General features: G+C 39.1%; 1 protein-coding gene across 1 annotated transcript; it reads right to left on the minus strand.

Moving 5' to 3' along the window:
* Positions 1-7,560: 7,560 nt before the first annotated feature.
* On the minus strand, positions 7,561-204,046 carry ASXL3 (ASXL transcriptional regulator 3). The gene is made up of 12 exons (XM_069568932.1): positions 203,776-204,046; positions 170,098-170,180; positions 132,010-132,118; positions 130,666-130,774; positions 112,291-112,412; positions 99,492-99,609; positions 98,409-98,528; positions 81,103-81,266; positions 24,693-24,789; positions 22,540-22,645; positions 14,725-16,687; positions 7,561-11,850 (listed from the first exon to the last, which is right to left on the minus strand). Exons 1-12 carry the CDS (start codon positions 203,827-203,829, stop codon positions 8,131-8,133), a joined length of 6,765 nt encoding a protein of 2,254 aa, XP_069425033.1. The 5' UTR covers positions 203,830-204,046; the 3' UTR covers positions 7,561-8,130.
* Between the last annotated feature and the right edge of the window lie 84,312 nt (positions 204,047-288,358).

The following is a 288,358-nucleotide window of genomic DNA, read 5'->3' on the forward strand; positions in this document are numbered from 1 at the left end:
CAGTATTTCATACATATTTCTTATTATTTTTAATAAAGACAATGTGCCTTTTAAGAACAGCTCTGAGAAATTGCCGTATTTGGCATAGTATACAGCTAAATCTCTGTAAGTTTACTTCCATGAAGAGAATTTATAAAATCTTCATATTCAGACCATGAAGGCTAAAGATTTGAAAAAGATGTATTTATTACTAAGAAAATCATAAGTAGAAATCTGAAACTGCAGAGTGTGGTGTCTTCGATTACTCCAAGTTTTTGCCAAGGAAAGGTTTTTGGACAAGAAAGATCCCATGGGTTTCCAACCTCCTGGGTACAGAAAAGAGACCGTCAGGTGGTTGTCAGAGGTTGGTAGAGGGAGGTGGGTGAAATGGGTGAAAAGGTACAAAATTCCAGGTGGGAAATAAATACCCATTCCAGACTTCTTGCCTGGAAAATTCCATGGACAGAGGAGCCTGGTGAGCTACAGTCCATGGGGTTGCAAAGAATCGGACGTGACTGAGCACACACATACAAGCCTCGTGAATGCAATGTACAACACGTGACCATACTTAACAGCACTGAATAGCATGGTTTAAAGATGATTAGAGAGTAGATCTTCAAAGTCCTTATCACAAGAAAAAAATTGTAACTATGTATTATGATGGGTATTAACTCCTCTTCCTGTGATGATCAATTTAAAATATATTCAAATATCAAATCATTAACTAAATATAAATTCAAATATTAAATCATTAACCTGGAACTAGTGTGTTATATACCAATTACACCTCAAAAATAAAAAAAGAGAATCATTTCAATGTCAGAAGACGGAAAAAAAGAAGCTGTTACCAATCTCACACTGTTTTTCTCTTGGTCAAAAAGTATCTTGTAGGCTCCAACTGGCCCTCTAACAATGAAGAAATTATAGACATCAAGATGAGAGATAATGAGCTATCCATTAAGTCCTACTCTAAATGTAGTTTGGAAAATGTTTTTGAATTATTGAATTTTTTAAGATGCCAACCCATAGCTCTGTTTTCCCTGCAAATATAAAGACTGTTTTACTAAAAATAAAAATAAAGCCAAAAAAACTATGTGATACAAAAAAAGTCTACATCGAGTTCACATGTTAAAGCAAGAAGAGGTATAACAGGTATCAGTGACTTCTATTTAGAAACATCAAGGAGAACTTCCCCACTTAAGCCTTTCAATTTCTCATTATGAGATTTAAATTCATCAATTGACAAATGAATTTTATATTACAGGAAGAAATGTTTTTAAAATTTCCATATAAATGGACATGCATTAAATGCTATTGCTTCTTCATAGAAAAAGAACATCCAGGAGAACTCCTGGTTCCTGCAGTTATTGAGGCCAACCTTTTTCACCGAAAGCCAAATGAATCAAGGAAATAAAACCATAGTTCTGCACTACCTCTATGTTCTCTCTTCATTAAAAAAATGAGGATTTGGAAATTAGCAGTTTTCTGAAATAAAACCATAATATGAAACCACAGATACATTTGGATCAAAGGTGAAACCTACTTTCCATGTACCGTTTAACCAGCTTATGAGAAATCAAGACACTGTGGTGAGTACCCAGAAAAATAAATGATCTTACTTATCTCAAGTGTCCAGGACCTTCTGTTGAAGCAGCAGGTGTTCCCTCCTTTAGCCAAGTTGCTGTTTATGGAGGGCATCCACCAAACAAGGTACTTGTAAACAGCAACAGAGGGAAATGCCTGGACTTTTTGTTGTGTTTGGGTTAAAGCTCACCTTTGAACCATCTCTAAATAATTTCCTTAAAACACACACACACACACACACACACACAGATTGTAGGTGGAAATTTTAGCTTAGATAACTAAAAAACAAACTTCCCCATAAATGCAATGGATATATGAAGTATACATGCTAACTATTGATAAAAGCAGATTCAGGGAATCCCTTTGTTCACAGAACTTATCTTCAGCCAATCTTCATCGATTTGTTGTAATAGGACCACCTTTTTCTATTTGTCTGGCTTCAGTTTGGATTGCCTATGCTTTGCAGGATTGCTAAATATATTCACTATCAGCGTTACTGATAGGTATAAAAATGGAATATTATTTAATATAGCTGAAAAACATAATAAAACTTTTAAATAAAATAGCAGAAAAAAATCAACCTTTGCTTTGTAAATCCGGGACCCTCCTCCAGTTGGTGAGAATGTATGTAATTTACTGACTAGCAACTGGAGAAAAGTTTCTGCAGATAAAAAGACTGGGTTCATTGGCCAATCTAGACTTCCAGATTAGCTGTGACACTGGAGGACTCCAACTTCTGATTTCTGTTTCACTGTGGATAATGACGTGTGCACTGAACTTGACGTAATAAGTTCATGCCAACTGCACCCACTGTCTTCAAAGAAATTCAAGGCGACACACTTTCTAAGACTGATGTTCAACTCTATCCTGTAGGAAGAAGTCCAAAACTGTTGTAACAACTATTTTCCCGGTGAGGTTCTTTCTAAATAATATTTAAGAGCTTGTTGAATCACTGGGTAAATCATTTGTTCTCAGATAAGGTCATAATAGATACAAATATGTACCTTAGATCCTAAGAGCAACTGTTTCTTCAATAAGGTCACATTAATATATTAAGAATAAATATTTATATGAAAATTGCTTAATATACCTATTATGAGAATAAACAAATTAAAACATAATCAGACAAGTTTCAAGAAATGTCACCTTAGAGAATGCTTGGTGGTTCAATTTTCTGTGATGAATTTTGGAACACACGATGCCTGGGCAGTAATGTAATGAAAACAATAAAAGAAAAATTCCACAATGCTAAATAAAATTAAGAAAACATTCTGTATAGGACGAAAAAGGAGTGCCAGTATTATAGTGAAAATAATTTAGTGTCAATTACAAGTATTTATTTCATTGCCTTACTTGAATAAGCTGTATTTTCATTATTATAATCATTTAATCTATGAGAAGGAAGAAGCATGTTTTTATTTTCCTCCAAAAGTAAACATCCTTTTTCGCCATCTGGTGGCTAAAGACCGCATTTTCTGTGTAGATGAAAACAGCTGAACTCAGATTTAACAGCTAATTATGTTTAATACTTTCAGCTTCATCTTACTGTAAAGATATGCATATTTCCTTAACCAATGTAAATACAACTGAGGTGATTTTAATGGTTCAGAGCATTTTATTCATATCAATCTATCTGTAATATTTAATGCAAGAAAAGGAAAACTAACCTGCAATTATTTTAAAAAAGAATTTTGAGAGGTAATTCATTTTGAAAGTTAAATATGGTAGTAACATTTTGTCTAACTTACCTTTCTTTTGGTACAAGGAATTAACAATATTTGTATGAAAACAAGAAGATTCAAATATATTTTTAAATAAGCATAATAGATATGGTTAATTTCAAAGAGGAAACCTTTGTAGTAATAGTTACAACTGTATGTTGAAAATTCACCATACCAATAAGGGTAGAAAATTTAGGAGTATATGGTTTGTTCTGCTTATAAACTTTTTGTTAAGTAAAATGTCCAATGTATTTATTAGTACATTTATGTGTATATAAACCACCTCATTTCATTAAAAATTTAAAATTCATATTAAAAATTAGAAATGACAATAATTGAAGGTTGAATTTCTTTATTTTCTCCCAGAATATTTTAATATTGAAACCCAAATCATTACTTTAGAGAAAGGGAAAACAGAAACATGGAAAGACAAACATTTCATTTAACTTATGGTATCGTGAGCAGTCACTTTTTTAGGCAACACTTTTTTTTTTCTTTGTAGAAAAGAAATAAAAAACAAACAGCACCATTAAAGAATGCATGATCCCTGAATTCTAAACAAAACACTGCCTAAGAATTGTTTCAATGCTTGTTGCACTCCGTCACATTTAGTCAGGTATCAAAGCAAGCATAACAGTATTAAATTGTAGCAGTCTTACTGATTCAACTGCTCCCCCTTCTGAGGATTTTACACACCTTTTCTGAGTTTTTCCTGTGGGAATAATATATTCTTTGGTAGAGGGCTGAAGGAGGGTTGGACTTTGCTGTATGCTGATAGAAAATGTCTGTGTACGTTCCGGGCCTTTGCCCCCCAATCTGTATTTGTCATGCATGTTATGTTTGGGTTGATTCACATTTTGCTGTTACACTGTAAGAGTAATACCGCCTTTTAAAAAAGGCATTAAATGGCTAATGTCAAACAGATGTAAACATTCAGAATACTGACCAAAGGGGAAAAAAAAAATACACACAAACACACGTTAAAAAAGTGTACTGAAAATATGAGTCAGATTAGGTTTCCATGAAGCCAGGGGGGAAAAATACAGCAGTACAAGAAAAATTATGGCAACCAAGTAAAGCACTTTCTTTGAAACATTCATGAACAGTACAAATACAACAAAGTTTTATCTACAGTCTAAATTATTCTGCAACTATCAAAGAGAGTACAAAGCGAAATAGTATGTGCTATAAAAAAAGCAGCTCCTTTAAATTATAGTAAAAATGCTTTTTGTTCGCTTTACAGTGACAAAGCATGAGGACTGAAGACAAGATTTTTTTTCTATTCAGTGACATTTTGGCTACATCGGCCCCCGACAGTCTGGTGAGTTCCTTTTCCAGGACTCTTCACATTGTTCCCTAGAACATGGACAGTGACTCTGGGCTCTGCGTATTCGGTGGGCTCACTCCCTCCAGGTCGCTAGCCCGGTGCTGGCCTCCACACTACAGAGCAGATACGACCCTTAACTCGGCTTCAGCTTCTGTCACCTGGGATTTGACCAGACCCAGGAGGAACTGGGAAACCAAGGCCACAGTAATTTCCCCTTTAGAAATTGTGCGAGTGTTTGTAAAGGCCATGGGGCTGTAGCATCTTGGATTCTTACTCTTGGCTGTCCTGTGAAGCACCAGCTTGTGTCTGTTTATTTTGAATGAGTAAGACTCTCCAGCTCTAGAAGTCAACTAAACCTTCCACAGCTCATCCCCAAAACACATACCACCACAAAGTCTTTATAGCAACCAGGCTCAACCTCATAGGTTTGTTTTCAAGTTTTTTCCTTCAGACTAGACCTTAGCAGGGAAATAGTCTATGTAACTATGGTGCTCAGGTCGCCAACATTTCTGCTATTCTCACTTTGGGGAAGGAAAAATTTTTTCATTCTGAAAATGACTCTTGCATGAGAACGTTCATATTAACATGCCCATTAACTACCTAAATGTCTTTATACAACTTCAGGCAGATGTATATCATATAGGAGAGGGATCAGGGAATAGCAGTTTTCTTCCACCCCTGGTTTCAAAAGTGCTACTTAGGGAAATACAACCTTTGTGAAATTAATAATAAAAAAAATTCCATGATAGATGTGCAAGCCATGTTCCTGATATGGATATCACAGTGTCCAATTACCAGGATAACACACACACTAAAATTTGCACATTATACCATGGTAAACATGTAGCAAATAATATACTCCATTTGCACATAGGAAGATATCAGTGGAAATCAAGACACTAAGAACTTGCTCACCTAATCCAAATATACTGGCTTTTGTATATACATTAAATGGCCATTCATAACATATCTGACCTATGCTTTACTTGTGAATTTTTGTTTCCATCTTTCGAGTGCAAAGCTTTAAGTCTTCAGTAATATAAACCATATGTGAACACTGGGAATTTAAACAAGGGCAGAGAAAGAGCAAGGGCAGAGAAATATTATGCTCTTTGGAACAGGGTGATAGAATCCACATGTGATCAGCAACTGATTCTCCAAACTTAATCATGTGAAAAATCAGAAAAGAGAGAAGGACACTTTTCTTTATTCCCAGTGAGTAACTTGCGGGCAATGTTCCACAATGATGGAATTGATAACGAGCTCAGTATCATATCAGCCTCAATTGTATCTCATATGCAGAGTGCAAAGGTTTTGTAGACCGGAGTTTCAACAAGGTGTCAGTTACTAGGGTAATGCTGAATCTGCTGGTGTGGACAGTATCTGACACTGGTAGAGGAGCAACTAAACTTGGGAGGAGGAGGTGGCATGCAAGTGTCTACGTTTCAGGGGTGCCCCTCTGTGAGCGTGCCCTTCCGAGCCAACATCAGAGCCAAGCAGACCATGGAGACCCACTGATGAGGATACCACTCAAACCACCTGGTGCAGAGTGAACTAAGGATCCGCTGGAACGAATGCTGCTTTTCTTGGGAAGGGCTGGTTAAGTGCATTGCTAATATTCTCAGCCACTAATTCTGTTAATTTTAATGTGAAAAACAGAAGTGACAGCAACTGAAGCACTGAATCTCAGCCACGGAGGTAGGCCTTATTTGCTTTGATTTCTTCCTAAGTATCTTTCACTATCAGCAATTTGTTAGTAAAAATGACATATCACTTAATAAAATTTGGCAACATCACAGTAATAAACATGGAGGAAAAAAAAATGCCATGGTTGACTACTATCAAAAAAATTGCAAGCTTTTTTTTTAATCCTCAGGAATGTAATTTCCACTCATTCCAGTCAAATTTTAAGACGTAATTTAAGGGAATGTCAAAAGTTAACTTTGATTAGGACGATGCCTTGTGAAAACAACTGTCATTCTTACCCTGAATACAGAAGACGCCCCCCCACACCCAGATTTTCTACCGCCACAGTCGACCAGTGGGTTAAAGGTACTCCCCATTTTGTGCTCGGCTAATATGAAGTTAAAATGGACATGGTTTTTGTTCTTTCATCTTCCCGCAGTGTGCATGTGCTTTCGAACCTGCTTTAGGAACAGAGCCTGCTGAAACTACAGCTGTCCTCCGGCACGAGGGTGGCTGAAGTCCATGGAATGCAACTCAAATACTCAATGCCCAGACTCTCGGCTAAACATTGAGAACAGTTGTAAGATGCAGTATCCCTTTTTCAAAAGTAGTTCCACTACCCCAAATGTGAAGGACGCACTGAATTCACCTGAGGGTGGGGGGAAACCAAGTCATGGAACACCCACAGCAATTCTAAAGGACTAGTTCAGAGTCAGATGCAATTACAGAGATCCTGACTCACGAGGAAAAAACTTGTTTGGAAAAATGTCAACACTTCAGCCTTCTAGAGTCCTTTTGGTCATCAATGACACTTTAAAAAAGAAATGGCCAACCTCTGCAGAGTCAGAAGTCAGAATGCAATGGTGTCATCAGTAAAGGGCTATGATTATTTCCCCCCAATCTCAATATCCAGTAACTGTATTAGAGTGAACAGAATGGACCGATATTTACATCATCAACCCATTTAGGTGTGTTTGCATACACAGCATTTTACTTGTTTGCTCTGAATTTTTGGGCATCTTTTTTCATACTTGCTCTTAGAAGCCAGCCACGCACAAAGCTCTGAAATCCTCTGGGCCTCTTACAGTCTCAGGTGTCAAGAGGCTTGAATCAGACTGCTGGGCAAGAGGCCCACACTGCAATTTCAGGTAGAAAAGACATTTCACTATGATGTGTGTACCATGTCCAAGGCAGATCCAGGTAATCTGCCCATCTCCGTAAAGAGTCAAAAGGGAGGAAAGAGAGTAAGGACAGTGGAGTTCATTAAAGGTATACCTCCTTTAATATCTCTTGTGATATGAGTAAATACAAGGAATCATACACTTAAATCAGATTCCCTTTGCCAAACAGAATGTCATCACTTATGGTGAAGGCAGATCCAAAGGAGTCAACTGTGGGAACCCTCACTGGAATGGTTTACCTGTAGAAGAATGTATCACCACCTCAAAATTGCTTTTACCAATCTCTTTCTACATCTCCATTTCTGGTTACCATGAAGTAATTAAATTGTCCTTTTCCTTGCTACACCTGGATTTTTTTTTTTTAAGCAACAAATTGGGAGGGAGTGACCTGTATACACACGTGTAGAAATTTTCCAGGAGTTGCAAATAGCAACTGAATATGCAAAAGACATGCTGCTGAGCCCCTTGGCTGGGATGCGATCTCGCCTCTCCCAGAAACGCCAGAAAACAATATGAGATACAGAAAAGAGCCTCTGTTCCAAACTAAAATAAATTAGCATGGGATAGACCCCAGAGTGACTCAATGTGTTGTTGATGATGCCGTTTGGCTTTTCCGTAGAGGAAAAGGGATACTGCACCTTTCACTCGGCTTTTATCGCACAACCAGGCAAGCGACACAGAGTTTAGAAGGCCCTATGCAGTCGTCGTGGCAGAAGGCCCCGCAGCCTTTGCACACAATCATGGCTTTCAGCCGGCAAGAGCATTTCAGTTCCAATTCGTCCGCGTTGCTGCTGTCGGCAAAGTTCTGAACAGGCATCTGGGCGTTTTGAGCGGGCAGGCCCGTGGTGGGACTGGAGCCACTTCCCAAAACCCCAATGGACTTTTCAATGGCAGACGTGGCCCTTCTGAAGCTTGTGCTCCCGAAGTGGATGGTTGGATAGTTTCCACAGAGCTGCTGTTGTTGCTGCACCTGCATTTTCTGAGCAGCTAATTGGGTAAAAGGCTTTTGCGGCTCGGAAAGCAAATAGGAAGAGAAATCGGCATTTTTCAGCGCAAAGGCCTTCAACTGTTCTTTCATCTCATTCTGGTCGTAGGAAACTTGTTTCATGCCCAGTTCGCAGCTGCTGCTCAAACCTTCCTCAAAAGAAAGAGGTTCCGATTTTATATTGCTACATATGCCCGTGGACTGTGGCCAACTGAGTCTCTTAGTGGTTTCCATGGTAACCGGCGGTTGTTTTTGCTCGGGTGGAACTTCTGGGTTAGGATGAGGTGGAGGTAGCGGAGGTGGCGGGGGCGGGGGCGGCGGGGGCAGGGCCAAGGGGGGAGGGGGCGGGGGTGGAGGCAGCGGGAGATGCACCAGGGCCTTGTGCGGCATTCCGTGCGGGGTCCCCCCGACGTCATCACCTTCTTTAATGGGCACGTTGGGGGGTGCCATGTTGGCTAACCTCAGCTGGTGAGGCGCCGAGGAAAGGCCAACCTCCCCCAGTCCCTTCTGTTCCAGGTGCCTGTTGAAGGCGAACGCATTACAGCCTGCTGAGCTCTTGGCAGAGGCCGGTAACAGAGCTGCTGGAGGAAGGGGGCCCCTGGGTGTCAGAGGCATTTGGTAAAACTGCTGTCTGTGCGAGGTCCCGGGGTCGGGATGGAAGCCCCCGTTCTTGTCGACGTGAAACAGGGTCTGCTGGAAGCTACACGAGGGGAGCAGCCGCTTCTGCTGTTTGACCTCAGGGCTGTGAGCAATCCTGCTCTGCGCAGGGTGCTTGTTCAGCCACTCCTGCTTCAGAGGTTGGCTGTGTGCCAGCGGACTCAGGCCGGAGCCGAGGACACAGGGCACCCCTTTCACGTCGGGGTCCACCAGCAGTTTCCCTGGCTCACATTTCACTTGCGTGTGCTCCCCCGCGGTCCTAGCCACCCTCTTCTTGGGGTGGTTCTCTCGCTTCCTCATTTGGAGCGGTGCCAGGGCTCCGGCCAAGTAGCCCTTCCCATCTGGATTGGGCGAGCTGAGGGGCATCTCAACCACGTTCCTCTCCGGGGCTGCTTTACCCGCTGAGGTAGTCGGAAGAGGCAGGGGGAGCCTGTTGATCTCCAGCTTGGCTCCCAATCTGGGCTGCGGCAACACTTTCTCCAGAGGCAGGTTGCCCTGGAGTAACTGTGTGACGAGGGGGTTGTTGGCCTCCACCGACGACAGGCGGCAGCTGGAGCTCCCAGCGCTGGGCACCCGCTTCAGGTTGTCTGTGGCCAAAGAGACGGCCTCCTCCAGGGGCCCGGAGGCGGGGGCCTTCACGGTCTGCGGCGGCTGCGCACTCGGGGCTGCCTCGGCGGCCGGAGCAGGCAGCTCGGAGCTGGGGAAGTCTTCAGTGTCCATCCTGAAGCCCTTGTCCACGTCGTGAGGTTCGGACTTCACGGGGAGCGTGACGCTTGTGATGAGATTCCGGGGCTGAAGTTCCGCCACGTGCGAGTAGCTGGCATGCTCGGTCTTGATGGACTTGGGACAGCTCTGCTCCAGATAGTCCTTCTGTTTGCTGGAAGCCGGATGGCTGGGCGGAGGCTGGCCCGTGCTCCGCATCCCGTCCTCACTCCAGCAGATCCGGCTGCCCGGGTTGTATGGATGGCTACAGGTGGTGTCAGCTTCACTCTTGAATGCGGCTGAGCCACGCGCCTGCTCGGCAAAGCTGTGACTTGGGGGATGCCCCTCTTTTAATTTATCGGGAACAACCAGGAGTCCTTCACGAAGACCCGGACAAGTGGCCTTCATCGTCTGACTGTCTTGCTCGGCCGCGGAAGCCGCGATGAAACTGGAACCGTGATCTCCGCCTTCAAGGGCCACTGGCTCAGGCCTGCTGATGACAGACACCTGTGGGAAGGCCACGGGTGCCCCGGTTGCCTCCGTCCTCCCGGGCCGGGTCTGGAGCTCCAAGCCAGCTTCTGCGCTCTCTAGGGAAACCGTCAGAGACAGGGTGGAGGTGAGCGTGGTGCTGTGGTCCACGATGACCTTACACGGGATCGATCGGTTTATGGCTGCTGGTGTGAAGCCGCCCGGGGTTGGCTGAGGTTTCCCAGAAGGGTCTCCCCTGTTCCGAGTCCCTGAAGTCTTTTCCAGGCTTTCGGCACTTAACTTGGGAGGGCTATCATAAGAGCTGATGGTCAGCATGCTTCCAGAAAACACTGCCACGGGTGGGCGTGCCACCAGGGCGTCGGTGACTGAAACAGGGTCCCTACAGCTGAGGGAGGCTCTCACAGTGGTGCCCATGGGCACGGTGGCCGGTTCTTCGCTCCCAGGCATGGCTATCTTCTCAGAAGGGTATCTGTTGTTCATTCCCGTTGGGGGCATCAAAACAGAGCTAGTGGGGAGATGGTTGGGCAAGTTGCTTCCAATCGAGGGAGCTGGCACGGAGGTGTACTGAGCAGAGCTAAGGCTGCCAGCACTGCTGCTGGGTACCAGTGCCAGCTGGTCATTGCGGGGGCTGGCCGAGCCTGAGCCCTCTGAGGGGGCAGGGAGAGGTGTGCTCTCCATACATTTTGGTATAATGGCTATGCATGGGGTGTCCGTTCCCTGGATGGTTTTTAACATGCTTATGTTACAAGCAGAAATTGTAGCGTTTGCACTGTCAACAGACATTAGGACGGCGGATTTATCAACAGGACTCACAAAGGGATGCTCTTTAATGGCTCCCGACAGAGCGGTGCTGCAGACAGACGCGGGGACGGGGTTTTTATTAAAAAGCATGGGCACACTGCTATTTTCAGAAGAGGTAGATGAAACCATTTTCTCAGGTAAGTGTGACACAGGTGTGTTTTCGTCAGAACTATGCACAGATAAGTCTGTGGCGGTTTCTGGAAGTTTCGTCGGGTTGAGAGGCTGCTGTAGAACCGTGACGGTGTCCCGGAGGTGCGCGGCCTTGTTGCTGGGAGATCGGCAGTTCGGGTTGACAATGATGACGCCAGGCGAGCCTTCAATTTTTGTTTCAGGGGCAGGAGAGACAACGTCTAAGCTTGGAGGCCCTTCCTTTGGGCCAAGCAGGGGAGGCCCCCGGGGCTCTTTCGGGTTCTGGAAGAGGTGGGCTCGTGCTTGATGCTTAGCAAAGAGCTTGGCCTTCGTCTGCTCTTTGATGTGCGCCAGGGTCCGGGCCTTCCCGCCCTCTCCGGGGCTCCCCATGGCACCTGAGACGATGCTGGCCGCGGCTGCCACAGCTGCGGCTGCCGCCGCCTCGCGCTGGGCCCTGGCTTGCTGCGCTCGGGCCTTGATGTCTGCCAGGGTCCGGGCTCCCATGTTCCTCCCGCTACTGACCGAGGTGCTGGAAGACGCACGAGCCTCTGGTTTGGAGACGGGTTGGCTCTTGATGATAAAGGGTGGCCCGATTTTGGAAAGCTGGATCTACAGGAAGGAGGCGGGGGGTGGGGGGTAGGGTGGGGCGGGGCAGAAATGAAAAGATAAAGTAAGCATAAGGGAGCACCGAAGAGGCGCATGTGCACATGATTCCAGAGGAGCATATGAACTCAAGGGCAGGGAATAACCACGTTTTTTAAGGGCCAACCCCTAAATCCAGGAATGGGCTTTTGGGGGTAAAAAAAAAGCAACAATAAATGCAGCACGAATATGAAAATTAAAAAAATTTAACCTCTGTTTTAATCTACAAAACATCAAACAGTGACTTCATTCGGCATGGAAATTAAACATATTAAATGGAACATATATGAATGGAAAGGAACCCCAAGGGAAAGGAACCCTCTTCAAATGAGGTGAACTAAAAATAGTTAAGCTTTCCACTTATCTTCCTGGCTGGCATGAAAAAGCAGGACCTTGACTCTGTTTGAATTTACTGGTCTTAATTTGACATAAAGGAGAAAGCCCCAAGGAAGGCTCAAGACTAGAATTCTCAGCTGTGATCCCAGGCTGTGTACTTTAGTTTCTCCAACAACCTCCCAAGTCGAAGGCTGGAGGTTTTATGTGGTCCCATACCACCTAGCATGCTGCCTTATACATATAATAAGCACACAATACAAGTTTGTAAATTCAGTTGTAAAATGAGCCTGGCTATTTCCGGTCTATTTCCTTCACAGAGTTGTTATAAAGAGGGAATGAGACTGTTTTTGTGAGAGTGCTCTGCCTTCCAAAGGGATTTTGTTATTAGCAGTATGTTATATTGAAAGCAAGGGCAACTTTAGTTTTCTGCCTCCAAAATAACATGGGTTGGGCAGTTTATTTTGGAAATCCACAGTGTGCTAAATTTCATACATGTCCCAACACACACTGTTCACTTACTCATACTAACTGAGAAATGCATATGTGTGTGCTCAATTGCTAAGTCATGTCTGACTCTTTGCAACCCTATGGAATGTAGCCTGCCAGGATCCTCTCTGTCCATGGGATTTTCTAGGCAAGAATACTGGAGTGGGCTGCCATTTCCTCCTCCAAGGGATCTTCCCAATCCAGGGCTCAAACTTGCATCTCCTGCTTGGCAGGCGGATTCTTTACCATTGAGCCACCAAGGAAGCCCAAGAGATGCACAGTTGTCACCGAATTCATGAAGCCTAAGGCCTAACAAACCAATATCCCAAAGCAATGGCCTGTGATATGCTAGCCACTGAGAATGTTCACAGAGTCACAGATATGTGGAGCTGGAAGGGATCTAGTTAAAGCCCTTAAGGTACAGTTGCAAACACTGAGCCTCTGGAGATAGGCTGCTCTGGGGTCGTCTAACCAGAGCACAATGGAGACTTTCAGCTCCCTGTTCTCTCCTGTTGACATGTACTATGCTTCCTTTTATTCTGTCCTCTAGAAAAAAGATTTTTCCTAAAAAACTTACATCTCTCTTCTTAACATTTGTGCACTTACATATGTTGACATTATAAACACGTGACACATATTACAAGATCATTTCAACTTGAAATTATCCTTTAGAACACTGGAAGGTGGAATTATTTTCCTGAGCTCTCATTTCTCATTTTCAAACATGTGCTGGTTCTCTTCTAATCCAAAGGCTCCAAAGAAAGATAAATTTAGAAAAGGATTTCAGCTTTTCCTTTTAAGTACTTCCCTTCATTTAAAAAATTAGAAACATAAAACCTAACAACAAATTTATTTTATCTAACTAATCCACATATGTTTACATAAAGGTATATATCACTTTGAAAAACTGCTTTTGACAAAAAACAGGATACTTCAATGTATTATATACTTGTATATTTGTCTATACTTAAACATATTATACTTAAAAGTATTTCCTAGGGGAAGCATGCTTATTATATTTGTCTTTTCATTGCTTCATAAATTAAAATGCATAGCAGGGTTTTAATGGGAGCTTAATGTTCATCTTTTATATCTCTAGAATCTTATTTAATAGGGAATGATTCATTACACAGAATAACTACAATCACACCCTTAAAAGTCAACCTTAGGGAGATTAAGAGTCCCTATTACAAGTAGATGTCAGAGCAGAATAAAATAAAAAGACATGAAGAAAAACAAAGGCTGAGTTTGCTTATAATTCTTTGAATCAATCTTAATTTTCAGTTCACTTAGGCAGATTCAATTATATAAAAGGTTGGTATTCTGAGAGTTAAAAATCTACCTGAGAATCAAAATAAAAAGTATGATTAGGAACGTTTGCCTACAGGCTTTATTATTTTGTGAAGTCAAATACTTCTTAACTATCTTGGAAATAAAATAGTAGCATTTGTATACATGTATATCTGTGGCATTTTCCTCTGGGTTTGCTTTTGCAAAGCAATATCATTTATTTATTCAAGAAGTATTTAATGAAGGTCTTTCAGAAGCCAGGCCCTCTCTGCTGGGCAGTGTGGTGTGTGGGGAGTTCAATGTTTGTTGGCAAATGAATGAAGGGATAATACGTACTTTCATTTCTTGAGTGCATGCCTCTGACTTGATCACTACTGTCTCTAGTTCTGATAACTTTTATAGAATGCTGAATTAACCTTCAAATTTATGTAGATCTCTGTCCTACATCTTGGAGTCCCCCAAAGGCCATATATCTGAGTGGCCTGTGGGCTCCTCCAGGCCCAGTTCTCCCTCTTCATTTTTTTTTCCCCTTAAATGCCCAGGTCCAAATATATACATGTATCTAAACTTACTGTATGAACTCAATGCAGTCTGAAAAAGAATCACTTAGTATCATACTGGTGCTGGGAGTACTGGATTATAAACTGTGACATTTATTTTTGAAAAATGAAATATCTGAATAGGAAAAGCCTATCTATGGAATTTTTCATTAAAAAAAAAATACCATACCTTGAGAGGTGGGACCCTTGGCTCCTCTCTTGGGGGTGGCTCTTTCTCAGGTGGGCTGCTGGATGAGATGTTCCGTCCAGCAGATGACTGGTCATCGTCTATCCTAGCCCTCTTCTCCTTACAAATCCCAAAACCGTGATGCTCTGCAGTTTTCCTCTTTGATATTTCAGATTCTCTGCTTTCATTTCTTACCCCATCTGGGGACTTGGAGGGCTCTGACAACTTGGAAGAATGTGAGTTCTCCAGCCGATTCTGTGAGCTCCCCTGCTTATGCATTTTATTTCTAGAGCCTTCTGAAAATGAAGCCTTATCTACTGACGAGACGTATTGTTTGTCCTGTAGTTTAGCTGATAGGACCTCATTTCCCTTACTCTCTGTCTCTTCAGAAAAGATGGGTAAGTCCAATGGTGAAGACATCCCTTTCTTTTCTGCTCTTTGCAGGACATTATGATTTTTCACTTTGATCATTTCTGTAGAAGGAAGTTCTGGAATTGAAGTAGGATAAGATTTCTCAGTTTCAACGAGTGATTTACAAGGCTGCTGATTCAGGGTGTTACTGTGTAATTCTTCTGATGAATACGCTTCAGGAGCAATCGAAGAAGCAGCCATTTTGATGGGTTCAGGAGCATTTGATAGAATCTTCTGTTGAGAGGTAACACCCTCCCCCAAGGGCTTGGCAGGAGCAGAACCTTCATCTTTCTGCGGGGAGGGTGGTTCTTCGGATACGGAAGTGGACTTCCTTTGTTGATGCACCATTCTTTCATTCATGGAAGAACTGGAAACTGGAGATGTTTCTGAAGGAAGTGGCAAACTGGATATAAAAGTGGTCTCAGGTGTGAGAAGCATGGAAGACACTGAAGAAGTTTCTGATGTCAAAGGTAAATCAGACATGGGTGAAGTTTCTGATGTTAAAGGTAAATTTGATACTGGGGATGCTTCCGATGTCAAAGGTAAATTGGACATCAAAGATGCTTCTGATGTCTCAGGTGAGGTGGATATTGGAGAGATTTCTGACAGCAAAGATGCATGAAGGTTTTCATCAGTGGCATTTCTCTGATTGTATTTGTCCACATTTTCAGTGCTAGACACCTCAGAGCAAAACGTTGTCTCAAGGGAGGTTGGAGTACACGACTCTTCTGAAGTGGATTGGTTTTCCCCTGCTGGGGATGTCAGACTGGTACAGGCTCCCTCTGGGCTCTCAGAAGAGAAGGATGTTTCAGAGACACAGGCATTTTCAGAAAGCTGCTCATCAGGCTCGCTCTGCAACTCCATATCCACGGCAATTCCTTCACTTGGAAATCGGCCTTCTAGGGACGATGACCCCGTTTTAATTTTTGGAGTGTTGGTCTCTAGTGCAGTTTCTGGCTCCTTATGTTCTGTGTCACTAACATGAGTCACGGATAAAGTGGAAGGAACAAGGGAGTCACAGATTTCCAGCTGATCAATGACAACCGACATCTCTTCCTGGGAAGATTCTGATTTCTCTTCCACGTTAACTTCGATAGGAGGCAAAGTTTCCAAAACATCATTCATCATAACACAAGATTCCACATGATCTTCAGGAGGTGCTAATTGTGGCTCTTCATGAGAGGTGACTGGACTTTCCGACTCCTCAGAAAATTCAGGTATTGTCTTGTGATTCTCATCCTGGCACTCACAGATGCTGGTCTCGACCTCTTCTGCAATTTCCTCCTGAATCACAGATTCTTCAGGGATCAAGATGTCCTCTGATTCTGACTCTGTCATTACATCTTTACCTACATCTACCACAGGACAAAGAGTAGCGCAGAATTCAGGCTCTGGAGAAATTGGGCTTTTCATGCTTTTTGGCTGTTGTTCTTTCAAAGGAGTCTGTGCAGAAATACTGGGAAGGCCAGGGGTCCCACATGAAGAACTACTTTCAGCTCCATCAATGTTTGGTCCAGATGTGAGCTTTACAGAGTCCTCTCTTGACATGCCCAACCTGAACAGAAATTAGAAATACTAAATTATTGTTCAACCACAAAACATGAAAGGTACAACTTGGATCTCTCACCAAATATAGCATTCATAGAAGTAAATGCATCAAATTAATTTTATTATTACTAAGTAGCATGCTTAGCCTATGTAAACTAGTTTATGATGGCTTAGGTTTTCTGCTCCTTTTATGTGCTCAGTTGCTCAGTTGTGTCCAACTCTTTGCAACCCCATGGACTGCAGCCCGCCAGGCTCCTCTGTCCATGGTATTCTTCAAGCAAGAATACCCGAGTGGGTTGTCATTTCCTTCTCCACAGGATCTTTCTGACCCAGGGATCAAACCTGCATCTCCTGCACTGGCAGGCAATTCTTTACCATTGAGCCATGTGGGAAGACTGCTTTTATAATCGTAACTGAAATAAACTCTGCACGCATGCTCACTCAGTCATGTCTGACTCTTTGCAACTCCATGGACTTCAGCCTGCCAGGCTCCTCTGTCTATGGGATTCTTCAGGTAAGAATACCGGAGTGGGTTGCCATTTCCTCCTCTAGGAGATTTTCCTGACCCAGGGATTGAATTCGTGTCTCGTAAAGCTCCTGTTTTGACAGGCAGATTCTTTACCACTGAGCCACCTGGGAAGCCCCAAAATAAACTTTTGGTTTTAAAAAAAGTATTGATTTTTATTCTATAAGTAAGGAAATATCAACCTTATCAAGTATTAGTAATAATAAAATTGCATAGTGCAAAAGATTAAAAAAATATGGGCTGAAAGGCAAAAGAATATAAAAAAATCTAAACTTTTATACTCAGAAAGTAGAAATATATTCTTATAGTAGAAAATCTCATAGTCCTCAAAAGATGCAACATAACCAAGTAATTAAGATAAATGGAAGATGGGTACGCTGTAAAATTCTATAACTGAAATGACTTCCAAAGATTAAGTTCTCTTAACCCAATGTAAAAGATGCCCATCACCTTATTTAAGTATCTAAATGTCTAACCTAAGATATGACGGAAATTTCATTAAAGAATAATAAATATGGTTGGGGTCATCAAAGTTGGTTCCACTAGATTACATCTGTGTGAGGCAAGATATTTCAGTTCTTTCATGTAGATCTCTTACAGTAAAAATATTCCATAAAAAGAGCATAAAATATCAAGAAATAGCCTAGGCCATAAGACAAAGTTCATCAGAATTATGATTGATAATATTGTAAATCACTATTTCCTATCATACTAAGTTACAATGTTAGCATCAGATGGTAGGGAAATATGCTGTTCTAAATGAAGTTAAATTAGAGTGCAGGCAATTACAAGGATGAGCAGGAGAGAGAGAATATTCCCAGAGGAAGAAACATATTTGAGTGAGGAAATAGAGCTGTAACAGGAAAATACCTCAGTGAAATCTTCTTCAACCTTTTACTTAAAACCTCAAAATAAAAAGAAAGTAAGAAAGAATGTGCTTTTTGGGTATTTGATCATTGCCTTCTTCACTAAATTTCAGAAAGCTGAGAAAGAAAGATAGAGGATACTTCCTTCATAATTAGTCTCTCTTCTTTCAACTTTCCCTAAGATGGGTTCAAATTAAACCACAGTTTGTATTATGCTAAGAAGGAAAGAATAATATAACTACACAACAGATGAATTTAGAACAGAAAAATCAGCCGGATACAAGGTCTCCTGGGGCCAGATCAAGTAAAGATATCACTGATACTAGATTAGATTGAGAATACACAAAACCTACCCACCGGCAGCCAAATTTCAGCTAGATGAGTCACAAGGATATTATTAAATATATACTATAATTTTGGATTAGCATATTCATAATATCTACACAAGTAATTAAAACAAATTTAAGACAGTATTCTATCAAAAATCCTCAAGGAAATCAACCCTGAATATTCACTGGAAGGACTGATGCTGAAGCTGAAGCTCAAATACTTTGGCTACCTGATGTGAAGAGCTAACTCATTGGAAAAGAACTTGATGCTAGGAAAAACTGAGGGCAAAAGAAGAAAGGGATGGCAGAGGATGAGATGGTTGGATGGCATCACTAACTCAATGGACACAACTCTGAGCAAACTCCAGGAAATGCTGAAGGACAGGGAAGCATGGCGTGCTGCAGTCCACGAGGTCGCAAAGAGTCAGACACGACTTAGCGACTGAACAACAACCCTGGATTAAAGGCAGAGTAAGCCAGTAAGAACCAAAATAAAGATCTCAAAGAGCAGAAAACTAAATCAGACAGATCTTAACTAAAGGGGAGCTTCAGTGGTAACATTCTTGGGAGAACTCAGAGCAGTGAGAAGGCACATGGTGTCAGCCAACTGAAAATTATCTGATGGGAGGAAAATATCCCTCCTGTATTGAGGGAATATAGGTAATCTGTAAGAAAATTAGAAGGGCAGTCAATGAAATGTCCAAAATGCATCAGTCATCCAGTATGTAATCAAAGATCAGAAAAGATAAGCAAGAAGTCCAGGGAGGTATTGGGACAGAAACTCTATGGATAAACCACAGCAAGGAAAGGGTCAATTAAATAAAAGAACTGTTGAATGAATATGCTCAGTGATTATCTGCTGACTGAGGAAAAGTCTCTGTGTGGTCTTGCAACATGGGCTGTCTGACATAGTGTGTGTGGCACAAAGACAATGCTTGATGAAGACTGAGTTGATAAAAGAACAGGCCCAACACACAATAAAAACTAAGGACAGGTTCTTTGGAGGTGACTGACTTGCTTATGCTTCTTCCATTACAGACAAGAGTGCTCCCAACACTCCCTTTGTCAGAAAAGACAAGGAAGGCAGGGTTCTTAATCTTGCTGGACATCAGCATGATGGAGAAGCATCTAAAAATACAGATTCCAGGGTTCATCTCCTGGAGACCCCCAATCAGTATGTCTGGGCTGAGTGTCCTAAATCTATCTACTCTGTTTTTTAATTTAATCAATTTATTTATGGTTGCACTGGGTGCTTGTTGCTGTGTGCGGGTTCTCTCCAGTTTTGGCAAGTAGGGGCTACTCTTTGTTATGGGGCCTGGACTTCTTATTGTGGTGGCTTCTCTTGGTGTGGAGCATTGGCTCTAGGTGCATGTGAAGTGAGTGAAGTCGCTCAGTCATGTCCGACTCTTTGCGACCCCATGGACTGTAGCCTACCAGCTCCTCTGTCCATGGGATTTTCCGGGCAAAGGTACTGGAGTGGGTTGCCACTTCCTTCTCCAGAGGATCTTCCTGACCCAGGGAATGAACCCAGGTCTACCTGCATTGCAGCAAATGCTCTAGGTGCATGGGCTTCCTTAGTTGTAGCATGTGGACCCAATAGTTGTAGCACAAAGGCTTAGTTGCCCTGTGGCATGTGGAATCTTCCCAACCTAGGGATTGAACCTGTGTCCCTTCTTAACCACTGGACCACCAGAAAAGTCTTGTATCTAGTTTTAAAAGCTGCAATGAGGACTGTGATGCCAGCAGGCTTGAGTAATAGTGCTAGTAATGATATAAGAAGGCTGATAACTAGCCTGCCGCAATTTTAATTTTTGAGAAAGGAGATTACAGCCTTTTAGTTTTGCTTAAATATGTATATGCATCCAAGGTCTCAGGGCAGCAACTGAAAAGGAGCCTTCCTCCTCTTGAGGATGGCTACTTAGGACAATTCACCAGGGATGAGGTGCACTCATGAGAGACTCCCTCTGACATTTTTCCTCATTTACAGGGGAGTTTTGTGAAATTAGATCAAATGGTACAAGTTGTATTGCCTTAGTGTCTTCTATACAAAACACCACTTTCAAGCATCAGTTGTGTTTGTGAGAATTAAAGCACAAATTCTTCTACCTAAGATGGTCTAAAGTGAGTGAAAGTCGCTCAGTCATGTCCGACTCTTGTGACCCCATGGATTGTATATACAGTCCATGGAATTCTCCAGGCCAGAATACTGGAGTGGGTTGCCATTCCCTTCTCCAGGGGATCTTCTGAAACTAGGTCTCCCACACTGCAGGTGGATTCTTTACCAGCTGAGCCACTAGGGAAGCCCAAGATGATCTAAAGTTACTGTCAACTGTCAGCTCTTAAATTCCTCTTTTTTTTCTTATGAATCTGATTGTCTGTGAGACTCAAATTCTGCTCAAGGAAAACGTGTCCCTGTTAACTGGGAGGCAAAGGAGAGGATACTTTCAATTTAGTTCAGTCACTACCACGCTTATCTATGTCTGGCATTATCTTTAAACACACACACAAATCAAAATAAGAAATTAAAAAGTGGTTATACCCTCCTACACTGTTGATGAGAATGTAAATTGGTGCAGCTACTGTGGAAAACAGCATGAAGATTCCTCAACAAAATAAAAATACCATTGTCATATAAGGCAATAATCCCACTCCTGGGCAAAGATCCAGAAAAAACTATAATTCAGAAAGATACACACACCCCAATGTTCACAGCAGCACTGCTGAAAATAGCCAAGATGCAAAAACAACCTGAATGTCCATTGGGAGATGAACACATAAAGAAGATGAGGTACATAAACACAATGGAATACTACTCGGTCATAAACCCTAACGGAATAATATCACTTGCAGCCACATGGATGGACGTAGAAACTATCAGCCCAGAAGTTAAGTCAGACATTTACAATATGATCACTTATATGTGGAATCTAAAATATGGCACAAATGAACTTATCTACAAAAGAGACTCACAGACACAGATAACAGACTGGTGGTTGCCAAGCGGTAGGAGAGAGAAGGACTGGGAGTTCGACATTAGCAGATGCAAAGCAGTCTATACAGGATGGATACACAACAAGGTCTTACTGTATCACATGGAGGTGGTTTAGTTGCTAGGTGTGTACAGCCCTCGCGATTCCATGGACTATAGCCCGCCAGGCTCCTCTGTCCACGGGATTCTCCAGGCAAGAATACTGGAGTGGGTTGCCATTTCCTTCTCCAGGGGATCTTCCCAACCCAGGGATAGGACTTCGGCTTCTACATGCAAGTAGTCTCCTGCCTTGCCGGTGGGTTCTTTACTGACCGAGTCACCAGGGAAGTCCATGTATCACATGGATGGAGCTATATTCAATACCCTATGATAATCCATAATGGAAAAGAATATAAAGAAGAATGTACAATATATATTTATTATACATACGTACACTGAATCACCGCTGTAGAGCAGAAATTATTACAACATTGTGAATCAACTATCCTTGAGTAAAATAAAGGTTTTTTTTAATTAAAAAAAGTGGTTATAGAGGAAGAATGGACAGAGCAATAGATAGTACTTCAGGCTTTCCTTAAAATAAGGAAAATTTCCTAAACAAATGTATACTCAGAGTCAACATTTTTGGAAAAATGTGAGAAATAAGTATGTGTCTGCCGCTAAGTCACGTCAGTCATGTCCGACTGTGTGTGACCCCATGGGTGGCACCTGACAGGCTCCTCTGTCCCTGGGATTCTCCAGGCAAGAACACTAGAGTGGGTTGCCATTTCCCTCTCCAGAATATGTGTCTAAGGCTGCTTATCTCTAATGATTCATTAATGAAAATACTTAGACTAAAAAAATAGCAGATTTTTACTAAAATCCAGTTAAGAAAGACAAAATTGACTTCTCTGGAATTTCATGTGCTATTTTCAGTCCAAAATGAATTTTCATGGGCGAGTTATAAACCATTGAAAATGCATTTTAAAAAAAAATTTAAGTGCTGATGTGTCACTATAATTTTACCTGCAATTTCTTACACTGAGGGACTATTGCCTTTTATCACAGGTTTATTAAGTTTTACAGCACATGAGTGTGCTATGTGAAGCAAGAGAATTACATTTTCATTTCCTTCTAAGAGAAATGACAAAAAAATGCTCTAGTACTTACTTTTCTCCATAAAATCTTTCAAAGAATTTTTCTTTCCAAGGTTCTGTTTTCTTTTCCTTCTCAATTTCTTGCCTTATCCGCAGTTGCATTTCTGGAGTAAACTCTCCTAGAAAGAAAATGCTTAGATATTGAGGAAAAGCTGTCATATCTTTTGCCAATTAATAAAGAGAATATGTAACTAATTTGAGTAAACGTTTATAAATACTGAAAAGCAACAGGTTGAGTGCTAATGATATTTCTACGGCTTCTCTTTTTATGAACATCACTCAGTAATTTAGTCACAGACAGACTTGAAAGCATTTAGTAAATGTACTGTGTACTAGAGGTGGTAAATGAAACTGTGTATATTCAGTGTCCTTGATGAAACCAATCTGGTGAATGCCAAAGCAGAGTATAATAATACAAGGTGGAAAGCCCTATATAGGCCATAAGTAAGAATATTCATAAATGTAGGGAAAGTACTTAACTCTGCCTAAATCGATTAAGAAAGACCATCTACAGAAACTGAGTCTTGAGTTAGCCTTTGAAAGATGACCATGCTTTCATAAGGTCATTAGCTCACAAGGCACAGAGATATGAATATGTATATTTATGTTCTTTTAAGAGGCCAATTGTGAGTAAAATACAGGATGAAATGGAATAGGAAAGATAGGCTGCGGTCAATTAACCAACACACGTTTTAAAGAGAGCCCTGAATGTTTTTCTGTAAGAGACTGAGGGAGGTCCTGGCGGTGTTTAGGGAGGGAGAAAAATGGCCAAATAAGCAACTTAGAAACTGGCAGGGAGGCTACTAGGTAGCATAGACAGAGATGAGATTACAGTCAGGCCAGCATCTTGAGAACGTTGAAGAAGATGCAGATTCAAAAATGCAAGTTCCTAACCAGATGGACCTGGGGAGAAGGGAGAGGAACAAAGGTATCACTACAGTTCCAGAGTTAGGAGCTGTGAGAAAAGGGGTGCCCTCAGGAGACAGAAGGCAGAAGAAATGGTAGACATTTAAAGGGAATAGAATTTAATGCTGGCATTTTGGTTTTGAGGGGCTTGATGCTAGGAAGATCCTGCGGACTTGTGGAACAGAGCGCTGAGGACTGGGAAAGAGTAGCTGAAGACAATTTTGGACGTTATCATCTTATGGGCCATAGATGGAATCCTGGTGGTGAACAAGGCTGCTCGGAGTACATGAAGAGTTATAAAAGCGAAGAACAGGGAAGAGAATGGTGGAGGCATCACTATTATCGGCAGGTGAAAGAACAGGAGCTCCTGAAGGAAGCTGAGAAAAGGCTGTCAGAAAGGTACCCGGGATGCAACCTGAGATATATTATGAATGTCTAAAGGAAATGGGTTCAACCGCTCTGGTGAAAGAAAAAGCACACAGTTAACTATAATAATGTAAAAAACCCTGTAAAAGTCACAAGAATAAATGTAGTAAAAGTACAGAGAGGGAAAGCACTTAATTCTGCCTAAAGCAACTAGGGAAGACCATGCCTAGAACCTGATTCTTGAGTTAGCTTCTGAAAAGTGACCAAGCTTTCAGCTCACAAGGCACAGAGATACGAATATGTATTGGGCGGGGTAGAAAACAAGTGAGATATTGGAGAAGCAACATGAAAGGCAGGACAGAGGACACTGGACTTTAAAATCAAGAAGGCAATTCATATTCTCTAGAAAGAACTGTTTCCACTGTGTAAGACTGGGCCACTCCCAGCCGTAACAGCGTGCTTGGGGAAGGGAGTAAAACTGTGGTAACACTGGATATTTTCTAGTCTTTCAAGAAGATTGGTGACTAAGGGAAGGATAAGGCAAAGTGTGCCTTCAGGGGAAGACAACATTGAAAGAAGATTCTTCAGACTCTTAGGCAGTAAGAAAATATATAATATATCAAACATATAATTAAAATGATTATTCTAAAGAATATCTTGCTATATCAAAATGTTATCATGTTCTAGATAATGCTATGCTTTCTGCAAAATTCCTGGACATCAAAATTGCCAAGAATAATAAGAGAATTAATGAAGTCATTCAAAATAGGATGTGAGTTTTAATTCAAGTATACTTCAGTGGGGGAAATGACTTGGGAATCAGAGAAGAGTGCAAATCTCAGAACAGTATGTGTACTCAAATCTGTCAAATAATAATGGAAAATAGAAATTTACCTTCTGCCAGTCGCTGTTTCCAGCCTTGTGCTGCATATGCAAAGAATTCATTATTTAGAGCTGAAGTACTGAGGCGTAAAATTCCATCACTTCCCATCTAGGAAATAAGCCGACAAAAACAAGATTCCATCAAGAATAATTCAAAGCAAAAGCAAGCAGGAAAGAAGCGAAAACTGAAGGTACGTGTAAGAGAGAGAGAAAATGAGAGTGAAAGACAGGGCAGGAGGCAGGGAGGAAAGGAAGGAATTTAACAAAAGATGAATCTCCTAGTAGGAAAACTGCACTGTTTACAGTGACTATTATAATGACTAAATACAGCAATTTAAAGGAAGTCTGTATTAGGCATTTCCATTATCAGTGGTGAGTACAACAAATATATGTGGTTTAATCAAAGAAGTTTTCTATCTTTATCATTTTATTGTGCTTTAAGGGGTACCAAATGAAAAATCAAGATATGTGCACACCTTTAGATTGAGTTTTTTAAAATTAAATTTTCTGAATTTTTTGTGAAAGCAAAAGAAATCTAGTCAGATCACTTGGATTCTTCCACTGTCTTGAGGTTTAGACAACAGAAAGTTCTGGAGCATATTAAAACACACCCATGCTCTCATACGTACCTCTCTCTCTCTTCTTCTCCCCTCTCTGGATGCACACAGGAAACAAGTATACAAAGTTTAACAGCAGTATACGCTATATGCTACTAATGTTTTCCCTCAAATATTTTTAAAATTCATGTATAGAAGAGATTCAGAGAAGCATCACCAAACTGGATGCTTTTTTTAACTTTCCAACTATTTACAACATCTTTTCTGGGTATATATTCTGCCTGCTGAGACGGGATAAAAAGAACTAGTGTGTCCTTGGCTGACTTTGTAAGTAGCTGTGGAGTGAAGAGAAAACATATAAAAAGTTAAACAATGCCAAAAATAAGGTGAGTGGGAATTAAGAAGGGCAAAAAAAAAAAAGTTAGGGAAGATATCTAGGTGGCCCTGAGTAGTTGAGAAGAACTTGATGCCAGAGGTGAAATGGGTTAGGGTCTTGGGAGATTAACAGGATTGGGACAGGATGGTTTTATACAAAGCATACAGTACAGGGTGTAAACTGTGTTGTGGACACAGGATGTCGCGATCAGTAACTGGACGGTTCGTGAAGAGGTGAAGATGTCTTAGCCTGCTACTCAAAGGCTTGGCAAACTGTAGCTCCAGTCATATCTTCAAAGATTTCTTTTTATTCTCACAAACACACTCATATCCTAAGCTCTAAGAAGTCTCTGCCATCTGAAAACACACTCAGATTTCTTATCCCCATGTTTTCATTCTTTTTTTTTTTTGTCTTCTTTACACGCCATTTTCACCCACAGAAATGCTGTCCCTCTTTTAAAATTTAACTCAAACCATGACTTCATGAACGTGTCAGCTGAACCATCATTCAGGAGCAAAGAAGAAAACTGAGTTGAACACTAAATCTTATACTAGCGACTCTAAATGGAATCTCTTGTTCAGTCGCTCAGTCGTGTATGACTCTTTGCGACCCTATGGACTGCAGCACCAGGCTCCTCTGCCCTTCACTGTCTTGGAGTTTGTGCAAACGCATGTCCATGGACTCAGTGATGCCATCCAAATATCTCATCCTCTGGTACTCCCTTTTCCTCTTAACCTAAATGGAATAATGGTCAAAAAATCCAGAGAAGAGAGGCACTGAACAGATGTGACATAAGCTGAATGCTGCCATCACGACAGCCATAGATTAGAGATCTTGAATTTCCTTACCTAAGATACCGATAACCACACTAAAATATTTAGTCCGCTTGGAAAACTTCACCCAAGACTGTTCACTCATGGATTCACCATTTCCTCCCAATGACTTCATCTTCATCCAATAGATACTTATTGCATGCGTGCATGTTCAGTTGCTTCAGTCATGTCTGACTCTTGCGAGCCCAGGGGCTGTAGCCCCCTGACTCCTTTGTTCATGGAATTATTCAGGCAAGGATACTGTAGTGGGTTGCCATTTCCTCCTCTAGGGAATCTTCCCTACCCAGGGATCGAACCAGCATCTTCTGTGTCTCTTGCATTGGCAAGTGGGTTCTTTACCACTAGCACCACCTGGGAAGCCCAGATACTTATTAAGTCACTTATATGAACCTGTGTACCTGGCACTTGTCTGGGTGCAGGCAATACAGCGGCAGTAAAAGGAAAAGCCTCTAGCCTCATTTTCAAATATACTCCACATATAGCAGATGCTTCTGGTCCCTGTATCTCTCCCACCCACCTGGGCTCAGCACAGTTGTGACGTCTGGTGACACTTCCATGACAGTCTCCACCTCAGGGTCTCACCACAGCCCCAAAATGGGAGTGGATAAATTGGACAATTCTAGGACACCACCTTTTGGGATGCAGTTATGAACTGAACCAAAGGATGCCATTTGGTGCTGTATCCCCAACAGTTAGAACAAGTAGGTGGAAGGCAAGTGCCTTGAAGAGAAAAGTGAAGTAGTTTACTATGAGGTACATTTATGGAAGGCATGATTAACAAAGTTAGATTTTCTACGTCTGAGCACATGCATGTGCTGAACAATTTGGAGTCCATGCACAATGCCTGTTATATTGCAGGTACTCAATAAATGTTTATTGCACTCTCCTTGCTTTGTGTAAGTGAACGATTTAACACTGAACTCTAGTAGCTGACATGCAGGATTTTAGTTTAGTATATTTTGCCAGGCCAGGGGACATGACGAGTTATTAATTGACATTTCAGCATAATTTTAAGACACAAAGAAATACCAGATCCAGATTAGCTCTGACAGAGTCTCAAGATTTCAGCACATGAAAATGCACAACAGTGTGAAATTACCACATTCAAGAATATGGAAGCTAGCCCTGGAGGAAACTGTTTTTCTTTTACAACAGAAAAATAATATTAATGGCCAGCCTTCCAGCCTGTATGAGACAGCACAGTTAAACATGAGGGCTGAATTTGACTTAGGAAATACATGCCAATAAAACTTTTGAAATACACAATTAACTTTATGGCCTTTAAGAAATACTGTCCAAAAGACATGGCATTTAAATGAGCTGGAACAATAAACATTTCTGAAAGGTTTACTTATTTATCACCGAGCTAAAAATTCTTGTTTTTTTTTCTGATTACCCACAATAGAAACATTCATTCTATGTAACTTTCTTACAATGAAAAATCTAAAGAAGTTATTGATAAGTTATGTTTTATTTTTAATTAGAAGGAGAAAAACTCTGTGTGTGCTCCTTGCTCTGGAGGAAAATAAGTGTGAGGAAGGAAATCTTATTTGTGGAGAGATCCTTTCATGAAGATTTAAGTCTTGATTGGTGAGTATATCACTTGCCTTTGGGGTTGATTATATTAACATACCTTTTATGGGATGTCTATTAGTGGAATGCAAAGGATTAAAAAGATGTTGCTACTTACAAGCCATCCAGTGTTTGACGTTCAATTAATATTGTTCTATATGAGACTATATCTTGGGTTAATAATAATTCTTTGCACATCTAATAGATTATGTATCCCTTTTTCTAATTTGGGATTTCCTGCAAGTGATTTGGGCTTCCCAGGTGGTGCAAGTGGTAAAGAACCTTCCTGCCAATGCAGGAGATATGAGAGATGAAGGTTTGATCCCTGGGTTGGGAAGATCCCCTGGAGGAGTGCATTGTAACCCACTGCAGTATTCTTGCTGGCAGAATCCCATGGACGGAGGCACCTGGAGGGCTACAGTCCACAGAGAGGCAAAGAGTTGGACATGACTGAAGTGACTTAGCATGCAAGTGATTTGGAATGGATGGCAGGTGGGCTGCTTAGATGAACAGTGAGAAATGTGCTGCAGAGTCCAAAAGTGGCTAAATCCTAACAGGGCATCTGGACAGACCAAGCAGTTTGGAATTTATTCTACAGGTAGTGGGGAGGGAGCCAATCGAAACAAAGTCAAAACAAGATGAAAACGTTCATGCTGAGTGTGTGGTAAGAAGCAGACTGTCAATCTGTTGATGTAGATGGTGTGTCCGGGACGGGCCTCTCTGTTCATTGCTGATCAAGAACACCGGAGCCAACACTTGCATGAGTGAAGGAGAAGCCACCAGCCATCGGGGGAGGGTATGCTCAGTGGATGGATGTACTTGCAGAGGCCCTCAGGTGGGGCTTGCGAGGAGGCCCTAAGAGCTCGAGAGACCTTAACAGTGGGAGGAACAGGGCCTCAAAGGCCAGAATCATACTGGGCCTGGCAGCCCACTGAAAAGACTGGCTTGTCCCTCCTGAGTGAGCTGGAGAGCCTCTGGGGGATTTGGGCCCAACAGTGAAAAGCTCTGACATTTCAAATGGAGAGCTCTGACTGCTGTGTTTAAAAAAGACTTCAGAGCTGCCCAAGAGCAATATAAATACCAGGTCACGTCTGTGATTTTAATTTTTCTAATAATCACACTGAAAGCAGTAAAAACATGAAACTCATTCTAATAACACAGTTTTAATCTGACCTATCCAAGATGTTGTTTCAATATATAATCAATATGAGACATTATCAATGAGCTATTTCTCATTCTCTCTGTATACTAATTCTTTGATGTCCACTATGTATTTTTAGAACATTATCTTAGTTTAGATAACCCATATTTCTAAAGCTCCACAGTCACTGCTGGCTAGCAACTACTGTTGTGGAGAGCACAGTTTTAGAAGACAAGAGACTCACCAGCGACATGAGGATGTAGTTATTGAGATAATCCAGATGGTAGCTGCACTAGGTTGACAGCTACAGAGATGGTGAGAAAGGCTGGGTTCCAATTATATTCAGAAGGTTGAGCCAATAGTACTTGATGATGGACTGGATGTGTGGTGTGAGATAAAGTGAGCAGGCAAGGGTGATGCCAAAGACTTCTGGCCTTGGCAATTAAAACTATGAATTGCTATGTATTACAATGTAAAAAAAGATGGGAAGAGGTTTGGTCTGGAACCAATTAAGGTTGAGATGCTGATTATAATTCCACATTGAGGTCTTTTACCTATCATTCTGCATATAGTAGAAAGAATGCCCTGGACAAATGCAGGACTAAAAACAGGGACTTCTGTCAAGAAGGAACAAGAGAAGACCAAGGAACAAATGATGAAAAGTGTTGAGACTACTCAGCAGCAGGAGTAAAGATGGATGACATGTAGAAGTATGGGACTCAGAAATGATGGGGCTGGGTGAGCATGTGTTGGGTGGTGAATGAACTAAAGGCTTGAAAGATGATTCCCAAGAAGAAGGCTTGGCTAATTTGGTGGATGCTGGAAAGAGACATTAGGACAGGTAAAAGCACAAGGGGGGAGTAGTGTCTTAGACAAAGAAATTATGGGATTTTCTTTGAATATGTTAATATAAGGGTATGGAGAAGGCAATCAAGTAAAGGTGATCTAATCAATACTGGAAACTCAGGGAAGAAGCTCACTGGGGAGGAAGGAATCAAGCATAGAAAATTTGTCATTAGTAGTAAAGAAAGTGTTAATTGAAAACATGGATATGAGTGAGAACACCCAGGAAGAGCTAACCAAAAGAGAAGATGGCATAAAGCAGAGCCCTGAGGAACACCAACACAGAAGGAATGGCCAGAAGTAAGTCTTCCTGCTAGGAAGACTGAGAAAAATCAGTCACAGGTGGGAAGAAAATCAAGGCAGATGGCATCAAAGCTGAAAGAAAAGAGTTTCCAGAAGATGAGCTGTACTGTGAATGTACTATCTACTGAGCTATATGGGATTACTCAGGTCAACACTGTGTATAGTACACTATACTAGCTGTTATGTCTGATAAAACAATCAATAGGGTCTTTAGAGCAAGGACAACCTAGTCAGTGAGAGACCAACTAGGAATCTAATGCAACAGCGAAAGAGGAATGAACAGACAAGACTATAAGAAATTATTACCAACCCTCTTATACCTTGGAACAAGCATCCAGTGCCCTTGTAGTCTATACTCCAGGACGAATTAAAGTTGGGGAATTCATCCTCTCTAAACAGTAATTTTTCATTTTTTACCTTACCATTAAGTATGATTCAGATGGCTCAGGAGACTCTCCATAAGTATGGCTCAAGTTTTATCCATAAGAGAAAATGTAATTCTTTAAGCATAAAGTTGGACATAAAAAGTGAAAGAGGGCTGCTGAGAGAGATGGGTTAGTAAGGGTGAGAGAATCAACGGCATGCTAAAGATAATTTGGCCAATAATTTTTGAATGCTATTTCTAAAACTGCATTAAGACAATATTTTCTAAACTGTGTGTTGCAAAACAGGGATTTTTCAAATGAGGAATTACAATTTTAATGGATAATCTAGCTAAAAGGAAATTGATTCTACTATCCAATAAATAGAGCCTATACTTCCTAAACATGGTAGAATGATTTTCTTTACTGCATGTATTCTGGAATGTGTTAGGATTTATTTTAAAGCATCATGCAGTATTTCCCAAACTTTTAAACCCTGCAATCCTCTTCTAGAAGAATTATCAGTATCTCACAGAACAAAAACAAGTGTTCTCCAAAATACAGTTTGGGAGAGGATGTATTGGGTTGGCCAAAAAGTTCATTCAGGTTTTTCTATAATACTATCTTATGGGAAAAAAAATACCATCCTAAGGAAAAAATGGAATGAACTTTTGGCCAACTCAATATTAAAAGTTGTGAAAGTGCCATTGTCACAGCAGTCAAATGAGATAAACCTACCACAGTGAATTTGCACACACTAGGTACTAAATCCTTGTTAAGCAAAATGAATGAAAATTTCTAAGATATAGATATGGGATAACTTTCTGTCCATTGCAAAAATCAAATATTCATAATAAATAAAAAAGTAAAAACAGTAAAGGATGATGCTGTAAGTCTAAACAACCTCAATTTCAAAGCCTACTGCAAGAAACAATTATTTCACGTTACTTTTAAAAGTTTTATCGAGGTATGTGTGTGCGTGCTCAGTTGCTTCAGTCATATTGGACTCTTTATGACCCTGTGAGCTGTAGCCCACCAGGCTCCACTGTCTGTGGGATTCTCCAGGCAAGAATACTGGAGTGGGTTGCCACTCCCTCCTCCAGGGGATTTTCCTGACCCAGGGATCAGACCCACATCTTCTGCATCTCCTGCCTGCAGGTGGATTCTTTACCACTGAGCCACCAGGAAAGCCCAAAGTATAAGCGCATATAACAACTTTTCTTTAAATACACAGAAACTATCATTATAAAATTGTAATCAAGACTATCTGGAACTATATGGATGTCAAAGAAAAAAGTGCAACAACATTTTCATCTTTCCTCCACCTTATTTTTTTTAAAAGTGCATGGAATTAAGCTAATGTGAACAAAAAGAAATCCCAGAAAATATTACCAAAGAAATCAACATTTAGATTGAAAAGCAGAAGGCTCTTTTGTCATCACTGTCATAATGGGCCGTTAAAATTGGTTTTATAATAAAAGCCTCTCTTCTGAGCCAAGCTGATTCCTTTTCTTCTTACTATTTGCTCCTCAGGAAATCCCTGCTGAATGTTACATTGGAAACCACAAGATAAGTAGTTGAGCAGGGAAGAATTTGGGAGGTGGAAGATCCACTCTACTGAGGGTGATGGCAGGTGTAACTGTTAACTAGAATAAAGCTCCTGAGGCAGAGGTGTGGGTAACATTTAATTATTAAATGAGATGTGCAAGTATGTAAACTGCCAAGGGGTTTGAAAACAAAAGATTATAAGATGACAAAATAACAGCTAGTCTTGTGGGAGCAGATTCTCACCTCATTAAAAAATACATGTAAACATATATGTGGGTTGGGAAGACTCCCTGGGGAAGGAAATAGCTACCCACTCCAGTGTTCTTGCCTGGAGAATTTCATGGACAGAGGAGCCTGGCAGGGTACAGTCCATAGAGTCACAGAGTTGGCTATGCCTGAGCAACTAACACTTTCACTTTTTTTCATATACCTATATAATCATGTATAACTATGTGTATGTAATAAAGTTTTCTTCATTTTCTTTATCTGGAAACACACTTTAACAATCCAATGACTTAGCTAAGATAAGCATTGCCTTTGGAACGGAATCTCTTGGACCTCTCAAAAGAATTGTTCACCAGACACCTCCCCAAGCCTCCAAGTTGACAGAGGAAGTGTTCAATTAAGTGGTTAGGAAGGCCATGCCCCAGGATAAGACCTGCTGGAAATCAATTTCTCAGGTCCCAATTAATGAGCAAAAGGAATTCCCTAGAAATAAGAGAAAAAGATTTTCTTATAATTGCTGCTACAAATTTCAGCATTTACAATCAGAAGATCCACACTGAGGGATGTGTATGATATTAAAAATATATGAAAACACCATTTTGATATTGATTCTTAAAAGACTTCAATTACTGAGTTTCAATTACTTTACTTAAATGAGATTTACCTTAATCTTATATACAGTATTAAAAGCAAATATCATTTTCTAAAGACATTGTTTTGTACATTTACATTCTGCCACTTTTTCTAAGACTCACTCTATTTTAAATTGCAAAGGGAGGAATCTCTCTGTTCAAAGTGCTATAATGTCTCTAATGCTTCAGCATCCTGCTCAGAAGATACATAGCCTGTGGTGAAATAGGTAAAAATAGTGAAATACAGACATCTAAAGATAGAAGTCAAGTCATAGACAGATCAAGCTTTAATCACCCTTTCAAAATTAGAGAAGTATGTTTTGATCTTTATGGTTCATCTTTTCCATTAAACTTTGTAAACAACCCCCTGGCCACATACTGGGACAATCTGACAGGGCTTGATGAGAAATTACTTTTTTGATCCAAATGTAGATAAACAAAATTTGAACATGTTTTAGCAAATATGAGAATGTGTGTATATCTTAAAAGACATTCTCTCTTATAACTGTATTTTCATCAATGTTCCCTGGGTGGGGGGAAATGCAAAAGCAAACTTCCAATGCAACCATATAATACTAAAGTTTTATGTAGTGAAAAAAGTTCATGTTCTTGTACAGATAAAACAAGGTTCTGTTATAATGTGGTGGGAATCAATGAATCACTGTTTCTGCTTGTACTACACAGAACAGCTGTGTTTAATTGACTATCTATTAGTCACTCATTTCTTTAACAAACATTTCATAAGCAGCTACTACTTGCCAGGGACTGTGAAATGGACAGATAGCTTCTGCTGCCATAAGAGCTTTATTAATATCTAGGATAGGACAGAAAAAAAAATAATGTTCATTGTAATGGTACAATAAGTACCCAGAGGAGGAAAAGATGCTATAACAACTTCCAGGCCTGGCTAACTAGTATGCCTTTAGTTTCCCCTTTTATAGCCTGTTAATATCTATGCCTGGAGTATACTCCTCTCCCCAGTTAAACAATGGCTCGGCCCACTATTCAGAGAAGGAAATGGCAACCCACTCCAGTACCCTTGCCTGGAAAATCCCATGGACGGAGGAGCTTGGAAGGCTGCAGTCCATGGGGTCACTGAGGGTTGGACACGACTGAGCAACTTCACTTTCACTTTTCACTTTCAGGCAACACACTCCAGTGTTCTTGCCTGGAGAATCCCAGGGACGGGGGAGCCTGGTGGACTGCCATCTATGGGGTCGCACAGAGTTGGACACGACTGAAGCAACTTAGCAGCAGCAGTAGCCCACTACTGTTCAGTTATAGCTATATTTATAATAATAAGTATAATTAATTTAGTACCTACACAGGTAAGTGGTAAAACAGGATTTTATCACTTAAATGAATATATGTTTACTCTACCATGGGGCTTCCTTTAATTAACATGCAGGCATTTATTCTTCTACTCAAAACCATTATGTGTTAGGTGTTGGGGGAAAAAACAACAATAAACAAAAAGACAGGTCCTGTCCTGAAATGTTATAATGAAAAATTGTGTAACATGTACAATGACACAATGTTCCAGGTCCATGTATGTCGGAAGGATTCTCTGAGATACTAATTTCTGGGCAGTGATGTATGTGGAGGCAGGGAAGAGTAAGCCCTGTAAAAGGTGAAGGATAGCTCAGTTGGTAAATCATCCGCCTGCAAGGTGGGAGACCTGGGTTTGATCCCTGGGTTGGGACGATCGCCTGGAGAAGGGAAAGGCAACCCACTCCAGTATTCTGGCCTGGAGAATTCCACAGACTGTATAGCCCACGGGGTCATAAAGAGGCAGACACGACTGAGCAACTCGCACTTCCACTTTCATCAAAACTCTGAAAAGAGAGGTAAAGGATACAATTTGAAGGGTTGAGAGAGGGATACAATTTGTGGTAGCTGAAGGATTCTGTAGCATCAAGATCCGTTGTTGTTTGTGCATATTTCCTTTTTTTAAAATGGATATTCTTAGCTGAGAAAGATCCACCTCTACAGGGTTTAATTTCTTTGCTTGTAAACTAAGGATAACAAACTATTTGTTTCACAGAGTTTTTGTGAGGATTAAATCCCTAAATATGTACAAAATGCTTTGACTAGGGCTCATTTAGGGAGAGATCTCAAGAAGTTGAGCTATAATAACAACTAGTAGTAGAGGTGACAGACACACCCCAGGGTACCCCTGATGTGCCTGTGTGTGTGTGTGTGTCTTTGTGCTGTGTATCTGTGTGCTGATATCATTGTTCGGTCGCTAAGTCATGTCTAACTCTTTGTGATCCCATGGACTGCAGCCCGCCAGGCTCCTCTGTCCATGGGATTCTCCAGGCAAGAACACTGGAGTGGGTAGCCATTCCCTTCTCCAGGGGATCTTCCCAACCCAGGGATCGAACCTGCATTTCCTGTACTGCAGGCAGATTATTTACCACTGAGCCACCAGGAAAGCCCTTGCTTATCTGTGTTCAGGGGATTAAAAGAGAGAATACAAGACTCCAAGCAAGTCTATGTCTGACGCAGGATGCAGCATGCTTGGGGCTGGTGCATGGGGATGACCCAGAAAGATGTTATGGGGAGGGAGGTGGGAGGGGGGTTCATGTTTGGGAATGCATGTAAGAATTAAAGATTTTAAAATTTAAAAAATAAAAAACTAAAAATTAAAAAAAAAAATAAAAAATAAAAATAAAAAAAAAAGACTCCAAGCAGCATTATCAAGGAAGATGGATTAAAAAGAAAGAACAGGCTAATCTCCATGGGGATAGAGATTTACGTTCCATGATACAGCAGGTTCTTAATAAATACTTGTTTATTTTGTTGTGGTTTAGCTGTATCACTATTTGACGCATCTATGTAACCTTATCTAGTCTTTCGATGGCAGTGCCAAAAAGATGCTTTTGTTAGGGGTGAAAAAAACAACAACTGATTTTATAAGGAACATACAGAGAGCAGGAGCTAATTTTAGGTACTGTTTCTGATGTAAAGTCACAAAGAAGAAAACAAAGCAGACAATGGATTTTAGCTTTCACCCAAGGGGTTATCAACACCAGGGTTATGTTACTGTAACACAACCTCCCAAAGTGAGACCAATGGATACTTTCAAATTAAATCAATCAGTTGTGCAGCAAAACAGAAAATGGAAAGAATACTCTGGTAGGTTTTAAATCCTTCCAGAGTGGAATGTAGAGGTTACTATAATAAATTGAAACAAAAAACATTACAACAAACTTCTAATGTTTGAAAGATGCTCCGTGGCATTCTCCTTAGGTTAAGTCACCAAGCATATCAAAGTGGAAAGAGGGCTGAATTTAAAGTCAGTAAATCAGGCTGCTCATCCCAGTTTTGCATTTCCTATCTGTCTGAAGATGCTCCAGATTCTTAACAGCTTCAGCCTCTGTCTCATTACTCAATGGAAAAGTAAACAACCTCGCAAAGCTGTTCCGTGAATTAGAAATAACAAATGGAAAGAACTCAACCACTTTCTAGTGAGTGAGATTTTAAAAGATAATACTTATGAAAAGCGACATTTTAAGAAATCACTATCTAATAATGCTGCTGCTGCTGCTGCTAAGTCACTTCAGTCGTGATCGACTCTGTGCGACCCCATAGATGGCAGCCCACCAGGCTCTTCCATCCCTGGGATTCTCTAGGCAAGAACACTGGAGTGTGTTGCCATTTCCTTCTCCAATGGATGAAAGTGAAAAGTGAAAGTGAAGTTGCTCAGTCGTGTCCGACCCTCAGTGACCCCATGGACTGCAGCCTTCCAGGCTCCTCTGTCCATGGGATTTTCCAGGCAAGAGTACTGGAGTGGGTTGACACTGCCTTCTCCACTATCTAATAATACTAACCATCATTTACTGAGTAGTCAGGCTATGATCTTTTAAACCTGGGAATTCTTAAGTATGTTCTTTTTCAGTTGACGTCACTTGAACACATATACCACTGATACCGAAGAAGCAACATTTGCAAGCAGTTACCTGCTTTTGAAACTAGGTGTCATAACTGGAGAGCTGCATACCAGGTAGATATTGTCTTAGTGTTTTCGCTTGTCACCTGAACTCTGCTGTTCCCTTCTGAGTGATCAGTCCCTTAACCTTGAGCAATATTAGTCCTGCTACTCATGCCAAAGCTGGCTGGCAAAGACAAAGCTGTCAGAGAGAGACATTCTGTGAAATTGAGATAACCAATTAATTACCTCCTCCCTGTTTCACAGAAAGAAATAAGGTCTGAAACACCATAAGAGATGTCTTGAGAAGAACCAAGATATACCAGATCATCTAGCAAAAGAATGGAGAGGTCTATACATTTAGCTCCTTCCTCCTCCCCTGTAATTACTTAAAATCCTCCCCACCAACTCATCAGATCTCTTTTTCTTGCAACCTGAGCCAGGCCAGATGAATACAACTAGAAAGTATTACACTGAGTAATCTATTAAACATTTTCTACTTTGAAGAGAGTGCGCAGTTCATTGGAGAAAGAAATTCCTTCTGCAAAGAGAGCCAACAACCATGAAGAAAGCTGAACTGCAATGCAAATGAGTAACGAGCCAGCAGTTCAACTTACACAGCACATTATAAGGGGAGAGTTTCATAAAGATAAGACTCTAAATCAACTTGTAAATTTTTATAACAAAATGCCAAACATGCCACTTAAATCAAACCGACACTGAGCACCTAAGTGAAAACCCTAAGACACACAAGCCTCCCTTTGTCAGTAACGGAGGATGCCTGTCCATCCCAGATAGCTAAATTACTTCAGTCAGATGGTGGCGCACCTAACCTCCATTCCTTTACTTCCTCGTTTCCCCAGGACATTCTATGATAGGAATCCTTGAGATATTATTCCCAGGGAAATAAATAATTTTATGGTTAATTAACTTTATCTACACAAAGTTCAACAAGTTCCTTCTCTACAGAGCTTTGGAGCCTTTACTATGCCAATGAGTGCGGCCTTTCTCAAACTCCTGAAAGCTCAGAACGTAGCTCCCCATGGAATATTCTGGGGGAGTGAGGCTGTGAAGATTGTGTTCACGACAGGAAAGGCTGCCTTATGGTATCTAAAGTACAGCAAGTCGGAGCATTGACAGAGTCAGAGTCTGGCCTACAGAGTGAAGCAAGTCAGAAGGAGAGAAACAAACATCTGACATTAATGCATATGTGTGGAATCTAGAAAAACGGTACAGATGAACCTATTTCCAAAGCAGGAATGAAACCCAGATGTAAAGAACGCGCGTATGGACGTGGGGCGGGGACAGGATGGGGCTGGTGGGGAGGGGAGGTGGGATGGATTGAGAGATTGGGATTGACATAGAAACACTACCATGGATACAACAGAAAACTAGTGGGGAGCACGGGGAGCCTAGCTCGGTGCTCTGTGACGACCCAGAGGGGTGGGATTGGATAGGGGGAGGTGACGTAGGTCCAAGCGGGAGGGGATATATGTACACATAGAGCTGATTCACTTCACTGTACAGCAGAAACTAACACAACATTGCAAAGCAATTATACTCCAAAAACAAAAACCTACTGTTCGTTCTGTGAAAAATAAATAAACCCCACACACATATCCCCGCCCCCCCCCCCAAAAAAAAAGGATTATAGACTGAGACTCTTACTCTATCCCTCAATTGACTGGTCTTTGAAATTCCAGTTCAGTGAACTCTCAGCCTGTTGTCAAAGACCAGAATAAAAGAGGCCTTTGTGAACCATGTCCTGGTCATTCTTACAAAATTGCCATTGAAACATAATTCACACGCTATCAGGTATTCCCTACATGTAAACCAATTATTCTGTTTTTTGTTTTTTTTTTTTAAAATGAAGTCTGTGTGGCTTTTTGTGCTTATACTCAGCTCCAGAGTATGTCCACCATGAACAGACTCATTGGCATTGAAAAGCAGGAATAAAAGAAAATAAGTAGCACACTGAGACCTCACTTGACCTTCATGTCTATCGACCTGAGTCACTCGCTATTGCGGGGTGTGCTGATGGGAGAGGAGGGAAAGAGGACCCCTTTGCCAAGTGGAATAACCTCACACCTTCATTTGAGCTGACTGTACTTCAAGCCAGCATTCAACTTGTTTCCAGGTAAGGAACATTACCAATGGTAAATTTTAACTAAACTTGCCACCACAAAATGAACAAGAGGCTTGGAAAGGTCTCTTCCAAGAAATGAATTCAACATTAGCAAGCAAGTTTAAGCAAAAAGAAACAGAGTAGAGCTGCCAGGAATGCTTCTAGTATAAACCCACTATGGGTCACATAGAAAGAAGGCTTCCCTTGTGGCTCAGCTGGCAAATAATCCTCCTGCAATGTGGGAGACCTGGGTTTGATCCCTGGGTTGGGAAGATCCCCTGGAGAAGGGAAAGGCCACCCACTCCAGTATTCTGGCCTGGAGAATTCCATGGACTCTATAGTCCATGGGGTCAGAAAGAGTTGGACACGACTGAGCGACTGTCACTCACTCACTCACACAGAAAGAAGGACCAGGATAAGGACGATGGGGAATGGGGGAGACTGGAGGGAGATGTGGGGAGATGCATACACTGTGGGTCTAGAGAATACCACCAACTCAGGAAATAACTTGTGGTCTAAAGCCGAGTGAAAGGAAACTTGGACAGAATAAAAAGGATGCTTGCTTCTCAAGGGAAATATGGGAGCAATAATTGGCCTGTTTTAGAGTTAGAACTAACCATATGTCCTTAGGCGAGTTACTGGAACCATATGAAACTCATTTACAAGGTCTATAAAATGAAGTGATTAAAATAGAAGACCTGGAATGTTTCTTCCAGACCCAACGTTCTCTGACATCGGAAGAGGGAAGGAACAAAAAATGACAGTGAGTCCTGAGACCAAACCCAAAGGCGCGCCTGTTAGTGAAATTAGGGCAAAACAAAGTAAGGAAGAAAGTAGCTGCAGACAAGCTCAAGGAGTGGCCTGATTCCATGGGCTGCGGCCACCTGCACTCAAGGTCACCTGAGTCCCTGAATGTCGCTGCCCTGAAACCTGTGACTAGACCCCCCTGAGATTTAAGAACTAGAGAATGCGTGCGTGTGTCTGTGTATGGGCAGGGTGACCTCTGGAGAACTGCAAAACAAGAGGCAAGGATGACGTCCAGGAGAAAAGCTTTCAAAGGATAAGAAATGCCATTTGAAGTGCCTAGGTTGGGGTGGGGGGATGGGGAGATACTTTCACATTGGGAAACATTCTTGGCCTACAGAGGGCAGAGTGGAAAGATACAGAGGTCCAGCAATGCGCCCACAGTCACGTAATGCAGAAATGCCCTGCAGTTCACACGCCTTAGGGCTTCCCAGGTGGCACAGTGGTGCAGATCTGCCTGCCAAGGCAGGAGTTGCAAGCAACACGGGTTCAATTCCTGAGTCAGGAAGACCCCCTAGAGTAGGAAATGGCACGCAACTCCAGTATTCTTGACTGGAAAATCCCATGGACAGAGAAGTCTGGCGGGCTACAGTCCATGGGTCTGCAAAAAGTCAGACATGACTAAGCGCGCGCGTACACACCCCGTATGCCTTTCAAATGACTCAATGGATGTGCATGCACGCATGCACACACACACACACACACACACACACACACACACACACCCCATATGCCTTTCAAATGACTCAATGGATGTGCATGCAAGGAAAATACCTGCTATGCTGGTCCAAAACGAGAATATAAAACCAGCTTTTTGAATGGGTTTTGGTATCTACTGATTTTCTTTCTTGGCATACACCTAATGTATATTTTGAAAGAAAACTGAAACTTGCTGCGTTCAGAACTTTTATGAAGGTCACTCACAGAAAACTGCATCACTGAAGTTACCTCCAAATCTCTATCAACAGTCTGCTATGGCGTTTATCAGTCTCCAACCGCAGCCATGGCACTCCCAGTCATTCCACATATACGTGCATCATTCTACTCCCTAGCAAGCCTACCCAGATGCTCATGCCTGACCATTTACATACCAGAACATGTAACACTTGACTAATAGTAATCTCTGCTTGTTTCTCTTGTATAATTATATAATTCGTATAGTATTTAAAACTACGTGTATAGGAAAATTGTCTTTTCTGTGATTTTTGTTTTAAGGCAGTAAAAGGGCTTTACAAAATATACATTTTAAAATAGGGTCACTGCTTCTGAAGACTTTACATCATTGGTTTTAAAAGTTTTGGGTTCACAATGCCTTTTCTACATTACATAATAACTATGAAAGAAACTGGGCTTCCCCGGTAGCTCAGCTGGTAAAGAATCCACCTGCAATGCAGGAGACTCCAGTTGGATTCCTGGTTTGGGAAGATCCTCTGGAGAAGGGACAGGCTACCCACTCCAGTATTCCTGGGCTTCCCTGGTGGCTCAGACGGTAAAGAATCTGCCTGCAATGCAAGAGACCTCCATTATGCAGAATACTCCAGTATTCCTTCCTGGAGAATCCCATGGACAGAGGAGCCTGATGGACTACGGCCCATGGGGTCGTAGAAGAGTTGGATACAACTGAGCGACTAAGCACAGCACACAGCATGAAAGATTCTGTGGGTGCAAACTGTGTGGCAAGCTGCTACTCTCCAAGCATTCATCCTGTCCTTCATTCCTTCTTAATTACAAACATTTCCTCTGAGTCTGAGCAGCAGTAGAGACGACATTTTCCAGACTCTCCTGCAGTTAGGTGTGGCCATGAGACTAAGTCCTCCACAATGGAAGGTGAGCAAACATAATCTGTGTATCTTGTACATTATTTCTATAAGCTTGCCATCCACAATCCTTGAACTAGAACACAGATGTGATAACTTCAACCTCTGGGAATGAAAAGCTCTAAAGGGTAAAACTGTCCAGTCTCCATAGACCAACTCTCTACTTGTGCACTATGATGTGAGAGGAAAAAAAACCTGCTACCATACTTAAGCTGCCCTATTCTGGAACTCTCTAACACAGCAGCATAGCCTCAACCTTGACAATCACACCCTGGAAATAAAGAAACAAAAGCACAAGCATGCAACATAACGCACACAATTTCAGGAATCCCACAGACCCCTGAAGCATTCCTTGGTGCTCTGAACCAAATATTTGGTAGTAGTTTTAATGGCTCTTATGAAATGTCTCTTTAGGTAGCTAAATTTTGGGTAGCTTAGTTTTAATGTCTCTTAGGTAGCCAAAATGTCTCTTAGGAAAATCAGCTTTGAAAACATCGGATGAGCATTTGTTGTGGAGTAGTCACAAGAAAACTCATTTTGTCACCTGGTATTGCAATTGACAGGTGAAACAGGAAAGCATTCTGAAATAGGAAAGCATGGTAAATGACTGGCTTTTTCCCCGATAACCGAAATTCCTTCATATCTCTTCTCTGTATGTTCAGGACTGCAAGCCAGTACTGAATGTCAAGCTCACTTGGGTGTGCTAATGTTAAGTATCAGAAGCAATAATCATTTAGACTTTAAGACTACAATATAGCTCTTCTTTAAATGAGAGAAATCACTAACATATCACAGCTCATACTCTCTTTGTGTCATTAATAAAGGGTAAATTACCAAAGTAAATATCTTGCAGTAAGTATGTAAAGTAGCAAGCAAAGAGCCAAAATCATACTTTATGATTAACTCCTATGAACAAATACACTTTAAAAAAAACAAGAATTTAGCAAAATTATAGCCACTGAACGATCAACAATTGTTCTTAGTGTTTTCCAAAACAACATTATCTATTTCCCCTTTAATTTTATATCACTTCTTAGAAAGCAAATAGTATTGCCTGAAGAATAATATTTTGTTCATAAACTAAAAAGTGTAGGAATATGCAACTAGTTAATTTCATATAGTATGAAAATATAGGACAATAAGGATTGCATATTTTGTGACTGTATCACCGTTTTTCCAGCAACTATAGGAATGGATAGAATTTTAATATTTTTGACAGAAGTTCTGTATTGCTTAACAACATACAAGTAATGATACCAAAAGCATGAAAACATAGGAAATCAGAGAGGAATTTTTAGGGAAGCAATACTGTAAAAATTCAAGAGATATCTGCAAGAGACACCCACAGACCCCCACCGTCACGCCAAAAGCAGAGTGATCTAACCACACCATATGCTCTCTCCCATGGGACACACATGACCTACATGCAAACAGTCAACTGAACCACTAAATTGTATTCAGGATAAAAAAGCAGGACTGCTTTTAAAATTCCAAGTTATGTATAAAAATCAGTTACCACTGATACAATTCATTATCGTAATAACTGAAAAATGTTTCCATCTAATTAAATAATAACCATATACTGACAAGTGAACAGTCAGTCATTTGGGAATTCAGATAGCCCAAAATATATGGTTCTGACCTCATAAACAGGAATCAAATGCAGTTATATAAATATTGTACACAATTAGGTCAGGGGAGCTGAACTAAATTTTGATAGAAAATTATGTCTATTTTGAAAAGCAGTTTGAGGCATATGGCATAAAATCAAATCAAATATTAAATGGGAAGAATGTTCACCAAATTTGCATATAAAGGCAAAAAGGGGAGCAAATGTGAATGCCATCAACATCAGAAATTTTAAAAAAAATTATTTCCCCCAAATGGATAGAGAAATTATGGCAATAAAATAAATTCACACATCTGCTTACAAAATAAGATGTAATTTAGTTAATGTAGAAATCAAGAAAAACCATGATATCTACATTGATTCTAAAATGACAAAATTACTCTCTTGGGCTAAAATATAGGAAACAGAATAGAAAATCTAAATGACATAATGAAAAAGGCAAGAACATCTTTAAACAACATTAGAAAAAGAATACAAAGCTATGTATAAGTGCTTTATATATAAATTTATTCCATCATAAACTGTTATAAACATTTTATAAAATATAGTCTTGGTAAAATATTTTTCCCAGAAATAATCAATCATACAAAACTTCCCAAACATTCAATAAAAAGATAAAGCTGAAAGTGCCATATGGGGAAAAAAAAAGGAAGTGTGATATGGTCAGGTAAACTGAAAAATCTATATATTTCATTAAATGATGACTAAAGACAATAACACAGAAATTATCTTATATTTGAATGAAAAAGATTGTTAAATTTTTTCACCAATAGATCCATATCTAAACAAGTAGTGAATTATAAATTAGATATTCAAATCAAGGGCAGAAACTCAAGGAAAACTTATATTGGTTGGAATCGATACCATTTAAGAAAGGTAACTACAGAGATACGTCTTCAACAACATAAATAGGGAGAGTCTACTTTTTGTTTCTTTGAATATATATATTCAGAAGTTCACAGGCATCCTTTTCCAAGTGAACTATGATCAAGTGAAAGAGGAAACTCAAACTACAAAAAAAAAAAAAAAGTTGATTATGAACAACTCTCTCTAGCCAAGACATTGTAACTGTGAAACCGTGTGGACCCAAGTTTTTATTCTGACACTAACGCTAATTACAGTTTCCTAGCTGATCTTAATGAGTTACCAATGAAACAAGGTACAACAAGAAGAGGAAAATACCACGTTTTATCCATATCAAATGCTATGACTCAGCTTTTAAGACAGATCTACCAAACTCCTGATGCTGTAGCTGGGGGTAGTGGTGGGACTGGAGTGACCAGAGAGCGGTAGGGAAAAGGAACAGCAAAAGAATTCTCCTTGCACGTATGGCAGGACAGATGGGCTATTGCAAAGCCAAATCACGGAAAGAAAAAACGTGTTTTAAAATTTTTACCACCTTTCCTTGAAAGGTAGCATATATAGAAAATGAACAAATTACAAGTATATAGCCTGAATCATCTTCACAAAATAAACACTTCTGTGTTATCAGTATCCAGTTTAAGAAAGAGAATAGTTACAGCTAACAGAAGTTCTCCCTCCCTGGTACTAATCCCCAAGGATAACAGAACAGGACAGATGAGCTGCATCCGGCTTGACCTTTATGGCGACTGAGGACAGAGTACCATATACTTTTGTACTCAGCACATATGCTCAGTATTCTTGTGAGATGCATCCACGTTGCTGTGAGCAGAGGTACTTAATCCATTCTCACAGTGGTGAATTCAGACACTGGAATAACACCCAGCAATTTAGTTATCCATTCTCTTGTTCACACGTATCTCAGCAGTTTTCTAGGTTTGGGATCTTTCTAGGTACTGAAACAGTATGACTACAATAACTTCTGTTCATGTCTTTTGGTAAATATATGTATGATCCCACTGCGTATAAACAGAAGAATTTAAAGGCTGGATCAATTTTAATAAGTATTGTCAGACCATTTCTCAAAGTCATTGAAAACTCCTACCAAAGCAAGAGTTCTATGTACTTCACTTCCTCACCAGTATTTTTTATTATCTATAAATGATTCCAAAAATTTTTTTTCTTTATTTGCTTATAATGCTAACCATCTTCTTGAATATGTAGTATTTCATCATGGTTTCATTTGTGTTTACCTCATGAATAAGGATGCTGAGAACCTTTTCCTATGTTCACTGACTGTTTTTATACCATACTTTTGAAATGCCAGCTCAAGCTTTTTTGTTCTTAATAAAAATTATTAGCATTAACTAGGAAATTTAACAAAATTGTTGGATAACAATCCACAGAGATCAATGTTATCACTAAATGCTAGCACCAAATAGAAAATGACACCACCCTCATGGCAGAAAGTAAAGAGGAACTAAAGAGCCTCTTGACAGTGGAAGAGGAGAGTGAAAAAACTGGCTTAAAGCTCAACATTCAAAAAATGAAGATCATTTAAAGTTTGTGTTTCTTTGTTAATTTTCTGTTTAGTTGATCTATCCATAGGTGTGAGTGGGGTATGCTATCCAAAAGTCTACAAGCAATAAATGTTGGAGAGGGTGTGGAGAAAAGGGAACCCTCTTACACTGTTGGTGGGAATGCAAACTAGTACAGCCACTACGGAGAACAGTGTGGAGATTCCTGAAAAAACTGGAAATAGAACTGTCTTATGACCCAGCAATCCCACTGCTGGGCATACACACCAAGGAAACTAGAATTGAAAGAGATACATGTACCCCAATGTTCATCGCAGTACTGTTTATAATAGCCAGGACATGGAAGCAACCTAGATGGCCATCAGCAGATGAACGGATAAGAGACCTGTGGTACATATACACAATGGAGTATTACTCAGCCATTACAAAGAATACATTTGAATCAGTTCTAATGAGGTGGATGAAACTGGAGCTTATTATACACAGTGAAGTAAGCCAGAAATAAAAACACCAATACAGTATACTAATGTATACATATGGAATTTAGAAAGATGGTAACGATAACCCTGTATGCGAGACAGCAAAAGAGACACAGACTTATAGAACAGTCTTTTGGACTCTGTGGGAGAGGGAGAGGGTGGGATGATTTGGGGGAATGTCATGGAAACATGTATAATATCATATAAGAAACGAACTGCCCATCCAGGTTTGATACAGGATCTTTGGGGCTGGTGCACTGGGATGACCTAGAGGGATGGTTCGGGGAGGGAGGAGGGAGGGAGGTTCAGGATGGGTAACACGTGTATGCCTGTGGCAGATTCATGTTGATGTATGGCAAAACCAATGCAATATTGTAAAGTAATTAGCCTCCAATTAAAATAAATAAATAAATAAATAAAATGAAGATGATCGCATCCAGTCCCATCACTTCATGGCAAATAGATGGGGAAATAATGGAAACAGTGACCGACTTTATTTTTGGGGCTCCAAAATCACTGCAGATGGTAACTTCAGCCATGAAATTAAAAGACACTTGCTCCTTGGAAGAATAGCTATGAAAAACCTGGACAGTGTATTAAAAACCAGAGACATTACTTTGTCAACAAAGGTCCATCTAGTCAAAGATATGGTTTTTCAAGTAGTCATGTATGAATGTGAGAGCTGGACCATAAAGAAGGCTGAGCACCAAAGAATTAATGCTTGGAACTGTGGTGTTGGAGAAGACTCTTAAGAGTCCCTTGGACTGCAAGGAGATCAAACCTGTCAATCCTAAAGGAAATTAATCCTGAATATTTATTGGAAGGACTGATGCTGAAGCTGAAGCTCCAACAATTTGGCCACCTGATGAGAAGAGCCGACTCGTTAGAAAAGACCCTGATGCTGGGAAAGATTGAAGGCAGGATGAGAAGGGGATGACAGAGGGTGAGATGGTTGGATGGCATCACTGACTCAATAAACATGAGTAAGCTCCAGGAGATGTTGATAGACAGGGAAGCCTGGTGTGCTTCAATCCATGAGGTCACAGAGTCAGACATGACAGAGCAACTGAACTTGAACAATAACAACAAACAACAACATGAATACTACTTTGGAATAAATAAATCCAAATGAAAAATGTGAGATCCTCTATACCACAGGTTCTCAACCTCTTATTCAGTTGCTATGTTATGTCTAACTCTTTGTGACCCCGTGGACTATAGCACACCAGGCTTTCCTGTCCTTCAGTATCTCCTGCAGTTTGCTCAAAATAATGTCCACTGAGTCAGTGATGCCATCTAACCATCTCATCCTCTATCACTCCCTTCTCCTCCTGCCCTCAATCTTTCCCAACATCATGGTCTTTTCCAACAAGTTGGCTCTTCCCCTTAGCTGACCAAAGTATTGGAGCTTCAGCTTCAGCATCAGTCCCTCCAATGAATATTCAGAGTTGATTTCCTTTAGGATTGACTGGTTTGATCTCCTTGCAGTCCAAGGGACTCTCAAGAGTCACCTAAAGCACCACAGTTTGAAAGCATCAGTTCTTCAGCACCCAGCCTTCTTGTATGTTCCAACTCTCACCTCCGCACATGACTACTAGAAAAATCAAAGCTTTGACTATACCTCTTAGCCTTTGAGCCTTTGACTTAACTTTTTAGCCTTGAGATATTCCTCCCCCTGGGGACATTCTGCAACATCAAGAGAATATTTTTCATTGTTAGTACTAAAGGTGTGGGATCCTGCTGACCTCTAGTGGGTAGAGATCTGGTGTGCTGGCAAACGTCTTACAGTGCACAGGACAGCTCTCCCCCAAGCCCAGCCCCAACTCCCCACCCCCAACAGAAGACTATCTTATACAACATATCATTAGTGCCAAGGTTGACAAACCCTGCTGTATACTGAAAACTATAAAACATTTAAAAAGTTGAAGGATAAGTAAACAGGGAATGGGATATACATTGTTTAATGGATTAGAAGACTTTAACAAAGTATAGATGTCAGAAAGGCATGAAGAAATTCTTTAGGCTGATGAGTATGTTCATTATGTGAACTGCAGTACTGGTTTCAGGAATGAATATGATACCACCTTGTACACGTTCAAAGTGTGCAGTTTATTTCCTGCCAACCATACTTCAATAGAGCTATTAAGATATTTGTAATTCTCCAAACTAACATAATTTTTAAAAAATGAACTTAAGAGACATTCTACACCTATTAAAAAACTGAATTTGTAATTAAAAGTTTTCCATGTCCAGCTAACTCTGTAAGTGAATTTTTCCAAATAGTTTGGGAAAAAAAATATCCTATTCAAACTTTCTCATCAAATAAGGTATTTACTAAATAATTTTAAGAGGCAAGCATCACTTTTACTAGGAAAACCTGACAAAGATATTGCTGCTGCTGCTGCTAAGTTGCTTCAGTCGTGTCCGACTCTGTGCGACCCCAGAGACGGCAGCCCACCAGGCTCCCCCGTCCCTGGGATTCTCCAGGCAAGAACACTGGAGTGGGTTGCCATTTCCTTCTCCAATGCATGAAAGTGAAAAGTGAAAGTGAAGTCGCTCAGTTGTGTCCGACTCTTAGTGACCCCATGGACTGCAGCCCACCAGGCTCCTCCGTCCATGGGATCCTCCAGGCAAGAGTACTGGAGTGGGGTGCCATTGCCTTCTCTGACAAAGACATTACCAGAAAGGAATTACTACAAGTCAATTTCTCCATCGATCATAAATACAAAAATCCTAAGCAAACTACAAACAAATTACATTTATATGTATGAATGTATGTGTATGTTTTGGAGAAGGCGATGGCACCCCACTCCAGTACTCTTGCCTGGAAAACCCCATGGATGGAGGAGCCTGGTAGGCTGCAGTCCATGGGATCGCAAAGAGTCAGACATGACTGAGCGACTTCATTTTCACTTTTCACTTTCATGCACTGGAGAAGGAAATGGCAACCCACTCCAGTGTTCCTGCCTGGAGAATCCCAGGGACGGGGGAGCCTGGTGGGCTGCCGTCTATAGGGTCACACAGAGTCGCACAAGACTGAAGTGACTTAGCAGCATGGAGGAATTAATCTACTGAAAGATGTCTAAGACCTCTCCTAAGGAAACTGCCAAATTATTGAGAGAAGTTAGAGAAGACCCAAATCAATGGAAGGTCAAACTATTATTCATTGATTAGAAAATTGAATGTGCAAAGTTTTAATTCTTCCCAACCAGTCCTTTCTGAAGGAGATCAGTCCTGGGATTTCTTTGGAGGGAATGATGCTAAAGCTGAAACTCCAGTACTTTGGCCACCTCATGAGAAGAGTTGACTCGTTGGAAAAGACTCTGATGTTGGGAGGGATTAGGGGCAGGAGGAGAAGGGGATGACAGAGGATGAGATGGCTGGATGGCATCACTGACTCAATGGACGTGAGTCTGAGTGAACTCCGGGAGTTGGTGATGGACAGGGAGGCCTGGCGTGCTGCGATTCATGGGGTCGCAAAGAGTCGGACACGACTGAGCAACTGAACTGAACTGAACTGAAATCAGTCTATATATTAGACTATATATGCATTCCTAACCAAAATCTAAGCATTTTTATGAAAATTGATACTATTCCAAAATCTCTATGGAAATACAAAGGGCCTCTGAAAGGTAAGTGAAAAAAAGGTTGGTGGATTGCCTCTATCAGACCTCAAGCTGCCAATTGTCAAAATAAGATGGTCTGGATGCAAAAATAGACAAAAAGACCAATGTAAACAGCATCTATGAAAGAAGCAAAGATTTCTGGTCAAGAAGCTTTTGACAAAGGTGACATTACAGTTCAATGGGGGAAAGAATGCCTTTTCAGTAAACTGTGTTTGGCAAACTGGATATCATTTAAACAAAAACTCTGTATCTCATATCACACTCTAATTTAACCCCAATGATTTGTAGGTGTAGATCTAAGGGGATCATTTTAGGACATTTCTCATCACCACACAAAAAGGTTTAACACAGTGATAAAAGTCAACAATTTGGAGTACTTTAAAGTTAAGAACTTCTTTTCATCAAAGAAAAAACACCATTTAGAAAATCAAAAGACAAGCCAGAATGTGAGAGAAGACATCAGCAAGTACCAAGACAAATCAACAAGGAAGAGATGACTGAAGTGGATTAAAGACTCTGAACTGGTAAGTGACCAAACGGGCTATCCAAATATCCAAAAACAAAATATTGCTCAGCCTCATTAGTCATCACAGTAATACAAATTAAAACTACAATATAAACTTATAAACACTGACAATTTCCAGTCTTGGTAAGGATGTGGAATAAACTGAATGCTCACATACTCCTGATAGAACTGGAGTAACTACTTTGGGAAGTTGTTTAATACTATTTTTAAAAATTGAATATATACAAATTCTATGATCCATCAATTAGACCCATAGGAATATACTCCAAAGACTTTTGTACTTAGGTAAACCAAAAATCACAGATACCAAGTGTTCAGAGCAGTACTACTCAAAACAGCCCAAACTGAAAATAACCCAAATGTTAATCAAAAGATTCAATAAGAAAACAATGATGTAATCACACAAAGAAAGGCTACACAGCATAAGAATAAACTAATTACTGCCACACAACAAATGTATGAATTTCTCTCACATATTTACCTTAAAAAAAAAACAAAGTATACATGGAATGACTACATTTACATAGTTGATGGTGACACAAATCAGGATAGTGGTTCCTCTGCAGGAGTGTTAAGAAGGCCAAACAGGGTTCCGAAATGGTAGGATATGCTTCATCTTCCTAAGAAAGACTGCACACCAGTTTTAAGGATGTGCATCTCAAAAATCCATGAAATATACAAATATCAGATGGACATTCATTTGTCTGCATGTTGTATGTCAATAAAATGTTTGTTTACATGTAAACATGAAGTATGTTTTCCTCTCTCATTTTAAGAGACAGCTGACCCAGAGAACAGCAAGTAAGAGAAATGTGGTAGCTGAGACAGACCTAGAATTGATAAAATCAGAAACTGCCACGGTAAATTTGGGGGCTTTCCTAAAATAACGTAAGTTTAACATTTTCTGCAATTATCTATAGTTTGGCATAAGCTAGAGAAAAAAACTTGATTTTGCTGCTAAATATGTTTTCTTTTACATAAAGTAAAAGCTTACAGTACTCTGCTGACTACATTATTAAATTTAAATCAAACTATCAAACACATTTGGTATAACGAAAGCATTTTCGGTTAAATTTCAAGAATTGCAGCTTATCTTGAGTTTTGAAAGTGGATCTGTGTAAAATTGGTGGGATGGTTATTTTCCAATACTTTTTCTTCCCTGATGAAATACTCTGATATTCAAAATACAATAAATGTTAGCTTCATTATTGCTATAAAGTTATTTTGTCTTTTGTAACATTAAGTGTAAGTGTGTGCATTTTAAGATAACCAGAAGGCAAAAATTTTCCTTATTTCTTAAGAATCAAACATATATCAATATATGGAAATATATCAATATAATAAATATCTCTAAGCTATTAAACATATCAAATAAAACCTGTGCATCAATAAGAGCTTAGTCAATTCTGCTTAATAGTTTTTTCTGGCTTCTTTCTTTTCCTTCCAATAGAATCTCTGAACAGATAAAACAAGTATCACATGAATAATTTAAATAAGAACACAGAGCACAAAAAGTAGCATTCTGGAAACAATCCCAAGAGGCAATTAAACAAAATGGGGAAATTGAACCACCTGAAGCATTTCCTCAGCCCTCCATGAATGCCTTCATTCTTTCTTTCACTCACCATTCATTTAACAGTATTGTTATGTACCAAACACCAGATTTAAATAACCAAAACTCTGGCACTGAAACATCAATTATTAAGAAATCTGAAAAGGCTTGATGCACAATTACTATAGGCAAGAAGAAGAAATGAAACATATATTCTATGAGTCATTCTCACCTCCGAGCATATTTCTATGGCACACTTCTGTTTTGGACCTTACCATTTTTGAAGATTCTTCCACCTTGTATAGTCCTTGTAACTTTACCCCACTGCTTACCAAACAGGATGCTTAAGATCAGCCTCCATGTTTATGAGTATGGTGACCGCTGAAAATCGGGCATAGGGAAGGGACTTGTGGTCACAGCGGGGGAGGAGAGGGTGGGACACGGAGAGAGAAGCGCTGACGGGTACACATTGCCGTGTGGAGAACAGATGGCTAGTGGGGAGATGCCGGGCAGCGCAGGGGGCTCAGCCCGCTGCCCTGTGGCAACCGAGGGGCCAGGACGGGTGAATGGGAGAGGCGGGTTATATGCACACGCACAGCCGCTGCACAGCGGTGAACAGCAGAAACCGACACAATACCATAAAGCAATTATTCTCCAACTAGAAATAAATTTTAAAAAAATTAAAAGAAAATCTGCTATAAATTATCTCACTCTCCAAAGCAAATAGACACAAACACCTCAAAATTATGGAAGATAATGACAAAGTGAAAGTGAAAGTGAAGTCGCTCAGTCGTGTCCGACTCTTTGCCACCCCGTGGACGTAGCCTGCACCAGGCTCCTCTGTCCATGGGATTTTCTAGGCAAGAATACTGGAGTGGATTACCATTTCCTTCTCCAGGGAATCTTCCCTACCCAGGGATCAAACCCAGGTCTCCCACATTGTAGACAGACACTTTACCGTCTGAATCACCAGGGAAGTCAAAGATACAATCAAAAGAAACACTCCTTTTTTTGAGGGAAGAGTACTTTAAACAATTACTATAGTTAATTACTGAGTGAAGTGAGTGAGGTTGCTCAGTCGTGTCCAACTCTTTGCGACCCCATGGACTGTCGCCTACCAGGCTCCTCCGTCCATGGAATTTTCCAGGCAAGAGTAATATAGATATTAATAATGGAAACTGAAAAGCTGTGTTGTTTTTTTAAGTAATCTTATACTTTAGTACAATCCTCTCTTTACAAGCTTCTGTAAAATAAAAGAGCTTAGCAAAACTGCAACTTTTCTCTTTGAAGTCTTTATGTGAAATATAATCTAAGATGACAGGAAAACTATAAAGCAGTTTTTCTGAGGTGTTTTTACCCACAGAAATATTAATTTAAATTTCATTTAAAAATACTTATTGAGTACCTACCACATTATAGCACATATCAAAATAGCCATGCATTATTAATATGTCACTTTTAGAAAAAGGATGGCTTACTCAATAAAGGGTTTTAGTATACTTGGTAATCCAGCAGAGGAAAACAATTTGAACTAATATTTATTACCATCTATAAAAGCTACACTTAAATCGAAACACAGTGGAGTTCCATTTTCAGAATGCTTGTGAAAGGAACTCTTTGAACCTGTCCCCAGTGAAACAATTATAATAGTAAAAAGTTATTCTAAAAAAAAATACAATTTAAATTTTCTGGAATTTGTCTTAAGGGAATATAGCAAGTGAAGAGTTATCCAAAAAATCTACTACATCTTGGTAACCACAGCAAGAGTCTGTGTCAGTTAAAATCCAAACCATTGCCTCCACCCAGCAGGTTCCTATGATGGAAGCTTCTCCCTAGGTAGCTGCGGCCAAGAAGAGGGGACCCCTCTCTCCTCAGTGTCCAGTAAAGGAGTCCAGTAACTCAATGGGAGGGACAGGCCAACAGCATATCTCACCCCCTTCTAGCCCTGAAGTGCAGGGGCTAGATTCCTGGCAAGTACAACCAAGAGGTCAAGGGTTCTTTCCTCTATCACACTCCAGACAGTAGCTCTACTCCAGGTGAGGAAGGTCAGGAATACTGGACCTTGAACGTTCTTACTTAAGCCCACCTGCAGGGTGGAGGTTCCATTCCAGCAGAGACAATATGAGAAAACCAGAGGCTTGCACTCCCACCAATCTTTGCTTCTAAAGCAGGAGTATCACTCCTGTCCCCAGCTCTGGAACAGTGGCTCTGGATATTTTCCAAGGTCAAGAGGGACTCGATAAGAACAGAGACCTTCTAAAGTCTCCCCCACCAAGGCTGACTGTACTTAAAACAGAGTGCAGGGACGTTCAAGCTGAAGGGTACTCTTGAAACAAATGGAGATTTTGCTGGTGGGCAATTAAGAGGAGACTGGAAGGTTTCTGAGAGCAACAAGCTAAATTTATCAGCAAACCAGGGAAAGAGACAGGTAAGAGGTGCCCTCTTAGAGTTTAAACAAACCTCTAAAAGCAGCCTCAAAACCATCCCTAAAAGGGCTCTAATTTAATTGGATCAGACTGTGGAGAAATTTATGCCCCAGGGCCTTGTTAAAAACATAAAGCAATTAGGTAGCAATTAATAGAGCTTAAGGGCTGAGTGTACTACCAAATGAAACTATAAAATCCTTCAGCACACACATTATATCTACCCAATAATCTTATCCCCCCTACTCACCAAGGAAACAGAACACTTAGAAAGAGGCTAACAATGTGTGTGAATGGCAAATGTAATTTTATTATGATGACTGAAAACCTAATACAAATTGATTCCCATTCCCCAAAGCAAATATAAACAAACTTTTCAAGATTATAATAAATAATGATAAAGTTACAATCAAAAGAGCTATCCTCCTTCTTTAATGAGAAAAAATATTTTAAACACTTATTAGATTCAGTGCAGATAATTATAATGGTTTAGCAGAGAGATCAGGGAAAGGGACAAAGAGCTCTAGCATGACTGTGTTCATGGCCAAGGCTGTGCTCTTTAAGAAGAAACAGCAGAGGCTTCACACTGCAGGAAAAATCAATTTCACTAAAATAATCCAGCCAAGTCCCTAATCAAATTAACAAGAAAACCACAACACAAACAATCCCTAGAGAAGGGCTGGAAGTGGAATCAGTATACAGATGCTGCAAGATATAACGTACAATTTCTAGAGAGGGAGACAGAGAGAGGGAGGGGGGCTACTGAGAGAGACATAAAGAAACAGGAAAGTGTGACCCATAGGCTGGAAAACAATCAGGCAAGAAAAGTGCTTGTGAGAAGCACGGATGTTAGATTTAAGACAAAAAGGCTTCAAAGCAGCCATTATAATTACCTTTAAATAATTAAACAAAATTATGTGCAAATAAGTTGAGGAAGGTATGCTGACAATGTGTCATCAAATAGAAAATATCAATAAAGAGACAGCAACTATGAAAAAGAACCAAGTGAAAATTCTGGATTTAAAAGTAAAATAAAATGAAAATCACACTAGAGGGGCTCAAGAGTTAATTCGAACTGGCAGAAGAAAGAATCAGCAAACTTGAAGACAGAGCAATAGAAATTACACATTCTGAAGAACACAGAGAAAAAAAGGATGAAATGAGTGAAGAGAGCCTCAGAGAAATGTGGGGCACAATTAAGTGTACAAATGAATAGGTAACAGGAGTAACCCAAAGAGAGGAGAGAGAGAGAGAAGGGAGCAGAAAACGGTCAAAGGAATAATGGCCAACCACCCCAAACTGAATGGAGAATGGTCTACAAATTGAAGAAACTCAATGTACTTTAAGTAAGATCAATGTAAAGCAATGCACACTCAGACACATCATAGTAAAAATGCTGGAAACCAAAGAGATAATTCTGAAATAAACAAGAAAGAAAAGACTGATTATGTACAAAGAAAGCATAATAACATTCATTACAAATAATAAAATAGGGGACCTCCCTGGCAGTCCACTGGTTAAGACTCTGTGCTTCCACTGTAGGGGACCCAGGTTTGATCCCTGGTTGGGGAGCTAAGACTCCCACATACCATATGGCAGTGATTAAAATAAAATAAAAGAATACAGCAGTAAGGGGTACATTTAACAAAAGAAATGCAAAATTTATACTCTGAAAACAAACAAAAAATTTTTTTAATTGAAAGAAATCACAGAAGATCTAAATAAATAAAAAAACATCCTAAGTTATGGATCAAAGGACTTCATCCTGTTAAGCTGGCAATAGTCTCAAAAGTGATCTACAGATTTGACAATTCCTATCAAAATTACAACTGGCTTCTTTACAGAATTTGACAGGCTGATCCTAAATTCTTTGGGAAATTCAGGATCCCAGAACAGATAAAACAACCTTGAAAAAAAAAATGGCAGGATTTACATTTTTAAAAATCTAAAGGAAAAAAATTTTAATATTAAAAGACTAGACTAGTTTGGGGTGTATGAGTATAATATTGACATAGGCAATATATTCTTAAGCTAGACATGAAACCCTACATCATACAGGAAAAATCAAATTTTCTATAGAGCTAAGGGTAGCTTAAGAAACACTATAGGCATTTGGAGAAAACCAGGAAAATACTCCCAAATTCTATCACAATAGGTAGAACAATAGCAACAGCACAATATTGCTCTATCACAATAGCATTTAATTATATATTATGCTAACCCAGCTTCCTCTTGCAAACTTGTTCACATACTCCTACAAGGACCATTGCTGGACTTACACCTCTTGAATTGCACCCAGTTCACTGTTGCACCACCATCAAAAAAGTGAGAGAGTTCCAGAAAAACATCTATTTCTGTTTTATTGACTATGCCAGTCTTTGACTGTGTGGATCACAATAAACTGGAAAATTCTGAAAGAGATGGGAATACCAGACCACCTGACCTGCCTCTTGAGAAATCTATATGCAAGTCAGGAAGCAACAGTTAGAACTGGACACGGAACAAAAAACTGGTTCCAAAGAAGTACGTCAAGGTTGTATATTGCTACCCTGCTTATTTAACTTTTATGCAGAGTACATCATGAGAAATGCTGGGCTGGAAGAAGCACCAGCTTGAATCAAGATTGCTGGGAAAAACATCAATACCCTCAGATATGCAGATGACACCACTCTTATGGCAGAAAGTGAAGGAGAACTAAAGAGCCTCTTGATGAAAGTGAAAGAGGAGACTGAAGAAGTTGGCTTAAAGCTCAACATTCAGAAAACTAAGATCATGGCATCCAGTCCCATCACTTCATGGGAAATAGATGGGGAAACAGTGGCAACAGTGGCTGACTTTCTTTTTCTGGCCTCCAAAATCACTGCAGATGGTGATTGCAGCCATGAAATTAAAAGACACTTACTCCTTGGAAGGAAAGTTATGACCAACCTAGACAGCATATTAAAAAGCAGAGACATTACTTTGTCAACAAAGGTTCATCTAGTCAAGGCTATGGTCTTTCCAGTAGTCATGTACGGATGTGAGTTGGACTATAAAGAAAGCTGAGCACAGAAGAATTGATGCTTTGAACTGTGGTACTGGAGAAGACTCTTAAGAGTCCCTTGGACTGCAAGGAGATCCAACCAGTCTGTCCTAAAGGAGATCGGTCCTGGGTGTTCATTGGAATGACTGATGTTGAAGCTGAAACTCCAATATTTTGGCCACCAGATGCTAAGAGCTGACTCATTTGAAAAGACCCTTATGTTGGGAAAGATTGAAGGCAGGAGGAGAAGGGGATGACAGAGGATGAGATAATTAGATGGCATCACCAACTCAATGGACATGAGTTTGGGTAAACTCCAGGAATTGGTGATGGACAGGGAGGCCTGGCATGCTGTGGTTCATGGGGTCGCAAAGAGTCAGACACAACTGAGTGACTGAACTGAACTGAACTGAACTGAGTCCACTGTTCCTCTCCTTTCATCATCTCCCTTGTTATCAACTTTACATCTTCTGGCTCATCATGTTCAGATGATTTTGCCCTTCCCATCTTCTGGATACACCCATAGGATGAAAGCCCAATCTATGGTAGAAAGCCCTTGTTATTCTCTAGCCAGTACAGCTGGTATATTTTAGAAAAATCTATTCTATAAAGTAGACAGTTTTGATAAGGCAGTCTTCAACTCTGGGACACATCTCTCTCTCCAGCTTGTCTATTCTGCTGCTTTCAATGAACTGAATTTCTCACTCTTCATTGACTATTTCAACTTCCATTCAATCCTCCCACACATGAAAAATTTCAGCCAAAATCTCACCTCTGTCCTTAAGTTATGCTGTTCCAGTTAACCTTACGACTATTTATACATCAAAACAAATTTCTTAAATGATATATTCCTGTCTCTATTTTTTCCCTTCCTTTTTTCAATTTAATCCTTACCCTCTTCCAATCTGGTTTTCTTCACCATCAAATAAAGGGACTGCATCTAAAAAGTACACTAACGAGGAAAAAGGAATTACAATTATCATTGTTCATGATACAATGATCTGAAAAATTTAAGAGTACAAAACAAAAAACAATTAAAATATATCAAAAATTGAGTAAGATGGCTAAGGGAAAAAAATAGCTTTCACATACACAAGACAATTCTGTTACAGAAGAAAAGACTCCATTTACAATAGCACTTTTTAAGAGAACAATGGCCTCAAGGGACTCAGTAAGAAATTCTAAGATCTTAGAAACCTTTCAACAAGAAATTCTAAGATCTAAGAAATTCTAGGGCTTCCCAAGTGGCGCTGGTGGTAAAGAACCCACCTGCCAATGCAGGGGAAGTAAGAAATGTGGGTTCGATCCCTGGGTTGGGAAGATCCCCTGCCGGAGGGAATGGCAACCCACTCCAGTATTCTTGTCTGGAGAATCCCATGGGCAGAGGAGCCTGGCAGGCTACAGTCCAAAGGGCTGCAAAGAGTCGGACACGACTGAAGTGACTTAGCACAGACATGCACACAGGAAATTCTGAGACTTATATGAATGGAAAAACGAAGCAGTCTCTCCAAATTCTCTCCTTTCATTCTCTTTCAAAGCCACTCTCCAGTGGTTTTTCTTCCTACTATACCTTCAAAATTGTTCTTGGGAGGATCACCAGTGAAATGGGGACCGATCCATCATCACCTCTTAGATACTTGAGTGTTAATATAATTCACTCACTCCTTAAATATTTACTCTCGATTTCTGTGATACAACACTTGGGTTTCCTCTATGTCATTTCATTGGCTATTGCCTTTCAGTTTTATTTGCAAGCTGAATCTCTTACTCAGTCATTAAGACATGGAACTCTCAAGCCTAAGCCTTAGCCCTCTTCTCATTCTATCCTTTAGTACATGTCATTCATACCCATGGCCTTAACATCTGTAGGTTAGTGGTTCCCAATTTTTTTTTTAATACCTTCTGCTTAGAACTCTAACCTTCAAACCAACAGAACTGATTTTCAAATTCAGAATTTCCCTACAGACTTCTCAAAGGCCCTTCAGATGGAACATGTCCTAAACCAAAAACATGATTTGCTTCCAGTTTTACCTACCCCAGTGAATGGCACCAACCATCCATCCACTGATGATGGGCTAACAAGACACTGAAGCTGAGCTATCAGAGGAAACCAAGGCAGCTACAGTTCACATGAAGAGAATCAGAGAACCAAAGAAGAGAACCAGAGTACCTCAGAGAGAAAATCTAGAGTTCTCCTTGGACAAAATAATCAGGGGTTCGGCAAGAACTACTCACAAAGTCCTCACCAAGAGATTGGAAAAACACAGACCTCAGTCATGGGGAAGAATCTGCCACAGACTGAACACTTCTGATTCGGCTTAAAATATGTTAGGGTTCAAGTATCAAGTTGTTTACAGATACAGGTATATCTCGTTTTGTCATGTTACTCCACTCATCCGATACTGTGTTTCTGCAAATTAAAGGTTTGTGGCAACATGCAGTAGCAGTCTATCAGAGCCATTTTTCTAACAGTATTTGCTCACTTTGCTTCTCTGTATCATATTTGGGGAATTCTCATAATACTTCAAATGTATTATTATTATTATTATTATTACATTTGTTATGGTGATCTGTGTTTAGTGATCTTTGATGGCACTACTGTAATTGTGTCAGGGGACCATCAACTATACCCATGTAAGATGTCAAACTTACTATAGCACTTACAATAGTGCTGGTCCCTGTTTCCTGTAGAATGTCACAAACCTCATTTCATAGTTCATCAGGCACTCTATATATCAGATCTAGGCCCTTAAATCTAATTCTCATTTCCACTATATAATCATAAGGGATTTGATTTAGGTCATACCTGAATGGTCTAGCAGTTTTCCCTACTTTCTTCAATTTGAGTCTGAATTTGGTAATAAGGAGTTCATGATCTGAGCCACAGTCAGCTCCTGGTCTTGTTTTTCTTGACTGTATAGAGCTTCTCCATCTTTGGCTGCAAAGAATATAATCAACCTGATTTCGGTATTGACCATCTGGTGATGTCCATGTGTAGAGTCTTCTCTTGTGTTGTTGGAAGAGGGTGTTTGCTATGACCAATGCATTTTCTTGGCAAAACTCTATTAGTCTTTGCCCTGCTTCATTCTGTATTCCAAGGCCAAATTTGCCTGTTATCTCCAGGTGTTTCTTAACTTCCTACTTTAGCATTCCAGTCCCCTATAATGAAAAGGACATCTTTTTTGGGTGTTAGTTCTAAAAGGTCTTGTAGGTCTTCATAGAACCATTCAACTTCAGCTTCTTCAGCGTTACTGGTTGGGGCATAGACTTGGATAACTGTGATATTGAATGGTTTGCCTTGGAGATGAACAGAGATCATTCTGTCGTTTTTGAGATTGCATCCAAGTACTGTATTTTGGACTCTTTTGTTGCCCATGATGGCTACTCCATTTCTTCTGAGGGATTCCTGTATGCAGTAATAGATATAATAGTCATCTGAGTTAAATTCACCCATTCCAGGAGACAGGGATCCTGTCACCCATTGTACAGAAGACAGGGATCAAGATCATCCCCATGGAAAAGAAATACAAAAAAGCAAAATGGCTGTCTGGGGAGGCCTTACAAATAGCTGTGAAAAGAAGAGAGGTGAAAAGCAAAGGAGAAAAAGAAAGATATAAGCATCTGAATGCAGAGTTCCAAAGAATAGCAAGAAGAGATAAGAAAGCCTTCCTCAGTGATCAATGCAAAGAAATAGAGGAAAAGAACAGAATGGGAAAGACTAGAGATATCTTCAAGAAAATTAGAGATACCAAGGGAACATTTCATGCAAAGATGGGCTCGATAAAGGACAGAAATGGTATGGACCTAACAGAAGCAGAAGATATTAAGAAGACATGGCAAGAATACACAGAAGAACTGTACAAAAAGGATCTTCATGACCCAGATAATCATGATGGTGTGATCACTCATCTAGAGCCAGACATCCCGGAATGTGAAGTCAAGTGGGCCTTAGAAAGCATCACTACAAACAAAGCTAGTGGAGGTGATGGCATTCCAGTAGAGCTGTTTCAAATCCTGAAAGATGATGCTGTGAAATTGCTGCACTCAATATGCCAGAAAATTTGGAAAACTCAGCAGTGGCCACAGGACTGGAAAAAGTCAGCTTCCATTCCAATTCCAAAGAAAGGCAATGTCAAAGAATGCTCAAACTACCGCACAAATGCACTCATCTCACATGCTAGTAAAGTAATGCTCAAAATTCTCCAAGCCAGGCTTCAGCAATACGTGAATTGTGAACTTCCAGATGTTCAAGCTGGTTTCAGAGGAACCAGAGATCAAATTGCCAACATCCGCTGGATCATCAAAAAAGCAAGAGAGTTCCAGAAAAACACCTATTTCTGCTTTATTGACTATGCCAAAGCCTATGACTGTGTGGATCACAATAAACTGTGGAAAATTCTGAAAGAGATGGGAATACCAGACCACCTGATCTGCCTCTTGAGAAATCTGTATGCAGGTCAGGAAGCAACTGTTAGAACTGGACATGGCACAACAGACTGGTTCCAAATAGGAAAAGGAGTACGTCAAGGCTGTATATTGTCACCCTAACTTATTTAACTTATGTGCAGAGTACATCATGAGAAACACTGGACTAGGAGAAACACAACTGTAATCAAGATTGCTGGGAGAAATATCAATAACCTCAGATATGCAGATGACACCACCCTTATGGCAGAAAGTGAAGAGGAACTAAAAAGTCTCTTGATGAAAGTGAAAGAGGAGAGTGAAAAGGTTGGCTTAAAGCTCAACATTCAGAAAACGAAGATCATGGCATCTGGTCCCATCACTTCATGCGAAATAGAATGGGAAACAGTGGAAACAGTGTCAGAATTTATTTTGGGGGGCTTTAAAACCACTGCAGATGGTGATTACAGCCATGAAATTAAAAGACGCTTACTCCTTGGAAGAAAAGTTATGACTAACCTAGGTAGTATATTCAAAAGCAGAGACATTACTTTGCTGACTGGTCTGTCTAGTCCAGGCTATGGTTTTTCCTGCGGTCATGTATGGATGTGAGAGTTGGACTGTGAAGGAGGCTGAGCGCCAAAGAATTGATGCTTTTGAACTGTGGTGTTGGAGAAACTCTTGAGAGTCCCTTGGACTGCAAGGAGATCCAACCAGTCCATCCTGAAGGAGATTAGCCCTGGGATTTCTTTGGAAGGACTGATGCTAAAGCTGAAACTGCAGTACTTTGGCCACCTCATGCGAAGAGCTGACTCGTTGGAAAAGACTCTGATGCTGGGAGGGATTGGGGGCAGGAGGAGAAGGGGACGACAGAGGATGAGATGGCTGGATGGCATCACTGACTCGATGGACGTGAGTTTGAGTGAACTCCGGGAGATGGTGATGGACAGGGAGGCCTGGCGTGCTGTGATTCATGGGGTCACAAAGAGTCGGACACGACTGAGCGACTGAACTGAACTGAACTGATAGTGCCGGTCCAGAACAAATGCCATAACTACATCAAGCTCACTTCTTTGCCTGCTCATAAGCTTCCTCTCTCTTCAAAACTTTATTCCCAGTGGCTTTCTGTACATTCCCTCCAATTGTGGTTTCTCCTACCAAACTGTAAGCTTGGTGAAGGCAGATACAGGGTAATCTCATGTAACTGAGTATCCCCCATGACTAGCACCCTACACTTAGCTCCCCATTAAACTTCTATTAATATTTGCAAATATAACTAATTTCCCCTGAATCATCTTTAGGTTTAACTGAAACTGCTGAAATCATTTTTATCCTGTTTCTGTATGACGCAGTAGACCTTGTTCTCTGAATTGTCACACTGGGTCCAGTTTCTGGACTTCCAGGTCTATCCTACGTCACCTTATTGAGCTCTCTCTTCATCCTAAGACAGAGAGGTCTGTAGGTGTTGGATCATTACTGGATATTGAGATAGTCTTTTCAGGAACTCAGCTGCACCTTGTTCAAGTCTTTCAGATCCAGATAAGGGATCAGGAAAAAGTACACGCTCACCCTACTGATGCTTCCTCAAGTAAAGGTTTGTACTTGTGGGGAGTAACAATTGATGCTTTAAAAAGAATCTACTAACCACATGTTTAAGGATACATCACTGAGTCTAGGCCTCCCTTTAGCTGGCAAAACAGCCAGTCGTTGGGACACAGAAAGCCAGCTAACCCCTTAGGCAAGCGTGGACTGGAAACATGTTCTTCAGTGGGAATGTCCACAGTTGAAAGATTAAATCCTAGAGGAATTTCCAGAGAACAGGAGCCAGGTAGAGATTTACTCCTCCTCCCAAAGGCTCCACCCTTGCTTCTGGCCCTGATAACACAGCCGGGTTCCATCTAAGGTAAAGCTACAGTCTCTTTCAGTCAAATCCCACACCAGTTCTCTGCTGCAGGCAGTTATTTTTATTCTGGTCACCTCTGAACTCCATGTGGGTTTCCCAGGTGATGTAGTGGTAAAGAATCCAACTGCCAATGCAGGAGAGCCAAGAGAAGCAGATTAGATCCTTAGATTGGGAAGGTCCCCTGGAGTAGGAAACGGTACTTTGCTCTAGTATTTTGCCTGGGAAATCCCATGGACAGACGAGCCTGGCAAGTCACAGTTCATGGGGTCACAAAGAGTCGGACATGACAGCACATACACACGTAACTCCATCTACTCTCATCTGCATTATCTCCAGCAGAAACCTCACAGTTTCTGGAATCGGGATGGCATTCTCCATCCAGGTTCCAAGACTGGTAAAGAAATAGAATGATGGGTAAAAGCCAGTCCCCTTTTAATGGGAATTTTAGAAGCAGGGAAGTAAATTAAATATGCAGACTTATACTGCCAGCTTAATCCAGAAGCTCAGACATAATTAGACCATCCCCATCCTGCTTATAATTGATTCTTTACTCCTTTACAGTGATCTTTAATAAATTTGACAAATAGAATGAAAATATTTTCTCAGGCAATTTTATTTTCTGATTAGGGCTTAATAACTGCTATGAGTTCTAAAGGTGAATTCTGTTCTCTTCTTCTCTTGAGCCTAATTTAAGAGTAAGTCACCGTATGACACCTGTTCCTACTCATCCACAGTGACCTTGGCATTACAATACCCCTTATTAAAAGGAGAGGCACTAATATGTAACCTGCCATATGCATGACTCTCTTCCTCAAATCTAGTCCTTTGTATGATAAGACAAGTTGTTCAAGTTCCTTGTTCTCCATTCCTGTATAAGCTGGTAGTTAGGAACTGAGCATACATGCATTATTAAATAATTTATATAAAAAAGGTAATTATGAAAATATCAGATGACAATATTAAATATTTATCAATCTGATATGCCAGTGACCGTTGATAATACAGGGCCAAGGATACCCCCTCATGCCTTGAGAGCGGCCACTTAGTATCTAATATAAAGGAGGAAAGAAGTGGTTTAACGCACAGAATGGGACATTGTCCAGGTTAAATGAGTTTGTGCTCTTCAATTAATCACCTCACACATGGGATGGAAGGAGGCTCCATTTGTTGGATTGCCTATTACGTGCAATTACTTGCACATCTGTAACTCAATCCACTTTAAACATTATTTGATACACACTGAAGCAGATCCTGATAAACAGAAGTTGATGTTAACTATCCAGTTAGCTAAGAAATGAATAATATCGTGATGAAATCACTTCCCTCCATAAGCATAAGGCTCAAATGGCCAGAATGGAAATATGTAGGCATGGTCTGCATGGATCTCTCTGACTGTGCGTGATTTACAATCACCAGTAACTGAGTCAGGATAGAAGGAATATTGGATTTCCTAAGTACTTTAAGACATCCTTTCAGTAGCAGGGAAAAAGCCAAAGTGTCAGTTCCATTAAAATAATTACATCTCAAGTACGCACTTACTTTTACCTCAAGGCTTAAGATATGAGTATTTCTTTAATATCTTTAATACGTTCAAATTTTTATAATCTGTTAGGTAAATTGACATTTCATTATATATGCTATTTGTAGAATAAAATAATGGTATAATTTTAAAATCAATATATACAGTACATAGAGCAATCTCTAAGAGGAGCCTGAGTTATTGCAAATGTATGAGCTATTCCCATGAAGGAAAAAGATGGAAAGCCCTTTCCCATTTGCATTTATAAAGGCTGCGTGACTTCTTTAAATATATACACTGATGCCAACAGAGCCATCAGAAATCAATAAATCACATTCTCCCGTGCTGTAAAATGTCTGACACACGCATTCATTTTCCCGGTCCGAAATTCTCTGCAAAAGGGACTGTGTAAATGTTCCATTTTGGTTTAATGACATTCTCCACAGTTAAAATTATGTGCATTATTGCCAGTGAGTTCAAAAACCTGAAGAGCACAAAGCTAGATCGGATTTTAAAGAGCCTACATAGTACATATCCTTCAGTGGCCCATCATTTAATAGACCATAGGCACACAGAACCAAATGGGAAGATAAGTAAGAATGGATTGAAATACTGCAATTACCATTTGCACACACAAAAATAATAGGCATAATTTATTTAGAAGCAGCTGGGGGAAGGCCCTGTAAGTATTTGGAGAGACAGTCTGATAGCCTGACGCCACCGAATGGAGGCAAAGATGAACATCACTTAAAAATGATACGGATGACAGAAATGACAACTATCCATTCATCAGTGATTTTCAATCTGAGAATGTAATAAAAACCTAAATACGACTCCACTTTAGTTGACATTTATTCTACCAGCTGCCATATATTTTTAAAAGGTCATAGAAGTGTCCTATGTCGACGTCATTTATAAAGTACAAATTCTTAAAGAAAGAAGGGATCCGTTATGTACAATCAAGAAGGTTCTAAAAATTCTCCAAGCACATCTTGCAGAGAGCTAAGCAAAAAAGCCATGTCTGAAATAAACCCAAGCACTGAATTTAATAAGCCAGCATGGGGACTGAACAAGAACTAGCTAGCGACAGTTCTACCTGCTCACCGGCAGTAACCAGTGCTGCCCTGGCCCACCCCTTCTTTCCTTTTTTTTTTTGCAGTTTTATTTACTTATTTTTGGCTGTGCTGGATCTCCGTTGCTGTGCAGGCTTTTTCTCTAGTTGCAGCAAGCAAGGCTCTCTCTCCAGTTGTGGTGTGCGGGCTTCTCATTGCAGTGACTTCTCTTATGGAGCACAGGCTCCAGGGCGCAGGGGCTTCAGTAGTTGCAGGGTCTAGAGCACAAGCTCCACAGCTGTGGCACACAGGCTTAGCTGCTCCGCAGGCTGCGGGATCCTCCCAGACCAGGGACCCAAGCCACGGCTCCTGCATTAGCAAGTGCATTCCCCACCACTGAGCCACCAGGGAAGCCTCGCTTCTTTCTGTGTGTTGATCTCTGAACCAAAATGCTGTGGCCAAGGAGATGACGTTTGACTCCTGTGTTTTCCCAAACTGGATTATACTGGAAGTGTGTTATTCTGAGACTCTTTTTTTTTTAACAACGTGTCTTTCTTAACCTTTATCCCACATTATCCTTTTCATGAGACCTCCACCCACACCAGTCCCCCTGACCTAACTTTTCTTCCTATGGAGCCTGGACCCCATAATCAGTTGCCCGAACAAGGATCTCACAAGTCCCTTAAAATCTTTTGGCTCCTTTTTAAATCTTCAACAGCTCTGGCAAAACTCAACTGCTGGCTCCAAGCTAAATGGACCACTATCTAGCAGTGTTGAGTGGAAAACACAGAAGTAGACCAAGGATGTCTGCCACCATCTACACTCAGATGGGGCCTTCATGTTGGTCAGCAAGCACTTTTCTCCAGGATGAATTCATAGGACAATCCATCCAGCTGCTTTCCAAAGCTCTTTAACTCTCAAGAAATCCTGAATCCTCTAGTTCCTGAGCAGACAAACCACCACCCAGCTGAAAACCCCTCACTTTACACCATACTCTTTGAAAGAAAGTGTTAGTCTCACAGTCATGTTCAACTCTCTGGCGACCCTATGGAGTGTAGGCCACCAGGGTCCTCTGTCCAAAGAATTCTCCAGGCAAAAGTACTGGAGTGGGTCGCCATTCATTCCCTTCTCCCAGAATCTTCTTGATCCAGGGATAGAACTCGGGTCTCCTGCATTGCAGGCAGATTCTTTACCATCTGAGCTACCAGGGAAGCACTGTACCCTTTACTTTCAGTTATTTCTTCACTCCATCCTTCATGATCATCTTTTCTCTGAGCTCAGAAATTAGCACTATTTTTTTTTTCTTAAACCAGCTTCTTCAACAAGAAGTCTATCCCTTTCCATTATTCTAAGACTTGGGGTCATAAATCAAATCCTTGTTCTTCTATCTTCAATTTCTTCTGGGAACTGCCTCAATTTTTAGGACAAAATCATGTTTAAGTCCACCCTAGCTTTAAAAATACAGCAATACTTTGCTATTCTTAAGTGCACAATAAATAGTACCTAAAAGGAGTGTTCCATTTCTCCTTCTCCCTCAAATCCAATTACCAAGTCATGATGATTTTATTTCTAATGTCTGTATTGGGCAGAAGGGCCTCCCCTCCTGAATTCATAGGTTGAAGCCCTAATTGAAGCCCTAACCGTACACTTGGAGACAAGGCCTTCAGAAAGGTAAATGCATGTGTGCTAAGTGGCTTCAGTCGTGTCTGACTCTTTGCAACCCTGTCGACTGTAGATCTCCTGGCTCCTCTGTCCATGGGATGCTCCAGGCAAGAATCCTGGAGTGGGTTGCCATGCCCTCTTCCAGGGGATCTTCCCAATCCAGGGATCGAACCCACGTCTCTTATCTCTCCTGCACTGGCAGGAGGGTTCTTTACCACTAGTGCCACCTGGGAAGCCCCCTTCAAAGAGGTAATGAGGGTTAAATCAGGTCATACTGGTGAGGCCCTAATGCAGTATGAGGGGTGTCTTTATAAGAGAAAGCGACATTGGAATTTGGGGCATGCAAAGAAAAGGACAAGTCAAGGCACATATAAAAGGGAGCTATCTACAAGCCTAAAGAGCAGAGAGGCCCAGGGAGACTCCAAGAATGCCAGCACCTTGATCTTGGACTTGCAGCCTCCAGAACTGGCAGAAAACAAATTGCTGTTTTTAAGTCACCCAGTCTGTGGTATTTTGTTAACAGCAGCCCTAGCAAACTAATACACTGTCTTCTGAATAAGGCCCCTCCTTTCCATTCTACAATATAGTGGCTTTGGCTAAAATTCTTATTTATCAGACATGTTAAATTAGCCTTTTAAGGGGCTTCCCAGGCTGTAGTCATTCATTCATTTGGAAAACATTTACTGAGCACTCATTCCAGGCCTGGAAAATCCCATGGACAGAGGAGCCTAGTAGGCTGCAGTCCATGGGGTCGTGAAGAGTCAGACACGACTGAGTGACATCACTTTCACTTTTCACTTTCATGCATTGGAGAAGGAAATGGCAACCCACTCCAGTGTTCTTGCCTGGAGAATCCCAGGGACGGGAGAGCCTGGTGGGCTGCCGTCTATGGGGTCGCACAGAGTTGGACACGACTGAAGCGACTTAGCAGCAGCAGCAGCAGCACTCCAGACCAGGCACAGTGAGGAGGAGAAATAGAGCCACTTTACCCTGGGGCTGTTAATTTCCATGGGGAAAGACAAAAGAACAAATACATAAACAAGTTAGTCACAGACTTTAATAAGTGCAGGAAAGGAAACAGAAAACTTAGAAAACAACCAGAGATAGTACTTTAGATAGGAGAGAGAAGAAAAGCGCTTGTGAGGAGCTGACATTGAGACTTAGTGGAAAACGAGGTGGCTTTGCCAAATGATGCTGGGAAAGCATTTCCAGCAGAGCTGAGGGACAACAAAAGGCTGAGGCATCAGGCACAGGAAGGAAGACAGTGTGGCTACATGGTACCCAGAAGGAGAGCGCGGGATCTCTCCTCTACCATGCTTCGCTCTTCCAATAGAGCTTTCTCTGTAACACAAATCTAACAACAGCACGCTCCAAATGTAAAATCTTGGTATGTTCTACATTGCTTACTGACCTATGAGGCCTTTTTTAAAAGCTCACTCCACCTACCTTTCTAGCCTCAACTTTCTCCCCTCAGCCATCTCAAATTACGTGTGGACAGATACCATACGCTTCTCTGCCAGTCCTGGCCGCAAGGGAGCATGATGCAGAGAAAGAACATCACATTGGGGGTGGACAAATCTGTGTTCAAATTCTGGTGTCCATGTTTTTACTTGGAAGAGGCTGGGTGAGACCTTTCCTTTCCTTATCCTCAGTTTCCAGTTATATAAGACAGGAACACAGACTCTTCGGAGAGCTGCTGTAAGGACTAGTGACCATCTCTGTGGGAGGCCTGGCCCTGTAGGCAGTCAGTGTTATTACCGGTAGGCATGGTTTCCTCTGCTAGGAATGCCCGCCTTACTTCTTAACCTGGGAAACTTCTCTATCATTTTGGACCTCGTTCAATAATACCTTCTCTTGAAACCTTCTCTAACTCCCACAGACAGGATATAACCACCTCCTCTATGTTCTCGTGGGACTTCACTGGTAGCTCAGCTGGTAAAGAATCCACTTGCAATGCAGGAGACCTCCATTTGATTTCTGTGTTGGGAAGATCCCCTGGAAAAGGGATAGGCTACCCACTCCCAGTATTCTTGGGCTTCCTGGTGGCTCAGGGGTAAAGAATCCACCTGCAATGCAGGAGACCTGGGTTCAATCCCTGGGTTGGGAAAAGCCCACTGAGGAGGGCATGTCCACCCACTCCAATATTCTTGCCTGGAGAATCCCCATGGGCAGAAGAGCCTGGTAGGCTACAGTCCATGGAGCCGCAAAGAGCTGGACATGACCAAGTGACTAAGTGCAGCACATGTCCCCTTAGCACAATGCATATGCCACCACCACAGCACTGTTCTCACCTACAGGCTTTCCTGTCTCTCTTCTCTAACCATACTTCCCTCAGGATATGAACTGTAGGTATTAACATCTGTATCATCAATGCTTTCCCAGGCAGCACTAGTAGTAAAGAACCACCTGCCAAAGCAGGAGACATAGAGATGCAGGTTTGATGCCAGGGGCAGAAAGATTCCCTGGAGGGCAGGATGGCAACTCACTCCAGTATTCTCGCCTGGAGAATCCCAGGGACAGAGGAGCCTGGTGGGCTACCGTCCACAGGGTCACAAAGAGTTGGACACAACTGAAGCGACTTAGCATGCACGCACAGGTTACATAAACGTAGTTGAATGAATGGACCATACATCCTTCCCCAAACCACTAGAATTGGCTTTCCATCCATATCATTCTACTTCCTCAAAGGGTCTGTCAGTCAGGAACCCAGCAGGTACAGGTGACTCATTCAAGTTAGCATTCTTCAAAGAAAGTGGATTAAAGGGACTGTTTATAAAGATGTGGGCAGGATGCAGCCAAACCACGGAGGACAGTGCAGTAAGCCAGAGTGAACGATGGGGGCAACTATTGGACCTGAAGGGTGAGGGGAGAAGGGAGTGATTGGAACTTGGAGAGGGATGTGTGGTGCAGACTTTCTGATAGAAGCTGCTCAATGGGTGTGGCTTCTGTTGTCCAGGAAGGGCAGGTGAGGGGCTCAGTCTCACTCTGCTTCCTCCCCTGCTGGGGCGTCCCAACAACGGAAACCAATTAAGAGTCCAGGGGCCTTCTCATCCTCCTCCTGAGTGATTCAGGCCGGAAGCGTATATGAACGCGGGCCTCTGAGCTAGAGAAGTTGTGGCGGGACTCGTGTTGGTGCAGAGTGGGATCACGGAGCCCAGTGGGGTAAGGTGAGCGACTGTATGGAGGGGAGACCTGGAGAGGGGAGACAGAGCAGGTCGGGGGGCACCTTCACAGCGTGACGGAGGGGTCAAGCAGAAAGGGAAAGGCGCAGGGGAGGTGGGGAGGTGGGCAGTCATGGAGAGTCAAAGCCTCAGGCTGGTAAGGAGACCATCCCCACTGGGAGGTAAGGTGACCAAGACAGAAGACTGACTGACTCCCAGGGGGTTCATGGACTATTTAGATATATTGAGAGTAACAGAAAGTGATTTGTCACTGTCAGTGTTGGACAGCTACAGAAAGGGATAAAGCCAGGATAAACCAGGAGGCATTAGGTTAGTTTTGATGCATTAGTGTGAATTCATAGTTTACAAGTTATAGAGGTGCAACTAGAAATAAATGTAAATGGAAACTGGTTTACAGTTACGGACTGTGAATAGGCTCATACTCTTTCTCCTGTAAGATGTGCCTCGTCTCCAAGACACAGAAGGTAGTCACACACGCAAACATGCACAGGCATGTATGGATGCACGCAATCCTGCATATACAGACATGTATGTATTTCATAAGTCTGTCCTAGATCTGGGAGCAGCCATACCCCAACAGCAAAGAACATATGTATAGTAAGATCTTGATTTCTAAATACTACCTTCCAGTAAAGGGAACTAAGGTTCCTTGGAGAAGGGGTGCATTCCAGGGCTGGGGCAGGGAAAGTATAAGATGAGATTGGAACAATTCCAAATGAGATACTCAAAGAGTGATGGAGACACTTCAGAAACCAGAGGAACCAGCTTGAACAGGCTCCTAGTGACCAAATGTGGACAACTGAGCATAATAACTTGCTAAAAAACTAGGGAACAATGAAGAAACCACAGAGAAAGGAGTAAGTGGAAAAACTGACAGGCTGAAGAGGAATAGGATATCTACACAGCTTAAAAGAAAGTCCTTACAAAATACTATTTAATTACAAAGAAAAAAATATGTAATATCCTGTAGAAGCCTTGGGGGATACATTTTAATAGAATGTTCAAGTGATCAACATCAGTATCAGGAGAAATCAAATTTGTGCCAGCTCATAGGTGCAAGGAGAACACATCATCACTTGTCATATTCTTCCTCATGGTAAAATCTGAATCTGATCACTAGGAAACATCACACAAACTAACATTGGCTTATAATCTTCAAAAGTGTCAGAATCACAAAGTCAAGGGAAGAATGAAGAACTATTCTAGAGTGAAGGAGACTAAAAAGATATGACAACTAAATACAATGACAGATTTGATACTAAAAGGATCTTGTTACTAAAAGTGACATTACTGGGACAGGTGGCTAAACGTGAATAGAGTCTAAGAATTACACAGTAAGAATCATAAACGCCAGTTTTCTGATCTTGATTGGCTACATTGTGCTTATGTAAGAGGATGCCCTTGTTTGCAGGAAAAAAAAAAACAGGCTTAAAATCATAATATATTGGGGACAGGGGGTCTGATGGATAATGAGGCTTGAAACTTCTCTACTATATTTTTAAGTCTTCTAATAGTTTGTTATTATTTCCAAGCTATGGTTTTTCCAGTAATCATGTTTGGATGTGAGAGCTGAGGACCATAAAGAAGGCTGAGTACAAAATATTGATGCTTTTGAACTGTGGTGCTGGAGAAGATTCTTGAGAGTCCCTTGAACTGCAAGGAGATCAAACCAATCAATCCTAAATGAAATCAATCCTGAATATTCACTGGAAGGATTGATGCCAAAGCTGAAGCTCCAATATCTGGCCAGCTGATACGAAGAACTAACTCATGGAAAAAGACCCTGATGCTGGGGAAGACTAAAAGTAGCATGAGAAGTGGGAGACAGGGGATGAGATGGTTAGATAGCATTACTGACTCAATGGACATGAGTTTGAACAAACTCTTGGAGATGGTGAAGGACAGGGAAGCCTGGCATGCTGCAGCCCACAGGGTGACAGGGAATTGGACACGACTTAGCAAACGAACAACAGCAAAATTAAAAACAAAGGAAGACAGAGGCATTGTTCTTGCTGAGGCAGCAGTCCATATATACATTAGTCTCTATAGACAGCCTCCTGGAGCAAAGCAGAGCCAAGGAGGCAGAGGGCGGATCTAACGGAATGAAGGAAAGATGTCCCACTTACTCCCTGTGACCTCCTAAAGTCCATTTGACACTACTGCCTGCACATAATCTCATTGATGATCTCACAGATTTGCTATTTTCTATCTATTCCCTGGCTCCTCCCATACCCTTTATAATATGTACTTCCTCACAAATATATGTCTTTTTCTGGAATGATTATGATATCTCACAGTATCATCAAATCCCATAGCTGACACTATAATCTATGTAGATTCTAATCATTAATTACATTTTCTCCAGTTACAAAACTTGAACACATAATCACTTCTGGACATTTCCTATAATAGAAGCATCTCAACCCAACACATTAAAAATAAAACCCATACCTACCCCATTTCAGTGAACAATGATAGTTGACGTTCCCCCCAGACCCCCACTGCACAGCCTCCAACAGAACTTCCTAAAAACCAAATTTCTAAAGTTGAATTCCTCACAGTGCACCATTTTACTTTTGGAGATGATGAGCACTCTAAAGTTCAAGAATAGGCCTGGCTGCTTTAAACCAATTTGAATATTCCATTTCCCCCCAGTTGGAGTCATTGTTTAAGTGGACAGGTGATCCATATAGTACTATTCATGTGACTCTTAGGTCCTGTTTTTGAAATACTAGGACAGAAGCATCAATATGCAACAGGAAGGAAAGAGGCAGGGCACAACTTATGAAGGAATGACACAGTCCAAGGACACAACATATACCAAGGAAAATCAAATGGGTCCAAGACGGCAGACAAGCAGACTCCGACTAGCCTTTGATCCTCAACCAGCAAGCTAGATGACACACCCAGAGGCTTCCTGACAGTTCCAAAACACTACCAAAAGACAAAGGAGTGGGCCCAATTCCTGGAAATCTCCATCCCTTCCCCAAAATAGCTGGAATAACCCTCCCACTCATTAGCTTATGAAGTTACCCAGCCCATAAAAACTAACCGCAGCAACATTTCAAGGCCACCAGACTCTGCCCTCTGCGATGGCTCATACTCTCTCCAGACTCACCCTCTGCAATGACCCTTACTCTCTCTGTGGAGTATGCTTCTCCCTGAATCTGAGAAAATCCACGTATTACCTATCCCTTTGTCTCTCACTAAATTCTTTCTGCGATGAGGCATCAAGAACCTGAGCTCCATTATGTCCTGAAACCAGTACCATGGGTTTGGGCTGGAAGGAAATGGCACCCCACTCCAGTACTCTTGCCTGGAAACTCCCATGGATGGAGAAGCCTGGTAGGCTGCAGTCCATGGGATCGCTAAGGGTCGGACACGACTGAGCAACTTCACTTTCACTTTTCACTTTCATGCATTGGAGGAGGAAACGGCAACCCACTCCAGTACTCTTGCCTGGAGAATCCCAGGGAATGGGGATCCTGGTGGGCTGCCGTCTATGGGGTTGCACAGAGTCAGACATGACTGAAGTGACTTAGCAGCAGCAGCAGCAGCAGCAGCAGCAAGTCCTGACCATGTGGGTTTGTGTCCCACCCTGGGTTTTGGCTGGGTTGGAGTCCCAGCATAAAGTCCCAATCTGAGGTCAACAAACAGCTTCAAATATATTCCCTAAGAATGTGAACCAGTAGAAAAACACCCAGTTTTTAAAAATTCAGGTAGCCATCTTACCACAAAGGAATTCAGGTTTAGAATAGTGCCAACTATAAGAGAAAAGATTTTTTTAAATGAATTCTTTAAACACAGTTAAACTGGTCAGTGATAACTGAATCCTTGGACTAACAACTGGAAGCCTACTCCAACCTTCATCTTACAATTACCTGAGCCAATAAATCCCCTTTATATTTAAGTAAGTTTGAGTTCAGTTTTCTGTTAATTGCAGCATAATGTGTGTGAGGTAAAATTAAAATCAACTAGATGTGACAAGGTTATAAAACAACTAGGAATATGTAAAACATGTAATCTAAGATAAACAGTCCTCTAGAAAAAGAAAGGAAAAGTACAAACATGGAAAAAAAAACAAATACCAGAAAGGCTGGCTTAATGATAAATGAGGAACCCAGCTTCCCTTATTTTAAAGGTGTCATAATGAATTAAACTTTGGCTTCACATGGCCCAGAATAGGAGAGCATATAGGACTGCTTCAGGGGAGAACTCAGGCAGTAACCTGGGCAGTCAAAGGAAGAAGACAAGAAAGCTGAGAATTTCAAATTTTGTAAAAATATGTGAAATCAGGCTTTCATACAAGTGAAATTTCACATAATTGCACTACCTTCCACTGACTCAAGTAAATTTGTGTAATCAGATTCACATTTCCATGCCTTTCCTACTCCTTCTGGCCTAGAAAATGGTGATGTTCACCTCCTTCTGGATTTTTATAAACTGAACAGAAATAGAGCAGTTTTGGAAGCTTGTTGCATTCAGTCGCCTGTTCCTTGCTGCTGGGAGAGAGGGCTGAGCTCAGCTCCAGCAGGGCAGAGACACAGTTCTCAATTTCTCAATGTCGAATGTGGATGGGGCCACAGAGTCTTCTTGTCCTCCCAAATAACTCTAGATAGTATCTCCACTTGCCTCCAGACCTTCTACAAACCGACCCCACAGGCAGTGTCATTTACTTTTCAGGGTTGAAAATATGCAGGGAATTCAGTCCTTTCGTTTCTTCTCGAAGGCCTGATGTCTTAGGACAGACTCTTAATCTCTCTCTTTCTTTAATTAATTAATTTTTTTATTGAAGGATAATTGCTTTATAGAATTCCGTTTTCTGTAAAACCTCAACATCAATCAGCCATAGATATACATATATCCCCTCCTTTCCGAACCTCCCTCCCATTTCCCTCCCCACCCCACCCCTCTAGGTTGATACAGTGCCCCTGTTTGAGTTTCCTGAGCCACACTGCAAATTCCCATTGGCTATCTGTTTTACATATGGCAATGTAAGTTTCCATGTTACTCTTTCCATACATCTCACCCTCTCCTCCCCTCTCCACATGTCTGTAAGTCTATTCTCTATGTCTGTTTCTCCACTTCTGCCCTGTAAGTAAATTCTTCAGTACTATTTTTCTAGATTCCATATATATGCATTAGAATACAATATTTAAATATTTAATCTTTTTCTTTCTGACTTACTTCACTCTATATAAAAGGTTTCAGGTTCATCCACCTCATCAGAACTGACTCAAATGTGTTCCTTTTTATGGCTGAGTAATATTCCATTGTGTATATGTACCACAACTTCTTTATCCATTCATCTGTTGATGGACTCTAGGTTGCCTCCATGTGCTAGCTATTATAAATAGTGCTGCAATGAACAACGGGATACATGTGTCTTTTTCAATTCTGGTTTCCTCAGGGTATATGCCTAGGAGTGGGATTGTTGGGTCCTATGGTGGTTTTATTCCTAGTTTTTTAAGGACTCTCCATACCATCTTCTATAGTGGCTGTATCAATGTACATTTCTACCAACAGTGCAACAGTGTTCCCTTTTCTTTACATCCTCTCCAGCATTTAATGTTTGTAGACTTTTTGATGATGGCCATTCTGACCCATGTGAGGTGATATCTCATTGTAGTTTTGATTTGAATTTCTCTAATAATGAGTGATGTTGAGCATCTTTTCATGTGTTTCCTAGCCATCTGGATGTCTTCTTTAGAAAAATGTTTGTTTAGGTCTTTTTCCCATTTTTTTATTGGGTTGTTTGTTTTTCTGATATTGAGTTGTATAAGCTGCTTGTATATTTTGGAAACTAATCCTTTGTCAGTTGTTTCATTTGTTATTATTTTCTCCCATTCTGACGGCTGTCTTTTCACTGTCTTTACAGTTTCCTTTGCTGTGCAAAATTTTTTAGTTTAATCAGGTCCCATGTGTTTACTTTTGTTTTTATTTGCTATTCTAGGAGGTGGGTCATAGAGGATCTTGCTTTGATTTATGTCACCCCTAAGGAGACAAAAGAACTGTACACAGAAAATTACAAGACACTAATGAAAGAAATCAAGGACAACATATAGAGAAATATTCCATGTTCCTAGATGGGAAGAATCAATGTTGTGAAAATGAATATACTACCAAATGCAATCTACAGATTCAATGTGATCCCTGTGAAATTACCAATGGTATTTTTCACAGAACTAGAACAAAAAAATTCCACAATTCATATGGAAACACAGAAGACCCTGAACAGCCAAACCAGTCTTGAAAAAGAAGAATGGAGCTAGAGGAGTCAACCTTCCTGACTTCAGGTTATACTACAAAGCTATAGTCATCAAGACAGCATGGCACTTGTGCAAAAACATAAATATAGACCAATGGAATAAGATAGAAAGCCCAGAAATAAACCCATGCACCTATGATTACCTTATTTTTGACAAAGGAGGCAAGACTACACAATGGGGCAAAGACAGCCTCTTCAATAAATGGTGCTGGGAAAACTGGACAGCTACATGTAAAAGAATGAAATTAGAACACTTCCTAACACCATAAACAAAGATAAACTCAAAATGGATTAAAGACCTAAATGTAAGAAGCCATAAAACGCTTAGAGGAAAACACAGGCACAACACTAGATGACATAAATCAAAGCAGACTCTCAATCTCTTATCTCAACTACTGTCTTTATCTCTTACCCAGTCTCCCTGGGTCTTATCTTTCGTCCAATACATTACTTACAGGGCTACTGGCTCCTAAGAGAAAATAAGGACTGACTTTATTATCCTTTGGATCTTCTTCTCCTGCCCTAGGTCCAGGCAGTACATTTATTTAAATTATTCTTTGTCTGCTGTTTCTCATTTGAGAAATTGCTTGAGTATCCCCTGGTTTCAGAAGAAGTTAAAGAGTTGACTCTGCAACCAGGTCTCCCAGGTCGTAGACCACACTGTCCTTTAGCACAGTATCCTACCATACACACAGCAAGTCTTTGTAAATGACAAGCTCTTCCTCTGTAAAATGCACTTTCTCTTGATGCTACTTACAAAACACCTTCAAGGTGCAAGATAAGCATCTGTTTCATCCTAAAATCTTCTTCAGTACTATGATGCTTAGGGCTGGTGCACTGGAACGACCCAGAGGGATGGTACGGGGAGGGAGGGGGGTGGGGTTCAGGATGGGGAACATGTGTATACCTGTGGCGGATTCATGCTGATGTATGGCAAAACCAATACAATATTATAAATTAACCTCCAATTAAAATAAATAAATTTATGTTAAAAAATAAATAAAGTTCTTCACCCTCTCTGCCTTCTGAGGACTTTCTTTATATTTCTATTTATAAGACAAGACAGAAAGCCTGGTCTTATACTAAATTTCCCATAGATCTATCCAGTTATCAGACTTCTTTCCTAGTAAACAGGAAGCTATATTTCAGGATAAGCTTGTCTTTCTCCTCCACCTGCTATTCCTCTGCAAGAATCATTCTTGAAGCCTCTGTATTTAGCAAAGTAATAATACATGCTCTGTAAATATTTCTTGAATACATAATTTCCCACTGAACTACCTGTTCTTTGAGGACAGCTATTGTGCCTTATTCATTTATATGCCTCACAGTGACTGGAAAATACTGAGTAACAGAAACTGCTACAGGTTGGTTTAAATACTAGACTTATTCAGAGTGGCCTTCTGGGTTACTGAAATACTTGGCTAATCCTAAGACAATCTGTCATTTCTTTATTGCAAAAAGATGTGAGTATTTTATATATGCTGAATCTCATTCCAGCAACAGGAGGTAGAACTGTAAACAAGATAAACCACACATACCTTGAAGTGGAGGGAATAGCTGTATAACTAATAAGTTCACTGTCCCCCAAATAAATAAATAAAGTTTTTCTAAATACCTGAATGCAATGCTCAGTCATACCAACTTGAAACCCAAGAATTATCAGAGACTTCTCCCGAAATCCTGCTTCAAGTGTTATTTGGAAAAATGTAAAATTGCTACCACTGGATGATAGTGATGATGGTGGCTATGTGACTGGTGATGGTGACTGCATTATCCTATTCCTTTTCCCTTGTAGCTCAGTTGGTAAAGAATCTGCCCGCAATGCAGGAGACCTGGGTTTGATCCCTGGGTCTGGAAGATCCCCTGTAGAAGGAAATGGCAACCCATTCTAGTACTCTTGCCTGGAGAATCCCAAGGACAGAGAAGCCAGGCAGGCTACAGTTCATGGGGTCGCAAGAGTTGGACGCAACTTAGCAGCTAAACCACGTTCCTTTTCAAGTTCAATGCTATTCCTCAAATTCAAGCTCTCGTTTTGCCTTTTGGAACAACTAAAATGACCTTCTAACAACCCCTTCCACATGCTTCCCATCTCTAACATTCCCTTTTCAGTACTGCCAGAATAATTTTCTTAAGAAGTAGTGATCTTATTACACAGCTCTGCTCAAAAGCCCTCAATGGCTTTGCACTGCAAACACAGCAAGAACACTGTTCAGACTTCTTAGCCTTATACTCAAGTTATCTTCTAAAATCGACTTTGAATTTGTCATTCCAGACGCACTGGTACTGTCATTCCTATAATCCAGACTCCGCTCACAATTCACTTTTGATTTTGTATATTTGAATCTTTCACATAAAACACATCTCCACCTATTTTATTCAAATTCTGCCTATACTTCTAGGCCCAATTCAAGGATCTTGAATTTGTCTGTGATTTTTTTTTCCCTTCTACATACAAAAGTTCAATTTACTTTGTGCTTTTCTCTATATGTTCACCTGTTTCTAACTCATATTTTCATTATTTAGGAATATAGCTTCTGTGTCCAACTAGAGTGTATTTAATCACTGATTCAATAAATATGTAATAGGTACTTACTGTATTTCTGTTATTCCAAAGCACCAAATATTTATTATATTCAGAAGTAAATATTGAATAAATTTTCAAACAAAAATGCACAAAAATCAAAATAGTATTTTTCTAAAATGAACAATAATATCCACCAAAGATATACAAAAGAATGGTAGAAAATAGCAGCTCATCAAATTTTAAGTATGTATGAAAGGGTTGTTAAGAAAACAGAATCAAACAAAAAGCTAAAAATATTTGTTCAAAATAATATGGAAATGTTGAATCAACCTTGCCCATATCAATTTATGGATGTGTCTATAGTTTTGAGATGCAGATTTATAAACACATGCATAATATGTCCATCAACTGCAAACTACATACAGTGTCAACTCTTATTGAAATGAGAATTGCAAGGAAATGTTTCCTTAGTTACCATTTAATAATTTTGCAAAATTTAATAAAAATTTATGTGATGAAATATTTTTTTTTCTTTTCAAAGCCAACAGCTTCAGGAGATGATTGATGCCTGCTATTATGAGTCTATATTTGTACTTCCTTATTTTATAAGCTTTTCAAAAATACAAAAATACACTTAAAGCATTTCCAGTTCAACTAAAAATAAAGATAAAAAGGTGATTATTTATAGGCAATCATATTCATGATGATAGACTCTCAGAAGCCAACTCCAAACATAAATTTTAAATGCTTTTTGGAAAGAGCTGAGAATGAAAACATTTACATAATTTCTTAGAAACCCTGGCTTTTTATTGCTGCACTTCAATATTCCCTCAGGGCAAAGGAGCAGCTACTTCAAAGATTTATTTGATAATGGAACATTTGATTTCTTTGTTTTTCCTTCTCAATGTGGGTAGGTCTGTTGTTTCCACTCTATGGCAATGTGCTATATTTTAAAATTTGAATTGGCTCACTAGTGATAGTAAAAAATGAGTCTGTTTTGGCAGATTAAGCAAACACACTAATGCCAGCAATAAGTATATAAATTACACAAATATACTAGATTATTATACTAGATTATTACAAAACCATCCACTCAGGTATCAGTCATCTTCGATAACAGACCCGGCACTTCATAATGATATAACTGGTAACTGATATCAAATGTCTGAAACTTCTACTTACCTGCCTATCCACTTCTGGGAGCAAAAGCAGGAGGTACTGTTGAAAATGCTGAGGTAAGGAAGCAAATGTATGTTTATTTATTAATGCCCTCAAGTTAGTGTTGACAAGAATAGATCCCGGGGTTTCTATGTCAATGTCCTCAGCTTTGGTCCATTTCAAGTGTCCTGTGATAAATAAGCAAGAGGTATGAATTCACTATAGATTGGGAAAACATACACCTGTACACACACATAAAATGTATACTGAAGGTATATATATATATTCAATAATGTACTTAATTGTGTCTCTTTTCAGAGTGACATTTCAGAAGAAAATCTCCAAAGCTTCTTTGCGTTTGTATTTTGCCTTAGTTGCCTTTAATTTTCATAATGTCTACTTCACTCAATACCATCTGTTTATTTAACCCAAAATAGCACCAGGTCTAGATAAAGTTGATAAAAATATCTGGAATGCAGCATTAAAAATGAGTCAAAAATGCAGGATAGAGCAAAAATACAGGGAATAGATTGAGTAGTCAGGATGCACATTTATAGGAATTTGAGAATGAAAAAACACAGCATATCACAGAGGGGCAATATTTGAAGAGCAAATGTCTCTCCAAGTTTTAGAACTAAAAAATGAGTTTTAGAACTAAAAAATGACAAGAGTCCTCAGAAAAAGCAACATACCAAATCACAAAAAGGATAAATACTCATTCCTCCATCTGATGTGTTGAAACAGCAAAATATCAAAAATAAAAAGAATATCTTAAAATTATTTTGAGCAAAAACAGATTACCCGCAAAGAGATCAATGTAAGACCCAGGAATCATATTACCAATAAATAACAGATGACAATGAAAAGGCCAAAAGAAAATAAGTTTTGATCTAGAATTTCATTAATAAAAATGTCCTTCTAAATGGCAATGATAGCAAAGATATAAGAATATTTTCAGTACCATCCAAAATGGAAATTCTCTCAGATATGCAGATGAGACCACACTAATGACAGAAACAGAAGAGGAACTAAAGAGCCTCTTGATGAAGGTGAAATCATAGAGTAAAAAGCTGGCTTAAAACTCAGCATTCAAAAAAAACCTAAAATGGTGACATCTGGTCCCATCACTTCATGGAAATAGATGGAGAAAAAGTGGAAACAGTAACAGATTTTATTTTCTTGGGCTCCAAAATCACTGCCAATGGTGACTGCAGCCACAAAATTAAAAGATTCTTTCTCCTTGGAAGAAAAGCTATGACAAACCTAGCCAGTGTATTAAAAAGCAGAGACATCACTTTGCTGACAAAGGCCCGTACAGTCAAAGTTATGGCTTTTCTGTAGTCATGTACAGATGTGAGAGCTGGACCATAAAGAAGGCTGAGTTCTTGAGGAATTAATGCTTTCAAACTGTGGTGTTGGAGAAGATTCTTGAGAATCCTTTGGACTGCAAGGAGATCAAACCAGTCAATCCTAAAGGAAATCAACTCTGAATATTCACTGGAAGGATTAATGCTGAAGCTGAAGCTCCAATACTTTGGCCACCTGATGCAAAGAGCCAACTCATTGGAAAAAGACTGTGATGCTGGGAAAGACAGAGCACAAGAGTAGAAAGGGGCAACAGAGGATGAGAAGGCTGGATGGCATCACTCTCTCAATGGACATGAGTTGAGCAAGCTTGGGAGATAGTGTAGGACAGGGAAGCCTGAAGTACTGCAATCCATGGGGTTACCTTAAAGAGATGGACACAACTTAGCAACTGAACAATAGTCCCTTAGAGAATCATGCTGAAAAATCATTAGTGCATGCTTTTAACAAACAAAGAAATTAACTCAAAGCAAGAATGGGTGGGTTGCAGAAGTAATAAAAACCCAGAAGATGAATAGACATGAGTAACTCCAAATAAATACTAACAGAGGAAAATAAAACTAACACAAATTAAAATGTAAAAAAGAAAAAAGAAAACAGTACACAATTGCATGAGAGATGATGCAGTGTGACTGAAATAAGAATGCTATATAACTCTGGCACTGTTTGGGAACAAAAGAGATACCATCTAGCTTTTAACTTTGTTAAAACTCTGTAGGTAGAGTCTATAGGTGTCATTGGGAAAAATGAAAGACTTAGAACTTCCAAATAAATTCCTGGAAAGAAAACTCAATCATATGAAGTCATAAAAGGAGGAGAAAAAAATTTTTAATTAAGTCCCCCAACTCAATAAAAAAATATACAAGTGGATTTTCATATTAGTTTTTAAAAGTAACACAATCCAATTATATGCTGTCTTACAAGAGATACTTAAAGATCACATGAATAGAAGAAAATGAGGAGAAAAACTCAAAACAAGCAGGCAGACATTCAACACAACAAGAAAAGCAATACTATAATACTAACATCAGATAAAGATAAACAAAGCTTTAAAAGAAAAAAAAACCCTTTTTGGGGGTAAAAAAGCAATTCCTTAGGTATAAAATGAATTCACTGGGAAAATACAATGACCTTAAGCCTGCATCCATTTAAACTGCATAACATTCAAAATTTAAAACTGAGAGAATTAAAAATAGAAATTGGTATTCCATTATGCTAGTAGGATATCTGGACATATTTTATCAGACAGTAGATGGTGAAGAAGCTGCCTGCAATACAGGAGACCTGGGTTCAATCCCTGGGTCAGGAAAATCTCCTGGAGAAGGGAATGGCTACCTACTCCAGGATTCTTTCCTGGGAAATCTCATGGACAGAGGAGCCTGCTGGGCTACAGTCCATGGAGTCACAAAGAGTTGGACATGACTGAGTGACTAACATTGAGGTAACAGGTAAAAAACATGTCTTAGGAATGCAGAGGACTTTAAAAACTATAATCAATCTTAAACCAATGAATTTAACATATAGCACTGAACTAAGGCATTTTCTTTTAGTCAGCACTCAAGAAACAGTTTTTAAAAGATACCCTAAACAGACCAGTGAGTCTCAACAAATACTGAAGAATAACAGAAAATCTCATCTCTATATCCACAAAAAAATAAACTTAGATATCAATAAAAGAAATGTAGCAACTCTTTGGTCTTCCCACACCAATTATATGTTTGGAAACTTGGAAGCAAACTTACAAGTAACTCATAAGATAAAAAATTTTGTAAAGGAAATTACAAAACATTTGGATTCTAAGTGACATGTCAAAATTTGTAAAAAGCAGCTAAATTGTTATAAAGATAAATTGTGCATATTTAAGAGTACAAAAAATACTGAAAATTCAAGAGTTGAGTGTGCAAATCAAGAAGTTAATGAGTGAACTACTGAATAAAAACTGAAAAGATAGTAAAGAAGCAGAATGGATATTCGTAAGTAGAAAAGAACAATTATGACTATCAAGAACAGAAAAAGGATTTTTTCATTAACATTAATAAAACAAGTATACCTCTAATGAGAGATGGCTTAAATAAACATTAATAGGAATAAAACATAGGCACATATTTGAGGTACAGTATAGATTCAAAGGCAAATATAATTATAATGAAAAGTAGAGTTAAAAAAGTATGGATGGATGGATGCTCAGACGCATTAGACTGATGCCAGGTTCCTCTGTCCATAGAATTTTCCAGGCAAGAATGTTGGAGTGGGCTGCCATTTCCTTCCCAAGGGAATCATCCTGACCCAGGGACTGAACGTGCATCTCTTGCATCTCCTGCACTGGCTGAGACAGAAGTAAGTAGGTGCCCAACACGCTACTGGAGATCAGTGCAGAAACAACTCCAGAAAGAATGAAGGGATGGAGCCAAAGCAAAAACAATACCCAGCTGTGGATGTGACTGGTGATAGAAGCAAGGTCCGATGCAGTAAGGAGCAATATTGCATAGGATCCTGGAATGTCAGGTCCATGAATCAAGGCAAATTGGAAGTGGTCAAACAGGAGATGGCAAGAGTGAACATCAACATTTTTGGAATCAGCGAACTAAAATGGACTAGAATGGGTGAATTTAACTCAGATGACCATTATATCTACTACTGTGGGCAGGAATCCCTTAGAAGAAATGGAGTAGCCATCATGGTCAACAAGAGTCCGAAATGCAGTACTTGGATGCAATCTCAAAAAGGACAGAATGATCTCTGTTCATCTCCAAGGCAAACCATTCAATATCACAGTAATCCAAGTCTATGCCCCAACCAGTAATGCTGAAGAAGATGAACGGTTCTATGAAGACCTATGAGACCTTTTAGAACTAACACCCAAAAAAGATGTCCTTTTCATTACAGGGGACTGGAATGCAAAAGTAGGAAGTCAAGAAACACCTGGAGATAACAGGCAAATTTGGCCTTGGAATGCGGAATGAAGCAGGGCAAAGACTAATAGAGTTTTGCCAAGAGAACGCACTGGCCATAGCAAACACCCTCTTCCAACAACACAAGAGAAGACTCTACACATGGACATCACCAGATGGTCAACATCGAAATCAGACTGATTATATTCTTTGCAGCCAAAGATGGAGAAGCTCTATACAGTCAACAAAAACAAGACCAGGAGCTGACTGTGGCTCTGATCATGAACTCCTTATTACCAAATTCAGACTCAAATTGAAGAAAGTAGGGAAAACCGCTAGACCATTCAGGTATGACCTAAATCAAATCCCTTATGATTACACAGTGGAAGTGAGAAATAGATTTAAGGGCCTAGATCTGATAGGTAGAGTGCCTGATGAACTATGGAATAAGGTTCGTGACATTGTACAGGAGACAGGGATCAAGACCATCCCCAGGGAAAAGAAATGCAAAAAAGCAAAATGGCTGTCTGAGGAGGCCTTACAAATAGCTGTGAAAAGAAGAGAGGCAGAAAACAAAGGAGAAAAGGAAAGATATAAGCATATGAATGCAGAGTTCCGAAGAATAGCAGGAAGAGATAAGAAAGCCTTCCTCAGCGATCAATGCAAAGAAATAGAGGAAAAGAACAGAATGGGAAAGACTAGAAATCTCTTCAAGAAAATTAGAGATACCAAGGGAATATTTCATGCAAAGATGGGCTCGATAAAGGACAGAAATGGTATGGACCTAACAGAAGCAGAAGATATTAAGAAGACGTGGCAAGAATACATGGAAAAACTGTACAAAAAAGATCTTCACAACCCAGATAATCATGATGGTGTGATCACTCATCTAGAGCCAGACATCCTGGAATGTGAAGTCAAGTGGACCTTAGAAAGCATCACTATGAAGAAAGCTAGTGGAAGTGATGGAATTCCAGTTGAGCTATTTCGAATCCTGAAAGATGATGCTGTGAAAGTGTTGCGCTCAATATGCCAGCAAATTTGGAAAACTCAGCAGTGGCCACAGGACTGGAAAAGTTCAGTATTCACTCCAATCCCAAAGAAAGGCAATGCGAAAGAATGCTCAAACTACTGCACAACTGAACTCATCTCACAGGCTAGTAAGGTAATGCTCAAAATTCTCCAAGCCAGGCTTCAGCAATACGTGAACCATGAACTTCCAGATGTTCAAGCTGGTTTTAGAAAAGGCAGAGGAACCAGAGATCAAATTGCCAACATCCGCTGGATCATGGAAAAAGCAAGAGAGTTCCAGAAAAGCATCTATTTCTGCTTTATTGACTATGCCAAGGTCTTTGACTATGTGGATCACAATAAACTGTGGAAAATTCTGAAAGAGATGGGAATACCAGACCACCTGACCTGCCTCTTGAGAAACGTATATGTAGGTCAGGAAGCAACAGTTAGAACTGGACATGGAACAACAGACTGGTTCCAAATAGGAAAAGGAGTATGTCAAGGATGTATACTGTCACCCTGCTTATTTAACTTCTATGCAGAGTACATCATGAGAAATGCTGGACTGGAAGAAACACAAGCTGGAATTAAGATTGCCAGGAGAAATATCAATAACCTTAGATATGCAGCTGACAGCATCCTTATGGCAGAAAGTGAAGATGAACTAAAAAGCCTCTTGATGAAAGTGAAAGAGGAGAGTGAAAAAGTTGGCATAAGCTCAACATTCAGAAAACGAAGATCATGGCATCTGGTCCCATCACTTCATGGGAAATAGATGGGGAAACAGTGTCAGACTTTTTTCTTTTTTTGGCTCCAAAATCACTGCAGATGGTGACTGCAGCCATGAAATTAAAAGACGCTTACTCCTTGGAAGGAACATTATGACCAACCTAGATAGCCTGTTGAAAAGCAGAGACATTACTCTGCCAACAAAGGTCCATCTAGTCAAGGCTATGGTTTTTCCAGTGGTCATGTATGGATGTGAGAGTTGGAGTGTGAAGAAAGCTGAGCACCGAAGAATTGATGCTTTTGAACTGTGGTGTTGGAGAAGACTCTTGAGAGTCCCTCGGACTGCAAGGAGATCCAACCAGTCCTTTCTGAAAGAGATCAGCCCTGGGATTTCTTTGGAAGGAATGATGCTAAAGCTGAAACTCAAGTACTTTGGCCACCTCATGTGAAGAGCTGACTCACTGGAAAAGACTCTGATGCTGGGAAGGATTGGGGACAGTAGGGGAAGGGGACGACAAAGGATGAGATGCCTGGATGGCATCACCAACTCGATGGACGTGAGTCTGAGTGAACTCTGGGAGGTGGTGATGGACAGGGAGGCCTGGCGTCCTGCAATTCATGGGGTCTCAAAGTGTCGGACATGACTGAGTGACTGAACTGAACTATGATTTTAGCCATTATCTTTGAACACATCCCCAGTGGCTAAGATGGTAAAGAGTCTGCCTACAGTTGGGAGACGCGGGTTCAATCCCTGGGTTGGGAAGATCCTCTGGAGAAGGATGGCAACCTACTCCATTACTCTTGCCTGGAAAATCCCAGGGATGGCACAGCCTGGTATGCTACAGTCTATGGCGTCACGAAGAGTTGGACAGGACTGAGTGACTTCACGTTCAACACAGACTGTTCAGTTAAAACTTTATGGTTCCCTGGTGGCTCAGATGGTAAAGCATCTGTCTACAATGTGGGAAACCCGGGTTCAATCCCTGGGTTGGGAAGATCTCCTGGAGAAGGAAGTGGCAACCCATTCCAGTATTCGTTCTGGAAAATCCCATGGATGGAGGAGCCTGTTAGGCTACAGTCCATGGGGTTGCAAAGAGTTGGACATGACTTCACTTTCACTTTTGAAGACAGATAAACTAAAATATTTCAAGCTCACAAATTTTCAAATTATATTAAAAATAGCAAACCTCAGTAAATTTGTGTAAATTCTTATAAAATAAATAGAAAACCCTCCCACTCAAAGTGTATACACATCACATATTACAAACAGCTCTGAAGACTAATTTTACCAATACATCAAGCAACTCTCCCACCACATATATATATATTCCAGAGAATAGGGAAAGAAAGACAGCTCTTAAATTTACTTTATGAAGTTAATATAACTTATTTCAAAATAAGGACACACAAGGATAATACAAGAAAGAGAATTTGTGGCCAATCTCACTTCTAAACACAAAAATGTACAATCTTATCAATTAAAAAAAGGGTGTCCACTTTCACCGCTACTATTCAACATAGTTCTGGAAGTTTTGGCCACAGCAATCAGAGCAGAAAAAGAAATAAAAGGAATCCAAATTGGAAAAGAAGAAGTAAAACTCTCACTGTTTGCAGATGACATGATCCTCTACATGGAAAACCCTAAAGACTCCACCAGAAAATTACTAGAGCTCATCAATGAATATAGTAAAGTTGCAGGATATAAAATCAACACACGGTAATCCCTTGCATTCCTATACACGAATAATGAGAAAGTAGAAAAAGAAATTAAGGAAACAATTCCATTCACCATTGCAACAAAAAGAATAAAATACTTAGGAATATATCTACCTAAAGAAACTAAAGACCTATATATAGAAAACTATAAAACACTGATGAAAGAAATCAAAGAGGACACTAATAGATGGAGAAATATACCATGTTCATGGATCGGAAGAATCAATATAGTGAAAATGAGTATACTACCCAAAGCAATTTACAAATTCAATGCAATCCCTGTCATGCTACCAGCCACATTTTTCACAGAACTAGAACAAATAATTTCAAGATTTGTATGGAAATACAAAAAACCTCGAATAGCCAAAGCAATCTTGAGAAAGAAGAATGGAACTGGAGGAATCAACTTGCCTGACTTCAGGCTCTACTACAAAGCCACAGTCATCAAGACAGTATGGTACTGGCACAAAGACAGACATATAGATCAATGGAACAAAACAGAAAGCCCAGAGATAAATCCACACACATATGGACACCTTAACTTTGACAAAGGAGGCAAGAATATACAATGGAGTAAAGACAATCTCTTTAACAAGTGGTGCTGGGAAAACTGGTCAACCACTTGTAAAAGAATGAAACTAGATCACTTTCTAACACCGCACACAAAAATAAACTCAAAATGGATTAAAGATCTAAATGTAAGATCAGAAACTATAAAACTCCTAGAGGAGAACATAGGCAAAACACTCTCAGACATAAATCACAGCAGGATCCTCTATGATCCACCTCCCAGAATTCTGGAAATAAAAGCAAAAATAAACAAATGGGACCTAATTAAAATTAAAAGCTTCTGCACAACAAAGGAAACTATAAGCAAGGTGAAAAGACAGCCTTCTGAATGGGAGAAAATAACAGCAAATGAAGCAACTGACAAACAACTAATCTCAAAAATATACAAGAAACTTCTGCAGCTCAATTCCAGAAAAATAAACGACCCAATCAAAAAATGGGCCAAAGAACTAAACAGACATTTCTCCAAAGAAGACATACGGATGGCTAACAAACACATGAAAAGATGCTCAACATCACTCATTATTAGAGAAATGCAAATCAAAACCACAATGAGGTACCACTTCACACCAGTCAGAATGGCTGCGATCCAAAAATCTGCAAGCAATAAATGCTGGAGAGGGTGTGGAGAAAAGGGAACCCTCCTACACTGTTGGTGGGAATGCAAACTAGTACAGCCACTATGGAGAACAGTGTGGAGATTCCTGAAAAAAATTGCAAATAGAACTACCTTATGACCCAGCAATCCCACTGCTGGGCATACACACCGAAGAAACCAGAATTGAAAGAGACACATGTACCCCAATGTTCATCGCAGCACTGTTTATAATAGCCAGGACATGGAGACAGCCTAGATGTCCATCAGCAGATGAATGGATAAGCAAGCTGTGGTACATGTACACAATGGAGTATTACTCAGCCGTAAAAAAGAATTCATTTGAATCAGTTCTGATGAGATGGATGAAACTGGAGCCAATTATACAGAGTGAAGTAAGCCAGAAAGAAAAACACCAATTCAGTATACTAACACATATATATGGAATTTAGGAAGATGGCAATGACGACCCTGTATGCAAGACAGGGAAAGAGACACAGATGTGTATAACGGACTTTTGGACTCAGAGGGAGAGGGAGAGGGTGGGATGATTTGGGAGAATGACATTCTAACATGTATACTATCATGTAAGAATTGAATCGCCAGTCTATGTCTGACGCAGGATGCAGCATGCTTGGGGCTGGTGCATGGGGATGACCCAGAGAGATGTTATGGGGAGGGAGGTGGGAGGGGGGTTCATGTTTGGGAACACATGTAAGAATTAAAGAAAAAAAAAATAAATAAATTCCATTTAAAAAAAAAAATTCTAAAGGATTCCCAAAAAAACTCTTGACATTTGTTAGGAGTGAAGTCAAAGTGATACAGATGTATGTTTGATTAGCACCTTTATTTTTCTACATATTTAAAGTGTTTCACAGGAAAATAAAATAGACTATAAGGAGAAAGGAATTTCAAACTTATGCTGTTGGTTACTATCTGGCATGGTTCAAAATACTTAAGAGTATCATAGGGATGCAAAAAAAGATTCAGAGAGGTACACAGACTTTCATGAGAAAAAAAAAAGATCTATTTCAAAGATGTCCATCGAAGCAAAAATATGCTTTATAATTTCAGAACAAAGACAGAGTAGATGAAGTGAAGTCGTTCAGTTGTGTCTAACTCTTTGCAACCCCATGGGCAGTAGCCTGCACCAGGCTCCTCCGTCCATGGGATTTTCTAGGCAAGAATACTGGAGTGGGTTGCCATTTCCTTCTCCAGGGAATCTTCCCAACCCAAGGATCGAACTCAGGTCTCCCACAGTGTAGACAGACACTTTACCATCTGAGCCAGAACTTATTGCTAAATTTGTGGCCACACAGGATGTTTAATCCCATTTTAATTATCCTAACATACTTATTCTTAATTGGCTTAAGAACAAGCTCATTATATCTAATCTTATCTTATACTTGTCTTATCTTATCAAAGCTAGTACCTCACCTCCCTAATCAGAGGAAGAAAAGAGGCAGTTATCTTAGTGTCTAATCCCTGCACACTAAAGTATATAGTAGTTGAAGTCTAGAGAAGCAGAGAAGAGAAGGGACAAACTGCCACACTAAGTGTCTACATTACAGAAGACAACATTAGGAGTCAATAAAATCATGGGAAAGCATCTGATCGGGGTCAGGGAAATTATTGTAACCAAAGGGAGTTTGAAGAGCATCAATCTGAGTAAAGGCGGCAGACTCTGGAGCTTTCCAGAAGGGAAATCCCACAGGATTAGCACATAAAATGTCCACAGGAGATACACTCAAGCAGAGGGAAGGAGCCCATTAAAGAGGCAGACCAAAGCCTTATGTTACAAGAACTGCCCAAAGAAATACAGAAAGAGCTCAAAATCAAAGAGTTCTTCGTTGTCTCAAAAAAAATTACAGAGGAATAGATTCTGAAAGAGCTCAGTGAAGAAAAGTAGGCTTTTGAAGAGTGAAGTCTAAAGAAAAAACAATGATCAGAGGGCAAAATCTAGCCATCTACAACCTAAATTCAAGTACCTTTCACAAAATGAAGAGACTGTAAAAATTCTATCAGGGAGCATTGACTTGATTACAATACAGTACCCTGAGGTTAGTGACAAACAAGGATTATGGAAAAAAAAAATAGATTTTTAAGTGTTAATAATCCTGATGGACTCTTTGCAACCCTATGGACTATACAGTCCGTGGAATTCTCCAGGTCAGAATACTGGAGTGGGTAGTCGCTGCCTCCTCCAGGGGATCTTCCCAACCCAGGGATTGAACCCAGGTCTCCCACATTGCAGGCAGATTCTTTACCAGCTGAGCCACCAGGGAAGCCCATTTAAAAAATAACATAACAAAAACACAGAGGTAAGAGGGACTGTAGGTGCGATTATCTCCCCCTCCTTCAAAATACATTATCCAAAGTTTGAGTAGTTAAAAAAATTATCACTTCTATTTCAGTCTGTCACATTTTAACAGCTTTGGAGAGAACTTTCAGATATGAATACATCTTGTGGCAATGTTTAACGATTTTGTTTTTGGTTTTACTTTCATTCTTTTTTATTATTCAGGCTAAACTTAATTAAATTTAGTATTTTTAATTAAAATGGTATAATTCGGTTTTTCTAAGATGACCTCTGACTATGGCTACACATTAGGAGATGTCATATACTATTTATAAAACAACAGGGAAAGTTATTGTTGATAACAGGATTTCAGGTTACTATTCAATTTTTTTACTTTCCTGCATTAATTTATCTTAAAAGTATGTAACATTTTATGAAACCAGCAAAATTGTAATTCTTCACTACAAAAAGATTAAACCTAATAAAATATACTGGAATGAATCCCAGAAGTTGGACTCACCGAGGACATTTATTAAAATCCCCTCAGAGACATCCATTAGAAGCTAGAATTTGTCTAGCAAGCACTTTTTAAACTCCTACTGTGTGACTAGGAAGGAAGAAGCATAATTATAAATGGTATAGATCAACGACCTCTAATTCAAGGAACTTACATTTTACTTATGGAAATATACAAGAAATTAATACCAAAAAAGTGGTAAGAAAGATTATCATTAATATTTTTGTGTAAATTTCATAATCCATCTCTCAGAAAACTCCATAGGTGACGTTTTATATGAGTTTTATCCTTTGCTAAGATAAAGATATGGGCTTCCCTGGTGGCTTGCTGCTGCTGCTGCTAAGTCACTTCAGTTGTGTCCGACTCTGTGCGACCCCATAGATGGCAGCCCAATCTGCCGGTAATGCAGGAGACCTGGATTCGATCTGTGGGTCTAGAAGATCCCCTAGAGAAGGAAATGGAAACCTTCTCCAGTATTATTACCTGGGAAATCCCATGGACAGAGGAGCCTGGAGGGCTACAGTCCATGGGGTCACAAGAGTTGAACAGGACTTAGCGACTAAACCACCACCAAGTTAATGATAAAGGACATGAAAACAACTGATCAGGCAAAAAAAAACCCCATATACTTCAAACTCCATTTTCAGTCAGAACCCACCTTACAATCTCACTGATGTGGTTTTTCCACCTAGCTATTTGGTGGTCTAATACTATACTAATTTTCAAGCCCTGAGATAATCAAAGGGCCCCTGTAGATACTGTTAGTTTGTTTTCATGCATGTCAGATTAGTGTTTTCTACCAGGCATGACTCAGAAATGGGAGCGGGACCAACAAGGTTTTGGTTGTTTTTTAATATAACATCATCAAATACTCTTTAGATCCATTTTCTTTTTCGACTGCACTCACTCAGAGTAACCCACGTCACCATGTCTACTCAGCCAGAGAGCTACTCGGAGAAATAGCCACAAAACCCTGGCCAAGAACAAATAAGATAAAACAGGAAAAAAAAAAAAAAAAACCTATGTGAAAAGTAGTGGGTTCCCAAGCTGAGTGCTATCAGTATTTCTTGTAAGAATTTCAAGATCACTATCAGAACCGGAACAGCTGAGGGACGCTGAAGCTTTCTTATGATTACTACTGTAACCCTGTCACTGCTGCTGCCACACCACCACCACCACCACTGTCTCAGCCTCCCCAGAAAGCTGGCCTGTGAAGGAACCTGAGGAGGGTTGCACTGTGGTCTGTCCTTTACTGCAGGGACCTCGGGGAAACTCTGGAATTCACTGTGTCCTGGGCCACATACATTTAGATGCCAAGATCCTGTTGAAACCTATTACCTTGGACAGGGTGACTATTCCACTATTGGACAAATTAAGTAATTGCCAAAGACCAACAGGAAGCATTCAGGTACAACTAGGAGTGTTTTATGTCCTGTTAGGATAATCTGACAATGAGGATCAAACTCTTCACAGTCTGAAGTCTAATTTAGACTGGATTTAATTTCAGAATTATCAGCTGAAGGTAGAACAGACTTACAGCCTTTATTTTCATTCAGAATGATTTCAACAGGCTAGGACTTATATTCTGAAGGAGATCAGCCCTGGGATTTCTTTGGAAGGAATGATGCTAAAGCTGAAACTCCAGTACTTTGGCCACCTCATGCGAAGAGCTGACTCATTGGAAAAGACCCTGATGTTGGGAGGGATTGGGGGCAGGAGGAGAAGGGGACAACAGAGGATGAGATGGCTGGATGGCATCACTGACTCAATGGACGTGAGTCTGAGTGAACTCCAGGAGTTGGTGACGGACAGGGAGGCCTGGTGTGCTGTGATTCATGGGGTCGCAAAGAGTGAGACACGACTGAGCGACTGAACTGAACTGAGGACTTATATAGTTATCTCTCCATAGAGAAGACAAAGAAGGTTAAAGCTACATTTCTAAAACTGTGTGAATTAGATGTCTAACTGGTAGGAGAGGCAGATGACTCTATCTGGCTGGCTAAGGAGTGCCGGGTGGGCTCATCTGGTTTTGCGTTCACCCTGTGTCGGTTCAACACAGACAGACCTTCCCAAAGAAGCACAGGGTCAATCTTATTCAACTACACAGAAGTAACTATCCTACTATGCAGAAAACTACAGGATGTCTCACTCATCAAGACAAATATACTTGCCTGTTACTTATCCTGTTACTTATAAATAACTCGCTGAAAACGTATTCAACACCTACTAAATGAGAGAGACATAATGGGTGCGGAAAGTACTACAAAGATAGATGGGAAAGTCACTGTTTCTAAGGAAGTAACAACTTCATGGCAAAGAGTGGGGAGCAAAATGTACATATATATATGAAGTAATAAAACCATCCTGATTCTAAAATGTTGCACAGCCCACAGAATCTTTTACTCTGTAAGAGCCCTAAGGTCACAGAAAATCAGAAACATCACTTCCTAAAAGAGACATGAGATACTACCTGGAGATGGTTACATTTAAGGCCGTTTTACTTCCCTTCGACATGTTTTCACTTATCATTTTATAGTGCCGGGCATACACTGGAGGGTTAATCAGTACCACCGACTTCATCTGCACAAAAGAAGCCGCTGTACTCAGTTGGTTGCTGGGTTAGTCAGTCAGTCAGAGTTCCTTCCTAGTAATAAACTTCAGGTAACTTTTGACAGATTTTTACAGTAATTGACTTATTTTAAATCCCACCTTCTTCCTCTGTCTGATCTTATAGGATCAGCCAGAAAATCTGTTAGTCACTAGCTCTCCTTCTATGTGCAACTACGGTCTCTACACTTCCGTGCCCATGGCAGGCTCGTCACATCATGGATGCTATGCTGCTCTTCACTGATGCCCACAAGTCTAGGCAGACTAGACATTCATAACATATCCCCAGATAAGAGTTTAGATTTTGGGAGCCAGCCAGTCCCTGGCTTAGATCTTTAGCCATGTCATTTATGGACAACCTCCTTCACCCTCTGGCCCTCAGTTTATTCAGGTGCAAAATAAAAATCATTCCACTGTACATAATTGAAGCAAATGAGATAACATGGCAAAGTATCTAGTCATTGTTCAGTCGCTAAGTTATGTCCGACTCTTCTGCAGCCCCATGGAATGTAGCCAGCCAGGCTCCTCTGTTCATGCGATTTTTCCAGGCAAGGATACTGGAGTGGGTTGCCATTTCCTTCTCCAGAGGATCTTCCCCACATAGGAATCGAACCCGGGTCTCCTGCATTGGCAGGCGAATTCTCTACCACTGAACCACCAGGGAAGCCCCATAGTACCTAGACCACTGCATTAAATACAGGGAGTGGATAAGATTTTACCCTTCCATTCCTTCCTTAAAGTAGCTTCATGATTTCCAGTACTCTGTAGTCTAACAAAAAGCAGGTTAAAAAGAACATTGTGGTCTCTCTCCTTTATCACCTTTTAAATTTGCTAGCAAATGAGCCAAAATACCTTTACTGTTTTTTGTTAATGCGTAAGATGTTTAGTGGCATGCAGGATTCCTAGGTTATGACAATTAAAACAAAAGATCCTGACTGAAGACCTGAACATCTGATAGGATCCTGAAAAGAGTACAAGCCTTGCTTACCTCCCAGCCCTGAAGGCAGCTAATTAAAGGAATGAAGAGGTCCCTATGCCTTGAATTTTCTTAAACTCATGATATGGTGTTGACTTTCCTGAGGTTGGTAGCACACAAATTTAACAGACGGTCACTGACTTTTTAATTACTTAAGGTATCATATGGTGACTGCAGCCATGAAATTAAAAGACGCTTACTCCTTGGAAGAAAAGTTATGACCAACCTAGATAGCATATTCAAAAGCAGAGACGTTACTTTGCCGACTAAGGTCTGTCTAGTCAAGGCTATGGTTTTTCCTGTGGTCATGTATGGATGTGAGAGTTGGACTGTGAAGAAGGCTGAGCACTGAATAATTGATGCTTTTGAACTGTGGTGTTGGAGAAAACTCTTGAGAGTCCCTTGGACTGCAAGGAGATCCAACCAGTCCATTCTGAAGGAGATCAACCCTGGGATTTCTTTGGAAGGAATGATGCTAAAGCTGAAACTCCAGTACTTTGGCCACCTCATGCGAAGAGTTGACTCATTGGAAAAGACTCTGATGCTGGGAGGGATTGGGGGCAGGAGGAGAAGGGGATGACAGAGGATGAGATGGCTGGATGGCATCACGGACTCGATGGACGTGAGTCTGAGTGAACTCCGGGAGTTCGTGATGGACAGGGAGGCCTGGTGTGCTGTGATTCATGGGGTCGCAAAGAGTCGGACACGACTGAGCGACTGAACTGAACTGAAGGTATCATAACATGATGTTTTGGGGGGCTTGTTTCTTTTTAGTATAGTCTTTACATATCACTCTCCCATTACACTTTTCAACTTCAGAAGCTACTTAAAATACTTTAGAAAACTCAAAGATTAAGGGGAAAATGTCAATATATATGTAGGTATGGTTATACACTAACTTACACATTTGAGGCCAGACAATAACTATAAAATGATTTAGCCTTGGAAACAATGAAAAAGATAATTCTGCTATATTTAAAGAATTTGTAGCAAAAATAAATTCTGTTTTCCCAAAGATCTCTGATATAAGGCTATCTAAACCCTATTATAAAGACTTTACTGAAAATACGCTCCCAGAATTTAACAAAATCTTGGTATGCAGTTGGCAATCAATAAATCTTTACTCAATCAATAAATACATGGGTTAAAATCTTGCTTGAATTTTACAAACAGATAAAACTCTGCAAATAAGAATTACCGTAAGTTGCCAAGTAAGTAAGTGGCAGAACCAGTAATAAAGTTCAGGTCAATAAATTTGTACTTTCTACCAGCCATTTTACAAAATGTTACAATGATCATTACCCTTACTCAGAGATAAAATAACTGAGAGAAATGAAGCCATTAGGTCCAGGCATCCAATAAGGCAGGTTTGGTCTAGAATTTTAATGTTCAGCCTAGGATATGTTTATTTCCCTCTTTCTCAATTTTCATCTTCCTTTTCCCCCTAATGTTGCTGTTGATTTCCTGATGAAAAGTCATCAGGAAGGAAATCTTCAGAAGAAAACCTGGGGCTGACTTGCAGGACCTCATATGTGTGTCTCCTACACTTCTCAGCAATTGTACACTGTTTTTCAGACAAGCACTACTGAATATTTCAAGCAGCATAAGATGAAAAGCAAGGCAGAGTAGTTTTACTGCAGCGAATCCCAACAGTGTACTCTTTAGTTCAGTGAACACTTTATAAAAGTTGCACTTCCCCCCCTCCCCCCAGTACAGTGTATTCCAATAAAGTGAAACCCAGTAGGCAGGAACAAAACACAGCACATTAGATTGAATCATGACTTGGCAGATAATTACTTGAATCGTATATCCTTTTAAATCCCTTATCTTTAGCCTCTGTTCCGTCCAGCAATATCATTCATAAATTTAGCAACATGCTTAAAATCATTCCACTGTAATATGCTGCCTTATTTAGCACCTTCTTTGGTTTAGATACATTGGGAAGATTTAAAATTTCCCTTGTTTAACTATTAAAAGAAAGTTCCTATTATTTCATTCAACAATATTTAAATCTCTAAAATGAGAAATGTTATAGTCAATCGAACACTCACCTAAACCAGACTTTTTTAATCGCTTTAAGTGCTGACTTGTTTGTTTTCCAGTGGGAGATTTTTGCCCATGTTTCATTTCTTTATCTGAACTGTCTGCTTCACCATTTTTAGATTCAGATCCTAAAAGAGGAAATAGTTATTATGTCATTATCTTCCTCTTGCTGTCCTTGAAAAGAAAAATCTCAAATTGTTTTACCAACCATAGATATAATCTCCTTTTCTAAGAGTTAATACACTGCCTTTGGCCACAATCTGATTCCTCTACTGGATATAAAGAGAAAAGTCCAATAAATCAATCAAACAGAACAAAAAGCAAGAACAGATGGCCTAATAGTGGAGTCAAAAACACATTCACTGATCTGATAGCTTTTAAAAGAAACACTCAGATCTTTTGTGAAAATATATGAATACACTTCAACAATACTATGCCACTTGGAGACGATGCAAGGCCAAGACAGAAAGATGAAGGATGAAGAGAGGGAGAGATCATGCCTTTATGAATAACTTTACGTTGAAGCAGGAAGAGAAAACGCAAACATCAATCTATAATAAATAGAATGGTACATAGCTGAAAAAGTGACAGAAGGTAAATTAGAAGAAAAGGTCAGGGCTGCACTGAGGTGAGAAGAACACAAAAACTAATAAACGATTCCTAGATTTTGTAGCAGAGGATGGCAAAACAAATTCACACTCACAGAAGAATGGCTTTTGATGGCATTACACATCAGCATGTGGTCCAGCATTCAAGTTCAGCTTTCACACAAAAGCCAAAGCAAGAGAAACCCAGCTAGCAGTACCACACATCTCCTTACATCTACTGACATTAGCAAATGAAGTCCTGTGATGATGAGCAAGACATGCTCTTGCTTTTTTCTTTTTTAAGAGCAAAATGCCCAGTTAGGTTTGAATCAAGGAAAGAGTCGAAGGCACACACACACACACACACACACACACACACAAATAAATGAAACCTTAAGTGGAAATAGTATTCAGTTTCAGAGAAAATTCACGACATCTCTCTCTCAGTGAGGAACTCTCCTCCAGGGAGTAACTGACCAAGCATAGAATATTTTAGCTCTTTACCTGAAGGCGAATCCGACTGCTCATCAGACACCTTTAATGGTGTCAGAACCACACGAGGGACAGTCTTGTTTACCATCATTGAGACTCCATTTCTTCTCTTCTGCTGCTGCCTTAAAGCCTACAAAAACATGATAATAAAATAGAACAGAAACATGTAGTCAGAATGATTTCTCATAACTGAATTAAATGATCCACTTGTCTATCATTAGATAGAACCTCTCAGACTTAAATTCCACAGAGTCACTCATATGTCAAGACTCTTCAGCGTCACCTTCTGTCATTTTTCCCTCAAAAGCATAAAATTGGGCTTTGGCAGAGGGTAGAAACCTGAGACCATTTTCGGGAGAATTCTGAAAACCAAACAGCATGGGGAGGTTTGTGGTACCCGAGCTGTGACTTGAGAGCCCATGGAATTGGAAACCATGACTCCCAAAGAAAAGAAATGTAAAATAAATGTTTCGAAACCAGGATAAAAATATATGTGTCTGCACTCCTCTTGCAGGTGTGTCCTCTCCAGTGGGCTGCTCAGTCAATCAAGTTAACACCGAGTGTCATCAGTATGTACAGCAGGTAAGGACTACAGTATTGATGCACTCACTCAGCCGTGGGGAGCGCTGCACAAAATCACTGAACATGGCAGGAATCATTTATTTCTGTGAAGGGAATCAGTCCTAATCTTGGAAACCTTGCAGCACTTGGCTCCTGTCTGCTTGACTTTGGGCATTAACCTTCAGAACACGAACATGACGGCGTTCTGGCAAATCCAGTGCGGGGGGTGGGGGGGGGGGAGATTGATACGAGAATAAATTGCTCCAAATGGGAGTGCTTTATGTTTCATAAATGAATCGGCCCTGGTGATGATAATGTAATAAAAAGACATTGAAAAGTTTTGAAATACAGCTTATCTAGCTGATCGTTTTACGCAGAAAATTACCCGTAATAAAAAGGGGCTTAAGCATACACAATTGAAGAGACATTAAATTCACGGTTCCAGGAATGCTAAAACTCCTCAAAAGGGTAAAAGGCTGACCACAGACAGTCTCCAACCTTTTTATTCCTGGTTTCTGTGTAATTTCTACCAATTTTATAACATCTCAGTTACTTGATTAATGTTCTTTGACCAATAATTGTCACTGTCTCCTGAAATGCTGTATTGACACTATAGCCCCCTGCTGACAGAAACAACACTATTGTATATGCGAAGTGTTTCACCTGAATGTCCAACTTGCTGACCATGAAATTCAGCAATCAAATAATTACAGGTGTGTAAAACTAAATATCACTTAAATGAGAGAAAGCATATTCAGATGAGAGTTAAAACCAGGTGGGGAAGTGAATAGCTTAATGATACTGTTGCTAATAATAATAGGGGACATTTTCCCTTCAATTCTTACATTTAATGAGTTTATAAAGTACCAGCCACTTGGGGAGGCGCGGGGGGATGGAGGGGACAGGAGATACAAAGATGATAAAGACGCCATCCTCCTCATGAGTTCACGTGCTATATAAAATATTTACAACATTTACTCTTTCATTAAGATGTGTACATAATTGCATACATTTCTCTAGCCCTGCATAAGAACTCCAAGCACTTTATAGACATTAACCTACAATCCAACATAAAACAATATAAGGCAAGGCAGTACCTTAAATTACAATTAAGCTCACCTTTGCCCACTATATAAGATAAGACTTCCCAAAACAATTAAAATCTATATAAAGAGTGATCATTTTCTAGGAGTCTACATAGATTTCAAATTTTTCCCTTGGCAATCCTAATAGGTATTTTTAAAATATTCATTTAATGGCACAGTGGGGCAGTATATTTTGGAAAATGTTGAAGAGATGATGAAAAGATAAAAGAGATGATACAATCAGAGGCTTAGAAGCCAGAATCACAAAGTCAAAGGTGACATGTCTTTTTATAGGGTTTGTGGTAAATAATTACTAAAATAACAAAAATGCTGTCCTCAAGTCTTAGAGCTAAGACTCTGTTATAGAAAAAGTAACAATTGGACAGAAATAAACCAAGATAACAATAATATGAAAAGAAAAACCCATGGCTATTTTGAATTTTAAATAGTCAAGCTGGAGCCAAGGTAGATATAAGGAATGTTAGTCAATATTGAGCCCATTTCAATGGTCTCAATGATTTTTTCTGAATATATATTTCCTACTCAGAAATTTAAACATTATTCCTTGGTACAGCATGTTCTAAAATATTGAAATGCAACACTACATGTTTGTAGGTGATGAAAACTTTGTCGAGCTTTCTTTTTTTTTTTTTTTTGCTTGTACTGTGTGGCAATGCAGAATCTTCTTATTCCTTGCCTACCAGGGGTACAACCCACACCCCATGCAGTAGAAGCATCCTAACCACTGGATGCCAGGGAAGTCCCAACATGCCTACCATTGAAATGACTTTTGCTCTTTAGTTCTTCTATGTCTTTGCTAAAGTCTCGTTAGTAAGTGATGATGGGAAAACTGGACAGCTGCATGTAAAAAATGAAATTAGAATACTCCCTAATACCAAACACAAAAATAAACTCAAATGGATTAAGTATCTAAACCTAAGGTCAGATACTATAAAACTCTTAGAGGAAAATATAGGCAGGCAGAACTCTCACATAAATTGCAGGAAGATCTTTTCTGACCCACTTCCTAGATTAATAAAAATAAAAACAAAAATAAACAAATGGGACCTAATTAAACCTAAAAGCTTTTGTGCAGCAAAGGAAACCATAGAAAAAGTGAAAAGACAAACCTCAGAACGGGAGAAAATATTTGCAAACGAAGTAACTGACAAAAGATTAATCTCCAAAATATAGACAGCTCATGTAGTTCAATACCAAAAAACCAAACAACCCAATGAAAAAAATGGGTGGAAGTCCTAAATAGACATTTTTCCAGAGAAGGCATTCAGATGGCCAATAAGTGTATGAAAAGTTGTTCCACATCACTAATTATTAGAGAAATGCAAATCAAACCTACAGTGAGGTATTGTCTCACATCAGTTAGAATAGCCATCATCAAAAAATCTACAAACAGTAAATGCTGGAGAGGATATGAAGAAAAGAGAACCCTTTCACAATGTTGGTGGGAATGTAAGGTGGTTCAGCCACTGTGGAGAACAGCATGGAGGTTCCTCAAAAAACTAAAAATAGAACTAGCGTAGGATCCAGCGATCCCACTCCTGGGTATATCCCTGACGAAAACCGTAATCCGAAAGATCCATGCACCCTGCTGTCCACTGCAGCACTGTTCACAATAGCCAGGACACGCAAGCGGCAAATGTCAATCAGCAGAGGAATGGATGAAGAAGCTTGCTGACCATGCCGCGTGAAACCAGCAACCCTCTTGGCAAGGATCCCTCTTCATGCCATTGCATGGTACATACATGCAATGGAACAGTGTGTGCATGCTCTGTCACTTAATCATGTCTGACTCTGTGCAACCCCATGGACTATAGCCCATCAGGCTCCTCTGTCCATGAAATTTTCCAGGCAAGAATACTGGAGGGGGTTTCCATTTCCCACTCCAGAGGATTTTCCCAACCCAGAAATGGAACCTAAGTCTTCTGCATTAGCAGACAGATTGTTTACTACAGATTCTTTACTACCTGGGAAGCCCAAAATGTACTATTACCCAGTCATAAAAGTAAACAAAATAGAGCCATTTGCAGAGACATGGATAAACCTGGAATCTGTTGTATAAAGTCAGAGAGAAAAAAAAAACACAAACATTGTATAATACAGTTTATCTGAGGAATCTAGGAAAAATGACACAGATAAACTTATTTGCAAAGCAGAAATAGAGAAACAGATGTAAAGAACGAAATTCTGGATACCAAGGGGAGAAAGAGGGTGGGATGATTGGGAGTTTGGGGTTGACATATGTACACTATTGATACTATGTATTAAAATAGATATTTAATGAGGACCTACTTCATAGCACAAGGAACTCTACTCATTGTTCTGTGGTACCTAAATGGATAGGAAATTTCTTTTTATAAATTTATTTAACTGGAGGATAATTACTTTACAATATTGTATTGGTTTTGCCATACATCAACATGAATCCGCCACAGGTATACACGTGTTCCCTATCCTGAACCCCCTCCTCCCTCCCTCCCCGTACCATCCCTCTGGGTCATCTCAGTGCACCAGCCCCAAGCATTCAGTATCATGCATCGAACCTGGACTGGTGATTCATTTCTTATATGATATTATACATGTTTCAATGCCATTCTCCCAAATCATCCCACCCTCTCCCTCTCCCACAGAGTCCAAAAGACTGTTCTATACATCTGTGTCTCTTTTGCTGTCTCGCATACAGGGTTATCGTTACCATTTTTCTAAATTCCATATATATGCGTTAGTATACTGTATTGGTGTTTTTCTTTCTGGCTTACTTCACTCTGTATAATAGGCTCCAGTTTCATCCACCTCATTAGAATAGCAAATGAAGCAACTGACAAACAACTAATCTCAAAAATATACAAGCAACTTATGCAGCTCAAGTCCAGAAAAATAAACGACCCAATCAAAAATGGGCCAAAGAACTAAATAGACATTTCTCCAAAGATGATGTACAGATGGCTAACAAACACATGAAAAGATGCTCAACACCACTCATTATCAGAGAAATGCAAATCAAGACCACAATGAGGTACCATTTCACACCAGTCAGAATGGTTGCAACCCAAAAGTCTACAAGCAATAAATGGCGGAGAGGGTATGGAGAAAAGGGAACCCTCTTACACTGTTGGTGGGAATGCAAACTAGTACAGCCACTATGGAAAACAGTGTGGAGATTCCTTAAAAAACTGGAAATGGAACTGCCATATGACCCAGCAATCCCACTGCTGGGCATACACACTGAGGAAACCAGAACTGAAAGAGACATGTGCCCCAATGTTCACTGCAGCACTGTTTATAATAGCCAGGACATGGAAGCAACCTAGATGTCCATCAGCAGACGAATGGATAAGAAAGCTGTGGTACATATATGCAATGGAGTATTACTCAGCCATTAAAAGAATACATTTGAATCAGTTCTAATGAGGTGGATAGGAAATTTTAAAAACAGGATATATGTATACATGTAACTGATTTTCTTTGCTGTACAGCAGAAACATAACACCATAAAACAATGATACTCCAATAAAAATCAATTAAAAAAACACTGTTCTAAGTGTATTAAAAATACACACTTTGTTTGCCTTACCTCTGAAAACCAAGCATTATTTTCTATTCCAACTAACATTTTTAGGGTCAAATAAGCAAAAACTGGGAAGGCTTTGTTTACTATGATGTTAGTATCTAGCAGCTGAACTCAGGAGTATCGGGATTCAGCTATCAGAGAGGGCATCTTGATTATGTTTACTTGATCCATAGCCATTTTAGGGTGAATCATTTTAGGAGAGCCTGAAGCTTCCAACTCATTTTCTAGAAAACAGGACTTATTTGGCTATGGATCCTGGGGATACCCTCCAAGCAGATCAGAATATGGATAGAGGAGAAAAAATCATGCTGACTTAACTGAGGTGTCTGGGATAGTTTGGGATGACTTGCGACAGGAGAACTCCAGCGTTTGTTATGTGCATGTGGTGGGCAGTAAAGTGATCCGGAGTCCCCCACGGCAGGGTATACATTCTGCAAATAGAGAAGCTAGCTGCTCAAGGTTTGTTTGGGTTGGTTATATAACTATATTTCTGCAACTACGTGCACATCGGGCACTTGCCACATATGCTGCATGTCTCCTGACATTCCCCTGAAAAATACGCAATGCTTTCTGGACCACGCTGGCTAGGGTAAGACGATGACAAGGGGTAGGCTGGGGACTGCAAAAGCGCATACCCCCTGGAAGGGGAGTAACGGCCCAAGAGAAGAAACGCAACTGGACTTTTTGGTGAGGTTTCCTGTTAAACAATGTGCCTGACAAAACAAAGAGGATTCTGAGCCAAATTCAGCCAGGGGGCACCACTTTTTGTACCTGCTGCTGCTGCTAAGTCACTTCAGTTGTGTCCGACTCTGTGTGACCCCATAGACGGCAGCCCTACTAGACATCATTCCCAGTGTTTCTCAACCTCCCCAAATAAATGAGTCTGACCCACTGCCTGAGAGAATTATTTGAATCCCCCTCCTCTACTGAGCTGACTTACAGCAGAACAGGGGCTGCAGAGCTGTCTTAATGCCTGTGAGGTATGAGGCTGTAGGGTCAGTGAAAGACTTAACTCATGAGCTGAGTAATGCTGGGCAAATTACTTGGGTAAATGCCCCTGCAAAACAGACAACAGTGTTGGTAAGATATCTTAAATAGGAACACCACAGAGCTATAGTTTAATAGGCTTTGGGGGGATGGTTTATAGCCACCTGGCTTCCTTTCAGTGAGTCCTCTGAGACTATGTCTAGCACCCCCTTCACAACAGGATACTCATGTACCCCATTATCCTTAACTTTATCCATTTATCCTTAACATCATCCATTATCCTTTTAGCTTCAGCCAAAATTCCAAGAGAACAAGAACACTGCCTATTTTACACTAGAAATACAATAGAGGAGAAATGAAATTTACTTGGTAATTGTCTAAGCTTGGGTATCTCAACCTGGAAATATACATCCATGTAATAGATCAAGAAAATATGATTAGGAAGGCCACTTTCAATGGTCATGGAAGATTTGATCAGCACAAGGATACCCTGAAAAGGGAGATTATCTGTTGTTGTGACAACATGAGGATTGGATGGTTATTTCTATTCCACATCATAGGTTTTAATTAGTGAGTGGTGGCCCTGTTGATCAATCTATAACAGTTTTAATTTGTCATTGATATTATACAGTAAGTCTTACTGTATCAGTCTAGATTCATTTTTAAGAAGAAGATGTCAATGAGGTGCCTCCAACTACTCAACTCTTAGGTATATGTTGGAATGTTAATGGAATTATTTCACTGAACTACTTTAAATCTTAATTTCAAGTCTAGAAAGAAGCAATACTGAAACTAAAGAAAAAAGCAGACAGCACGTGTAAATACAGCCCGCTATAAAAGCTGCCCATACATGTAATGTCCTCATGTCCAAACTACGCAGAGTACATTGGACTTGCCAAGTTTAATACTTCCAGGTATCATTCAATATGAAAGAAACTTACAGGCTTGCACTTGGAAACAGACTTACTTATTAAAGGAAACCAACATAACAGAGCTAAACCAGTCTAGGAAAGTGAAGATCATGTCACACATCAATTACAATTCTGGCTTTAAGTGAAAAGAAGGAATCAAAAGATGCTGAGTGAGCATGCTTTCCTCTAGAGATGTATTACAATATTCTCTTGTAAAAAGAGACAGAAAATCTTTAGATAAACATTTTATTTTAAAAGAAAAATTCTTGGGAAAACTAAAAAAATATGGAACAATTCTCATTTCCACCTCAATGAAAAATAAAGTAAAATCTAAAGTCAGAGGCTTTTATGTTAACTTGGGATTTACATAAGAAGTAATACCTTCTTTGTTTTCATAGAGAAAGAAGAGCAACAGTGTAATTTAAGAATGCACTGGATGTGGCAAACCCTTCACTGAAAAATCTGAAAATAGCACATGCTGTGAATGCTGAAATAATGAGAAATACACACATATGAAACAGCTGGCTGTGTCAGGCACCACCAACGCGCATTGTTGCTTGTACACTAAATGTCAACACCCACGTTCAGAAACTGCTATCGGGCAACACAACCTTTGGAATTTCACAGTATTGGTCAAACATATAAAGCAGAAGCAAAATACCAGGAATATGTCTGATTTGTGATACAAAGGGGGAAAAGTGATCTGCAACTTTATGAATAAATTCTACCATCCTAAATAAATAATGAAGAAAGTCAAAGAAACTAACAGGAACAAGACAGAAAGGGTCTCTTGTCCGTCGTGTTACCTCCCATCGTAACATATCTCATCCTTTTTTAATCTTGTCTTTGACTCTGCTGTTTAGAAACTTCCAAAATTTAACCTTCCTTAATTATGCTTCCTTGAAATTCAAAATATAATCATTTCACACTTTTTAGGATCATTACAGCTAAAATATCCAGGCAGAAAGAAGACAGGGAACGAGGTAATCATCAGCAATCTGCTATTCTCCAGAGGCTTCTGATTATTATTTGGAAGATGTTATTCAGAAAAATAACTACTGAAATAACAACATATTATTAATGCAGTTAAACTCCACATATGATATGAACTAATGTCCCGATGATTAGAAAGTTAAAGGGACCCAAATATCAGGAGCAATGAAAATACCCTACATCAACAGACAAGGGGCATCCCAGCTTTCACAAAGCCCGGCTTGTAATTACACTGCAGTCAAGAGCGGTACACAGTTAAGCACCCACTCACTGTGGCAACATGCTTTGGGTGGGGGTGGGGGCTTCAGAGCTGGGGGATTTTATCTGGCTTGTTTGGGGTAAGGTTTGTTTCAGACGAAGCAATTAAAACATTTTTAAGTTTATTATTGACTGTGCTGGGTATCTTCATTGCTGCGTGGCTTTTCTCGAGATGTGGTGGCTTCCCTTGCTGCTGAGGACAAGTTTTACAGCTCTTGGGCTTCACAAGCTGCGGCACGTGCACCTTAGAGCACGGGCTTGGCAGTTGGTGCATGGGCTTCATTATTCTGTGGCATGTGGGATCTTCTCAGACCAGAGATCGAACCCACGTCTCCTGTACTGGCAGGTGGATTCTTTACCACTGAGCCACGAGGCAAGCCTGAGGTTTGTTTTAAATTACTTTTCTTCACTATGTGCTGTGCTGTGCTTAGTAGCTCAGTCATGTCTGACTCTTTGCGACCCCATGCACTGTAGCCCGCCAGGCTCCTCTGTCCATGGGGGATTCTCCTGGCAAGAATACTGGAGTGGATGGCCATGCCCTCCTCCAGGAGACCTTCCCAACCCAGGAACTGAACCAGGGTCTCCTACAAATCAGGCAGATTCTTCATCAGCTGAGCTACCAGGGAAGCCATTTCTTCACTATACTTACATGTAAAAAGCTGCTGCTGCTACTGCTAAGTCACTTCAATCATGTCCAACTCTTTGTGACCCCGTGGACTGCAGCCTACCAGGCTCCTCTGTCCATGAGATTTTCCAGGCAAGAGTGTGTAAAAAGCTACTGGATTTTTTTCCCCCACCTTCTTTTTCTAAGAATCTACACTGCGCAATATAGAGCTGAAATACAAAAGCCCTACTGACTCAAAATATACTCCTAGTAAAATGATAAATGCTACTATATTTAAGTATCTACCTTTAATATGTGCTGATACTGAACACAAGCAGTCTTTGTTAGGAAATAATATTCTTTTTTGAAAAAATTATCTTGTTTTGGCTGTGCTGTGTGGCACGCGGGATCTCAGTTCCTGGACCAGGAACTGAACCCATGCCTTCTGCATTGGAAGGTGGAGTCTTAACCACAGAGAAGCCCAGAAATAATATTCTTAATGACTAAGTGCACTGGAGAAGGAAATGGCAACCCACTCTAGTATTCTTGCTTGGGGAATCCCGGGGATGGGGGAGCCTGGTGGGCTGCCGTCTATGGGGTCGCACAGAGTCGGACATGACTGAAGTGACTTAGCAGCAGCAGCATGCTTTCCTTACATTATACCACTACTCGGGAATGCAGGTTTCCTTGGATAATGTCAAAACTCCATGTATCCTATTACACTGCTGTAGTTGTTTTTAGTTGCTAAGTTGTGTCTGACTCTTTTGCGACCCCATGGACTGTAGTCCACCAGGCTCCTCTGTCCATGGGATTCTCCAGAAAATGATACTGGAGTGGGTTCCCATGCTCTTCTCCAGGGGATCTTCCTGACCCAGGGATTGAACCCACATCTCCTGTACTGCAGAGGGATTTTTTACCACTGAGGCACCTAGGAAGAATATGCTAAAAGGAACTAATAGTTGAGAGGGCAGAATCTGAAACTGTGATTCTGGGTTCAAATGTCATCTTCAAGATTTACTCACTGGACAGTCTTGGGTAAGTTTTCTAGTTCCTCTGGGCTGTAGCTTCCTCATTTGAAACATATTTTAAAGGATTACTTTAAAAGATTTGTGTGAGCATTAAATGGCATAGTGCCTGTTAAATGCAGAGCATAAAAATAAATGACAAGCTAATGTAATTATTTTTAGGGTTATTCGGCTGGCCCTAGGTTCTTAAGATTATGATTCATGCTGTAAGATTATGGTTTATGTATACACACAAAACATATTCACAACCACAGAACACATATATATATATATATATATATATATATAACAGTATATACACTTTCAAAGAATTCTACACGGTCATAGGCCATTCAACTATCAAAAAGAAAGCTGCAAATCTGCTGAGGCTGCTGCAATTCAAAATGCCGCATATTCAGTCAATTTTTGAAACGCTGCCTTAAGAAACTCAGCAATTACAAGGAATCTGGCAAAATTCTACAAGAACAGCTTTTCTTCTAAATGTACTTCCAATACGAATTTGATTATTAATCAAATATTAGCATATCTGCTATATATTGTGCCACACTGTCCGGGTGACTAACTTGTTACCTGATTATAAGACAGTAAGTTTTAAGACATGAATAAATAGCTCTCTCAGGACATTAAGAAGCTTACAGGGCTGGCTCCTTAAAACAAGGTTTAGATGCTAATCAAGCAAGTAGTACTTCCCGTGGATACGCGATCTACAAAAAATAAAACAAACAAAAAATACCCAGGAACTCAAAACTGTGTCATGTTTTAGTAATTGTAAAAAAAAAAAACAAAACAGAAAACAAAAAAAACATTCAAAGGATATGAAACAAACATGAAGAAAGTTAAAAATAATGTGACATGACAGTAAAGAGATGTGAATGAATAGCTTTGCATTCATATGGAGGACGATTCGCGGTGTCCACAGTTTCTAAATCACTGCTCTTCAGAAGCATGAGTGTCGTTTAGGTTTGCATCTACGTCTCTTTTTTTAAATTTTAATTTATTTTAATTGGAGGCCCGTCTAGGTTCGATGCAGGATACAGGATGCTTGGGGCTGGCGCATCTACCTTTCCTAAATGCTCAAGTCAGCAGTCTCCCGTTTCGTTGGTACGTTAGTACCTGCATCCACTTTCCCACTAGAATCAGCCTTTCCCCAGGCGTCCCTACCATCACCCCTAGTTTACTTCATCAGGGAAAAAGGGATCGCCACACTGAATTTAATTTTGTTCTCTGGCATCTAAAACATTTCACAAGAGCAAGGACACAAATAGCGAGCTCAGTATCTGACCTCTGTAGGATGAAACACTGTTACTACCTTACATATAATACCAGTGAGTAGAAATCCTGTGATTTCAGTAGCTAAAACGGAATTAAAAAGTAATAGAATTCAGTATAAAAATGTTGTTTCCTTCTTAAAGTTTCCTAGTTTGAAACAGAGGAGTCGGTGGAGACATTCTAACTTCAAGAGATTAGATGTGAATATTACATAGCTTTATGTGTTGGTAAGACTTCAAAAATGTTTTTAACTTTATTTAAAAACATGGCTTCTTTTTCCTTCTTATAAATCTACCATTTAGAATGACACCTCTATTACTAGACTTGGTAAGGGTCAGCAAGGGGTGAGGTGGAGGTGGCTGTCACAAAATGATGAAAATAAAAAATCAGGAAAGCAGTTAAACAAGGGAAAACCATGAATTCAGGGCTAAATATGTGAGCTCTGCATTTACTGACATTATTCTAATCATGCACTGCTCCCCTCTGCCCACAGAATCTCCTTCTTTTCTTCTGGACACATGCAGCATTTCTGGGGTGGCTGTAGCTAACATTCATTAGCGATTATTATGGGCTACACATTCACTTTACCACCTCCTTTCAGCTTATCACCTCGCTTAATTCTTGGATCATTCCCAGGTGAAGGGTACTTTTATTTTCTCCATCTTCTAGAAGAGTTAAGATTCAGAAAAGAAATGTGGCTTACCCAGAGTCACACAGTGAGTAGCAAGGGTTGAAACCAGGTTATGTCTGAGTGGTAAAGAATCCGACTGCAATGCAGGAGACCCAGGTTCAATCCCTGAGTCAGGGAGATTCCCTAGAGAAGGGAATGGATACCCACTCCAGTATTCTTGCCAGGAGAATTCCATGGCCAGAGGAGCCTGATAGGCTGCAGTTCATGGGGTTGCAAAGAGTTGGATACAACTGAGTCACTAACACTTTCTTTCTTTCTCCAGTCCAATATTATAACCACACTTTTCACCACCATCTCTGGACAAGGACACACAGGTCAAGACTGCTTATGTAATGTGGGGATGATACTGCAAAGCTGACCTCTATTCAGCACCAAACACACTAATGGATAGTCGAGATGCAAGGAAGCCACAACCACTATTTTTCTTATTTATAGCAATGCATTTCAGTAACAAGAAAGAAATTACATTTCTTTTTGACGTCAACTATCAGATAAACATAAGACCATAAATAGAGACAGTATTTTCAAAATACGTGTATGAACAAGCAATATATTTGCTCTAAATCACACACACACACACACACACACACACTCTTAATTAAGTTCGATATGTTTCCAAGCACACTTTGCCTCTTCTATTTTACATCAAAGTTCTCAGCCAAGCCTCTCCTAGTCTGCAGCTTAAAGTCAGCGTACTGGATATTAGCGGGGTGGCTGAATCTAACACATGTCTGCTGCTTTCAGATTACTACATTCCTATTTATTTTGCTTTTCCTGCATAAGCTTCATTATCTTAAGTAGGTAGAACTGAGAGACAGACAAGTGCCAGCGACCTTACCTGTTTGAGAGCCTTTTTGGTGTGTTGCTGGAAGGAAGACACTAACTTGCTCTGCACTGCTGTGTTAGGAAGGCTTGAATCTCGGGTGGAAGACGCCTCATCGGTTACCTGCTTCGCACACACTAGAAACAGAGAGATAATGATATTACTAATTTGAATTCCTTTTTTTTATATTCACTATAATTAACTCACTTGGAGCTTTTCTCCAATTGAAAATGGATACCTAAAAAAAAGCAAAATAGCACAATATAAAGATGAGTATCTCAATCTGAAAGAAGGGATCATTTAATCACTCTGTGGCCACAGTTACACTGAACCTCTCTGAGCCTCAGTTTCCTTACCCGCTAACTGATGATAATTTCAATGTCTCGGGCTACTGTACAGACATAAAAAAGAGCACAGTATCTGTCTCAAGAGGTGGGAGTCAGTAGGTACTTTCTGGAGGTGAGTATGCAGACTGGGCAATTCATAACATTCTGAAGAAAGAATCCACATCAATGAAATTGTTTTCAATCTACCAACCGCAGAATCCCCTGGAGAAGGGAATGGCTACCCCCTCCAGTATTCTTGCCTGGAGAATCCATGTACAAAGGAGCCTGGTAGGCTACAGTCCATGGGGTCGCAAAGAGTCAGATACAGCTAAGCGACTCACACTTTCACTTTCAGCCTCAGAGGTACTGTGAATCTTCCCTTTAAAAGCCTCCGTCTATAGAATCTGTGCACTGGGGTGTGTGTATATCCTCTGCTATGGGCCAAAGTACATAGCATGGAGAAGGAAAAATGAAATGTGAGATGCTGAGTGTTAACTGAAGGTAATTATTTTTAAGAAAAGCATGGACTCTGCAGATTACAATATGATCTACCCATTTTTACTACAGTCAAGCCATCCCCGGTGCCTCATCTATGGAAGTCAAGTTCACCGTCATTTCTACTCTGTAACACCTGTGCTGGAGCGCCAATGCTTCTTTCCATCCTCCTCAGACACTCTGCCTGAGAGAGCGGGTTTCACACTGATGTGACTCTGGCAGCAGCAGAGATAGAAGGCCTTTTCTCTGTACTCCAGGGGAGGGGGAATTTATGTGGAAAATCCACACGAGGAAGCACTGTGATTAGTGGCAAATGGAGGCATATGTCAAAGGCAGGAGGCAAGAGGAAGTCATATGGAAGAAAATAACTCGAGAACATATTGTAAAAGCTTAAAATAAGCCTTCTTAAGGGCACCAGGGTTAACACTAATCTAAGAAAAATTTCCAAGGAACAGGAGCTTGGGACAATTCCGACCTGAGTGTGAAAGGTGGGTGGACGAGTTAAGATTCTAGTCACACTGTAGAGTCATTTTACTCCAATAAAATCTGAAACAAACAAAAATTCTAGTAAAAAATGCAGACATGTGCATGTGGCCGTGTTGACAGCACTGTTTTGGGGAGGTGGGAGGGGGATTCAGGATTGGGAGCTCGCATACACCCGTGGCGGATTCATGTCAATGTATGGCAAAACCAATACAATATTGTAAAGTAAAACAAAGTAAAAATAAAATTAAATAAATAAATAAAGCTCACACTGACTAGAAACGGAAAATGCAGCCCATGAAAGAAGATGCTCAGGCAAAAGAGTGAATCGCGTTTTGTTTGAGTGATACAAAGTAGTCAGGAAGACAAAATGAACACATTCTAGAAAATAGCTGTTAGTTATTAATGCCAGGCATTTCACACACGTGACCTCATTTCATCCTCACAGCTTCCTTGCGAGATGGAAAAAGTGTCATCTCCACATTGGAGAGAGAAAACTACAGCTCAGAAATGGTCATTCATGTGCCCACGCTCACAGCCAGTAGAACAGCAGAACTGGGGTCCAAGGCCAGGTCCATAATCTTCCATTTAGAATATCTGGCTTCAAAGCCAAGAACTGATACAGAAAATTTAATGTCTAAAGAACATGTTGCATAATGTTGGAAGACATGAAACAGGAAGTTAATAAGGCCACAAAGAAACAAGACGTTGAGCTCTGATAAGAAAAAACTGAGGTCAACTGGCCCAGAAAACATTAAGGTCGAAGTAGCAAAAGGATGAGCCCAGATATCCAGGGAGAGCAATGCCTGAGTTAAAGATCAGGTAACTTTTTTCTCTTCGATACACTATGACATTTCATGCTTAAAACAATCTAAATGTTCCAGTAAAGAAACATTTTATAATACTGCTTACATAAACTATGGCTTCCTGGCCTCTCTCCTTAATATCATCACTTATTTGTACCCTTTGCCAAAGCTTACTTATCAAGGAATATGAGAAATAGCCATCAGTTTATATTCTAAAGATAAATTTATTTTTATACTGATTACATGGAACGCTTTTTTTTTTTCAACATTCTGGAGTCAATAGGAAGTGTGTCAAACTGGAGAGATGAGAGGAAGGTGGTGGATACGTTATATAATCCCAACTGAACAGAGCTAAATGGATGGAATGTGAGCCCAGCCAAAAGAAAAGTGCACATTAGCAAATACGTTTTACTACTTTCACATTCTTAAATTAGTATCACCACCTAGAAAAATACAAACCTAATGGTAGTTTAAAAAGACAGCCAAAATGCAGCACGTGGGTTTCAGGGAATTTGTAAAAAGCATCAGAATGCTCCTGGCCTACTGGGCATCAAAACACATTTACCAATTTTCTCAGGAAACGATTTTATTCATAAGTGTTTCAAAGGTAAACTTCAATGCAGCAGGATCAAAAAAACAACAATTACTGAATCAGTGTGGGTGTAATCAAAACCTTATGTCTTTTATTTTCTGACTGCTACAATAAGCAGTATACACTCAGCTGTCACTTCCTGAGGATAACAGGTATCTAAATTACAACTGGCTCTATTTGTTTCTGACCTAGGAAACCACGGGGTATTGTGATACCTATTTCGGTGTCAGTGTATACACTGTATGGTTGTTTAAATTCACTACCGCATTGTGTTAACAGTGAATCACATGTGTTTACACACAGTCCTTTCAAAAGAAAGAGTTGTCAACATATAGCCCAGAATTTCAGTTGGAGGGAATGACAATAAAAGTGAAACAGCCTCAAAAAATACTGTGAAGTTTTTCCTCAATGTGATTCAATTCCCTTTAACTCAATTCTGTTTTACTTCATCTTACATTCCAGCCTAGACCCAAGTGAAGCATCATGAGAATTCCTTTACTACAGAGTCATTTTCCTCCCTGGTTCCTCTTTCTGAACTTTATCCTATTTCTCTGGGCCAAACTGGTTTCCCTGTAATTATTTATTTCTAAAAAAATAAATGCAGATTCTTAAAGAAAAATGTAATAGAAAATAAAATATATAAATGAGTATTCCTGTATATTTAAACCTTGTTTCTAAGGGAAAGTTCAAGAATAAAAATGAGTAGGACAGAATATAATGCATGCACAGCCTTCAAAGAGTGTGTGCCTGTGTCTGTGTGTGTGTGTGTATGTGTGTGTGTGTGTGTGTACACTGATTATATAGACCCTAAACACGGGCATCTAAGTGATATATTCATTCTCTGCCATGAGGGTAGCTGAATCTAAAACCACTCACTGTGGAGATGGAGCAGTGGTTGAACACACTCTTGCAAGATTCATATTCTGACAAAACACACAGTTTTCACTCTTACTTTATCCTTGCAGCTTTCTTAACAGATGTGATAAATAAATAATACAGGGCTTATTTTAAACAGTTGCCTGAATATTTATCTAAGGGGCTGCGTTTGGCCTCTGAAATACAAGCCAAAAAAAAATTAATGTTCAAGAAAGGGCCAGGGGAAATCCCCTGTATGTTGAAATTACAACAGGAGCCAGGAAACTGAAGAATTAGGACAGATGTTTTAGCCAATAAATATCTAACTCTGACATGCAGCTTAGAAGTGATATCTTCTTGGCACTTGGGATAGAACAGAAACTCTTTCTCTTTTTTTCTTTCGTAACTCTGCACTGGCAGCATCACAAAATTCATGCTAGGACTTTATACCTGGAAACCCCACAAGACTGCCTGCCCTACTTGTAGCTGGACAAACTGAAGACTAGAAAAAATAAAATGTTTTAAAAGGCACAGGAATATTATTTCTATGTTTTGCTTGCCTGATAAAACTAGGCAAGCTAAAAGCATAGTTGAAAGCTAATCTGCCAGGTTTTAATTCCAACAGTTTAATGGGACTTTTCAGTCGCTGTCGCTCATCTACCTCTACTCTCATTCACACTCAGATTCCCAAACTCCTCCTCCAAAATATTTTACTGAGAAGGCTTGGGACCCAAGGGATTTACAGGTCATCACCAGTTAGCCCTCGAGGCTAGAGGAACTGCTGAGTGCATCTCAACAAGACTGGATGGCAGCCTCTTTTCTCCAAGTCCCAAGCTGTCCCTTCCCCTCTCTCTTCTTTTTCATTCACCATGAGACCCAACAGTGTGACGGAACTGGAAAATATGGACTAAAGCTCATACTTTGTGAGCAGGGCTGCTCAGAGTGGGAAATGACTGAGCACCTGAGCACAGCACTGAGATGAAGGCATGGGTGACATTCCCCCTAGCCTAAGTACTAAGCCCCTGACAGCTACACAAGAGGGCTTTGAACTTTAGCACAAGACACAAAAACAGGAGAAAGGAGAATGGACTCCTTTAAAATTTTTTTTTTAATTTTACATTAGCGTATAGCTGATTAACAACGTTGTGATACTTTCAGCTATACAACAGAATGATTCAGTCACACATATATAGGCATACATTCTCCTCTAAACACCGCACCCCACCCCCACCCCACCACCATCCAAGCTGCCACATAACATTGAGCAGAGTTCGCTGTGCTATACAGTAGGACCTTGTTGGCTATCCGCTTTAAATATAGCAGTGTGTACATGTCGATCCCAAACTCCCTTCCCCCGATAACCGTATGTTTGAGCAGAATGCAATCTTGACTCTGTCTTTATTTCTAGTCTCACACCTGGTCATCTTCCCAACTCCCATCTCTCTGATTCAGCCAGCCGAAATCTTGTGGCATTTCCTGAATTCACATAATACTCGCTGTATTTGTCTCACTTGCTCTGACCGTCCCTCTTTCATCTTTCTGCCTAGCAAACTCATCTTGACAGACTGAACTCAAACAGCTTCCTCAAAGCTTTCCTGACTATGCCCATCTCTGAGGAAGACTTACTCTTCTCCTACCCATGCTTTCTTGGAACTTAGTGTTATGAATTCATGTCAGTCTCTCAGATACTGTTGCCTGCATCTGCCTTATCACTCACAGGCCCAGCAACTTGAATACTTACTTCTGTGCAAAGACAGGCACAGAGCAGTTGATCCATGAACGTTAATTAAACTAAACTGTCCAATTTGATTTTTATGAAATTTGTCTCAAGTATCTATTTCTTTTCCTTAAAAAAAACATTGGCTATGCTGGATCTTCATTGCTGTGCAGGTTTTTCTCTAGTTGTGGTGCTGCTGCTGCTGCTGCTAAGTCGCTTCAGTCGTGTCCGACTCTGTGTGACCCCATAGACGGCAGCCCACCAGGCTCCCCCATCCCTGGGATTCTCCAGGCAAGAACACTGGAGTGGGTTGACATTTCCTTCTCCAATGCATGAAAGTGAAAAGTGAAAGGGAAGTCGCTCAGTCGTGTCCGACTCTTAGCGACCCCATGGACTGCAGCCCACCAGGCTCCTCCTTCTGGGATTTTCCAGGCAAGAGTACTGGAGTGGGGTGCCACTGCCTTCTCTGGTAGTTGTGGTGAGTAGGGGGTTATTCTTTGTTGAAAGTGCTTGGGCTTCTCATTGCAGTGGCTTCTCTTGTTGCAAAGCATGGTCTCTAGGCAATTGAGCGTCAGCAGTTGTGTCTCTAGAGCACAGGCTCAGTGGTTGTGGTGCACGGGCTTATCTGGCCTGTAGCATGTGGAATCTTCCTGGACCAGGGATTGAATATGTGTTCCGTGCATTGGCAGGTGGATTCTTAAACCACCAGACCACTAGGGAAGTTCTGAAGTATTTCTTTCTAAAGTTAACTTTCAGTAACTGTTTTTAACAAGAATTCATGGAAGGGGAAGTCAGCAAAGCACAGTTGTTGTTATTGTTGTTGTTTTTTTTTGGTGGAAAAGCATATATACACACAAATTAATTTTTAAAATTTGAAAACAGAATCTTTATTAAAAGATTGCACGTTATCCTAAGATAAATTAGGGAAAATATGAAAACCAAACTGAAAAAAAACATCTTATGCAAGTCCGTGGCAGATCTATGTGAAGTGTGAAAGCTAAAAGTGTTAGTCGCTCAATCGTGTCTGACTCTTTGGGACCCCATGGACTGGAGCCCGTCAGGCTCCTCTGTCCATGGAATTCTTCAGACAACAATACTGGAATGGGTTGCCATTCCCTTCTCCAGGGGATCTTCCCGATCCAGGGATCGAACCCAGGTTTCCTGCATTGTGGGCAGATTCTTTAACATCAGAGCCACCTGGGAAGCCCCATGACCTGCCACTAAATGTAGATACATTTCCTTTTGCTGTCCTTACTTGTTGACTTATTTCAAGAGGAACCTCACAGTCTGGAGGTTTTGTGTGGTAAAATAAAAATAACTATCACTGAAAAGTCAAAATTAGAAATGACAATGCTTACTTGAAATGTCAGGAGCCGTGTGGGGGCAGAACCACAAAATAGCCCAGGATGTGGGCACAAGAGAGTCAACGCAACAAAGATATTAATCATCATATGTCTCATTCATCTACATACGAAGTGACTGGCTACCTGAGGTAACCAGGGTTCAAAGGGCTAATGAAGGCAGGAAAATGAGCATTCCTTGATCGATTTCATTTCTTTCAGTTCTTCCTCCAACTACTTCATTTCAATTTTCTGAACAAACAGACACTCTCAAATCAAAACAGTTTTCCATCAAATTGATCCTATATATGCTATAGGCTTAGCAGAGTTCTTCTAAACTACAAAAATTTAAATCAAATAGCACACAGTATATGAGGATTAATAATGTGGAACTGTGGTGTTGGAGAAGACTCTTGAGAGTCCCTTGAACTGAAAGGAGATCCTACCAGTCCATTCTAAAGGAAATCAGTCCTGAATATTCATTGGAAGGACTCATGCTGAAGCTGAAACTCCAATACTTTAGCCACCTAAAGTGGTGCGAAGAGCTGACTCATCTGAAAAGACCCTGAAGCTGGGAAAGATTGAGGGCAGGAGGAGAAGGGGACGACAGAGGATGAGCATCACCAACTCAATGGACGTGGGTTTGGGTGGTCTCCGGGAGTTGGTGATGGACAGGGAGGCCTGGTGTGCTGTGGTTCATGGGGTCACAAAGAGTCGGGCATGACTGAGCGACTGAACTAAACTGAATGTGGCACATTGTTAGAATTCAATTTCAAAAGAGGGCTAGATCTTAGAGGAGCTTAATTGTTTATTAATCATTTATTCAATTGCAACACTTTTATTAAACACCTTCCTGCCAAGGACTGTATAAAATGCAGGGGAATAACAGTGACGAAGACCTAAGACCTGACTTTGAGCCCTTAAGTTTTCTTAAAAGTACTTTTTTCATAAAACAATGGTATAGGGCTTCCCTGGTGGCTCAGTGGTAAAAAAAAAAATCCGCCTGCCAATGCAGGAGGCATGGGTTCTATCCCTGATCCAGTAAGATCCCACATGCCACAGAGCAGCTGGCCCATGCACCACAAATACTGAGCCTGTGCCCTGGAGCCTGGGAACCGAAGCAAGAGGACTCACCGCGAAGAGAAGCCTGCACATGGCAACTAGAGCCCAGCCCCTACTCCCTGCAACTAGACAAAAGCCCTCACAGCAATGAAGATCCAGCACAGCCAAAGATAAGGAATGATTTAAAAAAAAAAAAAAAGGTTTAGAACTATTCCTTCTGCCTGAGAAAAACCAACCCTATGAACCTGCTGGCAGTGATAACCAAAATTTGTTTTAAAGGATCAATAAGTGGATAATTCTAAATTATCCCCAGATTGGCAAATAGCCCCAAAAGTTTATGTTTGAACTGTGCTATGTTTTATGTGTCACACTTACATTTGAAATTGTGCACATCAGATACTCTGGATATAAACAGCAGCAACATACATGCCAAAAACTGTTGAAGATGACTTAATGGCAACCAGACAAAATCATGTGATCTCAGCTAAATATTTCCAGGACTCCATTTCTTTCAGGAAAAAGGCAACTCCTTAATCCTTTTTGGATTCAAACTGAGGAGAATCGCTCCTCTCAGAGCAGTCCTTATTCCAATATATGTTTAGGTATCTAGATTTAAACAATTTCCCTTGTTGCATTACAAGAAAACATCCAAAGGGTATAAGAGGTGAGCAATTAAACAGAGAAATAATAGCAATAAAATAATGGAAACAGCAATTTTCCCCTCAGACTTTCAAGGGAGGCAGTGTCTAAACATCGTAAGTACTGGTATTAGATAGTATTTGAACAACATTCTCTATGAATAAAATACAACTAATATAACTTGGATGGTGATTTCAGTCATGAAATTAAAAGATGTTTGTTCCTTGGAAGGAAAGCTATGACAAACTTACACAGCATATTAAAAAGCAGAGACATCGTTTTGCTGACCAATGTCCATATAGTTAAAGCTATGGTTTTTCCAGTAGTCATGTACAGATGTGAGAGCTGCACCATAAATAAGGCTGAGCACTGCAGAACTGATGCATCAAACTGTGGTGCTAGAGAAGACTCTTAAGAGTCCTTTGGACTGCAAGGAGATTAAACCAGTCAATCCTAAAGGAAATTAACCCTGAATATTCATTGGAAAGGCTGATGTTGAAGCTCCAACATTTTGGCCACCTGACATGAAGAGCTGATTCACTGGCAAAGACTCTGATGCTAGGGGAAGATTGACGACAAAAGGAGAAAGGAGCAGCAAAGATGGTTCAACAGCATCACCGATTCAATGGACATGAGTTTGAGCAAACTCCAGAAGACCGTGGAGAAGAGAGGAGGCTGGTGTGTCCATGGGGTCCCAATGAGTCAGACACAGCTAAGCCACTGAACAACAACAGAAACAAACTAAACTTTACTATACAGTCTGCTATATTAGGTCAAAAGGCCCTTTTCTTGGTCAAAAGAAGGCTGCAGAAAAGAGAGCAAAAATTAACTAGGAGGAAGAACGAATCAGATGATTCATGAGTATATCAGGCATGTGTATCAGTAAGAACGTGCTCCACAAGACTTAATCATGCCAGACACATTAACGATTTGGGTGGCAGATATCACGCACTACAAATGACGGTCATCTGATATCCCAGACCTAGATGTACTGCAATTTTATTGCAATGTCCTCAAATAGTTCACACACACATTGGTTTGTATCAGACCAGACAATGAATTTCCACAAGTAACTAGGAAGAATAGTTTACTCATTGAAGGTATAGGAATCCCTCCTAATCAGCACTCAATTTATCACCAGGACATTTTAGTTGGATTAGTACCTCTGTATATCTAGACAAGAAGCTCAGATAAGAAAAGAGAAACAAAACCAGAAATAATAATATTTAATAGAAAAAGCATACATATCCCATAAAGTCAAGTCACTCAGTCGTGTCCAACTCTTTATGACCCCATGGACTGTAGCCTACCAGGGTCCTCTGTCCATGGGATTTTCCAGGCAAGAATACTGGAGTGGGTTGCCATTTCCTTCTCCAACATATCCTATAACCACCTAATCCCTCCTATCATAGAACCAATATAGAATCCACTTAGAATTATGGAAAATAACACAATAAGCTGCTTTGTGTGGTGGGGGTGGGGTGGTAATTAGAAGCTATTTCTCTTATACCCCACAACACCTGTGATCTACATGGCAACAAGTTCCTGAAACATCTGCTCCAAAATACAGCAACCCATCTAGAAAATGAGAAATAGAAAAAAGCAGCCACAAAGAATATCATTAAAAGGTTGGCATAGGTCAAGGATAAGTGCTTCATTCATGGGCACTACTAATGACACCATACTTCAACATATAAAGCATAACTCCAGTGAATAAGAAAGGGAGTTAGACAAACAGATGGTTAACTGTTTGAGAAATGGTTATACCCTGTCACTTTAGAGAAAAAAGAAACGATGGATTATCTGACATGACTGAAAAAAGTACTTCATTTTAAAAGCATGGATTCTTTGTTCCTCTCTATCAATCACAAACTGTATCAATCAAGAAGAAATCTGACTCTTTGGGATGAGTAATTGGTAGAATACATTTAATTTTGGTTTTATATGAGAGGGACTTCGCTTTTATCATGAGATCGTACTCTATTTCCAATCTTTATCTCTATATTATGAAATATTTCTTTCCTTGAACAAGAAAAGAGGGGAAAGCACACTTAAATGGGTCACTTTATCTACACTTTAAAACTTTTTTTTTAACTCCATGACTCTTGGACTGTTAAAATTAACCAAAATCCATTTACACAAGAACAAAGTTCAGGGTTCAAGGGGAAATATGTAAGAAAAAGAGGTCCCTAATGGGTAAAAGAAATGGAAAATAGTATCTATAAGTCATGTTTGAAAGAGCTGGGATAAGTTATTTGGAGGAGTTAAGATGAAGGGGGTGGGAGCTAAGATGATGCCCAGCTGTTCTCCATCATCAGAGGGGGGAAAAGGAGAAAATTGGTTTAATTAAAAGCTCCAGAGATTTCAGCATAAGGAAAAAATTCTTGACTATAAAGGTTATCAAAAACACAGAGACACAAATATAAAGAAGACTGTGGGATTCCCATCCCTCTGGGCATTTACTATTAGAATAATGTCTCCTTGAATTGACTGGTTTAAGTAAAATGCTGACATGAGAGAGATCCAGGCCTGTGTGAATCTCTGAAGTCCCTCATACTTCCCCTGAACTGTGAAGGCTGTGGGCTGGGATGAAAGAAAGGAGAATGAGAAAGAGTGGGCAGAGGAAGTTTTATATCCTGCCAACGGTCATTTCTGACTGTGAAGAGTATTCTTTTTCCTCTGTTTTTTCTTCCATGTGTAACTAAAACAACAACATTTTCACACACTTAAGTTTCCCTGGGCCACCAATGTAGAGCAGGTGTCTCTAGGAGCCAACAAAGCTGTTAACGATAATGCAGACGTTGGATAAAAGACAAATTCGCTCAACCTGAGAAAAATCAGGGGACCTGACACAGTCGCTGAAAGAATTCCTTCCCTCCTACAAGATTCTCAGGAATGGCTGTCAGGGAGAGATGGATGATGAACACAAAGAAGGCTCGTGTGTCATCTGATGTAAAATCACACGTGAGCAGTCACAGGCAAGCTCCTGAAAAAGCCCAGCAATACCAGACCAATACCACCGCGAGCAGAGACACCCAATTGTGGGGCGACCTCTTCAAAAGTCACTTGAACACATCCTTCACAGCTCCAGGGTGCACACATTCTCCTTTCCCACCCCTTGTATAAAACTGCCAGGGATAAACTGCCAGTGTGACTACTCCCAGAGGGCGCCGAAACCTTCATTAGTACCCTTCTCACTTCCTCCAGGAAGCTGCTCATCTGGGTGTAATTGATGTCTCAACTGAGATCCCATCCACACACTTCAGGCCATTTTAAAGCACTTTTCACTTTTAAAAAAAAAGGCCCCTCAAACTGCGGCCTCTGAGCCAACGCAAACAAAGAGCTGAATAATGTTTCATTAAGTTAACATGACTCTGCCAAGAATCATACAATCAGAAACCCGCTTATAAAACTGGCCATAAGGAATAATGAAAAGGGACCACATAAAATTCTGCGAACGCTAGAATCATTATTCACCCCGGGATCTGAGGACTAAAACATAGGATGTGTGTTCTCTATAATCTTTTTCCTTAAATAGAGACTTTGAAAATACTAATTCTCCAGCTAGAGTGCTGCTTCCTCCCTGAAAGCCATTAGGGTTAATAACAAGCAAAACCTTTTTTGATCTCTATGGATGAAAATTGTACATTCTCCAGTTTCCTCATTTTAAAAGATTAAGTAGGATGGCTGCTTTGGATTTTAAACATGAAATATATTATGGCCACAAAAAGAGAAGCTCATTTTTTTTCTTTTTAACAACAATTTATAAACAGAAGGGGAAGGAGATGAAGACGATCTACGGATGGTATCGTTTCTATAAAATATGTATGGTTTCCACAGCCAGCCATGTATTGTAAGTCAACCTAATATGTATAAGCAAACTCATAATATACCAATGTATTATGTTCAGAAAGCGACTCAGACACAAACATAAGCATAAATCTCAGACTAAAATAGTCCACAAAATTCTAAATATTTTCTTTGGGTGACACAGATCTATACTTATACAGACATAAATGGTCATGGGTTGTCAACAAAGATATATATATCAAGTGATTCTCCTAAATCACTCTTTCACCTCTTGAGCTAAGCCTATAAAATGTGAAGAGTTTACTTTCTTGAGTCTCTAATTCTTATTAACTGGAAAAACTGTTTAGGAGTCAAAGAAACCTAATGCACAGCTCTAGTTTTGTGTCTTGTTAATTCTAGAATTGAGAATATATTACCTTTCCCATACTGTAAAAAAAAAAAAAAAAAGGCAACCAGACTTTAAAATAAAATAACTTGGCGAAGCGTCTATCATTTAAAAACAAATCTGTTTTGCTGGCCAACGGACTGCAAGAAGAAAGCAAACGCATTACTGTTATTATCTTTATCTAAAGATTCGCATGTCACTGGAATCAAGCTACAAGACTTCTTTCCGGTTACCAGCTTTCGTAAAGCGCTTTCTTTTCAAATACTTTCCTGAGTTTCCGTTTAGTGGTGTAACACATGTCAACTAATCTCTGTTCATCTGAAATAACTCTATGGTAGCAGAGGCTTAGTCTCAGGACTGCCACAAGGGTATCTTACCAATTGATAGTTATTATTCACTTTAATACTATTCACTCTCTCATATCCCAAAGGAGGAACGGGAAAAGGAGAAAAGAATAAAGATTTAAAAAACAGATGGTGGGACCCTCCTCTCCCCTGCCCTCTCTCCCAAGGCCCCCACAACCCCTCACTTCCCACCTTCCCTCTCTAATTATATTTTCAAAGTGTATTTGTACAGCTGTAAGAAGTGTGGAAATTATATCCATTCTAACTGCTGGTTCAAACACCTATTAGAAATAGAGTAAGTAAGGAAATCATCTAAACCAGTTCAGCTTCTTGGCATTTATTACTGATTTGTCAGAAATCATGTGGTAGCCCATTCCTTCATTTGGATAAGCCGGTGGTTCCTCCTTGTCAAATTCTCAAGGTTAGCATCAGAACAGAGTTAGACAACTGTTGCAAAGCTAAACTGCACCAGTGACTCCCGGGCTAAGAGTGTTCCCCAAGGTTCCAGGCAGGGTCACAGAGTGGTCAGAGCCTGGCTTTTGGGGTCACTCACATCAACCTGAGCATGCCACCCGAAAGAAACACTGAACCTCTAAGTCTGTTTCCTTACTGGTAAAAAAAAATAAATAAATAAATAATAAAATTAAAAATACAAACAACATAAAAATCAAAAATAGAAAAATTCAATCAAATACAGCAACAGAGCCTAGGAAGTCTGACTAGCTCACAGGAGAGCTGTCAGCATTAATCAGTCTACATGTAAACAGTTCACAAAGGATAGGCGTTGTGAGCACTCAACATATTTTCAGTATCGAGGTTTGAAAATCTATCCTGGGGTTAACAGACTGTACACAGAAGTATATGGTATTCATATAGATAGGGAACACACTCGTTCTACAAGAAGCAATTGTGGTTTGCAATAAGATGTAAAAGTGGGCAAGTCAAGGAACACTCAAGGAAATAAGCTATTTACCATTCTTTCAGTGATTTCTCAAAGCAATTTCGTTAGTACAACTTCAAAGGAGAGACCAGGAAATCCAGTTTTGGTCCCCATTAGCTGGAGATGTGTGGGTATGTGCTCTTTGGTGAAGTACTCATTCACATTTCAAATTAGGGGAGTGTGCTTATCCCTGTTGTGGTTTAATTATTGCCTAAGTGCTTTCACCCTGCCCTGGACCCCTTCAGAGCCACTAAAACCCTCCCACTCTTTCTTCTGAAATTCAGGATTAGTCATTAGCAAAATCTGATTGACCTGGCCCTCGTCCACGGACACTACTTCCCCTGGAACCTTCTCAGGTAGCAGCCTGTGTCTTTCCCACACATCTTGTATTGCTGGGCCTGAAAATGGGACTTCTGACATCTGTGCTCCTTCCTGCTCCTTAAACGCCTCCAGCATTGTATCTCCAACAGTCGGTTGTCAACAGACTATTTTACCTTTCTGTAATTATCTACCAACTCCTGGGTCACTCCCTTTCATCTCTGGATGATTTCAGCTCCTAAATATCACACCCTTTCAATGCTAGTTCTGTCGTAACCGTTTCAATATCCACACAGATGATTCTCTACTACCACCAGCCTTTACAACATCCTTGTGCGGATAAGAAAAGACAATATTTCCTCCATGTTGACCCTGCTCCATCTCATGACAGGAAGCTGGGCAAAGGAAGGGCTGCTCAATTTCAGTCACTGATGCTCACCTTGGCCAGGACACTCTGAAGAGGGCCCACACTACCTAACTATTCGTAACAGCCTTCAAGCTCCCCTCCCTCTTTCTTCTCAGCTCAGACACACCTCCCATAATCCACTCTAGGCTCAAGTTCAGGGCCTTCCCCAGTGGCTCAGGGGTAAAGAATCTGCCTGCCAATGCAGGAGATGGGGGTTCGATCCCTGAGTTGGGAAGATCCCTTGGAGAAGGAAATGGCAACCCACTCCAGCATTCTTGCCTGGGAAATCTCATGGACAGAGGAGCTTGGCAGGCTACCGTGGGGTAGCAAAGAGTTAGACATGAGTTAGCAACTGAACAACAACCACAACCTCAGTTTCATATATTCCACTCTTAAAGCATCTATCCTTCCAACTCATTTCCTCTTGAACACCAAATCAAACAATTCTTCCTCCCTAAGGAGACCTCCACCTCCTCCTTCATGCCATTCCTCACACAAATGTGCCTTTGCTCAACCCCCACAACCAGCTTAAATTCCACAGAGATGGGTCTTAATGCTCCATGTCATGCACCCTCAACTCCCGCATCCCTCTCTGGCTTCATCGTTCACCCCTAAACCCCAGCTCTGGTCCACTTCAACATCGGTCTACTCTGCACTCACAGAGTGGTCCTGAACGTGACTGGAGAAAAATGCACAGAAATGCTGGCTGTTCTCACGTTAAATTCACGATCAGCAGTCCCAGAACTGTCCTTAATGATGTCAGACCCAAGACAAACATTTTTTCTATCTTCTCCTTAGATCTAGAGCTACCTCTCCATCTTCACCCGTGGCTGAAGAATTTATTTCCTATTTCACTGAGAAAAATGGAGCATTAGGAAGTGAACTTGTGCAGCCCCTCCCCACATACTCACCTACCTTCATTTCTAGCTAGCACCCTCATTTTTCCTATTGCTTCCTCACAGCACCAGTCAATACTCCTGAAGAGTGCCAATCCCTTCATCTGTGATCGCCTTCCCTCTCATCCAATCAAGTACATGGCAACAGGACACCTTCCTCATCAAAACCTCTTCAACTGGATTTCTTCCCAGCAGTATATGATTGTTTTCATTTATCTCTCATATTCAGAAAACTTTCCTTTCTTCCACTTTCTCTTGCAGCCATTTCCCCATTTCACTCCTTCCCTTTATCTCAAAAAACCTTAAAAGAATTGACTACACTTGGGGTCTCCCAATTTCTGTTCTCCCATTCTCTTGCACATTACTCCATTTGTGCTTGCAGTCTTAACATATGATAAAAAAAAGTCATTGTCAATAATGTCACAAAACTAAATCCAATGTTTTTTTCTCGGCCTTCATCGTAAGTTGACACAGAGAGAGCAACTGACACATTTGAGTTACATCCTCCCCAGACACACTTTCTTCACTGTTTTCAGAACAGACAACATAAGTTGTCTGTCCACTTATCCTCTGTCTCATTTGCTGGTTCCTATAATCTCTCCTACCTCTTAAATTTCAAGTACCCCAAACTCAGTTTTTGAGCCTCTCCTCTTTTCTATCTGCCTTCAATTTCTTGGTGATTTCATCCAGTTTCTTACCTTTAAAGCTCATCTATAAACTGACCACTTTCAAATGTATATTTCCAGCAAAGTCTTTCCCATTAATCTAAGACAGACAAGTCCAGTTATTTAACATATTCGCTTGGATGCTGAAAATTAATTTCATGTTTAATATGTCCTACACTGAGCTCCTCTGTCAACATCCCCCACCCCAAACTGACTCTCTTGCAAGTATTCCATCTAAGTTAAAGAAAATAGTTCTACTTGCTGGCATTCAAAACTCTGAAGTCATCTCCAACTCCTTTCTTTATCTCGTAACTACACTAATTTCAGCAGTTCCTATTGGGTCTACCCTAGAATTCACTTACTTTTCATCACATTCATTGCTACTGTTGTTATTCAAACTCCATCATCTCTTATCTAGATTACACCAAAGCTTTCTAACTTGTCTCCCCGTTTTTGTCCTTGTTCTCTTATATATGGTTTTTTTGTACTTAGTGATCCTGCTAAGGCCTGAGATCATTGTTCTTCTAGCTCAAAACCCTGCAGTGGTTTAACATCTCACTCAAAACAAAATTTTGTGTCATGGCACTCTAAAAATTCTCTGCAACTGTATCTTACCATCTTCTCCTTTGCTCACTCTGGACTCCAACCACACTGGCCTAATGTTTCTGGAACATTCCAGGCACTCTCCAGCTTTAAGGCCTTTATAACTGCTGCTTCTTCTGTCTAGAACTCTCTCCCATCAAATGCCTGTTCCCTCACTCCCTTAGGTCTTTTCTCAGATGTACTTCTCACTCGTTCTTATCTCCTTATTTAATTGATTTTGCCCCATAACACTTGTCAGCACTAAATAAGCTGTAAATTTCACATAGTTATCTTGCTTATTGTCTGTCTCTCTACCAATAGACAATCCATGCGAGGTCTCTTTTAACTGCAACAACTATAATGTTGAGAACAGCATTCGGCACATAGCAGAAACTCAATATATATGTTGATCTACATTAACAGAAAGTAGGTGGGAGAGACAAGGAGGTTGCAAGTGTTCATGCAAGCATGCAGTACAGCAAGAGGACCCAGTAAGATTCCCATTCAGCCACTGAAGGAGAATATGCCCCATTCACTAGGCCTGCCAGAAATCCAGAAATTGTCCTGCATCTCTGCTCTCTCTTTCTAAACACAAGGAGCTGCCAAAGTTCACAGCACTACCGTAATAGTGGTGGGGGGTTTAGTTGAGTTTTCAGAAGGTACAGGAGGAATAAGGACATCAAATTAAATGAAAGCTGGTTTTAAAAAAAAAGTTTACAAAGCTGATTTCAGTCATTTCACTAAGACAAGAATCTGTTTTTCCTATAATAATTCAGCACCTTGGCTACAGGTCAGATGGCGCTGAAGCAAAATCAGCCTCTAGAGGACTATCAGAAAGACACCAGTTTAAAGGGCAGGAGTGGCTAGTCAGAATACAAAGGGACTCCTACGACCATTAATGAAATGAATGGCTTTGGGCTATTACTGAAATATGATATTTCTGCAAGGATCCTTTAAGGTTTGTTTGTTTAACGGTAATTTACTGATTTCTATGAGTCCACCTACACAGACTTTAATGACACAGTCTTCCTCTCAAAGCATGATATGGGTCCACTTGGGGGACCAGTGAGTTAGGTTAAAAAAATAGAAAAGAACAGCAGCTTTTGTGGAGCAAAGATTTGCCAAAACTGCAGTACAGAAATTACATACACCAACAGATCATAATGCAAGTCTTGAGAAAGTTAAAAATGAATCCACATGGACAGAATTCAAGTGGAAAATGCCCCCTTAGAATTCCAGAAGGGTTGTTCACTTTTCAAAAGCATTTCATAAGAATATAACTCATTCGGTCCCTGTTTCACTGTGAGGAATGTTAACATTAAGCTTAATTTATTAAACACAAACCTAGGAACAAAGTTATTATAAAACTACTTGGGATCACAGGAAAAATCAGCACAATCAGAAACCAAACATCAGCCGAGCTGTCTCAAGCCTCACATAAGGATAAAACCACAGCAAACCACATAAGCCTCTCACCTTGCACAAGAAATATAACGATAACACTCAATACTATGCAGGGAAATCCATACTGTTAAAAAGCAAAATAAGGCAGAAAGCAAACAACTGAATCCTTTTCTTAGGTGCTAACCTTTAGAACTGTTTAATGATAAATGGTGGCAAAAACTTAAAATTGTATCAATAATGGTAGGGAACTCAATTAGCAAGTTATTGGAACTCTACATAACCTTTAAGAGAATAGGATTTCTATCTCAAAATCTGCCACACTTACCTCCATTTCCTTCCCCATTGGCATTGGCCTCCGCCATCTCTGAGCCATCCAATTCAGACTCACAGCCTAAATCCAAAGTTCCATCAGCTGAGCATGATGACTCCTCTTTCTATATTATTTTAAAAATAATGATTTATGGAGATGTATTAGCAATGGAAAACACTCAAAATACTTCCAGAGCCCTAAGGAATTATCAAAGTTACTTGTGATTTTAAATTGCAATACTGATTTATTTTTTAACATAAAACCACTCCTTGGAGGGGGGTGGATTACTGGGAAAAGCACACTGCCATAGTTGATTTTTTTGGGAGATAACCTTTAAAATCTACACAAAAGACAAAGTTTCTTTTAGTCATATGTTTCTCTTTTTCTCTCTACCGTCTTCATTTTAAAAAATGGCTTTACAACTTGGATGTAATCATAAATTAACCCCCAAGTAGCTACAAAAAATAATAAATAATACAAGTCTTTTGATTAACCTGTATTATTTTCTTAAACACACACATAGAACAAGAGCCTGATGCTTAAGAGCTGAGAAAGAATCCCCACTTCTTTGCCAGGTATAACTTTTACCATTCAAAATAAAACAGAAGAAACTTCTCAAAGGAAATTAATGAATTTTAAACGTAACCCATCATTTACTAAAGCTGATACTTTCAATTTATGAGAAAATACACTGATTTTGCATGTTCTAAGTTATACAGCCATTTGTATCAGCTTTTGTCCTCTGGAATTTGGCATCTTACATGGCATTTCCATTCCAGATGTAAATGGAAATTACACCAAAATCATTAAGACTTGGTTATCTGCAGCTTTTAATTTCTCTGTTCTTCTCATATGAGTAAAAGCTTTTATTACTAAAAACTTCCCAGAGATCACTGTTTCTTTCAAATTTAAATAACATTTAAAACAGCAAATTTTCAAGAGGAATGGGTACATTTCTTATTTTTATAAAAGACAGACATACAGGTGTGAAGCTGGTGTATCAATGTGTAATCATCAAATCAAATAGGTTTTTGGCAACTGTGATCATCTTAAAACTTTTGGCTGATGAACCATGGCATTCCTCCATGTAAATTTTTAAGAATCAAGAATTTCAAGGAAGCCACAACCATTTTCCATTACTATATGTTAGAGTGAAACCACAGATATGCTTTCTTTAAAGAAGAATGTCATTGTTTATTCTTAATATGAAATCATTTTTAAGACATCTGAAAACATTTAAAAGGCAAAGGGATCATTCTACCCCCTCACCCAAATCTAATTTTGTTTACCTTCACATGTCTGAATAAAGGCATGATACACAGTAATAACAGACATAATATGCAGAACAGTCCAACTTACTTTGAGAGCATAGAGGCCTGACTTCCCAGGGATTTTGAAGAATGTTCCATCCCCGATTCGCGTGTTAGTGTGAAGCATTGCATTCAGACAGGCTAATGGAGAAGTTCCACTAGGAAATAAAAGTGCGCAAAAAATGAAGCAGTCTGAGATGCAGTTTCTGGGGCAAAACCGTTCTCAGTCTCTTGGGGGAAAAAAAAAAAAAGACCCTCTTGCATGCCTTTTTAAAATATCCTCCCAACCCCGAAAACATCTACATTACAATAACAGGCCAGTCCAGTTTCGCCAAAGTTAATCAGATGCATCTGTCTTATAGGCTTCAGGCAAAAAGTCTCCTGAATTGAAATTATGCTTTTATTCATAAAGCAACCAACACTATATTTCAAAGAAACCAAAGCCCAAACGTTTATGTGGTGTTATTTTGCAAATAACACCATGAAGCCTCAGGTTTTAAATATTACAGACAAGTTGATGGTTGCACTTGAATGATCAAATAAACCAAGTTCAAGGACAGCTCCATCCTATAGGTTGAAAAGCAACAAAAGAATAATAAGAAACCAGGGAAGAACTGATTTAAAATTACAAGTATTTAAGTTACTCATGGGATTGCACTTCTCAGAAGGCCAAGTAAAAATCTATATCTATGCTTCTTCAGTGACATTCTTTCCTCAGCTCTTTATTTGTCAAATAAAGAAAACATGTGTTTGGGAATCCTACCCAGCTAATGATAATGTTCTGCAGTAAAGAAGTAAGTGACTGAACTATAAAAACAGATTTTTTTAAAGGAATCAAATGGTATTAAATATTGATTAAAATATCAAAACACATATGTACAAACATCTTTGAAATGTATTCATATAATTAAAAAGATGTTTATGAAATGTATAATACATATATATTTTCTGGGGTAACTTTAGAACTTCTTTTGTGTTTTGTTTGTAAACTGATATTTCTGTATACTAGAATTTAGAGGTAGAACTGTTACTTGCATTTAATTATGTTTCCATATATACTTTACTTCCTAATACGCTATAAGTTCAATATTTGGTTGAATCAATACAGATTAGAAACCCTATTCACCATCTCATTCACCTAGTTAGGGTTCTGGGTATATAATCCAAGAAATCCTTGGACAAGAGAACCTTTAGGATATCAAGGTTTCAAAGTTTGAATTTCTGTGATAGAAACATATTTTTATGTGACTAAACTAAAAGTGTTCTAAAAACCAAGATTGTCCCATCTTTTACTTCCTATGAATGCTCACCAATAAAATGGAAAAAGCCAAATTTGCTGAGCTGCCACAACACACTTACTAGCCAGTCAGCATATATACACATCATGGTCATAAAGGTTTATAAGTATTCTAATAAGAACACTTTATTATTTTAGGAAACAGTTTCTCTATGCCAACACATCAGTACGTTTCCATTTGGTCTGACAGGAAGCAAGAGCCCTAGCATAAATTTGGTCACAGAACAACACAGAACAGTGAAGTACACACGGAAATAAGGCTGGGAGTTTATGTAATAGCTTTCCTCTCGAAGCTTCTACAAGCCTACAGACCTCATTTCATTATTTTCCCTCACAAAAGATGCTCTGCTCATATGTAAAGTGGGCCAAGCATTCCTTATAAAGTAAAATACATTCATCTCCCAGAAATAGCTGTCCATGAATAAATTTCAGATAAACAAGGCTATACATGTTACATTGAACACTGTAAAATATATATTTTTATCATTATTCTCTTCAGAAAAAGCACAGACAATTTGAAGCTGGGAATTATTATACCAGATTTGTGGAGCTTTAATTTGGCGAAACTGTCAGAAACACAGATTTTTTCTGTAGGGACCTAGCAAGAAAATGTTACCACTACAAGTAAAATAGAATTCTATACATGTAAATGAAACAATATGGTTTTGAAATATAGAAATACTTAATAACACTAATTGTCCACATTTCAAACCTCACACACATTCTTCCTTTTCTTCTTTCCTAAGGTCCTAATACACACAATTTCAAGAACTCAGATTTAGAATTTTAGAGAATAATGCAGATTTAAAGACAACTAAAAAATACAGAATAAACATAATTTAATATCACTATAATTTACATTTTCTTTCTAAGGTACAGTAAACCAAAGATAATGGTGGAAGATAAACTGACTACTAAATAGTTTAATGCTACGCTTGTTTCAAAGATAAGTGATAATACCCAGTTTCATATAAATAATAAGCTCTGTTGAATATGGATATATTATTAAACTATATTGTTTATTAACTCAATAAATGCAAGATTTACTGTGGAAATATTTTAAAAATATATAATTTATAATCACATGACACAGATATCCCAAAGTCTCAAAGACTACTGTCATTTTCCCCAAAATAAAAAGGAAATCCACTTTATTTTAAAACTATACATTTGCATTTCAGAAGAATTAAAAATATTTTGCAATCAAATGCAAATTTTACTACTCAGGCTGATTAGTCACTTAGTTTTAAACATATCAATTGCATTTCTTCATAGAAAAAAAATCAAATTAAATGGCCCATTCATTTAAAAACTGTAAAACTTTAGCATTGAAAGAGGAAGTGCTTACTAGAAAGGTAACTTTCATCCACTGCATATCCATAGGAAAGTGAATTTTAAAAATCTTTCATACCCTTTACTTATTGCTATCATTCTCAACATTTCCACAGAGTCTGGAAATTGTGGACTGCTTTCCCTGAAAAAGTGAATGTCCTAAGTAACTGCCACTGAATAAGAATAAATAAAAATCTCATTAATGTATTTCTATTATTTTAATATTCAGAAAAAATAGATTCAGCAAGTGTACCTAGGCCAGCTTTAAGAAAGATATAAATATATATTTATATATCTGTATATATTAAAAAACAGTGTCTTATTGTGGGTATGAAAAAAGATGAGGCAAGTATGTGTTAAAAGTCTGTATTCTTAGAGAGCATAGACATCTTCTATGTAATATTCCTTATTTTTAAATTAAAAAATATTTGCTCACAATGCGAGTTAATTGCCTAAGTCAGAATCTGAAAGCAAAAAATTCTGGAATAGACTATGTGCCTGTGTATACTGTATATGACATAATAACACATCAACATTTTAATTCAAAAATCTCCAAAATTTCAAGTTACTTACTTTCTAAAAGGATGAATTGGAAGAATTGCGATATCCCAATTTATAAAAAGAGAAAGAAAAAAGGGAAACAAAAGTTAGTTTTTCAGCTTAAAATGCAATTCTACATCCCACTATTTCAATAAATAAGACAGTATACAAGAAACACACCAAACTCTTAGATTTGGCTGTAAACTCTGGAGGACTGGAGTAAAAGGTAAATTCCACTTTCTTCCCTACACTTCCATTTTGTCTACAATGCTCATATATTGATAGCACCATATTGGGAATATAATTAGAAACAAACAATCAGGACACTATTTGTCCCCAGTTCCTTTCTTTCTGCCATGCCCTGTAACCAGGCCCTTCCCTATACACCTGCCAGGATAGATATACAGCTTCTTCTATTTGTTTGTCTTCCTTCCTAGACTGTAGGGTTGTGGAACCCTTCTGGCTTGTTTTCATTTCCCACAACCCCTGAAGCAGAACGGGGTGAAATTTGGAGGCAGGGGAGCAGGCATAATTTAAACTGTCTAGACATCAAAGAACCCCCAGAGATGCTTTGCAGAGCCCCAGTGCTGTGTGAACTACAGAAAAACCGTTGCTTTATCACATCAAATTGCTGACAGAACATATAAAATTTTACTAATAGTGCACACTTGGTGAAGAGAATGGATGGCCTGTCTATTTTAATAATTTTTAAAACCAGAGAAAATACCTGGGGAATGCAATTGGAAGGATATTTAGATACGACAAAGAAAACATCATTCCTTTCCATAGAAAATTAACAGTCCTTTATAAGGCAATAATAAAGTAATCCAAATCTTAAGCTACTTTATTTTACTAAGCATCTCTTCACAAAAATTTCAGATGAAGCTGTTTCCTGAAAACATTTTTAAATCTTGCTTTGTAATCTGGGGAACATTGAAAAAAGTAATCCTAAACAATGTTAAGTCTAAAAATTCAACAGATTTAAGGAGTGATTATTAAGCAGCATTATTCATCAGTTACTGTGCTAAGTCCTATTAATACAAATTAACTGAACCAATTTTATATTCACTCTTTAAAATAATAAACTTCAAGTATTTTCAGTGTTGAGAGCCAGGAGAAAATGTCTTAATTTTAAAGAATATATTTTTAAGAGGAAGTTATGTGGACCTCTGAGATGGAAGTAATGTTTCAGTTCTTTATACAGAATATTAGTATTCATTATGTGAAAATTAATTGTTTACTTAGGATTTGGTCATTTCATTTTATATATGTTATACTTCCCAAAAATGTTTTCTAAAATACTGAAAAACAAATAATGCACCCTTGGCTTTATGCATGTGCTTACATATTCAATGGGCAAGTCACTACTAGTGGAGAAGAAAAAACTATTTCTACCACGGAATGTGGATAAGTCTTAAACACACATACACACAGTTTATACCAGTTGATAAATCAGTAACCTAGATGGTTAAAAACTATCCTAGAAAGTCAAGGCCAAACTAACTTTTTATTTTTTTGAAAGGCAAATATATTAAGCATTTATTGAGTACATCATTATATTTTTTTACTTTATTTATTTTAATTGGAGGCTAATTACTTTACAATATTGTAGTGGTTTTTGCCATACATTGACATGAATCAGCCCTGGGTGTACATGCAAACTAACTTCTTACTCTAAGAAACAATACTGTTAGTCTGGAACCCTTGAAAATGAGTGGGAAAAAAAAGTTGAAAGTTAGAGTCCTATATACATATACATTATCTGAAGAAGCTCAGCACACAGAATATTAAGACCAAAAAAGAATCTACAGAAAGTCTGAAATTTGATTTGGATGATGAGAACAGTGTCTCAAGTTTCACAGAACCTCTTAGATCACTAGTGAAAGTTGTTTAATGGGCACTGACATATGACAAATAATAAAGATTTAAGTTATAAAATGTAAGTTTGATTCCTAGTTTTCAGGTGTAACTGAGACTGCAGTTAAGAATCTCACTGTAGTCAACTAGCTAAGAGATACAGCTGAAATCTAAATTCTACTCTGATTTCAAACCCCATGCTGCTGCTGCTAAGTCGCTTCAGTCGTGTCCGACTCTGTGCAACCCCATAGACAGCAGCCCACCAGGCTCCCCCGTCCCTGGGATTCTCCAGGCAAGAACACTGGAGTGGGTTGCCATTTCCTTCTCCAATGCATGAAAGTGAAAAGTGAAAGTGAAGTCGCTCAGTTGTATCCAACTCTTAGCAACCCCATGGACTGCAGCCTACCAGGCTCCTCCGTCCATAGGATTTTCCAGGCAAGAGTACCAGAGTGAGGTGCCATATATAAACATACAAAAATAAACAAGAACAACCAATTAATTCAAGAGATGAGTCACTTAAAAGGAAAATATTTTCCATATTTCTTTATAAAGAATACCTACATGCTTTTCATTATTCAATGTGTCTGTAGGGTAAAATTGGAAACATAGCCCCAATATTCTTTTACTAGGTATGGATATTGAAGCAAGAAATAATTACCAAGTGACATATGTTGCACAATTCTTAAATTTAGAGAAACAGTTTCAGACTCCAAACCTAAACACACATCTCTGATTGGCTTGAACAATGTAAAATTATATTCTTTGGGGAATATAAACAGGCATTTGAACTTAGACCTTTTATCCACTTTATGGACACAATGAAGCTACCACTAGATAGACTACAGTGATTCCTATAGTCATGTTCACTAAACAGACCTTTTGTTTAAGGAGACAAGAATTTCAAAACATCAATGCAAGGACAAAAGTTTGCTTAGTATTATTTTAGAATAGTATCTATAAGGAAAATTAAGAAATAGTCCTATAAAAATGTAAGCTAAAGCATATAATCTAAATTATAATTTTTAAAGACCTCAAAGTAAAATATGAGGTGATCTGGTTATCTTTGATTATAGACATTAAGGGAAGGATATACCACATGTATAGCTGGAAACGAGGAATTGTATGCATGTCGTGACGGGCCACATTACCACTGCTATCCTAGGAAAGGCAATGCAGTACAATGAGAGACTCTAGCTTCTGAAGCCAGTTAGCCTGAGTTCAGCTGAGGATAGACCATTTACTAGCTCTATGACTTTAGACTTCATTTCTATGGGTCTCAGGCTTCACAACTACAAAATGTGGATAACAAAGGTCACTATTTCATAGGGGATTATTCTGAAGATTTAATGAGTTAAAATACATAAAACACCCAGAATTGTGTCTGGCATACTGTATGTGTTTAAAAATTATAAATTATTACTATGTATAATAATAACAAATTATTATGAAAGGAAATCAACTCGGAATATTCACTGGAATGACTGATGCTGAAGCTAAAGCTCCAATACTTTGGCCATCTGACGGGAACAGCCGACTCACTGGAAAGACCCTGATGCTGGGAAGCATTGAGGGCAGGAAGAGAAGGGAGTGAGACAGGATGAGATGGTGGGATGGCATCATCGACTCAATGGACATGCTGCTACTGCTGCTGCTAAGTTGCTTCTGTCGTGTCCGACTCTGTGCAACCACACAGACAGCAGCCCACCAGGCTCCTCCATCCCTGGGATTCTCCAGGCAAGAATACTGGAGTGGGTTGCCATTTCCTTTTCCAATGAATGCATGCGTGCTAAGTTGCTTCAATCATGTTCAACTCTGTGCGACCCCATGGACAGCAATCCACCAGGCTCCTCTGTCCACAGGATTCTCTAGGCAAGAATACTGGAGTGGGTTGCCATGTCCTTATCCGCAATGGACATTAAGTTTGAGCAAACTCCAGGAGACAGTGAAGGACTGGGAAGCCTGGCATGCTGCAGTCCACGATGTTGCAAAGAGTCAGACACAACTTAGCAACTGAACAACAATTATGATAACTACTATGCCCCCAAATAACCAACATCTAAAGATACAAAGGATGGCAAATGGAAAGAGATTAAATATTCTGTAGTTTAAAGAACTTATTCAGGTAAAGTTTTAATTTCATTTTTGTTTCATTAGCAAAAATAAGTGAAGATATGCAAGTGTATACATTCCTTTCCCACAGCCTTTCACATGTGATTAATACTGAAAATAACTTATTCAGTAGAGAGAAAAGATGCTAAAAATATCTATTATTATAGATGCCATTTATTGAGCATCTCTATGTGACTGGGCTTTCATACTATTATCTATATTCCTTACAGTTCCCATAAAATGTAAGCATGGTCCCTAGTTTTACAGATGTAACCGAGGCTGAGAGGTTAAGACTCAGAGTGTAGTCAGATAACAACTAACTGATACAGCTGAAATCCAAATTCTACTCTGATTTCAACACCCATGCTCTTTTGACTACCCCCAATTCTCTGTATATAGAGTTGTTTCTTCCACTTAACTAACCTTGGATACCACAAGTGAATATATAACACTTGAGGGAAACACACAAAGGAAAGCCAGATGCCAGAAAAGAATAAGATGTTGGCTTCATCTTCATTTAATATTGTCTGTAACAACGACTCCTCTAGGGTAAATTCCAAATAATATAATGAAAGAACCAGATTACAGAAGATGACATTGTTGGTTGTCTTGTTCAGGTAATGCTACCCTATGAAAACGAAGGAAGAAAGACCTTTGAGAGAATATGGTTAAGAATTCAGACCCATAATTGAGATGCCTCTTTGCAGAACTAGATCATTAAAGAATAACACAATCCATTAGTTGAATAAATATTTATTGAGCACATTATATATGTGAAGCTAATCTTGAAATAAATTTGCACTCTTGACAGTGCTTTGCACAGAACAGAAATGTAGGCTGGGCTGAGCTGAATTCTCTGAATACATATGAAATGACAAGGGATTCAGGAGAAAGGAGCCTTGAAGCATGTGTCACAAAATGAAGAAAATCATTTGGAATTTAGATGTTATCCCTAATTTATTCCAGGGAGGCAACTGAGATGCAATCACTTGTGGATTTATTCTATCACCAGCTCCAGCGCAGAGGCAGCCAACCCATGGTCTTTGATGGCTTTTCAGGACTTTATACTACTTCCCTACAACTGTAGTCTCAGAGTATTTTCACTTAAGCCAAAAAAAAAACCAAACATATAAAATAAAACAATGGATTTCATATATTAAAGAACAGCACTGTCAGCACAATTGGTATGATAAAACAGGTTTGTATCAAAATGTTAATTTCTGTATACTACTTGCAGCTACTCATACTCACACTCTCTCATTTTTTAGTAATGGCCAATACCACAGCACTTCTGAATGTGCGCTATGGGATGTTAGTTCCAAGTGTGCCTCAAAAAAACTGTCAAAGGAGTTTCAGAAAAAAAAAAATGCATTCTCCTCTTGCAAACTCAGCAAATATATTAACAGTGTACACTAAAATCTCTGAAAAATCTTACATTAACTCCAGAAACCTGCTTAAGTCAGTGTTTCCTAAGCATATGTAATTTAAAAATCTTTTCCACAATAGTATGTAGCAACATCTCTGATTATAGTATGCCAAGAAAAATACTTGAGGAAATGCCGAACTATATTTATGGTTAGGGTCATGAGGAAATAGTACCTAGCGGTCATATTCCCAGGAACATTTAATTGTATTAGCAAGATGCTTAAAAATTATTTGAAAAGTATATAAAATAGTTGTTTCTCTGTGTAAAAATAATGGAGTGTGATTATTCTTCCGTGTGTAGACTTCCAAAATTGAAAAGCATCCAAGTACTTCAAACAGCATTGAAAAATTTACAAACAGTATCCATATATACATGAAAACATATTTGCAATATCATATTACCTGAAATGAAAGTCATCATACTTATCTCTCCCAGTGGAGAGCTTCCTCCTGACTCTAATTTCTCTCACTCAATGAGTATGGTCTTCCTCTTCATCACCCAGAAATGAAGCATTTCTTAGACTATTAGAATTATTCTGCCTCAACAAAGTTCATCTTTCAATTTACATTTTTCACTTCCTCACAGCCTAATTGAAACAATCTTTACATCACAAGAGGACAGTTTTAGAAACCCTAGCCCTACCCCTGCCTTCAATGTCTGCCTGCTGCAATTCCATCTACCCACAGGGGCCAGGGCCATGTTCCTATTTAAAAGACAAAAACAGATACAATGTTGCTCAGGCTTCAGGCCTTGATGTGCACCAGATTGACTGACTGCTTCTTTACCATCCGTACTTTTCACTCCCTACCAAAGGAAGCACAGAGTCACTAGGACCCTCTACCGTAGGATCCGCAACCGCTTCATCTCTATCTTCCCCAACTCTCAGGTTACTCCCCAACCCCAAGACTACTCTCCTCTAATCTGATGCAACTCCGTAAACCGTGTGCCTCTGCAGTTTCCCATCTCTCTGTTTTGGCTCCTCTGGCATCCTCTGCCTGGAAATGCATCCCACTCTTTGCTCCATTTATCACTCAAAACAAAGTGTTTCGCTACCACCTGTATGGTGACGTCTTCCGTGATACCAAGGTGTCTCCCTCACTGTACGGCAGTCTCAATACCCTGGATATCCCTCACAATTTCCTCTCATTACAACCGTTTATGCGTCTAACTCTCCTACCCTTAAAACTTCCAACAAGTTTGGGAATGCCACGGGGGACAGACACATATTTATCTATCCTTTATTATTTGACAAGCAATCCCAAGGCACTCAGAAGGTGTTTGTTGAAATGAACATAATCATTGCTATAAAAACTGTTGCAATCACGGATCTGTGGACATAACACCCACACGCTGAATAGCCTCTATAGTCTATTTAAACTCCTGACTACAATCATATGTGTCAAACAGCCAACATATCACACAGGCTACGTAGTAGCCATATTATATTTGCACGCTCTGCATTCCTTTCTCCTAGGAACTTTCCTGACTTTAGTTTAGCCATCACTGAAATGGTCCTGACTTCATCAGAAAGGCTAGCCTTGGTAACTATCTGGCCAGATGGTAGGAGTCTGAGTATCTTTGGGGAAGCATATAGAAATAAAGGGAATGAGCATACATTATTTTCAGTAGAAACATAAGCTGTAAAGGGACAAAAAAAAATATTAGCTAGGGACTACCTTCACCTCGACAAGCAGGGAGCCTACCAAGAACAAAACTAACCACAGTCAAGCAGAGCAAAACAGAGGAAGAAAACATGGGGGAAACGATGGCATCACTCGGACTCCTGCATTATCTAGTCATGTTGAAGGTCAACTGGATGTCCACGTTAAATAACCCAACAAATCCCCTGCTTATTTTATTGTTGACACTTGGATAACTGAGAGGCTGACCTCATTTTTCTAAGCCTCAATGTGCTCCTCTGTAAAATGATGAGTTTAAAATAGGTGATGATGATGCATCTGAGTCAGTTCTAATGAGGTGGATAAACCTAGAGCCTAGTATACAGAGTGAAGTGAGTCAGAAAGAAAAACACCAACAGTATATTAATGCATATATAATGGAATCCAGAAGGATGGTACTGACAAATCTGTTCACAGAGCAGCAACGGAGACGCAAACACCAAGGACAGACATATGCACAAGGGTTGGAGAGAAGAGGTAGAGGGTGAGATGAGTGGAGAGAGCAGCATGGATGCAGCAGCGTGGAAGTCACTCAGTTGTGTCCAACTCTTTGCAACCCCATGGACTATACAGTCCATGGAATTCTCCAGGCCAGAATACTGAAATGGGTAGCCTTTCCCTTCTCCAGGGGATCCTCCCAACCCAGGGATTGAAGCCAGGTCTCCCTCATTGCAGGTGGATTCTTAACCAGCTGAGCCATAAGGGAAGCCCAAGTGAGTAGCCTATCCCTTCTCCAGCAGATCTTCCCAACCCAGGAACTGAACTGGGGTCTCCTGCACTGCCGGTGCATTCTTTACCAGCTGAGCCACACGGGAAGCCTGCATGGACACACATACACTAACATATGTACATATATGACCAATGGCAACTTGCTGGATGACTCAGGGAACACAAGCTGGGCTCTGTAATAACCTAGAAGGTTGGGAATGGGTGAGAGGTAGGAGGGAGATTCAAGACGGAGGGGACGTATGTACACCTATGGTTAATTCATGTTGATGTATGACAAAAACCAAACCAATATTGTAAACCAATCATCAATCAAATAAAATTAAATAAATATTTTTTAAAATATGTGATGAGTTTTAAATAGCTTTAAAATTAAAGTTCTACTAATATCTTTCTGGTTAAGGCTTCAAGGGCAATTACAAATGGTTGGACAACTGGCACGTTGTTCATTTTAGCCACGCCACCTGTCTCTTCGCCTCTCTTCCTACTCATTTGTCAAAGGCGGCTCCCATTCACCTCCTAAAAATTTCTAATCAACGCTCTAGTCTATAGCAATGGTTTCTGAACTTCTGTAGGCATCACAGCCTGTCCTGTGACTGCAGCATTTAGTTCTGGGCTATCTAATATCTCACGGCTCAAAGGCAATAAGTGCCTTAGGGCACTGGCTTCATCAAGACCCTTTGTGTCCCCCTCATTAAGGCCCTGTCAGACTCAGATGCTCAGAAAACATTCAGAGACTGGTGATAAGCTTAACATTTCATAATCTACAGAACAGAACAAAATTTGAAGCACGGCAATACCAGCAATTGGCTGAGGACGTCCAGAAATAGGAACTATGAATTACTCTAGTGAGAATATAAACTGACACAGCCAGTTTGAAAAGACATCTGGCAATATCTAGAGGGAAAACAAAACCAAACAGGTGTGCAAGCTTTACAAATCAGCAATTCCACTTTTTGGTACAGACCCTAGAAAAACTCAACTCACATTCACAGTCCCTAATTTTTTTAGGAGGAAAAAAAAAAAACTGTCAGTAAATTAAATGTTCACCAGAACATAATAACTATAGACATAGATACACTTAATCTATATATACACAGTGAAATTATAAAATCCTGAGCCACAATGGTATACAGCAAACATATAACAATGATTAACTCTGAGTAAAAAAGGAAATCAAAGGAACTCCAGCTTTTTCTGCCAGACTTTATTTAAAAGAAATCCAAAGCAAATATGACAATAAGTCTACAACTGTTAATTCCAGCTGGTGCTTGTTGGTCTACGATATTTTGCTGTATTTTCAAAATTTTTCAGAACAGAAAAAACAAAGACTATTGATAATTTTGTTCTTTAACCCTAAGTTTATCTGCTGTCCAATTCTATTAGATCTTTCTCCCTATTTCAGCTTATATTAAGGTTTAAACATTTTGCACATGTAAATCCATATATACATGGAATTATATGGAAGTGTAAAGGTACATCATTATACAGACTAAAAGCAATAAGCCACTCTCAACTTCTCCCAACGACACCCATTGCTTCTGAAATAATGACTATTAATGATGTACCACTTTTTTTTTCCTCCCAGAGCTTTTCCTATTTTTATTCTGATATATGTATAGATTCAACTCTATGCTTTTATATTTTAAATTTATTTTCAACAGAAGTGAGAGATATTATTGCATACCAGTAGATGCATGCTTTTTTACTTAATAACCTTAAGTTTCCCATAGAATATATTTTTTGTTCTTAATGTTGCACAGACTATTAAATGCTCTTAATAATCATGCAATGCTCCCACTATCCTATAGAGTAGATAAGCTGTACTGTAATTTTTAAACTTCTTTATTATTTAACATGTAGCTTACATCTGATTTTACCCATTAAAATAGTGCTGCAATGAAGAACCAACATATACACCTCCTTGTTTATGTGCTATAGATTGAACACTTGTGTTCTCCCCAGATTCATATGTTGAAACCTAATCCCCAATGTGATGCTAATTGAAGGTGGGGGCCTTTGGGAAGTGATCATATCACAAAGATGGAGCCATCACCCATGGTATCAGTGTTGTTATGAAAGAGACTGTCCACAGGACTTCCCAGGCGAGAATACTGGAGCAGGAAGCCACTCTCTTCTCTGGGGGACGTTCCCATCCCAGGGATCAAACCTGGGTCTCTGGCCTGGCAGACAAATTCTTTACCATCTGAGCCACCAGGGAATTATAGCAGCCTGAACAGTTGGACTGTGAAGAAGGCTGAGCGCTGAAGAATTGATGCTTTTGAACTGTGGTGTTGGAGAAGACTCTTGAGAGTCCCTTGGACTGCAAGGAGATCCAACCAGTCCACTCTGAAGGAGATCAGCCCTGGGATTTCTTTGGAGGGAATGATGCTAAAGCTGAAACTCCAGTACTTTGGCCACCTCATGCAAAGAGTTGACTCACTGGAAAAGACTCTGATGCTGGGAGGGATTGGGGGCAGGAGGAGAAGGGGACAACAGAGGATGAGATGGCTGGATGGCATCACGGACTCGATGGACGTGAGTATGAGTGAACTCCGGGAGTTGGTGATGGACAGGGAGGCCTGGCGTGTGGCGATTCATGGGGTCGCAAAGAGTCGGACACGACTGAGCGACTGAACTGAACTGAACAGAACAGAACAGACTAAGACAGTAGGTATAATATAACTATTCCTCTAGGATAGATTCAAACAGTAGAATTACTACATCAAAAAAGCATTAAAAAAAAATGTTGATAGCTATTTCCAAATTATCTTCCCTGAGAGTAACTACTTTCCCCACCCGAGTCAAGGGTGGACAGTATGAATCTTTACATTTTTGCTAATCTAATCAAATGGAGGTAAAGTGGTCATTCCAGGTAGAGGGAGCAGCATGCAGGAGGCACAAAGGAAAAAAACGGAACATGTCTGCAGAAACAGAATTATTTGGTATTTCCAAGCAGCAAGTGGGAGGGAGAACAGGGCTGGGATCGGACCCCAAAAGCAAGGTACACACCATGCCAGCTGCATGACACTTGTGCGTGCTTAGGTGTTCAGTCATGTCCGACTCTTTGTGACCCCATGGACTGTAGCTTTCCAGGCTCCCCTGTCCTTGGGGATTCTCCAGGCAAGAATACTGGAGTAGGTTGCCATGCCCTCCTCCAGGGGATCTTCCCAAACCAGGGATTGAACCCAGGTCTCTTGTATTGCAGGCAGATTCTTTACTGACTGAGCCACATGGGAAACCCAAGGATAGTAGAGTAGGTGGCCTATCCCTTCTCCAGAGGATCTTTCTGAGCCAGGAATCGAACCAGGGCCTCCTGCATTGCAGGTGGATTCTGTATCAGCTGAGCTACCAGGGAAGCCCAGGCATGACGTTTATACCTCAGTTTAGACTCTATGGAGAGGAGTTTAGACTCCATGCAGGACACGATGGAGAGCCCCAAGGGACTTTCAGGAAGGAAATGCCCTTGCCCTGCTGTACACAAGATCCAGAATGAGACCCATTTCCAAGAAGACACAACAGTTAGGACCCTGCCGTCCTTGATTGAGGGAAGACAACCTGAGCTTCATCATAGCAATGATGGTAAGGAAAGGATGTAGAGAAAGACTCAAGAAATACATGAGAAGAGAATGAACTTGCGGTTGCTGAGGAGAAGACTGGGAGGAAGGGATAGTTTGGGAGACTGGGATGGACATGTACACACTGCTGTATACGAAATGTATAACCAACAAGGACATACTGTAGAGCACAGGGAACTCTGCTGAACATTATGTGGCAGCCTGGATGGGTGTGGAGTTTGGGGGGAGAATGGATACATGTATATGTATGGCTGAGTCCCTTTAATGTTTACCTGCAACTATCACAACACTGTTTGTTAATGGGCTATAGCCCCATCAAAATAAAAAGTAAAATATTAAAAAGAGATACATGAGAAGAAATGTGGGGGACAAAACTCAGGAGGACACAGAAACTGACTAGATGTGTGTGATGAGGTAGTAGAAGTGGGTTAGAATTGCTTCAGGGGCTGGGGGTAAGCAGTGGTGTTATTAATTAAAATTGGTTAACATAAAAGAGATGGTTTGGGGAAAAACATGGTAAATTTAGTTCTGGACTCACTAACTTAAAGGTATGCAAGCATACAAAATTCAGATACACACACATCACAGAGTTAATGCTGGGGTTAGAGACTAGACACTGGGGGACCATCACTTATAGAGGGTATTTGGAAAGGTGAAAATTGAAAGGCACAGATGTGGAGTGATAAGAGAAAAATGACTGACTGGAGCTTATTACATTTCTGAGTCAGAAAACTACATGAGAAGATATTTCTGAGATGAAAAACAGGAAAAATGAATCCTATGAAGAATTTCATTATAATAATATGAAATGTAACTCTAACTTGAGGATATGATTATTTTAGAAGTCAGAACAAATCTCTGTAATCACAGGTAGAAACAACCTGTGAGTAGGAAATTACCTAGAGGATCTCACCAGCAGGGACTTTTCTTTTAAATATGCTTTTTTCTTTTAATATAAGAACATTACTAAAATATCTGTCAACTGAATAAAAGATGAAAAAAATCACTAAAAATTCTCAATTCCTTATAACAACGCTGAGCATTTTACAAACTTTCTACTAGTCTATGTTTCTGGTAGGTTTCTATTTTAAAGTTATGATTTACCTAAATGTTCAATCACCACATTTTATTTTATACTATACCCTGTCCATACTACTACACAGCCATAATATATCAAGTGGTTAAAAATATTCTATTGACATGTGTCAAGCCAGTGGTTTTCAATCTAGCCATGCATTAAAATTTTTAGGGCAATTTTTTAAACGCAAATTTTGAGGCAATTCCAAACATCTTAAATAAACATCTCTGGGTAGAGCCAAAGCACTGGCACTCTCTTTTATGTTTTTCCAAATGATTTTACTGCACAGTCAAGTTTGCGAATAACTGATATTACTGGTGAGTGTTTAAATTATATTCATTTATAATTGAAATAGAATTGATCTGAATATTTTAGTATATATGATACTTTTTTTTCCCCTTACATTCAAGAATATTTTAAGATAGGCTTGCATAAGTGGCATTATTATTTCAGGAGATAAATGTTATCTAATGACCTTTTGCAAGTAATGCCAACTGGCTTTTCAAATGAGTTGTTTTAGTTTATACTCTCACCAGGAGTGAGAAAGCAGAAAGCATCATTTGGAGTCAGGGTGAAGTGCTTGTACTAACTAATTTATTAGGTAAACCAAAGGACAATCTCCAATGGCTACTTTACCTTGCATTTCTATGATTACTAGGCAGATCAAATCTTATCTACATATTTGTTTATTCCCTGGTTTTATGCACTGCAGTTCCTCTGTTCATGACCTCCGACCACAATGTTCTAAGGTCAACACCTCTTTTTGTTTTCATAATCTCTTGAATTAATAGCTCTAGCTTTTATTAACTAGAAATATTAACTAAAAATATTTTCTGCATTGTCACAATGCTTTTGTGATATACAAACACATAAAATTTTATGTAGTCACATACATTCATCTTTCCCTTTGTCTATTGTAAAGCTTCTGTGAAGAGTCATTCCCCTCTCAATGTGTGCATGTGGTAAGTCACTTCAGTCATGTCTGACTCTGCAACCCCATGGACTGTAGCCTTGCAAGCTCCTCTGTCTGCAGGACTCTCCAGGCAAGAATCCTGGAGTGGGTTGCCATGCCCTCCTCCAGGGGATCTTCCTGACCCAGGGATCGAACCCACATCTCTTCTATCTCCTGCCTTGTCAGGAAGGTTCTTAACCACTAGCGCCACCTGGGAAGCCTCTTCTGTCTCAAAGGTGAATTCAAATGTTAAATCTGAATTTTTCTGTTTTTCCAGTGGTATGACTTTTCATGCTTTAATTTTCGATCATGTCTGTTTCTTCCTCAATATAAAACATAACTAACACATTATATGTTCCATAAACACTTTTAAGGTGTATAAACATTTCCTTGTCTATTACTTCATTTCTGATTCATCCTCCTACCCCTCTCTGCAGAAGACTCTGGTACTACTGATGGGAAATTCCTTGATCAGCAGAATGTCAAAAGAACTCAACTCAGAGTTTTGCTGGCTATGGGAAAAATTTTACCTTTAAATGTTTGATAAAGGAAATGTCTAAAAATAACTACACCAACCACTACTGTTAAGACTGGCAATCATACCACAGGACAAATGTCAATTTAACTTAGTTTTCTTCTCCCTTCCTTCCTTCCCTTCTTCTTTCTTTGACTACTTGCATTCTCAAGGCAATTTGTTCAGCAGCAGTTGTCTGGTTTGATTAAAAGTATTCCCATAAAAAGATATTTAATAAATTTAGCTTTTTGCTATAAAAATAGAAGTGTTATCAAATTCAAACACCATAATGATTTCAGATAGCATGAAATACATCCACAAAATTCAGACAGAATTATAAAGTAAAAACAAACTTGAGAAAGGAAAAATACAAAGATCAGTGAATTTAAGCATCTTTCCCTTCCCCAAACTTAATATTCGACACCTAAAAATACATCTAAGAAGCTGGCAGTAGGCCTAAAAGAAATTTAATACACCTAGTTCTTGTTTTAATTTCACCCTCTGGGAAATATGATTCATGAGAGACATAGCTGGGAGTAGGGACTGCAGAAAAGCAACCCAAATTAAATCTCTCCGAACAGAGAAAAAAGAGTAAAATAAAAGCAACAATGGCTAGGATCAATGCAAATGTAAAAAGAGAATAAATAATACTGTTTCAGACTAATGTTTGTTGAAAACTATAAAATTATACTCACATACATATTAATAAATTCCAAAAGTAATGCTACTGATATGTTATATATGTATTACCTCTGTTTTATGGAAATAAAGATCTTCCTTAGGAAAAATGCGCATTTTGATGACCCAGGGGAAGAAATGTATCTTTAGACAAAACAAGATTTCCTGTACATTATTTTATAGTAATATTAATGTTCCATCTAGGCACACAGAGACTCTCCAGACAACAACTCCAGCAACAAAATGAGAGAACAATATGTAAATACAATTGGGTGGGGTGGAAAGGAAAAGAATTCATGAGCCTATTCAAGAAAAATTATTTTAAACCTGAAGCCTTGTTCAATCAACTAAATGGTAACTAAACAGTTATGAAAATTATAGAGAACTATGTTTATGTAACAATAAATGGTCTTCTGCCTTCATTCTCCAATGTTTTTTAAAAAATAAAATTTTGGATATGATAGCTTCTGGCCACTTGGCAAACATCTTATTTAAGTAAGCACAACTACTCCAAACCACTCATTTAGTCTGAATTAATATTCTTGAGGCTTTAAATACCCACTTGAAACTTCCAGGAAATAGTTCTTCAATGCACCTGCCACCTAATTTCATGAAATCAATATTTCACTTAAGCTAAGTCAGGAAATCTTAAGATGTTGAATTCAATTATGACCATTACTTCATGAGCTGCTAGTAGATAAAGCACAGCACTGAAGTTGAAAATCATTACAGTTAAAGAGCTTTACCTCTTTGGAAAAGTGGGGTGTTTTCTAAGGTACCATTAACATAATTAATAAGAGCATATCATGTTAGGATAACAGTAACAACTTAATATATAATATAGTGCCTTTCTATTGCCAAATGTTAGTTTATAAGCACAGAAACAATATCTCTCTGGCTATGCCTACAATAAATCTATTGGGATGGTGGGAGGCATCTATCTACCAATAGAAAAAGGAAAACTAATAATATTGATCCAAACTTCATCCAAAGATGTAAATAAGTATTTAGTGAAATCCACATATATTACTGTTTAAGCAAAACACAATCACCACATCTTCAGTCATGTATAAGCACAATGTTATACATGAAAGGCAACAGGAAGCTGAGGTTCCACACAGAAAAGCTCACACACACATTAAAAGGAAAAAATAAACTTTTATAAACAGTAAACGCCTGGTACTGGTTTTCAACTGCTGTCCCTCCCCAGATAAGTACTAACTACCTGACTGGCTTCCATGCACCGACTCTTCTATTTCCTAGAGTCCAGAGTGGGGTATCATTACTTCTATTTCTAAACAGAGAATGAAAAACTGTCCAAAGAGATAAAATTTGAGATTCTAAACCTCTCCATCCTGTAAATGGTAAACGTTTGACGATCATTAAATTGCTCCTTTTGTCACCTGACTTGTGAAAGTGAGTTTTAAGAAAACTCAGGAAATATAAAAAATAAATGTTATGCTAGTACATTCCTAGGTCTCCCATTTCCTCCTTGGTTTGTTCTAATAGGTATTCTTTTTCTTCTTTTTTAGTTTCCTTCAGGACCCCTTCTTCAAGTCTAACGTTTGTCTGTGACTGAACACTTGACTGTGACAGAAAGTTTGAAATTTCGAGACAGCCAAACCCAGGCTCAAATACCAGAGCTTCCACTTATAATTGTGTGAAGTTAGGGAAGACATCTAACTTCTCTCAGGATCGATTTCCTCATCTGTAAAATGAAGAAATAACACCCAACTTCTCAATGTTACTGTATGGATTAAATAAGCTAAAGGATAAAAACTGCCTGGCTCAATGCCTAATACTGACCAGTTACTGCATAAAAGTTTGTTTCTTGCCCTTTTGCCAAAATGACAATCAACAGACAGTTCTAACGATATTCACAGACACATTTATCCGTGTTTGTTCTTTTCTGTTCTTTACTTGTATTCTACTCTTAGACCTAATGAACTTCATGCATGTTCAACACTCAGCAAGCTTTTCATTACCATAAAGGAAAATAACTGAAATAATATTACATAAATAAATAGCAGCCGAGAGGAAGCACCAAATTTCTAAAGAACATATTCAAAATTGAGGAAACTCTAGTATATTCTCTCTAAAAACAAAATGCCCAAGCAGTTTAATGAGGACCGGCAGAATTTGTTAAAAAGTACAGCCCAATTTGATTCTTAGTAAAACAGGGTTAGAAAAATGAAGTGCTCTCAGTGAAGGTAAAGCAAAACATTCACTGGGAAAAGTCAGCCATCACCCGCAACAATATTTATTAATGTAGGCAGACTGCTTAAAAGAGCCCCAAGCAAAAGGGTGAACAGGTAGACCACAACTTCAGCAAGAGGATCATGGAGATGCAGTCAGTGTTCACAGGGAAGAAGGCTCCAGATATATACCAGAAAGGAAAATAAAATATTTCTATCTAATGTTACAATGGGATTTTTGTGTGTAGATGAATTTGGAGTCAAAATATGGCCACAGTTTACACAAACTGTCATTCAGACAGAGAAACCAGAAAGCACAACAGGGCCTCCCAAATATTCTCTTTCCAACAAGTCACGCTTTCTCAGTTTAGATTCTAGTCTTCACTGTCACACAGACAAAACAGAGATAATGTAGGTAAGCGACACCAAACTGGGAACCACCCTCATAACCTTCTTCACAGTCATTCAAATCACTGCCTGGCCTCCAGGTGGCCAGTTGTCTCCTCACACCCACTAAACATGAACCGGGGAATGAGTGACAACGTCAGGGTTCCATACAGGGGACCCTCGATGTCCGTTTTCACCCAACATCACTATCTGGTACCTACCCGGAAGGAATGAACGGAACCACTCCAACGCAATCCCAGCCACTCCTGCTAGTTCAAGCATTCGGTTCAGCATCACCTCATGACCAACACGAAAGCAGCTGAGGCTCTAATATAATCATCATGGAAAGTTGTCCCAAATCCTTCATTCGAGGAAGATCCTTCATACACACCAACGCTGTCTCCAAGCCATGCCGGGGTCTGAAACCAGACTGGAAAATATTATATATGTGTATATATAGTAAAACTCCCACAAACCACTCTTCTCCTACGTCACATTTATGAACAGCTGCTTAACCCCTCCTAAACACATATATTGCCTTCTCAAGGTGAAAATATGAACATTCAAGGAAAGATCTTTTCCACAGTAGAAGGGAAACTGAGAGTATATGAAGACCTGGTGCTGCCTGGTAAGGTGGTTGAGGCGGTCCCAAACGGAACATACTTTGTCCTGAAGGGGAAAGAGAAAACACAATATTGGTTTCCAAGGCTAGTCTTCTAAGCTTGGTACATAGGATCAAGCTCTTCCAGTATTTACAAAACACAACAACAACAACATATCTTGACTTTTTCAGGAGGCGGGAAAGCAATGCCATATGAACCACTGATGCTTTGTTTGGTATTACCAAGGTGCCTTCTTCCTCCTGAATCCCACTGTGTGGTCACCCACCACACATCCCACTTTTGTAATCCTGCCTACCACTGCCTTGACTGCATTACCAGACTCTACTGATGCAGGAGGTCTATACTGACTACATTTGCTCACTATGTAGACACAGCCAGCAGCCTTTGAATGAACAACAACTTTAATGGTAGCAATTATTAAAAAAAATGATCAATGAGCCCCAAGAGGTATTATATGGTAAAGAACAAGAACAAACTAACTTTAAAAATACCAATTTTCCTCCTCACTTTTTAATGAACAGGCGTTTGTAGAAACTGACATTATATAAAGTTTTCAAAGTTTAAACAGATAATCTACTATTTTTATCCTCTTGAGACTTCTATTACAAGATTTAAGACGATTTCCTTGTCACTTGTCCCTTTCTCTCCTAAAACAATACTTAAAACTAAAACTTTCAATGCCATTACAGTATTTTACTAAGCTTCTCTATCTCCAGTGTGTGTCTAAAATAAAATTTAAAAATGGGTTAAATCACCGCAGCGTTATTTTCTATGTGCTTAGCCTAAATGATCTGAATCAAGCAAATGGCTACCTATAAGATGCTCATCATATATAATTCCATTTGAAATTAATAAAATTCTGTTTTCTAATCTCCATTTCATTTACTTTACTGGCCAGACTCATCCCATCCTTGCCAGTTACTAAAATTAAAAAATGTGGTGATGCCCATCTGGTGTACTGTTTCCCCTGCCCACTCGGTATATACTTCGGTTCTCAAGTCAATTATTCCATTGATGTGAAATATCCAGAAACGTCGTCGACAGGCCTGGATCTGAGATTTATACCGAACATGACAGTCATTATATTTTTCTGGACACTCTCCACTAACTTCACTGTATCTCATAAAATATGACATGTCTCTCATAAAGAAAACGTGGAATGGATCACCTACACAAAGGACTCAGAAAATATTACACTGAAAGCAACAGATCCCTTGGTTGCTTAGCTCAGACATACAGTCCTCTTGGTGCTTAGCAAAATACAATGCTTTTCCTCCGAAAATTTTAAGTCCTTGTATATGACATATTGCCCCTCTTATGCATAATCTGTGGGTCTGCAAGTATAGTAAGTATAAGCATCTTCTCAAACCATCCCATTTACAGATCTAAGATAACAATGTCTATAAGTAATACATGTTCAAGAAAATAAATATTCACTGAGATGTCTGTCATGATCTAAGGACTATATAGGATGTGCAAACATGAGTAAGATATGTCACTAGCTGTCTTGGAATTCATAGCTTAGTTGAGAGAAAGACACAGAAACTAAAAGAATTGTGATAAAGTTACATTTAAAAATCTCTCTTGTAATATAAAAGAAGGGACCATATTTCTGCCTGGAAATCGAGGAGAAAGTTTCCAGAGGAGGTGATCCACATCTTAAATGATGAACAGCTATTATTCCGGCAGTGATGGTAATAACAAACAGAAGCTAAGGTATTAGCATATGTGTAATTTACAAGAATATTGGAAAAAAAAGATCACTACTCTAAAGTAAAATATATTCTATCCTATAGTATTTAGTTTACAGACAGTAGAAATATTTCAGTATAGTGAATAAACTCCTAGTGTTATAGGAAAGTTCAGTAACTACTAACCAAGCCAAAGCTATGAGATCCTTAATGACAGAAGCATACAAATAATGATGTAGAGTTTTCCTAGAAATTAATAATTCCCACATACTTAAATGCAGACCTCCTCGGAGATAGCAGAGTAGCTATGTTTACTAAAGTCTCTTCTTCAAAATATCATTTTGCATATGTGAAACTTCTCAAATTCCAAACAAAATTAGGATGATAGTACAAATATACAGGACTCCGAGACACATCTTTTTTTTTCCCCCAAAACATACCAATTAGATAATTAGCAGGAGGTACTGTCAGGATATGACATGTTAACATAAAATTTGGAGAGTGGAAAAGCAGAAGAAATAGTACATCTATATTGTATATTCAAAAGGCTAAGTGGCCCAAGTGGTCTAAGCATGAGAGCAAGATACAGAAATACACCTCTTTAGTTACAAATAAGATCGTCCTCAAAGCATTTCATTTAATGAAAAACAATCTACCCACTGGTATGTTGTAAACTGGGAAAATCCTCGATCCTGGAATACCAAAATTAGTCACTGGCAGGCATCATACTAAAAACAGTTCGGGCTCCGCTTCATCAGGTAACAGTGGTTTTAAATCTAATCACTGAATCTGAGTTTAAGAACACAAACTGATTAGAATCCCTTTGCTAACTTCTCATGAACTTTTAGATTAAAACTTATGTATTAAATAATACAGCATGCAGGCACATTCTGTAGCACTAGAGCTGCCTGGGAAGCCCATTCAATAATATTATATACTTCTTAGTGAAATATGAATCTTTTAGCACCAGTGTGCCAAAATATCACTGTGAAATATGGTCAAATACAAATTTACTTGATAACCCATTCCATCTTGATTAATTTTTTTAAAGTACTACTAATGCACTAGGGTATGAAATCTCACAAATCAAACATATGATTGACAGTACATTTAAAAAAGTATTTTATCCTCATTTCAGCCCTATAATACACAATACAGATCCATAAGTTTCCCTATTTCACTGGAGAGAAAAGACAAAAAAAGAAAACAAAAAAGACTGAGTGACTTATCCAGGATAACACATTTCATTGGAAATGGAAATAGAGCTAGAATTCAAATTTCCAATCAGAAAATATCATGAGTCTATTATATGAAGGGCACTATGGGGAAGAGAAGGATCAATGGGACAAAAACTGCAGTCCTGTTATAACAACAGAAAATTTGAGATAGTTTATTAGCTACTACAACAAAGGCATAGATGTATTAATGCTATAAAGAGACAACAAGGATAAAATGATGAATTAAAGCTAAAGAACTCTTCACTGAGGAGGTGGTATATGACAGGTGAATTGGGCTCTGGAGGCAGGGGGCAGAGGACAAGAAATAGTGAAGTTCATAACAGGCTGTCTAGAGTCAGAGAGTTGAAAATATATGTTAATGTCTGCATAAAGTCAAATATATAGGTAATTTTTTCAACTGTCACAAGTTACATTATATACTTAACTAAACCAAGTCTAAGCAGGAGATTTTATTAAAAATAGATACAACAAAGGCTAATAGTTGTTCCCCTTAAGTTACCTTTCCCTACAGCTAAGACTCCCACATTTTAGCTGGGAACATGCTTCCTGCGACAGACTACACTCTTCTGTTTCCCATTCTGCTAACTGTAAATATATATCTGGTCAATGGGACATGAGGAAAATGGATGCACTCAACACTTAAAATGTATCTACAGAGGGACTGTGCCTACCTCTTCTACCTGCTGCTTGGAACACGGATTTGGTGGCAATCATGTCAGACCATAGTGATAAGGACTCAATCCTAGGGACAACAGAGCAATAAGACAAAAGGACCCTGGCTCCTTGCATATCCTGATATAACAAAGCTATCCCATCATTCCTGGGACGCCCCACCTTCAGACTGTAATGTGAGAAATGAAGTTTTATTTGATCAACCACCTATTTTGGGACTCCATGAAACCCATGCAAACCTATATACTAGCTTGTATAAATATCTATGCTATGAAAGTGAAAGTCACTCAGTCGTGTCCACCTCTTTGTGACCCATGGACTATACAATCCATTGGAATTACCCAAACCAGAATACTGGAGCGGGTAGCCGTCCCCTTTTCCAGGGGATTTTCCCAACCAAGGGATCAAACCCAGGTCCCCCACACTGCAGGCAGACTCTTTATCAACTGAGCTATCAGGGAAGGATAAATAAATGCAAATTAAAAGTATTCTCAAAACCTGAGAAAAACAATCTGAAAATATTTACTCACAAAGGATTTATATAATCAGCAATATGCAGTTGTCATAATAGGCTTTCAATCTATTTTTAAATTTGAATCTATATGATAACCCCTAAACAGTGGAAAGGTCAGAGATCAATACTATTACAAGTGAAGAATAAAACAACAGATCAGGCATTCATTACAAAAAAACTTTGACAGATTCAAATTTTACTGGCTTTAACTTCATTTAATCCATGAAATAATCATTACATATATTTCATACTATATTTATATACTAAAGATCCATTTATAAAGAAAAGTCAAATGAGTTGTTAATGCCCAGAAAAAGAATCAATAAATGAAAACTAGATTTTTACTGTAAGTTTACATTAGTTGGCAATGTTCCATTTACCCACTAGACTTCTCAATTTTATTTTGATTATCTTTAAATATTTCTATTCATTTTTTATAGAGAAGAGAGGAAAATTTAATAAGTAAACATAAATATATTACCATGATGTGAATGAAGAAACAGAGCAGGCTGCAAGAGTCTAAAAGGAAAAGAGAAAATAGAGGCTGGATGCCCTGTGTGCATCAAATTGTCTGCAGGCAAATCTATTTACCCTTGCTTCACAAATTACTTATATTATAGACATTCTAAAGAATAACAGGAATAAGCATGTTCAATAAAACGATCCATGCCATCGTGTCTTACTGAGCTCACTGGCTCTCTATGTCAACCCACAAAGGCAGGAGTGAAAGGCAGTCACAACCCTTTCCCTTGTTCTTCTCAGACTCCTTCTTTGGGTAAAGTCTTGATGGTAACTGAAAGCCAATGAGTCCAGAATCAAGAATACCAGATAACCACCTGAAGTATAAATTACAGAACATTCTCTCTTGCACCCCAGTCCCCTGCCAAAATATGTACTATTGGAGGCAAATAAAACCGGGTAATAGAGGGTGACTGGATCAATGAAAACACATCACTTCAGGAAAATCGATTGAAAGACATGTCCTTTCTAATAGTACCTTAGAATAGAAGATTTATATTCTTTTTTGTGTGTTTGTGGTCTGTACTTTACTGGGCTTTTTGCACATCATTCTTCTCAAATTCTGAAATGATCATCCTCTTCTAAGTTTTAAGATGAGTCACATATTTACTAGTTCTATTACAGTGGACAATTCATCTTCTCTAAGCCTTAGTTTATTGATTTGTAAAATAAAAGCTTAAGATGATATGATCTACAAAGTCCTTAACAGGAACAAAATGTTATTGTTCTGAGTTAAACTTCATTCACATCTTAGATTGCATCGTAATGCTGCTCTGAATGCCCTTCTTTTAAGGAGGCTTGCTTTCAAATAAATTCTCAAAAGCATGCCTAAAAACTGGGAGAGTAATGACCACAGCAAATGGCCCTTTGTGTAAACTAGTCCTGATTTTACCAAAAGGTCTAATGGCTACCCACTCCAGTATTCTTGCCTGGAAAATTCCATAGACAGCAAAGCCCAGCAGGTGACAGTCCATGGCATTGCAAAGAGTCAGACACGACTGAGCGTGTACCTTTAACTCCTCAGATTCTAGGAATTAGGAATTCTGTTACTCTCTTACCACAAGAAACACTTCTAATAAAGGCTGGAAATCGCCTGGGTCACCAGGTGGTAGAAAATTGGGTAAGGAAAAGACTAGGTTTAAAATTTAGATAATCAGATGCTCCTACTCAAAATTCTACAGACATCATTTCACAATATGCCATCCCTTTCATAGGAAAAAAAGGAGATAAGAATGAAGGAGAGCGTGGGACACATTGAGACATTCCATAGCATGGAAACATTCACATTACCATGGGTAAAATAGACAGCCAGTGGGAATTTGCTGTATGATGCACGGAGGCTCAAACAAAGTGATCTGTGACAACCTAGACGGGTGGGATGGGGAGGGAGGTGGGGGGTGGGATTTAAGAGGGAGGGGACATATGTATATCTATGGCTGATTCATGTTGATGCATGGCAGAAGCCAACACAATTTTGTAAAACAGTTATTTTTCAATTAAAAATAAATACATTAATAAAAAATAAAGAGAAAAAAGAACATGCCACTGTACCTAACAAAATGATTTATAACACTTTGAAAACTAAAAGTTTTCAGTGGCTTGACTCAAAAGGATGGTGCTTAAAAACAATAAAATAAATCCTAATTTTAAAATCCAAGTTCATACTTTCAACATTAAGGACAAGTAAAAGAAATGGGCAATAAAAACAACTATTCTAAGTAATTCCAAATAGTACTGTCTAGCATTAGTGGTTCAGGGGTAGAATTCTCGCCTGTCAAATAGTGTTTTCTGTATACCTGATGCAGCACTTTCCTTCTTGGCATGAAGATGCAGGGTGATTCCAAAGTGATCTCTATTCTTCAGAATTCAGGATTTGAGCAACTGACTATCCCACTAGCCACAATGTATTCCAACAAATCTTCATGTGTGATATTTTTCTATATCTAGCAATCAGTAGGTCACCTTCAACAAATGCAAATTAAGCAACAAATTGAAAAATCATCATTGCACACATTGTATTTCATGCAGACTGGTTAGAGAGGAATGAAATTACAGATTTGGGCTATCTGCAGTGGTCTGATGGAGAAAGTGCTCTACCAGGAAATTTTACAATTGTCTTTTGTAAAAATGAGCAATAAAAGTAAAAAGGTATGAGTGGTGTTTTTATACCTCCCAGTAGAAATACAATGGATGAATGTGATGAGAGAGGATGGATAAGTGGTCATGACATAGATTCCCAATAACAGTAAAGTTTATCTGACTGGTCTGCTTAAGAAAATGTTCTAAAGAATGCAGTGATGCTAGTCCTGACCATACTCAACTATTCACTTGCACCTTCTTTTCTTTCCCTAGATGCATATCTTAAAAAAGAATAATGTTAATAACAGCATCCTCCATCCCCATGGTTTAGTCAGTCTCATCTATTTTCATTCAGTTATTTCGTAAAAATAGTGACTACCACTTTCTAAAACTGTCTTTTGTTAGCAATATGCTTTGGCCACAGTGAAACAATTCCCCCAGAAACAATCTATAAGTCCAACTTCGACAGCAAAACAATAAGAGTCCTATGGAGGCCGTGGTTCTTCCATTATCCAAAGTATGTATCCCACCTTATGACATCATCTTCCAGATAAAACAGCAAAGAGTTACAATGCAAATACATCTTGCTGCTACCCATAAGCCCCAGCCTTCACTAAAGATCACCCACCCTCCCACTTCATGTTGGACAAGCGTAACAGGTAAAGTTTGGGAAAGGCTTTGAAGCTTCCAAATCTGGGTGATGGAAATGGAATTTTAAAAATTCTTTCAACTCTGTTTACAAATAGGCTCTAAATTGAGAGTCTCAACACACCTATCTACAGGCTTGACTTAAATCTCAGTGAATTTTATACACATATATAGACAATCAACAGTTAGCCAGAGAAGCTGCAGCTGCTAAGGGAGTGGGGGTTGGGGTGGGGGGAGTATTTACTTGATAGACTCATACAAACAATACTTTTAAAAACAAAATGTTATCCTGCCAACAAATATTTTTAAAGATTAAGTGCAATTTGAATCAGATATCAAACTCCAGACTTGTCACCTGCTAGCTAAATGAACTATCTCAAGTTACTTAACCTCATCTGCCTTAGTTTCCCTATCTGTAAAATGGGAAATATAATATCTATCACCCACCTGTTTAAAAAGATAACTCATGTCAAGTCCTTACTCTTGGGCCTAATAAAAGTAAATTATAAAAAAAAAAAAACAATTAGGTATTCTTTTACTTGTCAAGCCCCTACTCATTAATCTGCTTGACATGCTACAGTAAGCATGGTATCTCAGCTCTAGGTAAAATAAATTAATGGATACATAGATGCAGTTCCTATCTTTGATGAGCTTATGTTTGTGATGGAAGGACAATACTTCTTGATAGGTTGGAATATCATATATTTTATAAAGAATTTAGAAATTCCTAAGTTTAGCTTTTTTAATAAAAAATAAAAACCCATTATGTTCTATGCTGAAGACATCCTCCACAGAGGAGAGGTTAAAAGATGTAATTGAATGATTCAGAGAAGAATGTTTGGAATCACATTGTTAAATCTTCAAAAGAAGGAACTTCATTTTATTCATCTATGAATTCAGCAGCTTCCACGATCTCAAGAATATAGCATATGCTTAATAAATGTTATTGGAATGAGGATATGCCTTAAAGCTTCCACAAAACCCCCGGATTTTACATAGCAAAAAAGGACACCCTTGATAGGTATTTGATTAACTTATCGATGTCCACACTTGTTTTCTTTTCTCTGATGTTCTTTTATTTGACTAATAAACACCTGGAAAAGATCTACCCACATGCGTGAGTCCCCTGGCCAGAAGACAGTCACCAACAAACTGAAGAGAGAACAGAGCCCAAATACAAGCCTCGTCCAGCACCTAAAGCAGGGCTTAACTAACTTTTTAAAAAATGTTAATAGAAATCATCTGAATTTCAGAAAATTATCCATGTGATTCTGTATAAGACATTCAGGAGGTAGGTAGGATATATAGTCCTTAATTGTCCTGAAAGAACTAGGACGTTGTCTAAGGAATTATCCACTGTAGCTTTTAGAAAACCTGTCTTAACAAAATGTCATGATTTTTATTCCTCTGAAAACAAATCAACTATAAAAAGAAGTCCTCATGTCAGCATATCAACTGTTTTGCATTTGAATTATGTTGTCAAGTTCAAAACATGGAAGCAAAACTAAAATCATTTAAGCATGTGGCAATTAAGAGCAGAAGCAATGAAATGAGGAGATAAGGAGAAAACCACCACCTAGAAAAAAATTAAATAACAATACCCCAGTGAAACGGGTATTTCGTCCAAAAGATTTTCACCTGCATAGGATACTTAGAAAGACTCAAATACAATATAATTTTATATCCATTTCTGCTCCTATTCCACACTGAAATGTTTATAGAGTGCTCAGTATTTCTGGAATAAATTATACCAAGATCTTGATAAAGCTGAAATCACCTAAATTACCTCTTTTGTTCAATTATTTGGAAGAATGGAGAAAGAAGGCTTGACAGAATAAAATGTTGTATTAAGAAATGGCCATTTCATAGCTGTAATTGCATACCTTAGTGAATATTGATGCCTTGAGGGTTATGTGCAGTCACCACAGCTATTTTTACCAAAGGCTTCAAATAAAATCCAAATCAATTTATGTTATGTGACTATATACATTATATTTGAACAGGCAAGTTAAGCCAAGTATTTTATCAGTTTATATGTTAGGAATAACATATGAACACACATATTAGGAGTCTGTAATGACAGAAGCGCAGTACAGTGTTAAGCACACTGTTACGAATAACTTCCAAGTTGAATCAGATACTCAAAATTCTAGAAAAATTCTATGGTATGCCATGAATTCTAGAAACGTAAAGTCCCACGTTCTGAAAGACTCTTGTAGACTGAATGTGTGTGCACCCCATCCCACAATTCCTGTGTTGAAGCTCTCGTCTCCAATGTGGCTAGGAGGGATGGTTATCTCTCAGGAAGGGATTAAGGTTGAAAGAGGTCATATAGATGGAGCCCTGATCTGATGGGAGTGTCCTTAGAAGAAGAGACACTGAAGAGCTTTCTCTAGCTCCCTCTGCACACACACACACCCAGAAAAGGCCATGTGAGGATACAGTGAGAAGCTGGCTGTCTACAAGCCAGGAACAGTGCCCTCACTAGAAACCTATCCTGATGGACCTGCATCTAGGACTTCTAGCCTCCAGAACTATGAGAGAGAAAAAGCAGTTCTGTTGTTTAAGCCGCCCAGCATGTGATGATTTGTTATGGCAGCCAGGGCACAGTAACCAATCGCTGCTATTACGACCTCAGTCTGGGAACCAGGAGGGGTACAGATGCAAATTTATTCCACTGGTTTGAGGCTTTCTGCCTGAATACTGCTTCCTTTCCATTCTGTAATCCAGTCTTACGGAACAATGTGAAAACTACCAGAAGTGTGTGACACACGCAGACACAACATTGCTTACTACCGTCTCACAGGCCCTACTTCTGCTTTGCAAATTACAAAAAGGTGCTGGGAGAAATTTCACAGCAAAGGGAAGTACAGCTGACCCTTGAGCAACATGGAAATTAATCTGCATATAATTCACTGTCAGCCCTTTGTATTTGCAGTTCTTCCATGTCTGCAGATTCAACCAATGACAGATTGTGTAGTACTGTAGGATTTACTATTGAAAAATATTTGTGTATAAGTCGATCCACAAATTTCTAAAACCCAAGCTGTGCAAGGGTCAGCTGTAGTCAACTGTGGCTGCAACATCAAAAGCGTGACTGCAAAGGCTTTAAAACTGCCAAAGTCCAGGTTGATTAGGGCTGGGCTGAAGAGTTGAAATTTGACCCTGTAGGGTAATGTTTCACACAATTATTTACCTAATTCAGGAAATGCTTCCACAGTAATATATAATCATATTATCCCCTTGAAGAATTATTCCAATCACTGTGTCATCATAAAAAGAAGGAACTTTAAGAAAAGTTTAATTATGAGAGATTATCATAATCATGAGAGATTTTGCTTTTAAACAATGATACCCACATATAAATTACGAATTTTTATTTAATCAGTTTTATACCATTTAATCTAAAACTAATTAATTGTGCACAAGGCACACAATTCTAACAAACAACATTTTAAGTGATGTATTTGGGGAAGAACCAAATGTTTGTAAGAATGACCAAATTAGAAATTCCAAATCTTATATCTAAATGTAAGGTATAATGTATGCATTCATCATTCATATCATAAACCCTACATTATCAGAATAGCATGTGTTTCTTCAGATACCATGTGACTAGAAAAAAGTACCACGCCTGATCTCATCTAATTATATCCAAACATACAACCAACAACAGCTTTTGACTCATAGTTTATTAGGTACAATATATTCTCTGCATTATTTTGGATTATCAGTTAAGAAATGCTACTATAAATGGGGTAGTTGTTAAGCAAAAAAACAGATTTAAAAAGGGGGAGACCAGATTTAAAGAGATGAATTAAGAAGACACTGTATTAATCTAGCTGAAAATTTTTAAGTGCAAAGAATGAATGGCAAAGACTAGGAATAGAGAGAAAGAAAGATGTAGTTAGAACACAGAACTAACACTAACCAAGAACCAACTGGCCATGAGGGGAATGGGAGAAGAGAATTAGGAATGATCCCGACTGAGATTTGTAATCTAAGTAACGACAAGTAAAATTTTATGTCAACTAAGAGAGAAACTATTCTAAAGGCTTGCTTACATACTCTCATGAACACACACCTAGATACCCATATAAATACACGATTTACATATGATTTTTCTATGATTCTGATTAATAACATCACTGTCTCCTTCATTCCTTTCTAAGTAGCTGAGTGTGCACACCATTTACACAATGAGAGAATTAGATGTTAGCACACGGCAGGGTGACACTGTGAGTTAACACTGTAATTCTAAAAGGCCCTGACACAAACTAGACCATCATTTCAGTACAAAAGGGGCGATGTCAACATGGAGTCTGGAAATCAGAATTTATTTTGCAGTTGAAATTATTTGTGTTTCTTTCTTATCTTTAGACAAAACATTTTAGCAGTGAGTAAGAAGCATCTCCTATAGCACTAATTAGAAACATAAATCTCACCAAGAGAAATGCCAAAGAATTTTATTGTTTGTCACTGTACATGCTAATGGAATTTTTTGACATTTTATCCCCCTGGAAAAATGCAACATCTTTAATAAACCACAGTACAAAGTGAAGACCCTTATTTCAGAATATCATGACAAAGCCTGCAAAACAGAAAACATGGAAGACCTTAAGACAGGAGCGAACAACAAATTTAGTCTCAGAATCCCCAGGGGGAATAAAAAGTTCTCACTGATAGCAGGATAATTACGAAATCTTGGGTTGTCAACTGCATGCTCCACATTACAAAATCAAAAATATGTCAACGTCCTGAGTAATACCAAGCATGAGAGAGATCATTTATAAAGTTTTTCAAATGTCTCTATTGTGATATGTAATTATAGGTTGCTGTCCTGTAAATGGTTGATGAAATCGAACATAGATTTTTTTTTTCCCTGAAGTAAGGCATCTATAGTATTGTAAAAGTGTACCTTACAGGGCTTCCCTGGTGGTCCAATGGTTGAGAATCTGCCTGCCAGTGCAGGGAACTTGGGTTTGATCCCTGCTCCAAGAAGATCCCACATGCCAGAGAGCCACTAAGCCCATGTCACAACTACAGAGCCTGCACTCTTAGAGCCTGGGAGCTGTGACTACTGAGCCCGTGCACCACAACTATTGAAGGCCCTGTGCTCTGCAATAAGAAAAGCCCCCCCAATAAGAAGCCCACACAATGCAATGAGAGAGGAGCCCCCTGCTCTCTACAGCTAGAGGAAGCCCAGGAGCAGCAACGAAGACCCAGTGTAGCTAAAAATAAATAAATAAATCTTTTTTAAAAAATAAATGTACCTTATAAATATTGCCCGGCCCCTAACCCAACAGAGGGTTTTTTAATTGTGCTATGATTTTTTGACCATTATTTTAAGACTGCCTCACCTCCGTTAGAAAACTATTTACCTACTATCAAATAATATGCCAACTATATCACAGTTTATGCTACATTAATGACCGGTATCTTGTAACAATAATGCTGGGCACATAACCAGTTACCCCCACTGACAAATGGGGCCCCTCCTTTCACTAGGTAAAGCTACAGACCTCATTCCTTGACCTACTGCTCCTGGATGTGTCACTAAAACAGCATATGTTTCTCTGGAAGCATTGCTTTAAAAATCACATCAGCAGAGAAAAACATATCCTTGGGCATCAAAACTCCCTCAGTCCCCTTTGTAAAGGAATTATAACTTCTGAATAAGCAAGCCAAAAGCAGAAAATCAGAATCAGGGCAAGGCAACCCCCAAAGTCATCCAAACCAACACAGTCACCGCAGTTGCTTTCTCTTTTTCTATGAACATATGTTTAATTACTGCAGACAAGACTAGAGTCCACAGTAGCACCCTCTCTCCCTCAGGAAGTGGGAATGTTTAGCCAAGCAGTCCAAACAGGAATATCAAATATCCATCCATAAAAGCTGCAGTCTAGAATATGTACATTTCTATCCTCTCTGTGCAAGCAACATGGCTCTTTGACTGATTATAAGATTCTGATCATGTGAAAAGCATTCCGAACAGCTCTGTCTAATCAACTGTTGACAACTCATTAGCACAAAGTAACAGAAGCCTGGAAATAACTCAATCCGTAAAGCAAGTACAATATAGATGGACCAGAATAAAATTATATTGATAAAGATCTTCTATGTTATTATACAGAAGGGAATTAAAACTTACCAGATATATTTTCCTTAAAAAAACTTCTAGGAGATCTTGCCATGATCATATTAATTTTCTCTAACAAAAACTGTATGTTCTTCTGACAATTTACTATATTTATATACCTTTTTAAAAACCACATGGGGAATTCTTATTTCAGTCTAGCTTTCCCAAATACAGTGCAACCAAATACTACACATTTCATCAATAACTTGAAGAAGATACACAGAACATGATATAGAAGAGCTGTTCTCTTTTTATCCTGTCTGTATGAAAATTATGCAATTTGAAGTGTCCCTGGGAAAGAAGAAAAGGTACCATAAAATGTCAAAAATAAATAAGTGAACAATATCACATCTATTGAACAAAAACATCAGCTTTGCCAAAATTATTGGTTTATTTTTTAAGTTTTAAGTGTCAACCAGAGGCACCTACAGTGTTTGAGAACAGGCAACGGCACAATAAGCTCATGTGTTCACCACTCATCTGTCAGAAGCGATCTGCATGCATTTATTTAAAGGTATTCCCTCAAAACTGGTAGATTCTTTTTGATTAAAACAATTAAAAATAGGATTAAAAAATACAACCTGTAATGCCAAAAAGAAGCTTCTAACTTTAAATGCAAGCCAAAGGGATCACTGAGGACCAGCAAGTTAACATCCTGAGGAAGAATGTTTGCTCAACAAATATTTACTGAGTATCTTCTGAGTGCCAGGAGTGTGAGGGTACCCTCCCCATAAGGAGTTCACAGAGCAGCGGGAAGACAAACAAGGACAAATTTAGAGTCCAGTGAGGTCCAGTGTTATAGGAAACCTGCCTGACACACAGGACGAAGAACCCTCCCCCCACTGCCCAACAACCCAGCTCTTGAAAGAAATGGCGTTATTTTAAAACAAATGGCATTGGAATGATGATGGATAAAGGGCCAATCTTCTCTCTTCCAGAAATGCCAGGCACAGTGGTGGACTGGGGGAGGGCCGCTAACATGACCTCTCATTCATAGAGACCCCCGGGAGGTTATGGGCGCATCAGTAACCTTCACAGTCACTCCCCTGCAGTTAATCAGGCATATCTGAAAGCCTGCACATCTTGAAAAGCACATCATTAATAAATACCTAGAAATGAAACAGCTATGCTTGACCTTATGATGATGGAATTTTTAAATGTAACTTTACTTAAGAAAAACAGATACAGTTACACTTCATTTACTCAGCTCCCATAAATACTTGGAAACTATTTAAGAATTTGAAAGGTAACAAAATAAAAATAAATGTCAGAATCTGTTCCCTAAAGCAATATACAATAGGAAAGTTGAAACTCAAAAATCTGAGAACTACTTTTATTTTAGAGATGATTTTAATAAGCACACTAGAAAAGAAGAATGGTTACAGATACAGCAGTTGTAAGGAACCATCACAACTGACAGGAGCGAGAATTCAAAGAGACAGAAAGAAACGGGGACATAAAATGCACAGTGTGAAGCCCTCTGCACAGAGTTGATTTTATAAAGTAGAACTTAAAACAGAACCACGGTCTCTTTCTTGGCCTATTCCCTTTCCTATTTAACTTGTGAATTCCTTGCAGGTAACTTTAAACAGTTCTACACAGATTCATCCGTACTTATAATGACATTTTTTTTTTTTTCTTCACAGGACACAATAAGAGAGGACGGGGATGATGAAGAGGGGTTGAATTCAGAGGAATAGGGTATGTTTTCCATTTCAATTTTCATACTCTTTAAAGAAGTTGTGTTTTGTTTGTTAACATATAGTTAAAGCCCTTTAATGTACCATTCTGGGAAGACGAGCATCTTGAAAAAACTATGAAAAAAAAATTGCTGTTACAATGGTTAAGTGTAATTAAAATGCTGCTCATGGCCATGGTACAGGAGTTTTATATCTCAAGGTACATAACAGCTGATAGTGGCCTGCTCACTCCTGTGGAGAGGATCGCGGTGAACACATTTCAAGTGTCTGCTTATAGGAGAAGCTTCGAGTGCTTGCACTGGTAGACTGCGCTGGCTCAGCCCACATTCAACAGGGGTTCAGATCTTCAGGTTTGTACCCCTTCTTTTCTTCTGGCTATAGCCTACACATTTCGGACAGGCAGTCAGGGGAATATTAATTTCCAGGTGTCCCTGTTTTGTTCCTGAGCCCCTTATAATGACGTCTGGCTTAGAAGCAAGGGACCCCTCTAAGAGAGTTGTTAGGCGCTGTCAGCAACTTTCCTCCCCAGTGTTACCTCCACTTTGTGGGAAACAATAATTGCAAACACTATAGTTACATTAGCTCGGGCTCTTTCTTCAGAACAGGCAGATAAAGCCTCTAAAACAGAGATGAAAAACTGAGCCTAGGAGTCCTTCATACCACTAAATTGTGATGTTCGTGGGCAAAACTTGCAAGAGATGCATTTTAAACAGCTAGAAGCCAATGAGACTCACAGGTTATAGTAACGAGTTTCAGGTAACACCAATTTTGTAGGAAAAGTTAGTCTTGGGAGGACATTGATTGCTCTCTGCAGATGCTATCTCAGTTACCAGATTCAAAAGGTAACTCAGCAGATTAAATTTTTGCCAAGCTGAGACCACTGTCTTGTCAATGACTTACAGGCAGGCAACATCATACAATTAAAAAAATTTACTCTATGTAACATGAATGAGTAGATACACATATGACAGCTCTATGGTTATTTTACCTTATAACAAATTCCTTTCTTCTCTTTGAGTAATATCATTTATATGGCCCTAAACTACTGGATAAGGCCAACACTGTAAAATTCATAACTAAACAAAAATAAAGGATCACCACAGATAAAGAAAATGTAGTTTACATCCATTCAATAAAATATTATTTGGCAACAAAAAGAAATGAAGTACTGATTCATGGTACCACACAGGTGGACTCTGAAAACATGATGCTAAATGAAGCCAGTCACAAAAGGCTATAGAGTGTATAATTCCAATTATACAAAATGTCCAGGATAGGCAAATCCACAGACAGTAGTGCATGAGTGTTTGCCAGGGGCTGGGGAGAATAGGGAATTGGGAGTGACTGCTAATGGATATGGGGTTCACTTAGGGTGGTGAAAATGTTCTAAAATTAGATAGCGGTAATGATTGCACAGTTTTGGGGAATGTTCTGGAAACCAACAAATTGTACATTTTCAAAGGGCAAATGTTATGATATATGAATATCTCAATAAAACTTTTTTTTTTAAAAAAGACAATAATTTATCCAAGTAGAGTAATTCTAAATATAAGAGGGCTAAATTTTCAACTACATTCACTGGCAATTTCAATTTTATCAGAATGAGCTCATCTTACATCCTGGAATCTATCTGTGAAGCCTGTAAAATGTTTCTCTTTCAGTAGTCACTTTCAGAAACAAAAATCTTCTCTTACAAGAAAGATGAGTAACTCCAACTATAGGCAAATTCACACAGTGCTGTTCCTTGTTAATGAAATACATTCTCTATCAGTCTAATTTATTAAGTGAACAAGTAGTTTCAAGGAAATCTTGGGTCACTCAAATATTTGGCAGTCACCAAAGAATCCGCATGTAGCTACTTAATTCGCAATCAACTACAACATCAAAACCTAGATACATCTGTTGCTTTGCAATCAGTAGCAATTGTTAATCAAAGAAAACAGAAAATGTAAATATGAATACTGACCTTGTTTCTTTTAACCCTTCTTTCTGAATGACTTCCAATATCTGCTTTGCTGTCATTGGTGAGTTGGGGTGTTTCTCTAGTGCCTAAAAAATAAAGACAGACATAAGACTTCTAGATTACTGCATAGAAGCATACAAGATGAAAATGTGTGTGAATCATGCAAATTTTAAAGGGGAAGGGGCTATTATGCCAAAATTAGGTTACATGATACATGTCAGGTGTGCAAGTGATAGGATATAATTTTTTCCTGGGCATTTATGGCAATTTCTGCAACATACAGGGGCCATTCTGCAAAAATGTCACAAAGGCATACACCACAAAAAAAAGTAATGTGAAACCTAAAAACACCGAGTTAGTAAATGTATATAATTTCCTTTATTTAAAATTGCTAACATTTTATTGTTAAAGTCATGTTTTCAGGCTGTTAAAATGTTTCCTAAATTTCTAAAAGCTTGGAAACATGAGCCTGAATACCATCAACAGCAGAGAACAAAGCACTAGTCAGAAATAACCTCACTGGATTCATAGTCTGATCAACTTCTTCTGTATTAAAAAACAACAAAAAACCCTGTATTAAAAACCCTTCGTGGCCAAAATGGAGAAAAAGCACACAGAAACCCAAGTATCCCATTACAGTGTGTCTTCCAGTTCAGCTCAGTTTCCTTTCATTTGCCTTTTCCAATTCATTTTCAAGTAAACCCCCTTCCTCTTCCGGTTCAGCCCATCTCAGCTTTATGAACTGAGTCCTATTTTCTTTCTCTCCCCATCTGTCCTACTTATTTTTGAATGGAGGAGATTTTTTGAACAAAGTATGGGAAATGACATGGGACACAGTTAAATATTTCCACAGGCATTAGACCACCAGCCCTGGAAATCAAGGCTCTTTATTTACCCCGGGACTGAACTACATGCAGTGAAAGCAGTGAACAATGGTCCCCACACTACTCACGAACAAGGGCTGTGAGGACCACATCTGGGACAAGAAAACAAGTCTACACATATCTCCACAATGACTTCTTCCAAGGGTAGATGACACCTATTGCGTTAGCCAAAATGTTCATTTGGGTTTTTCTAGGACGGGGAAGCCTGGTGGGCTGCCATCTATGGGGTCACACAGAGTCGGACATGACTGAAGTGACTTAGCAGCAGCAGCAGCAGAACATCTTATGGAAAAACCCAAATGAACCTTTTGGCCAACCCAATACTTAAATTTTCTGTACAGGAGTTTGTGCACAAGTCATGGCCCTATACAACTTAATGATTCTAGAGTCCTAATTTATGATCACTATGATTATCAGACCAGAATTATCATAATAATTGAGAATTAATCAAGAAGTTTTCAGGCAAATTTTAAATTGAAAAGGCTTCCAAATATATTCAAAAGAGCTCTGTGATCTCTTCTATGATCAATGGCTAAATTTCAGCAAGGTCACTGGCAAGGCTTCTGCTCCTTGGGGCTCTGTTCCTTGTGGTTATCTAGTGAATTATACACAGCCTGCCATTCCTCACCACTAAGGCCACTTTTCTGTTCTCGCCTCTAGTTCCCAGAAAGTGTCCCCGGTTTTCCCAGTCTGGTCAGTCCCTTAGTTGCAGATGGCAATTCTTTAAAGAACATCGAAACAGGCTACACTGGAAAGAGCGTAGCAACAAGTATGTCAACAGGAAAGAAGAAAACTGTCCTCAGAGAGGAGACTATTGGGAGGGATGGACTGAAAACTATCAAAGGGAGGGGGGGAGAAACATAGGCACAGTGGTGCAGGGAAGAGGACCAAAGAGTAAAAATATTGGCTTAAAAAAGGCAAGAAGGAAACTGCATGAAAGAGCTGCAAAGGGGGAAAGATTAGGTTACAAAGAAAGGCAGGAAAGATACAGACATGGAAACAAAAAAGCCGACAGAAGTTCTGAAATAAAAAAGAACCGTCAGTATTGTAGAACAGTTCATACTCATGAGTTACTGAAAGGCGATGCTGTGGTCACATGGACTGGATACAAGGTGGGCATCACCCCCCAGGGACAGGCAATGCTGGGAACAATGGTCTCTCATAGAAGGTATGGGCAGAAGGTCAACAGACACACACATACATGAGAGCAAGCAAGGAAGAGGGAAGCTGGAGGGGAGAGACACGGGATGGCAGAAAAGAGAGCGGGCAAAGGAGAAAGGGGAGAAAGAAGGCATATTGAGCTGAACTGGGAATGTCCAAAAGGCAAACTGGTTAAATCTAGAAAGGGCGCAAGAGGAAACGGCAGTGTACTGGGTAAGGTTTTCATGGAAAGTTGGGTGCACTCAAAAGTGGGGTTACTCACTGTGGAGGACGCCCTGTTTCTCTTCCTGAGTACAGGCCCCTCAGCACACCTTGGCAGCTCCTCCCAGCAATTGAGAGAATTTGGATAGCCCTGTCCCCTTCTCTATGACATCACAGCCTACTCTACAAAGGAAGTAAAAGTGCGAAGAATTACATCGCGAAGTGGATGAGAGGCAGGAAGGAAATGCTGAAGCCACACAACACCAGAAGCCACCCTCAGCTCCTGCAAGACAGAGAAAGGGGACGGAGCAGGAGAGGGTCCTGGGTGTGAACAGGCTTCACTGAACTAGCTGCGGGAGCATTCAGAGAACAAGATAGAGATAAATTACTTTCACGGGACAATAACATGGATAGCACTGAAATAACATGACACATGGCAGGGACAAGATTCAGACCAGCAGGCAGCCATACTCAAACACAACAGAGGGAAGAAGCCACAGTCAGAGGGAAACTACAGCCCCCAGCGTTAGACTGAGGAAGCACTCACACATGCCAGGAGTCAATGTCTTGGCTGTGTAGTGCTTCCTAAGTCCTGAAAAATCATACTTCCTGGATTACCTTTCTTGACATATTCAAATACAATGAGCATTTGAAAATGTCTTCCTGGTTATGTAACAATCTGAATTTAACATATTCTTCCAATTGTTTTCCACCTTGTACCTACCTCTTAGAAACAGGGGTCAAGGATGCAATGGAGCAGTGAAGAGTGGAATTATATACAATTTTTAAGATTCTGTATCATAGTAAGATTAGTAACAGAGCCAATAAATATTTCAGATAATCAAAACAGGTTCAAACTGTCTTGGGCAATAACAATACAATTAAGACAAAATATAGCGATTCCAATTTTAGAGTTCACCATGGACAACGATAATTTTAAAAGTCTTGTTTTCTGATTGAAAAAAACTGGAAAAATCCAAATTCATACCTGTATTATAGAAAACAAAATGCGCTAGTGAGTTTACGACCAAAAATAATTTCCCAAAGAATACACTGAATGTAATGTTCTTAGAATATTATTGAGTCAAAGGATATGAGCTCTGTTATGTCTCTTGATACACTGCCAACTGTTTGAAAAATATTTTAACAATGTATACACTCACCAAGCAGAACTGAACCTGCCTCTCTCCACAACTTTGCCAGGATTAAATATTATCTTTTTCACAATATTTGCCAACTTGGTAGGTCAAATAAGTTGTAATTCATTGTTACTCTAATTATACTTTTGTAAATACTAATGAGAACAAAGTTTTTTTTTCAAATGAATACCATATGGGATATCTCTTTCTTACTAATGTGTAAAAAGCTATTTATATATTAGAATAATATTCACTATTGGGCATGTTGATAACAGATTTGTATTCTTTATGTTACTTATTTTTGAATATTTATGAAGACACATAAAGTATTCTATTTTCACATAATTACTTATGTGACTTTTCCATTGTGGCTTTACCTGCTCTTATGTTTAGATATTCCTTTTATCCAGAGAGTTGGTAATTATCTACAAATATTTCTTGTATTTTATGCTTTCATTTTTAATCCCTCAATCAATCCAGAATGCATCTGTTTGCAGCCTTGTGAATAATTAACTTAAGCCCCCACCTACTATTAATATAGGTCAAGATTCCCCAACACAATTTGTTTCATAAGCCAGTTTATGGTTTACGGTTAGTGAGGCATCTCCTGCCATATATTACAATTAGGGCAATGAAAATGCTTCTGGATGTGAAAACAACATAAAAATGTGGAAACCCAATATAAAAGGCACAGATGGTCAAGAATCTGCCTGCAATGCAGGAGATTTGGGTTTGATCCCTAGATAGGGAGGATTCCCCTAGGGAAGGAAATGGCTACCCATCCCAGTATTCTTGCCTGAAGAATCCCATGGACAGAGGATCCTGGTGAACTACAGTTCATGGGGCCGCATAGAGTCAGACAGGACTGAAGGGACTTTGTATGCAAAGCAAAGCTGTTGCTGAGGTAGTGATGAGAGTGCTCAGAACCCCCAGCACTTACTCCCTCTAATGGCGAAAGGCGCTTCTGGGAACTTTTCTGGTCTCTGAAATGAACTGCAAACCACTGTCCCTGGGGCTCACCCAGAGGTCCTGCTATGTTCCCCTGTGAAGTGAAGTTAAAGTCGCTCAGTCGTGTCTGACTCTTTGTGACCCCAAGGACTGTACAGTCCATGGAAATTCTCTCCAGGCCAGACCGAAGGGAATCCAGATCAAACCCAGTTCTCCCGAATTGCAGGCGGATTCTTTATCAGCTGAGCCACAAGGGAAGCCCAAGAAGACTGGATTGGGTAGCCTATCCCTTCTCCAGGGGACTTTTCCGACCCAGGAATCGAACCGGGTCTATTGTATTGCAGGCAGATTCTTTACCAACTGAGCTATCAGGGAAGCCCCTATGTTGCCCTGACTTTCAGTCAATTCCTGTGCCAGCACCACCCTGTTTAAATTGCTGTGACATTACAGCACACTTCACTCTCTGGATAGGACATGGCTCTCATTATTCTTAAATTTTTCATTGCTCACTTCTTTATACTTCTAAATGAAACGTAGATTGGAATTAAATGAGACATTCTAATTAAACTTTCAGGAAATGTACACACATTGTTCCATGTTTGAGTTTTATTTTATAAACTGTAATAGGCTTTTTATTAAGTGCTTTATATTTTGGGCTGCAACTCTGAATATACTTTTTTCATAAAATATTTTCACATTTTATTGCTACACACAAAAGCCACTGAGCTGTGGTAATTATTATCTATATGAACAGCTAATTGAATTCTTAATAGTTCTAATAGCACAGAAGTATAAAATCACATTTTCTACAAAAACTATGTATTGTGTCTCCTTTCCAATAGTTCTATGTTTTCTTTTTCCTACATTATTTACTTTGGCTAAAAAATGATCTTTTCTAGTCCCTTTCAAAAAATTTCTTGCTGAAAATGGAGCTGTTTTATAATTTATTTCCTCAAAAACAAGCCCCTAAAACTGCCATTTCCCGAAGAAAATCTGTAGCTAGAGTTATTAGCCGAGAGAAGGCTGCCAAGAGAAGGCTGTAATTAGAAACCTTTGGCCAGATATCACTGTCTCTTCTATACAAATCAGTCTGTCACAGTGTTCAATCTTTACATAAGATGCCCTTTCTTTCTTTGTAAAACAAATTGCTCTGTGTTAGAGCTACATTTGTGATTCCACTTGACTTTGTCTCCCTAAGAGTTGGATCTTACGCCTCTCATACTTCCTTCTCATGAACTAAAGTCCTTTCAATTTTCAACTATCTTCTGTCCCCTGCATTGCTACTCCCAACAGGTTGCAGGCTCAGCACTGCTCAAACCAAAGTGGAATTTCCATGGCTAAGGACACAAAGCACACATACTATCAATGACCTCCCTAACAATGGATTCTCTTGCATTTTCCAGAGGGCATGAACAGAGGTGCAGAACAGAGGTAAACAACCCACTGGATGTCACCTTCCTTACTGATGTGGCTATTTATATCAGCCTGTAGGCATTCATGCTAAGTCACTTCACTTGTGGTTGACTGTTTGCAATCCCATGGAGTGTAGCCCACCACTCTCACACTCTTGACTACTGGAGTGGGTTGCCATAGCCTCCTCCAGAGAATCTCCCTGACCCAGGGATCAAACCCACGTCTCTTATATCCCCTGCATTGGCAGACGGGTTCTTTACCACTAGCGCCCCCTGGGAAGCCCAACTACATCAGAGCCTATCTCAAAGACACATACATTTATGCAACTTTGAGACACGACGGACAAGAGTCTATCTCATACTGCTCTTCCCCAGATTTCTACACGCCCCATATGAAGAGAAAAAAAAAATCTGCAAAAAAAGATAGCAATATAGAAAGAGAAGGAAAGGGATGTTTGCTGACTCACTGAGGACACAGGCCATGCTAAGAATGATTTCTGTCTTAGGTTCATTCTTTCAGCACTTTTCTGGTCCATATGTCAAACATCTTAAAGCTTACCCAGAAAAGTCATTTCCAGTACCCTAAGATAAACTGACTCATTCGAAAAGACCCTAATGCTGGCAAACACTGAAGGCAAGAGGAGAAGGGGACGACAGAGAATGAGATGGCTGGATGGCATCACCGACTCAATGAACATGAGTTTGAGCAAGCTTCAGGAGTTGGTGATGGACAGGGAAGCCTGGCGTGCTGCAGTCCATGCGGTCACAAAGAGTTGGACATGACTGAGCAACTGAACTGAACTGAAGATAAACATATTAGACCAGTGTTCATCTAAAGGTAAAAGTCTTGGTCCTTCAGGCCCTGAAAAAAAATTTCTGAGCTTATTTATTTAACTGTGCAATAAAATGACTTCTACAATTTATTAATACAGTCACATTGATGATACAGGTTTAAATCTTTCTCAAACATTAAAGTATCTTCCTTTAAATCATATTGACAGTTCATTAAAATGTTTAGCTATTTAAGGTTTCATGTATTCAGTAAATGATTCAGAGGTTATAACAATAAACCATTATATAGCTCTCTACAATCAAAGAGTGTTGACTTACAACATATATTATTTCATTTGCTTATATATGATTTTATATATATATATAATTTGACCCTGACACCTCAGTGAAATGCATAGGAGAGACAGGATTAACTTCCTCTGAAATGCACTGAGGTGAGGTAATTGGTCCAAGCTCATAAAGCTACTTTGTAGAAGGACAGGACTTGCACACATGATAATATTGATGATGACAATGTTTAAATACAATAAAAGCAGCTAATATATATTAGATACCTTGTCCCTGCTAAGTCTCCAGAGGTTTTACTTGTATTACAATAGACTCCTGGATTTATATATATCAGTTCAGTCACTCAGTCGTGTCCTACACTTTGTGACCCCATGGACTGCAGCACGCCAGGCTTCCCTGTCCATCACCAACTCCAGGGGCTTACTCAAGGTCATGTCCATCAAGTCAGCAATGCCACCCAACCATCTCATCCTCTGTCTTCCCCTTCTCCTCCTGCCTTCATATATTTGACATTCCCTATTTCCACTCTTCTTGAGAAATCTCAAAGGTCCATGTCATTTTGATGAGACATGAATTTCAATGGCCGGTAGTATTTAGGTGAGAAAATGAATCACATAAAAAGTGATAGCACCTTGCTCAGCGCCCAATATCTATACCTCAATGAGATGGTTCTCACTTCTAACATATGTGGTTACTAGTTAAGGGTATAAAAATTATACTCTGTTGTTGTTCAGTTGCTAAGTCGTGTCTGACTCTTTGCAACCCCATGGACAGTAGCCCACCAGCTTCTCTGTGCATGGGATTTCCCAGGCAAGAATACTGGAGAGGGCTTCTGTTTCCTTCTCCAGATCTTCCTGACCCAGGGATTGAACCTGTGTCTCTTGCATCTCCTGCACTGGCAGATGGGTTCTTTACCACTGAGCCACCAGGGAAGCCCCAAAGATGACCCCCACAATTTTTCTACTCTACTTCCCTGCATTTTATGGGGAAATCGCATGCTGTAGTAGTATCTGTGAATGTGTGACTTAAAAGATGAAAAATTTTGTTATAAAAGCTTTGAGAGTCAGGCCAACTTCACCTACAAGAAAAGGTGTCCAAGAAGATAGAGTCTCTGAGACCTGGCAGTAGGAAGTCAATGGGTCTAGCCAAGAGAAGTCTGCTCCTTCTACTAAGTTAAATTGCTTCTCATCTTGAGCACAAGGCTCTCATAGAAACCATGGGCCTGGAGTCAAGACATTATACGCGCCATCCAGCTCATCATGCCCCTGTCAGCAATCTCCCACTTCAGAACAAATCAGATATTTCCTTGAACTCTCAGATAACGGTTTAACCTGTACTTTCCCATGGCAGCGCCTGTCACAGCTGTCCTTAATTAGCATTATCTGTTTAATGATATTCTTCCAGGGACACTGCAAGGCTTGTGTGATCAAAGACCTTGATCCTCATTCACGTCTGTAGCATCAGATTAGAGCATCATTAAGCAGGCTTCGATGGAGACCAAGTTAGTTTTGAGTTGCTGCACATTAGGAATTTTGATAGCATAACAAGGAAGTCAGATAAACCAGGAACTGCTACTCACTAGCTGTCTGATCTTAGATATTTAACCTCCTTGAACTCAGTTTCTTCATTTTCTTTTTTAGAAAAATATTGTGAGAACTAAATGGGAGCTTGAGTGTAAAGCACTGATTATTTCCGGATGCCAAATGACTGCCTACTACAACATGTGTTAGTAAACATTAGCTAAGTACTATTGGCTGGGAAAATTGCCTCCTTTGAGCACAGCTTAGAAACATGAATCTTTTCAACACAAAGAAGGGAGCTACAGAAAAAAAAATAATAATAATAATGGACATTAGGTGGAGTCTTTCTTTGCAATTTCCTGCCTAAACTGCACTAGGGTTTCTACAAATCAGGTTAGACACATATCGCCAACCCCATCCCTGATCATGGTCAAGTTTATTCCCTGTGGATTCAGATGTAAACCTGCACCACCCACTATCTGCTTTCACCAACCCAAAGTCTTCCTCCCGGTGTTCAACAAGAGGGATTATCCACTAGGGCACTCTTTCAGACACTGCTCTGTTATCTAGGAAGAAAAGCACCCTTTGGGGACAAATTATCCAGTTGTGTTCGTGTTACAAATCAAGCAAAAATAGAGAATACCAGAAGCGGCAACTTACTTCCAACAACATATACTTAAAGATGAACTTTCTAGCAATTATGATCTACAGTATTATAGAATGTCCATCAGAAGGAAATTCTGTCTTACAGTAAAATTATTTTGGTGGCTCAGCTTCATAAAACCTGAGCAGGGCTCAGAGTACAGAGATGGTTTTCTGAAGCCTGGAACAGTTCAGACAGTGACCACTAACTAAATCTGCAGGTAAATTTCTATGCAACTGAGAGATGACTTCTAATTTCCTGTGGGATTTTGGCAAGCTTGTTCTACCTCAGTAATTTTCTAAGCTCGACAAACAGTTGACATTTCTTTTACACACAGAAAAAAAAAACACAAGTGAGAGACCTGGAATTTCCACAATGTTCAAAAAAATGTAAAAGAAAAATATTAATCTATTTAATTGGAGATACATGTGAAACCTGTCTTAAAAAGTCAGACATCTCTTTAATGAAGAAGAAATACTCTTATACCACAGAAATTTGCAGATGGCCTATTCAGAACCTACTGATTATTAAAATGTTTCTTCTGGGTATCAAGCAAAAATTCCGCTTTCCTATTACTTCTGCTATGTAGTCCTGGTTTTTGCCTTTGAATGTGACAAATATTTAACATTCAATTACAACTACTTGGCTACCACGGAAGCCTAAAGTAAGGTAATTGTGTTACGGGTAATTAAAATGGGATCCAATAATTTATTCACATGATATAATGCTACCTGTTTGAAAACACTATTAGGGGCCCAGCCTCCCTTTGGTTGTTTAGTCGCTAAGTTGTGTCCGGTTCTTCTGCAAACCCATGGACTGTAGCCACCAGGCCCTTCTCTCCATGGAGTTTCCCAGGCAAGAATACCGGAGTGGGTTGCCATTTCCTTCTCCAGGGGGTCTTCCTGACCCAGAGATCGAACCCAGGTCTCCTGCATCGGCAGGTGCATGCTTTACCACTGAGTCACCTGGAAAGGCCCAGCCTTTTATTTTCAGGCTAATGGATCCTTGGTTTCTTCCATCCATCCTCACATAAAATAGCTTGCAGACTACCTCCCAAATCATCCTTCCTTGAATATTCTTGAATTTGCTATTGTCATCTGTAATTCACGTCTTTAAGAACTATCCTAATTAAATTAGTTAAATGCCATTGATAAATATTCCAAATGTAGTTTGATTGAAACATAATCTGTATAGTAAACCTATTACTTCCATTTCTCTAGCTCATATAATTACATTAATACAATCTAGCAGAACACTTGGTCTTTTTCAGCAGTCCTCACACTGTCAATCAACTAAAACTTCCAGATCGTTCAACATTTGCTTCTGAAACCACATGCCTAATTCTGTGGTATATTTTCCAAACTCGCCAGACAGAAATGTATCTTTATGCACTAGGGTTTGTTTCAATCCATTTTTGCAGGCTCTGAAATCCTATTATCCTCTAATATCTGATTATTTAAGGTAACAGGTAAATTTTGCTTTATCCACAAAGTGGAGAAATACTTATCTGAGTTAAATTTCATCTTTTTAGGTGCAGGTTGTTCGTCCAAGCTTCCAAACTTCTTTTGGAATCATTATTCCCTGGTCCAACTGTTCAGTTTCCCTTTTTATTTTGTGATATCCACACACGTGACAAGCATGATTTGACGGATCCCTCCAAGTTATTCCTGACAGGAGACTAATGCAAGGAAAAACAAAGCCACAAACCACGTGGCTGCCACTGGGATCTCCTTTCAAAATGATACTGATGAGCCAATCAGTATAATTTGCCTATAGAAGCTCAATCTGCTAAAAATTCATTTAATTAAACTATCGCCCAGTTCATATTTGCCCATCAGTTTTAAAAGAGTCCCACAAGAGAATACGTCAAATGACTGGCTGAAATTTAGCTCCACCAGGCGCATCCTCCTGCTGTATGTCTAATAATCCTATCAAAAATAAATTAATTTAGTTTGACATGAATTAACTTAGAGAATCCATAATGCCTTCCAGGGATCACTACTTCCATTTCTGTTTAATAATGCTCTGTAGAATTTTACTGAGAGTTGAGATAAAGCTCTACAGTCTGTAATTTCAAAAAGTTTTTCTTTTTCTTCTTTTATAATAATAACAATAGAAAATGCCCAATAGCTACCCTGCATCAAATTCTGTTCTAACATAAATACAAGCTTACTTGATCCTCACAACCACCACTTTATCATCATGGGAAGTAGTAACACCCTCATTTTACGAGAGGGGAGGCAACTAAAATGCAGGCATGTTCATTTGACTCTCCCAAAGTCACACGGTCACAAAGTGCTTCAGCTCTTGGAAAATTACGCCCCTGCTCTTCCTGGTTTTCCCCACGGTTATGAGCAGCACCCCTGATCATATCTGTAGATTTTTCTCAGTATCTTGTTTGTCAAGCTCATATTTTATAATTTCTTATCTCATCTAAAACATAGGATATAACCTCTCTATTACTTTATTATACATTCTTTTTAGAAATAAGCACTAATTTAAAGAAGAAAATATAGGGAATATTTGAAAACTAGGAAATCATGTCCTGTGATCAAGCTGCTGTGATTCTGACCTAGAATATGGTACTAATTCTAAGGCAGCTAAAATGTAGAGACAAACAGCCAGTTAAGTCCTATTAGCTTCATGAAAGAAACACTGGTTTGTCAGAGAAGATAAAGATTCCTATCCCTAAACTAAGAGGATCGTGCCAAGTGAAATTCATAGAGGCACTGGGTGGTAATAGGCAGGATCCCCAATGAGAGTTTCACAATAGCAAACACAGAACATACATAAGTTCATATTGCTGAGTCTCTCACAAAATCTAAGCATAACATAAAAATACAATGTGTGTGTGTGCTTAGTCGCTCAGTTGTGTCTGACTTTTCGTGACCCCATGGACTGTAGCCCACTAGGTTCCTCTGTCCATGGAAGTCTCCTGGCAAAAATACTGGAGTTGTAGCCATGCCCTTCTCCAGAGGATCTTCCAGACCCAGGGATTGAACCCAAGTCTCCTGCACTGTAGGCAGATTTTTTTTACTGTCCGAGCCACTAGGGAAGCTCAAAAATATACTACTACTACTACTACTACTACTACTACTAAGTCACTTCAGTCATGTCCGACTCTGTGCGACCCCATAGACAGCAGCCCACCAGGCTCCCCCATCCCCGGGATTCTCAAGGCAAGAACGCTGAAATGGGTTTAGTTCAGTTCAGTTTATTTGCTCAGTCGTGTCTGACTCTTTGCAACCCCATGAATCGCAGCATGCCAGGCCTCCCTGTCCATCACCAACTCCCGGAGCTCACTCAGACTCACATCCATCGAGTCAGTGATGCCATCCAGCCATCTCATCCTCGGTCGTCCCCTTCTCCTCCTGCCCCCAATCCTTCCCAGCACCAGAGTCTTTTCCAATGAGTCAACTCTTCGCATGAGGTGGCCAAAGTACTGGAGTTTCAGCTTTAGCATCATTCCTTCCAAAGAAATCCCAGGGCTGATCTCCTTCAGAATGGACTCGTTGGATTTCCTTGCAGTCCAAGGGAATCTCAAGAGTCTTCTCCAACACCACAGTTCAAAAGCATCAATTCTTCGGCGCTCAGCCTTCTTCACAGTCCAACTCTCACATCCATACATGACTACTGGAAAAACCATAGCCTTCATTAGACGGACCTTAGTCGGCAAAGTAATGTCTCTGCTTGAGTCTAATTAGGTAGACAGTATTCCCAAGATCTAATATGATTAAGTTAAAAAGTATATACCCTAATGACAACTTGGAGTTTATTTATACTTTACTGCTAAAGGTAGATGGACTTTCCAGGTGGCGCTAATAGTATGGAGCCTGCCTCCAACGCAGGAGATATAAGTGATGTAGGTTCAATCCCTGGCTTGGGAAGATCCCCTGGAGAAGGGCATGGCAACCCACTCCAGTATTCTTGCCTGGAGAACCCCATGGACAGAGGAGCCTGGAGGGCAATACGACTTAAGTGATTTAGCATGCACGCACTACAGATAGATATGACGACTCTGAAAAGCAGACGTGCAGCAGCAGAATAAGATAATATGAAAATTAAGAAGTTTAATTTATATTTTTGTCCACACGTAGGAGAATAAACACCAGTCCATATGGAGGTCTCTGGTCAAGGTCCGTGTTCAGCATAACATTATGAAGGAGCAATCAGCTGAGACCCAACGTTTCCTTATCTTGGGAATCCTTACACGGTGCTCGTGTTAACAATAGCAGATAGTACTTACATAATACTGGGAAGAATTTTTAATAAAAATGCATGAAACACTTTTATAAGAACTTGACTTACATTAAAATATTTAGTTTTCACAGTCACCAATCAAGGTAGGTATTATTTTTCTGTACATGAGTAAACTGAGGTACAGATAAATTAAATCGCTCATTCCAGGCTAGTCCCAAGCCACAAGCAGAGGGGAGATTCAAACTCATGCTCCTGAACTCCAAGTGTTTCACCACCACAATATGATACCTTGTAGCAAAAAGTCCAAACTTAGTTGGAGGGTACTGAACAGTACTATGAAAATGTAGCAAGGTAAGTGGTCCCATTTTTCAAATCTAATCTATCATTCTGGACTTCCCTGATAGCTCAACTGGTAAAGAATCCACCTGCAATGCAGGAGACCCCAGTTCGATTCCTGAGTCAGGAAGATCCACTGGAGAAGGGATAGGCTACCCACTCCAGTATTCCTGCACTTCCCTTGTGGCTCAGCTGGCACAGAATCTACCCGCAATGCGGGAGACCTGGGTTTGATCCCTGGCTCGGAAGATCCCCTGGAGAAGGGAAAGGCTACCCAAGAGTCGGACATGACTGAACAACTTTCACTTTCAGTCTATCATTAGGTATTTATCATACAGAAATCCTCAGCTCATCCTGCATATGCAATAAAACATCATTCTAAAATTGTTTTTAAAAAAATACAATCTAAGAGAGGGAAGGTTAAATAATGAAGGCACATACATCCCACAAAATAAAACACAGACATTAGAAGGAAAACATGTACTGATTTGGAAGGATATCCACTAGAAAGTGATGAGTAAAAAATATAAGCAAGCTGAAAAATAATGCATACAGAAGGGGCATATATGCAAGTACATGTGGTGCACATACAAATACACCCACAACCCCCACACACACACACACATTCACACCAGATAAAAGTATCCAAACATCTTGTTACCCTGGAGAGTGGCAAAAAAGCAAAAGCTGAAGGAGGAAATTTCATATTCTTAAAATATTTTTGTATTTAGAAGCACAAATTACTTTCATAATCTTTAAATTGTATATTAAGATAATCTTTATATCATAAAACATATAATGGAAAAATATATAAATTATATAATATTTAACTAATTTAAAATCAATTTCAAAACAAAATAAAATGAACATTCAAACAACAGCAGACACATTTATATACCCTCTACTGTAAAGCACAGTAGAGAAAATAAAATGCAGGTATACTGAATTTTTTCCAAAGCAAACATTATTCATCATTCAATCTGAGTCAGAATTCTTCAGTGTTATCCTTATAGACTAGCTTGAAATGACACAGCATCCAGATGCAGCTGCCAGAAGGAATTAGTTGCAGAATATATCTTGAGATAATTGTAGAAAATGACTTTGTTATATGGGATTATTTGATTCTGACCTCTTAAATGTTGAAGAATGACAAAAACAATGATGCTTGCTTTGTCACAGTTAATAGTGACTCTTCTCCTCACTGGAGCTAAACAACAGCATCATCTCCTCAATAATTCATTGATTTAACAAATATTTACCAAACACACACACATATGCCAAAATGAAATGCAATAAAACACGCCACCATCATCTCTAGAGACACTCATCCTTTGGTTTACTATTGCTGAGGAGGGGAGGGTGGGAAGCATCAAATTTATTTAGAAATGGCTTACAAAGGAGACTAACCCATGTCTTTTTAATCGATTCAAAATGCTAGTTTAGTCTACATAGAAATGACCCTTCCCTATCCTATTCCAGTGATGATATTATAAGTCAGAGTCTGTGGAAGTAATTATGGTCATCATGGTATTTTGTTTCTTTTTTGGTCATTGCTTTATATCCAATTACCTGGCACATGGAAAAACGTATACCTAATGAATGAAAACAAGATAAATAAATGGTAAGGAAGAAGTGATGTATTAGACTTAGTGTTTTTTGTGAACATATTACTCTCCTCTTTTGAAAAATACTCTTCTCTACCTTGATTTTAACAGGGGGACATTCTATTTCTGCAGATACTGAAGTTTTGTTGTTTCGTCTCTGTGTTGCATCTGACTCTCTGTGACCTCCTGGACTATAGCCCATCAGGCTCCTCTGTCCATGGGTTTTTCCGGGCAAGAATACTGGAGTGGGGTTGCCATTTCCTCCTCTAGGGGATTTCCTGACCCAGGGATCAAACTCATGTCTTCTGCATCTATTGCACTGGCAGGAGGATTTTTTACCACTAAGCCACCTGGGAAGACTCTCAATAGTAGAACAGCTGTTATGAAAACTTACTTCTTTTTCACTGGTAACCCCAATTCTTAACCAAATAAAACTCAGAAATTCCGAGTTAGTCCTTTGTCAGGCATGCACTTTGATCATCCAGAGACAATAGTTAAAGGATTAAACAATTGTATAAAATTAGGAACTCTCCAGGCAAAGCTATAAATAATTCTCACAATAAGAAGTCTTTACCCAGAACTCCACTCTGATGAATAACAGTTAAAAGAATTTCTGAATCCCAGGCTTCAGAAAGAGGGCCAACATTTAAAAATATGAAGCAGGTACACCAATATTTTAGTGATATAACCTACAGGCCTTCTATAGACCAAAGGTTTCTGTGATATGTGCTTTCCTGTCTGTAAATGAAAGCATGCATAAAAATCTACCGTAACTATTTATACTAAAAGCCAAGTCAAAGATCTCCCACCAGATTTACTGTACTCAAGTAATTAAGATATAATTAAAATATCTGCAATACAATTTACTCTAAATACATTCTTGGGGCAATTACTTTAATATTCTGCTTGATGTATTACCTACCTTAAAATTAGCCAAGTTTTCCAATTTTCCATCCAACCCTCCTTTCTGGTCCTGTCTTAAACTACGTGCCAGAGGAATGAAGGCCATATTTATCAGGGCACAAAGCAAACAGAACTGGTTTCAATCAGCCCATATTTGTTGATATGAAGTATAGGCTGAGTCTCTTTAAGGAGGCAATGGAACATTAAAACTTACCTTTGCCAACAAAAGATTCTTTATGAAATCAGATAGTCCCTATTTGCTTTTTAGCCTTCCTCAGTCCTGACTTTACCAGCTGAGTTTTGCATACAACCAGGCTGCAAGCTCATTATACCATAATGCCACCTTTAGAAGTCAGAATGAAGAAAAATTATGAGTTCCAATATGATCAAAATATCTATCCCTTTGAACGAAATACAAATAAAAGTTACCTATTAACCAACTCTAAATTAGTGCTTTTATGAAGTCTCAGTTAGGTTTTTCCCGTAAGTTGTGATTTAGCATTATTGAATTATGCCCGAATATAAATTAGGCCAGATGTTTTTCTCCTAGATACACTCAACTATGGGCAGTAGATGTTAGGCTCAAAAGGAATCAAATTCTCCCTGAGGAAATGATCTGTAGGAAAAGTTTTGAGAGTTCTGCTAACTACCCTGACATTCAGGTTTTAAGCACTAACTACACCTGCCATCAGGTATAGAGAACCGACAGAACAAACTCTGGAATATCCCAGCCACCTGGCACAAAAGGAAGATAAACACAAAACGCATCCTCTTCATGTTACTGGGAAATCATATAAGAAGATGAAAGTCTACTTTGTAACCCTAACAATTCAGTCATGGCCTTGCCTATAATAATTAAAATGGAGTAGCTACACTTCCATATAAAGGCCAAGACATTTTGAAGATAAGGAATTCATTGTGAGAATCAATGTCTCCTACAGATAAATTATGCCATAATGAAAAATATAATTTAACATGTAAGGGACTGTGCATGAACAACTCCACTGCTATTTGGTAGAAACGTCTGGAAAATCTGGTTTGGAGTTTTTGCTTCCAAGCACAGAATAGACAGGTCTGCACACTGGCAAGTTGAAGGGCTGAACAAACATTGTTCGTCTGGTTTAAGATGCATATGGTCAACACATTCCTTGGGTATGAAAATCTGCAGGCTTTCAAGACAAGTTTTCTTCATTTTCTCCCCCTTTTCCTACATGAAAAGGTAAGGGCTCAATGGGGAGTCTGTCAGCTGTCAAGAGTTTCTGTGTGCTGTACCTAGAAAGAGTAAAAACTGGTGGGAAACGGCCGGAGGGTGACCGAGCCCTCAATGGACGGGAAATGGAGACAGGACGCTCTGAGACAGACTGGGAAATATAATCCCTGAGTGGGGGCGCCCCTTTCCACCAGCTCTCCTCTAGGCCAAAAGAGAGAGAGAGAGAAAGAAGAAGAAAGGAGGAGGTGTTACTGCAGTGACTGCTTTCCTCTCCTCAATGGTGTGGAAATCTGGTCATACCTTTGCAATGAGGAACACACTTTGTCTGGACTTGGGAACCTGCACTTGTTGAAAATGTCCAGGGGCCCTTTTTCTATCTCTGCAACTATCTTGGAACTCAATTCCTTGTTAACAGTAATTGTTTCACTCTCTCTGGTCAGAAATCTGTCCTCTTGAGTAGACAGATGGAAGGAAAAGCATGTTTTTTTTTTTTTTAATCAAGAAAAAACATAAACAGAATTATCTTAAGAGAGAATAGAAACAAATTTTCCTTGCAATGAAAATCCTCTACTGGTTTCTGGTTTGACAAATATCAAAGGTATTTTTTACAAGATAGGGTGATTTTACAAAGCAGTTTAATGTAATGAAGAAGAAAACAGGGACTTAACCTTGTTTGCTTTACTTACCTCTTAAGCATGTAATTAAGCATTTACTGTCTCATAAACAAAGAGAAAGGGTGGCCTGGAACAAAAACATCCCGAGTTGCTATCAGAACTGTATCTGTCAGGAGGCAGGGATACAAAACAGTAAAAACCAACCCCCAAATCTTGGTGGATTAAAACAAATGCTGATTCCTCACTCGCATCTGTACGTCCAAGCTAGAAGCAGGGTGTCTGAAATTTCATCTTGTTACCAGCTTCTGTGATTAACACATCCAAGAAAGAAAAAAGCTGAATCAAACCCTGGCTAGAGGGAACAAGACCATGCACCTGGTAACACCTACTTCAAGGGGCAATAAGTGTCGCCCTGTGCCAACTTACTGCCTATAACGAAAGAGCCAGTCAACCATTCATCAAAATTGAAGGAAGAAATTTTAAAATATAAGTAGTAGAAAACTATCTTTTCATCTCTTTGAGTCTCTCCGACACAACTGAAAACCAGCTGACCCTTGAGCCACACTGGTTGTAACTGCACAGGTCCACTTACAGGCAGATGTTTCAACAATAAGTACTACACGATCCATAGCTGGTGGAATCCATTGATACGAAACCACAGATGAAGAGGAACTGAGGGTAGGGGGCACCAACTCTAAGTTATATAGGTTTCTGAATGTGCAGATGGTCAGTGCCCCTAACCTCTGTGGTGTTCAAGGATCAAGTGCTTTTTCAAAACACACAGAAAAAAAATTAAAACAAAACACTAAGTTTCCTCAAAGTCCTACTATTGTTCCTTTATCATTCATCTTTCTGGATGATACCTTTAATGTGCTTCAAGTTGCTTTTTTCTGAAAAGCTGCCTATGGCTATCATCTACACCAGGAAAATAAGAAACAATTCATGAAAAGAATGGACTGGGAAAACTAAACAAATTTTTAAAGGGCCTCCTTCTCCACTGAAGCTTTTAATGAATGAAAATAACTTTATGAATCTTGCATTCTCCACCAATAAGCTGAACTCACTTAACAGTGAGTTCTGGAACAAAGAAAACTAAAACAGTCATTAGGAGACTAAAAGGTAATGCAATATCTGTATTTGCTCATTGATTTTTGTTTTTCCTACTGATAGTCCTTCGATTCCCATTTAATTACTAGTACTTGGTTTGTGAAGACAGCATTAGCTAAAAGTGATAAAAACAGATATCTAAAAATTGGAGGAAGGAGGAGAACAGGAGTCAGAGAGTATTTTTGTTTATACTTAATAGTGTTTTATTTTTACTTTTCTCATTTCCTCGTTAAAGATCCTGGTGGGCTAAGTGTGTTTTTCTCTTTATTCACAGTAGCATCTCTGCCTAGAACAGACCGTGAATAAACATCAAAAAGCTCAGTGGCATCAACCTTCATCCAAACTGAGAAAGGACGGTTAAATTTCCACAAGGCTAAGAGAAAGAAAAAGGGAGAAGGAGAAGAAGAAATTTTCTAAGCACAACTTTTGTTTCACTTAAGCTCTAGAAGAGAAATGCCGTTAAATGAATAAATAAGAAGTGGCAGCCGTAAGATTATGATGGCCACTGAACTGTACATAAGACAGGGAGTCACCATCTTATGCTGATCTCGTCTCAATATTCAGAGAAACGAGTGAGGGTTTACGCTGGGGAGAAGAAAAGTTTGCTCTCTTTCATTAAACTAACATTCTCTTAGGGTCACAATTGATCCTGTGAAAAAATCTTGGCATTTAGTCAGTGAATGAAAGTATTTACTTGCATCCAGAAGGAACCTGGAAGCCTCATCCAGAATTATTATATACTTCGTGAATTCAGGTCATGAATGGTGCTGAACTATAAATATTATATAAAGACCATTCATATAGAGTGCTATTTAAAGAAACTGGTCTGTGAGGAAAAACAGAACAGAAACCATCCATTGTAATATCTAGCCTCTAAATCAGGAAAGTAAGTTCCAGAGGAAACGCTCCAAAGAAATCTTTAGAATTTTTGCAGTGGCTGTCTTGGCTTTAACATCTTGAAAATGTGAAACAAATAATCATAAAACTGATACTGGGAAGAAGGAATAAAAAAGTATCATACTTTAATATGCTTAATGTCTAGAACTCTGAGCATGGCCAGACGTGGGTTTTAATCACTGCTCTACTACTGAATGGCCTTCCCCTGTGGCTCAGTTGGTAAAGAATCAGCCTGCTATGCGGGAGACCTGGGTTTGATCCCTGGGTTGGGAAGATCTGCTGGAGAAGGGAAAGGCTACCCACTCCAGTATTCTGGCCTAGAGAATTCCATGGACTGTATTGTCCACGGGGCCACAAAGAGTCAGACATGACTGAGCAACTTTCACTTTCTTCTACTGACGAGCTTAGCAAGCTAATTCGCCCTCTCTGAAAGCACAGGGAATGGCATGTATAATTTGTTTTTCTGGCATACTTTCTATCTCCCTTTTATTGGTGCTTTTGCATAATTTTCTTCTGCTCCAAGTCATTGCTGCATGGTAATCCATCATGCTACCTGATCCTGGCCACGGCTGTTGGTGAGAGATGAGTAAAACAGTCAAGTAGGACAAAATAAAGACTACCCTGAGAGGGCATTTAAAATAACAGCAATGATAATAAAGAGAGGAGCAGGGAAAGTGGTTCTTTTTATGCTTGGAGGATGCAGGTCGGGGGTGCCAATGAGCATCTTATCTTGACCAAGACTTCTACCAGATCCTGGCTGCAGTATTAAGCCAAGGAGAAACAAAGATAAAAGATGGAGAGAAAGCAAATATTTTGATGACAGTCTCTATATCTCTATACCCACTTACAATTGACTGACTTCCACCCTTGGATTTCTCAGTTAAGTGGGACTTTTTGCTTAAACTAGTTTTTGCTAAATTTATTTCACTTGCAACTGAGAGAAACTAAACTGACACTCTAAATCTCAATTTCTTCATTTAAAAAAGATGGACTATGCTATAGGTTTGCACTAAAGGTTTGCACTTAGTCTCCTAGGTTTGCACTTAGGATTAAACAATATAATGTATATAATAAATTAGTGTACTATCAGGCACATAAGTACCCAATAAGCATTATTTAAAAAAAAACTTATTAGCCATTTTTAGTCATTACTTTAGCAATAATTATTTTAATTATTAGTTACTTTAGTAATAGTAATATTTTATGATATCTGATATATAAAGTCTGTTTCATCATTATATCAGATTTCTACACTCTCAAAAGGAAACTGTGACATCAAGTTGTAAATATTTTGCATGCATGCTCAGTCACTAAGTCATGTCCAACTCTTCAGCTCTTCGCAACCCAAGAACTGTAGCCCACCAGGCTTCGCTGTCCATGGAATTACTCATGCAAAAATACTGAAGTGGGGTGCTATTTCCTTCTCCAGGGAATCTTGCTGACCCAGGGAATGAACCCATATGTCCTGCATTGGCAGATGAATTTTTTACCACTTTACTATATGAACACCAGGGAACTCCTTATAAATATTTTACTTACATGTATAAAGGCGATTATTTACTTTGTAAACATTTCCAATCTGTGTTGTAATAAATATACTATATAATTCTTCTCTTGCTTTGTAAGTCACAGAAAGCCTTTATAAAGTAAGATACATCATTGTATCTTACTAAAATCAAACATAAAAGATTACTTTTATGTTACTGAATTTCTCCTAAACTTTGCAACTTAAAATTTACAGAAAAGTATCTCTTGGGCTTCAAGGGTTGTGTTTTTTTTTTTAATGTTAATTTCCCAAAGGTCAAGTTCCATATTTTATTGTTTTCACAGGGTACATAACATATTAATGGCAGGAATTGAATATTTTTTCATTGCCATTAACTTCAACAAATTATTCCAAAATAATAAAAGAGGCTAGTGAATTGACAGTGCACACAGATTTTTCAAAACCTATCAGTTGTCCAACTGAGTCTCAGAAAATCAGATCCCTTCTCTAGGCTGTACAATGACAATTCAGCAATGACATGGAAATAAATCAAGAAGAGATAAGTTTTATAGTTCTACAGATCTTCTGAAAGCTTAAAAAAAATTAGCTATAAAAGCTCCTCTGAAAAATCTCCTTTGACTCATTCACTTTATTCAACTATAATCAGCACCCTCTTAACCTGATATAGTACATCAAGTACTCAGGAAACAATTATAAATAAGAAAGTAAGCAAGTAATTATAATAACAGTCCCAACTATGAAGTGCTTTGGGGACATACAAAAACTTCTTAAAGGAAGTTGAACTCTGAAGGGAGTGTTAAGAATTTACCAGATGAAAACGAAGAGAAGGGGAGGGAGGGAAGATTTACAAAGAGAAGGAACATGTACAAAGTTGAGACAAAATATGGGGCAGTATGATAAGTTCAAAGATCTAACAGTACTTTTATATTAAGGTGTTTAAAATGCCAATGGTGAGAGAATCAAGCAACGAAACTGGAGATGTATACAAAGGACAAACCTCAAGGATCCTGAAACAACGGGCATGATGCTCTTAGAATCACGGGAAGCTACTGAAAGGTATTTGAAAAAGAGATGTTTTCTGCATTCCCCATTAGCAGCTCCAGATTCAATTTTTACTCTTCTCTACTCAGCTTCATGCCAGTAGGCTGACAACCATGAATTTCCTCAATGGAAGTCCTGTGTCTTCTGACTTATACATGGATTCAGCCTTAGGAGGCACCAACTGGAGATCAGAAGATGGAAGGAGAGTGGAATCAGAATGACAATGAGCATGCTTCTCCCCCTTGCAGGGGTGATGGTGCTGGCTATGTTTTACTTCTGATCCTTCTATAATCAGAGCCCACATCTCTGCAGTAACCGCTCTCTGGTCTCCTTGGCCCTTCAAGTCTAAGAATAGTAATATCCTTCTGCTGGTAATATCCCTGATTTGTCTATCTCTTGTTCTTTTCTTTTATTGTGCCCTAACTTTCTTTAATCACTCATTATAAGATAATGCCATCTGTTTCCTATAGCAACTTAGTCAGGCTCAAGGGGATAACATGAACCAGTTCTACCTTTAAAGAAGCAGCTGTGGATGTAATAAGGAGAATAAGTCTGAGTGGAAGCAAGTCTGGAGTCAGTAAAACCACTTACAAGGTTGTTGTATCAACTTAATGAGAAGATGGGAACTACCAGGCAAAACATTAACTGGCACCTTCTAATGTCAGACACTGTACTTAAGTACCTTATGCACGTTATCTTATTTAAATATTCCAACCACTCTGTAATGCCATTATTCCATTTAATAGACAATTGAACTAAAATTGAGAGATGTTAAATAATTTGCCCAAGGTCAAACACATAGTAAGTGGCAGAAATGAGCCTCAAACATAAATCTGCCTGACTTTTAGGCCTGTCATTAATCTATATTCTTTCCCAAACCCATACACTGCCTGACTCAAGATAAATTACAGTGGAAATGGATACGTGTAGCATGTAAAGACAAGGATTTGAAATTTTGAAGAAAAGGAAATAAAACTGGCATAACTCAGTGATTACTGAATAAAAAGAAAAAAAATACAAAAGGGCATTAATGCTGACAAGAAGGTTTCTGGTTTGAGGAACTACAGAGAGGGTGATGGCTTTCACTGAGAGAAGAAAATTGGGGAGCAGAATTGCTGAGAGCAGGTGATGGAAAGAGGTGGGGCATTCAGTTTTAATCTTCAGTTGGCTTTATTGCCACTATGAATATATAAACATAGATGCTTCCATTACAGTGGTGAAGAGGCCACATACACTTTCTCATCAGTCTTCAGCAGCTAAGGTATAGACTTGGGAACTAGAGTCTGACAATTAGATGCATCTGCCTGTAAATTTGAATCTTGAGTCTTGGATGCAAAGACAGAGGAGACTATAATACATTCATATGAAACAGCAGAGTCCAATGTCAGCACTAAGTCACACAGGTGACCATTATTGTGCTAGTGGTGTCCACAGCCACAGTCCAAGTAGACTGATCTTGCAGCATGACTGTGTGTATTTCTGCTGCTCATCCTCTATTGATTTCTGCCGATTTTTCCAACCTTTCTTTTTTAAGAAGAAGGTGATGACTTCCTGATGACTATATAAACTACTTTATGGTCTCCAAAAAAATCTCAATTTTCTATACTTAAGTTAGCAAGAAGTGGTTTCTGTTGCTTGCCATCCACAATTCTGACCAGCCAAGCCAGCACAGTCACTGCTGTATCCTGTTCCATATTAGGGAAGTCCTTTCTACACTGTATTTAAATCACTGCTAACCCATAAACTAAACCATTAGATGCTGTGGCAACACTTAGAAGACTTCAAAGAATTCATGGCCTGCTGGGGACACAAGACAATATAAGTTCTATACCAAAACATGATTAAAATTTTAAAGTATAAAAAGGCAACAATTAAGTTTACTCTTTAAGAAAAGTATGGAAAGGAAATGGCAACTATTTCCACTATTCTTACCTGGCAAATGCCATGAACAGAGGAGCCTGGCTGGCAATAGACCACGGGATCACAAAGAGTCAGACACAACTGAGCAACTAAATGCACACACTAAAAAGTAAACTCTAGATACCAAGCATAATAACAGAAAGACAAACATTTAAAAGACAAAGCATTAAAACTTCTTAACTTCAGGATAAAGAGAACATGTAAACACTCTCAGATACAAAAAGCATATTACTTCTTTAAAAAGTAACAATGAAACTCATCACAGACAAGACATTACAACCACTGATGCAAAAACATAAGGAAGAAACATCTCCAATGTACTAAGGATAAAGCAACTGTCAACTAAGACTTTTATAACTAGTTAAATTATCACTTAAAGGTGAGAGCAACAGAGAATATCTTAATTTTTTCCAACTTTTTCCATTTATTTTCTAATGGAAGATGAGCTGAACTTTGTGAGAATAAAAATATTTTTGAATTATAATCCACACATTTGATGGATAATACTTCCTAAAAGCCAAGGCTGATCACTTTGTACACCTGATCTTTTTTTTTTTTTTTTTTGTATACCCAATCTTGACTACATTAAGATTAAAATTATGAAAACAGGGGGGATTGGGGGAAAGGGTATGGATGATTAGGAAGGATTGGACTTTTTCTTAAGTCCAATAGGAAGGAAGGACTTTTTCTTAATTCTTATAACTTCATATGAATCTGGAACTAACTTAAAACACAAAAGCTTAATAATCAAAATTTTAAGGTGTGGACAGTTTTTAAGGGGTAGACAAACAAAAACATGTCAGAAATGCAAAGCCTGTGAACCCAGAGACCCTCAATTAATTTTTTTTAAAGCTGTTAAAGGAGGCAATTTAGAGTGAATGCAATATGAGAAATAAAGTTGAGCATGGAAGTTAATAAAATGTTATTAATTTATGTCATATTAAAAATAACTGCTGTGTTTTAAAAGAATTTAAAATAAATGTAAGGCTGCAGAAATTACTACATGATGGGAAGGTTGGTGTGATGTATAACAGATAGAACATGTTAAATTCTTGATACTATTAGGGAGAACAATCATATATCACCTTTAAAAAAGGATTTCTAAGGTTAAAATGAGTTTCCCATGACCTGCCGAACTTCAACTTAAAGGTAATCACAAAACTATAAGTAGAGGAATGATTCAGTAAGATCAAATCTGTTTGAGAAAGATTAATACAGCTTCACTAAGTAAAATTTGGAAAACCCAAATTAGGTTCAGAATTAGTTGGAAGGTCAGCACTCTGTCAAACACACAGAATGAAAAGAGGAGGAGCTAAATGTGAGCTATAGTTAGGATTTCCACCCTTCACAGACATTATTTATGCTCATACATGTAAGTGCCCTCCAGACAGGAATGATATCCTTTCCTGTTGTGGACCCAATGCACTGCACATTTGTGGGAGGTCGCCAATGAATATTTAACTGAACTGGATGAATGTCGTTTGGAATATCCATAGTGCAAGGTGATAAACAATAAAAATTGTTAGTATAAATCCAAATTTAAAGAAAAAATCAAAGCTAGAGTCTTGTCCTGGGATACCTGCCACTGAAGTGGGTGAGACTGCTCAAAGAGAGGGAGAAAACTGAGAATAAAAAGGAGGGAGACATAATTCTGAGATATAGCAACATGAAGAGGGAAACTGAGAGGAGACCCTACAGCAAGCAGGAAAGAGCAATCGTGATGCAAAGAAAACCAGTAAAATATCAAAGTTTAATTCAGAATGTTTAATTGAATTTCCAGAATTGACTCAGAAGAGATTAAGAGGACCAAAGTAGACTAAACAGGGACTTCGGGAATGACAATTCCTGATTGTGAGATTTTGAAGATATGACAACACATATCTTAAAGCAAGGAGATTTTCTTATAAACAATTTTTCAAATAATGAGTGTGTGTTGTGTGTGCATGGGAAGGAGGGGGAGGAAGGGGAGGGTGGTGGTGGGGAATACAGAGTCCTGATGGTCCAGACATGGACTTAGTTCTGTAGCCATGTCAACAAGGTTTCTATACACGCACAAATTACATGTGTAGCCATTTATTGCAGACATTAAAAAAAAAATTAAGAAAAACCAACAGCCTCACTATATATCATGTCTTCTTCATGACTAAGCTGGAAAACAAGCCCAAAGACCCAATTTCAATTTCTAATTTCTTGAATTCATTAAAACAGGTTTCACTACATGAAAGTTAACAAAATCCTGAAAATACCATCTGTCCTCTGAGTAAGATGAAGAGGGTCCCTCCCATTCCCTTCCTTAAGTCATAAATCATACACTCAGAAATCAACTGTTGGATTAGTTAAAAAAAAAAATTAGAACACTTGCCAAAAAAAATCAATTTTGAAATTATTTTAAAAATCATTAAGTTAATGGACTAATGTATGTTACAGATAAACTGATATAAACAACTGTATCATAAAGTCAATTATACATCTATATACTTAGACAAAAATCTTACAAGTTCTAAGCTTATCCATTAAAGTATAAATTCCAATGCCTTGGAGAATTCCTCAGATTCTAAAAGATCCACTGAAGCTAAGGTCTTAGATGTCATTTAAGTTGTATATTGCAGCTATTAAAGTCAGTGTTCTGACAAGCCCTTTGGCTCTAACCCCAGGGCATGAATTTGCCCTAAAACTACATAAGAATGTGTCAGAGGGCTACATGTCAATCAACCAGGAGAAGTGCCTATTTCCAGTTTGGTGTTGTCAGTTGCTGACATTAAAACCAGCAACAGTTAATTGTTATCCGTTTCAAGTGGGACTAGGGAGGGAAGAGGAGAGATAGGTGTCTAAGTTCAGGCAGATAAAGCTGTTAATTGCTACCCTTTTATGTAGATTTGTTTAATAATGAAAACAATGTGGCTAATCATATAATGTTTCTATTTGTTCCCCAAGGGCTCTTCAGGGAAAGTTTCAGCCAGGGCTAGATTTCCACAGCTACCAACTGTGCAGGGACAAAGGCAGAACAATCAAGGCTCTGAGTGCTGGCAAATAGCGGAAAGTCCTTCTATACAGATGCCCCTCCTTCCAGTCCCACCAGGAAGGAGCCAGGATCTGCTCCAGAGTACCTCAGGGGTGGGGGAGAGTGTATTTAAAATTATGAATTAACAACAGCAGCAGCAGCCATGCAAAGTTTTGATGCTTAAAAAAATGGGGGGAGAAGGAAATGAAAGACAGGCAATCTGAAAGACGGTCAGTAAGTCTGATGGAGGCTTGCATCCTCCCTATGCCTCCATGCAACAAATCAGTTAAATTTAATCAGTTAAAACGCTTGTATTATTTTTAAAATATCAGACAGCACATAATTTTTCAAAGGACTTAGGCCAGCCCTGCTCCTTACAAACAAAGTGAAGATACTGGATACATCATTAAACCACACACCAGGAGAATGAGTTACTGAGCAAACCCCAGCTACCCACGGATCTCAAGGGAGTATATTCAGCAAATGAGTGCTCTGTATATGTTTTCTACAAATGCAATGTATAATACTTACTAATGTTTACTTTTCCTCATTTGGAAGGCTATGACACAGAACAAAGTTGTGTTTTCTTAAATAAAATATTTCTAACATCAATTTTGGTTTCAGATTCTCTAAGTAACGGAGTCCCCTCTCTATAAGGAATAGTCATTTGGGAGTATGTATGTACACCAGGTGTTTCTACTATCCCACTACCCCATCAGCCCCATGCTACAATTTACAATGTCCAGCTATCTTAAAATGACTTTTCGAACCCCTCCCCAATTGAGTCACACTCTAATTTTCAACTTTATTGCAGTGCAAGTTTCCCTCAAGTCTTCTGAGATTTCTAGACTGGCCTGTTCATTGTCACCTGAATACTTCCTCTCACCTAACACCACACCTTTGTCCATACAGTTCTCTTTTCCTAGAAAGTTTCTCTCATCACCTGTTTAATCTTACTCATATTTCAAGGACAAATCAAGCTTCTTCAGTCAACTTCTCCCTTCTGTAAATCTGTAAACTAGCACCTCTTGATCATCCATGTGATAATGCCCAAGGATGGTGTCTGTCTGCTCAGCCACCCTCCAGGTTCGCTCATCTCCCCCACTAAACTCTACACTTCTTCAGAATATACGTTTGGATTGCCCCTGGCATTTGACCCATATGCTATGTAGGAGCCCTCAGAATATTTAGGGACTAAACTTCACATTTCCAATGCATTTCAGTGACATATTAAATGATTACATTATTAAAAATTAAATTGAATTATTTTATCAGTTTGTTGTTCTGTGGTGAAATTCCTTTACAGGTATAACTCTACAAGTCTAAAAGCTACCATATGCTCACCTGTGACCAAAGAATTTGTCAAAGAGAGAAAAACTTAAGAAAGAATTCTTAAAATTCTCTTTCATGTCAGCAGGAAATAAAAAATTAACAACCTATACACTGCCCCAAGTTCACATCCCTCATTATTTTTTTTCCAACTTGAAACTCTTTTTTTCCTAGAGAGGCACAGAGCTTGCTAACTCTTTTCCATCTTTGAAATTGCAAAATGAAAATTTAGGTTCCATATCTGAAAGAAAGATGATGATACAGACATAAAGAAATGATGCTATGTGTGAATCACAGAAAACAGCTGAAGCAAGCCAAATGAAATGTAAGCTATTGAAAATAAAATTCCATTTGCCAAACACATCAGCCAGTCTCTTAAACCAGTAATCACTCTCACAGTTATGCTCATGTACACCTTTGGGGCTTACCCCAAATCACAAGTCAAATGTTCGCTCTTACAAAGGCCTGGTCCTAACCTAAAATCTAAGCACCACTAACACAGTGAAAAAATGCCAAAAGCAAGACCAATACTCTCTGCTCTACCCTACGTTTATCACCCCTGAAAAATTACATTTATTTCTAAAATACAAAGACAAAAGGCAAGGCAACCAGTAAATGAATAATTATGAATTGTTTTCTAGTTTAACAGCTACCATTACCATTCAGCTTTATTTGATAAAAACCTAACAGTTTATTTAGAATATAATGCATTATGCAAAAGAATCTTCACTATGCAAAAGATTCACACAGATTTCCTTTAATTAATAAACCCCTACTTAATTTTTAATACAGTATGATTTACAAAAGTTCAATTTACTTAAAACCTTCAGTAACTCTGCTAGGGCATAAAGGAATATGTGCCTGCTTTTTTCTCAACAATGAGGCAAATTTGCCATTAAAATTTTTTCCAAAGGTCACCTTGAACCCCACCCACCCCCCCAAAAAAAACCCACTGATATTCATTATCTGTGTGAATGTATCTAAACCACAAGCAAATAAATCAGCCATGTTACCAAGCACAAAGCTATTGAAGATTGTTAAGATTTATTTTCAGGTGCCAGTGAGACTAAACAAAGATTGTAAGGAACAAAACAAATAGAAGGAAACTCAGGGAACAAATTAATACATTGAACCATTATCTTAACAGCAGCATTCCCTATAGAACAAACTGATGAAACTATCAAAAAGCACTTCTCAAAGCAACAACAATTTTGCATGTCAAAAAAAAAGAGAGAATTAACCTAGACTAAATATATAAATAACAGTATGTTCTGTGTTAAGCCAGTAACAAAGAAACCCCTTAGTGCAGTAAAACAAAGTCCTGTCAAATCCCCATTTTTTACAAAGAAGCATGAAGATCCTTTCACAATGGTTTAAACTGTATTTATAGTAACAGAGTGAAGACTTGAGATAAAAGTCAAAAGGATTAAAGTCAAAGCCCCAGCTCGACATGAGTTATGGTTTTGATTTTTATTCTTATTGTGGGCTACAAATATTAAGACAGAAGACACTTCCATGTGATTGTGGGATCCTCTGAGACTCTACAACCTTAGACGAGCAGATAAAACAGATGAAAATGCATCTGGTTTGGGAGCGGACTCCATATTAAATGGTCCTGCGCTAAGTAACCACCACAACTGCAGAAGGCCGAGGGGGAGGGGGGAGAGGGTGAGGGCTGAAATTTCTGCAATTGATGCAGGGCAGAAAGAAAAAAAAAAGAGGGGGGGCAAAGATGTCATATTACTACTTTAAAATGGCAGCCTGTTAATAATCACCACATTCCTGAAAATACAGGGGAATTATGCCACCAGTCCTCCTTTCCTAAGATAAACAAGCCCACCACATCCAAACAGGACATACTTCTATGAGAAAATTGGTGGAGCTTGATAGCTACATCTCCATCTAAAACAAAATCCCTGGAGCTGCCACTCAGTTTGCAGATTTGGATGCCGGATACTTTTCTTACAAAGAAAGAAAATCAAAAATCTGTTGTTGAAGGGAAGTTCTAAGTTACTCTGGAAAGAACTGCTCTCCCTTATACATTTTTCTTAAAAATGAATACCAAGCTACACTTCAATATAAGCTTTTGGTCTCAGTTCAAAAAATCTATTTTGCATTTCCTCTGCCCTGATACCCTTCCATTCAAGATAATCACATGCAAACACACATACATACACACCAGTAGAATATATATATGTACATATATATATAGATATACACACATATGTATATAGATATATAAAAGTATACATGGCATATTTTTGAAGATTATTCTTAATTTGGATATTTTCTCTTTAGTTCATATATTGCAAGAACCACATACTGAGCTGCATATTTTCTATCGATCTTTAGTCTTTAGTTTTAAAATCAGACATCTGGTTTAACATTTGATGGAGAAAAGGCTAAAAATTCTTTACCACCACCACAGCAAAATCAGCAGTGGCAGTGTGAAAATATAAAATAGGACTTTTATCACAGAAATGCACACAAAAAAAGGCATTTTTTTCCATTGAGTATAATACTATCACTTTTAAGAGTAAAAATGTTTTTCATGCAAGTTTGGAAGAGAGTGTGTCCATATGCATTCACATAACCATAAAGAAAACATGAAAAATTGTCACTATTACCCAAGTGGAATCATTTCTCCTTTTTTACCAAATAAGTTAAGAATGATCATAAGTCACCATTATAAGTGGCAAATTTCTGAAAAAGATATTTACAGTAACAATTATTTGCTCCTTTATTCAGTATTTTATTTCAACTGTCAACATTTTGAATACATACACATTTGTACAACTACCAGGGGAAAAATAACTTGAACCAAATTGAAAAATTACCATAACTACTAGTTCAATATGTCTGGTTAAAACAGAGACATCTGGTCTATCATTAATTCTTTTGTGTTGATGACTCCTAGTGTGTCTTTTCCCATCAATGAACTTTGCAAGAGGAAAATGAAACTTTTAACAAAAAACATGTAACTCTGAAACCTATTTCCAGATTTATCACTATAAGACAATTAAATAAAGTGTAGTACTTTCAAGAATAGCAACATATACTGATTGACTACAAATGGTTAGCTTTAAATTCCATCAGAATACTGTTATTTATTAAGAATTCTCTGCAGGCAGATATAGCTAATTCATGAACCATTATTTTAAAATATTTATAAATCAACTCATTGTTCACATGTTTAGAATACATACACCGAAGCTCTATAATAATACTTGACTGCCACTCCAAGGAACCGGAATAATGCATTTTCAGAAACGGTGCACAACCCCCCCTCCCACACACACACACAATTCTGAATTAATGGCTGAGCAAACAATAAATAACCTACTCTGCTTGAGCAAAAATCCAGCGATAACATCAATCTGGCATTTACTTAACACTGCTTACTTTTCACATATTCCTTACAAATAAGTTCACTCTCCCAGATGCAGTTCATTAGAGAATGACTATTACCTGCCCATTCATCCACGGAGACTGAGTGGTTTAGCGATTAACAGGACCGCAGATAAAGAGAGAAATCATAGCATGCACTATTACAAATTAAAAATGAATAAAGGGGCCCGGCCACTTCAGCTACCAATAACTAGACTGCAATTAAGAAGGACTTCTGTCACTTCTGCGCAGGGCAATAGGGCCAATTATCTAAAACCCTTTGCCAGAATCCAGAAACATACCAGCAAGGCCCTTCAACCAAACTCAGATAATTACTTTTGACAAATGTTCTCCTTGAACATGATGTAGTTACTCAAAAGCTTAAAAAAAGAAAGAAAGAAAGAAAGAAAAGACCACAGTTATAGTAAAACAATCTTTAAGAGTCAACCCAGTAACATATCCTGGGGTTTTCAGCTCCCCCCACCCCCACCCCCGCTGCATGCAGTCTGCTTTCTTTTGGTCAATTTATAACAGATAGTAAGTTGGTGAATAAATATTTAATTTATGCAACCGAAAGCCTGAAAGGCTAAGCTTCAAATGTTATGCCTTACATTCCCATGAGACACACTGTACAGAAATATCCTTAAAAAAAAAAAAAAAAAAACGTTTACAGCTGTCCGTTAAAAGAAGATGAAGAAAAAAAAAAGAGAAAAACCCACACGTACACATACATCAAACCAAAGACGCCGACGCCCCTCTGCCAACCAGCATTTCTATAGAGACATTCTTTCGCTGATTAAAACGTAAGCTCCGAAAGGTTAAAGAAAAGGAAAAGCAGCGAAGTAACACCGCCCAGGAAGCCAGCAGCGAAACACACCTAGCTATACACTCTTCATAATCCCCCGCTACAAATGACACTGACTCAACTTCACGAGACACACACACACACCCGGACAAACATACTCACAAATGGCACACACGTGCACGGAATGTACACACAAACATCGCGCTGAGCACAATACCTACAAACACCAACGAACTTGAGCCACACAAAACCTGCACGTATCAGTGTGCATACATAATGCACACGACACGGCACACAGAGCCGCCACGACGGAGCCCACATGCAACACGCCCCACAAGTCCGGGTTGGACACACACCGGGCATGCACGTGTGAAATGCATGAACTCACAAACGTCGAAACCCACACAGACCGTGCACGGAGAGTTATCGATGGAATTCCGGGGGGTGGAGGGGCCGGGAGGGAGTGGTAATTGCCACACAAAGGTCTCCGGAGCGGCAGAGCGAAGCGGAGCGCGGCCGAGCGCTCGGAAATTCCCCGGCGGAGGAGGCACGGCCGAACCCCGAGAGCGAAGTACCGGGAGAAGTGTCCCGGGCGGTCCCGGGCGCGGCGGGCGCCGGGCTCCCCGAGATAATCGCTGTGCCCCTCCGCGCGCGCACGCACACACACACACACAGAGACACACACACACACACACTGGGGCCCCCAGGCGAGCCCACTCCCGCAGAATAACAAAGAGCGGGAGCCCGGCGAGCTGGCGGCGGCTTGGGCTGGAAGCGGCCGTCTCCGCCGGCGCGGGCCGGCGCGGGGCGGCGGGCGGGGGGCGGTACGTACCAGGCGGGCAGCCTCGGCCCAGGTGCGGTCCTTCTTCTTCCTCTTGTCTTTCATGTTTGCATCTCATTGATGGTTCTGCTGATGACGTGGGGGATTCCACGGGGTGCTCGGGGTTCGGGCGCCGAGACAATGACCCAGTGACCCGGTGACCCGCACTCGCTCCGCGGGGGGAGGCGCGCGGGCGGCGGGTGGGAGGGATGGAGCGAGGGGGTGGGGTGGGCTGGGTGGGGGCGCGCGGGCGGCGGCGGCGCGCGACGGGCGGGCCGGGGGCGGGGGCGGCGGCGGCGGCGGGGCCGGGGCCGGGGCCGAGGCCGGGGGTGGGGGCGGCGCCGGCCGGGCTCGCTCGTGCGGGGCTTGCACTGCGCCGCCGCCGCGGTGACAGCTCCGGGGATGCTCCGCTCGGCCCCGCTCACAACAATACACTCTGACGTCACGGGGAATGGCGACGCGGCCGCACACTCGCCGCGCTCACACTCGCCGCGCTCACACTCGCCCTCTCTCGCGCGCGCACACCCGCGCACACTCGCCGCGCGCCCCCCACTCCAGCCACGCCCTGAAACCCTCGCGAGACCCCTCTCCCTCCCACCTAGACCCCGAGCCCCTCCGGGCGCTGCCCGCTGCGCTCAGGCCGAGCCTCCCCGGCCCCCTTTGGGCCAGCCACCGCGGACACGCGGGCCTTCGGAACTTGCGTACGAGTCCGCTCCGCAACTCGACGCCTCTGTCCTGTGCGCTCACTCTCTCTCGCACACTCATTCTCTCTCTCTCTGCGCTGCTCCCCTCTGCTGGACTTCTTTAACCCTTTTCTGCTGGGCTGGGTAGATTCTTAGAGTCAGAAAGGGTGAAAAAAGAAAAGTCTCTTCTGATACAGAACTAATTCTGAACGTGTGACTTGACACAGTGTTGAGCCCCCTACATCATCTAAAACAATGCGAGACCAAAGCGCGGTGGCCGTGGATCAGTGCCGTGCGGTGTCTTAGCATTAGTTATTTTTAATAGTGTCCAGTCATCACTCTATAGCGTAAAACATAAGAATCTAAACAGTTGCACAGCTAACGCTTGTGTATTTAAAAATTGTTTGTAATGGCCAGGTTTGGGGTGCGTGAAGAGTTGGACTGTTAACTTTGCTAGCGAACTACAAACAAACAAACAGCAACAACAACAAAAAAACATGTGTTAAGCCTTGAAAGTTTATTGTAACCTTTCCAACTTCTCAGATCCCTGGTGAAGTGTTTAGGTCAATAAAGTTATTGTTACGCCAAGAAAGAAATGGCTCTATGACCCTCACATTAATTATGTGTGTATTTATCTTGGGTATCTAAAAAAGCAAAACGAGCACTCATTCTGGATGATTTATGTACGGTTATTTCCTGACTGTAATAATAAAGTATGTAAATAGTAGTCTTGTTTTTTCATGTACATTATCTCATTTCATCCTCAAAACAACGCAGTTAAACATATATTTTTCCCTCTACTGCACAAAAGAGGAAATGAAGCTTAAAAACATTACATTGCATTCAAGGTCTCTAGTTAAATCAGTTCTGAATCAAACTCAAGTCTTTTGACCCTAATCCCATATTGTTTCTATTACTCTAATCTGCAATGCTTAAAAATAAATACTCCTAACTTGAAATGAACATCTAATGAAAAGATGTATGTCTGAGAATGAACCAATTATAGTAAGGTGATTCCTTTGAGAACAGTGTCAAATGACTGAAGTAATAAAAATATTTGAAATTAAGCAGAGGCAGTACTTAATCATAAAGAACTGATTATGCTAATTCTTTAAGAATATTTACCTTATTAATTCATTAGAATAATAAAAATCTATTCATTGTCTTTAAATATCAAAAGATTATCTCCATTTTTTTCCTCTTTCTTTTTAAAAATGGATTTAGAGAACACACTGAAGTTATCCCTGGGCTGAAAGTAGTGGTAGTTTGGTCTCTAAGTTATGTCAGATTCTTGTGACCCCATGGCCTGCAGCCGGCCAGATTTATCTGTCCATGGGATTTCCAGACAAGAATACTGGAGTGGGTTGCCATTTCTTTCTCCAGGGGATCTTCCTGACCCAGGGATCAAACCCAGGTCTCCTGCTTTGCAGGCAGATTCTTTACCATCTGAGCTAACACGGAAGCCCTTTGCATAACTCTATTCCTGTGTATTATATTTTAACTTTACATTTCATATACATTAAAGTTGTATTACATTCACATCTGTATGCTCATTCCAGTGTTTTCTCTTCCATTCAGAAATACTTATTTAAAGCAATCAGACCATAGCATATATATATAAACATATAATTTGGGTTTTGTGTGTGAAATAGTGCTTAAGAACTTTTGGAAAACATACATACTCAGTTCCTTTGCAGCAAATTATTATTCTTTAATAACCAATTCTGATTATTAAAGAAATATATCAATGCACTTTGTTGTTGTTGTTTAGTTGGTAAATCATGTCCAACTCTTTGTGACCCCCTGGACTGTAGCCCAACAGGCTCTGTCTATGGGATTCCCCATGCAAGAATACTGGAGTGGAAACCACACTGGGTTGTGATTTTCTTCTCCAGGGGATCTTCCAGACCCAGAGGCTGAACCTGCATCTCCTGCATTGGCGGGCGGATTCTTTATCACTGAGCCACCTGGGAAGTCCATCATCCACTTTAAGCAGACGTAAACGATTATATTTTTAAAACTGAAACAAAAGTTGTTTATACATCCATTCTTTGACAGTGAGCAAAGTATTATGAACTGACACTTAAGATTCTACCTATCCCAGGTGGCTCAGTAGTAAAGAATCTGCCTGCCACTTAGGAGACAGGGGTTCCCTTGGTCAGGAAGATTCCCCTGGAGAAGAAAAGGGCAACCCACTCCAGTATTCTTGCTTGGAAAATCCCATGGACAGAAGAGCCTGGTGAGCTACAGGCCATGGGGTCACAATGAGTCAAACACTTAGAAACCGAACAACAATGAGTCCATAGTAACTAAGTCTGATTAAAGATTTTATCAATATTCTCTATCCAAACAGCGTATGTTTCATATAGCACCAGAATAGAGGTGGGCCCCTTTCCAGAGATGCTGATGCTGTTGCTGTTGTTGGCATTCTTTTCTTCTGTGTATACTTATCTACATTCAACCATACTTTTCCTTATGAGTAACTCAATCTCTCAATAAATGTGGTGTGAAGAGGGAATATATGGATCAATTATAGATTTTTTATAGCTTGCTAAATTCCATGAGTATCTTTTTTAACAGATGAATGTTATGTGATGAATGTCACAAGAAATGTACAAGTGAAATTTTATGAAAATTAGTAAGAGAACTCTCTACTGGGGAGATTAAAGAAGGCTTTAAGAAAGATGTTCTTTGAAATGGGATTTGAAGGATGGGTAGGATTTGAACGTTCAAATTTGTAGGAATTAAGAGAAGCTTTTCCAAATATACGTAGAGTAAAAAGTCAGGACAATTTAGAGCTAGGAAAATATTCAAACAGAAAGATGACATCCACCAAGCACTGCTAGCACTCATTTAAATTTCATATAAGATCACATATATTTCAAGAACCCTTCCTTCAAATGAGGAGAGAAGAGTAACTCAAAGAGTACAGGTTCTAGTCAGAACTGCCTTATAAATTGTTCCTTTTCTAAGATTCCCATCCCAACTACATAGCCATAGGGATAGCTCGGAAATTCATTTGACATCTAATAGCACCTTCTCTGCATTTCTCTGCTTTTTAAAATCCCATTCTTGCTTCTAGGTTCAGAATTCAACAGTTCAACCTCATGTGTGCATGTCGCCCGTCATCAATTCCAGCAGAGCCTTTAATGTCCTGGGATGTTGGGATTTTCTGGGCAAGGGTACTAGAGTGGGTTGCCAGTTTCTTCTCCAAGGGATCTTCCCAAGCCAGGGATCAAACCCAGGTCTCCTGCACTGCAGGCAGACGCTTTACCATCTGAGCCACTACGGAAAGTGAAGTCGGTCAGTCATGTCCAACTCTTTGCGACCCCATGGACTGTAATCTACCAGGCTCCTCTGTCCATGGGATTTTCCAGGCAATAGTACTGGAGTGGGTTGCCATTCCCTTCTCCAGAGGATCTTCCCGACCCAGGGATCGAACCCGGGTCTCCCGCATTGTAGACAGGTGCTTTACCATCTGAGCCACCAGGGAAGTCCTTATTTTATATTACACTTAACTTACAATTACACTTAAGGGAAGCCCTTATTTTATAATATACTTACAATTACACTTAACCATTGATAAGTGTTCGGTACTGATCAAATCCAAACAGTAATCGATATCAGTTTGAAAAAAACAAAACAGAGGTAATGTTGTACTGCAAAAGGGTTCATGTTCATATGAAAATCCAATACTAACACAAGAGAGACTTTAGAATCTGAGGACAGAAGTTGTTGTGTCATGACTGATCTGTTAGGGAATACAAATTTTCACCATGGATCCTAAAGTGTTGACCATAGATGAGAAAATTGAGGTGTTTCAGGCAGGAATAAGGGACTGAAATTGCTTCCCCAGCCATCCCACATCCCATTGCCTGTGGAAGTCTGGAATGAAAGGAAATCTCTTCTACCCCTCCCCCACACATGCCCACCAGCAGGCACAGCACAGAGCAGAGGGTGGGGTGGGGAAGGAGTAATAAAAGTTGAATAGAGTCAAGGGTTGCAGGGGAGATGGGAGAAGTCTTAGGTTGTCTTGATGACCAGGCAATATTTATTTCTGAAATATATATATATATATATAATCCAGAAGGTGCGAATCTCTGAATTCTACAAATAATAGTATTTAATAATCCTATTTTTTTTCCTACATATCTTTTGTTAATGATCAATTAAGTTCTAAGTAGTCTGGAAATTCCACGAAAGTGGTGTCTTATCTTCTTTATCCCTTGCCCCATTCACTGAATTTCCAGCACAAAGCAAATTACTTGTCATAATCCAAGCCACAATAAATACTTATTGAGTTAAAAATAAATTATTGGAAATTGAGTAAAATAATTCCTGTCATTGTACATATGATAAAAGTCCAGCCAATCAAGATGCATTTGCTTTTTTTCCCTCTTGATAGCAAAATGCTCCCTCCCCAAATATTTCAACTGAGCAATTCGGAGTAATACAAAGCGAAGTGAAATGGACCCAAGTATCAGCATTATTCATTATGTATAGTCAAAATGCTGATAAACATTAGCTTCACTCCAGGAACATACAGAAGGGTTTTAAAAATATTGTCTGAGACTAATTTTATCTAAACAATTGACAATTCTTCTACTAGGAAATAAGTGGATTAACTGTGGTTGCTTTTGCTTTGGAAATCTACAACAGTTTAATATTTTAAGATTTCAGTGTGTTCTCATTATAGAAATATTGTAGCTAAAATGAAAAAAAAGATTGTAAATTTTCATCAGAACCTCTCTGTAACTAATTTTATTTGCATTGTCAATATATATAGTTTTCCTTTTTTAGTTGATTAGAATGGTTTGATGCCCATTTTAAATTATCCGGTCAGTTTGTAGTACTGTGCATTTAAGTGCACTAAATTAAAAAAATGCTCACCTTAGATCTAGTCCGTTTAGCAGGTAAGGCATTCTTAAATCTGAGGAGAAGTAGAATAAAATGGCTAAAGCACTTTCATAGTTTTCCTCTTTCATTCTCTTAAATTGCTCTCTTTTTTCTGCTTTATCTCTCTACTTCCTTTGTGAAATTACAAACTCTGCTTCTGAGTAGAGCCCTTCATTCAAGAATTTACCTTTTCCCCCTTTAAACCCTTAATTAGGCATAGAGAACACAGTCTGATTTATGGCCTAGTGTTTAACAGGACTCACACTTAATCCATTACACAAAGAGGGATACACATATTCCCTAACAGCACCACTCATTAGTTTATATAAAGTGAAAAAAGAAAAAAAAGACACTTAGGAAATGTAAATAAAGCTTGGCTTGATACTATCTTCTTATGCATATGTAATGTGATCAGGATATCAACATTGCAGTCTAACAGCTTTTTGCTTATTTTCCAAACTACAAATTAGATTTCTCTAGGTAAACTCTAATTCAATCCCACATTTAGTGGATAAGAAGGAAAATTACATGCTGCTAAATTCATCTTTGTGTGGAAAGAATGTTCTTAGTTCACAAGGGAGACGACTAGAATTCTGATTACAACTACTATCTCAAACTCTAATTCACAGGAATCTTGGCCATGTTTCTGATACTCCCCTTGCCTCAGTTTCTATGTTTACCAGGAAAATAATTTTTGTGATTGAGACTCCTAGAAAAAGAACTTTGGAGGAATCACAAACAAGTAATTTATTCCAGTAATTTTTCACCTAGCTGCTATTTTAAAAAGATTGGTAAGTATAGGTATATAAAGGATACACTGTGGTATAGAAAGTAAGGTATAGAAAGTAAGGTATATAGAGGATACACTGTGGATATTATCTAATGGTAGGACTTCCTCTCTATTCCATTCATGGCACCAAAAGCTCAAAGGGAGATACAAGGCCATTCTGAAAGTTTTACAAGGACGGATTGAAGTGATGGGGAGATAGGACTCCTTTTGTAACTGAAGAATTCGTATTGCTTTCCCGTTGAGTTTTATTGCTGGGGACATGGCTGACCATCTTAGCCAACACACTTCCAGTAACCATGGGGTGACAAGATTGATTATCTAAATAGCAAGAATAACTGGAAGATCTCTTAGGAGCCCATTTAGCCAGAGAAATACCATCTAATTGTTTACCAGTTTATGTGATGACAGAAAAGAAGTGTGTGTGTGTGTGTGTGTGTGTGTGCGCGCGCGCATGCAGGAATTTCCACCTCCACTCAGGGACCCACCTAGCAGTGAGGGAAAGGAGTAGTATTGCATTTCAGAAAAGAGAACAATGACCCTGAAGTGTCTGAAATCTGTCCAGGATTTTCACAGCCCCCCTGAGGTGTGGGGGGAGGGTGGAGCTAAGCATATTTACCTTTTTGTGAGAATAGAGAGATGCAGAAAAAGAGATTCTTACTCACCCACTCCACCTGATTTTCTGTTACTCCATCATGTTTAAGTAAGGTATCCCCAAGGAAAAGGATCAAAGATAGTTATGACATTTAGATGTCAAAATAATGAATCATGCATTTTTAACAATACCTGGATTGAGTTGCTGGTAGGAATTTTGATCAATGCGCATTTTTTAGTAGAAATTCTTTTCTCTAGAGACTTTCCCCCTTAATCACCCAGAGGTGATTAACTCTGTAGTGGATCCAAAATGTCTAGATCACAACTCTTCTACCTAACTCATAATCATTTATTTAATTTCCATTTCATAAATCTAATTCCTTCCCCCTTTCTATTTGTGGGTTTATTGCTAATTTCACTTCCTGGGCAAGGAGTGTTTGCTTTGTAAAATTAAAATATTTTTTTAAAGTGTATGCTTTTTTAAAGCTTGAGGTTTAATATAATCATCATAAAATAAAATGCACAGGTCTCAAGTGCCCTGTTTGATGACATTTGATAATTGTATATATCTCAGTAACTATAACCCACAACAAAGTACAAAACATTTCCATCATTCTCAGAATGTCCCTCACAGAAATAACCACTTTCATAATTCAATCACCAAAGATGAGTTTGCCCTTTTAATGGACTGTTAATATTTTCCCCTGGATATAGTTTGTCGATTCGTTTTTTGTAATGGCCTATTTAATGAAGTCAGTTTTATCAGTTTTTCTTTTATGATTAGGGCTTTTGAGTATTGTGCAAGAAATCTTTGCTTATTCCAACTTCAAGAAGGTATTCTCTTATCTTTTATTCCCAGTTTTGATATTTTTTTACATTTTTGGAAATAGTATTTTAATTTTACTTTTTGATTATTTGATGATGACATATAAAAATAAAATTGATTTTTTAATATTCATCTTGTATACTGTCACTTTGCTAAATTCATTTATGATGTTACAGAGTCAAGTAGAGTCTCTGTGTCTATAATTATGTTGCTTACAAATAATAGAAATTCTACTTCTTTTCTGATTTAATATTTCATTTCTTTTTCTTGCTTTATTGTGCTGGCTAGGGCCTCTGCAGCAATTCTGGATATAAGTTATGAGAGTAAACACATTTACTCTATCCCCAAACTTTGGAGTAAAGATTCATGTTTCACTTAAGTATCATGTTAACTGTATGATTTTTTAAAGACGCCCTTATTACTGACTGAGAAAATTTTCTTCTTTTCCTTGAAGACTAAGAGTTCCTCCCTTTCCCAATATGAGTGAGTTTTAAATTTTATTAAAATCTTTTCTGCATCTATTGAAATAATCAAAAGACTTTTGTCTATCATTCTGTTATACTGTGTTACACTGATTTCCTATTTTTTTTTCAGTTTTTATTTATTTTTGGCTGTGCTGGGGCATCGTTGCTCAGTGGGTTTTCCTCTAGTGACAGCTAGCGGGGCTGCTCTCTAGTTGTGGCGCACAGCCTTTTCCTTGCGGTGGCTTCTCTTGTTGCAGAGCATGGCCTCTAGGGTGCTTGGGCTTCAGTAGCTGTGGCCTGTGGGCTCCACAGTTGCAGCTCCCAGGCTGAAGAGCACAGGCTCAATAGCTGTGGCACATGTGCCTCATGGCTCTGTAGCATGTGGGATCTTCCTGGATTGGGGATCGAACCAGTGTCTAGTGTACTGGCAGGCAGAGCCACCAATGAGCCTCCTTGATTTTCTAAAAGTAAATCAAGCTTGCATTTCTACAATAAATCTCACCTGTTCTTTTTTATTACATTTTTATATGTTGATGAATTCACTTTTCTAGTATTTTGTTAATTTTGTCTTCATGCTCATGAGGAATATTGATCTTTAATTTTATTTCCTTGAAATTTTTTTGAGTTATCTTGCTATCATGGTAGTGCCGAACTTATAAAGTGAATTGGAAAGTTTCTTCATCTTTTGTATGCCAGAATATGGAGAGGATTATTTGTTTAGTCAGTGCAGTTCAGTCGCTCAGTCATGTCCAACTTTTTGCGACCCCATGAATTGCAGCACGTCAGGCCTCCCTGTCCATCACCAACTCCCGGAGTCCACCCAAACCCAGGTCCATTGAGTCGGTGATACCATCCAACCATCTCATCCTCTGTGGTCCCCTTCTCCTCCTGCCGTCAATCTTTCCCAGCATCAGAGTTTTTTGAAGTGAGTCAGCTCTTCGCCATCAGGTGGCCAAAGTATTGGAGTTTCAGCTTCAACATCAGTCTTACCAATGAACACCCAGGACTGATCTCCTTTAGGATGAACTGGTTGGATCTCCTTGCAGTCCAAGAGACTTTCAAGAATTTTCTATCTTTTGGATTAGTGTTATTTCTTCCTTAAATGTTTGGTAGAATTCATTGATAAAACCACCTGGAACTGGAGTTATAATTGTATGTGTAAATGTTTTTGAGAACAAATTCAATTTCTGCAATGCAGAGAATGAGATGGTTAGATAGCATCAGTGACTCAATGGGTATAAAGTTGAGCAAACTCTGGGAGATGGTGAAGGGCAGGGAAGCCTGGTGTGCTGCAGTATATGGGGTCGCAAAGAGTCAGACATGACTTAATGACTGAACGGCAACAACAATTCATGAAAAACTGTTCATTAAAGCATTCCACTGTTTCTGTGAATTCTATTTTATTAAAGTTTTATCAGTTTTATTGAGGTACCATTTACATACCACACATGAATCCAAGGTAATTGTACAGTTTGATGTTTTTAGTTTTGAAAATTTACACAGTTGTGCAACCATCACCTAGTCTAATTTCAGAAACATTTGATCATCCCCAGAATTAACCTCATGCCCATTTGAAATCAAACCCCAGTTCTACCTCCAGGACATGGAATTATACAGTGTGTAGTTTTGTATCTGTCTTCTTTCATGTAGACATAATTTATTTTAAATTTGCCAATCTTTTTCTTTATTTTTTTAAATATAAATTTATTTATTTTAATTGGAGGTTAATTACTTTACAATATTGTATTGGTTTTGCCATACATCAACATGAATCCACCACATGTATACATGTGTTCCACATCCTGAACTCCCCTCTCCCCTCCTTCCCCGTACCATCCCTCTGGGTCATCTCAGTGCACCAGCCCCAAGCATCCTGTATCCTGCATCAAATCTGGACTGGCGATTCATTTCATATATGATATTATACATGTTTCAATGCCATTCTCCCAAATCATCCCACCCTCTCCCTCTCCCAGAGTCCAAAAGACTGTTCTATATATCTGTGTCTCTTTTGCTGTCTCACATACAGGGTTATCATTACCATCTTTCTAAATTCCATATATATGCATTAGTATACTGTATTGGTGTTTTCTTTCTGGCTTACTTCACTCTGTATAATAGGCTCCAGTTTCATCAACCTCATTAGAACTGATTCAAATGTATTCTTTTTAATGGCTGAGTAATACTCCATTGTGTATATGTACCACAGCTTTCTTATCCATTCATCTGCTGATGGCCATCTAGGTTGCTTCCATGTCCTGGCTATTATAAACAGTACTGCGATGAACATTGGGGTACACATGTCTCTTTCAATTCTGGTTTCCTCGGTGTGTACGCCCAGCAGTGGGATTGCTGGGTCATAAGGCAGTTCTATTTCTAGTTTTTTAAGGAATCTCCACACTGTTCTGCATAGTGGCTGTACTAGTTTGCATTCCCACCAACAGTGTAAGAGGGTTCCCTTTTCTCCACACCCTCTCCAGCATTTATTGCTTGTAGACTTTTGGATCACAGCCATTCTGACTGGCATGCGATGGTACCTCATTGTGGTTTTGATTTGCATTTCTCTGATAATGAGTGATGTTGAGCATCTTTTCATGTGTTTGTTAGCCATCCGTATGTCTTCTTTGGAGAAATATCTATTTAGTTCTTGGTCCATTTTTTGATTGGGTCATTTATTTTTCTGGATTGAGCTGCAGGAGTTGCTTGTATATTTTTTGAGATTAGTTGTTTGTCAGTTGCTTCATTTGCTATTATTTTCTCCCATTCTGTTTCACCTTGCTTATATTTTCCTTTGTTGTGCAGAAGCTTTTAAGTTTAATTAGGTCCCATTTGTTTATTTTTGCTTTTATTTCCAATATTCTGGGAGGTGGGTCATAGAGGATCCTGCTGTGATTTATGTCGGAGAGTGTTTTGCCTATGTTCTCCTCTAGGAGTTTTATAGTTTCTTGTTGCATGTATCAACAGTGTGTTTCTTTTCATCTCTAGACTGTATTCCACACTGTATGGATGCTGTTGTTCAGTTCCCAAGTTATGTCTGACTCTTTGCGACCCCATGGACTTCAGCACACCAGGCTCCACTGTCCTCCACTATCTCCTGGAGTCTGCTCAAATTCATGTCCATTGAGTCAGTGATGCCTTCCAACCATCTCATCATAAACATTTTGTTTATCCATTCACCAGTTCAAGGACATCTGGAACGTTTGCAGCCTTTGATTATTATAAAGAATTACTATTATGACTATTTGTATACAGATCTTTGGTTAGACATGTTTTCATTTTTCTTTATGTGTGGAATTATTATAAAAGTTGCCTTAAAGCTCAACATTCAGAAAAAGAAGATCATGGCATCTGGTCCCATCACTTCATGGGAAATAGATGGGGAAACAGTGGAAACAGTATCACAGTTTATTTTTTGGGGGGCTCCAAAATCACTGCAGATGGTGACTGCAGCCATGAAATTAAAAGACGCTTACTCCTTGGAAGAAAAGTTATGACCAACTTAGATAGCATATTCAAAAGCAGAGACATTACTTTGCCAACAAAGGTCCATCTAGTCAAGGCTTGGTTTTTCCAATGGTCATGTATGGATGTGAGTGTTGGACTATGAAGAAGGCTGAGGGCCAAAGAATTGATGCTTTTGAACTGTGGTGTTGGAGAAGACTCTTGAGAGTCCCTTGGACTGCAAGGAGATCCAACGAGTCCATTCTGAAGGAGATCAGCCCTGGGATTTCTTTGGAAGGAATGATGCTAAAGCTGAAACTCCAGTACTTTGGCCACTTCATGCGAAGAGTTGACTCATTGGAAAAGACTCTGATGCTGGGAGGGATTGGGGGCAGGAGGAGAAGGGGACGACAGAGGATGAAATGGCTGGATGGCATCACTGACTCGATGGACGTGAGTCTGAGTGAACTCCGGGAGTTGGTGATGGACAGGGAGGCCTGGCGTGCTGTGATTCATGGGGTCGCAAAGAGTAGGACACAACTGAGCGACTGAACTGAACTGAACTGAAGAACATGTTTGAGTTTCCCAATTACTGTACCTTATTTTAAGTATACATCTACATTTTAAAGAAACTGTCAAACTGGTTTCCAAAGTGGCACTCTATTTGATGAAATGTGTATTCAAATATTTTAGCCATTTTAAAAATAATGTCACTTAAAATTTTATCATTGAGTTTTAAGAGTTCTTTATATAATATGTATTTGAGTTATTTATCAGATATTTTCCCTTAGTCTATGATCTATCTTCTTATTTTCTTAATGGTATATTTTGAAGAGAAAAAGATTTCATCCTTGATGAAATTTGATATACCAGTTTTTAATGTAGTATCCTTAATGGCATCATAGCTGAGAAATCTTTGTCTTACCTAAGATCACATTTTTCTTTTGTTTCCTTCTAGGAGTTTTTCTAGTTTCAGCTTGTAAATATTTGTATACAACTATTTTTAATATATGGTGTGAATATGGTATAAGGTAAAGTTATCAGTTATTATTCGTGGCATATGGATATCCAATTTTTCTAGTACCTTGTATTGAAAAAAAAGTTCCTTCCCCTATTGCAGTATCTTGACACATTTGTTGAACATCAGCCACAGTTATGTAGTTATTTTTCTGGGCTATCTATTATGTTGCTCTGATATAGATAGATATATACTTTATACCAGTATCAGACTTCTTTAACTACAATAATATTATAAATCATGAAACCAGGTAGAATAAGATCTTCAGTTTTCTTCCCTTTTATAAAAACTGTTTCATCTATTCAAGATTTTTCAGATTCCACATCAGTGTTAGAATCAGTTGGTCAATTCCTGCCACGAAAGGACAGGGAGGAGGGTACTGGTACACAATCTCTATGAAATTCTTCCATTGTCTCTTCATTTGCATTATTTTTTGCTGAGGATCCTGAAGTGGTCTGTATCTTTGTTTCTTTCTTCATAAGGAGTCTTTTTCTCCTTGGAGGTTTTAATTTTTTTTTTAATTTGTCAGTGAATTTTGAGCAATTTTATTATAAATTTTATTGGTGTAGTTTACTTCATGGTTCTTGTGTGCGGCATCCACTGAACTTCTTCCATTTGAATGTATGTATTCAAAATTTCTTCAGTCATGAACAACTCTTTCCGTCTCCTGACTATAGCCCACCAGGCTCCTCTGTTCGTGGGATTCTCCAGGCAAGAACACAGGGGTGGGTTGCCATTTCCTCCTCCAGGGGATCCTCCTGACGCAGGGATAAGCCCACGTCTCTTATGTCTCCTGCATTGGCAGGGGGGTTCTTTACCACTAGCATCACCTGGGAAGCCCATTTGAATGTATCAGCTCGGTTCAGTTCAGTTCAGTCACTCAGTCATGTCCAACTCTTTGCAACCCCATGAATCGCAGCACACCAGGCCTCCCTGTCCATCACCAACCCCCATAGTTTACCCAAACTCATGTCCATCGAGTCGGTGATGCCATCCAGCCATCTCATCCTCTGTCATCCCCTTCTCATCCTGCCCCCAATCCCTCCCAGCATCAGAGTCTTTTCCAATGAGTCATCTCTTCTCATGAGGTGGCTAAAGAACTGGAGTTTCAGCTTTAGCATCATTCCTTCCAAGAACACCCAGGACCAATCTCTGGGTTGCAAATCAATAAAACTTTGTTTATCTGGGTGCTCAAACTGTTCCAGTTTTGGCCATTGAGAACCCTTTCAGATGGCTTCTATGTTTGTTTGTTTGTTTTTAACATACTCCCATTTTTTGGTTTTAAAAATATTTTGCTTTTTGTTGTTTTAAGAAACACATCCTTACCCTCTGACATTAGAAGGTGCTTGAGGCTCACTTTGTATATTTCCTGTTCCAATCTTAGAATCAGCCATTTCTCCAAGGAGCCCTGGTTCTTTTATCAGAGAAAGGTATTAAAAATGAAAATCTGAGCATTAGCTGTGGTTGTTACTCCTGAGGTCTTTTTTTCTAACCCTTCTCATCTGAAAGAGCAAGGAAATACATGTATGAATACCAATGTATATACTATTTATAAATACCAGCTGTCTATATTTCTAAATGTACACATCTGTATCTATTTAAGGTAAACACCAGTTCATACAATTGGTCTTCAACTAATTCGTTACCACATCTATCATTCTAGTCTCTTCTTGCTTATTTATAACCTTCCAGTACAACAGTTAAAACAGCTCCAACCATCTGCCATCTATTTCATTGTTCAACTGGACATATACATAATTATATTTGAATTGTTAACCAGCATCCCCATGTGAAGACACCAACAGGTGGAGTACAATCCTCATGTATAGTTCAGTTTGCCTTCAATCTTACAAATTCCTATATCTCCTAAGTTAGTTCGGTTAACAGTGTCTACTTTAAGCCCCTTCAATGATATTGTTTCACACATTTGTAATAAAGTTATTCTTTTGTCACATTATGCATTCCAGTTTGTCATTCTATAATGTATCCATTATTATAGAATCATACTGAATATTTTCACTGCCTTAAAAAAATACCCTGTGCTTCATGTGTTCAAACCTCTCTTCACCAAGCCTCTTGGACCACTGGCAAACACTGATCAGTTTCCTGTCTCTATAGTTTTGCCTTTTCTAGAATGCCATTTAATGGGAATCACACAGCATTTACCTTATTTAGATTGGCTTTTTTCACTTAGCCATATGTGTTTAAGTTTCATTTGTCTCTTTTACTGATTAAATAATGCATTCCTTTTAACTGCTGAATAATATTCCATTATACAGATGTACCATACTTTGACTATCAAAAGGCATCTTGGTTGTTTCTAGTTTTTAGTAATTATGAATACAGCTATAAACACTTAGTTTTTGTGTGGACATAAGTTTTCAACACATTTGGGTAAATACCTAACAATGCAACTGATGTATCAAACAGTAAGACTGTTGTTCTCACTTTGTAAGAAACTGTCAAACTGTCTTCCAAAGTAGCTGTAAGATTTTCATTCCCTCCAGGAATGAATGAGAGTTCCTTGTGGCTTTTCTTCCTCACCAGTTGTCAGGTTTTGTCTGGGTTTTAGACATTCTAATAAGTTTGTAGTGGTTATCTCATTGTTGTCTAAATTTGCATTTCTCTAATGACAAATGACTGAGCATACTTTTATATGCTTATTTGCCATATGTATACCTTCTTTGGTGAATTTTCTGTGTGTATTTCTTGCCCAATTTTTATTGGTTATTTTATTACTGAGTTTTAAGAGTTCTCTGTATATTTTGGATACAGGTACTTTATCAGATTGATCTGCAGACATTTTTTCCATGTCTGTGGAATGTCTTTTCATTCTCTGAAATAGAGAATTTCTCAGGGCAGAAGCTTTAAATTTTTAATTAAATCCAAACTGATTATCTTTTATGGATTGTAGGTCTTGTGTGTGTGTCGTTAAAATCTCAACACCACGAAAGCCATCACAACATTGTAAAATAATTATCCTCCAATTAAAATAAATTAATTAATTTTAAAAATTCACCACCAAATTAAAGGTCAGATAATTTTTTTCTTTTTTTCTGAAGTTTAATAGTACGCATTTTACATTTCAATTATAATCATTTTGAATTAATTTTTGTGAACAATTCAAAAATTTTTGAATAATATCTAGGTTCTTTTTTTTTTTTTTTTTTTGCCTATGCATGCCCAGTTGTTGAAAAGATTATTCCTTTTCCATTGAAATATCTTGGAAACTTTGTCAAAGATCACTTGAGAGACAATTATTTAATATGTGTATGTAGTTAATTTGACTGTTAAAAAGATGGTGCTAATGAGGTCAATTGCTTTACTAGCATGTGAGATGAGTGCAATTGCGAGGTAGTTGAGCATTCCTTAGAATTGCCTTTCTTTGGGATTGGAATGAAAACTGACCTTTTCCAGTCCTGTGGCCACTGCTGAGTTTCCCAAATTTGCTGGCATATTGAGTGCAGCACTTTCACAGCATCATCTTTCAGGATTTGAAATAGCTCCACTGGAATTCCATCACCTCCACTAGCTTTGTTCCTAGTGATGCTTTCTAAATCCCACTTGACTTCACATTCCAGGATGTCTGGCTCTAGATGAGTGATCACACCATTGTGATTATCTGGGTCATGAAGATCTTTTTTGTACAGTTTTTCTGTGTATTCTTGCCACCTCTTTTTAATATCTTCTGCTTCTGTTAGGTCCATACCATTTCTGTCCTTTATCGAGCCCATCTTTGCATGAAATGTACCCTTGGTAGCTCTAATTTTCTTGAAGAGATCTCTAGTCTTTCCCATTCTGTTGTTTTCCTCTATTTCTTTGCATTGATTGCTGAAGAAGGCTTTCTTATCTCTTCTTGCTATTCTTTGGAACTCTGCATTCAGATGCTTATGTCTTTCCTTTTCTCCTTTGCTTTTCGCTTCTCTTCTTTTCACAGCTATTAGTAAGGCCTCGCCAGACAGCCATTTTGCTTTTTTTGTATTTCTTTTCCATGGGGATGGTCTTGATACCTGTCTCCTGTACAATGTCACGAACCTCATTCCATAGTTCATCAGGCACTCTACCAATCAGATCTAGGCCCTTAAATCTATTTCTCACTTCCACTGTATAATCATAAGGGATTTAATTTAGGTCATACCTGAATGGTCTAGCGGTTTTCCCTACTTTCTTCATTTAAGTCTGAATTTGCTAATAAGGAGTTCAAGATTTGAGCCACAGTCAGCTCCTGGTCTTGTTTTTGCTGACTGTATAGAGCTTCTCCATCTTTGGCTGCAAAAAATATAATCAGTCTGATTTCGGTGTTGACCATCTGGTGATGTCCATGTGTACAGTCTTCTCTTGTTTTGTTGGAAGAGGGTGTTTGCTATGACCAGTGCATTTTCTTGGCAAAACTCTATTAGTCTTTGCCCTGCTTCATTCTGCATTCCAAGGCCAAATTTGCCTGTTACCCCAGGTGTTTCTTGACTTCCTACTTTTGCATTCCAGTCCCCTATAATGAAAAGGACATCTTTTTTGGGTGTTAGTTCTAAAATGTCTTGTAGGTCTTCATAGAATCATTCAACTTCAGCTTCTTCAGCATTACTGGTTGGGGCATAGACTTGGATTACCGTGATATTGAATGGTTTGCCTTGGAAACGAACAGAGATCATTCTTTTGTTTTTGAGATAGCATCCAAGTATTGCATTTCAGACTCTTTTGTTGACCATAATGGCTACTCCATTTCTTCTGAGGGATTCCTGCCCTCAGTAGTAGATATAATGGTCATCTGAGTTAAATTCACCCATTCCACTCCATTTTAGTTTGCTGATTCTTAGAATCTCGATGTTCACTCTTGCTATCTCTTGTTTGACCACTTCCAATTTGCCTTGATTCATGGACCTGACATTTCAGGTTCCAGACATCCTGGAATGTGAAGTCAAGTGGGCCTTAGAAAGCATCACTATGAACAAAGCTAGTGGAGGTGGTGGAATTCCAGTGGAGCTATTTCAAATCCTGAAAGATGATGCTGTGAAAGTGCTGCACTCAATATGCCAACACATTTTGAAAACTCAGCAGTGGCCACAGGACTGGAAAAGGTCAGATTTCATTCCAATCCCAAAGAAAGGCAATGCCAAAGAATGCTCAAACCACCACACAATTTCACTCATCTCACACGCTAGTAAAGCAATGCTCAAAATTCTCCAAGCCAGGCTTCAGCAATACGTGAACCGTGAAGTTCCAGATGTTCAAGATGGTTTTAGAAAAGGCAGAAGAACCAGAGATCAAATTGCCAACATCCGCGGGATCATCAAAAAAGCAAGAGAGTTCCAGAAAAACATCTATTTCTGCTTTATTGACTATGCCAAAGCCTATGACTGTGTAGATCACAATAAACTGTGGAAAATTCTTCAAGAGATGGGGATACCAGACCACCTGACCTGCCTCTTGAGAAACCTCTATGAAGGTCAGGAAGCAATAGTTAGAACTGGACTTGGAACAACAGACTGGTTCCAAATAGGAAAAGGAGTATGTCAAGGCTGTATACTGTCACCCTGCTGACTTAACTTCTATGCAGAGTACATCATGAGAAAGCCTGGGCTGGAAGAAGCACAAGCTGGAATCAAGATTGCCGGGAGAAATATCAATAACCTCAGATATGCGGATGACACCACCCTTAAGGCAGAAAGTGAAGAGGAACTAAAAAGCCTCTTGATGAAAGTGAAAGTGGAGAGTGAAAAAGTTGGCTTAAAGCTCAACATTCAGAAAATGAAGATCATGGCATCTGGTCCCATCACTTCGAGGGAAATAGATGGGGGAACAGTGGAAACAGTATCACACTTTATTTTTTGGGGCTCCAAAATCACTGCAGATGGTGACTGCAGCCATGAAATGAAAAGACGCTTACTCCTTGGAAGAAAAGTTATGACCAACCTAGATAGCATATTCAAAAGCAGAGATATTACTTTGCCAACAAAGGTCCGTCTAGTCAAGGCTATGATTTTTCCAGTGGTCATGTATGGATGTGAGATTTGGACTATGAAAAAGGCTGAGTGCAGAAGAATTGATGCTTTTGAAATGTGGTGTTGGAGAAGACTCTTGAGAGTCCCTTGGACTACAAGGAGATCCAACCAGTCCATTCTGAAGATTAGCTCTGGGATTTCTTTGGGGGGAATGATGCTGAAGCTGAAACTCCAGTACTTTGGCCCCCTCATGCAAAGGGTTGACTCATTGGAAAAGACTCTGATGCTGGGAGTGATTGGGGGCAGGAAGAGAAGGGGACGATAGAGGATGAGATGGCTGGATGGCATCACAGACTCGATGGACATGAGTCTGAGTGAACTCCAGGATTTGGTGATGGACAGGGAGGCCTGGCGTGCTGCGATTCATGAGGTTGCAAAGAGTAGGACACGACTGTGCAACCGAACTGAACTTTGATATTGCAGCTCACCATTCTAGGTCCAAGGACTAGAGGAAGGGATGCCAAGAACTGAAGAAAAAAATTATGGATATATATGCATTCATGTGTGCTAAGTTGCTTCAGTTATGTCTGACTCTTTGTGACCACATGGACCATAGCTTTCCAGGCTCCTCTGTCCATGGGATTTCCCAGACAAAAATACTGAAGTGGGTTTCATTCCCTTCTCCAGAGGATCTTCCTGACCCAGGGATTGAACCTGTGTCTCCTGTATTGCTGGTGGATTCTTCACTGCTGAGCCACCAGGGAAGCCATAGACACTCACACACACACACACACACACACACACACACACACACACATATATCTATATATATATTAACTTTCTGTAATGTGGTTTTATTAGCTATGGAATTGTTGTTCTTCTTGCTTCTTCTGTCTCCCCTCTGCTGGAGGAGGCTAAGAGGCTGGTGTAAGTTTCCTGATGGGAGGGATGAGTGGTGGGAAAAACTGGGTCTTGCTCTGGTGGGCAGGGCCATGCTCAGTAAGGTTGCAATCCAATTATCTGTTGATGGGTGGGGTTGGGCTCCCTCTCTGGTAGTTCTTTGACCTGAAGCAACCCAGCCTTCAGATTCATGGTGACCTCCAAGAGTGTTTACATCAAAATGGACCTTCGCAGACCGCTGCTGCCAGTCCCCCATCCCTGTGGTGAGCCTCTGCCAACCCGCTCCTCCACAGGAGACCCACCAACACTAGCAGGTATTTTGGTTCAGTCTCCTGTGGAGTCATTGCTCCTTTCCTCTGAGCCTTGGTGATTGCAGGTTTTGTTTGTACCTCCAAGACTGCAGTCTCTGCTTTCCCCAGTCCCGTGGAAGTCTTTAATAAAATCCTGCTGGCCTCCAAGTCAGATTCCCTGGGGATTCTCAGTCCCTTTGTTGGGTCCTCAGGCTGGGAAGCCTGATGTGGAGCTCTGAACCTTCACAACAGTGGGAGAACTTTTTTGGTATTATTGTTCTCCAGTTTGTGGGCTGGACTGGATGAAACACAAGCTAGAATCAAAATTGCCAGAAGAACTAACAATAGCCTCAGATATGCAGATAATACCACCCTAATGGCAGTAAGTGAAGAGGAATTAAAGAACCTGTTGATGAAGGTGAAAGAGGAGAGTGAAAAAGCTGGCTTAAAGCTCAACATTCAAAAAACAAAGAGCATGGCATCCAGTCCCATCAGTTCAGTTCAGTTCAGTTGCTCAGTTATGTCCGACTCTTTGTGACTCCATAGACTGGAGCACGCCAGGCTTCCCTGTCCATCACCAACTCTCAGAGCTTGCTTAAACTCATGTCCGAGTCAGTGATGCCATCCTACCATCTCATCCTCTGTCGTCCCCTTCTCCTCCTGCCTTCAATCTTTCCCAGTATCAGGGTCTTTTCCAATGAGTCAGGTGGCCAAAGGATTGGAGTTTCAGCTTCAACATCAGTCCTTCCAATGAATATTCAGGACTGATCTCCTTTAGGATTGACTGATTTGATCTCCTTGCAGTCCAAGGGACTTTCAAGAGTCTTCTCTGGTTCCACCCTTTTATGGCAAACAGATAGGGGAACAATGGAAACAATGAGAGATTTGACAGTGACATGTCTTGTACTCCAGAATCACTGTGGATGGTGACTGCAGCCTTGAAATTAAAACACCTTGCTCCTTGGAGAAATGCAATAACAGACTCAGACCGCATGTTAAAAAGCAGAAACATTACTTTGCCAACAAAGGTCAGTATAGTCAAAGCTATCATTTTTCCAGTAGTCATGTACAAATGTGACAGCTGGACAGTAAAAAAGACTGAGTGCTGAAGAACTCATACTTTTGAACTGTGGTGTTGAAGAAGACTGTTAAGAGTCCCTTGGACAGCAAAGAGATCAATCCAGTCAATCCTAAAGGAAATCAACCCTGAATATTCATTGGAAGGACCGATACTGAAACTGAAGCTCCAATATTTTGGTTATGAGCCAACTCATTGGAAAATACCCTGATGCTCAGCAAGATTGAAGGCAGGAGGAGAAGGGGATGACAGACGATGAGATGGTTAGATGGCATCACCAACTCAGTGGATATGAGTTTGAGCTAACTCCAGGAGATGGTGAGGGACAGGGAGGCCTGGTGTGCTGTAGTCCATGGGGTCACAAAGAGTCGGACACGTCTGAGCAGCTGCACAACAAGTTTATGGGTCACCAACCTGGCAGGTATGGGATTTGATTTTATTGTGATTGTGCCCCTCCTACTATCTCACTGCAGGTTCTTTTTTGTCTGTGGACATGGGGGATCTTTTTTGGTAGGTTCCAGTATCCTCCTGTCAAAGGCTGTTCAACAGCTAGTTGTGATTTTGGTGCTCTTGCAGGAGGAGGTGAGTGCACGTCCTTCTATTCTGCCATCTTGAACTGAAAGCCCTACTATTATCTATCTCTATATGTATGCACTGCTGCTTTTCTTTCCTAGCACTTTTCAACTGCCAGCAGTTAGGAGCTATCCTCTTGCCCTAAACTTTGCAGTTATAGCAACTTTTACTGCTATTAGAGGAAAGTGTTTCTGATCATCATTGCCTGGTTTTTTCTACCTAATAAAAATCACCATGCCCTGCAATTCTTGCAGCAATAAAAAAATTAAACCACAAATGTTTAATACTAAAACAACAATAACCCTTCACATTCATTTTGCAAGATAAGTCACTCTATTTAAAAGCAAATAAAAATAGCAACAGCCCAAGCACTGTCTTGCCCCATAGCTTTGAAATGCATTGAATAATGAAAGAGGTTATGATGATGTCCACCTCTGGAAGCTCTGCATCTCTCCCTTGAATACACAATTAACACAAAGGTAATAGTAGGCACGTACATATCTGGGAGTTCATAAAACCCACTTCACAGTCCAAATCAATGTCAACAAATTTCTCTCCTGTGAGATGAGCTCCTTTAGAATTTTGTTGGCTTGTCAGCTGTTTCATTAATATTTTATAACAGAAGGTAAATGTCTTGAGAATCCAAAATCATCACAAACTACCCCAGCTTCACTCTATTGGTTATTATAATGTCATCAAAATCCTTTGATATATGTATAGAAACCTCCTTACAGGGGATAGTTTCTATTCTCAGTTTATACATATGCAGAAGGAAGAAAAGCTACAAAATTCAACTTCAATGCCATTGAAGGTTTGGAAGGCTGTTTTAGAAATCCGTGTACATTTTTGTCTTCTGGATGGTTCCCATGGTGAAGGGTACTCAGCACCTTTTTTTTCAGGCAACATCAACCCTCTTGAATTTTTCATCTTTTTTATCTGGCCTCCTGTTTACAAATTGATAAAGAAAATATTAAAAGGGAATGAATATAAATAGCAGCTGTAGAATGTATTTTGCCAAGAATAAATCCTGTCTTAGAATTGCTAATGTATTAGAACTGTTTCACAGAGAAAAAAAAATGCTTTTTATGACATTTCCTACTCAGTAAAGATTCCTCTCCAGCTGTAGTTGAAACTTAGAACTGTATATATTCATACATACATATATATATATATATGTATGCAGATTAAAGTGAAAAATTAAGGCAAATAGAAATATTTCCTTTCAAATATGTGTTTTCATATCACAAGAGTCAAATAATTATTTGCTCACTAGAAGTGATATTCAGGAGATAATTCATAGTGAAAATTAATTTTTCATGAAGTATACATAGAAAGCTTTATTCTTCAAACCTTTTACCTTAAAACATTACCGTAAAGCTAAAACTGGAAAGAACGAGCACATATATTGTTCACTTAGATTCAGTAACTGTTGTTACTGTATTGTTACTTTTGAATTTGCTCTGTGTGCATGTGCTTATGTCTTTAAGTATAAATAACTTTAGCTATAAATTTGTGAGTTTGTGATGAGGAATTGAACTTTTTTTGGGGTCTTCTGTTCACATTGGTATAGAGTCCTAGGGTGCAATTAACCTCAGAAAACACCTAGAGGATACCTACAAGGTCAAATGGAGTGGTTTTACAATATAGTTTCCTAAGAGCACATCCTAAAGAATTTTAAAAACTATTAAAACTACATGCACTACTACTCTTACTCTCTAGAATATTAGCAATTTATATCTTATCAAACATACACAAATCACAAAATATGAAGAAAGTTCTAAAGATGAAATATGATACTTGTCATTTTTCATTTAGTTAATTCATTAAGGATAGTATATTTTTGTTCTCATTGAAATGTCAAATAATCAGTATTAGTTTTTAGTGACAGCATGTAATAAAATATTTTACTTTTAAAAATGTAGTTTAAATTTGAATTAAACTTATTAATTAACTAAATTAGAAATAAAGCTAGTTGAGTTCTAGATTAGCTTTATTTCAAGTCCTGTTTCTAGTGGCTATTGAACTTGCAAATATACATAGAACTAAAGGAGGAAAAGTTTCAATTACTGTACTTATTAAAAGATAAAGCACATTTTCTTTTTAATTTATTCTTGTTTAAATTTTTATTTTATATTGGAGTATAGCTGATTAACAATGTGTTAATTTCAGGTGCAGAGCAAAGTGATTCAGTTACATATATACCTGTATCTATTTTTTTTTCAAATTCTTTTCCCATTAGGTTATTACAGAATATTGAGCAGAGTTCCCTCTGCTATACAGCAGGTCCTTGTTGATTATCCATTTTAAATATAGCAGTGTGTACCTGTCAATTGCAAGATAATGTACATTTTCAACCACATTCACCAATAATGAATGCAAAAATGTATGTTAGTTCAGCTAATGTATTTCCATACAATGCCAATGAGTTGCTTTAGCAAACTAATTGGAAGATGTTGGATTTTAATCACTTTACCAAATTGGTTAAAAATAAATTGCTGAAATTCTTCATTTGCAAGATTAATGGGTTAGAAAAGTCTATTTCCAAATGTTTTTATTAACATGACCCAACATGTAAATCTTTTATTTAGAGTTGAAATACTTAATGTCACATCAGCCACAAAATTCACTTAATGACAGTAACATTTTCAAACATCTATTTTCAGCATTCTCTTTTATTCTTAAGATTCTTTTGGAAAAGCAGCTTTTTTTTTTCAAGTATTGCTAAAAAGCATGTCTCCCTTAAAGCAATAATTGTAACTATATATACAGTTATAACAGTTGACAGCCATATATATCATATAAAAATATGAAAAATTGGAACAAATGTATTTTTGTTAAACAAAAGAAATATATAACTCTTTAAGCTCAATGACTGTTTTAAGTATTTCACTATTGGATAAACTTCAAACTCCTGTATGGTACAAAAGGTTTTCATGTTCCCTCCTGATTTCTTTATAAGGTGTTCTAAAGATTCTATTTAAAATCATGTACAGTTGGCCCTCTGTTCTGTGGCTTCCACATCCTTGTGGATTCAGTCAGCTATGATACTATGCCATTTTAAATAAGGGACTTAAGCATCTGCAGAATTTGTTTCCAGTGCAGGTCTTGAAACCAACTCCCTGTGTATACCAAGGGTGACTCTCTTTGATCAATCTGTTACTTCACAGTACACTGTGAATGAATGAATGATTTGAAACTGAATCAATAACTTCGAAGGCCACTGTGAGATCCTATGTGTCATATAATTTTTCATTCTTTTCTCCAAGGATACCTGACAGTCTCTTTATGACATGTATCCCAATATCACTCTAAGTATTAGAAATAGCAATGTATCCATTATTTTTTTTCTTTCTTTTATCAGAAAAAGTTATAAATATGGACAACCTAATTTTTGTTTCCAGATCCTCAACACTTGATTTTACATGTTCCCTGGGACATGTGTATCCTATTTTTGGAGACCACAAGTATGAAAGATATTTCAAACTTGGGTGTGATTCAGTCTTTAGTAACAGGAGGTACAGTATGTCCTGAAGAACATCTATTTCAGGAAGTCTTACACTGGGTCAGGGTTCAAGAAGGCATCTTTCTAGAAGATCTGTCAGGATTAGCAGCAACTGGGCAGATCCAGCCCTTTGGAAAGAGGGCTGGGCAAAAAAGAGCGAGGATAGTCATTCAAGGAAATTGTTGTTTATGTTACGGCAGAGTATTACACCAGGAAACTCATGGATCGGAAATCAAGACGAGAGCATCAGACAGAGCACACTGACAATCAGAAGCCAAGTGTGTATGTAGGGCTTGCCCTGGCATACCTGATCAGGCTTTAATTAACTCTGGAGAAGTCTGATGGGAGAGGAGTCGGGGGAGAATGAAGGAACACAGTAGCCATGACAGGCCATTATATCCCAAGGATGACTCTGACTATTCCAAGACCCACTGGAGGCTGCAGTAGCAGCTGTGCTATACACTTCTTTCCTCAGTCAAGATTACTCCAAATCTGGAGAGTATTAAGCCTGCAGCATGTGAGAGAATGAACAAGAAGAGGCTGATTAAAATATAAACACTAAATGCGCTAACATTTTGTAAGATATTATGAATGTTTGTGAGCCATTGGAAGGTAGTCTGGTGAAAGCTACCAACTCAGTCAAGCTTCATATTCAGTAAAACTATTGAGTTGTCATGGTTATCTTTATCTCTTTGTGTGTACTCAGTTGCTCAGTCATGTTCATCTCTTTGTGACCCCATGGACTACAGCCCGCCAGGCTCCTCTGTCCATGGAGTTTTCCAGGCAAGAGTATTGGAGCAGGTTGTCATTTCCTACTCCAGAGATCTTTCCTACCCAGGGATTGGACTTGCCCCTCCTGTATTGCAGGAAGATTCTTTACCACTGCATCACCTGGGAAGCCATGGTACAGGGGCTACTGGATAAAAAAGATTTCAGATTTTGACCTGGATTTGGGACCTTCATACTTGCATGAAGTATGAAACTTACATCTTTCTTTGTTATGTAGAAAGTTATGTAAACTGTCTTTCTATAAATAGGGGGTGGATTTGAGATTTAGAAGGACCAGTGATGATGCTTTTGACTAAGGTAGGGCCTATACACATTTTGCCAAATGAGTCTTAATAATGGTGTTGATGAATTCAACTAAATCAGAGGATTGGGGGTGGTAAACAGGAAAAGAGTAGAACTGTACAAACTCTGCAGACTTGTCAAAATACCTTATCAGTGGAATGGGCTCCTTGATCACTATGAAGTTTGAGAGGAGTTCTGTATGTAAGGATAATCTTTTCCAAATGGACTTCAGTCACCCAAGAGGCATGAACCTGTGTGCAAGGGTGAAAACATGTAGACCATGACTAAAACATTTATATCCATCTGAAGGAAGAAGTTGAAAGAAATGCATTTGCCACACCTTGACTGGTCCATTAGGCAGTTAAAATGCCTCAGAGCTGTACAAACAGGCATCCTTTAATTGTACTTTGAACAAGCGGAATAAATGAAGTAGGCACTTTTTATGGCCTTATTAATGTTACCCCACCAGTACTGATTCATGAACGATATCATTTTGTCAGTAGACAAATGGTTTAATGCACGTACACTGGCAAGGAGTGGGGATTTTTAGTCTCCAGAAGGACTGGGTTGTTATTTGGTCATAACCAAAGCTTTCTCTTTTTATCAAACATAATTGTTGGATTTCAGGCTTGGTTTTCCATATTTTGAGGGCAATTTCTGGGCTTCTCTAGACAGTTTTTTAAAATTATCATTGAGGGAACTATTCCCTTGGGGACCATGACAGAGATTTGGCTGCCACTGGTTCCTTTAAGGGCAGAATTCCCTGTGGAAATACCAGCAAGGTGATTTGCCCAGTTCCCAGATTGTCATGTTTAGAATGCCCTAGAATCTTAATAATAGCTGAAGCAGCAGGTAGAAGTACTGGGTCTAATAATTCTTATACATTTAAGGACATTTACAATTTTATATATGCTTCAAGTGAGAAAGCCATGCTGTTTCCACAACATTCCAAAATCATGAGCTACATTGAAAGCACATCCAATATCAGTATAAATATTGGCAGCTTTGCTCTTGGCTAATGTGCAACCCATATTAAGAGTGCTTAATTCAGCCTGTTGAGCCAAAGTAGACATAGGTAAAGATGTTGCATCAACAGTATCAAAAGGAATAGCAATAGCATACTGAACACAATATTTGCCATGTCACCTTTTAAACAAGAACCATCAGTGATCCATGAGAAGTCAGCATTACCCAGAGGAATTTCCTGCAGATCAGCACAAGGAATCAGGAGATGATACCTCAGCTTAAAGCTGTCATGAGGGGCTTCATCAGTGAAGAAGGGAGAAGAGTAGCTAGGTTAAGGTTTGATGTTGTACAGTCACTAAGTCGTGTCCAACTTTTTGGAATCCCATGGGCTGTAGCACACCAAGCTCTTCTGTCCTCCACCGTTTTCCAGAGTTTCCTCAAATTCATGTCCATTGAGTTAGTGATACTATCTAACCAATTCATCCTCTCCTGCCCCCTTCTCCTATTGCCTTCAGTCTTTCCCAGCATCTTTTCCAATGAATTGGTCCTTCCCATGAGTTGATCAAAACATTGACTTTCGGCTTCAGCATCTGTTTCTGAAGAATTTTCAGGGTAGATTTCCTTTAGGATTGAATGGCTTGATCTCCTTACAGTCCAAGGGACTCTCAAGAGTCTTCTCCAGCACCACAATTCGAAAGCATCAATTCTTTGGTTCTCAGTCTTCTTTATAGCCCAACTCTCACATCTGTACATGACTACTGGAAAAAAAATAGCTTTGACTATACAGACCTTTGTTGCCATAGTGATGTTTCTCCTTCTTAATATGCTATCTAGGTTTGTCACAGCTTTCCTTCCAAGGAGCAGGAGTCTTTTAATTTCATGGTTGTGGTTACCATTAAAGTGATTTTGAACTCCAAGAAAATAAAACCTGTCACTGCTTCCACTTTTTCCCCTTCTATTTGCCATGAACTTGTGGGACTGGACACCATGATATAAGTTTTTTTAATGTTGAGTTTCAAGCCAGTTTTTTCACTCTCCTCTTTCATCCTCATCAAGAGGCTCTTCAGTTCCTCTTCACTTTCTGCCATTATAGTGGTATCATCTGCATATCTGAGGTTGTTGATATTTCTCCAGGCAATCTTGATTCCATCCTGTGATTCATCCAGCCCAGTATTTTGCATTATGTACCCTGCATAGAAGTTAAATAAGCAGGATGATGATATACAGCCTTGTCATACTCCTTTCCCAATTTTGAACTAGTCGCTCATTCCATGTTGGGTTCTAACTATTGCTTCTTAATTTGCAAACACATTTTTCAGGAGACAAGTAAGGTGGTCTGGTATTCTCATCTCTTTAAGAATTTTCCACAGTTTGTTGAGATCCAGACAGTCAAAGGCTTTCGTATAGTCAATGAAGCAGAAGTAGATGTTTTTTTGAAACTTCTTTGCTTTCTCTGTGATCCAACAAATGTTGGCAATTTGATCTCTGCTTCCTCTGCCTCTTTGCAACCCAGCTTGTGCATCTGGAAATTCTCAGTTCATATACTGCTGAAGCCTATCTTGAAGGATTTGAGTATAATTTTGCTAGTATGTGAAATGAGCACAATTGGACTGTATTTTGAACAGTCTTTGACATTGCCCTTCTTTGGGACTGAAATTAGAACTGACCTTTTCCAGTCCTGTGGCCACTGCTGAGTTTTCTAAATTTGCTGACATATTGAATGTAGCACTTTAACAGCATCTTTTAGGATTTTAAGTAGTTCGGCTAGAATTCCATCACCTCCTCTAGCTTTGCTGGAAGTAATGCTTCCTAAGGCCCACTTAACTTCACACTCCAGGATGCCGGATGTCTGGCTCTAGGTGAGGGACTAAACCATCATGGTTATCTGGATCATTAAGACCTTTTTTGTATAGTTCTTCCATGTATTCTGCCACTTCTTTTGCTTGTAATCTGTGTACTCTCTTTTGCTTCTGTTAGGGCCTTACTCTTTCTGTCCTTTATCGTGCCCATCCTTGCATGGAATGCTCCCTTGGTTTCTTGGGGAGACCTCTAATATTTCCCATTCTCTTGTTTTCCTCTATTTATTTGCATTGTTCATTTAAGAAGGCCTTCTTATCTCTCCTTGATATTCTCTAGAACTCTGCATTCAGATGGGTATAACTTTTGCTTTCTTCTTTGCCTTCTGCTTCTCTTATCTTCTCAGCTATTTGTAAAGACTCCTCAGAGAATCACTTTGCCTTCTTGCATTTCTTTTTCTTTGGGGTGGTTTTGGTCATTGCCTCCTGTACAGTATTACTAACCTCTGTCCATAGTTTCTTAGGAACTCTGTCTACAAGATATAGCCTCTTGAATCTATTCATCACCTCCACTGTAGAATCACAAGGGATGTGATTTAGGTCATCTCTGAATAGCCTAGTGGTTTTCCCTACTTTCTTCAATTTAAGCCTGAGTTTTGCAATAAGGAACTCATAATCTGAGCCATAGTCAGCTTCAGGTCTTGTTTATTGACTGAATAGAGTTTCTATATGACCTGCAAAGGACATAATCGATCTGATTTTGGTATTGATCATCTGTTGTTGACCATATGTAGAGTTATCTCTTGGGTTGTTAGAAAAGGGTGTTTGCTATGACTGGTGTGTTCTCTTGACAAAACTCTGTTAGCCTTTGCCCTGCTTCATTTTGTACTCCAAGGCCAAACTTGTTTGCTATTCCTGCTTTCTCTTGACTTCCTACTTTTGCATTCTAATCCCCTATGATGTTCTTCTTTTTCCAGTTGTCTCAGGTATAAAATTAGGTTGTCTATTTAATGTTTTTTCTTGTTTCTTGAGGTAGGATTGTATTGCTATAAATTTCCCTCTTAGAACTGCTTTCACTGCATCCCACAGGTTTTGAGTTTTCATTGTCATTTGTTTCTAGACATTTTATTTCCTTTTTGATTTCTGCAGTAACTTGTTGGTTATTTAGAAATGTATTGTTTAATCTCCATGTGTTTGTATTTCTTACAATTTTTTTTTCTTGTAATTGATATCTAGTCTCATGGCATTGTGTTCTGAGAAGATGTTTGATATTATATCAATTTTCTTTAATTTACCGAGGTTTGATTTGTGACCCAAGATGTGGTTTATCCTGGAGAAAGTTTCATGTGCATTTGAGAAGACAGTGTATTCTTCTGCATTTGGATGGAATGTCCTGAAGATTTAAATGAGATCCATTTCATCTAATGTATCATTTAAAACTGTGTTTCCTTATTAATTTTCTGTTTTGATGATCTGTCCATCAGTGTGAGTGGGGCCTACTATTATTGTGTTACTGCCCATTTCTCCTTTTATGTCCATTAGTGTTTGTCTTATGTATTTAGGTGCTTCTATGTTGGATGCATAGATATTTACAATTGTTATGTCTTCCTCTTGGATTGATCCCTTGATCATTAAGTAGTGTCCTTCCTTACCTCTTGTAATCTTCTTTATTTTAAGGTCTATTTTGTCTGATATGAAGATTGCTACTCCAGCTTTCTTTTGCTTCCCATTCGTATGGAATGTATTTTCTATCCTCTCACTTTCAGTCTATATGTGTCTTTAGGTCTGAAGTGTGTTTCTAGTAGACAGCATATATATGTGTTTTGTTTTTGTATCCATTCAGTCAGTCTGTGTCTTTTGGTTGGAGCATTTAGTCTATTTACATTTAAAGTAATTATTAATATATATGTTCCTATTGCCGTTTTCTTAATTGTCTGGGGTTGTTTTTGTAGATCTTTTTTCTTCTATTGTATTTCTTAACTATATAAGTCCCCTCAACATTTGTTGTAAAGCTGGTTTGGTGGTACTGAATTCTCTTACCTTTTGCTTGTTGAAAAGCTTTTTATTTCTCCATCAATTTTGAGATCCTTGCCAGGTACAGTGATCTTGGTTGTAGACTTTTCCCTTTCAGGACCTTAAATATATCCTGCCATTCCCTTCTGGCCTGCAGAATTTCTGCTGAAAGATAAGCTATTAAGTGTATGGGGTTTCCCTTGTATGTTACTTGTTGCTTCTCCCTTTCTGCTTTTAATATTCTCTTTATGCTTAGTCTTTGTTAGTTTGATCAGTATGGGTCTTGGCGTGTTTCCTTGGATTTATCCCCTATGATTAAAAGGACATCATTTTTTGACATTAGTTATAGAAGGTGATGTAGGTCTTCATAGAATAGGTCAACTTCAGCTTCTTCTGCATCAGTGGCTGGGGCATAGACTGATTACTGTGATGCTGAATGATTTGCCTTGGAAATGAACCAAGATCATTTTGTCATTTTTGAGACTGCATGCAGTACTGAATTTCAGACTCTTTTGTTGACTATGAGGGCTACTCCATTTCTTCTAAGGAATTCTTACCTACAGTGATAGACATAATCATCATCTGAATTAAATTCACCCTTTCCCATCCATTTTAGTTCAATGATTCCTAATATTTTGATGTTCAGTCTTGCCATCTGCTTGACCACATCCACTTTACCTTGATTTATGGACCTAATATTCCAGGTTTCTATGCAATGTTGATCTTTATAGCACTGGACTTCACCTTCACCACTAGACCCATCCACTACAGAATGTTGTTTCTGCTTTGGCCCAGCCACTTCATTCTTTCTGGAGCTATTAGTAATTGCCCTCTGCTCTTCCCCAGTATCATATTGGACACCTACTGACCTGGAGGCTTATGTTCCAGGGTCATTTCTTTTTGTGTTTTTGTACTTTTTGCCTTTTCATTCATGGGGTTCTTGTGGCAAGAATGCTGAAGTGGTTTGACATTCCTTCTTCCAGTGGACTACATTTTGTCAAAATTCTCCACTTACGATCACTCTGTCTTGGGTGGACCTGCCAGGCATGGCTTATAGCTTCGTTGAATTATGTAAGCCCCTTCACCACAACAAGGCTGTGATCTATGATGGGGGGGGGGGGCGCGGGGGGTGTGTATGTTAAGGTTTCTACAATGTTAAAGAGTTGCGTGAGGAACAATTAACAAAAAAGACTTCTTAGGAGACAAGCTGACTTAAATACCCCAAAGGTGGTTTTCATTTACAGAAGGGAAAAGTGAATCCAATAATCAATATGCCTAATGGCAGGTAGTTTCATCAAACCCTCCTTTAAAACCTTGAAGACTATGTCATTTGGTTCTTCCCATAAAACTGGGTTGGGGTCATTTTAATTTTAATAAAACATGTGGAGATTGGCTATAAGAAAGAAAACTGAAATCCAGTTTCAGCAGTAACCAGCTGGTCTGAGAAAACCTCACACTTGCTTCTTAGCTTTGAAAAACTTAGGACACCATGAAGTCTATCTAGGTATAGCCCTTGTTTGGATAGCACATGCCCTAAATATCGAACCTAGGTTTGGTCGAACTGCAATTTTTCTTTGATGATCTTATGTCCTTTTAAGGCTAAAAGCTTTAGCAAGTGGATGCTGTATTTCTGTGAGGAGGCTTGAGAAGAACAAAGAAGCAAATCATCCACATATTGCAACAAAATCAAGCCACTGGGGAACTTTATATCATTCAGATCAGCCGTCAGGATTTGCAAAAAACAAAAAGGACTCTCAATAAAACCCTGAAGCATTACTGTCCAGATGAATTGCTTTTCTTCCCAAGTGAAGGCAAAAAGATATTGGTGAGCTTTATCAAATGGAATACTAAAAAATGCATTGCATAATCAGTTACAGTAAAAAAAAAAATTACTTCTGGTAATTCCCATGGATTTTAGTAATGTATGAGGTTTAGGAACAATAGGGTATTAAGGGATAACAATGTTATTGCTCAGAAGTCCTGGACAAACCTCCACCCTCAGCCTGTAAGTTTTCTCACCAGTGAAAGAGAATAGTTACAAAGACCAGTACAATGGATAATGAGTTCTTGACACTAGTAATCTCCTATAATGGGTTTCTTTACTTATAGGGTATTGATTAATTTGGGAAGAGGTTTTGAGAGACCTATTTGAATCTTGATGGTAGGTGCTCTGTGAGTTTGGCCAATATCAGTTAAAGACTGTGCCCATAAGAAAAATGGTAGTGAATTCAATAGGGACAAATGATTGGTGTTTTCAGAATCTGCTCAGTATTGTCAGAGATGGAACAAATAAAATATGGCAAAGCTTCATTTCATTCACCTGGTTGGTTACTTCGATAACTATCACCAGTTTCTAGAATCACTGTTCTCTTTTGGGATAAATTCCAGTATGATACCTCTCAAAGAATTCTTGGCCTAATAAATGAATCATGGGTGGAGAAACTAAGGAGAAAAGAATGTGTCTATCTCAAAAAACTAAAACAAATGGGAATAGGATCAGAGACAGGAACTTTGTGAGGTTCATTTTAGCTATTTGAACTGTTTCAGTACTTTGAGGCAGGGCCTGCTTTATAGCAGTGGGGTTGAACATCGAGAGTGTGGCTCTGATATACATTAGGACTGAAAGAGATTCATTCACAATTGGAGAAATGTTTCTCTGAACTGATTTAGAGAGAAGACTAGAAAGAGCTCTTGTAGTTTCTCAGAGCCCTATCACCAAGAATTGGAAGGACACTGGAAAGTATAATAGGGGGCTAAAAAGTGACTAAAGTGCTTAAATTAGTAAAAATCTCATTTTCAACGTCCTCTTTGCAATAATAGCAGAAACTAGGAGGGTTTGGGTTTCATTTAGGAGCCTTCATTTACTGGAGTTGATCAAGAGTTTTGGTGGTCCTCCTTTGCGATAAATCACCCAGGCTGGGAGTGGCTGATTTGCCAGATTAACTTAGTCAGAGTACACACAGTTTCCTATTCCATCCTGGTCTTTTTTACTAGAAGGAAAAAGCCATGGTTCAATCCATTAATAAACATAACAATTAAAAGCTACCCAATTGTTTCCTTAAAAACTCTCTGAAGTGGACTGTAATATTCATGAACAGGATCATGAGATTTTTGCCTGAAAGCCTGAATTTTGTTCCAATCAACAGGCTCTTGAAAAGCCCTCAGAAGTGCTCAATAATGGAGCCTACTGCTGCTGCTGCTACTAAGTCACTTCGGTTGTGTCTGACCCTGTGTGACCCCATAGATGGCAGCCCACCCGGCTCCTCTGTCCCTGGGATTCTCAAGGCAAGAACACTGGAGTGGGTTACCATTGCCTTCTCCAATAATGGAGCCTAGCCATATAATAATTCATGGGCTGGTCTCCCAGTTGTAATTTGAGCAACTTTCAGGATTTTCCCAGTTAGCAGCTGTCATCCAATGCTAGGCCTGACTTTCACCAAGTATATGAACCAGCCAATATAAGTGAAGGAAAGCAGACTGATTAGTTTGAATGACTATATTAAAATCCTCATCAGATCTGGGAAGATCTTCGGTTACTTTGGGAAACTCTTTGACGATGGCTCATGGTTCAGCTTGAGTTCACGGAATACAAGAAATTAACGGTTTCCCTTCTGGATCCCCATAAGGCTTAATTTTAAAGGGGCAGGTTCTGACAAGTTCAGAGGAAAAGTGAGTGGAAAAGAGTTTCTGAGAGAAAGTGAAGTTTGACAAGATAATTAGCTTGGGGAAGTTGAGGTTTAGAGAAGGTGTAGATAGCAGGGAAGGGAAGGAGAAAGAGGGAGCCAGAGGTGAGTCTGAGGGCAAGGAGCTGAGGAAGAGACTCAAGATGGTGAGGGAGGCACAACCTGAGATAGAGAAGCCAAGGAAAAAGAACTTGCAGCCTTGGGGTCAATTTTATTTTCCTTTAATAGTTTGCTTGCCTCAGTTAATCTCAAAATCTTTTGCAGAAAGGCAATTGTAGGTTCCTGATGACATTGGGAAGCTTTGAAAAACCAACTGAAATAAGCATCCCACTCAGTCCTGGAAATGTTTGAGCTTCTGAAGTCCAATTCGGTTTTAAGGAAACTAAGTTTGTGCATTTCAAAAATTTCTCATAATGGCTATTGATATTCTAAATTATGTTTGGTCTCCTTTGTCCATTTTGTTGAAAGCACTCATCAGGAACAACTGCAGCTTTTAAAAATAAAATCGGCCAAGTCCCCGTAGGGGAGCACCCTTAAAATATTTATATAACTTGGATCTCTTTTCTCAGACAGTTTTCTCTAAAGAACAATTTTCAAATAGCTCAAATAATTTATAGCTCAAACAGCTCAATTCAAACCAGCTAATCTCAGCCAGTTCTAAAGAGACAGCTTGGTCCTGGAGAAGTCAGGCTAAAGGCTTTTTTCCCAGCCAGTTTTCAGAGAATAGCCCTATCCAAAATTATAGGCAAAGGCTGAAAGACAGGCACAGATTCAGAGAAGTAGCCCCTGCTCCAGAAGGAAAGAGTGAAAAGCATTTTCAGACAGCTTTGGTTGAAACAGTCTGATTTCAAAATCAGACCAAAGTGCCAAATGAATACTTGCCTACAGAACAAGGCCTTACCTAGAAAAATAAAACCTTATAATAGATCCCAAACAAAGCTGGAGAGTTCCAGAAGCAGAGGGTGGAGCTTGGATCCAAAAGAAAGAGGTACCTTCAAAATCCAGGGCTGGAGAGACAAGCTGTGAGCAGCAATAGGCTCAATTGTGAGTACCAGGCCTGTGTTCTCACTGGGCTCAGAGCTGTCGGGGGTCTTCTCCACCCCTTGCAAATGTAGACCTAAAACAAACAGCCTGCTGGGTATGTCTCTAACAAAGATGAGTTTATTTGGGATCAGTAGAGATTTACAGTTTGGAATCTACAACCATGACAAGTGAAAGTGAAAGTGTTAGTCACTCAGTCACGTCCAACTCTTTGCGACCCCACCAGACTCCTCTGTCTGTGGGATTCTCCAGGCAAGATTGCTGGAGTGGGTTTCCATTCCTTTCTCCAGGGGAATCGTCCCCACGCAGGGATCAAACCCGGGTCTCCTGCATGCAGACAGTATCTTTACTGACTTAGCCATCAGGGAAGCCCTGGTGACAAGCTACAGGTTAGCTGCCGCTGCATAGCAAAGAAAAAAGAACACTAATATAGAGAGGGAAAGGGAGGTGGGATGATTTTAGTAAACAAAAAGTGCATGGCTTTTCATTGGCTGAGTCCTTGCAAGGAAGGAGGAGTCTTTCTTCTTCCCGTTGGGCTCTGATATCATCCCAGGATTGAGAGCTTCCCTTTCTGATCTCCCAACTCTGTTTAACTAAGGTTTGTGTCTGCTGATTTTTTGCAATTTAAAAATTGGCTTAAAGTGTATACCTTATGTTAAGTATACTCTTATCACAAAAATAATCATAACAACAAATAAAGAGGGCAAGGGGAAATTTATATAGGTGATGTGTATATTTATGACAAACATCGTGATGGTTTCATGGTGTACATGTGTCTCCAAATCATTAACTGTTATGTGTTAAATAGGAATAGCCTTTTGTGTGATGCTCATACTTTAATAAAGTGTATTTAAAAAAATAACAATGTAATACAGCAAAAAAATGATGTTTGACTAATAAATATATTGGTTCTTTGGAAAACAACAGAATATTTACCTAATATAATGAACTTCTACCTAACGGTGGTAGACTTCTACTTAATAAAGAAAATGGAGAAAACACAGACATACAAAGTAAGAAATGGCATAAAGGTAATAACATTGAAATAGAAGAAGCATTTAATAAAATATTGAAAGAGGATTCTTTGAAAGCCTCTATGAAAATAAATTTGAAAGCCTTGTTTAAATTAATACATATAGAAAAATAACTGTTAACAAAACTGATCTTTTAGAGACAAAAAGCTCAGCATATTAATTTCTGTAGAAGCAATTTTAAATAAGAAACTACTGTACAATAAAGGGCATCCCTGGTGGCTCAGTGGTAAAGAATCTGCTTGCCAGTGCAGGAGATATGGGTTCGATCCCTGGGTCAGGAAGATCCCCTGGAGAAGGAAATGGCAAACCACTCCAGTATTCTTGCTTGGGAACTCCCATGGACAGAGGAACCTGGCAGGCTATAGTTAATGGGCTTGCAAAAGAGTCAGACATGACTTAGTGACTAAACAACAACAACTCTATAATAAAGCACCCAGTCCAGTCAGTTTCCCAAAAGAAGCCTACAAACTTTTGAAGAACAGATAATCACAATGCCAAATAAAATGTTTTGAGTGGTAAATGAAGAAATATGTCCCAACTTTTTTTGAAGCTAGTTTAAAATCAATAATTAAACCAAATAAAGATAGCACAAAAAGTTAACAAACCAGTAAACAGAATATCCATTACCCACTGTACGGCTTGGTGGTCTACAGTTGAAAGGGTTGTAAAAAGTCGGACTGAATGACTGAAAGACTAAATGTGTGCACACACACACACATGCACACACACACACTTACACACACACATATGCATAATGAAAGGTAAGTGGTATTTATTTCAGGAAAGCAAGGTTGGTTATTTATGTAGATTAGATATAACTATAGACACCCCAGGGACAGGGGAGCCTGGTGGGCTGCCGTCTATGGGGTCGCACAGAGTCAGACATGACTAAAGCGACTTAGCAGCAGCAGCAGGATAGACATAGACATATGTCAGGTAAAGAGAAGTAGTCCTACTCTCCCCTCTCTTGTCTCTCTGTTATTTAGCTATTCAACACTGTATTGGAGGTATTACCTAATGTAATTTGATAAAAGAAAGCAGTGAGACATCTGAATTAAAAAGAAGTAAAAATTCCCTATTAGCAAAGATACAATAGTATACCTAGAAAACATGAGAGAATCAATTTTCATATTGTCAAACACAAAAAATGAGTAAGGTAGCAAGGTATACAAATGATATTTTTAAAAATCAGATTTTCATATATATAAATAGCCACCTAGCAAAAATGTTAGCAAACACCTCATTTTTAATCACTAAATAAAGTTGAAATACTTGGAAATTAATTTAACACATAATGAGCAAACCAAAATAGTCCTAAAAGACACAAATGTAGATTTATACAAAGAAAACACATCCTTTTTCTTCAACAGAAGTCAACATCACAAAGATATCAGTTCTCCCTAAAGCAATTTTTAAGCTTTATACAATTCTTTATTCTTAAATTCTTAAAATATTTAAAGCCAATAAACTAGTTTTTTGCAGCTAGAAAATTTGATATTAAATTTCATAGGAAAAATAATAATGTAAGAATAACAAGGAAAAAAGAGGAAAACCTGTAATAGACTTCACAAGATATTAAAACATGAAATTGCCCCCATAATGAAGGCAGTATAGTATTAACTCATAAACAGATGTAACCAGTGTATAACTGAAATTTCAGAAATAGACCAAGGTACATATGTACAAATTAAGTACATAACAAACATGGCATCACAAATCACTGGGCAAAGATAGGCTCTTTCTCAATGATGCTGAGATCATTGGCTAGCCATTTTAAAAAGATGAAGATGATGATTGATACCAGACACTATATGTAAAAAAGAAATTCAAATGTATCAGGGATATCCATATAAAAAATACATACAAATAGAAAAAGACAAGTAGTGCACGTTCCTCAAAAACTTGGGTGTAGAAAAGACTTTCTAATTATGACTCACAATCCAGATGTAATATTGAAAACTTTCCAAATTCTATTATATTAGAAAAAGCCAAACTTTTGAGTGATGAAAACACAATGTTGCTGCTGCTGCTAAGTCGCTTCAGTCATGTCCGACTCTGTGCGGCCCCATAGACGGCAGCCCACCAGGCTTCCCCTTCCCTGGGATTCTCCAGGCAAGAACACTGGAGTGGCCAATAAAGCAATCTAAAAAACAAAGGAAACTGGACAAAAATTTAAATGTACAGCAAAGTTAAAGGCTAGTATCCCTAATATTTGGGCTTCCCTCATGGCTCAGATGGTAAAGATCTGCCTGCAATGCAGGAGGCCCACGTTCGATCCCTGGATTGGGAAGATTCCCTGGAGAAGGGAATGGCTACACACTCCAGTATTCTTGGCTGGAGAATTCCATGGATAGAGGAGCCTCATGTGGTATAGTCTATAGGGTCACAAAGAATCAGACACAACTGAGCGACTAACACACACACACACACACACCCCTAATACATAAAGAACCACCAGTAGCTTCATAGTGACTGTCTAGAAGTACCAGAGCAATTATTCACTTTCTTTCTGAAACTTCCTTGTCATAATTATGCCTTTCATACAGAATCATTCATGTGGTAGTTTAAAAGAAAGCATACACTTCCAATATTTGAATTAAATATGAGTGTAGTACTAAACTCAGAATACAGAATGTAGCTGTAAATTCAGTGCCTTTGGCAAAATTGTCTTTTGGCAAATTGAACTCAGAATCATTTGATTGCAGAAGTCATATCCCCAGCCTGATTGTATGCTAATTGGCCAGGTGATTCAGGTTTTAAAAACAAATTTCTTTCCTTCATCCCCTAATCAATTTACTGCTCTGTCTTTGAAGTTTTACTACACATTCTGGATGAATCCATGGGTAAATCCACCACAGTCTCTTTGACTAAATGGATGTTAATGAATACAATACTGAGCTTTTTGTTGGCTAAATTACCTCTAACAAGATATTTTTGAGTTAATTTAATGAAGTGCACTAGGAAGTAAAGTAAGTGGCTTATTTTATTGAATGAGGCAAGTTGAAAGAGAATAAACACAATAAATACTGTAAGGTAAAAAAATACCATAATTTTATTGTCTACAAAGTGTTTTGAAATCCTTCAAATGAAAAGGTCACTGTTGTCATTAATCACTTCCTTCTATGTCTTATCTCCCTGAATATTGGATTGATAAATTTATTTTATCTCTTGCTATTTGGGGGCTTCCCTGGAGGCTCATATGGTAAAGAATCTGGCTGCAATGCAGGAGACATGGGCCTGGAGACTTCCCTGGGATGGGAAGATCCTTTGAAGAAAACGGCTACCCACTCCAGTATTCTTGGCTGGGAAATCCTATGGACAGGGTGATTTCATGTAAACTATGTAAAACAAGTACATGATGTTACTATGTAACTTTGATAGATGTATCTGAATAGTAAAGTAGAAAAAGCTGCAATCTTTACTTGTATTAACTATAGAAATACTTGTGTTGTTTTCAAAATGTCATTAGAGATAAGAATTGCATGGCTACCTTTCCTACTTTTAGGAAATAGCTCTCACCCTAAATATGGGCATACTGATTTAAAGTTTACATAGCATTTGACATGTATTATCTCTTGATTCCTACAACAAACCTTCAAGATAAACAAAGAAGGATTTTCTGCATTTTAGAGACAGGAAAACAAAGGAACTAAAAGAGGTTGACATAAGATCATACTGCTGATATTGCTGAACTTTCCCTATAAACTAAAGTCTTCCCTGACGACTCAGACAGTAAAGAATCTGCCTGTGAGAGACCTAGGTTCGATCCCTGAGTCGGGAAGATCCCCTGGAGAATGGAATGGCAACCCACTCCAGTATTCTTGCCTGGAGAATTCCAGGGACAGAGGAGCCTGGCAGGCTACAGTCCATGAGGTAACAATGAGTTGGACACGCCTGAGTGACAAACACTTTTTAAAGTGCTGCTATAAAAAATAAAGTTGATTTATTAATTGGTCTGGGGACAAGCTGTTGCTACATGCAGAAAACAATCAGTTCACACTGGCCTCTTTAATTTATATTCTACCATCTCCTTGCCAAATCAACAAATGCTACAGGGAAGAGTTTTCCTGATATTTCTACCACTGCTGAGCAGGGTTCAGCAGTGCATCAGTTGGAGTGCATATGTACTTTCACCAAACATTGTGAACTCTGAAGACAGATAAGAAACAGGGACACTCTCTGGGCAATCAGTCCAGAAACTTGTTGACTTGCCACAAACACATGCTGTACTATTGTGTTGAGCTGGAAGCAGTCATATACTTGCAAATGTCTAGCAACTGGCTCTCTAGGAAACCAGAAGTCCTGATTTGCAGGGTTTGCCATCTCTGTACATATTCTCACCAAGGCTAATTTCAAACTTCAACGTCACTGAACAGAGTTGGGAAGGGGTATGCCCCATCCAATCTCATCGGCAGATGTTATTCAGCCCCACCCAACACATCACTGGCTGAAGGTCACCATTAATTTCCATGTCTGAAGTGTAGCTTTTGGAAAAGAGGTTGTGGAGAATATACTTTTGTATTTAGATTAGATTCTGTATTTTACCTGGATCGCTTGATATTTTCACCTAATCCGTAGCCAGCTTAAGACTGGGGGAATATAAAAGCACAGAGATGAATGTTTCCTACTCCCATTTTACCAGAAAACTTTCAGTAGAGCTCTGATGTAATGAGTCAACTAAGAATTTAGTCAAAATTGTACCACAGGAAATAAGATAGCCCACAGAACTCCAAAGGAGTGTATATTTTCTGAGTCTGAGTGAATAAAAGAGACCTTCTTTGTGTTTCACAAATAGGATTTCCCTCTTAAAAGTCAGAACTTCGTTGTCATGGCAAAATATTAGACAAGTCAGGCATGCGCTCTGTTTTCTAGGGGTCTACAATCTACCTGGAAGAAGGACTTAAACATAAGTACCAATAATGTATGTCTTTAACAGCAAGCATTTTAAATCTATATAGCTTTGATGTAGTAAATCTCTAACTGCCTACTCACTTGACATCAATTTTTGAAGTCTGTTTCTTTCTTAAAAAAAAAAAATTATTCATTTCGCTGCACCAGGTCTTAGTTGTGGCATGAGAGATCTTCGATCTTTGTTGCCAAATGCATGATCTTTAGTTGGGGCAGTGATCTTTACGGTTCCCCTACAAGGATCGAACCTGCAGCCCCCGCACTGGGAGCAGGGAGTCTTAGCCAGGGGCCATCAGGCACACCCCTAATGTTTCTCAGTCTTTCTTTTCACACAGACCAGTGAGTTACTTGTGATCCTTGGAATTAATTTAGGTTTTTCTCTGGAATTGATATGTTCAACATGTTTTATGAACACTAACAGTGGATTAGGCTGGCACATTGTTTCTGAATGATAACTTTGTGTGAACTGGAACAATGTTCCTTAACTCAAGCACTTATTAAAAATTGACTCTTCTCTGTCTGGATGATCCTGTGTGATGACAATCCATGGCAATTCCAAATGGTTTTCCAGTGAGAGTTTTCCTGGAAGGTCTGGTGAATAAATCTGTTCTAAGTGACTATACTCTCCACCTAGGAGGGCTGCCTTGTGTCAAATTATTGAGAAATAACCTTCAATGAGGAGCATTTATCCTACTCTTCAGTTATTCTGTCTAGGTGACCATCTGGTTCCCTGTACTAACACCACCAAAAAGTAGAAGGCTAGAAACAAACAAAAATCTGTTGAAATATGTAGGCTCTATTCTTAGAATTTCTGTTACAAAATTGTCATTCAGTCGCTAAATTATGTCTGACTCTTTGCAACTCCATGGACTGTAACATGCCAGGCTCCTCTTCCCTCCACTATCTCCCAGAGTTTGCTCAAACTCATATCCATTGAGTTAGTGATGCCATTCAACCATCTCATCATCGGCTGCTCCATTCTCCTTTTGCCATCAATCTTATCCAGCATCAGGATCTTTTCCAGTGAGTCTGTTCTTCACATCAGGTGGCCAAAGTATTGGAGCTACAGCTTCAGCATCAGTCCTTTCAATTAATATTTAGAGTTGATTTCCTTTAGGATTGACTGGTTTGATCCCCTCACAGTCCAAGGGACTCTCAAGAGTCTTTTCCAGCACCACAGTTCAAAAGCATCAATTCTTTGCTCAGTGTTCTCTATGGTCCAACTCTCTCATTGGTACATGACTATTGGGAAAACCATTGCTTTAACTCTACGGATCTTTGTTGGCAAAGTGATGTCTCTGCTTTTTAGTACACTGTCTAGGTTTGTCAAAGCTTTCCTTCCAAGGAGCAAGCATCTTTTCATTTCATGGCTGTGGTCATAACCTGCAGTTATTTTGGAGACCTAGAAAATAAAATCTGTCACTTCTTATACTTTTTCTCCTTCATTTTTCCATGAAGTGATGGGACCAGATGGCATGAGCTTAGTTTTTTGAATGTTGAGTTTCAAGCCACCCTTCTTACTTTCCTTTTTCATCATCATCAAGAGGCACTTTAGTTCCTCTTTGCTTTCTGCCATTAGAGTGGTATTATCTGCATAGCTGAGGTGGTTGATATTTCTCCTGGCAGTCTTGATTCCAGCTTACAAAACTCCAGTTACAAACTTGGCCATGTTTAAATCATACATCAACGGTTTTCACAGTGAGGTTCCTCGAGTAGAAGTAGCAGCACATGGAAATAAATTCTCCACCACATCTGGTACCTACTGAATGAGAAATTCTATGGGTGGAACCCAGGAATTTATAAGCTCTCCAGATGATGCTGATGCAGGTTCAAGTTTGAAAATCACTCTTAGGACAAGTATCTTTAATATGCAAGGACTCTCTCCCCCTATTGGTTTAATGAATAAAATTCTAGAAAGATACATGGGCAATTACTTTTTTCTTGACATTCTTTCCTTTTCAGTAAATTTTTTTCTAATTTTTTTCTCTTAACCAAAATCTTCAAATACTGTTTACCTTTCAGTATTAACTTCTGTGATGGAATAAACTCATTCTATTGAGGAAAAGCTAACTGACTCCTCTAAGACTTCTAGACCACTTAAATTACATTTAATTCTACTTTAAAAACAACATACGTTGATTTGAATTTCAGGGCTTTTAAAGAGAGGTGTTTATTTTGTAGTTAATGAAGGATGAGAGGACCCTTCCAGAAATTTCTGGTTGAACACATTTATGTGAGGGGGTCTTTCAGGCTAAATTTAAGTCCCATAATTTCCCAGAATTGCCTGTAAGAGTCCAGGAATCTCTGGCAGAGGCCTGGGTCAGTGGCCGCCTGCTGCAGGGCTGGGGGCACTGAGTGTAGAAGTGTATGCACGGGACCTTTTGAAGGAGGTTGCCGTTATCTTCATTACCTCCATCATAGTTTGGCCTCAGGCAAATAACAGGGAGGGGACACAGCCCCACCCACCAACAGAAAATTGGATTAGAGATTTATTGAACATGGCCCCTCCCATCATAACAAGACCCAGTTTCCCCCTCAGTCAGTCTCTCCCATCAGGAAGCTTCCATAAGCCTCTTATCCTTCTCCATCAGAGCTGAAAACCACAATCACAGGAAATTAACCAATCTGATGACATGGACCACAGCCTGTCTAACTCAATGAAACTATGAGCCATGCCCTGTAGGGCCACCCAAGATGGGCGGGTCATGGCGGAGAGTTTTCATAAAATGTGGTCCACTGGATAAGGGAATGGCAAACCACTTCAGTATTCTTGCCTTAAGAACCCCATGAACAGTATGAAAAGGCAAAAAGATAGGACACTGAAAGATGAACTCCCCAGGTTGGTTCAGTTCAGTTCAGTTCAGTTCAGTCGCTCAGTCATGTCCAACTCTTTGCGACCCCATGAATCGCAGCACGCCAGGCCTCCCTGTCTTTCACCAACTCCCGGAGTTCACTCAGACTCATGTCCATCAAGTCGGTGATGCCATCCAGCCATCTCATCCTCTGTTGTCCCCTTCTCCTCCTGCCCCCAATCCCTCCCAACATCAGGGTCTTTTCCAATGAATCAACTCTTCGCATGAGGTGGCCAAAGTATTGGAGTTTCAGCTTTAGCATCAGTCTTTCAAAAGAACACCCAGGACTGATCTCCTTTAGAATGGACTGGTTGGATCTCCTTGCAGTCCAAGGGACTGTCAAGAGTCTTCTCCAACACCACAGTTCAAAAGCATCAATTCTTTGGCACTCAGCTTTCTTCACAGTCCAACTCTCACATCCATACATGACCACTGGAAAAACCATAGCCTTGACTAGATGGGCCTTGGTAGGTGCCCAATATGTTACTGGAGATCAGTGGAGAAATCACTCCAGAATGAAGAGATGGAGCCTAAGCAAAAACAACACTCAGTTGTGGTGTTGGAAATAAAGTTAGATGCTGTAAACAGCAATATTGCATAGGAACCTGGAATGTTAGGTCCACGAATCAAGGCAAATCAGAAGTGGTCAAACAGGAGATGGCAAGAGTGAACATCAACATTTTAGAAATGGACTGGAATGGGTGCATTTAACTTAGATGACCATCATATCTACTACTGTGGGCAAGAATCCCTTAGAAGAAATGGAGGAGCCATCATAGTCAACAGAAGAGTCCGAAATGCAGTACTTGGGTGCAATCTCAAAAATGATAGAATGGTCTCTGTTCATTTCCAAGGCAAACCATTCAATATCACGGTAATCCAAGTCTATGTCCCGACCAATTATGCTGAAGAAGCTGAAGTTGAACAGTTCTATGAAGACCTACAAGACTTTTTAGAACTAACACCCAAAAAAGATGTCCTTTTCATTATAGGGGACTGGAATGAAAAAGTAGGAAGTCAAGAGATACCTGAAGTAACAGGCAAGTTTGGCCTTGGGGTACAGAATGAAGCGGGGCAAAGGCTAATAGAGTTTTGCCAAGAGAACGCACTGGCAAACACTCTCTTCCAACAACACAAGAGAAGACTCTATACATGGACATCACTAGATGGTCAATACCGAAATCAGATTGATTATATTCCTTGCAGCCAAAGAAGGAGAAGCTCTATACAGTCAGCAAAACCAAGAGAGGGAGCTGACTGTGGCACAGACCATGAACTCCATATTGCCAAATTCAGACTTACATTGAAGAAAGTAGGGTAAACCACTAGACCATTCAGGTATGACCTAAATCACATCCCTTACAATTATACAGTGGGAGTAACAAATAGATTCAAGGGATTATATCTGTTAGACAGAGTACCTGAAGAACTATGCGTAGAGGTTCATGACATGGTATAAGAGGCAAGGATCAAGACCGTCCTCAAGGGAAAAAAATGCAAAAAGGCAAAATGGTTGTCTGAGGAGGCCTTACAAATAGCTGAGAAAAGAAGAGAAGTGAAAGGCAAAGGAGAAAAGGAAAGATGTACCATTTGAATGCAGAGTTCCAAAGAATAGCATGGAGAGATAAGAAAGCCTTGCTCAGCTATTAATGCAAAGAAAAAGAGGAAAAGAACAGAATGGGAAAGACTAGAGATCTATTCAAGAAAATTAGAGATACCAAGGGAACATTTCATGCAAAGATGGGCTCGATAAAGGACAGAAATGGTATGGACCTAACAGAAGCAGAAGATATTAAGAAAAGGTGGTAAGAATACACAAAGAACTATATAAAAAAGATCTTCGTGACCCAGATAACCACGATGGTGTGATCACTCACCTAGAACCAGACGTCCTGGAATGTGAAGTCAAGTGGACCTTAGGAAGCATCACTACGAACAAAGCTAGTGGATGTGATGGAATTCCAGTTGACCTATTTCAAATCCTAAAAGATGATGCTGTGAGAATGCTGCACTCAATATGCCAGCAAATTTGGGAAACTCAGCAGTGGCCACAGGACTGGAAAAGGTCACTTTTCATTCCAATCCCAAAGAAAGGCAATGCCAAAGAATGCTTAAACTACTGCACAATTGCACTCATCTCACACTATAGTAAAGTAATGCTCAAAATTCTCCAAGCCAGGCTTCAACAGTACGTGGACCATGAACTTTCAGATGTTCAAGCTGGATTTAGAAAAGGCAGAGGAGCCAGAGATCAAATTACCAATATCCATTGGATCATCAAAAAAGCAAGAGAGTTCCAGAAAAATACCTACTTCAGCTTTATTGATTACGCCAAAGCCTTTGAGTGTGTGGACAACAACAAACTGTGGAAAATTCTTAAAGAGATAGAATACCTGACCACCTGACCTGCCTCATGAGGAATCTGTATGCAGGTCAGGAAGCAACAGTTAGAACTGGACATGGAACACAGACAGGTTCCAAATTGGGAAAGGAGTATGTCAAGGCTGTATATTGTCACACTGCTTATTTAACTGCTATGCAAAGTACATCATGAAAACGCTGGGCTGGATGAAGCACAAGCTGGAATCAAGATTGCCAGGAGAAATATCAATAACCTCAGATATGCAGATGACACCACCCTTATGGCAGAAAGTGAAGAAGAACTAAAGAGCCTCTTGATGAAAGTAAAAGAGGAGAGTGAAAAAGTTGGCTTAAAACTCATCATTCAGAAAACTAAGATTATTGCATCTGGTTCCATCACTTCATGGGAAACAGATGGGGACATAAGAAACAGTGACAGACTATTTTGGGGGGCTCCAAAATCTCTGCACATGGTGACTGGAGCCATTAAATCAAAAGACGCTTGCTCCTTGGAAGAAAAGTATGACCAACCTAGACAGCTTATTAAAAAGCAGAGGTATTACTTTGCCAACAAAACTATGTCTAGTCAAAGCTATGGTTTTTTCAGTAGTCATGTATGGGTGTGAGTTTGGACTACAAAGAAAGCTGAGTGCCAAAGAATTGATGCTTTTGAACTGTGGTGTGGAGAAGACTCTTGAGAGTCCCTTGGACTGCAAGGAGATCCAACCCATCCATCCTAAAGGATATCAGTCCTGAATATTCATTTGGAAGGACTGATGCTGAAGCTGAAGCTCCAATACTTTGGTTACCTGATGCGAAGGACTAACTCATTAGAAAAGACCCCAATACTGGGAAAGATTGAAGGCAGGCGGAGAAGGGGATGACAGATGTGAGATGGTTGAATGGCATCACCGACTCAATGGATATGAGCTTGAGTATACTCTAGGAGTTGGTGATGGACAGGGAGGCCTGGCATCGTGCAGTCCATGGTGGTGAAGTCGCTCATTCGTGTCCGACTCTTTGCGACCCCATGGACTGTAGCCTACCAGGCTCCTCCGTCCATGGGATTCTCCAGGCAAGAATACTGGAGTGGGTTGCCATTTCCTTCTCCAGGGGATCTTCCCGACCCAGGGATCGAACCCAGGTCTCCCGCATTGGAGGCAGATGCTTTAACCTTTGAGCCACCAAGGAAGCCCTGGTGCAGTCCATGGGTTTGCAAATAGTCGGACATGATTGAGAGATTGAACTGAACTGAAGTCCCATAATGAATAGTGAACTCCTCTTTTTCCTTTTCTTCAGAAATAGTTTCCGAATATTCGAAACTGAAAGTGAAAGTCGCTCAGTTGTGTCTGACTCTTTGCAACCCCAGGGACTCTAGTCCATGGAATTCTCGAGTCTAGAATACTGGATTGGGTAGCCTTTTCCTTCTCCAGGGGATCTTCTGAACCCAGGGATCGAATCCAGGTCTCCTGCACTTCAGGTGGACTCTTTACCAGCTGAGGTACAAGCAAAGCCCAAGAATACTGGAGTGGGTAGCCTATCCAGGAATCAAACTAGGGTCTCCTGCATTGCAGGGGGATTCTTTCACAGCTGAGCGACCAGGGAAGCCCCATTGGGAAATTAATTTAGATGAAAACAGTACTCTGTTGCATGTGTGGTTAGCCGAAGATGGAGCTTTTCCTGAATACTAGCTTCATCTATGTAAGACAAGCCAGTCTCCACAATAACTCATAGAGTCAACAAAGCCCAGGTTCCCTAGGCCTTTCCTCCTTTCTCTTTTCCCAGATATGTTACTTCTTTGTTTCCTGCTTGAATTATTCCCCAAGCCACTTTTCTCTATTTTATCCCCAGTTAATTTTTATTTCCCACCTTCTTTCTTGTTCTGACCCTACTACATTTCATTCTCCTAGTTTTATCCTGGTTCCTTTGTCAGGAACATGGACTGGCTTCAATTACAGAAACCTTATATTTACTCTTTTAAGATTCATATTTGAAATCAACCTCCTTCACAGATAAGTACATTTTCTTTCTTTCTTTCTTTTTTTTTTTTTTTTTTGCAAATAGACTACTGCTATTCAAAGAAACACTTACTGACATTAGAAATAAGATTATTGATTCTGGTTTCAGATAATCAAGAAAGTAAAAATCTTGCCCTATTGACAAAAAGATCTGCTGGATTTTCCCCCTTTGCTTACTTAATGGTTTATAACGTTTTAAAGGTAATTGTTTAAAGCCATAAAAGTTTAAAGCTATCCTCTAATGAGTTTGTACCCACTTCTTGTCATCTTGTTTATCATTCTTTACAAAGTACTGGTAATTGTTTACTTGTTTTTCTAAAAAACAGATTATTCAGATTATTTTGAAGGTCATAACATTCAAGAAATGCTGTAATTTCTACAGTTTTAATATGCAAATTAAAACTTCAAAATTTTCTGTTTTAATACCTGAATACCCTACAAATAATCACAATATTTCTGTCTACATTTTCTCAGGCAATGTAAATGTCACACATCTACCAGTTTTTAAGTTTGAAATACTATAAAAATATGAAACACTCACTTATCAGAACATGAATTCTTTGGTCCTTCGGTTTGTAGGTGCTCTGGTAATGTGCAAATATGTGGAAGACTATTCTACAGCTCTCTCCCATCTCAGAGGAGCTGGGAATTCTAGACACTTTGTTAGCATTCTTTAGATTTTGCATATCAACCTAATGCTTAATTCTCATTAATTTTGTTGAATAAATTCATTCTATCCTATGTTAAGTAAAGAGGCAGTGTGTTCATTTTAGTTTTTGTTGTCACTTGCATGAGCAAAAAGTAATATGAGCAAAAAATACATAAGAATTTAGTACAGATTTCATGACTGATTCAATTAAAGATATTTTTCAATTCCTAAATATTTTTACTTACTTTGAAGTATCTAAGTATTTAGATGTACTTATATACCACATATTTCCAAAGTTATTTTTGAAAAAATTAAAAACAGAAAAGTACAAGTATTATAGACAATTACATGCTGAAATTAATAAACACTAGCATTTTATTATTTGCTTCATAAGTATTAATAAAAGCAAAATTATAAGTACATTTAACATTTCCATTTCCAAAAACCAAAAAAAAATGTCCATTGTCCATCATTCCCAATTCACTCATTATTATGAATTTTATATTTATTCTATCAGTTCTTATTTTATATTTCAACAAATATATGCACATCAATGAATATAATACAATTTGTAGCTCTTTCAAAAATTGTATGTAAATGGCATATTATTCAATCACTCTGCCGCTAGCTTTTAAAAAATTTATTGTGCTAAAAAATAGACCTATTTTATTCAGTTTATTACAGTACACTCTTCCATTCTGCTAATCTTCTATATTTTAAAACCTGTTTCTGTACTGACAGCATCTTTTTGCTGTTATAAACAGTTTTTCAGTGAACAACTTCATATCTGTCTGTTTATGACCTTGTTGGAGGTGTTTTTCTATTAGGGTAGACATCATGACAGTTGTTGGGTTATAGGGTATGGATATTTTCAACATGACTAGATTCCCTCAAAGTGTTGAACAAGGTGATCATACCAATGCACACTTCCACAATCTATGAAAGAAGTTTCAGTTTCCTCATTTATTAGTCAATGTATAATTATAGTCGATGTAAAACTTTAGCATAATGAGTGAGAGATTTTCTTATAACATTAATTGCACTATTTCTGATACTCAGACTTTCTCTTTTGTGACTTCTCTATACATATTTTTATAGCATCCTTTGTCCTTTTCTTGTTTATCTACATGAGAGCTTTATACATTTTAGATTTAAATAATATTTTTACTATGTTGCAAATATCATTTGGTTATTTATCTTTTAACTTTGATTATATATATAAAACATCTTAATTATTAAAAATGTTAAATTATAATGTCTCCTCTGATTGACCAAGAAGTATATCAATAATTTGTGTTCCAGTTCTCCTTGACTTACAGCTCTAATTAAATATTCAAGCTGAGAAGTAATATTTAACTTTTAAGAAAAACATATTTGGAAAACTGACCTCATTGGGAATATATTATAATTATAATTATTATGTTTCTTTGATCAATGACATCAATGAGCTTTGAATTCTTAAACTATTTGGAACTATATGGTACAATTAAGGACTAGATTCCCAAAGTTGCTACATTTTGGCATTGAAAGCAGTCTGAGATCAACTTTTTCTTGTGTTACACAAGCTGGAACTAAAATCAAGAAAATGTAATGGCCCAAAACCCAGTATCTGTGGGGACATTCAGCCAGAATCAATACCTATTTATTAACTATTTTGGAGTATTTTCCCTGAACCACAAAGCAACTCCAAGAACAAACAGATGTATTTCACGTTTCAGAATTAAAGTAACTGGTATTTTTAACTAGCATGTTTCCTTTCTTTCCAGAAATGAGTAATATCTGACAGTCAGTTCTCATATTTCAAGATAACACCAACTTTCTTTGTAATGGGGGAAGGTAAGAACATGACCTAGTTAGGTTCTTTCAAACAAGTGAAAGGGGCACAGGCACCACATATATTGCTCTTCCTGGTGACTCCGCTTGGCAGGTGGCAGGGACTGGAAACAAATCTAACTTGCAGAAGTTTTACCAATTCCAGCTCCTAGAAAATTGTTTTCACATTCAGAGACATTCTCTAGTAAGGCTGCACTAATCCCAGGTTTCTATGTGCCAAAGTTAAGTTTTAAACATTGTTCACAATATGGAGACTGTTGACCAGAGTAATTACAGTGTAATTATGTTTGTCATGTGTTTCCAAGGTCCTATAACAGGAAAAGCAGTAAACATTGCAGATGCTTAACTACTCACTTTTACCTTTAGTTCATCAACACCGTTCATTTTCATTTGCTTCAGGAATCAGTTTAACCATTCAGTTTTGTTGTTGCTTTCCAAGCAGAAAGAACCTGTGGTTGGCAAAGGGATTAAACAAATACAACTAAGAATACACCTTTGGATCAGTGTGTAGCTATTTTAAAGGGTAGCTGAAATGCTCTCAAACATAACCTGAGCTTTCTATTCCCTGAGTTGTTTGTAAGTAGGCATCCTTTCATCTTTCTGTGATAGTTCACCGTTTATTTACATCTTTTAATAGTACATTTTGTAGTTCTGACAGCAAGGACTATATGTTCTTTCCAGTTCGTTCAGTTTGGGATCAAAATAAAACTAGAGGGTATTAGAGGCAGGGAAAAAAATTAGTATTTTAATATTGTATTAGTGTACATAGGAGGCTTCCCCGGTGGCTCAGACAGTAAAGCGTCTGCCTGTAGTGCAGGAGAACCGGGTTCGATCCCTAGGTTGGGAAGATCCACTGGAGAAGGAAATGGCGACCCACTCCAGTACTCTTGCCTGGAAAATTCCATGGACTGAGGAGCCTGGTAGGCTACAGTCCGTGGGGTCGCAGAGTCGGACACGACAGCGCTTTCACTTCACTTCACTTCAGTGTACATAGGAAGGCAATCTACACCGCAAGCAAGTTTACATATGTGATACCTACAGCATGAAGCATGCTGAGTCTTAGAGGTCAGTTTGTGCCCCCCATAATATTCTCCAGTTGCCATGGCAATTACTTGTTTTCATTGGGTAACTGAGCGAATGGCCACATCTGTTCTTGCTGAGCTCTCTTTTACCCCCACGTAGCACAGAGCGTAGGGAATAGATTCACTTCTGAGTGCTCAAAGATTTACACGCATAACTGTCTCCACATCAAGGAGAGACCATAAATCCTAGGTCAGAAAGTCACACTTGTCCTCGAGTCCCTCCTTTTTTTCTGCTCAAAAGTTCTTCTGTTCTTATATAAACACAACTAAATATGCATGTATTCAATGGAAAAGGAGACGTAACATTCCCCTGAGGCAATAAAGCAATGTATATATATATTGAAGAAATGGCAACTTTTCCACAGGCACGATGATATCCTACAATTCAAAATAATAGTTTCTTTGGGATAAATCTGCATCTTTTTTTCCTTTTTAAGCAAATATTTCTCGCTTTTTTTTTTTTTTGGTAAGTTCCATTGCCTTTATTTTATTTTTTAAAATTAATTTATTTATTTTAATTGGAGGCTAATTACAATATTGTAGTGGTTTTTGCCATACATTGATATGAATCAGCCATGAGTGTACATGTGTCCCCCATCCTGAACCCCCTCTCCCACCTCCCTCCCCATCCCATCCCTGTGGTCATCCCAGTGCACCAGCCCTGAGCACCCTGTCTCATGCATTGAACCTGGGCTAGCAATCTGTTTCACATATGAAAATATACATATTTCAATGCTATTCTCTCAAATCATCCCACCCTTGCTTTCTCCCACAGAGTCCAAAACACTGTTGTTTACATCTGTGTCTCTTTTGCTGTCTTGCATATAGGGTCATCATTACCATCTTTCCATATATATGCATTAATATACTATGTTGGTGTTTTTCTTTCTGAATTACTTCAGTCTGTATAATAGACTCCAGTTTCATTCACCTCATTAGAACTGATTCAAATGTATTCTTTTTAATGGCTGAGTAATACTTCATTGTGTATATATGTTCTATAGCTTTCTTATCCATTTGTCTACCGATGGATGTCTAGGTTGCTTCCATGTCCTAGCTACTGTAAACAGTGCTGCGACGAACACTGGGGTCATGTGTCTCTTTCAGTTCTGGTTTCCTCAGTGTGTATGCCCAGCAGTGGGATTGCTGGGTCATATGGCAGTTCTATTTCCAGGTTTTTAAGGAATCTCCACACCGTTCTCCATAGCGGCTGTACTAGTTTGCATTCCTACCAATGATGTAAGAGGGTCCCTTTTCCCCTGTACCCTCTCCAGAGTTTATTGTTTGTAGACCTTCTGATAACAGCCATTCTGACTGGCGTGAGATGGTACCTCATTGTGGTTTTGGTTTGCATTTCTCTGATAATGAGTGACGTTGAGCATCTTTTCATGTGTTTGTTAGCCATCTGTATGTCTTCTTTGGAGAAATGTCTGTTCAGTTCTTTGGCCCATTTTTCAATTGGGTCATTTATTTTTCTAGAATTGAGCTGCATGAGCTGCTTGTATATTTTTGAGATTAATTTTTGGTAAGCAAATATTTCTTAGTTGATGAAGTCTTTAGGTAAGTATTTTGATATCTTAATTCTGATGCCAAATAGGACTAGAAGACATTTTTGCACCTTAATAAATTTGTACCAGCATCACTGAAATAAATAACAGTTGAATTGAGTCCATTCTTTTCCATTTCCTGCACCCCCAGACACAGAGAAGGGAGAACAGTGATGTTAGAGATATTTAAGCCAACATTCAACTCACTAATATTGAGAGTCATGAAAGAGATAATTTCTGGTACTTCTCTTATGTCTTTTTTTTTCTTTTAATCTGAAGATCACAAGATACCATCTGAGAAAAGAGTTAGCACAGAGCTTCTTGTATTTCCTATAGTTATCAAGTACTTTTCTAAGGCTAAAGTCTCATATTCATATTCTTCTAAATTTGCAGAAACTACTGTGTAATTTTGCTAGATTTTTCCTAGGAGGATTGGGTTCAATCCTCAAGATCTAAGAGATTTTTCTAAAGATGTTATTCTGGGTGATATGGAGTTATCTTAAATTCTGCCAGATAGACGAGGGAAGTTAGAATTTCTTAGGTACAAGAAATCCTACTGGATGACTCTACTCAACTTGAGAGTCAATTGGTTTTCCAGATATTTTCACTGAATGTGAGGCAGAAGTTTCAAGAAGCAGGACTGCATGGTGGTAAAAAATTCTGGCTGAGAAAAGCTGGACACCTGTTGTCAACCTGACCCTAACAGTTAAGCCAAACCTGAGGAGATAAAAGGATAAAGAGGAAACGTGGGCATTTGAGCACAAAGGCAGGGATGAACTTCCTCCACAGTAAGGGCATCCAACAGTGGAGTCCAGAGCAGAGTCAAGAGTCAAGCTGTTCATCAACAGAGACAGGAAATATACAGAAGCCTAGGCATGTGAGGGTTTAATTTCCTCTTCCTGAGGAGTTAGAGTAGGTCTGAGTTGAATATCAGGTCACAATGGCTGAAATGCAGGAACAAACACTGAAATTTCAGGAATAGACACTGGGTTCTACATTACTGAGTTATCCACAGCAACCAAGAGAAGGAAGAACAGAAGGGCAAGTTCAAGTCCAGACCTAGAGCAAGTACTACAGTCCAAGGATGACTGCTGAATCCTGTGTGGTGCAATGCCTGAGCATGGGCTTGAGACAAGAGACCATGGATCGGGGTGCACTGGATTGGTACAGGGAGGCGGAGGCAGTTGGAAAGGGCAGAGTAGCAAAGGGATCACTTCCAGCAAGGTTAGTGTGCCTTTGAGTGGGTCCTGCATGCGTGCTCAGTCACGTCTGACTTGTTGCGACCTCATGGACTGTAGCCCACCAGGCTCTTTGGTCCGTGGGATTTTCCAGGCAAAAATACTGGAATGGTTTGCCATTTCCTTATCCAGGGGATCTTCCTGGACCAGGCATCCAACCCACGTTTTCTGCATTGGCAGGTGGATTCTTTACCATTGAGCCACCTGGGAAGCCCCTTTGAGTGGGTCAGCCTGATTTAAAAGCACTGTATCCAGCTGGACATATGGAGATCTGAGAAATCAGGGTAAAGAGTCAAGAGATTCCTGTGTTGATCACAGTTTTTATGAAATTTACACATTATAGATATTCATGTTCCTCTGCTGAGTCCATGGCTAAAAATCTTAGCACTGGCTAATTCAGGGACTTTGTCATTATCATTAAACCAGGCCAAAGAGTTGAAAGCCACAAACAGATTCCTCAAGTCTTTGTTGCTTGTGGGAGTCAGAAGGCATGAAGTTATATGCATTTAACAACTTGACCATCACTTATCACTGTGTGTGTGTGTGTGTGTGTACTTAGTCACTCAGTCATGTCCTACTCTGTGATCCCATGGACTATAGCCTGCCTAGCTCCTTTGTCTGTGGGATACTCCAGGCAAGAATACTGGAGTGAGCTGGAATGCTCTCCTCCAGAGGACCTTCCTGACACAGGGATCAAACTCAAGTCTTTTGTGTCTCCTGCATTGGCAGGCAGATTCTTCACTGTGCCTCTTGGGAAGCCCTCTCACTAAGTAGTATTTAAAAATAGTAAGTCAGATTATGCCAACATATTAGATTTCTCCCTTTCATTTTCCAGTCAACAAATATTATGGAATGCATACTGTGTGTGAGATAGAATCTTGGGTGACATGGCCATGATACACAGTGAAATAGTAAAAAGGCCCAGTTCCTCCCTCAAAGGGCTTAGAGCCTTAAAGAGAGACAAATGTTACATAGCTCATTTGGCCAGTCAGGCTGCTGCTGCTCCACTTCTCTGGCCTAGCTCTATTTCTGCCTTTTTCTTTCATCCCTGACCAATTATTCATGCATTTTCTATCTCTTTTGTGCTTCTTTGGTTATTACTGCCTTTCCTATCCTTCTCTAGAGGCTCTTCCTCATCTCCACTTCTCCTTCCCCTTCTACTGGTTCCTTACCCTTAGCACTTTCAGTCGGTATCCAGACTCTTATGAAAATGTGGCAGGATAAAATTTAGAGATTTATATTTGACTTGAGTTTTTAGTTTTCGTTTGACTGAGAGATGACACTGACCGGGTTGATATTGGAGATTGGGGGAAACAGGTGACTGCAATTTAAATATTTATTGTGTAATTAGAGTACCTCCATAAAGTTGTTCTCAGGTCCTATTAGGAGGTAATTCCATGAAGGCAAGGATGGGGTTCCTTTAGTCCATTTGCAGCCTCAGTGCCAAGACAGCCCTGGAGCAAATAGTTTTTGGTGAATGAATGCACACAAGAATGAATGAACAATTAGATGAATGAATAGTGGAGGATAGACAGGAAGAAACAGGATTGGACTGTAGGTTCTTGGAGTCACTGTTAGGATAGACATGCTTGCGTTTATGGCATGGTATAGGAATTGAAACATTAAAGAGCCTTGAGACACTAAATCAAAGTTCTATCCACTTCACAGATTTTACTGGAGAGGGGCCTAGCTCATCTCTACAGGTTTACAGAAAAATAAAGCCTCTGTGTTTAGTCATCTCATAGGCCTTGGAGTTGGCTGGACCTGGATTCACATGTCATAGCTCTGGGGCAAGTTACCTAATCTTCATCCCAAGTCCCTTTATTTTTAAAACTAGAAAATTATACTTATCTGAGAATATATCTGCAAGGATTAAAAATGAAGCGGCCAGAATTATTTCATTTCAATGCTCAAGGAAGTCTTTCTTCTTCTTTACAGCACTTGCTATTCTTCCTGCCCTTCCCCACTGCCTCCTCACTCATTATCAGCTAACTTGATTTCCAGTTTGGTTCATATTTCCTTTGTTAATGGAAAAAGTAAACTATTTAAATAAATGATGACAATTATAGTACATCTGAATTTTAAAGAGAATTCTGGCAAAAATGTTCTGGATAAAATGGATAATTTCAAAGACTAAAGCCAATCAGAACAAATAACACAAGACAAATAATACGAGCGAACATTTGCAATAAAGAACTGAAAGTCTCCAGTTGTTCTTTCAGAGTACATTTAAGCTTCTTATTAATCATAATTTTATATTTATACAATCAATGTAAATGTGAGGGTTTCAGGAGATTTTATTAGCATTAATCCATCTTCACAAATGGTGCTATTTCCCCCCCCCCCCCATTTTCAGACATTTAGAAGGTATTTAAAGCTACAAAAGAAATAAAGCATCTCTTTTGCTTCCAAGTTTGATAGATTTTTTTCAGGGAAACTTCTGGGGTTTATTTAAAACAATTCTTTGAATGAAATTAAATGTTAATTACCAAATTATTTCATGTTTAGCCATAGATGAATGCATTTTTGCACACAGATTTATAAACTTTTGAAAAAGCAATAGCTCAATTGTTATATAGCATCAGTAGTTGTCTTTCATATGTATGAACCAGTATAAAATGAACAAGCTTTATTCAATAGTACATTTTCACATTTATTTCAACAGACTAAAAGTATCCCCTTGATTCTTTTGCATATGGATCAAAATATTGTGACAATGACATAGGGAAGGAAATTATCCTATTTAAAATACTGGTAAAAAGAAAGTTACTCTGAAACCGAGCTTTATTAGATATGTCAAATAATTATCCATTTAAAAAAACTATATTTTCCTTTAAAATGCCACCAAGACACAATTAATTCATTGCATGTTCTGCCTAAACAAACCAGTAATAACAACTACAATAAATATTTGAAGGGTAAAATTACAATCAAGATCTCTTTTAAAAATTATCTCCATGTTTGTCATATTTGTCAGTAAAAACAATCTAGTTTTAGTGAAAGGTACAAGTTATAAACTACGTACGGGGCTTCCCAGGTGGCTCAGTGGTAAAGAATCCACCTACCCATGCAGGTGACACAAGAGAGGCGGGTTTGATCCCTGGGTCGGGAAGATCCCCTGGAGAAGGAAATGGCAACACACTCCAGGATTCTTGCCTGGAGAATCCCATGGACTGAGGAGCTTGGCAGGCTATGGAGTCCACGGGACTGCAAAGAGTTGGACACAACCTAGCGACTGAGCACGCACATTAACTAAAGGCAATACTGCACTTGTGATCTCAGATTTCCTTTGTTAAGACTCAGATCTGAGACTGAAATACCTTTCGATTTAGGGAGAAGCAGGAGTCATAAAGTGTGTTTGTCTAAGCTGGTCCATCCGGGCTTTTCTGTAGGGTTGGAGTTGCAGGGTTCCCAGGCCCAGCCTGCCCAGGAGCTCTCACCACAGCTCACTGTGTGCTTTCTGAGAGTACCTGGGATGGATGTAAAGTGTTTACTCACTATGTCTACTCTAGTTTTTTTTTCTTTTCAAATAAAGTCAGTTGTGAGTAAAAAGCTGTTTCTTGAAATTTCTCCAATTTAACTCATTATGTACCTTCAAAAATGACAAAGCCTATTCTTATAGTTAAACCTGTTCTCTAAGAAGGTACTTTCATTCCAGCTGTGAAACTGATTGATGTTTTTAAAACCCCTGAGGAACTTCTGCTGGCAGCTAAGTTGTAGTTTCAAAGAAGAAATAGATGTGGCATGTGTCCTTTTGTAAAGAAATATTTCTACCTGAAGGAGCAGCATCACTGCACATGAGGGACTGAAAAATCAATGCAGTTAGTCAACATCTAAAAATTCATTTTACTAATGCTTAACTATTTTAAATTAATACAAATATTGGTATATTTTTAGACTACTGCAGCATTGCAGAGATGGCCCAGCTATGAATGATCAAAATGCTGTATTTTTGAGGAGGTTGTTCAGAGCCAGGAAAATCATTAAGGACTTATTTAGTGGGGGTTAAAAACATTGGGATATCTCTATGCATACTTTGGAATATGTGTCTTAGAGGAGGAAAGGAGAAGGAATACAAAGGAGAAGAAAAGTGAATAGTGAAATTGTTGTTTGCTCAGTGTGTCCAACTCTTTGGTACTGCATCGACTGTAGCCCACCAGGCTCCCTTGTCCATGGAATTCTTCAGGCAGGAATACTAGAGTGGGTAGTCATTCCTTTCTCCATGGTATCTTCCCAACCCAGGGATCCTGCATTGCAGGCAGCTTCTCTATTGTCCGAGCCATCAGAGAAGCCCCAAGATACTAAAACAGCATGACAGTTGACTCCCTTCTCCAAAAGTAACCACTGAGAAGCTAGGCAGGAAAATAGCAAAAAAAAGAAGAAAAGTGTAAAATTCTTCTGGGTAATAGGGGGATTGTTGCAAAACAGTGGGTTTGAGGGAGGTCAATTCTAGACTTTAACCAGGTCAAGATTGGCAGCCTGGGGTTATTGAGAGAGGGAAGGTGGCAATGCTGGAGCTAGAGTTCTGCTGTTGCTTCCTCTCTATTATTGCCTTGGTAGAAAGAATGTCTGTCCACAGCAAGAGTGATACAGAATTCTGGTGCAGGTGTCTGCAGGAGGTAGTTCCCATTAGAGAAATAGTAGAACTTTGGATCATCAAATTAGCTGAAGTGTCAAAAGTGGAGACTAGAGGAGACATGGCACATTTGCTGAATTTTGAATTCGTGTGGTGTGTGAAGCAAACAAGCTGTAATGGAAACCAGAGGTGAATCAAATGCAATTGTAGGAAACAAAGATCTTTCAGGGGAAATGACTCCAGCAAATATACCAGAACCAGTGAACTGATTATCTGAAGCCAGTTTTACAAGGACATTTTGCTGATTTGGGGGAATTGAGGCTATGGACTGAAATTTCTAGCTTTGCAGGATAGAGGGCCTCTGCAGAGAAAGCTGGATTTTTAGCCAGCATATGGGATGGAGGGAAAGATAGAAAACTGTGAAAGATGGAAAACTGAGTCTCAAAAGAAGACGTTCTTTCTTTTAAACATTTACACAATTCTAAGGCTGAGCGCCAAAGAATTGATGCTTTTGAACTGTGGTGTTGGAGAAGACTCTTGAGAGTCCCTTGGACTGCAAGGAGATCCAACCAGTCCATTCTGAAGGAGATCAGCCCTGGGATTTCTTTGGAAGGAATGATGCTAAAGCTGAAACTCCAGTACTTTGGCCACCTCATGCGAAGATTTGACTCATTGGAAAAGACTCTGATGCTGGGAGGGATTGGGGGCAGGAGGAGAAGGGGACAACAGAGGATGAGATGGCTGGATGGCATCACTGACTCGATGGACATGAATCTGAGTGAACACCGGGAGTTGGTGATGGACAGTGAGGCCTGGCGTGCTGCGATTCATGGGGTTGCAAAGAGTTGGACACGACTGAGCAACTGAACTGAACTGAACTGAACTGAAAACACTTCAGTGCAGAAAACTAAAAAGTTATGCCAAAATCTCTCAAAGGATCACAGTACTCATGTCATTCTGCACTGCTGAGAGGACAAAGACCAAATACAGGAGAAGCCCTAATGAATATAAGCATGAAAAGTGAAAGTGTTAGTTGCAACCCCATGGACTGTAGCCCTCTAGGTTCCTCTGTCTGTGGGATTCTCCAGGCAAGAATGGAGTGGATTGCCATTCCCTTCTCCAGGGGATATTCCCAACCCAGGGATCGAACCTAAGTCTCCTGTACTGCAAGTAGATTGTTTACCATCTGAGCCACCAGGGAAGCCCAAACATAAGCATACTCTCATTAAAAAACTTCTGAAGGCTAAGCCCTAAAGACAGAACCATCCAGATGCAGACCAAGCCTTATTAAAATGTCAACCAAGCAGCCAACTCCATCTGCCTAGCATAAAAAAGGGAAAATACTCTCAGGATGTGATAACATTGTCATAAAGAGTCAATAAAATAATATTAGCCAAGAAACAAGACAATTTGACCAGGCTAAGGAGGAATACATAGACAATAATAAAATAATAAGATGCAGATTAGATAGTGAAGCTATCAAAAACTTTAAAACAATTATAACTAATCCATTCAGGATAAGAAAGAAAAAGTTGTAGAAAACACATGAAAATATTGAGTTTCACCAGATACTTGGGAGTACACAAGGAAAACATATATAACAGAGATTCTAGAATTTAAAATACATTATCTGAAACTAGAAACTTATTTAACTAGGCTTAACATCAAACCAGAAGTAGCATATACCAAGATTAATAAACTGAAGGAAAATAGAAACCCAAACATAAAGCACAAATTAAAGCCTATCAAATGTGTAATGAGAATCCCAGAAGAAAACAAGAAAAAGAATGGACCAGAAGCAACACTTGAAAAAGTCATAGCTCACTATCTTAAAAATCTTTAGGAATCCGTATGTGAAAGTGAAAGTCAGTTGTGTCTGACTCTTTTCGACCCCATGGACTATACAGTCCATGGAATTCTCTGGCATCTCCACGGACACCAGAATACTAGAGTGGGTAGCCATTCCCTTCTCCAGGGGATCTTCCCAACCCAGGGATCAAATCAAGGTCTCCTGCATTGCAGGTGGATTCTTTACCAGCTGAGTGACCAGGGAAGCTAGGAATCGCTATAAGGATCTATAGAAAGATAACCTATCCACAGCATGTCACCATAAAACTATTGAGCAACAAAAACAAAGAGAAAGTCCTAAAGGCAGTAAGAGGTGAGAAAAGACATGTTACCTTCTAAGGAAGAATAATACTAATGATGGAAGCTGGAACACAGTGAAATGATACACAATTAAGGAACTGAAAAGAAAAACTGCCAACCTAGAATTTCTTTCCCAGTAAAAATATTCTTCAGTATACCTCCATGAGGGTAAAATAAAGAGGCTTTTAGACAAGCAGAAACTGCAAAAATATGTTGCCTACAAACTTGCCCTAAAAATATAAAGCAGTTAAAATTCTAGAGATCTTTTATGTAAAAGCTTGGAAGTCATCACTCCTGTCCTTAAAATAAGACAACAGTTGAGCATATTGGAAACCAAGGACTTTTCTTAGATTCATCAGAGAAATGGGGTCACAAGGCAAACTGCCACCCTGAAATCTAGAAGGACTCACAGCTGAGATTGGTTTATCTGGAGCGAAAATTACTAAAGCCACATTCTGGTGGGAACGCTTAAATGACAATTTTGATAAATTGTTGGAGGCTAAGGATAGACTAATTTCAGAGTGAGAAACTCTTTGGGGCCCAACATTTCCTGGATTTTTCCTCTAAAAATTCTGCCAAGTTCTAATAGAAAAGCAGTGGAGTAAAAATCTCCATGTGTTTATGGCAGGAGATGAAGGCATCCATTTTAAAATATACCCAGAGCATTCCCTATTAGAAAAACAAAAACCTCCTCTCTAAGAGAAAATACTTTACCAGAGCCTTATCTGACTTTTGTTGCTGTTGTTCAGTTGCTCAGGCGTGACTGACTCTTTACGACCCCGTGGACTGTAGCATGCCAGGCTTCCCTGTCCTTCACCCATCTCCTGGCGTTTACTCAAACTCATATCCATTGAGTTGGTGATGCCATCCAACCAGCTCATCCTCTGCCATCCCCTTCTCCTTCTGCCTTCAGTCTTCCTCAGCATGGTTTTTTCCAGTGAGTCAGCTATTCCCATCAGGTGGCCAAAGTACTGGAGCTTCAGCTTCAGCATCAGTCCTTCCAGTGAATATTCAGGGATTGACTTTCATTAGGATTGACTGGTTTGATCTCCTTGCAGTCCAAGGGACTCTCAAGAGTCTTCTCCAACACCACAGTTCAAAAGCATCAATACTTCGGCGCTCAGTCAATTTTCACATCCATACATGACTACTGGAAAAACCACAGCTTTGACTAGACATAGCTTTGTTGGCAAAGTAGGGTCTCTGATTTTTAATATGCTGTCTAGCTTGGGCATAGCTTTTCTTCCAAGGAGCAAGCATCTTTTAATTTCATGGCTGCAGTCACCATCTGCAGTTATTTTAGAGCCCAAGAAAATAGTCTGTCACTGTTTCCATTGTTTCCCCATTTTTTTTTTTGCCATGAAGAGATGGGACTGAATGCCATAATCTTCATTTTTTGAATGTTCAGTTTTAAGTCAGCTTTTTTACTCTCCTCTTTCACTTTCATCAAGAGGCTCTTTAGTTCCTTTTTGCTTTCTGCCATAAGGGTGGTATCATCTGCATATCTGAAGTTATTGATATTTTTCCCTGAAATTCTGATACTAGCCTGTGCTTCATCCAGCCTGGCATTTCACATGATGTATTCTACATAGAAGTTAAATAAGCAGAGTGACAATACACAGCCTTGACGTACTTCTTTCTCAATTTGGAAGCAGTCTGTTGTTCCATGTCTGGTTCTAACTGTTGCTCTTTGACCTGCATACAGATTTTGCAGGACACAGGTAAGGTGGTCTGGTATTTGCATCTCTAAAGTTTTCCAGAATTTGTTGTGATCCACACAGTCAAAGGGTTTAGCGCAGTCGATGAAGCAGAAATAGGTATTTTTTCTCTTGCTTTTTCTATGATTCAATGGATGTTGGCATTTTGATCTCTGGTTCCTTTGGCTTTGGTAAATCCAGCCTGTATATCTGGGAGTTCTCGGTTCATGTACTGCTGAAGCCTAGCTTGGAGAATTCTGAGCATTACTTTGCTGAAATGTGAAATGATCTTGAGAAACCAAAATTAACCATTCCAGCCCTCTGACCTTCCTGTCTCACGTCAGGGGTAGGTGGGGAAGAACTAAGAAGCATTTTAAATATCTTGCCCCAAGACTCAGTCCCAAGGGGAAAAAATTTTTTTTAAATAAAAATACAGGCTTCCTCTCCTCAATTTACCATTACTTCAACAAGCTGACACATTAAGAACAGTGAATTGCAGCTGAAAGAGCTGCAAGACTCGTATCTGATCAAGAAAGCATTCTTAGAGAAATCTAGACAACAGGGAAAAAGAAAAAGGCGCTTGAGAAGACTGAAGCCTCTGCACCTACTTGTACTGAAAACATTAAACACAGTCCAATTTTGAGCCGATTAAACAAAAATTCTCCCATGAAAGGCCTTTGTATCTCAGATCTTATTACCCAATGTACCACATCAAGCTTTCAACAAAAATTTTCAGGTACACCAAAGAGAATAAAAAAATAGTCTGAAGATATACAGCAAGAATTGGAACCAGACTCAAATATGACACCGATTTTGGAAATATTAGACCAAGCATTTAAAATATATATGATTAACATTTTAGGGGCTTTATGGAAAAAGTAGACAGAATAGATGTGTAATTTATGCAGAAAGATGAAAACTCCAAGAGTCAAAATGATATGCCTGAAATTTAAAATGCTGGAAAAGAAGAAGAATGCCTTTGATGGGCTCATCAGTAGACTAAATCAGGAGGAAATTGCAGTGACTCTGCAGATACATTAATCGAAACTTCCCAAAGTGAACTGCAAAGAGAAAAATGACTTAAAAAAGAATATCCAAGCATTATGAGGTTGTGGGGCATTTACAAAAGGTGTAAAATAAATGTAAGTGGAATATGAGGAGAAAAAAAAAACAGGCAAAAGAAATATTTGAAGTAATAATGACTGTGAATTTTCAACTTTAATGACAGACACCAAACTACCGATCCAGGAATCTCAGAGAACACTAAACAGAGTAACTATCAAAAACATAAAACTAAGCCATATCATATTCAAACTTTAGAAACCAAAGGCAAAGAAAATCTTCAAAGAATGTGGAAGGGAATAGGGGTACACTTTACTGAGGAGAAAAATAAGAATTACATCAGATATCTCATCAGAAACAATGAAAGGAGGAAGAGAGTGGAGTGGCATATTTAAAATGACTGGAAGAAAAAAGAAATATCAAACTAAAATTCTGCATCCATGGAAATGAAGAGAAATAATGACTTTCTCAGAAAAATGAAAATGAGTGAATTCACTGTAGTACAACTTCCTTCCAAGAAACACTACAGAAGTTCCTCTGAGAGAAGGGAAATGATGTAGATCAGAAAACCATATCTTCATAAGAAAGGAAAAGTATCACAAAAAGAGTAAGTGAAAGTAAAATAAAGCCTTTATTGATCCTATTCAAAAATAATCTATAAGATAACTGTTCAAAGTAATAGTAGTAATAGTAATAGTAGTAATCACCATACTAGGTGATTATAGTTTATGGATAAATGAAATGAATAGCAGAAATGTTACAAGGGATGGGGGAGAGGAATTGGGAATTGGGACTAATCTGTTATTATAGAAGTAGTAGTTATAATATACATATGTATGCATAACATATATATACATATATACACATAGGAGAAATATCAATAACCTCAGATATGCAGATGACACCACCCCTATGGCAGAAAGTGAAGAGGAACTAAAAAGCCTCTTGATGAAAGTGAAAGAGGAGAGTGAAAAAGTTGGCTTAAAGCTCAACATTCAGAAAATAAAGATCATGACATCTGGTCCCATCACTACATAGGAAATAGATGGGGAAACAGGGGAAACAGTGTCAGACTTTATTTTTGGGGGCTCCAAAATTACTGCAGATGGTGATTGCAGCCATGAAATTAAAAGACGCTTGCTCCTTGGAAGAAAAGTTATGACCAACCTAGATAGCATATTCAAAAGCAGAGACATTACTTTGCCAACAAAGGTCCATCTAGTCAAGGCTATGGTTTTTCCAGTGGTCATGTATGGATGTGAGAGCTGGACTGTGAAGAAAGCTGAGCGCCGAAGAATTGATACTTTTGAACTGTGGTGTTGGAGAAGACTCTTGAGAGTCCCTTGGACTGCAAGGAGATCCAACCAGTCCATTCTGAAGGAGATCAACCCTGGAATTTCTTTGGAAGGAATGATGCTAAAGCTGAAGCTCCAGTACTTTGGCCACCTCATGCGAAGAGTTGACTCATTGGAAAAGACTCTGATGCTGGGAGGGATTGGGGGCAGGAAGAGAAGTGGACGACAGAGAATGAGATGGCTGGATGGCATCACCGACTCAATGGACGTGAGTCTGAGTCAACTCTGGGAGATGGTATTGGACAGGGAATCATGATGTGCTACTATTCATGGGGTCGCAGAGTCGGACACGGCTGAGTGACTGAACTGAACCAAACATATACATATAACATACGTATAAGTTCAAGTTCAGTCACTCAGTCGTGTCCAACTCTTTGCGACCCCATGAATCGCAGCACGCCAGGCCTCCCTGTCTTTCACCAACTCCCGGAGTTCACTCAGACTCATGTCCATTGAGTCCGTGATGCCATCCAGCCATCTCATCCTCTGCCATCCCCTTCTTCTCCTGTCCCCAGTCCCTCCCAGCATCAGAGTCTTTTCCAATGAGTCAACTCTTCGCATGAGGTGGCCAAAGTATTGGAGTTTCAGCTTTAGCATCATTCCTTCCAAAGAAATCCCAGGGCTGATCTCCTTCAGAATGGACTGGTTGGATCGCCTTGCAGTCCAAGGAACTCTCAGGAGTCTTCTCCAACACCACAGTTCAAAAGCATCAATTCTTCGGCACTCAGCCTTCTTCACGGTCCAACTCTCACATCCATACATGACCATTGGAAAAACCATAGCCTTGACTAGCCAGACCTTAGTTGGCAACGTAATGTCTCTGCTTTTGAATATGCTATCTAGGTTGGTCATAACTTTTCTTCCAAGGAGTAACATATAACATACATATGTATGTTGTATACATTTAGTATTAAAGTGTCCTAGAATCTATTATGAATTATCTGTACTACTCATGAAGTAATGTGGTGCTATTTGAAAGTGGATTAGTTAAACACATAGATTGCAAAATTTAGAGCAGCATCTAAAATTTTTTAAGTATAATTGATGTGCTAAGAGAGGATAGAAAATGGAAACAGAATACTCAATGAAAATCAGAGAAGAAAGAAAACTGAGAGAAAGATTTTAAAATGAAGAACAGTTATAATGAATAGAAAATACTTACAAACTGGTACTTATTAATCCAACTATATCAGTGGTAGCTTTAAATGTAACGGGCCTAGGATTGCTGTTTAAAAGACAGAGATTGTCAGAATGGTGGTAGAAGAAGAAATAAGACCAAACTATGTTGTCTACCAAAATACCTTGTTTTAATATAAAGACACAGGTTAAAAGTAAAGGAATGGAGAAAGACATTACATGCTAACAATCAAAAGAAAGTTGGAGTAGCTATATTAATTTCACATAACACAGACTTCAGAACAAGGAAAAAATATTAAGAATAATGAGAAGCATTTCACAATGATAAAGGGGTCAATGCTCTAAGAACACATAAAAATCTTTAAAGTGCATACACCTAACAACAGAATGTCAAAACACATAATTTAAAAACTGATATGTGTGTGGATTTATCTCTGGGCTTTCTATTTTGTTCCATTGATCTATATTTCTGTCTTTGTGCCAGTACCATACTGTCTAGATGACTGTGGCTTTGTAGTAGAGCCTGAAGTCAGGCAAGTTGATTCCTCCAGTTCCATTCTTCTTTCTCAAGATTGCTTTGGCTATTCGAGGCTTTTTGTATTTCCATACAAATCTTGAAATTATTTGTTCTAGTTCTGTGAAATATATCGCTGGTAGCTTGATAGGGATTGCATTGAATTTGTAAATTGCTTTGGGTAGTATACTCATTTTCATTATATTGATTCTTCTGATCCATGAACATGGTATATTTCTCCATGTATTAGTGTCCTCTTTGATTTCTTTCATCAGTGTTTTATAGTTTTCTATATAATCCACACACATATGGACACCTTATCTTTGACAAAGGAGGCAAGAATATACAATGGAGTAAAGACAATCTCTTTAACAAGTGGTGCTGGGAAAACTGGTCAACCACTTGTAAAAGAATGAAACTAGATCACTTTCTAACACCGCACACAAAAATAAACTCAAAATGGATTAAAGATTTAAATGTAAGACCAGAAACTATAAAACTCCTAGAGGAGAACATAGGCAAAACACTCTCAGAAATAAATCACAGCAGGATCCTCTATGATCCACCTCCCAGAATTCTGGAAATAAAAGCAAAAATAAACAAATGGGATCTAATTAAAATTAAAAGCTTCTGCACAACAAAGGAAAATATAAGCAAGGTGAAAAGACAGCCTTCTGAATGGGAGAAAATAATAGCAAATGAAACAACTGACAAACAACTAATCTCAAAAATATACAAGCAACTTATGCAACTCAATTCCAGAAAAATAAACGACCCAATCAAAAAATGGGCCAAAGAACTAAATAGACATTTCTCCAAAGAAGACATACGGATGGCTAACAAACACATGAAAAGATGCTGAACATCATTCATTATTAGAGAAATGCAAATCAAAACCACAATGAGGTACCACTTCACACCAGTCAGAATAGCTGAGATCCAAAAATCTGCAAGCAATAAATGCTGGAGAGGGTGTGGAGAAAAGGGAACCCTCCTACACTGTTGGTGGGAATGCAAACTAGTACAGCCACTATGGGGAACAGTGTGGAGATTCCTTAAAAAATTGCAAATAGAACTCCCTTATGACCCAGGAATCCCACAGCTGGGCATACACACTGTGGAAACCAGAATTGAAAGACACACGTGTACCCCAATGTTCATCGCAGCACTGTTTATAACAGCCAGGACATGGAAACAACTTAGATGTCCATCAGCAGATGAATGGATAAGAAAGCTGTGGTACATATACACAATGGAGTATTACTCAGCCATTACAAAGAATACATTTGAATCAGTTCTGATGAGATAGATGAAACTGGAGCCGATTATACAGAGTGAAGTAAGCCAGAAAGAAAAACACCAACACGGTATACTAACACATACATATGGAATTTAGAAAGATGGTAATGATAACCCTGTATGCAAGACAGCAAAAAAGACACAGATGTGTATAGCGGACTTTTGGACTCAGAGGGAGAGGGAGAGGGTGGGATGATTTGGGAGAATGACATTGAAACATGTATACTATCATGTAAGAATCAAATCGCCAGTCTATGTCCGATGCAGGATACAGCATGCTTGGGGCTGGTGCATGGGGATGACCCAGAGGGATGTTGTGCGGAGGGAGGTGGGAGGGGGGTTCATGTTTGGGATCACATGTACACCCGTGGTGGATTCATGTCAATGTATGGCAAAACCAATACAGTATTGTAAAGTAAAATAAAGTAAAAAAAACAAAACAAAACAAAACAAAACTGATAGAACTACCAGGAGAAATAGACAAATCCACTATTATAGTTGGAAACTTCAACACCTCTTTATTCCAAAAGTGAAAAAATCAGTAACGATAGAATTACATGAAAGAGCAGCTTCAATCACTTTGTTCTAATTGACATTTATAGAGCATTCCATCCAGCAAAAGCTGAATACACATTCTCCTCAATCTCAAATGAAATAGACCACATTCGGGGCTACAAAACACAGCTTGAGAAATTTAATGCAATAGTAATCACTCAAAGTATGCTCATAGATGACAATGGAGTTAAACTAGAGATTAGAAAAATAACAGAAAATTAGATGAAAAACAAAAATAATGGACATTAAATAATACTCTCCTAAATAACATGGGGGTCAAAGAAGTCTCAAGTGAGATTTTAAAATATTTTTAACTAAATAAAAGTGGAAATACAACTTATTAATATGCAGCATGCAGCAAAAACAAAGTTTACAGGAAAGTTTATAGTATAAAATGCATGTATTAGAGAAGAAACATATCTAAAATTTAAAAATCTAAACTTTTCCCCTAGGAAATTAGAGAAAGAAAAGCAATTTATGCCCAGGCAAGCAATTTAAATCAAAAGAAAGAAGAAGAAAAGAAAAATTAAAGCAGAAATCAATAAAATTGAAAACAGGAAATCAATAGGCAGAATCAATGAAACCAAAAGTTGGTACTTTGAAAATATCAATAAAACGTCTAAACCTCTAGCTGGACTAACCAAGAAAAAACCCTTCAGCAGAAGGAAAATGATTCCAAACAGCTATGTGGAAACACAGGAAACAGTGAAAAGCAATAAATGGTAAATACAAATGTATACTGATTGCATAAGATGATAACAATATTTTGTAGAATTCAAAATACATGCAGAACTGACATGCATGACAACAGCAGGGCAAAAGATGAAAGGCACAAAAGTAGAATTCAACCATCCTAGGATCTAAGCATTATCAGGAATATGACAAAATTAATCATTTTACTAGAGGCATCAGGCCACATATCCGTCCTCTAAAGTAGAGATCTCTAAAATGACCATTAAATAATTCCTCTTGATAGCAGCTTCAGCAATCACCTCAGCAGTGGGAAGGTAATGTGAATCCCACACTTGCTTTGAAATATGTCCCCTCAATGTCATACACACACACACACACACACACACACACAAGTAAAAATAGTAAAAGAATGTATAACCAATTAAAGATGGCGAAATAAATAATTTAACATGTTTTCCTAGTTCAAAGAAAACAAGAAGGCATAGAAAAGTAAACATAAAGAGATCAGTCACAAATAAAACCAATTGCAAGATGACAGACATTGACCCAAGTAAATCAATAATTAAAATAAATGGAAAAAATATTTCAATAGAAGAGTCAAATTCTCAGACTCAGAATTTAAATATAACATAGTAGTTAGAAGTAACGAACATGGCACAGAACATTTGAATCTCAAGGAATGAGCATCACTACCAGAGTTGCATGGAGACATTTGGTGATATTGTCTAACTCATCGGTTAGAAACAAAAACCATGAGTATATGTGTGCACAGTTGCATATCCGACAGTATATCAGATAAAACCTAGTTAAAGGAAATAGTGACCTACACAAATCTACAATCCTGTCAGGAGATTTTATTGTGCTTCCTTCAATAGCTAATAGGACAACATAAGGAGTCTTCCCTCTTAAGTCAACTTATACCCGAAAGACAAAGCTTGCAACTCTAGTGAGAGGTTTTCCCAAATGAAGAATGATTATCTGTGTTTTTTCTGCTGTCTAGACCTCTGTAATCACAGACCATATCCACTCTCCTCCCTTGAAACCTGTAAGGCTTTATAACCTGAGATCTGACCTCCCATACTTATTATCTGACAGGATATCTGATACCCCCAGAGGAAATGTCCTCACAGAATAAAATAACACGCTATTTGAAGAGAATGATTTGTAAAGAAAAAAAAAAAAAAAACACTGCATAAAAGTCCTTCAGAAATAGAAGCATCAGAGCAAACAAAATTTTAAATTAATAAAGTATAGTAAAATATAAATAAGGTATTTTTAATGTAGAGTAAGACAACATTAGAAGAACAAACATGAAAAAAATAATTTGAAAAATAGAATAGTCAGTGTAAAGAACACAATGGTTATAAGATTTGAATTGATACAACTGAGGGAAAAGTTAATAATTGGTAGACCCACTTGAGTAATTACCTAGGAGAAAGAACTAACAGAGAAAGAATAATAAAATAGCTATCTGGAAAATAGTATTAAAGTAGAATAAAAAAATACAGATAATAGAGCCTTAATAAAATCATACAAAAACTGAAAGAAGTAATAGAAAAATATTTCCTGGAATTAAAAAAAAATGAAAAAATTCATATTGTAAGCATATATGCATTGTTAAAAGTGAGAAATTAATAGAAGAAACCCACCTGGGAATGAAAGAATCTATCAAAGACAACAAGAAACTTCTAAAAGCTTCAGAAAGCAGGAGCATATCAGGAAAGTCATCAGGTCAGCAAGACATTTTTCAACGACATCACTGGAAGCCGTATGAAGTTGGAATAGTATTTTGAAGACACTGAAAGAAAAAAATTTGAACACAGATGCTTAGACTCAACCAAACTAATTCAAATATTACGTGATTAAAAAAAATTTCACATGAATTCAAAGCGTTAGTTTTTCCAAAAAAAGATTTGCATTGAAAATAGTTTTGGATATTTTTGAAAATAGCATTTTAAATAATAACATTTTTATTTTTCAGTAAATCTATGAGCTGCTATAAGAAATATGAAGAAATGAAATATGTCAGTGAAGTTTATTTTCTTTAAAATCACAGTGAGTATCAGAGAAAAGAAAACAGATGCACATTGTCCCAGAATAAAATCTAGATCACATCAAATTAAGAAGGAATGAGGATGTGTGTGCCAGCAGGATGAGAAAGTGTATACCATTCTATTTTAAAAAAGAGATATAGGTAACAGTTGAAGACAATAAGTAGAAACGAGTTTTAAAATAGACACAGAAAACATACATAAAACCAAAATGTTAGCATTTAGATACAAATATATGAAAAATTAATCTAAATGTAGTTTCTCTAAACTCACTATTCAAGACACATTTTCAGATTAGATAAGATAAATGTTGTTTACAAAAGAAAGAGCTAAAGAATAAAGACACATAAGACTACACACTTTTTAATAAGTGAAAGTATTTTTATCAAATAAATAGTAACCGAAACTGGTGTAGGTAAAGTACTATTAGAAAAGTGCACTTACCATCCTGTAGTGCTGTGTGAAACAAGGTGTAATCTATCTTAGCACGTCCTACCATCTGCCCAGATTTTTGTGTGGAAATGTTTCTGACACATGACACAGGGAAGTGGAACCAAAACAGTAGGAAGTGGTTAAGAATGAGCAGAGAAGAAGGTGATCAGAGTTCTGGGAGGCAGAAGTAGCTGGAAATCTGTACGTCATTGTTACAAAGAAGAGGGATCCATGCAGAGAAATGCTTCCATAAATCTTCATGTTTGCTCAAAGAGTAACCAATAAGGTGTAAACTGAATATTTCACAAAGCTCACACAGAGCTGGACATGTGCATCCCAGCCAGTCAAAATAGAGAATCTTTGGAAAATACCCTAAGCATTCAAAAGAGACCCCCGAAAGAGGCATGTATTAGTAGATGGTTAAATTCCAGAAAAAAAAAAGCACTATAAATGCACCAAAAAAGTCTTAAAAACAGCTTTCTGTTAAAAAATAGAAAAATCTCAATAGTTATGTCTTCTTAAAAAAATTGAGTTGACAAGTAAAAAGTTTCACAAGGAGATTCTGTCCCAAATGGATTCAACAGTAAATTCTGTGAAACATTTCATAAAGAATAATACCATTCTCATACAAAATTTTTCAGGAAATAGAGGAAAGGGGGACATAGGCTAACTCATTCAATGAGAAAGCATTGCCCTAATAACAAAAACAGAAAACTGGATTACCAAAAAAAAAAAAAATTAAAGAATGTTACAGTCAGTTGCATTGATTTATATTTGAAGGACACTTCCCTGAAACACTACTGTATAACTGCCTCTTTGTTAAATATCAGATTTGATGTCCTCGGGGCAATGTACCATGTTAAATGATGAATGGATGAAGGGTAGGTGAGAAAAGGAGAATCAACTGGATTTTAGGAAATGGTACATATGGAAGCTTGTGGTCAGGAAAGTGACAGCTTTAAAATTTCTGTTACCTCTGACATCCATATTTATAACCCTAAATTATATTGTTAAGCAATGTACAAGTATCTGCCCTGTTGCCTGAATAACATTTCAATATTCTTCAGAGAGGAGATCTCGCCTCCATGGATACTCTTCTGCTTTGCCTTTTATATAGTTTACAATTATGTTTTACTTACCCTTCATTTCAACCAGATTGTTTTTATTCACCAACTTAATAAGCATAGAAATGGGTTAATTTTTTAAATTGCCATTATAATTTTATCTTGAAATATTTATTATAGTTGTTAATGCTAGTTCATTTAGGCATGAGAATTCTGTTCCCCATCTGACTAAAAATCTGATCATGTTGTTAAAATATTGAAGCATCTGCCTCCAATAGAAGTATTCATGCAAAGTACTTATCACTGTTTCTTAAGGATAGAGAAATAGGACTTAATTAACTTGAAAAGAATAGATTGTTTAGTATATTTATGATTGCCTGCTAATAAGTAATTATGGCAGAATTTGTTTCAAAATGTTTTTTTTATGATATACAGCCTAGTTTAAAATTTGTCCAGTCAGTCAGTTCAGTCGCTCAGTCATGTTCGACCCTCTGCGACCCCATGAATCGCAGCACACCAGGCCTCCCTGTCCATCACCAACTCCCGGAGTTTATCCAAACTCATGTCCATCGAGTCGGTGATGCCATCCACCCATCGCATCCTCTGTCGTTCGCTTCTCCTTCTATCCCAATCCCTCCCAGCATCAGGGTCTTTTCCAATCAGTCAACTCTTCGCATGAGGTGGCCAAAGTGCTGAAATTTCAGCTTTAGCATCAGTCCTTCCAATGAACACCCAGGACTGATCTCCTTTAGAATGGACAGGTTGGATCTCCTTGCAGTCCAAGGGACTCAAGAGTCTTCTCCAACACCACAGTTTAAAAGCATCAATTCTTTGGTGCTCAGCTTTCTTCACAGTCCAACTCTTACATCCATACATGACTACTGGAAAAATCATAGCCTTGACTACATGGACCTTTGTTGGCAAAGTAATGTCTCTGCTTTTGAATATGCTATCTAGGTTGGTCGTAACTTTCCTTCCAAGGAGTAAGCGTCTTTTAATTTCATGGCTGCAGTCACCATCTGCAGTGATTTTGGAGCCCCCCAAAATAAAGTCTGGCACTGCTTCCACTGTGTCCCCATCTATTTCCCATGAAGTGATGGGACCGGATGCCATGATCTTCGTTTTCTGAATGTTGAGCTTTAAGCCAACTTTTTCACTCTCCTCTTTCACTTTCATCAAGAAGCTTTTTAGTTCCTCTTCACTTTCTGCCATAAGGGTGGTGTCATCTGCATATCTGAGGTTATTGGTATTTCTCCCGGTAATCTTGATTCCAGCTTGTGCTTCTTCCAGCCCAGTGTTTTTCATGATGTACACTGCACAGAAGTTAAATAAACAGGGTGACAATATACAGCCTTGACGCACTCCTTTTCCTATTTGGAACCAGTGTGTTGTTCCATGTCCAGTTCTAACTGTTGCTTCGTGACCTGCATAGAGGTTTCTCAAGAGGCAGGTCAGGTGGTCTGGTATTCCCATCTCTTTCAGAATTTTCCACCATTTTTTGTGATCCACACAATTGAAGGCTTTGGCATAGTCAGTAAAGCAGACATAAATGTTTCCTGGAACTCTCTTGCTTTTTCCATGATCCAGCGGATGTTGGCAATTTGATCTCTGGTTCCTCTGCCTTTTCTAAAAACCAGCTTGAACATCAGGGAGTTCACGGTTCACGTATTGCTGAAGCCTGGCTTGGAGAATTTTGAGCATTACTTTACTAGCATGTGAGATGAGTGCAATTGTGTGGTAGTTTGAACATTCTTTGGCATTGCCTTTCTTTGGGATTGGAATGAAAAGTGACCTTTTCCAGTCCTGTGGCCACTGCTGAGTTTTCCGAATTTACTGGCATATTGAGTGCAGCACTTTCACAGCATCATCTTTCAGGATTTGAAACAGCTTAACTGGAATTCCATCACCTCCATTAGCTTTGTTTGTAGTGATGCTTTCTAAGGCCCACTTGACTTCACGTTCCAGGATGTCTGGCTCTAGGTGAGTGATCACACCATGGTGATTATCTGGGTCGTGAAAATCTTTTTTGTACAGTTCTCCTGTGTATTCTTGCCACCTCTTCTTCATATCTTCTGCTTCTGTTAGGTCCATACCATTTCTGTCCTTTATCGAGCCCATCTTTGCATGAAATGTTCCCTTGTTATCTCTAATTTTCTTGAAGAGATCTCTAGTCTTTCCCATTCTGTTCTTTTCCTCTATTTCTTTGCACTGATAGCTGAGGAAGGCTTTCTTATCTTTCCTTGCTATTCTTTGGAACTCTGCAGTCAGATGCTTCTATCTTTCCTTTTCTCCTTTGCTGACAGAATGTGGTCCACTGGAGAAGGGAATGGCAAAATTTGTCCAAGGAGTCCCTAAAGCGCTCACCCAACTCAGATTATTGAAGAATGCCATAATTATAGATGGACAGCTCAGGTGACAACAATACCTCCTTAAAATCAGGAGTAAGAAATCTTATTATTTTTTTTTACTAAGAAATTTGATGATTATGATTTTTTTACTCCTTACTTTCATTTCCTTTGAGGACTTCCCTTGTGGCTCAGACAGTAAAGAATCTGCCTGCAATGCCAGAGACCCAGGTTCGATCTCTCAGTTAGGAAGATCCCTTGGAGAAACAAATTTGTACCCACTCCAGTATTCTTGCCTGGAGGCAGAGGAGCCTGGTGGGCTATAGTCGGTGGGGTTGCAAAGAGTTGGACACAGCTGATACTTTGGCCACCTGATGTGAAGAGCCGACTCCTTGGAAAAGACCCTGATGTTGGGCAAGACTGAAGGTAAAAGAAGCAGCAGCAGCAGAGGATAAGATAGTTATATAGCATCACCAGCTCAATGGACATGAGTCAGAGCAAACTCCAGGAGATAGTGAAGGACAGGGAAGGCTGGTGTGCTGCAGTCCATGGGGTTGCAAAGAGTCCGACGTGACTCTGTAACTAAACAACAGCTATCTATAAATAATTAAATCTCATTGTCTAACAATGAAATATTTTAAAATAAAATATAGATATCCAAACAAATGCTAACTCACAACAGATAATGTAACAATTTTTATGTTTATTAATGTTTTGTTCTTGAGAAATGGTTTTCAAATATTATCTACCCAACAAATTGCCTCAAAATGATCGTTTCTGTGTGTTTGTGTGTGTGTGTGTGTGTACAGGGAGAAGAGAGGCTGTTAAATCCAGGTTCATGGGCCTCTTTCACAACCAATGAATTTAAATTTCTGGGGGTGGGACCCAATAATTTACATTTTAACAAGTCTCCTCTCCCAAGGAGATTCTGATTCATGTTACATCTTGTGAGCAACAACTTCAAAGTCTCGAGATATATACATATTTGTTTTCTAAATTGTTCATACAAATGCAAATGATAAATTGCTATTAACATCATTGTCATAATTAATTTAAAATGATTAATGAATTGGCTTTAGTTTTCCTGGTTTAATTATTTGCTAACGACACTAGTTTAATTAATTGTTCATGTCGACAAATATATGATTCCTGTTTTCACAGTTCTTCATAAGCCCACCCGGAAAGCAGATCTTTTATCAATGCAAGGCATGGTCCACCTGTCACCATTTCATGTTGCAGTCATGTGCTAATCTGATACTGTTTAAATAGTGCTATTTCCATTTCCTTTTCCAGCCTTTTATTCAGCCTAAACATTTCCAAAGAACTAACATCTAGTAGGCAATGGCACCCCACTCCAGTACTCTTGCCTGAAAAATCCCATGGATGGAGGAGCCTGGAAGGCTGCAGTCCTTGGGGTCGCAGAGGGTCGGACATGACTGAGTGACTTCACTTTCACTTTTCACTTTCATGCCTTGGAGAAGGAAATGGCGACCCACTCCAGTGTTCTTGCCTGGAGAATCCCTGGGACGGGGGAGCCTGATGGGCTGCGGTCTATGGGGTCGCACAGAATCGGACACGACTGAAGCGACTTAGCAGCAGCAGCAGCAACATCTAGTAAGCTTTGTCTTGGTACGCACAGACCTCAACTGCCCCCCTGAAAAGGAGTTCCTTCAGTAACTCTGATGAACATGCATTTGCCACGAGAGGGGAATGGAGAATGTGGAATTATATGTATTTTAACATACCCCTGGGGAAATCATGCTTTAGGAGTAAGACAACTATTTTTCCTCAAGCCTTAGAACCAAAAGGTCTAATTAATTTCCCCCAGGAAACTGAATAGAATAATTCCTTGCTTCTGTGGCCCCCAACTTTATCGTTTAGGGAAAGGAAACACTTTCTTCCATGATTCTATTTGTTTTTTTGGCATCTTTCTCTATGGAAAAGAGTAGAAAATTTGAAACTTCCTGTCTCTGCTGGGGCATCCTGTTACAAACGCATTTGTGTACTTATCAGACCATGCCTGTTTTGTTTACATCATACAACCAGCCATAGCACAGTCCTTGGACTGTCATAGGTACTTGGTAAATGTATCTTGAATCTCTCAGTTTTGGGTTACTTCTTAGAATAATAGGGCTGTTGCACTGTCATTCTTATGTACAACCTGCAGGAAAAGATATATTTTCCTTGAAACATTTTCCTGCTGAATTTTAAGCATGTAGCAAGTAATTATCTTAATCTGAAAATTTGTTTGTCAAACTACTTACTCATTTTCTTTCCTTTTTATTAATTGCCACAATTTTGGCTCAGAATATCTCTCTCACTAAGTTGATGAGACATTTCCCTCTTATCTCACTGCCATTTTTACCAGGTCAGGAACCAAAGTACAAAGTCAGCAAAGCATTGGGAGCTGAAATGCAGATCTGAGGAAGAGAATTTTAAAGGCATAAATGATTACTGACATGTGAATAAAATGTATCTCCCCCAAAATTTCAGCAAAGTATAACCTCACATATCTGGGAAAGACATCTGGCTTCAAGATGGCATACAAGTTTATACGAGGGAGACTGAAAAAAGATTAAACCTTGATGTATTAAAAATTCCGATCCTGCATGTGTATTAACATTTTAAAGCAAACCACTATTGTAGAAATAGACTGTAAAACGTACAGAGAAGTAAATGGAACAAAGAAAATGTAATCAGGCCAATAAAAGACAGAAATGTTAAAAATGAGAAGGAAAAAGAGAGTACCATAAATATGAAACATGAAACAAAATGGCAAGAATAAGTTCAAATAAATTAACAGTAAGAATAAATAGCGTTTGGCTGAAAAATATTTGTTGTTTGTGTCAGAAATAAAGCTACATTTTATTTTCCAGACACATGTCTGAAACAAAGTGACACAGGATGATGGAAAAAAAAAATCTAGCAAGTACTAACATAGAGATAATAACTCAAGGTATAAAGCATTAAAAGGATCAAGGTAAGGCATTCTTTTTTTTCATAAAAGGAACCCTCCACCTTAAAATAATACAATAGCCACGGTCCTTACAAAATAAACTCATAAAATGCAACGAAAAAAATGAAAAAAATGTTATATTGACAGATTTAAAAACATCTCTCTCAGATTAATAACCATGATGTAAATAAAACTCTAGATGTTTTAGATATTATAAATGCTGCTACTGCTGCGAAGTCGCTTCAGTCGTGTCCTACTCTGTGTGACCCCATAGACGGCAGCCCACTAGGCTCCCCCGTCCCTGGGATTCTCCAGGCAAGAATACTGGAGTTTGATCTAATTGGTAGTTACTCAGAATTATTTGCACATAAAATAGATGCTATAGTTTTTCAAGCATTCAAGAATTTTGAAAGACTTTAAAAGTAATCATGTACCAGAGTCATAATTTGAAAATTTTTTCCAAAAATTGAGAAACCAATGACTTGTATGCCTTGATTAAAATGCAATAAATATAAAGGTCTGATGTGTGTGTGCTCAGTCACTCAGACAACAATATGAAAGCCAAACATCTTGTGCAATGGCAGTGTTGTAAAATAAACTTGCAAAAAAAGTGATGGGTCAAAGAGAACATCAAAATGAAATTGTTAACATTTAGATTTAGAATAAATATTGGCTAACTACTTATGTATAAACAGTGTGGGACATTTTAGCCTTGAGAAAAATGTAGAACTTAAATATATTAGGAAATAAAAAAATAAACAATAAGTAAACTGAGAGTTCTCTTTTGATTAGCATGTAGGATGCTTGTGATATAATTTTGCTTCCGTGGTGACACCAACAGCAATAGCCACTTCTTAGGTGAAGAACAAACCCTTCATAGGTGTGTACGGAGCTGAGGAAAATTCTACAGCTGGAGGTGAACATCTTGCCTGAGTTCAACCAGGTCAAAAATCAGTCTGGTTGAGATGGATTATTCTTTTTCTGTCGCTAAGTCATGTACAACTCTGCAGTCCCATGGACGGCAACACACCAGGCTTCCCTGTCCTTCACCATCTCCTGAAGTTTTCTCAAACTCATAACCATTGAGTGGGTGATGCCATCCAACCACTTCATCCTCTGTGGCCCCCTTCTCCTCCTGCCCTCAGTCTTCCTCAGCATCAGGAATGAGGAGAAGTCAACTGGGTTGGGGAAACATATTAAGATCTGGAGCCCTAATTGCCCAAATGAATTGATTAGTCCCACGATTTTATCAATACATGCTCTCTCCTCCCAAATTCTACAAAGAAAATAAAAGTGGAAAGGGGGTTCAAAGTGGAGGGACACTGTTTCATGCATTCATGTGATAATTGGATTCTAAGATCCTAACTAAGTTGAATTCAAAGGTGAACTAAAAGATTCAAAAGTACAGTTACCCTCTCCCAGGTCAAAAAGTGACTATATTGAAAAACAGATGTGTGAGAGAGGTTAGATGCAGAGAACACAACTGGAGAAACTCACCTAATCAAAACTAAGGAACAGCATAAGACCAACTTGACCCTTAAGAAAAATTTAAATAATCAACAATAATCTTAGCTACCACAGAAAGACTTTCATAGTCTCTGAGGGGGAAAAAAAAAAAAAACAATTCTGCAAAATCTTACAGTCAGTCTCCATTGTCCTTGTATACACAATGTCTGGAGTAAAACAAAAATTTATGAGACAGGCACAGATGCACATTTTCCTTTAATTCTTTAGATATGGTTTCCTTTTGTTCTTTGAACATATTTAAAATAGCTCATTTAAAGTTTTTGTCCAGTAAATCCAATGACTTAGTACCCTCAGGGGAAATTTTTATCAATTGATTTTTTTTTTTCCTCCAAGTATGAGCCAAACTTTCTCATTTCTCTACGTTTTATTAATTTCTTTTGAAAACTAGACATTTAAACATTAAAAAGTTTGTCATTGTTGTTTGCAGTTGTTATTGTCTTTTTGTTGTTTGCTTGTTTAGCAGCTTTCCTGGATAAATTCTTTTAGGTCTGTATTCTTTTTAGCAAGTGGCCAGCAATGTCTGTGCTCATTAGCTGAATGGTTAGCTAATGACTGGACAAAGATTTCTTTTAATGCATGAAGCAACAAGTCTTTCAGATTATGAACAAAGTCTTTGTGTGGTTTGGGGGAGCCACTGATTTAACGTCAGACATGAAGTTTACAAGTCTACCTTAACTTTTATTTCCTATGTATGCAGAACTTCGCATTCAGAGGTGGAGAGCTTAAAGGCCCTCTCAGCTCTTTCATAGCTGTTCCCAGAGCCTTTTGCATGCACATCGCCCTCCAGATTTCTAGGAATATTTTAGAGTTTTTCAAAATCATCTACATATATCTCATTCAAAACTTTTCCTTTTGAGATTTTTGATCTGTTTGATGTTTGTGTCAATTTCCATTGCTACCTAAGCAGTTGGGGTATTAAACAATTGTGGCTGATTGTTTCTGACAAACATCTCTAGGGAAAAGGCTCTCTACATTGGGCCAGCTCTGTGTCAGGCCAAAGAAAGATAAGCCTTACTGTTGGGATTGCCCAGAAAACTACTAGACAGGTCGAATAATGACACTTATCTGGGAATCGGATTTTAAATGTTATCTCACTCTGTTATTTCACCTTCTAGGCTGTAAGGCTGTTGCTTTCAGTAAGCTGGTGAAGCATTGGTTTTCAGAGCTACTGTGGGATTGATGCAAAGTCACAAGACTAGGAGAAATAAAAATAGCACAAAGTTCACTGTTATTATCAAGATTCAGCCAATTTTCTTGAATAAAGAACCTACAGGTTATTGACTGTCTTTGGCTAATTTCCACATTTCTGAAAATGTTGATTTTGACAAGTTTGTATGTTATCACTGCTTTTAAGAAGGAGAAGATTGTTGGAGCTCCTTATTACACCATTCTTGCTGACATCTGGCAAAGAGTTCTTAGACTTGATACCAAAAAGCATGATCCATAAAATTTTAAAAATTGATTGTCAAAATTAAATTTTTTGCTCTGTGGAAGACTCTGTTAAGAGGATAATAAAACACATCACACAGTGAGAGAAATCTCTGTAAAGCACACGCCTGATAAAGGACTTGCATCTAGAACATACAGAACTCTCAAACTCCAGTATTTAAAAACCAGCAGTCAAATTAGAAAGAGGGCAGAAGACTGGAATGGACACTTTTCAAAAGAAAATATGAAGATGGAAAATGAGTGCATAAAAATATGTTCAACATCATTAGTTGGTTCAGTTCAGTTCAGCCGCTCAGTCGTGTCCGACTCTTTGTGACCCCATGAATCGCAGCACGCCAGGCCTCCCTGTCCATCACCAACTCCCGGAGTTCACTCAGATTCACGTCCATCGAGTCAGTGATGCCATCCAGCCATCTCATCCTCGGTCGTCCCCTTCTCCTCCTGCCTGCAATCTCTCCCAGCATCAGAGTCTTTTCCAATCAGTCAACTCTTCGCATGAGGTGGCCAAAGTACTGGAGTTTCAGCTTTAGCATCATTCCTTCCAAAGAAATCCCAGGGTTGGTCTCCTTCAGAATGGACTGGTTGGATCTCCTTGCAGTCCAAGGGACTCTCAGGAGTCTTCTCCAACATCATAGTTCAAAAGCATCAATTCTTCGGCACTCAGCTTTCTTCACAGTCCAACTCTCACATCCATACATGACCACAGGAAAAACCATAGCCTTGACTAGATGGACCTTTGTTGGCAAAGTAATGTCTCTGCTTTTGAATATGCTATCTAGGTTGGTCGTAACTTTCCTTCCAAGGAGTAAGCGTCTTTTAATTTCATGGCTGCAGTCACCATCTGCAGTGATTTTGGAGCCCCCCAAAATAAAGTCTGGCACTGTTTCCACTGTGTCCCCATCTGTTTCCCATGAAGTGATGGGACCAGATGCCATGATCTTTGTTTTCTGAATGTTGAGCTTTAAGCCAACTTTTTCACTCTCCAGTTTCACTTTCATCAAGAGGCTTTTTAGTTCCTCTTCACTTTCTTCCATAAGAGTGGTGTCATCTGCGTATCTGATGTTGTTGATATTCCTCCTGGCAATCTTGAGTCCAGCTTGTGCTTCTTCCAGTCCAGCGTTTCTCATGATGTACTCTGCATAGAAGGTAAATAAGCAGGGTGACAATATGCAGCCTTGACATACTCTTTTTCTATTTGTAACCAGTCTGTTGTTCCATGTCCAGTTCTAACTGTTGCTTCCTGACCTGCATATAGGTTTCTCAGGAGGCAGGTCAGGTGGTCTGGTGTTCCCATGTCTTTCAGAATTTTCCAGTTTATTGTGATCCACATAGTCAAAGACTTTGACATAGTCAATGAAGCAGAAATAGTCACTTAAATAAATGCAAATTAAAACCAACCAACTGTCAGAAGAACCAAGTTAAAAATAGTGATAATACCAAATATTGGTGAGGATGTTGAAAACCTAATCTCTCCTACATCTCTAATAGGAATATAAAATATTGAAAGCACTCTGGAAAAGAGTCTCCTAGTTCCCTTTAAAATTAAAAAATGTATTACCACATGATCTAGAAATGGCATATGTATTGTATACATATGCCAAAGTAATGAAAACTCTTTTCCTTGTAAAACCTTGGACATGAATATTCTTAGCAGCTTTAATATAGTAGTCCCAAACCAGAAACTATCCAAATGTCCTACATCCAATTAATTATTGTATGATTAAGAAAGTAAGATGCATCTGTGCCATAGAACACTGCTCAGGAATAACTTGCTACTGAAAGCTGCAATAACTTGCAAGAATGTAAAGGACATTATGTTGAGAAAAACATCTAATACCAAAAGCATATATACTGCATGGTTCCATTCATATAACACTCGTGAAGTAGCAAACGCATGGATGCAAAACAAACTAGTGATTGTTGAAGGTTAAGATGCAGAGGCAGGAGTGAGTGTGGCTGTAAAAAAGTTGAATAGAGGAGTCTTATCATAATGGTTCAATTAAGTATCTTGATTGTTGTAGTGATTACTTATGCATGTGATAGAACTGTGCAGAGCTATACCCCTCCTCCCACACATAAATGAATGTGCTTATAACTGGTGAAATCTGAATAAGCTCTAAGGGTTATACCAGTGATAGTGCCAAATTACAAATAAAATATTAGCCAATCAAGCAATGTGTTAAAAGGACAATGTATTACAAACAGAGAGAGGATAATCAGTTATCTGCTAAATACTCAGCTTCCTTCTTCCCTAGTAACAATCCCCTCATTTTAATCCAATCACTAATATAACCAGCTTAAAAATTATACTTCTCTCAATCTTTTGGAGGTTGGATGGATAACAAAATGCAAAGAGAAACTTAGGGTTAGGACTTCTGGGAAACTATCATTACTCAAATCCCTTCCCTGCAACTCCCCCTTCATTTTTCCTGCCTCTAATGAGGACATGATGCTTACATTTCTAGTGGTAATCTTGGGATTACAAGCAAAAACAAGAAGACAAAGACTTCCCCCCTTATATCCTTAAATTGCTGAACCAGTGCCAGCAACTGCTTTACTCTAGACCTGATTATGTCGGGAATATGAGCCCTTGCGTATTCAATTCACCATAGCCGGGTCTCTCATCCTAGTAGCTGAATGCAATACTTTATG

Source organism: Ovis canadensis, chromosome 23 (genome assembly GCF_042477335.2).
Source record: "Ovis canadensis isolate MfBH-ARS-UI-01 breed Bighorn chromosome 23, ARS-UI_OviCan_v2, whole genome shotgun sequence".
Taxonomy (NCBI): domain Eukaryota; kingdom Metazoa; phylum Chordata; class Mammalia; order Artiodactyla; family Bovidae; genus Ovis; species Ovis canadensis.

Excerpts from the sequence above, each read along its gene's own strand:
- ASXL3 (XM_069568932.1), bottom strand. The coding sequence starts at position 203,829 with ATGAAAGACAAGAGGAAGAAGAAGGACCGCACCTGGGCCGAGGCTGCC. Across the intron at positions 98,529-99,491 it reads GCAGTCGGATTCGCCTTCAG|GATCTGAATCTAAAAATGGT; the intron begins GTAAAGAGCTAA and ends TTCCTCTTTTAG. Across the intron at positions 16,688-22,539 it reads GAAAGATTTTATGGAGAAAA|GTTGGGCATGTCAAGAGAGG; the intron begins GTAAGTACTAGA and ends ATTTCTGTTCAG.